This window comes from Budorcas taxicolor, chromosome 21 (genome assembly GCF_023091745.1).
Source record: "Budorcas taxicolor isolate Tak-1 chromosome 21, Takin1.1, whole genome shotgun sequence".
Classification (NCBI taxonomy): Eukaryota; Metazoa; Chordata; class Mammalia; order Artiodactyla; family Bovidae; genus Budorcas; species Budorcas taxicolor.
The window spans coordinates 5721899-6010256 of NC_068930.1; positions in this window are offsets into that span (position 1 = coordinate 5721899).

Consider the following 288358-nt stretch of genomic DNA (forward strand, 5'->3'; position numbering starts at 1 on the left):
CTTACCAATGAGTATTCAGGGTTTATTTCCTTTAAGACTGACTGGTTTACCTCCTTGCTGTTCAAGGGACTCTCAAGTCTTCTCCAGCATCACAGTTCAAAAGCATCAATTCTGTGGCGCTCTGCCTTGTTTATGGTCCAGCTCTCACAACCCTATATGACTATTGGAAAAACCATAGGCTTGACCTTAATAGTCAAAGAGTGTTATTCTCTGGGCTTATGAACTAAACTGCAGAGGGCTTATTGGACACCTTCATGGGCTCCGTACTCCAATACTGACTCTCCTAGGCTCTCAGTGTGCTGCTGGTCCTCTCTGCCTCTTTCCTGGCCCTCTCAGAATGGACAGACACCCCAGATTCTGGGCCTGCTTCTCAAAGTCACATTATTGCAGAAGACCTTAGCTTTATTCTCTGTCATTATCTTGCTTACTCTTTCTTCAAACATATTTAAAATAATATATTTAGTCATGTTTTTCTGATTACTCCCAGGGGGTTGAGTCACCTACCATATAATTTACCATTGTTGAAAGTTAATATTCCCTCTCCATCTTATTATGACTAATAGCATATTTAATCCCTGAGTTTTAAAAGAATAAATAAGGCAAACACTCTGCTTGAGTAATAATATAATAATTCAATATATTACCTTCCTCTGGAAAGACATCAGTGTATTGAGTCAAATAGTTTTCAGAACTCTCCAAACATTTTTGCTGCTTTAATTTCTATTGTCCAAATGAAACTCTATGGATGTCAGGCACCTGGACACACTGGTCTCATTACTCATCAAGTGTCAAAGGACCTGTGTGAAACTGGTACAGGTAAACACTTCACACCAACACAGACACCCCATCACCCTTCTCATGGCCAAGCTAGTGGCAGGCTCCAGATTGGGCTGCAATTGCAGAGAAGCAGCTATTTGAACACTTTGTGAGATGCTATGGAAAGCCCTCATTGGGTGGTGGAAAAGATCAGGATTTGATGGAATGTGGAGAAAGTTGAGACTCTTGGCAAGTCATAAGAATCCAGGTTTATAAATTTCCTTCCTTTTAGAATCCATTTCCACATCTGCAGACAATCCTGCAAGACCTGTGGGCCCTTGATTCCCACCCACAAAGTTGTCCAGATTGCACTGACCAAGTTTAAGTGCACATTCAGCTGTTCAATCTGCAGTCTGGTCTTTCTGTCTGGGTGTGCCCTACTGCACTTCAATATCGCTAGTGTCCAGGGCTTCTGCAATCCAGACACCGTTTTACACTTGGAAATTTTCGCTAAGACTGACTTCTTCTTATGAGCTGTTGTCTTTCTCCTGGTCAATTTCAGGACCTCCTGCAGGTCAAATCCAATATTTGTCCTTGTGACAGTCATATATTAGTACCTATCCTCATGTAGTAACTGAGTCTTCTCTCTTCTGGGCTTATCTTTTCTAGATTCTTCAGTCATTTCTTAGGCCACATATTTAAATAATTTATTGAATTCAAACAAAATCACAACCACTTGTAGAGGATGCATGCACCTGACTATGTACACTAGACATGTAAACTAATTTTCTTGATTGGACATGTGAACCCACATTGGCATCTTTGAAAGTTCACACTTTGAAGGTTTATATGTAAGGGATTTACTATATTATGTTCACAGTGTGGATAAAGTCATTCTCAGTTCAGTTCAGTTCAGTTGCTCAGTTGTGTCCACTCTGTGCTACCCCGTGGACTGCAGCACCCCAGGCCTCCCTGTCCATCACCAATTTCCATCATCACTTGCTCAAACTCATGCCCATTGAGTCGCTGATGCCATCAAACCATCTCATCCTCTGTCATCTTCTTCTCCTCCTGTCTTTAATCTTTCCCAGCATAAGGGTCTTTTCAAATGGGTCAGTTCTTCACATCAGATGGCCAAAGTGTTGCAGTTTCAGCCTCAGAATCAGTCTTTCCAATGAATATTCAGGACTAATTTCTTTTAGGGTGAACTGATTTGATCTACTTGCAGTCCAAGGGACGCTCAAGCATCTTCTCCAACACCACAGTTCAAAAGCATCAATTCTTTGGTGTTCAGCTTTCTTTATGGTGCAAATCTCACAACCATACATGACTACTGGAGAATCATTCTAGATAAATTAAACTGCCACCTAAAGTCTCTTAAACTACTGTGGGGACAGAGGAGGATACGCAACACGCTGTCATGCTTAGCTCACACTGAGCTTCCTGACAGTTATGATCTCCAAACCTTTTTTTTTTTTTTTTGGTTAAGTCTAAACAGAAGCAGAAGATATTAAGAAGAAGTGGCAAGAATACACAGTAGAACTATACAAAAAAGATCATCATGACCCAGATAACCACGATGGGATGATCACTCACCTAGAGCCAGACACCCTGGAATGTGAAGTCATGTGGGCCTCAGGAAATATCACTATGAACAAGCTAGTAGAGGTGATGGAATTCCATTGCACTATTTCAAATCCTAAAAGATGATGCTTTAAACTTCTGCCCTCAATATGCCAGCAAATTTGGAAAACCCAGCAGTGGCCACAGGACTGGGAAATGTCAGTTTTCATTCCAGTCCCAAAGAAAGGCAAAGCCAAAAAATGTTCAAACTACTGCACAATTGCACTCATCTCACAGGCTAGCAAAGTAATGTTCAAAATTCTCCAAGTGAGGCTTCAACAGTTCGTGAACCATGAACTTCCAGATGTTCAAGCTGGTTTTAGAAAAGGCAGAGGAACCAGAGATCAAATTGCCAACATCCAGAGGATCATCAGAAAAGCAAGAAAATTCCAGAAAAACATGTACTTCTGCTTTATTGACTATGCCAAAACCTATGACTGTGTGGATAAAAAAAAAAAAAAAAAAAAACCTGTGGAAAATTCTTAAAGAGATGGGAATACCAGACCACCTTACCTGCCTCCTGAGAAATCTGTATGCAGGTCAGGAAGCAACAGTTAGAACTGGACATGGAACAACAGACTGATTCCAAATTGGGAAAGGAGTACGTCAAAGCTGCATATTGTCACCCTGCTTATTTAACTTATATGCAGAGTACATCATGTGAAATGCCGAGCTGAATGAAGGACAAGCTGGAATCAAGATTGCCAGGAGATTTATCAATAACCTCAGATATGCAGATAACACCGCCCATATGGCAGGAAGCAAAGAAGAACTAAAGAGCCTCTTGATAAAAGTGAAAGAGGAGAGTGAAAATGTTGGCTTAACACTCAGCATTTAGAAAACTAAGATCATGGCATCTGGTTCCATCACTTCATGAAAATAGATGGGATAACAATGGAAACTGTGACATACTTTAATTTTTTGAGCTCGAAAATCACTGCAGATTGTGACTACAGCCATGAAAGTAAAAGATGATTGCTCTTTGGAAAGAAAGCTATGATTAACCTAGACAGCATATTAAAAAGCAGAGACCTTTGCCAACAAAGGTCTGTCTAATCAAAACTATTTTCCAGTAGTCGTGTATGGATGTGAGAGTTGGACTGTAAAGAAAGCTGAACACCAAAGAACTGATGCTTTTGAACTGTGGTGTTGGAGAAGACTCTTGAAAGTCCCTTGGATTGCAAGGAGATCCAACCACTCCATACTAAAGGAAATCAGTCCTGAATATTCACTGGAGGGACTGATGCTGAAGCTGAAACTCCAACACTTTGGCCACCTGATCTGAAGAACGAACTCATTAGAAAAGACTCTGATGCTGGGAAAAGTTGAAGGTGGGAGGAGAAGGGCATGACAGAGGATAAGATGGTTGGATGGCATCACTGACTCGATGGATATGGGTTTGAGTAAGCTCTGGAGTTTGTGATAGCCAGGGAAGCTCGGCGTGCTGCAGTCCATGGGGTCACAAATAGTCAGACATGACTGAGCAACTGAACTGAACTGAAATTTTGTTTCCCTCCTCCTGTTGTAAGAATTTATGGGTCCTTTGACTCTTTTTCCCCAAGGGAGGACAAGGAGACATTTCTCAGAAAGCCCAGCTCCTCCCACCTTCACTTCCTTTAGCCTTCCATCTTCATCCCTTTACATAGGGTGGTTGGTATTTGGGTCTAAGGGTCTTCTTTCTCATTCAGCCTCTGGGGACCTTTCAGCAGATCCTGCTGGTCTGTGGTGCTGCAGTTGCCTCCAGTGTGCTCACATCTTGTTAACTCTCAAGGGACAGAAATGGAAGAGAAATCAGATGATACATTATCTTTATAGGCCACACTGTGACCTCTGTATTTAACCTTTCAGCAGCAGAATGAGAGACGAGAAAACTGACTCAGAGGAAAAATAGCTTCCTGGCTCAGAGATGAATCACACAATTAATTGACATGTACTAGCACTCAGAGATCCCAAAGTCAGGAGACTTTTCTCCTCCAAACAGGCACAGAATACGTGCAACCTCTGTATGCAGACATGAGATTGCCACATGACAGGACAGGATGAGAGCCAAGGCCGGCAACTATTAAAAGAGGGAGGTGGCCCTTCTGCTCGAGGGCTATGAGATCAGCAAACCTGTGATGCACTTGGTTCTCATAGCATGTTTAACTTCAACCATTAATAATGCATCTTGAATTTTTTTCCTGTTACCAAATGCAAGTTCATGTGACCTACACATAGTAAGGCCAAACAAACCAAAACATCAGAGTCTGGAGTAGAGAAAAGTTTTATCAAAGGGCCAAGCAAGGAGATGGATGGCTCATGCCCCCCAAACACCAAATTCTCTGAAGGATTTCAGCAAAGCACATTTAAATATTTCTTTTTTTTAATTGTATTTTTATTTTTTATTAGAGGATAATTGCTTTACAATATTGTGTTGACTACTGACACACAACAACATGGATTAGTAATAAGTACACATAGGTCACCTCTTTTTGAACCCCCATCCCTAACCTACCACATCTCTCTAGGTGTCACAGAGTACCCCATTGAGCTTCTTGTGTCATACAGCAACTTCCCACTAGCTATCTGTTTTACACATGGTAATGTATATATTCAATGCTACCCTCTCAATTTGTCCCACCATCCCCTTCCCTCACTCTGTCCAAGGTTTGTTCTCTATGTCTGCATCTCTATTCCTGCCCTGCAAATAGGTTCATTAGTATCATTTTTCTAGATTCCATATATTTGCATTAATATATAATACTTATGTTTTTTTTTACTTCCTTCACTCTATAACAGTCTATAGGTTCACTGACCTCAATTCACCTGACTTACATTTGTCCCTTTCTATGGCTGAGTAATATTCCATATTTATATTTGTACCACTGCTTCTTTATCCATTCATCGTCAATGGACATCTAGCTTGCCTCAAAGTCCTAGCTACTATAAATAGTGCTGCAGCAAGCATTGGGATTATGTATCTCTTCCCACCTCTCTTGTGTGCCTGAAGGACCCATCATAGCAGAGGGGGCCCTGAAGAGCAGAGGGTGCTCTGGAGGGCAGATGGCTTGGCTAGCAGGGTGGGGAGGGCCCCCAAGGGCAGAGGGGCCCCTGAGAGAAGAGGACAGGCCCACGGCCCCAGAAGGCTCCCCACAGCCAAGTGTATGGGGACCCTCCGGGGCTTCCCCTGATGGATTTTCCCATCCCCGAGCATCCCTACCCATCACCAATAGGCAGGTGTGCCTCTTCTGGCACCCAAATCTCTTTCCTGTCCCCAGTAGCCCCTGGGTCACACCAGCCGCCTGCCTTGGCCTTCCCCCATTCTCCCTACCTGGTGCACGGTCGCGCCCTGTCAGTCTGGTCATTAGAGGGCTCCCACCAGTGTTTGGTAGATTTTTCAGGCTTGGGGAGACTTGGCCTTCATGTCTTCTGACCACCACCTTTCCTTTGGCCCTGAGCAAAGTGCTTTTAAAGGCAAAGGGAGGGAGAAATCTGCTTAGTTGTTGCAGGTTTCTTAGTGTAGGAAATCCGTTGTTCTTGTTGCTATTCACTAGATCAGGTCATGATGTTCTTATAAACCTCCAACAAGACAAATGTTATTCTCTGTTTTGCAGCTTTTTCTCTCTAAATGAATAAACTCTTAAAGCCCAGAGAATAGGCTATCCCGTATATTTCAGACTATAGGCAATATTCTTTTACAAAAGTGGAAAACCAGCATGACTGAACATACGAAACAGAGCACAAAGGCTAAAGGAACAGATCTAATATGGAATCAGATATGTTCTTCTCTATTACACTCACTTCTGTGTAAATAAATGCACCAAGGCTTATATGGTCACACAGAAACATGCACACCGAGGCTCACTTTCTGGAAGGCCAACTAGAAGGCAGGCTCCTATAAACCTGGAAGAACCTCCTAAGAGTTTACCTTGTTTCCTGCCTGTGTTCTTAGACAGCAAGGAGATCTCAGCAGAGCGACAAGAGCTGGGCACTTCAACAAGAGTGTGACGGCCTGAAGAACAAAGGAAATCAGGGCCCCAGGTGCTGCCTTCCCCGACTACCTGTTACATCGGAGGGGAGGGGGTCCATTTATGGACTGTGTGCTTGTCCAGGTTCCTGGGATCCTAGGACACCCCTTTCCCATTGTTAAAGGGCTTCTCTTACTATCTACTCTACCAGGCTCCATGATCGTTAAATGAGAACTCTGACTATAAACAGAAAAGGACTTGCAAATGATGTTAACAAGCCCTGGTAGCCTGATAGGGTCTGACTACTAACAACTTCACTGAGTGTGAACCCACAAAATGTTGGGACCTCTGGGGATGTTGCTCTTAAATTCAGATTCCCAGGCCATACTGCACAAAGGGTTAGATTGTTTCATAAGCAAGTTTTTGTAAAATGTTCTGGAAAAATATCCAGTGGTGTAAAGGGGGTCTTACTTACGGCACCTCTTTCTTTTAAGAAGACCAGAAATGCTTTATGATAAAAAAGATGGGTGAGTGTTCACAACATTCAGTGAACCAAGGCCATGCTGATCCCTGCCCTCTGCTCCCCTCTTGACTCTCAGTTCCCTGGAACACTCCACTGTTAATGAGATAAACAAGGGGCAGCCTCAGCAGCGAGGCGCTGGAGAGCAAGCAGCAGCTCTCCCTACCCCGCTCACTCTTGTACCTGAGCTTGCCGTGGGCCGGCCAATGAGTAAAAGGCAGCCTTGCCTCTCGGAGCGTCAGCTGCGGCCGGAGAGCTTGCAGGGGGGCTTACAGCAGCACAGACCACCCGTTAGCCAGCACAGCGGAGCCCTAGGTGCCACCCACAGCTGGCACAGGCTGCGTGGTAGTGGTGGCTGCACACCACGCTCACCCCCTTCCCTGGGAGGCCAAAGAGAGGTGTCACCTTCTGAAAAGCAGCTGAATCTTCTTGGCCTACGAGGAAGAGAACAGCCAGCTACGGTCTCACTTCTGAAGTCTGCCGAGCGGCAGCACTCTCCTCAGCCCTCACATCTGGTATCAGCTGACTGGGCCAGGAAGGAGCACAGAACCTTCATCTGGTGCTGCTCAGGGCTGACTCTGAGGCTGGCTCTTGCACTGGTGACCTGGGTCCCTTGAGCAAACTCCTAACCTCCCTCTGTTCAATGCACTTCAGTGCCCTCCTCTGTTGAACCAGGAGAGTAACACCAAAAACTGCAGAGGGAATGACCACCTCAGGGGTCCCCGTATGTCTGGCACATAGGGGGATGGTTACCTCTCTGATCTTGCCAGCTGGATATCAGAGGGGCCCAATCTCAGTTTAACAACTTCCTCAACACTCTGACCTTTTGTATTATTGTCTTTGTTAATCATTAAAAACAAACAAAAACAAAACAAGAAAATAAGGGCCTCTGTTGTTCCCACCTGCACACAGACATCCTGGGTCATCGTTTTTCTTGTCCCACACACCTCAATTCAGCAAGTGGCTGACAATCCCTACTAAGTTCGTCTATACTCTTAAATGGCAGGGTGAAATGTCACTCAGTTTGATGCTGGTATTCCATTCAGTAAAACAGCGCCAAGGAAGGACATAAACTAAAACAAGGAGGCATAACTGGAAGGTGAATAAAACCTAGGACAGTGTTTATGACGACTGCTCCAAAAGCATATGAATTGTACATTGACTGGAGACCCACCCATGAAACTGTCTTTTGACAAAGTAAAAACTTTGGTCCACGCACCACCTGTTTACATTTGCTTCTTGCTGTAAAACGTGAAATGTGTGTGTGAAAAAAAAAATCATTGTTCAATGGCGGTGTTTTTATTGTCTGAAGTATGATGATTCACAGAACCAACATAGTGTTTCCAGGCAACTGAACGTCAACTTAAAGATGTCGTTTACTCCGCTGTCGGGGTTGGTCTCTTTATTCAATTAAGAAACGTTTTTAGGGTTTTGATCCTGTCCTAGACACTGTGCTCTGCACAGCAAATAGAAAAATGGATTAGGTAAAGTTCCTGCCCTTGGAGTTTATCCAGTAGTTTGGGGGGTCAGGTATATAATTAAATGATTCATGTGGACCTTGGTTGTATGATAACACAGGACAGTTAAGTAAACCACTTGGAGGGACTCTTAGTTCAGACAGGTCAAGAAAGGCTTCTGGTGAAGAACTGTAGGGGCCAGGGCCAGGGTGGTTGAGGGAGAAGAAAGAAGAGTATGTCCAAGCACGAGGGAGTGTAGTGGCTGGGAAGTTTTGCTTGGCTGGGACAGGGTGATGAGTGATGAGGCTGGAGTTGTAGGGAGAAGTGGGAGGTACCGATGGAGTTTAGGCAGGGGCGCCACGGCTGTAATTATGCTTTAGAAAGCTCCATCTGGGTGCTCCAGGGGCAGCAGGTCTGAAGAATGTGCTGGAGTTTCAGAGATAAGTTAAGTCACTTAAATAATCTAGGCAAAGGCCCTGAACTGGAGTAATGAGGTAGAGACCCAGAGTGTGGGGTTGAGGAGCCGTATCAGCTAACTTTCCTGAGCACCATGCAGGAAGTACTGCATTCAGGCCAATGCAGAACAGAAAATACATAGCAGACTTCTGTTTTCCTTAAAAAGTTATAAACAACTGATGTAGGGGAGGATAATAAAGTATGACATTATAATACCCATTGTGGAGAAGCCAGCTTCAGAATACGGGGGAGGGACTATGTTCCACTGACACAATGACAGAAAGAACATAGCTTTAAGTGACAAAATTGCACTTATTAAAGAGGGTATTTTAGGCACCACATTCCACTTTATGGGGAGCCAAAAACAGATGGTACAATGCAATTTACTGGACTAGAGTTCTTTGAAAGTGTGTCTTAACTTGGAACTTGGAATCCTTCAATTTGCCAAATGCTAACAACACATCCTGCCTATTCCACTGCATATTAATTTGCATCATGCTCAGTTGTTTAGGCTTTTGATTATAGAAGAAATGCAAACATTGTAAAAGTTGGAGAGAAATACAGTAGAGAAGAGTATAAATTTAAAAAATAAATGTCTTCCCATCCCTACTTTCCCATCCAATTCTCTAGCTACAGTTACAGTTATCAATCTCATATAGATTCTCTTTGTATTTTAATGGATAGAAAACTTTCATACACATATACATTAGGTGGATAACCTTGCACATCTTTGCTTAAATGTATGGAAATTAGCAAATTCTTAGAAGTAGAATTACTGTATCTAAGACTGTGTTCATTAAATTTTTAATAGATTTCACAAAATAGTTCTTCAAAAATACACAAATTCCTCTCCACAAACTATTTACTTATTTAATACCATTTCATTACACATGTAGTGGTGATGTTTCATTGTGATTTAATTTGCCTTCCCTAACATGACTTGCATCTTTTCATATACTTACATGCCATTAGTATACCTTCTTTGCTGAAGAGGCAATTCAGCTCATTTGTTGTTGGACTGTTTATTTTCCTACTGGATTCTGGAAGTTCATCATATATTTTAGACAGAACTCCTTTGTCATGTGTGCTTTGCAAATATTGTCTCTCAGTCTGTGGTTTGTATTTTTATGGATTTTTTTTTAATTTTAATGATCTCTATCAATTATTCCATTCAGTTTTTAATCAGAGGAAAATTGCTTTACAATGTTATTTTACAGTGTTGGTTTCTGCCATATAGTGATGTGAATTAATTATAATTATATGTTATAAATATCCCCTCCCTCCCTCCCCTTCCTCTCCTGCTCTCTAGTCCACCCATCTAGGTTGTAACAGTGCATCAGTCTGGGCTCCCCGTATTTTATTTATCTTTAATGAGTTGCATTTTTATTTACAGCTAGAAAATCTTTACCTGACCCAAAGCTATAACATTTTTAATTGAACTATCATTAATTTATAATGCTCTGTTAGTTTCAGTTGTGTAGCAAAGTGATTCCGTTATATATATATATTTTCAGATTCTATTCCATTATAGATTATTATAAGAAATCAAATATATATAGCAATTTTTTCTATGATTTTTTCTGAAGTTTCATATGTCTAGGCTAAATAGATATAGAAGTTGTGGTACATATGCACAATGGAATATTATTCAGCCATAAAAAGGCACAAATATGAATCAGTTGAACTTAGGTGAATGTACCTAGAGGCTGAAATAAGTCATAAAGAGAAAAACAAACATTCTATATTAATGTATATATGTGATATCTGGAAAAAAGGTATCGATGAAGCTATTTTCAAGACAGGAATAGAAATGCAGAGAGAATAGACTTGTGGACACAGTGAGGGAAGGAGACAGTGGGGCAAATTGACAGAGTAGCACTGATACGTGTATACACACACTACCATGGGTAAAATAGCTAACAGGTAGTTAGCTCGTGGGAAGCTGCTACACGGCACGGGGAGCCCAGCCTGGCACTCTGTGATGACCTAGAGGAGTAGGATGGGCTAGGAGTTGGAGGGAGGTTCACGGGGGAGCAGACATACATAGAGCTATGATTGGTTCATGTTGTTGTACAGCAGCAACCAACACAACACGGAAAAGTCATTATCCTCCTATTAAATTAGTTAATTGATTAATCACCATACATTTGTGTGTGGGACTGTTTCTTAATGCTTTTACTATGTTTCTTTGTTCTTTGTGTCTATTACTTCACCAACACCACACAGTCTTTTTTTTTAAGGTTTATTTTTGTTTATTTATTTGGCTGCACCGGATCTTAGTTGTGGCACATGGGATATTCTATCTTCTTTGTGGCATGCAGGGTCTTCTAGTTTCAACATTTGAAATCTTAGTTGTGGCCTGTGGGATCTAGTTCCCTGACCAAGGATCAAACCCAAGCCCTCTGAAATTATGAGGGTGGAGTCTTAGCCTTTGGACCACCAGGGAAATCTCAATACCATATGAGAGTGAAAGTGAAAGTGAAAGTGTTAGTGCCTCAGTCTTGGCTGACTCTTTGCGACCCTAGGGACTGCAGCCCATCAGATTCCTCTGTCCATGGGATTCTAGATGCAAGAATATTGGAGTGGTTAGTCATTTCCTCCAGGGGATCTTCCTGACCCCGGAATCAAGCCCAGGTCTCCTGCACTGCAGGCAGATTCTTTACCATTGAGCCATGAGGGAAGTCTTCATTAAAATAGTTTTCAGTTCAGTTCAGTCTCTCAGTCATTTCTGACTCTGAGACCCCATAGACTGCAGCACACCAGGCCTCCCTATCCATCACCAACTCTCGGAGCTTGCTCAAACTCATGTCCATTGAGTCGGTGATGCCATCCAACCATCTCATCCTCTGTTGTCCCCTTCTCCTCCTGCCTTCAATCTTTCCCAGCATCAGGATCTTTTCAAATGAGTCAGCTCTTTGCATCCAGTGGCCAAAGTATTGGAGCTTCAGCATCAGTACTTCTAGTGAATGGATATTCAAGGCTGATTTCTTTTTTTTTTTTTTTTTTTTTATTTTTTATTTTATTTTTTTTGTCTCTGCTTTTTATTTTTATTTATTTTTTTTTTATTATTATTTTTTTTTAATTTTAAAATCTTTAATTCTTACATGTGTTCCCAAACATGAACCCCCCTCCCACCTCCCTCCCCATAACATCTCTGTGGGTCATCCCCATGCACCAGCCCCAAGCATGCTGTATCCTGCGTCAGACATAGACTAGCGATTCAGTTCTTACATGATAGTATACACGATAGAATGCCATTCTCCCATATCATCCCACCCTCTCCCTCTCCCTCTGAGTCCAAAAGTCCGTTATAGACAGCTGCGTCTTTTTCCTGTCTTGCATCCAGGGTCGTCATTGCCATCTTTCTAAATTCCGTATATATGTGTTAGTATACTGTATTGGTGTTTTTCTTTCTGGCTTACTTCACTCTGTATAATCGGCTCCAGTTTCGTCCATCTCATCAGAACTGATTCAAATGAATTCTTTTTAACGGCTGAGTAATACTCCATTGTGTATATGTACCACAGCTTTCTTATCCATTCATCTGCTGATGGACATCTAGGTTGTTTCCATGTCCTGGCTATTATAAACAGTGCTGCGATGAACATTGGGGTACATGTGTCTCTTTCAATTCTGGTTTCCTCGGTGTGTATGCCCAGCAGTGGGATTGCTGGGTCATAAGGGAGTTCTATTTGCAATTTTTTAAGGAATCTCCACACTGTTCTCCATAGTGGCTGTACTAGTTTGCATTCCCACCAACAGTGTAGGAGGGTTCCCTTTTCTCCACACCCTCTCCAGCATTTATTGCTTGCAGATTTTTGGATCGCAGCCATTCTGACTGGTGTGAAGTGGTACCTCATTGTGGTTTTGATTTGCATTTCTCTGATAATGAGTGATGTTGAGCATCTTTTCATGTGTTTGTTAGCCATCCGTATGTCTTCTTTGGAGATGTGTCTATTTAGTTCTTTGGCCCATTTTTTGATTGGGTCATTTATTTTTCTGGAATTGAGCTGCATAAGTTGCTTGTATATTTTTGAGATTAGTTGTTTGTCAGTTGCTTCATTTGCTATTATTTTCTCCCATTCAGAAGGCTGTCTTTTCACCTTGCTGATATTTTCCTTTGTTGTGCAGAAGCTTTTAATTTTAATTAGATCCCATTTGTTTATTTTTGCTTTTATTTCCAGAATTCTGGGGGGTGGATCATAGAGGATCCTGCTGTGATTTATGTCTGAGAGTGTTTTGCCTATGTTCTCCTCTAGGAGTTTTATAGTTTCTGGTCTTACATTTAGATCTTTAATCCATTTTGAGTTTATTTTTGTGTGTGGTGTTAGAAAGTGATCTAGTTTCATTCTTTTACAAGTGGTTGACCAGTTTTCCCAGCACCACTTGTTAAAGAGATTGTCTTTACTCCATTGTATATTCTTGCCTCCTTTGTCAAAGATAAGGTGTCCATATGTGTGTGGATTTATCTCTGGGCTTTCTATTTTGTTCCATTGATCTATATGTCTGTCTTTGTGCCAGTACCATACTGTCTTGATGACTGTGGCTTTGTAGTAGAGCCTGAAGTCAGGCAAGTTGATTCCTCCAGTTCCATTCTTCTTTCTCAAGATTGCTTTGGCAATTCGAGGTTTTTTGTATTTCCATACAAATCTTGAAATTATTTGTTCTAGTTCTGATTTCTTTTTAGGATCGACTGGTTTGATCTCCTTACAGTTCAAGGTCTTATCCAGCAACACAGTTCAAAAGCATCAATTCTTTGGCACTCAGCTTCCTTTATAGTCCAACTTTCACATCAATACACGACTACTAGAAAACCTATAGCCTTGACTAGATAGACCTTTGTCAACAAAGTCTCTGCTTTTTAATACGCTGTCTAGGTAGGTTATAGCTTTTCTTCCAAGGAGCAAACGTCTTTTAATTTCATGGCTGCAGTCACCATCTGCAGTGATTTTGGAGCCCAAGAAAATAAAATCTCTCACTGTTTCCATTGTTTCCCCATCTATTTGTCATGAGGTGATGGGACTGTATGCCATCTTAGTTTTTTGAATGTTGAGTGTTAGGCAAACTTTTTCACTCTCCTCTTTCACTCTCATCAAGAGACTCTTTAGTTCTTCTTCACTTTCTGCCATAAGGGTGGTGTCATCTGTATACCTGAAAAAAATTTTTCAGTTTTTAAATCAGTCCTCCAAATATATTCTTTGTTTTCAAAATTGTTTTGGATTTATACTTTCTTTTACTTTCCATATAAATTTAATATTGGTATTTTTTAATACTGAATATTGGTATACATTGCATTGAGTACATAGATTCATTTTCAGAAACATCTTCCAATACATTAATCTGTTGTGTCTCCATTTATTTGTCTTCTTTGGTTTTGTTTAATTAAATATTTAATTAACTATTAGCTAATGAGTGCTGTGTAGTTTTCAACATAGAGACAAAATATAATTATCAATATTTGGTAAATAATTATTTCATGTGTTTTGGTGCTATTGTAAGTTGTCCTTTTAAAACTTCAATTTCCAGTTGTTCTTCTTCTTTTTTTTTTTTTACTTTATTTTACTTTACAATACTGTATTGGTTTTGCCATACATCAATATGAATCCGCCACGGGTGTACATGAGTTCCCAATCCTGAACCCTCCTCCCACCTCCCTCCCCATACAATCTCTCTGGGTCATCCTGGTGAACCAGCCCCAAGCATTCCGTATCCTGCAACGAACCTAGACTTGTGATTCGTTTCTTACATGATATTATACATGTTTCAATGCCATTGAGTTGTTCATTTTTAAAACAAAGAAATGTAATTGACTTTTGGGTATGAACTTGTGTCCTGTGCCTGTGCTTAGCTCACTTATTATTTCTAGTATCTCGTGTACAAATTTCAGCTTTCATTTCAATTCCAAAGAAGGGCAATGCCAAAGAATGTTCAAACTACCACACAGTTGCATTCATTTCACATGCTAGCAAAGTAATGCTCAAATTTCTCCAAGCTAGGCTTCAACAATACGTGAACCAAGGACTTCTAGATGTTCAAGGTGGATTTAAAAAAGGCACAGTAACCAGAGATCAAAGTGCTAACATCTGTTGGATCATAGAAAATGCAGAATTCCAGAAAAACTCCTTCTTCATTGACTTCACTACATCCTTTCAATGCTGCTGCTGCTGCTGCTAAGTCGCTTCAGTCATGTCCAACTCTGTGCGACTCCATAGACCGCAGCCCACCAGGCTCCCCCGTCCCTGGGATTCTCCAGGCAAGAATACTGGCATGGATTGCTATTGCCTTCTCCAGTGTGTGCATCACAAAAATTGTGGAAAATTCTTAAAGAGCTGGGAATACCAAACCACCTTACCTGCCTCCTGAGAAACCTGTATGACGGTCAAGAAGCAACAGTTAGAACCAGACATGGAAAAACGGACTGGTTCCAAATCGGGAAAGGAGTACGTCAAAGCAGGATATTGTCACCTTGCTCATTTAACTTTTTTTGCAGAGTACATTATGTGAAATGCCAGGCTGGATGAAGCACAAGTTGGAATCAAGATTACCTGGAGAAATATCAATAACCTCAGATATGCAGATGACACCACTCTTATGGCAGAAAGTGCAAAGGAACTAAAGAGCCTCTGGATAAAGGTGAAAGAAGAGAGGGAGAGTGAAAGAGCTGGCTTAAAGCTGAACATTCAAAAAACTAAGATCATGGCCTCTGGTTCCATTACTTAATGGCAAATAGATGCAGAAACAGTGACAGACTTTGTTTTCTTGGGCTCCAAAACCACTGTGGATGGTGATTACAGCCATGAAATTAAAAGACATTTGCTCCTTGGAAGAAAAGTTATGACAAACATAGACAGTGTTGTAAAAAGCAGAGACATTACTTTGCCAACAAAGGTCCATCTAGTCAAGGCTATTGTTTTTCCAGTGGTCATATATGGATATGAGAGTTGGACCATAAAGAAGGCTGAAAACCAAAGAGTTGATGCTTTTGAACTGTGGTGTTGGAGAAGACTCTTGTAAGTCCCTTGGGCTGCAAGGAGATCAAACCAGCCCATCTTAAAGGAAATTAGTCCTGAATATTCATTGGAAGGAGTGATGCTGAAGTTGAAGCTCTAGTACTTTGGCTACCTGGTGTGAAGATCCGACGCATTAGAAAAGATCCTGATGGTGGAAAAGACTGAAGGTAGAAGGAGAAGTGAACCACAGAGGATGAGATGGTTGGATGGCATCACGAACTCAATGGACATAAGTTTGAGCAAGCTCTGTGACATGGTGAAGGACAGGGCAGTCTGCCGTCCTGCAGTACAGGGGGTCACAATGAGTCAGACACGACTGAACAACTGAAAAATAGAATGGCATTTTCTATGTAGACTGTGATGTCATCTGTGAAAAGTGGCACTTTTATTTATTCCTTTCTGATTGATGTGTCTTCTGTTTCTTTTTCTGGCCTCCTTGCACTAATTAGAACCTCCTTGTAAATCTGCAAGTGGACCTTCTTGAATCGCTTCTTACTTAGGGAGAAAGCAGGTAATCTTTCTCTACTCTGTAGGTTTCTCACAGGTGCCCTTGATCAGGTTGAGCAAATCTCTTCTATTTTAGTTTGCTGAAGATATTTATTGAGTGGAATTTTTGAATGATTGTTTTTCATCCATTAAGACTGTTATGTATTTTTCTTTTTATTCAGTTGATCTGGTAAATTGCATTCTGACTGTTAAACCAGCCTTACATTGCTATCAATCTTACATGGTCAAGACTTTTTTTCTTTTTTACATTTAGCATCGTTTTCTTAAAAACAATGTATGAAAGTAAAAGTCGCTCAGTCATGTCCGACTCTTTGTGACCCCATAGACTATACAGTCCATGGAATTCTCCAAGCCAGAATGCTGGAGTTGGTAGCCTTTCCCTTTTCCAGGGGATCTTCCCAACCCAGGGATTGAACTCAGGTCTCCCACATTGCAGGCAGGTTCTTTACCAGTTAAGCCACAAGTAAACAACGTATAGTTCTACATTATATTTTAAAATATAAATGATATTTTAATTTTTTCTCAATTATTGCCTATGGATCATTTATATTTAATATAATCATTGATATTAAATTTTATTCTTCCAGTTTTTAATTTTTTTTGGCCTTTCTTGTTCTTATTTCATCATTCCAATTTTACTGCCTGTCTGCTATTTCAATAGTTAGATTAAATAATAGTATTATTTTTAATATTTTAGTATATAATTTTCTTAATTTTTAATATATTTTAAGCTTTCTTTAATAGTTGCTCTAGAGAGCATAATATGGACACATAACTTTTCACAGTTTCCTTACAGTCCATATTTTCACATACAGTAGAATTCTTGCAACCATATTTGTCATTTTTTCCCTCCATGAAAGTTACAGTTTTCCTATGTAGCACAACATACTTGGAAAACATTGCCATATAATATGATTTAAGCTCAATGATCATATATATCTTGAAGAATTTAATAACTGAAAAGCAGTCTTCTATGTTTCACCAAATAGCATTTCAGCAGTTCTTCCTTTTTCTTTAAATTATAAATTTCCCTCAAGTATGATTTTTTATACTTGAAGGCAGGAGGAGATTGAAGGCTGGAGGTAAAGGGGGAGACAAAGGACAAGATGGTTGGATGGCATCACCGACTCAATGGATGTAAGTTTGAGTAAACTCCAGGAGTTGGTGAAGGAGAGGGCAGCCTGGCGTGCTGCACTCCATGGGGTCTCAAAGAGCTGGACCTGACTGAGGGACTGAACAACACCACCAACAATAATTTTCTTAAATATTAAATTATTTAAATTGTCTTTAAAGAAATTCTATTGAGAAATTTTATTAATTCCTGCAACTGAGAATATATTTACTTTTCCTTCAGTCCTGAGGGATGCTTTTGCTGGGTTAAGAGTCCTTTACTTTAGGCACTTTACAGATCACGTTTCACTGTCTTCTGATCTATATGCTCTCTTCCTTTTCTCCCCACAACTTTATTGAATTATAATTGAGATACATCAATGTGTAACATTAAAGTGTACAACATGAATGGATATACTTATACATTGCAAAATAATTACCACAATAAGGTTAGTTAACACAGCTTTCATACGTATGTGTTTGAAATTTTTGAGATCTACTCTCTTAGCTCAGCTAGAATTCCATCACCTCCTCCCTTTGTTTATAGAAATGCTTCCTACTGAGCTACTTCAAATCCTGAAAGATGATGCTGTTAAAGTGCTGCATTCAATAGGCCAGCAAGTTTGGAAAACTCAACAGTGGTCACAGAACTGGAAAAGGCAGTTTTCATTCCAATCCCAGAGAAGGGCAATGCCAAAGAATATTTAAACTACTGCAAAACTGCACTCATTTCACATGCTAGCACTCATTTCAAATCCTTCAAGCTAGACCTCAACATCATGTGTACTGAAAACCTCCAGATGTATAAACTGGATTAAGAAAGGGCAGAGGAACCAGAGATCAAATTAACAACATCCTCTGAATCATAGAAAAAAAAAGGGAATTCCAGAAAATTGTCTATTTCTGCTTCACTGACTAAGTTGAAGCCTGTGACTGTATGGATCACAACAAACTGTGGAAAGTTCTTGAAGAGATGGGAATATCAGACCACCTTACCTGCCTCCTGAGAAACCTGTATGCAGGTCAAGAAGCAACAGTTAGAATGGACATGGAACAATGGACTGGTTTCTAATTGGGAAAAGAGGACATCAAGGCTGCTTATGGCCCTGCTTATTTAACTTCTATGCAAAGTACACCATGCAGAACACCAGGCTGGATGAAGCTCAGACTGGAATCAAGATTGCTGGGAGAAGTATCAATAACCTCAGGTTTGCAGATGGCACCACCCTAATAGGAGAAAGTGAAAAGGAACTAAAGAGCCTCTTGATGAAAGTGAAAGAGGAGAGTGAAAAAGCTGGCTTAAAACTCAACATTCAAAAACTAAGATCATGGCATCTGGTCCCATTCAGTCAGTTCAGTTCGGTTCAGTCACTCAGTCATGTCCGACTCTTTGCAATCCCATGAATATCAGCATGCCAGGCCACCCTATCCATCAACAACTCCCGGAGTTCACCCAAACTAACGTCCATCGAGTCAGTGATGCCATCCAGCCATCTCATCCTCTGTCGTCCCTTTCTCCTCCTGCCCCCAATCCCTCCCAGCATCAGAGTCTTTTCCAATGAGTCAGCTCTTCACATGGGGTGACCAAAGTATTGGAGTTTCAGCTTTAGCATCATTCCTTCCAAAGAACACCCAGGGATAATCTCCTTTAGAATGGACTGGTTGGATCTCCTTGCAGTCCAAGGGACTCTCAAGAGTCTCCTCCAACACCACAGTTCAAAAGCATCAATTCTTTGGTGCTCAGCTTTCTTCACAGTCCAACTCTCACATCCATACATGACCACTGGAAAAACCATAGCCTTGACTAGATGGACATTTGTTGGCAAAGTAATGTCTCTGCTTTTCAATATGCTATCTAGGTTGATCATAACTTTCCTTCCAAGGAGTAAGCATCTTTTAGTTTCATGGCTACAGTCACCATCACTTCTTGGCAAATAGATAGGAAAAATGGAAACAGTGTCAGACTATTTTCTTGGGCTCCAAAATCACTGTGGATGGTGACTGCAGCCGTGAAATTAAAAGACACTTGATCCTTGGAAAAGAAGCCATGCCAAACCCAGACAGTGTGTTAAAAAAGCAGAGAGATCACATTACTGACCTTTGTCCATGTAGTCAAAGCGATTGTTCTTCTAGTAGTCATATGTGGATGTGAGAGTTGGATTGTAAAGAAGGTTGAGCACTAAAATGGATGATTTCAAACTGTGGTGCTGAAAAAGACTCTTGAGACTCCCTTGGACTGCAAGGAGATCAAATCAATCAATCCTAAAGGAAATCAACCCTGAATATTCACTGGGGGGACTGTTGCTGAAGCTATAGCTGATGAAAAGAGCTAATTCATTGGAAAAACCCTGATCCTTGCAAAAGATGAAGGCAAAAACAGGAGGTGGCAGAGGATGAAATGGTAGTGTCACCAACTCAATGGACATGAATTTGAGCAACCTCTGGAAGATAATTGAGGACAGAAGAGCTTGGTATGCTACTGTCCATGGGATCACAAAGAGTTGGACATCACTTAGCAACTGAACAGCGACAATGACAATATCCTATTGTAATATATACATACACACACATGTACATATATATATATACACACTTTTTTTTCTTTATCTCTTCATCCAGCAAGATACACCACTTAGGTGTTTCTATGTCTTGGCTCTAGTGAATAAGGTTTATACATTTTCTGATGAAAAACTGTGGTCATTTGTACCATGAATATCTTCTTTACCCCTGAATATCCTTTTTCTCTAGTTGTTTACAAGAATTTTTCTTTATCTTTACTTTTGAGAAGTTTAATTAGTATCTGTAAAGCATGACTTTCTTTACGTTTTTTTCGCTTGAGATTCACAGAACTTCCAGAATCTGTAAATTTATTAATTTTTCCAATTTGGAGAAGTTTTTGATCATTATTAATACAATTTTTTTTCATTCATCAATTTCTCTTCTCTTGCTGGGACTCAAGTCACACAAATGTTGAACAAATGCATCATTAATATTTTCCCACATAAATGGCATTCCCCAAAGTTCTCTTTTTTCACCTTTTTCCTTCTTTCTTTCAGATGGACAATTTACACTGACCTGTCTACAAGTTAACCAGCTCTTTCCTCAATCATTTCTATTTTGTTCTTTAGCCAATTTTGCTAATTATCCTATTTTGCTATTCAGCCTATTTGCTCTTTAGCCTATTCTATTTTTAAGTTCTTAAGCTATTATTTGCTTCTGTTTAAGTTTTTATTTCTCTGTTGTAAACTCCTTTCCATTCATTTCAATTGTATCTTTACCTCTTTGACAGAATTATTAATACATTTGCTATCATAAAGTCTTTGAATATGATGTTGTGTAGGCCATCAGTCCCACTCAAATCTCCTGAAAAATGTTAATATTTTATTTTAACAGCTCATCAGTACAGATAGGATCAGATTCCAGGTTCTGTCCTGCTTTCTGTGAGTACTAGTTCCAGTCTTAGATTTGTTTGAGGCCTTTTGTTTCACTGCATTGGGTCTGTTCTGTGTATGTGCCATTAAAGAATTCTTTAAGACTTATGTGATGATTTAAATTTTACTTTGGTCCCCAAGTCTCTGCTACACTTGTCTGGGTCTCTGCTCCACGTTCACTGCCCCTGGATGAGCTCCAGGGTGTGTGGACTCATACAGAGAATGAAGAATCCCTCTTTCTGTTGTCTTCTCTGTAGGATTTCTACCTCTGATATGAAAGAGTGTATTTTCTGGTGCCTCTGGCCAGAAAATTTTTATGTACACTTGCCTTTGATGTAGGTTAGTTAGTTAGTTAGTTAAAGTTGCCAAGTCATGTCCGACTCTTTGCGACCCCATGGACTATATAGCCCGTCAGGCTCCTCCGTCCATGGGATTCTCCAGGCAAGAGTACTGGAATGGGTTGCCATTTCCTTCTCCAGGGGATCTTCCTGACCCAGGGATCAAACCCAGGTCTCCCGCATTAGAGGCAGACACTTTAACCTCTTAGCCTCCAGGGAAGAGCCTAGTTTCATAATTGGGACCTACTCTTGGGACAAAGCTACAGAAGAAGAATATGAACTAAGTATATGAACAGGGCCTGCCTCTACCATCCTCCCACCACAGGGGTGTTTTTCATGATGCCTCTGGACAAAAAGTAGTGATTTTAACTTTAGCCTCCTTAGATGACATATGGAAACCATATATAAGCCTCTATGTCCTTATCTTTTGAAGTAAAAGGCTGACTCAAAACAATGATAGGGAAACGTGAAAATGTAGAAACAAAGAAAGGGCTTCCCTGGTGGCTCTGATGATAAAGAATGTGCCTGCAATGCAGAAGACCCAGGTTTGGTCCCTAAGTCAGGAAGAAACCCTGGAGAAGGGAACAGCAACTCATTCCAGTGTTCTTGCCTAGAGAATTCCAGGGAAAGAGGAGTCTGGTAGGCTGCAGTACTTGGGGTTGCAAAGAGTTGAACACAACTGAGCGAGTAACACACACACACACACACACACACACACACACACACAGAGAAAATAAGAATAGCTGTTAGGCTGGGGAACTGGTAGCAATTTGGGCTATAAATCTGCCACATGGCAGAATCAACAAACTCATTTTTCTCTGAAAGATATATACATAATGGCCTGACACATATTACTATGATGTTTTTATAGGAAGCAGACACCCTCCAGATGAAAACTGCTGACCACAAGCACATAGATTCTCAACCAGTTGGAATGAGAAGATTGATGATGCTGACTTCCAATTACCTCACAATCAGAAGCTTGTTCATGAGCTAATCACTCCCTGCTCCTTGAATCATTACTGTAAGACTAACCCTAACCCCTCCAGGGTGGGACACACAGACTCGAAGGCATTAGTTCACTGTGTCCCCCTTTGCCTGGTAAAGCAATAAAGCTATTTCTTTTGGCTTTACCCCAAACTGTGTCTCTGAGATTTAATCCAGCGCTGGTGCACAGAGGCTGAATTTCAGCAGTGATATGACTCCACAGTGGGGACTGACACTCAGCTCAAAGCCATGAGAGGAAGATAATATGGGAACTTCATTCTCTCAGGAGTTGTCACTCCAGTTTTAGCTCCTTTCCACAGTCTACCTTCTTTTGTTTGTATAAGTAACAGAGTCCTCCAGTGGTTACTTATTGTATTCTGTCCAGAGATTTTAGTAGTAATCACAGGGGGAGTGTGCCCATAGAAAGCTTACTCGTTTTCTGTAGGAACTGGAAGCTCTCTCATTGTAATTTGATTTCTTTTTTAAAAATTATAAGAGGTCTTCCATGATTGTTATTATTCAAATCCTTGTTCATATGTTATCTTGGGTTTATTAGTTTTAAAATATTTGAAATCAAATATCTTCATTAAAGAACAGTAATGTAAAGCTTTTTTCCCCAAGATACTCCAAGGATTTGCATGAAACACTACATGACAGTGTATAACTTCCTTCAAGCAAGTTTCTTTTTATGAAAAAAAAAAAAAAAAAAAGTTCAAACTTGAGTGGAAGGTACAGGGATTTCCCTGAGCCCACACGTGCCCAGCCTTCCCCACTTATCCTGCAGGAGTGGTGCCTTTGTTACCATCTACACTGACATATCCTTATCTCCTGAAGTTCTTACTTTATATTAGGGCTCATTGTTGGAGCAGCACATGTGTGGGTTTGGACAAATGTGTATTACCTTTATAGTATCATACAGAGTAGTTCCACTGCCCTAAAAATCTTCTGTGCTATCTGCCTGCCCATCTCTCTCCCCCAGTTTCATTAAATTTCAAAGATGTCTCTGTATATAATTATTAATATTGTTTATACCTTCCTAATAAACACACTTAGTAAAGCATCTTACTTCTCTTAATGTTGCAGCTGATTCCTTTTTAACTCTGTTTGTAACTAATCAAATCATCTGTAAATAATGACAACTTTTGCCATATGCTGTGCTATGCTTAGTGTTTTCAGTCATGTCTGCCTCTCTGCGACCCCATGGGATTCTCCAGACTGGGATACTGGAGCAGGTTGCCATGTCCTCTTCCAGGAAATCTTCCCAATCCAGGGATCAAATCAGTGTCTCCTGCATCTCTTGCAGGTGTGTTCTTTCTCACTGAGCCACCAGGAAAGCCCGTTTTGCCACATACTTTGGGAAACCCATTTTGCCATATACTTCCCAATATTTTCCTGTCACTTACTTCTTTTATGAAATTGCATTGACTCAGAAAAAGCAGTAAGCGGTGAAATTGTAGGTCCCAGCTGTATTTCTTTCTCAAAATAAGAAAAGTTTAGAATTTAATCAAAGGACTATTTATTAAAGGTATAAGTAGGGATTTGGCAAAACATCAAGAGAAGATGGCAAGTCCTGGGCTAGTAAAAGTCAGAGCCTTTGCCCCCAGGCCTGAAGCCCTGTGAAGACAGCAGGACGCTGGAAGCAGGAATTTGGGTGGGCGGGTGGATGGGGGGGCTGGGCGGGAGGGGGGGGGGGGCAGGGGGGGAGGGCGGAGGTGATCTGTGGAGAAGATGGCCCCGGGGGCAGGGGGCAGTATCCAGGTGACTTTACAGAAAAACCAACAGAACACTTTAAGAATTCATGTACTCACCACCCACCATGAATGACTGTTAACATTTTGACATGATTTAGTCAGATCAAACAAAAATTCTGTGACTAATATATGTATAATCCTCCTCTATCTATTCTTCCCTCCCCAGGTCTAATTCTCCCTTCCTCTTCTGAGATACTCTCTCTCATGCATTTTTGTGTATTTACAATTTTCCATAGAGGCAGATATAGATATACACAATGTCTAAAATCTCCATAATAATGTGCAGTGGTTTTACAGCAATGGTCTTATAATATAAATTGTATTCTGATACTTACTGTTTGTGAATGTATTTTTTTAACTGAAGTATAGTTAGTTTGCAATGTTGTATTAGCTTCAGGCGTATAGCAAAGTGATTCGGCTTTATGTGTGTGTGTGTATATATATATATATATATACATATAATTCCCTGGTGGCTTAGAGGTTATAGCGTCTGCCTGGAATGTGGGAGATCCAGGTTTGATCCCTGGGTCGGGAAAATGCCCTGGAGAAGGAAATGGCAACACACTCCAGTACTCTTGCCTGGAGAATCCCATGGAGGGAGGAGCCTGGTAGGCTGCAGTCCATGGGGTTGCAAAGAGTCGGACAAGACTGAGCGACTTCACTTCACTTCACTTCATATATATATACCTTACAAATAGCTGTGAAAAGAAGAGAAGCGAAAAACAAAGGAGAAAAGGAAAGATATTTGCATCTGATTGCAGGGTTCCAAACAATAGCAAGGAGAGATAAGAAAGCCTTCCTTAGTGATCATTGCAAAGAAATAGAGGAAAACAATAGAATGGGAAAGACTAGAGATCTCTTCAAGAAAATTAGAGATACCAAGGGAACACTTCATGCAAAGATGGGCTCGATAAAGGACAGAAATGGTAGGGACCTAACAGAAGCAGAAGATATTAGGAAGAGATGGCAAGAATACACAGAAGAACTGTAAAAAAAGGATCTTCATGACCCAGATAATCACGATGGTGTGATCACTCACCTAGAGCCAGACATCCTGGAATGTGAAGTCAAGTGGGCCTTAGAAAGCATCACTATGAACAAAGCTGGTGGAGGTGATGGAATCCCAGTTGATCTATTTCAAATCCTGAAAGATGATGCTGTGAAAGTGCTGCACTCAATATGCCAGCAAATTTGGAAAACTCAGCAGTGGCCATAGGACTGTTTTCATTCCAATCCCAAAGAAAGGCAATGCCAAAGAATGCTCAAACTACCACACAATTGTACTCATCTCACACGTTAGTAAAGTAATGCTCAAATTTCTCCAAGAATGGCTTCAGCAATACATGAACCGTGAACTTCCAGATGTTCAAGCTGGTTTTAGAAAAGGCAGAGGAACCAAAGATCAAATTGCCAACATCCGCTAGATCATGGATAAAGCAAGAGAGTTCCAGAAAAACATCTATTTCTGCTTTATTGACTATGCCAAAGCCTTTGACTGTGTGGATCACAATCAACTGTGGAAAATTCTGAAAGAGATTGGAATACCAGACCACCTGACCTGTCTCTTGAGAAACCTCTATGCAGGTCAGGAAGCAACAGTTAGAACTGGATATGGAACAACAGACTGATTTCAAATAGGAAAAGGAGTGTGTCAAGGCTGTATATTTTCACCCTGCTTATTTAACTTATATACAGAGTACATCGTGAAAAATCCTGGATTGGAAGAAGCACAAGCTGGAATGAAGATTGCCAGGAGAAATATCAATAACCTCAGATATGCAGATGACACCACCCTTATGGCAGAAAGTGAAGAGGAATGAAAAAGTCTCTTGATGAAAGTGAAAGAGAAGAGTGAAAAAGTTGGCTTAAAGCTCAACATTCAGAAAACGAAGATCATGGCATCTGGTCCCACCACTTCATGGGAAATAGATGGGGAAACAGTGGAGACAGTGGCTGACTTTATTTTTCTGGGCTCCAAAATCACTGAAGATGATGATTGCAGCCATGAAATTAAAAGACGCTTACTCCTTGGAAGGAAAGTTATGACCAACAGAGATAGCATATTTAAAAGCAGAGTCATTACTTTGCCAACAAAGGTCTGTCTAGTCAAGGCTATGGTTTTTCCATTGGTCATGTGTGGATGCGAGAGTTGGACTGTGAAGAAAGCTGAGCGCCGAAGAATTGATGCTTTTGAACTGTGGTTTGGGAGAAGACTCTTGAGAGTCCCTTGGACTGCAAGAAGATCCAACCAGTCCATTCTAAAGGAGATCAGTTCTGGGTGTTCATTGGAAGGACTGATATTGAATCTGAAACTCCAATACTTTGGCCACATCATGCAAAGTGTTGACTCATTGGAAAAGACCCTGATGCAGGGAAGGATTGCGGGCAGGAAGAGAAGGGGATAACAGAGGATGAGATGACTGGATGGCATCACCAACTTGATAGACATGGGTTTGGGTAGACTCTGGCAGTTGGTGATGGACAGGGAGGCCTGGCGTGCTGCGATTCATGGGGTCGCAAAGAGTCAGACACGACTGAGCGACTGAACTGAACTGGACTGAAAACACTGCAGAGAAAGGTAGTTGCTTTTTAAAACACAAACGGTTATGGCCAGATTATTTTTTAGAAGATCTCAAATGATAAAAACACATTATTTTTTAAATTGTTTCATCAGGAGCTATTGAACATGAGAATATGGGTTTATATACTAGATTTACCTACTATTGGTAAGTAAACCTAGAATTGGTTTATATTCCCAACTGTATAGGAACATTGGCAAGTCACTTAACCTATGTCTTTAAATCAATTTCTTACTTTTAATATACTGGTAAAAATACACTAAAAGTAAAAAAAAAATAGTATTTTTCTGATAACCTGAGATGTTCCTTGTGAAGCTTATTTTTATTCATCATCAAAGTTCCCAACATATAAGAAAATTTGCTCTTATGCAAAAGCAACTGTAGACAATATGCAAATGAATGAACAATGCTGTGTGTTCCAACACAAGTATACGGGCACTGAAATTTGAATTTTCTTATAGTTTTCAAATGCCAGAAAATATTCTTTCTTTCATATTTTATTCAACCATTGAAACAGGTTAAACCCACGCTTAGATCATGGATAAAAACAGCCAGTTGACTAGAACTGGTCTATTGTCCATAGCTTGCAGAAACCCTAAACAGATTTATTTGACATATTTTATATGTAAACCATTTGAATGTAAGACATGGTATCTTCTCACCTCTAAATATTTCAGTACACGTCTTTAGAAAATAAGGGCGTTCTCTTACTTAACTACAGTACCATCATCATCAGTTCAGTTCAGTCACTTAGTCATGTCCGAATATTAGTAACCCCATTGAGTACAAAACACCAGGCTACCCTGTACATCACCAACTCCTGGAACTTGCTCAAACTGTCCACTTAGTCTGTGATGCCATTAAACCATCTCATACTCTGTTGTCCCCTTCTCCTCCCGCCTTCAATCTTTCCTAGCATCAGGGTCTTTTCCAATAAGTCAGTTGTTATCAGGTGGCCAAAGTATTGGAAATTCAGCTTCAGCATCAGTCCTTGAAATTAATATTCAGGACTGATTTCCTTTAGGATGGACTGGTTAGATCTCTTTGCAGTCCAAGGGAAGTCTCAAGAGTCTTCTCCAACAACACAGTTAAAAGTCACCAATTCTTCAGTGCTCAGTGTTCTTTATGGTCCAACTCTCACATCCATACATGACTACTGCAAAAGCCATAGCTTTGACTAGATGGAAATTTGTCAGCAAATAATGTCTCTGCTTTTTAATATGCTGTCTAGATAGGTCATAACTTTTCCTCCAAGGAGCAAGCATCTTTTAATTTCATGGCTGCAGTAACAATCTGCAATGATTTTGGAGCCCAAGAAAATAAAGTTTCTCATTGTTTCCATTGTTTCCCCAGCTATTTCCCATGAAGTGATGAGATGGGATACCATGATCTTCATTTTTTGGATGCTGATTTTTAAGCCAGCATTTTCATTCTCCTCATTTACTTTCATCAAGAAGCTCTTCCTCTTTACTTTCTGCCATAAGGGTGGTGTCATCTGTATATCTGAGGTTATCAATATTTCTCATGGCAATCTTGATTCCAGCTTGTGTTTCATTCAGCCCAGAATTTTACACAATGCACTTTGCAAAGAAGTTAAAAAATCAGGGTGACAATGTAGAGGCTTGAAGTACTCCTTTCCCCAATTGGAAACAGCCTATTGTCCCATGCCTGGTTCTGTTGCTTCTTAAACTGCATACAGATTTCTCAGGAGACAAGTAAGGCGGTCTGGTATTACCATATCTTTAAGAATTTTCCACAATTTGTTGTGATCCATGCAGTCAATGGCTTCGGTTGTAGTCAATAAAGCAGAAGTAGATATTTTTCTGGAACTCTTTGGCTTTTTCTATGATGCAATGGATGTTGGTGATATGATCTGTGGTTCCCCTGCTTTTTCTAAATTCAGTTTGAACATCTGGAAGTTCTCAGTTCACATACTGTTGGAGCCTTACTTGGAGAATTTTGAGCATTACTTTGCTAGCATGTCAGATGAGTGCAGTTGTGTTGTAGTTTGAACATTCTTTGTCATTGCCTTTCTCTGGAATTGTAATGAAAACTGAACTTTTCCACTCCTAGGGCCACTGCTGAGTTTTCCAAATTTGCTGGCATATTGAGGGCAGAACTTTAACAGCATCATCTTTTAGGATTTGAAATAGCTCAACTGGAATTCCATCACCTCCACTAGCTTTGTTTATAGTGATGCTTCCTAAGACCCACTTGACTTCACATTCCAGGATGTCTAATTCTAGGTAAGTGATCACATCATCTTGGTTATCTGAGTCATGAATATCTTCTTGTATAGGTCTTCTGTGTGTTGTTGCCACCTCTTCTTAATATCTTCTGCTTCTGTTAGGTCCATATCATTTCTGTCCTTTATTGTCCCCATGTTTGCATTAAATATTCCCTTGGTATCTCTAATTTTCTCGAAGAGATATCCAGTCTTTCCCATTCTATTGTTTTCCTCTATTTCTTTGCATTTATCACTGAAGAAGCCTTTCTTTTTTTTTTAATGCTTAAAAATACATTTAATAAGAAAGACGTATAACAGTAATAAATGACTCTTATCTCTCCTTGCTATTGTTTGGAACCCTGCATTCAGATGGAAATATCTTTCCTTTTGTCCTTTGCCTTTCACTTCTCTTATTTTCTCAGCTATTTGTAAGTCCTCCTCAGACAATCATTTTGCCTTTTAGCATTTCTTTTTCTTGGGAATGGTCTTGATCACTGCTTCCTGTGCAATGTCCCAAACCTCCATCCATAGTTCTTCAGGCACTCTATCAAATCTAATACCTTGAATTTATTTGTCACTTCCATTGTATAATCATAAGTGATTCTAATTAGGTCATACCTGAATGGTCTAGTGGTTTTTCCTGCTTTCTTCAATATAAGTCTGAATTTGGAAATGAGTTCATGATCTGAGTCACAGTCAGCTCCTGGTCCTTTTTTTTGTGTGTGTGTGTGTAGTGCTTCTCCATCTTCAGCTGCAATGAATATAATCAATCTGATTTTGTTAATGACCATATGGTGATGTCCATGTGGAGAGTCATTATTTGTGTTGTTGGACAAGGGTGTTTGCTATGACCAGTGCATTCTCTTGGCAAAGCTCTGATAGCCTTTGCCCTGCTTCATTTTGTACTATGAGGCCTGACATGCCTGTTACGTCAGGTATCTCTTGACTTCCTACTTTTGCATTCTAGTCCTCTACAATGAAAATGACATCCTTTTTTTAGTGTTAGTTCTAGAAAGTCTTATAGTTCATCATAGAACTGTTCAGCCTCAGCTTCTTTGGCATTAGTGGTTGGGGCATGGACTTGGTTTACTGTCATAGTGAATGGTTTGCCTTCAAACTGAATAAGATCAGCTGTCATTTTTGAGACTGCACCCAAGTACTGCATTTCAGACTCTTTTGTTGACTATTTTGGCTACTCCACTTCTTCTAAGGGATTCTTGTCCACAGTAGTAGATATGATAGCCATCTGAGTTGAATTCACCATTCCAGTTCATTTTAGTTCACTGATTCCTAAAATGTTGATGTTCACTCTTGCCATTTCCTGTTTGAACACTTCCAATTTACCTTGATTCATGGACCTAACACTCCATGTTCCTATGCAATATTGTTCTTTATAGCATTGGACTTTGCTTCCATCACCAGTCACATCCACAGCTGGGTGATGTTTTTGCTCTGTCTCTGTCTCCTCATTCTTTCTGGAGTTAGTTTTCCACTGATCTCCAGTAGCACATTGGGCACCTACTCACCTGGGGAGTTCATCTTTCAGTGTCATATCTTTTTGCCTTTTCATCCTGTCCATGGTGTTCTCAAGGCAAGAATACTGAAGTGTTTTGCTGTTCCCTTCTCCAGTGGACACGTTTTGTCAGAACTCTCCACCATGACCCATCCGTCTTCAGGGGCCCTACTCGACATGGCTCATAGTTTCATTGATTTAGACAAGGCTGTGATCCATGTGATCAGTTTGGTTAGCTTTCTGTGACTGTGGTTTTCAGTCTGTCTGCCCTCTGATGGATGAGGATAGAGACTTCTGGAAGCTTCCTGATGGGACAGACTGATATTAATAATAACTTTTGAATATTATATGACTTTTAGGCCATATTAAATTTTACTCATTGTCTCCAGAATGTCTTTTAGATTGTTTTTTCCCATTCAAAGTTTATACCCTCCATTAAACTTTATGAGTCTCTAGGCTCTTTTAATCTAAAATAATCCAGACTTTTTTCTCCTATGGCCTTTATTTTTGAAAAGTCTGGACTAGTTGCCTTGCACTATGTCCAAGTTTCTGAGTTTGTAAATTATTTTTCAGTGTTGTAAATTTAATTTGTCTTTCTATTCCTCATGTTTTCTGTGACTGAAAGTTGGATATAGATGATTTTTTTTTTTTTTAGATTCAGGGTAAACTTTTGGCAAGGTTGCTCCATAGGTGGTACTGTGTGCTTCCCATTTCATCTCATCAGGAAGCAAAGAACACCTGCCTGTCCCAGGTGGTGATCTGCAGATTCTTCATCATGAAGATATAGTGTTTTTTGCAATCAGCCAGCATTCTCTACAGGGACTCTCTGGCACCTTGCAAATAATCCTGTTTCCCACCCACCAGCCCCACTAATGGCTTGGGCATTCATTAATCCTCATCTGAATAAATCATTATATGGAAGGATCATTTATTTTTTAATTGCTCTATAAATTGAAGGAACTTCAAGGAACCACTAACACTTGGTAGAAATTTCAAAGGAACTTGTAGGAACCACTAATACTTGGTAGAAATTTCCTAAGATAGGTTCATATGAGACAGTTGTACTGTTCTTACCTATTGTGGATAGCTGTTCAGGGATTCAAGGTGGCAGAAAGCAGGAGAATGAGACACCTGCCCCATGGGCTTATTGTGTAAAAGATTCAAGGCATTCATAAGCACTCTCCCTTTCCTCCACTGTCACCATGACAACATAAGTAGGCCTGGGTAGCACCTTATCATTTCTTTAGGGTTTCCTGTGCTTATGCTCCTTGTTCCACTGAGAGGAATGCCCTTCATATTAATTATATTCAGGATGAATATACATGCCTGAAGACCTGGAGGAGAGTGGAGTGTCAGGATGAACGCTGTGGACCCTGTTTCACCAGTGGCCTCATCACCTTTTTTCTGTATTTAAAATCACAGGTTTTTATGTGTTTCAACAGCTACTGTTTAGCTGTTTCAACAGCTAGTTGCCTTGTTTTACAAATGCTGTTTTTAAGCATCTTTATTTCACCTTATACTCAGTTCTATGCAATGCATATATAAAAAAGAGAGAAAAGATTTACCTCCTGGAGAAATGAGGCATCAAATTATAGAAAAAGCCAATGTGAGAGACCTCTGGTTTCAGGACAGGACGGTCCTGTTTTCAGAGGTAGACACAACTTCTTCCTATGGATCCCTTTTAAGAACAACTGAAATCCCATCCCTGAACATTGTATGTACAGGAAACAGAAGCCTTGGAAAGAAGAGAAAAGGGCACCCTCCCAGGGGACTGAGGATTGAATGTGACCATTACAGAGATCCTTTGCTTTTCTTCATGCCTCACAGGCCTCATACATCCTGGACTGGATTCTGGAGGAGGATCCAGGAACCCAGACATGTGCCAGAGAGCACACATCATAAAAGCTCCAAGGGAAGCCCGCTCCCTTAAACTCAAGAGCCAGGAAAAGAAGGACCGAGAAGTTTAGACAAAACTCCAGCTAAACCCACCCTTCCCTGGGCTAGCTTCCTAGTGGGAAGTCTGACCCCACCCCTGCCCAGCAGTGATGAGGTGCTCCTGTCTTCATCCGACTTCCATTTTTATGTTCTACTGTTATGTAAAATGTAACAAACAGGGGGAAGGATATACAGAGCCTCTCTGTGTTATTTTTGAAACTTCTTAAGAATCTATTCTTTCCAAATGAAAGGTTAAATTACAAAGTCAGACTGTTTGGATGATATTTTTCCTTTCCTACCTGGGTTGTCTGTAGTTACTTCGCTATACTTTGAGTGCGTTCAGTGTTTCCCAACAAAACAGTTAGAACTTCCTATTTAATTCTGGTACAATGTCCATAAAGTGTAAATTTGGAAAGAGTACCATTTAGAAATGGACAACTTTTTTTTTTTAATTTACTTTTTGTTGAGGTAACATTGGTTTATAACCTCATCAGGTTTCATCTGTACAATATTCTGTTCTACTTCTGTTTACTCTACAGCATGCTAAGTCAGATGGAGAAAGATCAATGCCATGTGACTTTACTCATATGTGAAATCTAAAGTACAAGTGATGAATAAAGAAAGTTCATCTTTTTATAGTAAAGTCAATTTTAATAACAAAACACTACAATAAATTAGATATTTACCAAGAATAAAATGCATATATAAATTGTACTGTAGTCATACAATGTAATATGTATAGTTATACATTAATGATTTGAACATTAATGATTTGCTATAACAAAAAATATCAGAGGAGAGAATTTGAAAAATACTATATCAAGCCATGAAACCAGATACTTCTGCATTATTCCATTTATATAAAGTCTCAAAACAAACAATATTAATCTATGATGTTTAAAATGGTGCTGACAGTTATGAGTCTTCTATGGTGTTTTAATGCTTCATTTATTTTCTTGTTATGCATTTATAAAGTTATGTCATTTTGCAATAATTTATTGAGTTATACATTAGAGTTTGTGCATTTTTATCTGTCCTCAGTAAAATATGCAAGCTTATTTTAAAGTGAAAGATCTTGGGGATATTTTGGTCATTCAGTTATGAGAATCCAAAAGAGAAAGATACCAGGGGCAAAGAGAGGAAACCAGGAGAACACTTTTGTAACAAAACAACACTCAACTCAATGGAAAGTAATAATGCATCCTTTACCTTAATTACTCATTTCAATATAAATCAGTACAAATTTTATGTAAGAACAATGACTGCTGAGAGGGACATTCATGAAGGGGGAGCTCCACTTTTGACCTCCAGAAAATGTTTGCGTAACACCTCCTCACTCTTTAAGGTGGAACACATCAGTAAGCAAGGTAAAGAAGGTTCCCGTTTCTCCCTGGATCTAGGAAATGCTTGCTCCTAGGGTGCTGCCTGGAATCTTCTAGAGGCAAAGTAAGGTAACAATGTTAGATGGTGTTCAGGGTTTCTAGCCTGAAGCAGAACAAAATATAACAGCCACAAATACCCAAGGAGGCTATACTGTGGACGGTGAATTAGACTTGCTTTGTTCATGAGAAGTATGAAAAGTGGCAAGGAAGTTTTCTAGTCAGGAGACTTGTTCCTAAAATACAGGCCACTTTAAGAAGTGTTCAGTGTCTTTTCATCACACATTTTTGAGTGAGCAAGGGATCACATTTTATGAAGACTGTGGTACAGAAGGGTGGGAAGGATCAGCAGATCCCTCTGATTGCATGGTCCTGGGAGTCCAGTGTGCAAGGTAAGCAAATTATTAGAAGTTCCCCAGAAAAAGAGAACACAGCATGGCTTTCTTGACATAAAAGAAACCATTTTGACCTAAGCCATTTTGTGATCTAAGCCTGGCTGCAATGCTTGCCCTAGAACACATCTCAGTAATTAGTGATCTCAAGGGAACAAAGGGATGCAGGAACAGAGAAAAGGCAGTCAAATAATAGTGTGTGGAAAAAGCAGAGTCCTATTTCCTCCTCCAGAGATACACATAATAACGTATCATTGAGTTCTGTAGGAACTGAGACCCCCACCCAGGCAGAAGACAGAATGATGATGTTGACCTCATCCCCAACCAACTTCAGTTAATTAAAGCTTGGATGCACTTGACCTCTGCCTAGTTCTATGTTAACTATCCATTAAAGCCCCCTCATGAATACTCATGTATTCTTAGCTTAAACATTCCCAGTTTTTCTGTTGGGGAGATCCCACTTTGGGGAAGATCCCCAGTGTTCTCCTTACTTGAGGCAAGAATAAATCTTTCTCCTCATCTTTGGTTTGGTTGTGTTTATTGGCTCGACACACTCACTGAGAGTCAAACCTGGGTTTGGGATAACATAAGCACATGCTGTTGTCCCCCTCAAGTTTCCCTTAGGGCTGCCAGGTATAAAAAAGGAGGCAGTTAGAATTGACTCTTTAGATTAATAGCAATTTTTCAGTACATGTAAGTCCTATGGAATCTTTGTCTTATAATTGCTGTCGGTCATCTGGCAGCTCAAGTTAAAGGGCACCCTAACTCTCCATCCATGTTTGCTTCTAGAGTTGGTACATGCAGCTCCCCACACAAGGCCAGAGGGTTTCTGGGGGCTCTTCACCCTTAAGGACAGAGACCTGGGAATGTTGGGAATTTACTTCCCCTATCAGTTCAGTTCAGTTGCTCAGTTGTGTCTGACTCTTTGCTACCCCATGGACTGCAGCACACCAGACCTCCCTGTCCATCACCAGCTCCCAGAGCTTGCTCAAACTAGTGTCCATCGAGTTGGTGATGCCATCCAACCATCTCATCCTCTGTCGTCTCCTTCTCCTCCTGCCTTCAATCTTTCCCAGCATCAGGGTTTTTTCCGATTAGTCAGCTTGTCTCATCAGGTGGCCAAAGTATTGGAGCTTCAGCTTCAGAATCAGCCCTTTCAATGAATATTCAGGACTGATTTCTTTTAGGATGGACTTGTTGGATCTCCTTGCAGTCCAAGGGACTCTCAAGAGTCTTCTCCAACCCCACAGTTCAAAAGCATCAATTCTTTAGCACTGAGATTTCTTTATAGTCCAACTCTCACATTCATACATGACTACTGGAAAAACCATAGCTTTGACTAAATGGACCTTTGTCAGCAAAGTAGTGTCTCTGCCTTTTAATATGCCATCTAGGTGTAATATGGTTCCCCATGGGGTCCCCGGTCACTCAGTGCAGGGACAGATCAGTTTCTTGCCCCCACCTGAGGCAACGTGCCACTCACATTGTTCCAGAGCTCCCAGTGGGTTCAGGCTAGGGCTGGGTTTGTCTGAACGTGCACTGTTCCTTCCCTTTTTCCTGTTCTTTATCCCTCACCTACTTACAGGATTCCTGTGGGAAAAATTCATTAATAAATCGTTGGCACATGAATCATATAATAGGGTCCTCTTCTGGGGAGCCTAACCTCAGACAATCCTGAAATAAAAGGTGAAAATATAGATATGGCTCTGAGGTTCCCATAATAAAAAACACTGCCTAAATAGACACAAACCCTGGAAATTCTTTCTTCAAATTATTGTTTGATGTTAGTAGAAAAGGATTAGAGTAAAACTTGAAAACCGTACAGGGTTGTTTATAACAGGAAAGTCTTTTTGATATTCAAAGTCTCATAGTCAAAAGAAAGAGTTTTAAAAGTGGGCCTGTTGAGGAGCAGAGCCTGGCCCTTCATCCTTGCCAAGGTCTCACCCACAGACCGTCCAGCCAGACGGCACTGAAGGCTCTGACTGGGGAATTAGCCCCTCCTTCAGAGACCTCTAAATTTAGCACTTCCCAAAACTTGAAGTGTGCAATCAGAACTTCACAGATGAAAGTTCAGTGAAACACTGAAGATGCCCATCTAGTAATTATCTTTGTAAAATTATCTGCTTGTGGAATAGTTTAACATGCTTCTGAGGTTTGTTCTGCCCCCAACCCCCACCCCCACCACCATCACCAGTCGAGTTGCAGGAGACTTTGGAGAATCTGTTCCTCACATTCCCCCTTGGCCCTTCCCTGCTTTAAGCAGTTACCAAGGAACCAAGGATCCCTTTGTTGTAAATTACTGGGGTGAGCCAGAAAATCAAAGGCAAGAAGAAACACAGAAAGGGAAAGGGAACATTTGACACTTATTAGTGAGTAACTTACTCCTCCAGGAGGAACTCACTTTGAAGCAAAAGCATCTTCGCAAAACAAGAAGGCAGAAGAGTATGACTGACTGGCCATGTGGTTGTGTCTGAACCTCAGGAGGTGCATGAGTGCAGGTGCTGTGTGGGCTGTTTGCTGGCAGGGCAACGAGTCGACTCTGGCTTTCATTTCTCAGAATCTCGTGTTGATGGTACTGGAAAAGAAGTTTTTCTTTTTCTTATCTCAAGCAGAATGGCTTTTCCTGTTCCTGAAACCCACGCTGGGCTAGGTTTGTGCAAATAGGAAAGATTTGCAGGTAGAGAAATGCAACACCCCTAGGAAACCTGAGTAAATCATTGGAATAGTTTCCACTTACTGGATGCCAGCAATGTACCAATGACTCTGTGAGTATTATCTCATTTAACACATTATTATTGCATTTATTTTATAGAGAGGGAACTCAAGATTTCACAGAATAAAGAACTTGGGCAACTTTAGTTGCGTAGAGAGGGATGGGAGCTGGGATTCTAACCCCATCTCTCTGTTTACAAACCCCACACCTAACCATTGCACAAACCATCCACCTGAAAGAGAAGTCACAGAAAATTGACCTAAAATAAGATCATATTTTCCCAGATACCACTGGGGGCCTTGGCTTCAGTTTACATGATTGACTTGATGTAGATACATCTGTGTGTGCACTGCCAGGGTCTCCATGACCATCTATCAGTCTTACTGCAGAATAGATATGAGAAAATACAAGATGATTAAGTTCTGACTTCTGCAGATGAAAAATTAGAGAAAAAAATGTAACTTTTTTTTTCTGCTCTGGATATAAAAGATTATACCTGTTCAAAGAAAGAGTGAGCTTGTCTTTGGATTAATGGGTTTTTACTTAAGCAAAGACAGTATCAAGTGAGAACTGGAATGAAGGCTGTGGGATTCCAGATTCCAGATATTGTCTGAGCTATGGCTGCACTGACGAGGTTACAGTTTAATATGCAGCAGTGCACTGAGACACACCCATGCAGAGTCACAATCAAGACCTTGTGCAAGTGTTATAGAAATGTGTTTACTTCTATTAAAAAGAATTTTCTTTCCAATCTCATCAAGGTTGTACCGACTGGATGGCTGACCTACTTTTGCAGCAGTGTTTGATTTGCTTTTAATTATAGCAATTACAGTGCCCTGATCACTGACATTGTCCCCAGGATGGTGGTATTTTTCTTAATGTATTGTTACCCAGATTTCACTGCTGTGATGCCAGTACGATGCCTATGAATGTTCCAGGGGTGGTGTGAGTGGTCTTAGACACTTGCTGGTGTCAGCAAAGTCTGTTATCAAGATTTCTCCAGTGGTTTCTGGACTGACCGCATTGTGGAGAGCTACACTTTGACATGGCCCTGGGAAACCTGAGTTGCTCTGATCATGTTCTAGAAAAAGAAGGGTTCTGTTGGGAGATCCAGCAGAGTCAACAACTCAAGGTCTACAGCATAGACTTTTCCAAGTGAAATGAAAATCTTCCCAGAAAAAAACTGACTTTAGAAACCTTGTTCTTACACCCCCCTCCCTTTCTGTCTTTCTGCCCTTCATCCCTGTATCTGTCAATTTGGCAGCTACAACAAAGTGTCACAGACTGAGTGACTTAAACCACAAACATTTATCTCTCCAGTTTTGGAGTCTGAGAAGTTTAAGATCAAGGTGCAGCAGTCAGGGGAGAGCTCAATTCCTGGTGTGTCCCACATGGCAGAGAGAGAGAGCAGGCACATTTTCATTCTGTCTTTTCTTATAAGGGCATTAATCCCAACATGAGAGTTCTATCTTCATAATCTAAATACCATCACATTGGGTATTAGGATTTCAACATATGCATTTGAGGAGGCACACTGACATGTGGTTCATAGCAATCCTTATGTCAAGATATAAAAAAACTTAAATGTAAAATTCTCTGCCCTTTGGCCTCCCCACTATCTCACTGTGCATTGTGTATCCACATTATTCATGGATCAAACCTCCCCCATTAGCAAGAATACCTGATCAATGATAAACAACAAGATTCTCCCAGAATCACCAAGACAGTTCCTTAAAAGATAGCATTCCTCTTGATCTTGTAAAGGGTCACATGACTCACCACCATGGTGCTTAAATTTCGATTACGTACTGTTTGATAAACAAACCTCTATTTCAAAAAAAAACATAGCTTTGACTCTACAGACCTTTGTTGGCAAAATAATGTCTCTGCTTTTTAATATGCTGTCTAAATTTGTCATAGCTTTTCTTCCAAAGAGCAAGTGTTTTTTTAATTTCTAGGCTGCAGTTGTCAGGGGAAGCAGTGACAGAAACAGCCCACCCTGGCCAGGCACCCTAGTAACTAACCATTTGCATGAGCTGTTTTATGACAGGAGGTCCTGGTAAAGAACATGGAACAAATAAACCACCACCAACTGGAAGAATTTGGGAAAAGTAAAAATGAAACACCGCATGTCCAATCACCTCCCATAATCCTTCTCACTGGCATCCATCTTGGCTGAACGAGGCGTGCAACACCAGGCAGAACTCTGAGTCAGAATGATTGGCTGAGGACAACCCGGAACCTAATCCCATCACCATGAAATCCGAGACTGCAAGCCATGTGGCAGAGCTGTTCTCCTGGGTCCCCTCACCCTGCTGCTCTCAGCCCTGGTGCTCTTTCCCAATAAAATCTCTTGCTTTGTCACCACATGTGTCTTCTCAGACAATTCATTTCTGAGTGTTAGACAAGAGCCTACTTTCTGGCCTTGGAAGGGGTCCCCCTTCCTGCAACACAGTCACTATCTGCAGTGATTTTGTAGGCCAAGAAATAAATGTTTGTCACTGTTTCCATCGTTTCCCCATTTGTTTGCCATGAATTGATGAAACTGGATGCCATGATCTTAGTTTTTTGAATGGTCAGTTTTAAGCTAGCTTTTTCACTCTCCTTTTTCACCTTCATCAAGATGCTCTTTAGTTCCTCTTCACTTTCTGCCATAAGGGTGGTATCATTCATATATCTGAGGTTACTGACATTTCTCCTAGCAATCTTGATTCCAGTTTGTGCTTCATACAGCCCGACATTTCGCATGATGTACTCTGTATATCTACATTTTCCAGTAGTCATATATGGATATAAGAGTTGAACCATAAAAAAGGCTGAGTACTGAAGAATTAAGCTTTTAAACTATGGTGCTGGAAAAGACTCTTGAGAGTCCCTTGAACAGCAAGGAGATCGAACTAGTCAATCCTAAAGGAAATCAACCCTGAATATTCATTGGAAGGACTGATGCTGAAACTCTAATACTTTGCCAACCTGATGCGAAGAGTTGACTCACTGGAAAAAACATGATGCTGGGAAAGATTAAGGGCAGGAGGAGAAGGGGACGACAGAGGATGAGATGGTGGATGGCATCACCAACTCAATGGACATGAGTTTGAGCAAACTGCAGGAGACAGTGAAGGACAGGGAAGCCTCGTGTGCTGCAGTCCATGGGGTCGTAAAGAGTCAGACATAACTGAACAACCAAACAAAACAATAGTTTGTGAAGTTTTAACCCCTTTCATTTTCCCCAAGAAGTAGGCACTCTATCATTCCTGCTTTTCATTTAAAAATTGCTATGGGTTCCAATGCAGGAGACCCACTGCCTTGCCAGTGACCTCCTCCCATGCCAGGGTGCCATAAGGACACTCATCTGTGTGAACAGACCTGTTGGGATGCCTCCTCCACCCTGATGGAGCTCATGGAGGCTGGAAGTCTAATGTCACAAAGCTTCTCCACTCCAAATTAATTCAGTTGATAGTATAAAGAAAATGATGGTGCTTACTGCTTTTTATTCTTCTGGTTTGATGAAATGCACATAGTCAAATCTAATTAATCTTCATTTTCACAGTAGTAGAGTGATGACTCAGGGAGCGAGGTGTGGAATTACAGGATGCTTGGAACTTCCTCAGGGAAGGCTGAATGAGGAGACCAATCTAACCCAACTCATTTTTAGAGACCTCTCAGCAGAGGGAAGCACTGATTTACTTAAAGACCTTTGATATGCTAATTACAAATCATTCTTACCTACTCATTAGAGGAACTCCCCCAAGGAATTTCCTCATCCTTTTAATTCTGTGCTAATTGCAGGTCTTGTTCCTAAAGTGCAACAGAATGCTAAAGAATGAGACAAACCTGTGTTAAAATCCAGAATTATCAGTTTACTGACTGTTCATTTTGAACAAGTCACCTAGCCTCCAAAAGCTCCATTTTTCTTTACCTGTGAAATGAAGACAATCATATTCTTCCTTGGTATGAAGCCTGTAAGGAGGAAATGACAGTCAACCTTGCTGATAGCACTATGGAGGGTTTGTCCCCTGTGGCACTCCATGCATTAGCGTAATTTAAGGAAGCTGTAAAAATGTTGTGTATTTATCAATATATCTCTTGTTCTTTAATTCTCTGTAGTTTTCTTGCCTTTTCAGTTCAGTTCAGTCGCTTAGTCATGTCCAACTCTTTGCGACCCTATGAATCGCAGCACCCTAGGCCTCCCTGTCCATCACCAACTCCCGGAGTTCACTCAGACTCATGTCCATAGAGTCCATGATGCCATCCAGCCATCTCATCCTCGGTCGTCCCCTTCTCCTCCGGCCCACAATCCCTCCCAGCATCACGGTCTTTTCCAATGAGTCAACTCTTCCCATGAGGTGGCCAAAGTACTGGAGTTTCAGCTTTAGCATCATTCCTTCCAAAGAAATCCCAGGGCTGATCTCCTTCAGAATGGACTGGTTGGATCTCCTTGCAGTCCAAGGGACTCTCAAGAGTCTTCTCCAACACCACAGTTCAAAAGCATCAATTCCTCTCTGCTCTGCTTTCTTCACAGTCCAACTCTCACATCCATACATGACCACTGGAAAAACCATAGCCTTGACTAGATGGACCTTAGTTGGCAAAGTAATGTCTCTGCTTTTGAATATGCTATCTAGGTTGGTCATAACTTTTCTTCCAAGGAGTAAGTGTCTTTTAATTTCATGGCTGCAGTCACCATCTGCAGTGATTTTGGAGCCCCCAAAAATAAAGTCTGACACTGTTTCCACTGTTTCCCCATCTATTTCCCATGAAGTGATGGGACCAGATGCCATGATTTTAGTTTTCTGAATGTTGAGCTTTAAGCCAACTTTTTCAGTCTCCACTTTCACTTTCATCAAGAGGCTTTTTAGTTCCTCTTCACTTTCTGCCATGAGGGTGGTGTCATCTGCATATCTGAGGTGACTGATATTTCTCCCGGCAATCTTGATTCCAGCTTGTGTTTCTTCCAGTCCAGCATTTCTCATGATGTACTCTGCATATAATTTAAATAAGCAGGGTGACAATATACAGCCTTGACGTACTCCTTTTCCTATTTGGAACCAGTCTGTTGTTCCATGTCCAGTTCTAACTGTTGCTTCCTGACCTGCATACAGATTCCTCAAGAGGCAGGTCAGGTAGTCTGATATTCCCATCTCTTTCAGAATTTGCCTTTTAGGGTATTTTAAGTCCATTTACTCCATGAAAATAAGGATGTTTCAGACATCACCTGCCCACACAACTGTCTTTCAGTCCAAAGGAAGGTAAGAAGATAGAGCATAGAGATCTTCCAGGGGAGGCAGAGCAAAGTGCAGAGGAATTAAAAGTCAGGAAGACAAAATCCCACTGAGTGGATGTGGGAATGCCTAGTAGTGGAGGTTCCTTTGGAGAAGAACTTGGAGTCATCAATAGACTTGTTGGATGAAATGTTTCTTGTAGGCCAAATATAGGACTGTTACTGGTCTCTGTGAGTTTTAAGATCCCAGATGACAGGGACACCTGGGAGAATACAAAAGAACCACCTGCTCAGATTTGCCAGCTCAGGGAAAGTTAAGATGATACGAAGGCATGTCAGCCAAGAGGTGGATGAAGTGGGGGAATTGAGACATGAAAGTAAGCAAGTGTGTTGATGAGGGCATGTGATCTGCTTAGTTCTTGACATGTTGAGTTGAGGCAGTTTGTGAGACATCCTCATGGGTATTCCAAGTGACACATTCAAGGGAGAGACTGGGCTGGAAATGCTGGTCTGAGATCCATTAGCAAACAGATGGCAGTTGAAAACAAAAAGGGAATAAGATCCTTCCAAAGGTATCTGGTTCAAGGGATGCAGACCCAGGGGGTGCCTGTGAGGAACCAAAGCTGGAAGAACTAGAAGGAAACCTACAAACAGGATTTCAGCAGATGCAGTGCACTGATACTGCATTTTACCCTCCCTCTAGGGTGAGACATTGAAGGGGTAAAAGTAAAAACAAAACATTTCCCAGATGCACTGGTCACTACGGTTTCAGATGACAATTGTCTCTGCCAGTTGAAGACGCAGCATGTGGATAGTTACAGGGAGGCAGAGGTCAGTTTCCTCCTGGCACTGCTGGCCAGCAAGCAGCGAGGCCCTGCGTGTTGGGGGCAGCTCAAGGGGCTGGACTCAGCAACCCAGCCTGCAGTCATCGGCTCTGTGAGTGCCGAGAGGTAGGCAGGGAGGGCACAGGTATGGGGACACAGCTGCACCTCCCTGACCTCTATGTCATTGTTTCAGTGACATTCCTTCAACTCTTCTTCCCGCTGGAAGATCCCTGACTTCCAGTTTATCCAATGAATTGGGGTAAACAGTGAATACTCTGGAGTAAAATCCTTTTTTCTTCAGAAATACTTAGAGTTTCTGCTTTCTTGCATGGAATTTGGACTGATAAAGGAAATTTAAGGAATCCAGTAGAAAAGAATATTTCAAGTGGAAAGTGTGAGCTAAAGTACCATGTGTCATCAGAAGCTAATACAAGTGAGAAGTAAAAGATGTCTATTACATTTGGAAGTTGTTCTCCACCGAAGAGATTCCAGTGGTGTCTCGATAGGTTAAGCATCTGGGCCACCTAGACAGCTGTGACACCCATGGCAGTCTAATGATTTGGTATTCTTTCAGGCTTCCTTAATTAATTAACAGCTTTTAAAAAGTCAACTAGTTTTATTAAAATTCATGCAATAGCAACCCACTCCAGTACTCTTGCCTGGAAAATCCCATGGGTGGAGGCGCCTGGTGGGCTGCAGTTCATGGGGTCGTGAAGAGTCAGACGCGACTGAGTGACTTCACTTTCACTTTTCACTTTCATGCATTGGAGAAGGAAATGGCAACCCACTCCAGTGTTCTTGCCTGGAGAATCCCGGGGACGGGGGAGCCTGGTGGGCTGCCATCTATGGGGTCGCACAGAGTCGGACACGACTGAAGTGACTTAGCAGCAGCAGCAGCAGTATGCTCATTAAATAAAATTGAGGAAAATAAGACAAAAAGAAGAAAAGTATCTATAACTTCTCAACCTGTAAGAAAAAAATGCATGAATCATGATTATTAGCATGTTCTCTTTTGGAATTCCTTTCTAGTAAAACAAAATGACTAGAAAAAATAGTTTGCTTTTTCAAAAACATTTTTTATTGAAATATAGTTGTCATAGTGGTTGTGTTAGTTTCAAGTGTACAGCAAAGTGATTCAGTTGTACACACATACATATTCTTTTTTAGATACTTTACAATATACACACCACTATATGTAAAAGAAAAAAGTTTTTATTCCAATCCCAAAGAAAGGCAATGACAAAGAATGTCCAAACTGCCACACAGTTGCATTCATTTCACTCGTTAGCAAAGTAATACTCAAAATTCACCAAGCTAGGCTTCAACAGTGCATGAACCAAGAAATTCCAGATGTTCAAGTTAGATTTAGAAAAGGCAGAGGAACCAGAGATCAAATTGCTAACATCCAATGAATCATACAAAAAGCAAGAGAATTCCAGAAAAATATCTACTTCTTCTTCATTGACTGCACTAAAGCCTTTGACTGCGTGGATCACAATAAACTGTGGAAGATTCTTCAAGAGATGAAAATACCTTACCTGCCTCCAGAGAAATCCCGTTCAAGGATGACAGAGTATGAAAAGGATGGATGTCATCACTGACACAATGGAAAAGAGTTTGAGCAAGCTCTGGGAGATGGTGAAGGACAGGGAAGTCTGGCATGCTATAGTCCGTGGGATTGCAAAGAGTTGGACGTGACTAAGCAACCGAGCAACAACTATATGTAAAATAGATAACCAGCCTTACTTTCTTATAGCACAGGGAACTATACTATATAGCTTGCAAAAACCTGTAACCGTTCTTTTTTTCTATTAATAGATATTGTTAGCTCTATTAGACTTATAACCCAGAGGTCAGCTGTCCCCAAGCTATATCATTTGCATATCTGTGGTTGCTAATATTTCTCCCAGCAATCTTGATTCCAGCTTGTGAGCCATCTGCTCCAGTATCTCATATAATATACTTTGTCTGTAAGGTGAACAAGCAGGGTGACAATATATGACCTTGACATACTCCTTTCCCAATTTTGAACCAGCCCATTGTTTCATGTCCAGTCCTAATGTTGCTTCTTGTTCTGTATACAGGTTTCTCAGGAGACAGGTAAGGTAATCTGGTATTCCCATCTATTTAAGAATATTCAACAGTTTATTGTGATCCACATAGTCAAAGGCTTGAGCATAGTCAATGAAACAGAAGTAGATATTTTTTTAGAATTGCCTTGCTTTCTCTATGATCCAGTAGTCATGATCCAGTGAATGCTGGCAATTTGATCTCTGGTTCCTCTCCTTTTCTAAATTCAACTTGTATATCTGGAAGTTCTTGGTTTATGTACTATTGAAGCCTAGCTTGAAGGACTTGAATGTTATCTTGCTAGCATATGAAATGAGTGCAAATGTACAGTAATTTGAACATGTTTGGCATTGACTTTCTTTGGGATTGGAGTGAAAACTGATCTTTTCCAGTCCTGGGGCCACTGCTGAGTTTTCGAAATTTCCTGGCTTAATTAGTGCAGCACTTTAACAGCATCATCTTTTAGGATTTGAAATAGTTCAGCTGGAATTCCATCACCTCCCTGGCTCTGTTCATAGCAATGCTTCCTAAGGCCCACTTGACTTCACATTCCAGGATGTCTGGCTCTAGGTGAGTGACCACACCATCATATTTATCTGGGTCATTAAGAACTTTTTTTGTATAATTCTTCCGTGTATTCCTGCCACCTTTTCTTAATTTCTTCTACTTGTCTTAGATCTTTGCCACTTTTGTCCTTTATTGTGCCTATTTTTGCATGACATGCTCCTTTGGTATCTCCAGTTTTCTTAAAGAGATCCTTTTGTATTGGGGTATAGCCAATTAACAAACAATGCTGTGACAGTTTCAAGTGAACAGCAAAGGGACTCAGCTGCACTATACATGTATCTATTCTCCCACAAACCTCCCTCTCATCCAGGCTGCACCTGACCCTGAGCGGAGTTCCATGTGCTATAGAGTAGGTCCTTGTTGCTTATCCATTTAAATACATCAGTGTGTACATGCCATCCCAAACTCTCTGACAACCATTTTCCTCCATCCTTCCCCCTGGAAATCATATGTTCCATCTAGAAGTCTGTAAGTCTCTTTCTCTTTTGTAAATATACTCATTTGTATCATTTCTTTTTGGATTCCACACATAAGGGATATCATACGGTATTTATTCTCTGTCTGACTTACTTCACTCAGCATGACAATCCCAAAGGCATTATTTCATTCATTTTAAGGGCTAAGCAATATTCCATTGTGTATATGTACCACATCTTCTTTATCCATTCGTCTGTCTGTGGACATTTAGGTAGCTTCCATGTCTTGGTTATTGTAAACAGTGCCTCATTAAGCACTGGCATTCATGTATCCTTTTAGATCATGCTTTTCTCCAGATGTATGTGCGATAGTGGGATTGCAGGGTCATAGGGTAGCTCTATCTTTTACAGTAGGACATCTTAGGTAATGGCCTTCCTCTCCAAGATTCTTTATTTTTGTGGCCTAGTGGCTATGTCTACTCAGCCTTTCTTTCCTGCTTCAGTGCTCAACCCATAAGCCCCCCACTTCTTCCTTTCCAGATTGCCCCTCTTCCTTTGCAAATCTTATCCTTATTTACTATAGAGTAATTTAGCACTGTGGAAGCAACTGTCTCCAAGCTTGTATACATCCAACCTCAGTCAATACTCTTAAGTAGTATTTGCTCTGAATAAATCAGCAAATCATATTTTCAAGATCAGCATGTCTTAGATACTAGCACATAGTTACAAAGGACAACTAAAAAGTTTCAGCCTGTCATGTGTTCAAATCCACATAAGGAACTTATGACATACACTGAATGAGAGTTTAAGCAGTATACATTTCACTAATTATATAAGAAGACACCAATAAATACTTGGTTTAATTATATGATAATTCAAAATTTAAATTGTGACATAGTTCTTCCTTATAAGGAAATGGATAATGGAGGAGAACTAAAACTCTTTAGGATATGGAATTCAAGGAAGAAAGACGCTAGGTTTGAGGGCTCATCCATGAAACTAGCAAAGGTGTCCAAGATGATGGTTCCATCTCTGTAGATGGAAAAGAAGATGGTGGACCAAGAGATAACCTGGTCCATGAGTGAATGTGACAGACGAGAAGTTGGGTGGATGGCAAGATTTTGAGAGGCAGATGGTAGAGAGGAGCAATATTACTGAATGCACGTTCATGTGCCTGATGCGTAGTTAGACCGAACAAACTGAAATGTTAGCATTGGAAGTAGAAAGGCTTATTGCACTGCCATGCAAGGAAACAGGTGGCTCGTATCTCAGAAGCTCTGAAGGGTTTCAGCAAATCACTCTTAAAGGCCAGATGAGGGAGGGATGTGTTTAGTTGTTGCAAACTTCTTGTTAGGGGAATTTGTTTTTGCAGCTGTCCAGGTAGGTTCTCTTAAACCTCCAACAAGACCAGTGTTAGTACTATGTTTTACAACTTTTTGTCTCTAAAAGATTCTTAAAGCTTAGATGCTGCTCCTTGGAAAGAATGTGATGACCAACCTAGATATCATATTAAAAAGCAGAGACATTACTTTGCCAACAAAGGTCCATCTAGTCAAAGCTATGGTTTTTCCAGTAATCATGTATGGATGTGAGAATTGGACTATAAAGAAAGCTGAGCACCGAAGAATTGATGCTTTGGAGTTGGAGAAGACTCTTGTGAGTCCATTGGACTGCAAGGAGATTCAACCAGTTCATCTTACAGGAGATCAGTCCTGGATATTCGTTGGAAGGACTGATGCTGAAGCTGAAACTCCAACACTTTGGCCACCAGATGTAAAGAACTGACTCATTGGAAAAAACCCTGATGCTGGGAAAGATTGAAGGTGGGAGGAGAAGGGGACGACATAGGATGAGATGGTTGGATGGCATCACTGACACAATGGACATGGGTTTGGGTGCACTTCAGGAGTTTGTGATGGACAGGGAGGACTGGCGTGCTGCTGTCCATGGAGTTACAAAGAGTCGGACATGACTGAGTGACTGAACTGAACTGAACTGAACTGAACTGAAAGCTCAGATCATGAGGCTGCCCTGTATATTTCAGGCTATAGGCAACATTCTATAGGCAACAAGCAATAGAGCTCAGATCATATAGGCTGCCCTGTATATTTCAGGCTATAGGCAACATTCTTTTACAAAAGGTGCACATCCAGCATGACTAAGCACAAGCAATAGAGTCCAGGGGTTAAAGTTAAAGGATCAGATCCAATGTGGAGTCAGATTTTCCCTTTCCTATTGCAATAATACCAAGCAAATGGCTTCAGAAAAGAAGAAAAATTTTCACTGTCTTTATGTATGGGCAAATAGAAGTAGTGTTTAGATTATGTCAATATGTAGAAGAACAGGAATCAAATCTTGTTAGATCAACTACACTCCAATATAAAATAAAAATTAAATTAAAAGAAAAGATTCATTAGGAACTACTTCAATAGTCTAGAAAAGAAACCGTGAGGGATTTCATATGTGAGTGAATGGGTTGGAACACAGGTGTGCTAAGTGCTGTGTGATGGATGGTCCTGTGTAACGTAACCTCTGTGGTGGTGGGAATTGGAAAGGTGTCAGAGCAAGATGAGTTACATTGCAGTAACGAACCCTGAGATCTCCCATCAGAGCGCAACACAACTTTAATGTGAAGCTCGTGCCAAGCCCAGTGCTGCCGAAAGGCTTCTCAATAGTGTAAGGTAAGGGAGTTAGAGAAGGCGAGGTTCAGACAAAGAAGGAGACCCACACTTTACAGGAACCGATCACCTTTAATGAGGGAGAAGGGGCAGCAGTCAGACTAGTGGGCTGCTGTGCTAAGTCAAGAACAGAGTAGGCATATTTAGAAAACATATATACCGGAGATACATCCTTTAGAGGGGGGGTTTTCCTCATGATTATTTTTTATTAGTTAGCTTTCAACAACCGGGGCAAGGAAATCCTGAGACTGGCCAGAGACTGGGATCAGCTGGGAGCTGAATGTAATCAATCTTAATGTCCATTCCTTTCTTACTAGGAGAAAGTTCTTTATTCTATATAGAATGGTGGGGAAGACCTGGAGGGGAGTTTTAACTCCAGCCTATTTTGAGCCAGGTAGCTTTCCTTCACATAGTGTGACTTGCGGTCTGTATCCTCCATTTGTGATGCTGCCATCTCAGTGCAATCTTCCAGGTCAAATCAAAGTGTAAAAAGGTAAAGTGTGTGGGCTTATTATTTCATAGGGAAAAAAATAAGGAGAAACAAAAGAACATATCTATAGGGTGTGGCTGGCAAAGGAGTAAAGGTGATAGAGTCAGGGGGAAGACATCTCTGAAAAATCTTTTAGACAATTTTAACTTTTGAGCTATGTGTGTGTGTATTTATATACATATAAATATAACATGTATATAAAGTCTCCAATAACTTAAATCAGAGACCAAAAAATTTACACCTAATATTGTGCACTAACAAATAAATCTAAATTGATATGAAATTGATAGATAAAGTTGTAGGAAAAATATTGTGTTAAGTAATCCTTAATAAAATCCTCTGATTAAATGTATTTATCAGGCTGTATTTAAAGGCAATGAGAGCTGAAAATAAATTTAAAGCTCAGTTGGTAGTTTTATTATTAACAATGATATTGGTGTTGTAATTTACATTTTAACCAATATTTTAACCTAACATTTAAAATAAAACCAAGAAGGTAAGGAAAAACTTTGTGATATTAAATTTTAATTGGAAATACCAGTATGAATTCATGTTTTAAAAAAAATGTTCTTAGCTCTGTCCATTGAAAGGGCAGAAGCAACGACACCTCAGCAGCAATAAAAATGCACAGTACCTAGATTTTCCACGTAAAATAACTAGTCCTCTTTTGAGAAGTGCTGAGTCATGGTTGGGCCAGAAAAAGAATAAAACTAGTCTGAGATACTGTGTTGAGCTGGAGATCAAGGTAGGACACGAAGACTCCCACAGTGTTATCAGAATAACATGGGCACAGGTTTGAAAGGACTCACATTGCAGAGTTTAGGTCACTTTGAGCAACAAAGAGAATAATTAATGTAATTGACGGTCACACCTTATGGCTGGTAAATCATATTTTTCATTATAGCTATGTGTGTGCATGCATGTGTGTGTCTGTGAGCGCTTACATAAGTTCTAGACTCTTCTTACAATGTGGCTGAAAGTCCTGCTGAGAAGAAGAGTCTCTGATTCTTCTTTGAATGCATATCCATGATTGTGACTACTCTAACCTACAGAGAATGCAAACATGTGGCTTCTGAGGCTAGGTTATAGAAAGTGTCTGCCTGCTTTTCTCTTCCTCTCCTAATGCTTGTGCTTGATGCTGTCAAGTGGGACAGCAACAAGCAGTTGCTTGAAGAAGTATCTTCTTTTCCTGTCCAAGAACTGAACCTGAGTAGCCTGGATGAAAACCAGGAGTCCTAGATGCCAGACCACCAGGGGCTAACGGCGAGAAACAAAGTTGCCCTGGACCTTTCCCCTGTTGTAACAAGAATGTTCCAAAGAGGCAAAAACTGCAAAAACAGACCAAGTTTATTATTAGAGACACAGCACAACACTGAGAAAGAGTTTATTTATTTAAGACAGAAGGGAGGCAGAGATACACACCTGGAGAGTACCGTGGGCCTCTCTGAAAGAGGAAGGCACCAGAGAGGTGATTTAACTCACTTACACAAGGCCCTTCTTCTGGGTCTTTGCTCTCCTCTTACCAATTATCTCACTACTTTTCTCACTTCTAACCTACCTTAGGACCCTGCCAATCTGCGTGTGCATCTTCTTGCCAAGATGGATCCCAGAGCAGAGGGTAAAGGGAGTATGAGCACAGATATTATGAGATGATGCCCCTCCTTTTTTGACACCTGAGGAGCCTTCCTGCACATCTGCATTTGGGGAAGTTTCCTTGACCTCAGGAGTAATAGATGTGGTTGTTTTATCTCTTTACTCCAGCAGAGCTCAGGTCTTGCCATTAACTTTGTCTAGTGAAAATAAAACACCAATTTACTCTAGCTTGACAAACTCCAGCAGCTCAACCTAGGGGCCCATCTATCTCCTACCTCAATATCATCCTGTGGGGAAACCAAAACCTGCCCATGCAGAGGAATCATATGAAGAGGATCTTGCTGAGAGGAGCTAAGGCCCCCAGCTAAGAGCCAGTATCAACAATCAGACATGTGACTTATGACCCAAACCTTTGAATGAGATGAGCCATCCTTGTGTTCAGATGCCCCGCTCTGTTCAAATTCCTGACCCACACAGTCAGTGAGCACAATAAATGGTTGTTCCATGATACTATATTTTTGATAAATTTTATTCTTTCCTATTTTTAAAAAATTATGCTTAAACACATATAAAACTTACTATCTTAACTATCTTAAAGTGTACTTCTCAGTGGCATTTAATACATTCATATTGTTGTGTAACTGCCACTGGCATCCATTTCCAGAACTCTTCACCTTCCCAAACTAAAATCCTGTGCCCATTAAATGAAAATGCCCCATTTCTCACTGCCCCCAGCTCCTGCAGACATCCACCATTCTACCTTCTGCCTCTATCAATGTGACAACTGCTTGAGGTGCCTCATACAAGTGGAATCATACAGTATTTGCCCTTTTGTGATTGACTTGCACACTTGGCATAATGTCCTCAAGCTACGTCCATGTTGTAGCATGTGTCAGAATTTCCTTTCTTTCTAAGGCTGCATAATATTCTATTGCATAGATAGACACAGATATAGATATAGTTTATCCATTGAGATAATAAGACAGCCATAACAACTAAAAATACATTAAATAAATACAAATTCATTAATTCAGAAATGATATTCCAAAAAAAAGAGAAAAAAAGGAAAGCTCTTCTTTATAGATTACCTAATAAATGCAGAAAGAATAACAGAATGTAAAAATCATAATTTCACAAATCCAAATGTAATGACTAGTTCTGGTAAGAATTACTGATGCATGCTGAAATTGTTATGTGAATTTGGACACATATGACAGCAGTGTATTTAATGGTGAAAAGTATTATCCCTTCAGATTTTTACAAATTCTGAGTGGGAGAATGTACTGTTAACACTGGGGGATCAACAAGCCACCACCTTAACCAAATGATCAAAGTCAGTCTTAGCTATAGTGGGTACATCCAGACTAATTGCCATGAGAGGGGTGTGGGTTTGGGAAAGTGTCAGATGAGTGTTCGCTGGGGCCAGAGGAGGGATTTTCAGCATATGTTACTTCAATTTGTGGCAGGGTTCCATGACCAGGAGGCAGAGGGGAGACTGTCCCTATAAAACTCAGAGGAAAGGAGCCTTTGCTGAGCCAGGCTCAGTGGGGCCAGGGCTTTTACAAATAATATTTCATGTAAGCCTTGTTGCAGTATACTCAACTAGGCAGGTATTAGAATACCTCCCATTTCTAGATGAAAATAATCTCAGAGGTACTCAATACCATGTTCAGGGCTTGGCAGGCAATGGATTTTCTATCCATTAGCACTCTCTACTGTGTCATGTTACTCTAGGCCATGGGAAACTGAAAACCTAGGACATGGATTTGCATTGGGCACAGTGAGAAGAACCCACACAGACCTGGGTCTGTGTGGGTTCTTCATTTGAAAATAAAAAGTATACTTCCATCTCATGGTCATTCTGAAAATAACTCAGTGCTTAGGAAGACTTGGCCTTGTTCCCAGAATAACTTAATGTTCAATACGTAATAGTTGCTACCATTACGTAGTTAGAGATTCTGGTAATGATGGCAGGAAGAATTATGAATAGGGTTGACTATTCCTTGGTTCCTTCTTTATCGTTTCAAAACTAAGACTTTTTCCATAATGAACTCAGGAATGAGAAAGTGAGAATGAAACCACTCTGTCAGGTCTCATGTCTCACAGTCTTTAAGTCCAGGGTTTGATGTTAACAAAACTTGTAGAGCTGCCTGATTTCATCATGGAATTGTATGTATGACATACAGGGAACCTGTAGGCTGCCTTGCCACTTTCTGAGCCTCCTGGGAGCTTCTTGGAAAGTCATTTCCATATCAGTTGTCAGTAGGCAACATTTGAGCTGGTTGAGGTGAACATGATAAAAAGTCCCTGGGGTCTTCTCTGCATCACACTCTCCTTTTCCACAATCTTCTCCTCCTTCTATACTCTTCCTTACATTATTCCCATCCAGGCTGCCCATTTTTTACTCCTTTGACACATCTTATGCTATTACCTTGCTGAAACTATTTTTACTTCCATTTCCTCATTCAAAAATTGCCCCCACACTCTAGCCCCCCAGACAGATAAATCTGATTGTACAGCCATGTTAGAGTTACGTTTGATTTCATTTTAAGCCTGCATGGAAAATAAAGGGGGACCAAATGAGAGATGTAGTCCTAGTCTGTCATTACTTCATTTGAAAAAATAAATAAAGAGAGTTTTTAATTTGCAGAGGTGGATCCTCAAGAAAAAATATAAGTGGCATCTTAACTCAACATTGGTAGTATTGATAGGCAGCTAAAAAATGAATTTGACACTTCAGATCTGTATTAATAAAATCAATAGCTCTTCACATAAGCATATTTTTAGCTTGCGATTCATTCAACCTAATAATACTTTATCCCTTTTACTTTCAATACTTTATTTTAGTCTTCCTGTGCTTGCTGTCATTAAAGTACTTTAGTTACTATGGCAATGACAGAATGAGAGATGTGAAAGTCATACAGTAGTACCCACAGCCATAAATGAGACAAATTTATATGCCAGGTGAACATTGGCACATGTGATAGGAAATAATTGAGGAAGTGCCTTTCATAAATTCCTTTTGAATATGATGTGGATATTCTACTTATCTGATGACTGTATTTATTTAAATCAGACCATTATTATGTGGCACCCACTGCATGAAGAGGTATCTGAAATTTTCTCTTTTCTTCTGAAAACTCCCTTTGATGCAGTATTTTCATCATAACCCTCCCCATCATTTTTTTCTGATGAGCCTGAGAGATTATTTATGTTGTTCACTTAGACAAATGCCAAATACTTGTAGGTCAGAGATTTTCACATGAAGCTTACGGTCCAGAAAATGTTAGCTCGATAGTTGTAGTGGTTGTGCTTAACAGGTTAATGGTGGATTCTGAAGAAACAATTCACTATAGGGAATAGTGAAGCAGAGAGAGTTAAATGAGTAGCAAGGTGAGATATTTCTTCTCTGTTGGGAAAATTTAGCCACCTACTCCACTGCTTGCCACTCTGCCCTGTGGGAAAGGACTGACTCAGAGGATGGGCGAAACATGATCTTTCAATTTACATACTCCTCCCTGTCTCATCTCCACATCTGCCATGATGTACAATGCACCCAGTGACCAACCCCATCTCTGAGGGTGGGATGTGTCTTTCTACACAGTCGAGTCACACTGTTTCCCATCAGTACACTCAGATTGAGTCCTGTACACCTCAGTGAGCTCCTGGAAGCTCAGAACTGTGGATTCTTTCATTTGTGTTCAATTTCTCCCAGGTTGGACTTCATTCTTATATCTGCTCACATTCATATAGCTTTTCCTGTCTTATGGATGTATTTCCCCATCTGAATGTGTTTCAGATATAGCAACACCCATTGTTGTATATACACCTTTGACAGGGACTGAAAGTTCTTTTTAGAGAAGGCAGTCATGTATGTAGGACCATTTAAAATTATCTGTGAATGCCAGAGGAAGAAATGAGAGAGAAGATGCTTTGAAGGACTAAAGGTACAAAATTTCTAAATAGCATAAGGATAATTTCAGGAGTAAGTGAATAATCAGAAAGAATTCTAGGCACAAAAAGTGAATGAAACAAATGTTATTACAAAGCAGGTAGACAAAATGCAGATTAAGAGAAACTGATATAGAGCCTTTGACACTTAAAAGTCTCCAACAGTAATAAAAAATTAGAATAGATTGGTTCAGTTCAGTTCACTTCAGTCACTCTGTCGTGTCTGACTCTTTGCAGCCCCATGGACTGCAGCACGCCAGGCTTCCCTGTCCATCACCAACTCCCGGAGCTCGCTTCAGTGATGCCATCCAACCATCTCATCCTCTGTCATCCCCTTCTCCTCCTACCTTCAGTCTTTCCCAGTATCAGTGTCTTTTCCAGTGAGTCAGTTCTTTGCATCAGGTGGCCAAAGTATTGGAGTTTCAGCTTCAGCATCAGTCCTTCCAATAAATATCCAGGACTGATCTCCTTTAGGATGAACTGGTTGTATCTCCTTGCAGTCCAAGGGCTGCACAAGAGTTCTCCAACACCAACATCAGTTCAAAAGCATCAATTCTTCAGTGCTCAGCTTTCTTTATAGTCCAACTCTCACATCCATACATGACTATGGGAAAAACCATAGCTTTGACTAGACCAACCTTTGTTGGCAAAAGCTATGTTGGTCATAGTTTTTCTTCCAAGGCACAAGTGTCGTGTGATTTCATGGCTGTAGTCACCATCTGCAGTGATTTTGGAGCCCAGGAAAATAAAGTCTTTCACTGTTTCCATTGTTTCCCTATCTATTTGCCATGAAGTGATGGGAACAGAGGCCATGATCTTAGTTTTCTGAATGCTGTGTTTTAAGCCTACTTTTTACTCTCCTCTTTTGCTTTCATCAAGAGGAGTTCTTCTTCACTTTCCGCCATTAGGGTGGTATCATCTGTGTATTTCAGGTTATTGATATTTCTCCTGGCAATCTTGATTCCAGCTTGTGCTTCACCAGGCTGGGTTTTCACATGATGTACTCTGCATATAAGTTAAATAAACAAGGTGACAATATACAGCCTTGTCGTACTTTCCTGATTTAGAACAATTGTGTTTTCTTTTCTACGTTCGGTTCTAACTGTTGCTTCTTGATCTGCATACAGATTTCTCAGGAGGCAGGTGAGGTGGTCTGCTATTCCCATCTCCTTATGAATTTTTCACAGTTTGTTGTGATCCATACCGTCAAAGGGTTTGGCATAGTTAATAAAGTAGAATTAGATGTTTTTCTGGAACTCTCTTGCTTTTTTGACGATCCGATGGATGTTGGCAATTTGATCTCTGGTTTCTCTGGCTTTTCTAAATCGAGTTTGAACATCTGGAAGTTAGAAGAGATGAAAAATGTTAAATTGAAAGGTTAAAGGATAATATAGGAGAAGAAAGAGCCAGGGATATGTTTAGAGGAGTAAAATTCAACAGTTAACAAGGCAGGTGGAGTGTGGCTGTTTGAAACCAAGGACATAGAATTTTTGTCTGAAAAGATACTTTCTATTGTCTTAATATCCCTTCTGATATGTAGATCTTATGCCTCAGTCTCTGAAAACATGATATTCGTCCTTGGATTTAAATGGGATTATTATTTTATTGCATTTATTGTTATCTGATTTTGTTTATTCATTTCTATTTAAAATCTGTGTTCATGAACATCAAAATGTCTTGGTTAGATGCTTGACGAGTTCCTTTCCAACCTTGAGCTCTCTTTGAATTTCAAGTATTATAGATTATGGGTTATTTTACCATAGTGCGATCTTTCATTAGATATTCCATTCCAACAACAGATGGATGGCAAATTATATCTGGTTTCCAGCTGTTTTTTTAACCATCCTAATAGCCAGATGTGGTTGGGGATACTTCATCCCTATTGGTCTATAAAAGATGCATGATGTTTATTTATCTGAGCCAGCAGTCCTTCTAAGATGAACTTTAATGGTAGAGACAAAATAGTCTCAAATTTGTACAGGTCTTCCTAAAAGCAAAGATCCTGCTAATGAAAAACTCCATTCTAGTTGCCTTTGAGTACTGTAATATGATGATTTCTAGTTGTTTCAATTGAATCTTGCACATGTTTTGACTTCACTTGGTGATCAGTTGAATGCATGAGATATTGTTCACACATACAGCACCTTCAATCTGTGAAGGATACCATTTTATTGATGGAGTTACTTTCCAGATTGTTCAAGGGACATGCTCAATGCTATTTCTGAAAATTTTCTAAGAGATCTTTATGTACTTCAGTCATGTGTGGAAGCAGTCTGCTATTGTGGAAGAGCTTTGGAATTAGAATCAGATTTAAGGGTCATTTTCTATTACTAGACACTTCACCCAAGGCAAACCAGTTCTTTCCTGAGCTTTCACATCCTCCTGTAAATGGCACATGATAATTCTTGTCCTGCCAACCTCACAAATATTGTAAGAATAAATGCATACTTTCTGCGGATCTGTTTATATGTATTTTATATAAGCATTCATTCTCTTTCTTCCTCTTCCTCACTTTTTTTTTCCCAGTGATTCTGTTTTTTGCTTTCTGTTGTGTTCCTTAAATAACCCTTTATATATCTCAGTTCCTCTAGAAAATCTATAATGGAATTACCTAGGAGGAAATGTATGGACTACTAATGTTATTATGTAATGAAAAAGTTGACCCCGTAGTCAAATGCATCTGATAAATTCTGAGTAAAGACACTTGGGGAAAGATTTGACTGAGGGCTCCCTGTGTCTCTGATCTTCTAGTGCACTGTACATCTCCAAGAGGTGGACATCAGATGTGTGTAGAATTCTGCCAAATGCTCTTGAAGTTATTTGGTTATAAAAGCCACTTCTCCCCTGAGACACAGACATCTAAGGAGCCCTCTTTGGGAAATACAGCTCTGTTGTGCCTCGGTTTGCACTATGGTGCATGAAGGGGTGATGCTGTGACTGAGCAGGACCCCATGTGGACTTCTCAAAACAAATTCCCCTTGCACACATCCTCCACCTACCTCTTGTCTATAGAAAAACTTGAGCCTCCTAGGTCTTCCTTAAGTTCCAAAGAGCAAACTTAATCAGAGAAGTGAGAAAATTCAGAGAGAAAGGAAAACAGCCAAGCAAACAAGATAAAATAATACTTAAGCCATTAAACAAACTCAAAGACCTTTAGTTCCTCCTCAGTGTCTATAGGTAATATTCTGAGCCATATCCTTTGCCCTGTTTTGTGGACACTGAACCCACCACCAAGTGGAAGAAGTTAACTGCTTGCTGCCCACAAGCACATAGATCCCAAACCAGTTGGAACAGAAGGTTGATGATGTTGATTCCTGATTACCTCACCACCAACCAGTCAGAAGAATGTCACTAACTGACCACACACCCCGCAATCCTTTTTCCTTATCTGCTTTTAAAAACCTTTCCCTGAAAGCCATTGGGAAGTTCAGGTCTTTTGAGCCCTAGCTGCCTAGACTCCTTGCTTGGCTCCTACAACAAACACCACAGTTTTCTTCACCACAACCCAGTGTCAGCAGATCAGCTCTACTGTTGGTGGCCAAGCAGACCCAAGATTGGTTTGGTAACAGTGCTATTTCTCCAGCATTCAAAGGGGGCAGAGGAAGTATCGACAGATGGCACAGACTGGAGTCTCCAGCAGCCTTTGATTGGTTTGCTGCATCCTCCGTGGGGGCCATGGGGCTCCTGTTAAAGACCACACTTGCAGGGTGACTCCTTTGTCCTGTTCTCTCCCCATTTCAGCTATAGCCCTGAAGCCAGAAACTTAGGCAGTTGGTGCTGTAATGCCATTTCCTCCTGAGTTCTAACCATCCCCTCCTGGCCCTGACAGGCCTTATTACAGCCACCTGAGGCAAGAAACCCTCACAATCTGGCACAACCACGGTCAAACCATGATCACCTATTCAGAATGAGTTCCATTCCCGCCTACTTCCAACCTCTTCAAAAAAGTTAGAGTGAATGTCTTGGCAGCCAGCCATCCTGTTGAGCATCATCTGCTGGCCTGCTTCTCACCTGGAGTGGTATCACAGCTCCTCAGGAATCTTAGGATCTGGATCCACCCACACTGCACATACCAACCTCCACTGTGTTTACCTGTCTTCAGTTTCTAGAACAACCTCCACCCATTTGCCTGCCTCGGCTTTTGTACTCACTTTTCCCTGAGACTAACTGCTTTGCTTTGCTTTGCTTTGTTTGCTTGTCCCTTCACAGGGCTAAACTTCTGCTGTCCATTGGGGCAGCTCTCCCCAACTAGGCTCTGGGCATTCTCCCTCCGAGTAAGTGCTTTCTCCATGCAGCCCATCTGGCCCCTCTGGAACCTTCACTTTTTCACTGGGCTGCATCCCAGCAGTCTCTTTCAGCACCATGTCCTCAACAGCTGGTACTCAGGTGCTTGATAAACTTATATTGAATGAATGAATGGATGAAAACGAGGCACTTGGAGGTAAATCACAGAGACATTTGCCGCAAGGAGCTTCTGGGCCAGCTGGAGAAGCAGTTTATGCCCAACTAACTCAAGAGAAGTTGGATCTGAGTAAGTGGGTGTGATGCACAGGAAATCCCACAGAAGCCCAGGAGGCTAGGAGTGGCCATGAAGTCTGGAAAGCACTACAGAAGAGGAGCTGAGTTCTGTCCTCCATGGCTTTTTAACAGCAACAACAACCACCACCATTGACTGTAATCCTGGGCTACAAGTCTGCATGTGAAAAAAAGTGAAAGTGTTAGTCACTCGGTCATGTCTGACTGCGACTCCATAGGATGTAGCCCCCGAGGCTCCTCTGTCCATGGAATTCTCCAGGAAGAATACTGGAGTGGGTAGTCATTCTCTTCTTCAGGGGATCTTCCCAAGCCAGGTTGGATCAACCCAGACCTGGATCAAACCCAGGTCTCCTGCACTGCAGGTGAATTCTTTACCTTCTGAGTCACCAGGGAAGCCCACAACTCTGCGTACTCCTTTCAACATGTCCTGGCTGACAGAAACTTTCATTTGGCCTTTATTATTTGTTATGACCCCTGCATTATCTTCAAAATAAAGAAATGTGCCATCCTTTCTCCAATTTGAATTTACATCTGAATTCTCAAAGAATGCCATCTAAAAAAGTGTTCTTAGGGATTCAAGAGAATAGGAAGATGTAAGTCTTCACTGAATAAATACAGTATAAAAGGGTTAGAAACATAATGTTTAAATAATATCAGCATCCAAAATCACATTAATAAGACAGATGATCAGAATTCGCATTTCCTGATATTACACATAAAACTTGAAAACCAGCTGCTCCAAATCTAAAGAGAATTATTATAGTCATGATTGCTACAGAATGACCAAAACTCTGACTTGTGTCTTTTCAAACATGTCTTCCTTTTCCTGGTCATCTTCGAGCCTACCAAACCAGACCCCAGGAGTGGTCCCTAGGCAACATTGCCACTGCACATCTAACTAGTCCCACAAGCTGCTGTTGCTGCCGCTAAGTCGCTTCAGTCGTGTCCGACTCTATGCGACCCCGTCGCTGGGATTCTCCAGGCAAGAATACTGGAGTGGGTTGCCATTTCCTTCTCCAATGCATGAAAGTGAAAAGTGAAAGTGAAGTCGCTCAGTTGTGTCTGACTCTTCGAGACCCCATGAACTGCTCCTCTGTCCATGGGATTTTCCAGGCAAGAGAACTGGAGTGGTGTGCCATTGCCTTCTCCAAGTCCCACAAGAGACATCTTCAAAACTTCTTGACATCGTTATCATTTTGTCAGTACAGCCAGTGTACAGCAAGCACCATGATCACCAAGATGAAGGTGGAGGGAAGGCTGGAGTGAGCTGCTCCTAGGTCTGGCAAGAGGACGTCTGAACACCCAGCCCTGGATCCAGCTCTGATAAAGGACAGACCCAGGAAATGATTGCTCTGATTAATATGATTACTGTGTGCATGTGCTAAGTCACTTCAGTCATGTCTGACTCTTTGCAACCCCATGGACTATAGCCCACCAGGCTCCTCTGTCCATAGGATTCTCCAGGCAAGAATACTGGAGTGGGTTGCCATTTCCTTCTCCAGGGGATCTTTCCAATCCAGGGATTGAGCCCACATCTCCTGTGGCCCCTGCATTGCAGGCAGATTCTTTACAGCTGAGCCACCAGAGAAGGCCTTGTGTGTGAATATGATTACTAGAATTGTAGAATTTCGTTGGTGGTGATTTTTGTTGTGATTATGGTAAAAAATGAGTTTCAGGAAAACTAGATGAAGAACAGAAAAGCACGTGTTTTTCCTACTTAGCTAGCCCCAGCATGGTGCTGCATGGGGTGGGGCCACAAAGAAAGGGTTGTTTCTGGGCAGACATCTTCCCAAAGCCTGGCTTTCCCCTGGGCTGCTCCCCTGGTGCTTCTTACACCCCTGGTGCTTCTTACTCCCCTGGTGCTTCTGTGTTTCTGAGGCTGGGTCCATCTACTCTCAGGCCCTAGAAAGAGCACAGCCCGGGAGATTTCCTATTCCCATTGCCAGAGCACACTTTCAGGGGCTGTAGCTGAGAGCTCACCTCTGGCACACAATTCTGTCATGGTTTGTAAGGCATGGCTGGTAGTAATAGTCTTTCCTCCCCCAAACAAATCCCTGCTGATTATCCATGTTTGTGATTTTGAGCAGTGAGGGCCCAAGTGGTCTCCATGGTGATGATTTACGTGTGGGTCTCCTAGGAGACAATCACATGTGTGACAGATTTCAGATTCATTTTACTGCTCAAAATGTGAAGTGATTTCCTTCTTACACCAAAACATGCTCAGAATCTGTAAGTTAAAATTTAGTTTTTTTTCTAACCATTCTTTTTCCCATGACATAAAAAGATGAGATATTCCAAAGGGGAAAGAGAGGCCTTAAAGGTAATTTTTAAAAAAAAGCATATTGTTTCTTGAATTGTATTATAAATAACCTTCAAGAGTAACAGATGAGCCTGGAGCATCAGAGGTGGGACTTTCATGCTATATTTTAGGGATAGTTTGGTCCAGCAGATTGGGTTCTCTACTTAAATTTGGTGCTTCATTCAGTTTAATCTCAGATGATTTATAACACAAAGCTCTGATTAGGGGTGGGTTTGAGAAACTGTTGGACTTTGTGCATCGCATTGATTAACAGTCTGAAGTCATTACTCACCACCACAGTTCCTGCTTTGCCAGAAGCATAGCCATGGAGAGTTTTCTTGCCAAAACACAGAAAAAACTTTGCAGCCAAAACATTCCATTTGCCTGAAAACTCAGACACCCACCAAGCTAACAGAGGCAGACCTCATGGGTGACGTCCTAATCTCCTGCAAGTGTCAATGCTGAAACACAAAGGCAGGACGGCCCCAGGGTGGTGGCAGGAAAAATGTTATTGGTGTGTCTTATCAAGAAGGCTTACTTATTTCTCACAAAAATAGGAATTGGGGTTCATCTCATGCTCATCCACAAGAGGGCTACCTGTTATTATTTCTTGTTGCAAAATCTCCCTGCATCACTTAGAAAGACAAAGAGGCAGGAGGCAATGAGGCTGGCAGGGAGGGTGAACTGCAACCGTGGTGGTGGATGGCTGTCCTGCTGCTCGAGTCAAGACAGGCTGAGACGCATCGTGAGGAGCTACAAATGCTGCAAGGACATAGCATGGCTGGTCTCTTTTTTCCCTGAGGTTTTCTTCTATAGGAAACAAACATAAACCACAATTATAATAAAATGGGATGGCTGCTTTTAAGGGGTATGTACTCTCTCTGTCTGATTTATTTCAGTTAATGTGATCATTTCTAGATCCATATATGTCCATATATGGCAACACTTCATTCTTTTTATGTCTGAGAGAAAGACAAATACCATATGATCTCACTTATATGTGGAATCTAAAAATGTGATGCAAATGAAATAGACTCAGACATGGAAAACAAACTTAGGGTTACCAAAAGGGAAAAGTGGAGCAGGGGGTAAATTAGGAGTTTGGGATTAACACACACACACACACACACATCTATATGTAAAATAAATAAATAAGAACCTGCTGTAAAGTGCAGGGAATTCTATTCAATGTTCTGTAATAACCTAAATGGGATGTTATATGTAGCTGAATCATTTTGCTGTATACCTGAAATTAATACAACATTGTGAATCAACTATAATATAGATTAAAATTTTTAAAAGAGGGGTATGTTCTGAGTGTTTAGGGAGTTCAGAGAAGCGAGTGATTGATTTTGTCTGGAGGAAAGTTTTGGGCAGTGTGAAAAGTCTGATAAAAGAAAATGGACCAAGGGACACCACAGAGAAAAGGGCCTGTGTTAATTAGTTGTCATAGAACAAATTGAAACCCATCTATCCCAGAAGCCCAGAAAGGGGCTGCAAAGGCCTAGTCATGCCAAGGTGCCTGGCATGATAAGTAGAGTATGTGGACATCTGAAATCCATTTTGTACTCTGGGCTCATGCTGCATCTAATTTAAGTCCAGTAGCTTCTCTCTTGGATTGGACTGTGAACATCCAAGGAGTCAGGTTTTTGTTTCAGTTATATTTAAATGGCACATAAAACTTCAAATTTGTTGAATAAAGAAATGAAATACTATATACATGAATGTCAATACAACTCATGAAAAAATAAGAAACTTTATTTATTGATTTGTTTATTGTTGGTCATTAGATCAGGTCACTAGAGCATCCTTTGGATCAGCACATGGGTTCTGAGTGTTTCCCCTTTAATATTATTCTGGTAGAATATTGACACAATATATGCACAGGAAGAACCTACCATGCTATGTAGCTTTGACAGATTAGAACTCTGCTGGTATACCCTGATATCAACTAAAAGAGAATGAAAAGACTGTCAAGCAGGCTTTGCTATTTATATCATATCTCTCTTCCATTTGCTCTACTGAAAATTACCTGGGATGAGGTTTAACTGAATTAGTCAATACTCTGGCACATCAACCCATATGCAAATGAAAAACATTACCTTTGGACAAAGACAAAATGAAGTGAAAACATTTTTCAATAAATAAAAAACATATCAATTTCATAGTATGCAACTTGAATAAAAACTAACCTTCTAGATACAGTGCTTAAAAGTACATTAAAAGATGCTCTCCTAAGGTGGTCTGTGACTACAGTGCTCACTACAGTGTCTGTGAGCTATAATCAGGCACTTAGAGTAACTTTCCATTTGTGAGATGATCAGGCAGGTCACTGCTGTGAGCAGAAGACAGTAACGTCAACTTTAACAAATCTTTAAATGTGTGTCCATAAAATGACCCTAGTTCAATGACCCACAGTTAGAATATGTACACTTGAAAAGCTCCATAAATAAAACTTCTGATCTCAATTTAAGAGATATATATACATGATATTTAAAAACTATGGGATATACTATCATGTAAGAATTGATTCGCCAGTCTATGTCTGACGCAGGATACAGCATGCCTGGGGCTGGTGCATGGGGATGACCCACAGAGATGTTATGGGGAGGGAGGTGGGAGGGGGGTTCATGTTTGGGGACACATGTAAGAATTAAAGATTTTAAAATAAAAAAAAAAACAACTATGGGATAAATTATAGTCTTCAGGATGACATCAGATTATAACTATCAGGACGGATGGGAGTAAGAAAGGAAGGGAGGGAGGGAGAAGAAAAGAATGGGAAGAAAGAGAAAAAGAGAAAAGAACAATGATTCTAAAACTATAGAAAAGAAGAAATAATTCTGTGACTGTAGTGGTTATTGGACTGGGCTGTTAATCCAAGAGGATGCCGCACAGCTGCCCAGAAGACATTCTTCTGCCACATATAAGGTTCGGAAAGGTAGTGATGACAAGAGTAATTACAATAATATTGAGGATAAATACACTCACCATTGAAAGCAGTAAGCAATTTATCCAAGGTTAGTAAGACTAAATAGAGATGTAAGATTTTAACCAGGATGCATGATTCTCTGACTCATGTTCTTATACGTTGTAAGAAATAGTTTAACAATTAGATTAGAGAATCTATGAAGGAAAATAACCTTTGGTTCATGCTTTTTAAAGAGTGGTTCATGGAATATTTGCATCCGATGACATGGAGTATTTTTCAAAATGCAGATTCTTTGATCCAACCCTGACTCAGTTAATCAGTATCTTTAGGATAGAGCTCAGGCATCGGAATTTTAACAAGCTCTGTGGTTGATTCATAAGCACATGAAAACTTGGGCATCACAGACCCAACCGAAATGAAGTCATGGATAATCCCTTTACTGGAAGTGAGTGTTGGTACCCTGGTACAGTACTGAATGGGAAGTGTCAGTCAGCATGGCCTCTTCATTTCCTGATAAGTATGTAGTACATTTTTAGACTTGATTCTATAGCTTCAATTGTTTAAAAGATTTCCTGTTTATAACAAGTCACATACTACTATTTGCCCAAGAGTTTCCTGAATTTGGTACTATTTTCTTACTCTAGGCCTATACTCGACGCCAGTAACCCAATATCGCCATCTTTACATGAGTATATTATTTTGTCACTTGAGCAAAAGATGTCTTGACATAGAAATAGCTGCAATTAATTATTTAAATTAATCTTGATAATTTCATTCCAAGTATACTTGTTTAGAGAGCTACATACAATTTTTCAATTAAATTTTTATGCTAAATATAGTAGCCAGTTCTTAATTGCATGAGGACAATATGAAAGCATTTAACAGCAAGAAGAGAAATATGCAAACCTTGCAATTAAATATTATTATCAGTTAAACAAAGCACATAGATAACTTTGGGGACCTTGAATTGTGATTGATGTTATTTATGTGTGTGTATGTGTGTGTGTGCATGCTGAGGTAGGGATATTTTAATCAAATCTATACTTTATACTATACATTTTTTAATGCTTTATTTTGATTTCTTCCTTAAAGTAAAATGATCTTCACCTTCTGGGCACCTAATATTTCCAATGAACAGATGAACTCTCTGACAAAGAGGCTTAGAGATTAAGAAAAGATGTAGAATGTTGAAGCAAAACTGGATTTATTCTATGTGATAACTTAAATATACGTTTGTAACACATAATTCCACAGCTCACTATTCATGTAAAACAGTTTACAAGAATAGAAATATGCCCCCCAAATAAAAATAGCAGTTGAAGTAGTGCTGTTAATAGGACTTCTTTGATGATGGAAATGTTCTGTATCTAAAATGTCAATACTAGAGATACTAGCCATGTTGAACACTTCACTTGAAATGTACCTAGTGCAATGGAGGAACAGAGTTTGATTTTACTTTTAAATTTAAATGGCTATATATGGCTAGTGTTGGCTAGCACAGCTCTTCCGTGTAGACTAGTCCAGATATTTAAGATTTTCTCAACATACATGCTTTATTTTGAAAGTATATATGTAAGAAAGTGCAAGTAAAATATGGTATAAATAAAAGATTTTTTAAAGGTTTTTTTTTTGTTTTTTTTTTTTTTTTCACAAAAGAAAATCAATACCATATATTGGGTTGGCCAAAAAGTTTGTTTGGATTTTCTATAAAATGCTACAGATAAACCCAATCGAACTTTTTGGCTAACCGAGTAAATTACAAATAGCACAGTTTTATACAACAACAAGATTGAAAGTCATTTCCAGTTTCGGGAAATGTTCCAATGTCATGTTGCTCTGTGACCTCCATGCAGGGGCCACAGAGCTTGAGTAAATATGTCACTGTGACTAATCGCTTGTTCCTTCTACAGTGTCTAAATGTTTGTGTTGTCATTAATTCTAGCAAGAGATGAAGCCTGGGGCAGGAAATGGGGACTTTGATTCAGATGAGGAAGAAAAAATGCAAGTGTTTTATTCACTTTGGGGTGAGGATTTTTGGGTAACTCTGTCATCTTTTCTGGTTATAAAATGATAGGTTAACATAAAACAATGTTTTACCACTTCCTCCTGGCCTCCATAGTTTTTTAAGAGGACTCCACTGTCATTCAAAGTGGTTTTTCCACATAAGTATGTAACAAGTTTGACCATGATGGATCTTTATGTAGATTATTTTGGATTTACACTAGTTGTGGTTTGTACAGCCTCATGTATCTCCACATTTATGGATTTTACAAAATTTAGGATATTTGTAGCCTTTTTTTTTTTTGAGTTTCTTTTTTCAGCTTCTCTCTCCCCTCATCAGCCTTCATTGACACTTAAGGGAAGGAGTGTCTTCTTGTTATGGGAGGGATTGGATGGGAGTTGCAGCTTGCCAGTAGACCTCTGTGGATGTCACCATTCCTGGAATGCACCAGAGTGCCTTCACTGCCACTATCCACGTAGTCTCCATATACAGTGTGTTCTCCACCACTGGGAACTTCCGAAAGTTCTGGCTGTCCACCAGGCTTCCTCTGACCCCACCCCAGTTGGAAGCAGAGAGGCGCTTCATACTAACATTATGGCCAGGAAGTCCTGCCTCCTTATATGGTCTCCACTGACATTATGTGAATTGGGGGATCATTACTGCATATCAAAAATGAACATCCTAGTTCCTTATCAGCCTTTTCTGACACCACCCCAGAATGGGGCTGGACACCCATTATAGCCTGTGTTGTTACAGGTTTAGGCTCCCCAGTTGGCCTTTGGTGTCCTGGGTGGATGTGGGCCTGCAGATGTTGGCTGTAGCATAGTGGTTATTGCCTAAATGTTTTCTGTCCTCCTAGGTTACCCCTTTCTAGTTCCTTTGGCTAGATAAAGCAGCCTTTATTTGAGCTTTTTTTGCTGTTGTTCTACTCCTATTGGGATTTCTGACTCTTTAGCTTTTTTCAGCTACAAGCCTGGGATGTATGGGGCAGAAAGAAAGCCCAGAGAACTCATTACCATATTGTCCTTGAGTCTCCTGGTCCCTGGCCAGTATACCTTTTCTTTCCAGTTTGTTCTTGCAATTGTTTCACATATATGTCCATGTTTCTAGTTGTATTTAGTAGAAGGAAAATAAAAATGCATGTTTACTCCATCTTCTCATATGTGAAAGTACCTGGTGTATTTTTTAACATTAAGTTTTAAAAAATGATAACATGGAATTCTTGTTATGGGGTTAGGAACTGTTCTTAGCACATTATGTACATTTTATCCTCATAATAACGCTTAAGATGACTATTTTCATTTGTCCAGTTTCCCCAGGAAGAAAACCAAGTCCCAAGGAGGATGAATAATTCTGCAACAGGGGTGAGTTCAGCAGGCTCACACTGCCAAGGAAGGCTGGCTCCTGGCTGTTACCTCTGGGGACTGATGACAGAGCTTCTGTGTGGCCGAGTTGGAGGGCCAGGCTGTGTCAATATGACTTTTCTACTGGAGACTGAGTAGCTGACATAGTCTTATCATTGCTACCTGCCTACACGAATGACCCCAGTGCAAGTGCTGGAAACCAAAGGTTGGTGGGCATCCCTGGCTGGTGACACTTTGCATGAGCTGTAACCCATCCTTTTGGGGCAGATTATGCACTTTTCATCTGTTTTCTGCTTTATTGACTATGCCAAAGCCTTTGACTGTGTGGATCACAATAAAAATGTGGAAAATTCTTCAAGAGATGGGAATACCAGACCACCTGACCTGCCTCTTGAGAAGCCTATATGCAGGTCAGGAAGCAACAGTTAGAACTGCATATGGAACAACAGACTGGTTCCAAATAGGAAAAGGAGTATGTCAAGGCTGTATATTGTCACTCTGCTTATATAACTTCTATGCAGAGTACATCATGAGAAACGCTGGGCTGGAAGAAGCACAAGCTGGAATCAAGATTGCCAGGAGAAATATCAATCACTTCAGATATGCAGATGACACCACCCTTATGGCAGAAAGTGAAGAGGAACTAAAAAGCCTCTTGATGACAGTGAAAGAGGAGAATGAAAAAAGTTGGCTTAAAGCTCAACATTCAGAAAACTAAGATCATGGCATCTGGTCCCATCACTTCATGGCAAATAGATGGGGAAACAGTGGAAACAGTGTCAGACTTTATTTTTGGGGGCCCCCAAATCACTGCAGATGGTGACTGCAGCCATGAAATTAAAAGATGCTTACTCCTTGGAAGAAAAGTTATGACCAACCTAGATAGCATGTTGAAAAGCAGAGACATTACTTTGCCAACAAAGGTCCGTCTAGTCAAGGCTATGGTTTTTCCTGTGGTCATGTATGGATGTGAGAGTTGGACTGTGAAGAAGGCTGAGCGCCGAAGAATTGATGCTTTTGAACTGTGGTGTTGGAGAAGACTCTTGAGAGTCCCTTGGACTGCAAGGAGATCCAAACTGTCCATTCTGAAGGAGATCAACCCTGGGATTTCTTTGGAAGGAATGATGCTAAAGCTGAAACTCCAGTCCTTTGGCCACCTCATGCGAAGAGTTGACTCATTGGAAAAGACTCTGATGCTTGTAGGGATTGGGGGCAGGAGGAAAAGGGGATGACAGAGGATGAGATGGCTGGATGGCATCACGGACTCGATGGACATGAGTTTGGGTGAACTCTGGGAGTTGGTGATGGACAGGGAGGCGTGCTGCTGCTGCTAAGTCACTTCAGTCGTGTCCAACTCTGTGTGACCCCATAGATGGCAGCCCACCAGACTCCCCCATCCCTGGGATTCTCCAGGCAAGAACACTGGAGTGGGTTGCCACTTCCTTCTCCAATGCATGAAAGTGAAAAGTGAAAAGTGAAAGTGAAGTTGCTCAGTCATGTCCGACTCTTCACGACCTCATGGACTGCAGCCTACCAGGCTCCTCCATCCATGGGATTTTCCAGGCAAGAGTACTAGAGTGGAGCGCCATTGCCTTCTCAGACAGGGAGGCCTGGCATGCTGCAATTCATGGGGTCACAAGGAGTCGGACATGACTGAGTGACTGAACTGAACTGAACTGATGCACTTTTCAGGATAACTGGAATCTTGCCTTTCTTTATGGACCTCACCTTTCCCTTGAATGACTTTAATCTGTGTCCTTTTACAGTACTAAACCATGACTGAATATAATGAATCCTTTTGAGTTCTGTGAATCTTTTGAGCAAATCACTAAATGTGAGATAATCCTGGTGACCACCAGCATACCAATCTCAGGTCCTATTTATGGGGGAAAGGTCATCTTTTTCCAGAACCTTACCCTCAAAATGCTCACTTTAACACATAGGCTCAGTTAAATGACTGGATTATTACACCTGAAAGTTACTTCTCTCAGATAATATGTTTATGTGATATATGATAGCCAGGCCTGAAGCACTGCTTCATATTAATACATTCTTTTTTCTCCCTAGTGATGTCTCAAACATTTTTCTTGCCAACAGATATCTCTTCATTTAAAAAATGAAAAATTAAAGATATTTCTTAATCTGGAAGAAAAAAATCTCAAACAAAGCCCATATTTTATTAATTTCTGAATTTCTGGGAGTAAGACAGATCACTGAGCAGACCGCAGTGGGGATGCTTTGAATCACTCGGGCAGACCCTGGGCTTGTGACCTGTGACAGAGCATTGAATTTCAACATTAAACTGATTCTTTGTGCCATAGACCTCCAAATGATATTAGAAATGGGCCAGAAGACATTATTAGAGTAATCTGGATAGTAGATGTATTATCAAGTCTTATATTTAGAAAAGATCATCATGATTTTGCTAAAGAAATTACTACTTGTATAACATAAGCCTAATAAAGTTTACAAAGCAGCTTGCCTCTTGGGCCTTAAGAACATTTTCTTGCCACCAGCCCACTTTGAGAGAAGCTGATCCTTATCTACTTTCATCCCTGCCTGAGGAGCCCAAGAATCCACAGCATTTACATAGATATACTGTGTCCTTCCTGTGAGTCTTGAATCAGTGTTTAGATGCAACAGGGCACTTCTGTGGACAGGCAAGCTTCAGGCCAACTCTGCTTTTTCTCCAAGGACCTCTCTAGGGACTGTGCTCTCATCAGACATCAATTCCAGAAGGATCACAGGGCTGTTAAAATTAATTAATAAAATTTTACAATTAACTTTCGCAATATTAATCTCTTAATTATCCTGTAAGCAGCAATTACAGAGCTCATGGTTCTTCTGCCACCCCTTCCATGATTTATATATGAAAATTAGCATTTTAACACAAAGTTCTGTTACATATTGACAACTCAGGACCCTAGAGGTAATTGGAAATTGCATTTCATTAAAGGGCAAGTGACTGAGTGGAATTTTATCCCTGAAAGATCAGCTCTGGATTATTATTTTGGTAACTTTTAAGGTTTGTTTGGCCAACTGTGTCCAAATCAGCATTCCTCTTATTGCTCTTGAATTCTGATTCTGAATTATATTTTTGTCCCTCTGTCTATGACTATTAAAATCGTCTAAGGCTTTAGGCACTGTGCCCTTTGGATCCCCCTTCTGCTCACACTTGTGTTTGTGCACTGTGGATTTGTGTACCAGGCCAAAGTGATCTCCTCCATTTCCACTCAGTCTATAAGAGAGGGCTTTTCTGACTCCTAATTGTAGGAGAACAAATCCAGATGCTCAGACTGGACAGTCCTCTCCTTTCTCTTGCAAAGTGGGCTTGCCAGTGGGGAGCATCTCCTCTCCTTCTCTGTCACCCAGGAAGATGCCTGGAGATATGTGTGTCTCATCCTGGGGCACAGTTTGGTATGCCCTCTCACCCACTGATTTTAGCTACATTTCTCAGTGCTTGTGTTGTTCTGTACAAAAACATGTTCTTTAATTCTTAGTTGGTTTAGGTACCAGCTGGGTAAGAAGGGATGTCCAGACCCAGTTCTTTCCACTAATCCACTAACTTGGAGACTTTGTGGGAGCAGAATACATGAGCAGCCCACACAGTGTGGTAACCGTTGCAACTGAGCCATGAAATCACCTTCCACAGCAAGAGATTGAATTTCATGTAATGTAATATTTAACAATAATAATAATAAATATTTCTTTTATGTGTGTGTGAGAGTTGCTCAGTTGTGTCTGATTGTTTGCGACCCCATGGACGGTAGCTTGCCAGGCTCCTCTGTTCTTGGATTTTCCAGGCAGGAATACTGGAGTAGGTTGTGATACCCTTCTTCAGGGAATCTTCTGAACCCAGGGATTGAACCCAGGTCTCCCACATCATGGGCAGATTTACTGTCTGAGACACCCTTATATCCTAATATAAAAATTGTTTAAAAGTGAATTCATGTCTCCTTTTTTGTAACATATATCATGTTTCCAACCAGAATCTAAAATCTCAAAAGAGTACAGTCATGTCTTAGGCTTCAGTGTATCCTTCCAAGACCTTAAAATGATGCTTTAACTATAACAGACACTTATTCAGTGTTGGTGATGACTTCTCACCTGTGGTTGCAAATGTAGGTATATAAAGTTTTTTTTAAATAAATGAGACCATACCGGGTTACATGCTATCCATCTCCCAATTTATAAACTCACTCCCCTGGGGTCAAGACATCTATTAAAGGTGAAGGTTCACCATCATAACACAGTTATCACAAGTTGTTTTCAGACACGCCTCAGATGTCTTCCCCACTAACAACTCTGTCACTGAGGCAGACATTTGAGCTGTAGCCTAGCAGATTCAATAACATAGTAGTGAGTATGTGAGTAGTGACTGTTCATATTTCATACAAAAATAAAGACCCTCCTTCTTCCCACTCACTCTGCTTTCAATACCTCCCTGGAAGCCATCAGTATGGATTGTTGACACTCAAATGCCAGCCACTGGAACCTTACATTAATCTACCATTTGCTTTGTTATGCTCTATCATATCTGATTCTAATTATTACCTGGAGCCATATAAATCTGCCTATTTTGACCTGTAAAATTTTATTTCATAGTATGAACTATTAGCAATCCAGAGGCTCTCTAAATTGTGTCTGCAGAAATACCCGTTCTCTTAGGCCAGTTTGTTAATCCATCATTTCTCATTCCTCTTTCCCCCAAGTTTTGGGGAGTTATCATTAGGGTTGATCAGCTCTTTCTATCTATGGTAATTCTTAACGTTCTGGTATTTATTTAACTAGCTCATCATCCATCATTTTCTGTCTATGCAAGTGTAGAGAAACTTTTATTCTTGTCATTGTTCAGTCACTAAGTCGGGTCTGACTCTTTGTGACCCCATGGACCAGGATTCCATGTCCTTCATTCTCTCCCAGAATTTGCTCACTTTCATGGCTGTTGAGTCAGTGATGCTATCTAACCAACTCATCCTCTGCCGTCCACTTCACCTTTTACCTTCAATCTTTCTCAGCACTAGGGTTTTTCCCAATGAATTGGCTCTTTGCATCAGCTTCAGCATCAGCAACAGTCCTTCCAATGAGTACGCCCAGTTGATTTCCTTTAGGAATGACTGATTTGATCTCCTTTCAGTATAAGGGACTATCAAGCTTTTTCTCCAGAACCACAATTTGAAAGTATCTATTCTTTGATGCTCAGTCTTCACTATGGTCCAGTTCTCATATCTGTACATTACTGTAGAAATCATACCTTTGACTATAAGGACAGTCCAGTTCAGTCACTCAGTCATGTCCAATTCTTTGCGCCCACATGGACTGCAGCACACCAGGCTTCCCTGTCCATCACCAACTCCTAGAACCTGCTCAAACTCATGTCCGAATTGGAGATGCCATCCAACCATCTCATCCTCTGTGTCCCCTTCTCCTGCCTTCAATCTTTCCCAGCATCAGAGTCTTTTCCAGTGAATCAGTTCTTTGCATCAGGTGGCCAAAGTATTGGAGTTTCAGCTTCAGCATCAGTCCTTCCAAAGAATATTCAGGACTGATTTCCCTTAGGATGGACTTGTTGAATCTCCTTGCAGTCCAAGGGACTCTCAAGAATCTTCTCCAACAGCACAGTTCAAAAGCATCAATTCTTCACCACTCAGCTTTCTTTATGGCCCAACTCTCACACCCATACATAACTAATGGAAAAACAAAAACTTTGTCTAGATGGACCTTTGTCGGCAAAGTTAATGTCTCTGCTTTTTCATACGCTGTCTAGGTTGGTCATAGCTTTTCTTCCAAGGAGCAAGCATCTTTTAATTTTGTGGCTGCAGTCACCATCTGCAGTGATTTTGGAGACCCCAAAATAAAGTCTCTCACTCTTTTCACTGTTTCCCCATCTATTTGTCATGAAGTGATGAGACCAGATGCCATGATCTTACTTTTCTGAATGTTAAGTTTTAAGCCAACTTTTTCACTCTCCTCTTTCACTTTCAACAAGAGGCTTTTTAGTTCCTCTTCACTTTCTGCCATAAGGGTGCTGTCATGTGCATATTTAAGATGTGTGATCTGTCTCTGAGCAATCTTGATTCCAGTTTGTGCTTCATCCAGTCCAGCGTTTAGCATGATGCACTCTGCATGTGTCAGACTTTATTTTGGGGGGCTCCAAAATCACTGCAGATGGTGATTGTAGCCATGAAATTAAATGACGCTTACTCCTTGGAAGAAAAGTTATGACCAACCTAGATAGTATATTCAAAAGCAGAGACATTACTTTGCTGACTAAGGTCCATCTAGTCAAGGCTATGGTTTTTCCAGTGGTCATGTATGGATGTGAGAGTTGGACTGTGAAGAAAGCTGAGCACCGAGGAACTGATGCTTTTGAACTGTGGTGTTGGAGAAGACTCTTGAGAGTCCCTTGGACTGCAAGGAGATCCAACCAGTCCATTCTGAAGGAGATCAACCCTGGGATTTCTTTGGAAGGAATGGTGCTAAAGCTGAAACTCCAGTCCTTTGGCCACCTCATGCGAAGAGTTGACTTATTGGAAAAGACTTTGATGCTGGGAGGGATTGGGGGCAGGAGGAGAAGGGGACGACAGGATGAGATGGCTGGATTGCATCACTGACTCGATGGACGCGAGTCTGAGTGAACTCTGGGAGTTGGTGATGGACAGGGAGGCCTGGCGTGCTGCGATTCATGGGATCACAAAGAGTCGGACACGACTGAGCCACTGAACTGAACTGAACGGTGCATGTAGGGCTTCCCTGGTGGCTCAGAGGTTAAAGTGTCTGCCTCCAGTGCAGGAGACCTGGGTTCGATCCCTGGGTCGGGAAGATCCCCTGGAGAAAGAAATGGTAACTCACTCCAGTATTCTTGCCTGGAGAATCCCATGGACGGAGAAGCTTGGTAGGCTACAGTCCATGGGGTCGCAAAGAGCTGGACATGACTAGCGACATTTCACTTCACTCTGCATTTAAGTTAAATAAGCAGGGTGACAATAAACAGCCTTGAAGTACTCCTTTCCAATTTGGAAAACAGTCCATTGTTTCATGTCCAGTTCTTATTGTTGCTTCTTGACCTGAATACAAATTTCTCAGGAGGCAGGTAAGGTGATCTGGTATTCCCATCTCTTTAAGAATATTCCTCAATTTGTTGTGACACACACAGTGAAAGGATTGGTGTAGTTAATAAAGCAGAAGTAAATAGTTTTCTGGAACTCTCTTGCTTTTTTGATGATCCAATGGATGTTGGCAATTTGATCACTGGTTCCTCTGCCTTTTCTAAATCCAGCTTGAACATCTGGATTGGAATGAAAACTGATCTTTTCCAGTCTTGTGGTCCTCTTTTGAGTTTTCCAAATTTTCTGGCATTTTGAGTGCAGCACTTTAACAGCATCATCTTTGGGGACTTGAAATAGCTTAGCTGGAATTTCATCACCTCCACTAGCTTTGTTTGTTGTGATGCTTCCTAAATCACACTTGAGTTCAGACTGCAGGATGTCTATCTCTGAGTATTCACACCACCATGGTTATCTAGTCATTAAGATCTCTTTTGTATAGTTCTGTCATTTTTAAGACTGCACCCAAGTATTGCATCTTGGACTCTTTTGTTGACTATGAGGGCTACTCCATTTCTTCTAAGGGATTCTTGCCCACAGTCATAGATATAATAGTCATCTGGATTAAATACACCCATTCTCGTCCATTTAAGTTCACTGATTCCTAAAATGTTGATGTTCACTCTTGCCACCTCTTGTTTGAACACTTCCAACCTTGATTCATGGACGTAACATTCCAGGTTCCTATGCAGTATTGCCCTTTACAGCATCAGACTTTACTTCCATCACCAGTCACATCTACACCTGGGTGATGTTTTTGCTCTGGCTCCATCTCTTCATTCTTTCTGGAGTTATTTCTCCACTGTCCTCCAGTAGCATATTGGGCACCTACCAACCTTGGGTGTCATATCTTTCAGTGTCATATCTTTTTGCCTTTCCATACTGTTCATGGTGTTCTCAAGGCAAGAATGCTGAAGAGATTTGCCCTCACTTCTTCAGTGGATCACATTTTGTCAGAACTTTCCTCCATGACCCATCCATCTTGGGTCAGGGCTCATAGCTTCATTGAGTTCGACAAGACTGTGGTCCATGTGATCAGTTTGGTTAGTTTTCTGTGATTGCGGTTTCATGTAAGGATATTTGTTGACTATAAGGACATTTGTTGGTAAGGTGATGTCCTGAATTTTATTTAATACACTGTCTAGGTTTGTTATAGCTTCCCTTCCCAGGAACAAGTGTCTCTAATTTCATGGATGCATTTATCATTCACAGTGATTTTGAAGCCCAAGAAAGGAAAATCTCACTGTTTCCAACTTTTCCACATCTATTTGCATGAAATAATGGGACCAGATGCCATGATCTTAGTTTTCTGAATGTTGAATTTTAATCCAGCATTTTCACTCTCCTCTTTCACCCTCATCAAAAGGCTCTTTAATTCCTCTTCACTTTCGGTCATTAGAGTGGTATCATCTGCATATCTGAGGTTATTAATATTTCCCCTGACAATCTTGATTCCATCCTGTGATTCATCTAGTCCCATATTTAACACAAGGTACACTGCATATAAATTAAATAAGAAGGTGAGATATGTATATACATATAGTTTTGTCTTCCTTTTCCCCCCAATTTTGAACCAGTCCATTTTTGCTTCTTGACTGCGTGGAGATTTCTCAGGAGACAGGTAAGGTGGTGTGGTATTCCCGTCTCTTTAAGAATTTTCCAGTTTGTTGTGGCCCACATAGTCAAAGACTTTCATGTAGTCTATGAAGCAGAAGTAGATGGTTTTCTGAAACTGCTTTCTCTATGTCCCAACAAATGTTGGCAATTTTATCTCTGGTTCTTCTACTTTTGGACTTCTCTGATAGCTCAGTTGGTAAAGAACCCACCTGCGATGTGGGTGACCCCGGTTTGGTGCCTGGAGAAGGGGTAGGCTGTCCACTCCAGTATTCTCAGGCTTCTCTTGTGGCTCAGCTGGTAAGGAATCTGCCTGCACTGTGGCAGATTGATCCTTCACCTGTGTTTGATCCTCAGATTTGGAAGATCCCCTGGAGAAGGCAAAGGCTACCACTACAGTATTCTGGCCTGGAGAATTCCATGGACTGTATAGTCTATGGGGTCACAGAGTCAGACACAACTGAGTGACTTTCACTTTCACTTTCCTCTACCTTTTCTAAAACCAGCTTGTATATATGGAAGTTCTCACTTCACATACTGCTAAAGCCTACTTTGAAGGATTTTGAGCATGGCCTTGCTAGCATGTGAAATGAGCTCAACTGTATGGTAGTTTGTACCTTCTTAGGTATTGCCCTTCTTTGCGATTGGAATAAAAACTGACCTGTGGCCACTGCTGAGTTTTCCAAATCTGCTGACAATTTGAGTGCAGCACTTTAACAACATCGTATTTTAGGATTTGAAGTAACTCAGCTGGAATTCCATCACATGTCCTAGCTTTGTTTGTGGCAATTCTTCTTGAGGCCCACTAGATTTCATACTCTAGGATGTTTGGCTCTGGCTGAGTGGCCATGCCATCATGGTTATCTGGGTGATTAAGACATTTTTTATATAGTTCTTCTGTGTATTCTTGCCACCTCTTCTTAATCTCTTCTGCTTCTGTTAGGTCCTTGCCATTTCTGTCCTTTATCGTGCCCATCCTTGCATGAAATGTTCTCTTGATATTTCCAATTTTCTTGAAGAGGTTTCTAGTGTTTCTCATTCTATTGCTTTCCTCTATTTCTTGCATTGCTCATTTAAGAAGGCTTTCTTATCTCTTCTTGCTATTCTCCGGAACTCTGCATTCAGTTGGGTCTATCTTTCCCTTTCCCGTTAGAGACACTAATATTCTTTAGACCAATACGTACTCTACAGGCAAAAATGAATAAAGCTAACAAAGCTGCCTACAGAGAAACGTGCTGCCATAATCTATGAGGTGGATGAACAGAGAGGGCAAATTCAGCAAAATGCGTGTTAGTATTTTAAGAAATGTATGCTAGATACCAAAGTCTTAAACTCAGTGTGCTCAATGATGACATCTGTGTATCAGAAGTAATTTAAATTCAAACTACTTTGGGAAATACAGAAGGGCAATTTCATTAATGTATGTAGAGTTGGTCCTCATTATTTTCAAGCCCCCCTATATACAAACTTTCCTACTCACTAAAATATGTTTATCACCCCCAAATCTACACCCTCAGTACTTTCATGGTCATTTGTGGACATGTGCAGAGTAACGAAAATCAGAGTCTCCTCATGTGCCCATTCTCAGCCAAGGTCAAAATAGGCATTGACTCTGCCCACTTGTTTCAGCACTCACATTCCAAACAGATGTCCTTTTCATCATCTATTTAGCTTATAGTGTGTTTTTATTTTATTTTTTCACTGTTGTGCCTCTTTTTGGTAATCTTCCTGTTTAAAATGGTCCCTGGGTACAGTGCTGACATGGTGTCTAGTGTTCATAAGTAGAAGAAGGCTACAGTGTGTCTTACATTTAAGATATATGTGTTAGAAAAGCTTCATCCAGGCATGAATGATAGGACTGCTGGCTGTAAGTTCTATGTTAATGAACCAACTTCTCTTGCCTTTGCGATGATCCAACAGATGTTGGCAATGTGACCTCTGGTTCCTCTGCATTTTCTAAATCCAGTTTGAACATCTAGAAGTTCTCAGTTCACATACTGTTGAAGCCTGGCTTGGAGAATTTTGAGCATTTCTTCACTAGCATTTGAGATGAGTGCAATTGTGAGCTAGTTTGCACATTTTTGCCATTGTCTTTCTTTGGTATTAGAATGAAAACCGACCTTTTCCAGTCCTGTGGCCACTGCTGAGTTTTCCAAATTTGCTGGCATATTGAGTGCAGCACTTTAACATCATTATTTTTTAGGATCTGAAATAGCTCCACTGGAATTCCATCGCCTCCACTAGTTTTGTTTGTAGTGATGCTTCCTAAGGCCCACTTGACTTTATACTCCAGGATGTCTGGTTCTAGGTGAGTGATCACACCACCATCGTTATCTGGGTCATAAAGATCTTTTCTGTATAGTTATTCTGTGTATTGTTGCCACCTCTTCTTAATATCTTCTGCTTCTGTTAGGTCCATACCATTTCTGCTTTTTATTGTGGCCATCCCTTGGTATCTCTAATTTTCTTGAAGAGATCTCTAGTCTTTCCCATTCTGTTGTTTTCCTCAAATTCTTTGCATTGATCACTGAGAAGCCTTTCTTATCTCTCCTTGCTATTCTTTCAAACTCTGCATTCAAATAGGCATATCTTTCCTTTTCTCATTTGTCTTTAGTTTCTTTTCTATTCTTAGCCATTTGTAAGGCCTCCTCAGACAACTATTTTGCCTTTTTGCATTTCTTTTTCTTGAAGATGGTCTTGATCACTGCCTCCCATGCAATGTCATGAACCTCCATCCATAGTTGTTCAGACACTGCATCAGATCTAATCCCTTGAATCTATTTGTCACTTCCATTGTATAATCATGAGGGATTTGATTTAGGTTATACCTGAATGGTCTTGTGATTTTCCCCACTTTCTTCAATTTAATTCTGAATTTGGCAATAAGGAGTTCATGATCTGAGCCACAGTCAGCTCCTGGTCTTCTTTTGCCCACTGTATAGAACTTCTCCTTCTTTGGCTACAAAGAATATAATCAATTTGATTTTGGTTTCAACCATCTGGTGATGTCCGTGTGTAGAGTAGTCTCTTGTGTTGGAAGAGGATATTTGCTATGACCAGTGTGTTCTTTTGGCAAAACTCTGTTAGTCTTTGCCTTGCTTCATTTTGTACTCCAAGGCCAAACATGCCTGTTACTCCAGATATCTCTTGACTTCCTACTCTTGCATTCAGTCACCTATGATAAAAAGGACATCTTTCTTGGTTGTTACTTCAAGAAGTTCTTGTAGGTCTTCATCAAATTGTTCAACTTTAGCTTCTTCAGCATTACTTGTTGGGGAATAAGCTTGGATCACTGTGATATTGGATGGTTTGCCTTGGAAACAAACTGAGATCATTCTGTCATTTTTGAGATTGCACCCAAGTACTGCATTTCAAACTCTTCAGTTGACTATGAGAGCTATCCATTTCTTCTAAAGGATTCTTGCCCACTGTAATAGATATAATGGTATGTGAATTAAACCCACCCATTCCCATCCATCCATTCCCGCTGATGTTCACTCTTGTCATCTCCTGCTTGACCTCTTCCAGTTTACCTTGATTCATGGCCCTAATACTCCAGGTTCCTATGCAATATTGTTATTTACAGCTTCAGATTTTACTTTCACCACCAGACACATGCACAACTAAGTGTCATTTCCACTTTGGCCCATCCTCTTCATTCTTTCTTGAGCTATCAGTAATTGCCCTCTAAGATCATGACATCTGACCCCATCACTTCATGGCAAATAGATGGGGAAACAATGGAAACCATGACAGACTTTCTTTTGGGGGCTCCAAACTCACTGCAGATGGTGACTGTAGCCATGAAATTAAAAGACATTTGCTAATTGGAAGAAAAACTATGACAAACCTAGATAGCATGTTAAAAAGCAGACACATCACTTTGCCAACAAAGGTCCATCTAGCCATGGTTCTTCCAGTAGTCATGGATGGTTTTGAGAGTTGGACCATAAGGAAAGCTGAGAGCCAAAAAATTGATGCTTTAGAACTGTGGTGTTGGAAAAGACTCTTTAGAGTCCCTTGGACTGTAAAGAGATCAACAAAGTTACTCCTAAAGGAAACCAGTCCTGAATATTCATTGGAAGGACTGATGCTGAAGGTGAAACTCCAATATTTTGGCCACTTGATGCAAAGAGCTTACACATTAGAAAAGACCCTGATGCTGGGAAAGATTGAAGACAGGAGGAGATGGGGATGACAGAGGATGAGAGGGCTGGATGGCATCACCCACTTAATGGACATGAGTTTGAGAACACTCTGGGAGATGGTGAAGGACAGGGAAGCTTGGCACATTACAGTCCGTGGGGTCACAAAGAGTTGGACACAACTGAGAGACTGAATAACAAAAACAACAACTTCCCCCATAGCATATTAGACACCTTCTAACCTGGGGGGCTCATCTTCTAGGGTCATATCTTTTTGCCTTTTCATACTGGTCGTGGAGTTCTCACGTCAAGAATACTGGAGTGGTTTGCCATTCCCACCTCCTGTGCACCACATTTTTTTCAGAACTCTCCACTGTGACCTGTCCATCTTGGGTGGCTCTGCACAGCATGGCTCATAGTTTCATTGAGTTATGCAAGCCTCTTCCCCACAACAAGACTGTGATCCATGAAGGGGAGCCAAAATTAGAATGACTATTATTTTTTGGCTTCCCTCATAGCTCAGTCGGTAAGGAATCTGCCTGTAATGCAGACCTGGGTTTGATTACTGGATTGGGAAGATCTCTTGAAGAAGGAAATGGCAACTCACTCCATTATTCTTGCCTGGAGAATCTCATGGAGAGAGGAGCCTGGCAGGCTACAGTCCCTGGGGTCACAAGAGTCAGACGCGACTTAGTGACTAAACCACCACCATATTATTTTCTAAACTGTGTGTGTCTATCATGCTTTTAGGAATGTCTTTCATTGTTGTTTCTTTTTCTTTTCTGTTGAACTATCTCATTCAATGTAAGGTTTTTGTTTTTATTTGTTTTGATTGTTTTTCTGTATTTTTACAACATTGTTCAACTTTGAGGCAGAAATATTTTATTGAATGATTGATTGAAGTGAAAGAATAGATGCTGTTTCTAACATGGGATAATAGCCTCTGATGTTTACTAATATGATATATGAGAAGCATTTCAAGGGTTTAGTCTTTAAAACCAGGCACACTATAAGTAGGATGTACCAATATCAATACATACATATTTTGAAAAATCATAATATATTTCTATTTCAGTTCACAAAGTAGTGAGTTAGATACTTAGCCATAAGTGAACTGGTTTAGCAGAATTATCAAAGAAGGCAATGGCACTCCACCCCAGTACTCTTGCCTGGAAAATCCCATGGGTGGAGGAGCCTGGTAGGCTGCAGTCCATGGGGTCGCTGAGGGTCTGACATGACTGAGCGACTTCACTTTCACTTTTCACTTTCATGCATTGGAGAAGGAAATGGCAACCCACTCCAGTGTTCCTGCCTGGAGAATCCCAGGGATGGCAGAGCCTGGTGTGCTGCCATCTATGGGGTCACACAGAGTCAGACCCTACTGAAGTGACTTAGCAGCAGCAGCAGCAGCAGAATTATATTTGAATCCTGAATATTTTCATCTTCAAGTACATTCTACTCAAGAAGGATACTTTAGCTGATATTCCTGTAGTGCTCTTAAGCTTTCTTTCTTAAATACAATTTCTGTTGCAAGAAGACAAGATTAAGTGAAACCTGGGGCATTAAGAGGCCAATCTGGCTGAGAGATCTGGGTGGACAAGAAGTGCATTCACCTGAAGCAGGTACCCATAGCAGGCCATCCAACTCCAGGGTGTCATCCTTCAAGGATGAGTGCATCCCTGCCTTGCAGTGCTGATCTCTGAAAGAAGTGGGACAGGCTTGGTTATGCTGTCCTAGCTAGTGGACTCCATGGAACCGACTAGCAGGTCACCAGGTGCCTGGTGAGAGCTCCTCATTAAAAGTCAGACTGACTCCAGAAATTGAGCTACCAGGAATTTAACCTGGCAAAATATAGGGATCCAAAAGAGCCTCTGGTCTGCCTAGTCTTGACATCAGTCACACCTTTTGCTGGAGAGTAGCCTCTGTCCTCACCTGTTCATCTGTGGTTTAGCATCTGTGTTAGTAGGCAGGCCCTGCAGGACTTCACTCCAGCCAGGTACATGGGGGAAGACCTGCTGGGGTCCAGCCCTGGTGGATCCAGGGTGATTCGAAGGTGGGGACGGAGTCAGCATCTTTGGAAAAGTACATATTTAATCACAGATAAAGAGAGATTAGAAATGGATAGTGTAGTAGGAAGATCAGTGGAGAAAAAGAGGCTGAATAACTTAGATTACGTGGAATAGCATCCATGCTCCAGGTGGGAATTCAGCCAGAAAAACGGGAGCAAGAAAGAAGCGACATGGGGGAATCAGTCTTTCCGGAAACTGATCCGATTTCTTTATTTTTGGGTTTGCTTATATACCTTTTGTTACACATAGGGATGAATACAGAGTCACGCGGGGGTCAGCAGTCCTGACCTTTATCAAAATCAGGTGCTTCACATAAATGTATAAAAAAAGGTACATCATCTTCTGGCCATGAGTGAGACCTGCTGACATTTTATGATCCTTTCTTTCTGATAAACAAAAAACTTATTTCTTCTAAGGGTGTTTTTTCTTAAACCAGGCACCACCCTCCAAATAAAGTTACATTCCCATAGGGTGAGGGTGTAGTGAGTTACAATCAAGAAAGGAATTTATTTAACCCAAGGTTAACATGATTAGTCTTAAAGGTTAATACTTCTTTCTCCTATATGCTTAAAGGCTAATACTTATTTCTCCTATATGTTAGTTATATTCATTAGAAGTGTAGGGAACATGGAGATTTAGCAGCAAACATCAGCCCAACAAATGAAAATCCTTTCACCAATGTTCCCCTTAAGATCTATTTAGTCTTAAGATATGATAAAGTTACATTTTTACATAGCAAGGGCACAGTGATTTATAACAAAGTACAGTGATCTATTACAAAAGAGAAAATCCATTAACTCAAAAAGTCTAGTATTGCTAACATCAAAAACTACTATATTTCCTTTTCTATATTCCAAATACATTGATTAATATATTCCCAGGTGCCTAAGGATATGGAGGCCTGGCGGCAATCATTGACTCAACAAGAAGAAAAAGCCCTATGCTAATTAAGACTCTCCAAATACTCCAAAACTCTCTGTGCTGTTTATGGTTGAGAGGTAGTAAACAATCATGTGGCAGGAGTATGGATAATCCTGTCACACAAGCTAGTCTGTCAGCAGAGAGGTTTGACCTGAGACATCCTTGTCCCACCCAGAGCAGGGAATTAGCAGCAATTATTGACACAACAAATGAAAAACCCTTCACCAATATAATTCCTAACCAACCCATTATACTAATAATTTCTAACTCCACAAGAGAAATTGCCTTTAGTAAGTCTAAAACATCTTGTGCTTCTCAGATTGGGAGGCTATAAACAATCACATGTGGCCAGATGAACCTATACAGGTGGGCTAGATAACCTTCAAAGGAATCGGTAAGCTGAAACACTCTTGTCACGCCCAAGAATTTTTATTGTCTTGGAGCTGCACGTTTACTCCTTCTCCGAGAGAAACGGTTATGGGGGAGAGCCCCCAGTAAAGTCAGAGGTGTAGGTGAGAGCATAAAACAGACTCTGGTTTTGGGGTAGATGCTCGGGAACAGGGGGTTTCCTGAGGCTTGATCACGCCTTTGCGTATGCGAAGCCTCCTTCCCCATGACCTTTGCCATGGGCGGAGTTCCTCACGCTGGCCCCCGGCAAAGACCCCTACAAAAAGAACAGGCCTGAGTAGGTGGGGGTAGGCACCAACTTCCCGACCAGAAGTCTTCCTTATTCCTACTTAGGTCTACTTCATTCTTTTCTAGTCCATCTTCCTCAGTTCCTGTAAGAATTTTGCACCTGACTGTGAGGGCTGTAGAAAATGCTGAATTGGAAATGAAAATGTCCTAGACTTCATTTACAGCACTTCTTTCAGACAAATCACTTTTGCTTTCCCCGAATAACATAGTAGACAGAAAAGAAACTTGGGAAATATACAGGCACATTTAAATAATTATTGTAGTCTGCTCAGGGTGTCATAACAGAATACCATAGACCACCTGATTTAAACAACAAACACTTACTTTCTCATGGTTCTAGAGGCTGGAGTATAAAATTAAGATGCTAGATATTCAGTTCTTGGTGGGGCCTCCTCCTTCTGCTTGCTCACTGTGTTCTCATTTGGTGTAGAGAGAGAGCTCTCAGGTGTCTCCTTCTATAAGGACACTGTTCCCGTCATACCAGGGCCCCACCTTCATGACCTGCTTTAACCTTAATTATGTCCTTGTAGACCCCATCTCCAAATGCAGTAATATGAGTGTTTGGCCTTCAGCATATGAATTTGGAGGGGGGGGTACATAGTTCAGCCTAGAGCAGTAATCAATAAAAAATCATAGACTATTTCCTACACCATTGGCATTTTAGGTAGAACTCCTATGAAAATGCTGTAATCACTTCATTTTGATCTTCCCAAATGGCATTTTCATGTTGTTCAGTTTCTTTAAGAGGATGGTGCTTTCCTCTATAGCTGTTGATCCTTGACCACAGTGTGGCTATTTACCTGGAGACCTCTAATGCTCCTTTTCTCCTGATGAGGGCCTTGGTGTAAGTGTGGGAGAGGGCCCCAGGGACCCTGGGATCTATGAATGTTCATAGGCTCAAAGAAATGCAGTGATCATAGAAGAAAAGTTTTATCCTGATGATTGAACAAAGTATTCACATTTTTATTTTGCAATGGGCCCCTCAGTATTTCTGAGGATGGCTCTGATGGCAGAGAAAATCCACTTTGGCCCCAGGAGACAGGACTTGGCATCCTGACTTGGAGGCTCAGGTTCCTTTCATCTCCAGACTCCCCTCCATTCAGGATTCTGGGTGATATGTATTCAGCCCCCAGAACTGGAAAGAATATGGCAGATGGTGGGTGGGAAGGTCTTTAGGTCAGCCTGAAAAGGACATCCACAGTTCTCCCATGTCCATTGCCAGAACACAGCCATGCAGGCCACCTTCTCATGGAGGCTAAGATGTGGGCCAGGCATGCACCTGGCAAGAGGTAGTGGACAGTAGGAGGGCTCAGACCTTTCCACAAAACCACTAACCTTTTTAAATACGCATCTCATGTGGTACATATATATATATAATGGAATATTATATACCCATAAAAAGGAATGAAATCATGTAATTTGCAGCAACATGAATGTACCTAGAGATTATCATACTAAGTGAATTAAGTCAAACAGAGAAAGTAAAAAAACTATATGATATCACTTCTATGTGGAATCTAAAATATGACATAAATGAACTTATTTACAAAACAGAAAGAGACTCACAGACATGGAAAACAAACATGATTATTGAAGGGGAGGGGAGAGGATAAATTAGTTTGGAATTAGGAGATACAAACTATTATATATAAAATAGATAAATAATAAGGTCTTACTGTATATCATAGGTAATTATATTCAATATCTTTCAATAAACCATAATGGGATATGAAAAAATATGTATATTTAACTGAATGATTCTGCTGTACACCAAAAACTAACACAACACTACAAGTCAACTATACTTCAATAAAAATGAAGTAATTAATATAATTAAATGCCCATCACAAGTCTCACTCTTACGTTTTGAGCACATCTTTGTTACCCTTCACTCACTAGAATGCACAGTTGGTGGGAGAAAAGCCTTTTGCGTCTTTCTTAGAGTTGCAGTCCCCAGTGCTATAAATGATGCCTAGAATCCAATGTATTCATGAGATGTTTATTGACTGGCCAACTGACTGAATCAGTGAACTAGTTCCACAGTTCATGGGACCTGTATACCCCTTCTCTGTTGCCCACACAGACCTAACTCAAAGCTCAGTCTAAACTTGGATCCCGTGTATGCTTTTACTGAGCTTTGAGTTAGGTCTGTGTGGGCAACAGAGAAGGGGTATACAGGTCCCATGAACTGTGGAACTAGTTCACTGATTCAGTCAGTTGGCCAGTCAACAAACACCTCATGAATACATTGGATTCTAGGCATCATTTATAGCACTGGGGCTGCAACTCTAAGAAAGACACACAAGGCTTTTCTCCCACCAACTGTGCATTCTAGTGAGTGGAGGGTAACAAAGATGTGCTCAAAACTTAAGAGTGAGACTTGTGATGGGCATTTAATTATATCCTGGCCAGACTGCTCCTCAAACCCATCTTTATTTTCCTAACCTAAAAGACCTCAGGTCTTCCCAGATGACTCTTATCTCTGTTTCAGGGACAGAGTGCAGCCTGCAGGAAATGAGGCAGGTGGTTCCAATGATGCAATTCCTTTGTCCTCAGAAGAGCATTAGTATTGAAAAAAAAAATCTATAGGAAAGACTAGTTTGTGGGTACATGGTCTGGCTTTACAAAGATTCAGACTTTTACGAATTACCATACACATAAATTTTGTTTATCTATAATATCCCAACTTTGAAGAAAAAATACAGACCTACTAATGTGAAAAAAATTTAAAGTTTTCCTGAGCTACTGAGAAAACAGGAACCTCAAATTAAGACATTTGCTACTTGGAATGTACCATTTAGGGAGCAACAAACTATTACACAAGAATCAACAAAGAACATAATTTCAGGTTTCCAACAGTAAAATAAGTTCCTTGATGGACATTAGGAAGTTGAAGGTTAAGTGTTGGTAGGGAAGAGTTCATCTCAAATGTGCATGGTGTGTCTCCCACAAACGGTGGTGTTTATGTCACTTTGGAGAGGGGAGATAAACACAGGAACAGGGTAAGTGTAAATGCACTGTATGCACTGTAAATAAACACACAAACAAAGTTTCATAGTACTGGTGTGGTTAGAGTAACCATTTGCCAAGCAGGGTAAGTCTCTCAGCACGTTTAGGTTGCTCTCATCTCTGATACCTCAGGTGTGCAATCTCAACTGAACCTTCCTTACCACATGCCCCAGTATTGACAGGACTCATGCTGGCAGTCGGTGGTGTTACGTGGGGTTGAATTAGCAGTGTAATGCCTTGGGTCTGTGCTTCAGAAGCAATTCTGTAGATCGACTGCTCCAAAAGCAAAGCAGCGTAGGACTGAAAGTCAAGTTCTCTACTTTATCCCTCAGATAACTTATCAGATGTCCCCCTTCCTTCTCTGCTTTGGCACATATTATCAATATTTCCAAGAGCGTCTTCCTGCTAGCTACAGGCGCACTTGAAGTTAGAGGTGTCCCCGTGCCTTGTTTTAGCCAAGGAAATGTGTGGAACTGTGTGGAAGCACTTTTATTCCAGGTCACAAGTCTCCTCCCTCTACCCCTTAAAGGCAAACCACAGAGCCTCATTACCAGATCACAGGATGATGTGAGCAGATGCAGCTCCTGTCACTCTAGGTCCCTGATGAGTAAAACGCTTCCTCCCAGCACCCCTTCTCCTTCACATCCTTTGGAAATGAGGCATAAATAAAAAATAAAATATTATTGCTTAAACCCACTGAGACTTGGGTCTTGTTTGTTACATAGCATTATGGAATCTATTCTGACAAATACAGAAATGGTCAGATGGAAGAGGAGCACAGTGTAACAAAAATGTAATTTTTTGTAGCATAGCATGATAGCTGGTTGGCAGTCAGTGAGGAAATCATTTTGAGAGTTTCAAATGAGGGTTTTCCTTAGCAGGCAGTGGAAAAACATTTGTTGAAATCCTTACCTGAGATAAGAGGAAGTTGCACCTAGAGAAACTAATGCTCCATGTACCTAAATGATTAGCTCTAGAAACTAATATCCATAACATTAGTAGTGTAGCTGATTGTTGTCAGCTCTGTTTGATAAGGGAATACATGATAATGGTGCACTTAAAAGAAATGACTAGTGTAGAGTAGAAGTGAAAAGGAATATAGGAGCTTTCCCAAGCCCAGAGCCTGTTAAGGTGGACAATAATATTCTTGATTCCAAACCAAGTGCTCCCTGGTGCTCTAGTGGTTAGGATTCCATGCTCTCTCTCTCCCTAAAAGGAAAATATTAGATTAGGAAAAACTTCCTGCTTCAAATGACCACTAAAACTTTTCAATCATTCAATATACTCCAGGGAAAGGATCAGAAGTAGAGTATGATACCTATTGTGTTTTTCAATTGGATCAAAATCAGAATAGAGGGTAAAGCATGACCGTGGTGGCCACACAAGCTAGATGGCTCCAGGTCTCTGCCACTAAGTTGAACGACACTCTCCTCTGAGACAGAAACCAAAAAAGTATTGCCCCTTTGGAAACCACCTCAAAAACAGTGTGGATATGGCTACCATAATACTGTACACACTGGAATCAAACTGGCAAGAAACTGGCTGAATTTTGATGAGGGCATGGAAGCTGAGATTGTTCTAGGTGTAATGTGGGCACCTAAATAAGCAAGATGTGACTGTAGAAATCTTCACATCCCCGCCCTTCACTCCTCCCCCTCCTGGAGGTGTCCTTCCCCCAGCGCTTCTTTACATGTGGTTGAGGAAGAAGATGCAAGAGAAGGCTGTTTAAGCTGAACACAGGAAATATGGAAACATGGGGAGTCTTTTTTGAAATGTGGACTGGAGGATTCTTCTTAAGGAGAGGAATCAAGATACAGTCTCCCTTCACAGTTTAGGACACTCATGTTGTCTGCCTGATGGGGTTTCACAGTTGCTCTGGCTCAGTGAGTATCTAACCTCTCCAAAGGAGTGTTTGCTGCAGAGATTCTGTCCTTGTTCTACACTGTATGGGGGCTACCTGGGACAGAAAATTGAGGTTTTTAGTTCATTGGTCTTTGGATGAAAAGGAACTCTACTCATACCCACTGAAGATGTGACTTTGTCCCCTTGAGAGCCTGATGATGTACTAAAGGGAACTTTGCATATTTTTGTGAACAGAAGTTGATTGTCAACCAGTTGTATGTGGAAAGGAGAGTAAATTAAAAGGTGGACTTTGGTAGCCATCTGTGGTACATTTTGCTCATGATGCTCCCCTCTCCCCAGGCATCTCCCACTCCTCAATGTTAGGTTTAGCCCTGTGGCTTGCTTTGATCAATGAAATGTGACCTGATGAGATGTATCCCTTCCCAGGGGCTGTAGTTAAGAATTGCTGACCAATTTTGCACACTCTGTTCCTCAACCACAGCATACTCAGAATTCTGGGTTCAGGTAGCAATGAAACCTCTGTTAGTGTGAGTACCCAAGTGACATCAGTGAAATGAGCAGAGGCATATTGAGAATGGCAAAAAAAATTTGTTGTAAGCCGTCTTGATTTTGAGTTGTTTGCTACTGCAGTGTGATCTCCTGTCTTGACAAATGCACCACTCATACATTGTAGTATCATAATCAATTGTCAATGCAAGTGTTAAATCCCTAGGAAAATAGCTTAAAATATGAAATATCAGGGCCAGATATTTACTTCTGTAGGATATAGTATCTGACATTCATTTGATATGTGTCCCATATAATTTTAATATTTGGTTGACTTGTTCATTATACGGTTCATGCTGTTGATTATTGTGTAAGCCCCTTGAGATGATTTTCTACAATGTGCTTAACAAAAACTTCAGTACTTAAAGATGTAAGCATCATCTTCATAAGGAAGAGAGAATCAGAGGAATTGAATTTCCAAGAAAATCACAGACAATTTCCTACAGAGGAACTTTCAAATAAAGACAAACAAGTAGTTGAAAATGACATTAATAGAGCTGGGATGGAAAAGTCTTCCACTGTATCTCATAGTTTTCCACACATTAGGTTGCTGGACACATGGGTGGTGCTATGAATAATTTAATATACAACTTCCCCACAAGGCCCTGAATTCTTGGAGGGGTGGGAGAGTGCTTACTGTGTATGTCTGCATTACACAGCACATTCTTTATGCACCATAGGCTGCCAATCCTACAACAGAAACTTGCAAGTATCATCATTTGCTTCTTACCTAGTAATGTAGGAATTTATATCCCCACATCATAAATACAAAAACCTGGGCTCTGGAAAGTTGGGGCACTTGTCCAGATTTGCACAGATTTGCTTAAGATTCTTGCACAGGAATATCTCATGTTAAAGTGTATATCTTGTATTTATTTATTTGTTAATGATTCAACATGGTTGAATGAATGATTAAGGTATATGTAAAATGTATTTTAATATATTAAAAAACATGGAAAAGGCAGGAGGCAATCATTTTATTATAAAGATTTAAAAAGAAGAATTTTTTTCATTGAAAATTAATTTTAAAAATATTCCCTTTAATACCAATTACTTCATCATTTGACCTGTTAATGGGTCTCTAAGTTCAGGGAAAACACAAGCTTATCCCTCTCAGGTTGCTGTTTCCTCATGATGTCATCTGCACAGCTACATTACCTCATCCACATATTAATAAATGGGTCTCTAGACAGTTAGTTGGCAATTTGGCAATTTGCTTGTGTATAAGGCAAGAGAAGAAAGTCTAGTTGCAACTCATACCAATTCTACCTCTTTATTTCATGAATAATTTTTATTTTATCATGAAATAGGAATCACATGTTTATTCAACCAAGTGGGAATTTGAAAAATCCTAGCAATATATTAATTTTATCATTAGCCAGTTTTTTGGTAGTTACAGATTATGTGAAGAGTGCCTATATTTCACTAGATGGATTTATTCATTTATTTTTCTAGAGAGGCAAATGTAGTCATCTAAAATGTTGACTTTATTTTTCTCTTTTCATGCTACATGATTTATCAGTCTTTACATCTATAAAATGGATGAATTTTAAGCTTCTTGGAACAAAGTATCTTTCTTAAGTTTTTTTTAGAAAGCAAATGGTTTGTTAGCCAGATATTTTCCACTGAAGAGAATTCACATTTGAATGATTGTTTTGATGAACTTTTACATTAGGTAAGTAATTCCTTTTTTTTTTTTTTTCTTTTCTTATAAAGTCAGTTTTCTTTTTCAGTTCCATTCATTCATTTATCCAATATTGATTGGCAAACTTTTATTGAGCACTTGCTTTAGGGAAGGCATGATGTGGTTTGCACTGAGGATATAGTCATAAATTATAGAGATCCATTATGCCCTCAAGGATGCCGGTATGGTTGGGGTGGGTGATGAGGGATTGATTAGTGCTGGAAGAAGGATTACATGTTTTCAAAAATATAACAGGGAGAAAATATATAGGGAGAAAAGTCTCTACTTAAGTTTCCAGGATAAGGTGGAATTAAATTCACTTCTCAAGATATTGCTAAAGTCAAAATGTGGACTTTGGTGCCTAAATGAACATGGGATCTTCATCATACTAGGCTGACTAAGGCAGCAAGTGATGCAGGCAGTGGTGGCACCACCTCTGAAAGTGAGCCTAGAGGGAAGGAGGCAAGCTGAATGGGGGCATTGCTACTACCATTTTGCTAGTACTTTGTCCTCTGTGAATTCAATAACTGAGACACACTCACTGTCCCCATCTGCCTCCACACTCTCATCCCTAGAGAGCACCGTGGATCAACTGATCACCCAGAATCATTGTCCCATGACTGAAAGAATGTGGCTTCATGGGGCATCTAAATCCACGTGTGTATAAGAAGGCTACTCCTCTTCATTAAGGTCTTCCAGAGGCAACAGCTATCAGCTTTTTCCTTGTTTTTAAGTCTTTTAATGATGATGATAATCATAATGATACAGAGAGAAAAGATCTAAAGTCACCTTAAATCACTTCTCTCTGGGAAGGAATTCCCAGAAGGATTTTCCTCTCTTTATTATACTTATATTTTTTTTTAAAAAATGGTTACAGTAGCATCCATCACTATGTTCTTAGGTTTATTTCAAATATTCTCACAGAAAATCTCTGGATTATTCTGCAGGCAGAGGTAGAGAGGACTGGAGTGAACTGTGGAGACAATACTTTTAGGAGGCATAGACAAGCTTGAGAAGGCATATTTTGTCTGTATAAGCACAATGGCATGAGAGTATTTCCACTAAAGTCACATTATCCAGGAAACTGGAACTGGCAGTGCTATCCAATTTGAAAATAACATCCAGTTGAACCCATCCTGCATGCAGGCTCTTGTTTCTTTCTCATCCTTCACTGATTTGTCCATCCTTTGGTACTTGTTCCTAAATGTTTGAAAGTGAAAGTGAAAGTCACTCAGTCTTGTCTAACTCTTTGTGACCCCATTGACTGTAGCCTGCCAGGCTCCTCTGTCCATGGAATTCTCCAGGCCATACTGGATTGGGCCCAGTGATCGAACCCAAGTGTCCCACATTACAGGTGGATTCTTTACCATCTAACCCACAAGGGAGGCCCTGGTGCTTATAAATATCTTGAATGTTTATTAATATCCTAATCCAGGTCTTCTCTGTTATCATTCTTGATTTTAGTTGATGGAGAACTAGTCATTATAATGCCTTTTACAGTCAATGGTGTTTAGCCTTCACTTTTGATTCCATCAATTGTTTGAAGAAGCCTGGTAAGCCAATGTAAGGATCTCATGCTCAAATGCATATGTCTATCTTTCTAAGGGTACCTCTTGACATACAAATCTACCCTTAATTTCTAGAACATTCTTTACTTTCCTTGAATATGGTCCTTTGCTTGCTCTTTTAACAATCTATTAATAATAGAATCTCTTTGATCTTAGAATGGCAAAACTTACTAAGAACTCTTCACCCCTTCAGAATTAGTTTCATCCACTCTCAGTGGGCCAGTAGTGAATACATAGCAGGTAATAGCTATAATGGTCTTCCCAGGTGGTGCTAGTGGTAAAGAATCCTCCTGCCGGATCCTCTATGATCCACCTCCCAGAGTAATGGAAACAAAAGCAAAAGTAAACAAATGGGACCTAATTAAACTTAAAAGCTTTTGCGCAATGAAGGAAACTATATGCAAGGTGAAAAGGCAGCCTTCAGAATGGAAGAGAATAATAGCAAATGAAGCAACTGACAAATAATTAATCTCCAAAATACACAAGCAGCTCATGGAGCTCAATTCCAGAAAAATAAATGACCCAATCAAAAAATGGGCCAAAGAATTAAATAGACATTTCTCCAAAGAAAACATACAGACGGCTAACAAACACATGAAAAGATGTTCAACATCACTCATTATCAGAGAAATGCAAATCAAAACCACAATGAGGTACCATCTCACACCAGTCAGAATGGCTGCTATCAAAAAGTCTACAAACTATAAATGCTGGAGAGGGTGTGGAGAAAAGGGAACTCTCTTATGCTGTTGGTGGGAATGCAAACTAGTATAGCCACTATGGAGAACAGTGTGGAGATTCCTTAAAAAACTGAACATAGAATTGCCATATGACCCAGCAATCCCACTGCTGGGCATACACACCAAGGTCAGAATTGAAAGGGGCAAGTGTACCCCAGTGTTCATACAATAGCTAGGACATGGAAGCAACCTAGATGCGCATTGGCAGATGAATAGATAAGAAAGCTGTGATACATATACACAATGGAGTATTACTCAGTGATGAAAAAGAATGCATTTGAATAAGTTCTAATGAGATGGATGAAACTGGAGCCTATTATACAGAGTGAAGTAAGTCGGAAAGAAAAGCACCAATACAGTAGATTAACGCATATATATAGAATTTAGAAAGATGATAACGATGACCCTATATGCGAGACAGCAAAAGAGACACAGATATAAAGAACAGACTTTTGTACTCTGTGGGAAAAGTTGAGGGTGGGATGGTTTGAGAGAATAGCATTGAAACATGTATATTATATGTGAAATAGATCATCAGTCCAGGTTTGATCCATGAGACAGGGTGATTGGGGCTGGTACACTGGGATGACCCTGAGGGATGGGATGGGGAGCGAGGTGGGAAGGGGGTTCAGGATGGGGGACACATGTACACGCATGGCTGATTCAAGTCAATGTATGGTAAAACCCACTACAACATTGTAAAGTAATTAGCTTCCAATTAAAATAAATAAATTAATTAATTAAAAGTAAAGAATCCTCCTGCCAATGCAGGAGATGCAAGAGAAGCAGGTTTGTTCCCTGGGTCTGGAAGATCCCATGGAGTTAGAAAAGGCAACCCACTCCAGTGTTCTCGCCTGGAAAATCCCGTGGGTAGAGGAGCCTGGCGGGCTGCAGTCTATGGGTCCACAAATAGCTGGACATGACTGAGTGACAGAGAACAGAGCGCACGCAGTGGCTGTGAGAGGAGCCATAGCAGGTGAGGGACAGAAACCTGAGACAAAGTTTCCAGCAAGGTGGCCACTCATGTTCAGGTTAACAAGGAGTATCTGGAGAACAGTTGACTCCCCACCAGCCATAGAAAGACTGGCTTTAACAGTATAATTGCCAGATCAAATATAAGTTGTCTAGCTAAGTTTGAATTTCACATAAATTACACATTTTTTTTTTAGTATAAGTATGTCTCAAATTTGCACTAGATCTGTGCCATGATTTAAGAGCTTGTGGCACAGAAGGAACTATTTATCTAGTTCAAATTCTTCTTGCAGAGAATGCCCTTCCTCTTCTTGCATGTCCCATTTCCAGCTGGCTGTACCATCACCCAGTTGACACTCCCTTTAAATCAGCTGAAATATTACAGGAATGTTGTTAGCAACAGATGGGCTCAAACATGTAGTTGTGGGAGTGTAAATTCAGTTTCTCAGTGAAAGGAAGTCTGGATCTGAGCTTTAATCAAATCTGGCTGCATGTCTAAAATTTACCTAAGCACATTTTTTGTAATTCTGAAAAAAATTAATTTATTTGAATGATTTTTTTCCCTGAATTTTTCTTATACAAATATGAAGAAATTACTCTGAATGAAGCACTTTTTACTCTAATTCTAGTTTAAATTTTCAAACTTGAGGTTTCTTTAATCAAGAGAAATTGACAGAAATGGCTGTTAACTTTCTAGTGATTTAGAATTAAAATTGCCATTTAACCAAAGCCCTGGAGAATCTAACTTTAACCTCCTTCAGTTATTGATGACTAAATCACTGGCTCTTCAGAGAAAGGGTGGTACAAGGAACACAGGAAGTTTCAAAGTGAACTTGGGTTCTTCTTCCTTAAAACAAAGTGGTATTTGATGAGGACCTAGGCGTACTGTTGAAGGAGATGGGAATATATTTGATTGATGGGATACATGAACTCTTGCAACTCAGAATAGAGAATGCCAGATAAAATAATTAAAATTCATGTTATTGCTTTGAAAATTGATGTCTTGATTTTAATTTTTTAGTAGTAACTTTAGATGAGGGCTTCCCTGATAGCTCAGCTGGTAAAGAATCCTCCTGCAGTGCGGAAGACCCCAGTTTGATTCCTGGATTGGGAAGATCTGCTGGAGAAGGGATAGGGTACCCACTCCAGTATTCTTGGGTTTCCCTTGTGACTCAGCTGGTAAAGAATCTGCCTGCAATGAGGGAGACCTGGGTTCAATCCCTGGGTTTGGAAGATCCCCTGGAGAAGGGAAAGGCTACCCACTCCAGGAGCTGGTGATGGACAGGGAGGCCTGGCGTGCTGCGATTCATGGGTTCGCAAAGAGTCAGACATGACTGAGTTAACTGAACTGAACTGAACCCACTCCAGTATCCTGACCTGGAGAATTCCATGGACTGTATCGTCCACAGGGTCACAAAGAGTTGGACATGACTGAGCGCTTTCACTTTCACTTTAAAGTGAATAACACTTTGTGATGAAGAAAGCACTGTGCTGTATGAAAAAGCAAAGTAATAATGATAGAAAGAAATCATAGAATTAAAAAATCATCATTATGGCACCACATGGGGAAGTGGGTATTTGCATAGTGGTAATACAATCCTACATAAACTAGTTTCAAGAAATAGGGAGACTCAACTCTACAGGGAAAGGTTATATTGTTATCACCCTGATTCACATGTCAGTTTGCCATCACTATTGGCCAACCAGATATCTTGCCTTTTATTGTGACATAATAATAAGCGCACAACATCAGAGAATGACTGTTAACCAATTATGTTTTGTATGAATTTATCTAGCTTTCAGATCTAACTGCCAATGTGTAGAAACTACAGGAACCACAGGATTAAACTGAGAGAGACTATACAGGAATAACCAGACAAGTCCAGAAGGGTAAATATTTTTCTTAGTGTAACTAGCTTGTAAATACTTTTCTATAACTTGGTATCACAAATAAAGAAGGAGGGTGGGAGGTTTGCTGTACCAAAGTAAAAGAGATGTTAAGGTCATCACCAGGTTCAACCCATAGTTATACATTTGGATCATGATTTGGACAAAAAACAGTAGAACATATTTTTTAGACAGTTGAAGAAATTTGATATTGCATTAGATGAAAATTTTGATTTAACAAAATATACATTGTAAGCTTAAAAATATCTTTTACAGCATGACCTCTTATAAAAGAAGTGCAAAGTAAAAATCTTGGCTTAAATAATATGTTTCTCCTCCTTTGGATTTCACATGGTTTTCCAACCTAGCCTGGAAAAAAAATCCTTTCTAGATCCCTTGAGAAAACACTATTTTCATTGAACATTTGATCCTATCAGAAGGAATATTTGTAAAGAGAAGCAGTAGGTTTCTCTTTACAAATTCAGTCTGATGTTACATCAAAGGAATTCAGATAAACATTGAGGCAATAAGTTTCAAGTTCAAGCTAAATTCTTAATTTAAACTTCTGAAGAAGTTTTTGAAGTTTTTACATAACTATAACAAAAGCTTCAGGAAATAGAAAAGACAAGCTTAATAATAATAACATCAGTAAAAAATATTAAAACCTTAATGAGGTTTATCAACACATTTAATGATAAAAGGAAACTGAGGTAAAGGAAAACTAAGTTGATTCAGAAGTATGTGTAAGAGTTACATTTTTAAGATTTACGTAAACATTTCCAGGAATGCAATCATTTTTTCCTTGGGTCTATGCAGCCAATAACTTTCTTTTCCAGCAGTACCTAACATAGTGCTTTGCAGCAGCAGATGCGCTCAACACATATTAAATGAATATATGTACTTCTTTTAATTGATCAAAGAGAATTATCCCTGCTTCATTTTAAAGCTGCTTCTATTCAACTACTTGAAAATGAAAAAGAAAAATGTATTTAGATAGTGCTCATTCTTGCACATAGTTCACAACTACTTTAGGTTTTTTATGGATTTGTTCATTATGTTGAATACTTCGTTTGGTAGCATGTTAATAGCAGTCAAATGTAACTTTGCAGATATCTAAATCTTGAGTCCACAGTACCTTATGCAAAACTTCCAAACATATATGTCTGGGAATTTAGAAACTTTGAAACTAATAATTAATATGGTGCACATTTACCATGTATATAGGCACTAGCAGGATCTAAGACCACCATGCAAACACATTGATATTTCTGCAGTAAAATATAGAAATATCCAAAAGTAGAATAAATAAGCTCTGCAAATAACTTTCTATTAGTTCAGATCAGGTTTTGCTAGCCCATGAACTTCAGTGTCAAATTTAACATAGCTTTGAATTTTCAGAGATTTGAGGATTTCAGAATTACAGTAATGATGCTGTGGGGTCTAACAGCATTAATTTATGACCTGCTTTATAAAGCAGACTCCATTCCCTTCCTTTTCAATGGAAATATTCAGAGCAGTTATTTCACTGCTTAGACAAAATTGTCTTAGGGCATGTTTTAATATAGCCATTGTCTTAATAATAAAAAACAGATTCTTTTGGACATGATTTTTGTGTATTACTTCTTGAGAGTATTTACAGAGATAGTAATTAGTGAGAAATCTGGCCAAAAGGTCTCTTTGTCACAGACTACCTGCTTATGCCCTAGTATAGAGGCAGAGCTGGGTGGGTCTCAGGCCATATCAACGTGTGATTTGTCATATTCTTAACTGTCCTTTGGGAGTAAATTGGCATTAAATAAATAGACAATTTATGCCATTATTAGGGTAAATAAAATATATTACTGCCTCAGATAATGAATGGTTTCCAATGTCTTCAAAGACTAAAATAGCATTCAAAAAGAGTGCAGATGGTTCTATTTTATGTAAATGTGAATATTACATTGGTTAGTGAAATCTGCAATAAATGTAAAATTTTGCCATAAGAAACAAATTGATTCAGTCACTAAAAGTCAAATTATATAAACACTTACCACTTTTAGAGGAAGTTAAATCTAAGGTCATACACTCTTCTGATACTGGAACTATAAAAGGAGCTCCTTTCCCAAACAAAATCTCTAGGCAAATCAAACACTATAATTTTAGCCTTTTCTCCATATATTAGACAAAGAGTCAAAGAGAAGGACACAAAACAGACCTAGAAATGGGACAAAACATTTAAGGAAAAGGTAAACTCATTTGAGTTTACTGGGAAAGAGGTGGAAATATCTTCCGCCCAGGAAGCTGATGGGATGGGGAGCATTTTTCCTCCATTTTGCTCCAAAATTTCTGCACTCCCAAGTGAAGTAGGAAGGAAGGATAAAGAACTGGTGTGGCAGACCATAGGGACCCCTGAACCAGTGGGGCCTTCAGAGTGAAGGGTCCTTCTTGGAGGAGACACTCTTGCTTCTGCAGAGACAGAGAAAGTCCAAGAGGGAAAGTAAAGAGGGTTTGCCCTGGCACAGGGTAGGCTGCCTCTGTGTTCACTTAGAAATCAGGCCAGGAGGTGCCTTAAATATGAAGTGTGCATCTTTAGTGAAAAGTCCTTTGTCTTTCATACCTTGAGAATGTCGATGGGGCAGGCTGAATCATGTGCCCCATATCCTTATGTTGAAGTCTTAACCCCTACGACCTCAGAATGTGACTGAATTTACAGATAAGACCTTTAGAGAGGTGATTAGTTTAAAATGAGGGTATTAGGGTGTCTCTACTCCAACGTGACTGAGGAGAGTTGGACACAGAGAGTCACCAGGGGCTCATGGCCACAGAGGGTAGACCATGTCAAAGGCAGCAGGAAAGAGGCCATTTGCAAGACAGAGAGAGATGCCTCTGGAGACACAAGCCCTGCAGACACCTCAGTCTTGGACTTCTGGCCTTCAGAACTGTGAAAGAAATTTCTGTTGTTTGAGCACCACAGTGTGTGGCATTGTGTTATGGCAGCCCAAGCAGACTCAATTTAACAAAAGTGCTGCAGGAGCAGTAGTAACTTAATAAAATCTTACTTGGATGGACAGGAAACACAAATCAGTGCCTTTAGAATCAGACAGTTAAAAAAAAATGACTGGTTAATAATAATTCATCCATTTAAAATAAGGTTTCAAAATCCCTTCTGTGGGAGGCAGAGTAATATCCACCTAAAGATGTCCACTAGACATGCAGTCATGTGTTACAGAAACAGTGGGAAGCTAACTCACACTCATCCCTGTGGATTGCTGACCGTGATGGGAGGGGTGGGCCACACTTCCTCACCATTCCTTACTACTCACACACCTCCCCATGGGTTCCTGACAGTGACGGGGAGGGATGGGCCGCATTTCCTCACCATTCCTTACAATAGATAGCCCATCCCACTGCCGGATGGCTCTTCCTTTCAGAACTTTCTTGTTCCCCATCCTCCTCCACCTGGCATCTGGCAAAACAAACAGAATTTCTTTTTACTCAGTGTGGTGCAATTGAAAGTTTGTTGTTGATCTTTAATTTGAAGTGATGATTCTAGTGTTAAACTGTGTTTAGTTCATTGTCAACAGCTATTGACCAAGTAACTGGACAAGTGACTCCAGTTTTCTCCTCTACATAGTGGGGTGATAACCATTTGAATCTCACAGGGTTGTTCAGAGAATTAAATGAATACATACAAATTGAGTTTATAAAGTGTCAAGTGTTGAAAACTTTGGTTTTTATATGTATTAATTGATTTTTTCACACAGGCTTTAAAATACTTGAAGGCAGCTTGAATGTTCCTCTTAATATCCTCTTTTGCTTACATACCATCAACCTCTTCAACAGTCCTTAATCCACACAATTTCTAGTCCATTTTCCAAAAAGACTCTTAAGTATTAGTCAATATCTTCATGGAAAATTTGGTACCAATTAAAGATCAAGGAAAATGTAGACCTATCTATTCTTTTTTCTTTAAAATTTCTGGAAAAACAGTTACCAAAGACAGCTTCACTCACCTATCATACTGATGTGCTATGCCTAGTCGTTTAGTTGTGTCTGACTCTTTGTGACCCCATGCATGGACTGTAGCCTGCCAGGCTCCTCTGTCTATGGGGATTCTCCAGGCAAGAATACTGAAGTGGGTTGTCATGTCCTCCTCCAGGGGATCTTCCCAACCCAGGGATCGAACCTTGGTCTCCTGCTTTGCAGCCCAATTCTTAACTGTCTGAGCCACCAGCGGGTTATCCTAGTGCTGCTGGGGTCCCAGGGCTGAGGGCAGGTGCTGGCCTCAGCTAGCGTGTGTCTGCCTGTCTGCCTGTGAGACTGGAGAGGCTCTGCCCCAGCTGGAGTCCAGTGATGTTGGTCACTATAAGATCTTCTGTCCCCATTCTTCTTTCCTTTTCCAAAAGTCTAAAGCATCACAGTCATAAAAGGAAGGCATAAGAACATGCGCTGCAGGAGTTTTCTTTTTATAAGACCTCTATTTCCACATCTGCATACATCAAGCCCTACCCTCACTATCCCCCTTGCATTGCCTCCTGGGTGTGGTGAAGGGAAGGGGACTGTGGTGACATCTGTACATGGGGACGAGGGTGACGTTGACACTGATTACTAATATGTCTTGATTGATTAATGGTGCTAGGAGCTACAGAAATGTTTGATATTGAGGAGACTTTTCAAGAAAGGGAGCTTAGTAACTCTAAGGTCTGAGGAAGGACTGCATGAGGGACAGCTTTGTTTCCTCCAAGAATACAGACAGGTTTCTTCAGACTTTGGATTTATTTTAGACAATGGCTATCACAGTGGTGTCTCAGATAGGACAGCAAAAGTCACCCAGTGATGATTGTTCAGAAAGGTTTCCAAGGCTTTCTGGAAAGTCTTGACAAATGACCGGTAGCATTGCCCTCTGTAGTAGAGTTAATGATTCTGAATTTGGATAAAAAGGAAAAATTGAATGAAGAACAAATAAAATAGAGGACATTTGCATCATATACATTTCTTTGGTCATAAAACTACCCTTTAGTCAGATTCATTAGACCAGAAGGAAAAAGTTTTTTTTTTTTTTTTCAGAAGCAGATCCAAAATCAAAACTTGACTTTTAAATGTCTCTCTCAGAGTCAGGTAAGACCACAGATGGATATGCAGTGTCACAGCCCAAGCCAGTGACTGAGTCTTTGCATTTTAATGGCTTCATATTGGGTCACATCGTGAGCCCTCCATATGTGAAGGGCTATGTTTCAATTCTCTCTTTAAAGACTGAGGAAATAGTAAAAAGCATGCAAAAGTCACTGTATTAAATATGAGTTAGAAAGGGGTGTTAAGTGCTAACTTCTTCCTTCAAGGAATTTAAACATACACAACCAACAAGACAAATAAGCAGAAAGGTGCAAAGAAAGGTCTCCAGGTGTTCACCATAGAGTGACTGTCACAGGCAGCGATGGCTGGTGCTGACGAAATACAAAGGCCATGTGCTCGGGATAGCTCAGCTCTGCTGCATAAGACAAATGGACCTCTGGGTCTGCAGAGGTCTCCCCACCAAGAGCTGAGGAACTTTGTGGATTCCATCCTGTTTTTCAGGATTCTACTTAGTGCTTACAGCATTGCTAGTAATCTGGTCTGAATTGCTTTGTTTTATTGCACATTCTGATGGCATGTGCTCATGACTTTAGTTCCTCAGTGTATCCATCAGTTCAGTTCAGTTCAGTTCAGTCTCTCAGTCGTGTCCGACTCTTTGCGACCCCATGAATCACAGCACGCCAGGCCTCCCTGTCTATCACCAACTCCCGGAGTTCACTCAGACTCACGTCCATCGAGTCGGTGATGCCATCCAGCCATCTCATCCTCGGTCGTCCCTTTCTCCTCCTGCCCACAATCCCTCCCAGCATCAGAGTCTTTTCCAATGAGTCAACTCTTTGCATGAGGTGGCCAAAGTACTGGAGTTTCAGGTTTAGCATCATTCCTTCCAAAGAAATCCCAGGGTTGATCTCCTTCAGGATGGACTAGTTAGATCTCCTTGCAGTCCAAGGGACTCTCAAGAGTCTTCTCCAGCGCCACAGTTCAAAAGCATCAATTCTTTGGCGCTCATCCTTCTTCACAGTACAACTCTCATATTCATACATGACCACAGGAAAAACCACAGCCTTGTATCCATATATTGGGCTAATTCAGAACCAAGATGTCTAACATCACCAACCAGGATTACAGGATTTGGGGTCACAAGATCCTCATGTTCCAAAATGATGCCACTTTACTGCAAAAATCTTACTTAATGTGTTTCCCTTAAATTTCTCATTTCTAGATTTAACTCCTTGTCAAAATCTCTCAAAATATGACAAAAAGACTCAAAATTTTAAATTAAGATGCTTTCATCTACTAACAATCTAGATGCAGGAGGGAATAAGAGAAAACTGCAGGCATGTCCACGCTTAGGTCACTTCTCTCCCTCACCTGCCCAGCCCCCCCCGTACCTGTACGTAGAACCCATGCTGAATGTGCAATCCAAGCGTAGTGTCAAGGGACTTTGCCCAAGAATCACCTTCTTCATGGCTGAGAAGGGTGCTGCTTTTCCAGAAAATTTATTTCCCCTTACTTGTGCTCAGGGATCCTTTGTGACCCAGGGGAACTGTGGGCTAAGGTGACTTCTGCCAAGGGTGTTATGAACCTCTGACAAGGGAGGGGTAGAGCTCTCTCATTTGTGCTTGTCAAAATGTGGCCCCTGGTGACATAAAACACCATGGATACAGGCCTCTTTCAGGTGTGCTGACCTTATTTCCAGGTTCACCACTGCATCCAAGCTGTTGACAGCCTGGAGTCTTTGATGAAGCAAAGGCTTGTGAGCTCAAACTGAACCTTGGGACTTGGTCCCTCCAGCAGAGAACATCCAAGAAAAGCCAGGAAGCCTCTACCACCAAGCTGTATAGGTAGAGAAGTCACCTGGAGTATCTACCTACTGAACTGCATATAGTGCAGTTTGAGAACATTCTGGAAGATGTGAAGGACTTTCAGAGATTATCTACAGAAGCAGATTAGAGCAATATGCCTGGTACCAGAAGACAGACCACTCCTAGCTACACTTGACTGGTTTCTGTTTTTTTTAATAAGAAAAATAGAAATCAATATCAAAACCTTACTGTCAAATACTAAGGACTACAACAGCTTTTAAACTATATAAAATGATACAGAATTCTCATTTCACAGGGTAAATCTACCATTCTCAGTAATTCCATTGATTGCCCCTTGGGTCGGGTGGGCTTGGTGGGTTCCACTGACTTTTACAATGGGCCTTTTTGTTGTTCTGAAGGCTCTCCTAAAGCCTTGCCTCTGGTCAGACAAGGTAAAGGACAATTCACAACAAATGCCATCTAAAGAGGGATATTTTTAAACCATAAGATAATTCTTAACAGCTTCAAAAACAAAGCTTGTCAAGAGAAAGAACATTTCTGCCCAATATTCAGACTTGGTTCAATAAACATTTGTTATGCCTTTCCCATGTGTCACGTGGAGGGGGAGACTCAGAATGCCAGTGAGAGATGGTTATTGCCCTGGAGGACCCAATACTGGTTTCCTCCAATGAATGGCACCCATGGAAATTCACAAGCATGAAAAATTATGTGTAATATTTCTCATGCTTTCAAATGTCAGTGTTTCAGAGGAGGTTTTTACCATGAAAATTGCATTCACTGATACAGATTACAATGTTATGCACATACCTAGAATTGTGGCTTTTTCAAGAGAATTTTCTAAGCACAATAAACAGTAACTATTTTGATACTGAAATCACAGGTGTGCATAAGAGCAGTTTTGGACCTTAGCAGTGGCTATTGGGAAGATACCACTTGTTGGACCATTCATGTATGTGATACCCGGAGCAAATATGACTGTCACATCAGCAGCTGTAGTTATGTCTAACCAATTTCAAGGTGTAAGAGTGATCATCCTCTCCTTTGCAGTGAAAACCCTGATATTCTAACATTCCATAAACACTCTCCCATAGTTGAGTGTACGTCACTGCATGGCTATACATTTTAATGTACTAAAGCTTGGTTTTTGTCATTACTTATCCTTCTCACATTCTGGACCCTGTCTATTGAAAGTTCAGCTCAGTTCAGTTGCTCAGTTATGACTGACTTTTTGTGACCCCATGAATTGCAGCATGTCAGCTTTCCTGTCCACCACCAACTCCTAGAGCTTGCTCAAACTCATGTCCATCAAGTCAGTGATGGCATCCAACAAATCTCTTCCTCTGTTGTCCCCTTCTCCTCCTGCCTTACTGGGATTTCCCAGCATCAGGGTCTTTTTTAGCGAGTCAGTTCTTCACATCAGATGGCCAAAGTATTGGAGCTTCAGCTTTAGCATCAGTCCTTCCAATGAATCTTCAGGACTGATTTCCTTTAGGATTGACTGGTTGGATCTCCTTGCAGTCCAAGGGACTCTCAAGAGTCTTCTCCAACACCACAGTTCAGAAGCATCAACTCTACAGTGCTCAGCCTTCTTTATGGTCCAGCTCTCACATCCATACATATGAGAGTTGGAAACTCTCTGTTGGAAACCATCAGTTGGAAACTTAGTAAGAAAATGTAATTTCTTCTTATATGTGAGGAAACAGAAAGAGATTTGAATAGAAATGGTTTATTGGGTTTCAAAGGACAAAACAGAGGTTTTGTCTAAGATTGTTAATTGAACTAACAGATATAGATCCGCCTGTCATCCAACTTCAAAGAACCCTCTTTAAGTCTGCATTCTGGGTCTCCCTCAGCCTCTCTTGTGAACCATTCTCTGGAAGACTCCTTTCACCTCACAGATTATCACTGTTGATAACACATTTGGCAACCCAGAGGAGACAGTGGAGATTCTGCTGTTACCTGTGCTTAGGTGGAGATGTCTCCACTAGAAGTACTTGCTGGGAGTTAGTTCTATAAATGGGGTTTGCTGAACCCTTACCTGCATTTGGAAGGAGAAATCCTTAGGCCCTTGACACAGATGTGGCTCAGAAAGGCCACATATAAAGAAGAGCACAAAGAGGTAGATGAATGAGAAGAAAAAAGCCACTTTATTCTTCCAGGCTTGATACTTTGAATTGCAGTGTTGCAGAAGAATCTTGAGAGTCCCTTGGACAGCGAGAAAATCAGACCAATGAATCCCAAAGAAAATGAACCCTGAATATTCACTGGAAGGACTGATGCTGAAGCTCCAATAATTTGGCCACCTGATGCGAAGAGCCGACTCATTGGAAGATATCCTGATGCTGGGAAAGATTGAAGGCTGGAAGAGAAGGGGACAGAGGATGAGACGATTGGATGGCATCAATGACTCAATGAACATGAGTTTGAGCAAACTCTGGGAGATAGTGAAGGACAGAGAGGCCTGGCATGCTGCAGTTCATGGGGTCACAAAGATTTGGACATGGCTTAGTGACTGAACAATACCAGCATTCTTCCAGGCAATAATTCTCTCAAGAAAGCCAAACTGTGATTCTCTCAAGCTGCCCATAGATGTGAATTATCTTCTTGCAAACCCCTAACTCTGAGGTTTCTGTGTTGCTAGCAGCAAAATCTCAATGTCTGTCTCTATTTAAAACATTTTTTATGACACAAATGAACTTTTCTACAAAACAGAAACAGACTTACAGACGTAAAGAACAGACTTGTGGTTACCAGGGCAGGCTGTAGGGTCAGGGTGGGATAGATTGGGAGTTTGGGGTTAGCAGATGCAAACTATCATACATAGAATGGATAAACAGCAATGTCCTACTGAACAACACAGGGGCTATCTTTAATATCCTATGATAAATCATTATGGAAAAAAAATTGAAAAAAGAATATATATTTGTATGTATAACTGAATCACTCTGCAGTACAGCAGAAATTATCACAACATTATAAATCAACTATACTGCATTAGAAAAAAAACCATTTTTTAATCCTTCAAAAAATGTAATATTTCCTATAGAAATTTTACAAATTTCTCATAAATGGAGTTTTCAAGCAACCCTAGAAATCCAAAGAGGACCCCAAACTGTTAGTACTAAGCAGATTTCTGTCTGAAATATCTTGAAATGACAATTCCTTGGAGTTTAGCTTGCCTAGGTCTAATCTTGGCTAGACCATAAAATGTTTATTTTTCTTCATCAGCTTAAGTATACAGCTTGCAATTTTTTAGATCATGCTTCCTCTGTAATTGGCAGATTCTACAATACAGAATAGCTGGAATCTGTGTTTGAGAAGGAGAAGAAAGTGTGCAATATTTCTTTCTGTCATTATATAGGATGACTAAAAGCCTTTGAAACACTTCCATCTCGATATTCTTTATCTATTTTCACAAAGAATCTTTCTACCTCACAGGTATCCTCTCTATTTAAAGACTTCCCAAGAAAATGATTGTTGTCCCTACAATTACAATTTTCAGCCTAGAAGATGTATTATAGTTTATTATCAATATATCAATATTTCTCCTGTTTCCTGGAGAGTAAGGAGCAGTCATTTCAGAATAAGTGGGAAAATAAGCACAAACAAGAATACAGAGGACCAAAAAGCAGCAGAACTCAGGGCCACAGATAGAATCAATAGATTTTTCATCCCTGACACTCATGCTATAAGTCTTATACTACGTTTGCAATGAAATAATCAAACCATAGCAGGCTTGTAGCCACACCGATACTCTTTACTGATATTGATCTGAATAAGAACCTCGGGAAGGCATATTTGAAAATAAGAACCCTGAGAAAGATCCAAGAAACCTAAAACATGGGTTTTGAAAGTAGATTCAGTCCTTTGCAGGAAATTGCCCATTGAGAATAAGCCCTCTGAAAATGTGAGGAGGCAGACCTTTCTGCTTTCACAAACAGTGAATGTAAATCCCTAGAAGTGAAAGCTGCTGGAAGAGTTGGCCCCTCTGCCTGGTTGGCCAGGCAAAGAGGAGCTCATGCCCAGGGAACTGTGAGAGACAAATCCAGAGCTGGCTCAGAGGCGATCAGTGGCTAGGGGGAGTATTCTCAATATGTGCCTGGGAAGTGCCAGAAAAGAACTTGAATTTCTAAAAACCAAGATCAATAGCACTGGCCTTGCCTGGAGTATGGTGGCAACGAAGGGTGAGTGAGGGAAGTGGAGCGGCTGTGGAAACCTTCACCCTTTGACTGTCTGGTGCTCAGCTGCTTCTGGAGGGCCTGGGCCACACCCTGCAAAGACATCATCTTCATATGCAGACCATCCCCAAGTAAGCTGTGGTCTAATAATCTCTTTAAACGTGGCTGTGCAGCACAGGGAGCTATGCTTAACACTTTATAATAACCTATAAGGGAAAACAAATTTGAAAAAAATATATATGTACTTATAACTGAATTACATTGCTGTACACTTCAAACTAACACAGTACTATAAATCAACTATATTTATGTTTATATTGTTGATACAGTTGAAGTAAAGGAAGAGGATTTAACTTCCTGTCAGAAACAACTAAATCAGCTAAAATATATAAAACAATGATTTTCAGATACTGGACATCAGGCATCACAGTACATCCCTGAAAGAGAAGAAAAAACACAGAAGCTAATGATGATCATCCAGCTTACTGCCTAAATTCCAGACTTCAGCACAAGATAGGGAATCCAGGTTGCATTCAGTGATCTCTTTAAGTTGAAAAAATATTCCTTGTCTTAGAGTCTATTTTTCTGACACTGGAGAAGGGAATGGCTACCCACTGCAGTATTCTTGTCTGGAGAATTCCATGGACAAAGGAATCTGGCAAGCTACAGTCCATAGGGTCACAAAGAGTCTGATATAAGTATTGCTACCCTAGCTTTCTTTTGGTTTCCATTTGCAACTTTTTCCATTTCTTCATTTTCAGCTTGTGGTGTGTTTTTACATTTGAAGTGAGCCTCTTGTAGACAGGATATGTATAGATCTTATTTTGCAGTCCATTCAGTTATTAATTATCTTTTTATTGGAGAATTTAGTCCATTTACAGTTAAAGAAATTCTTGGTAAGTATTTACCCATCGCCATCTTGTTAACTGTTTTCTAGTTGTTTTGGCATTTCTTCTCTGTTTCTTTCTCTCTTTCTTTGTGATTTCATGACTTCAGTGAAATGCTTATGTTTTTTTCTCTGTCTTTTAAAAATTTATACAGGTTTTTGCTTTTTGATTACCATGAGGTGTACCTATAACAGTCTATCTTAAGTTGGTAACAACTTAAACTTGATCTTATTATAAGTCTTAATGTTATTACTCATTAAACATTAAAGATGTTTAATGTTTTTGATGTCTTATGCATTCCTTAAATAATTATTGTAATCATGGATACTTTTACTATTTTTGTCTTTTAACCTTCCTACTAGATTTATAATAATTGATCCTTTACTTTTACTTTCCCAGTGAGATTTTTTATTTACTTTCCCAGTGAGATTTGTTCTTTCATATATTTTCTTGTTATCAATTAGTGCCCCTTCTTTTCAGCTTAATGAGGTCCTTTTAACATTTTTCATAATGCTTGTTTAGTGGTGATGAACTATTTTAGCTTTTTCTTATCTGGAAACATGTCTCTCCTTCAATTCTGAATATTGGTTTTGCCTGATAGAGTTTTATTAGTTGGAAGTTATTTTTTTCAGTTATTTGAATACATTGTCCCACTCCCTTAAGGACTGCAAAGTTTCTGTTGAAATATCTGCTGGTTATCTTATGAGGGTTCCCTTGCATGTAACTAGTTGTTTTCCTCTTGATGCCTTTAAAATTCTCTCTTTAGCTGTAATCTTTGCCATTTTAATTATAATGTGTCTTGGAGTTGACCTCTTTGGGTTCATTTTGTTTGGACTCCCTTTGATTCTTAGATATATGTTTTCCTTCGCAGGTTGAGGAAGCTTTCAGATATTATTTCCTCAAACTAGTTCTTTGGCTCCTTCTCTCTGTTGTCTTCTTATGGGACCCCTATACTGTGAATGTTAATATGTTAGATAGTTTCCCAGAGGTCTCTTAAATTGTCTTCAATTTTTAAAATTATTTCATCTTTTTTTCTGTTCAGCTTGGGTACTTTCCATTAATCTGTCTTCCAGTTCACTGAGCCATTTCTCTGTAATCTGATCTATTATTGATTCTGGTGTGTTTTTTAAGATGTTTAGTTATTGTATTCTTCAACTCTGGTTCCTCTTTATGTTTTTTAACTTTTTGTTAAATGATTCACTCTGTTCATCCATTCTTTTCTGTAATTAATTGAGCATCTTCATGATCATTACCTTAAACTCCCTACTGGGTAAATTATTTCCACTTCACTCAGTTCTTTTGGAGTTTTGTCTTATTTCTTGCTTTGGAACATATTCCTGCTTCTCCTTATTTTGCCTAATTATCTGTGTTTATTTCTATGTCTTTTGTGGTTTGGATACATTTCCCAATTTTAGAGAAGTGGCCTTATGTAGAATATGTCTTAAGCACACTCCTCTCTGTTCAGCAGAGAGATATGCTCTTGGTGTGTCCCTTATGTGGGCTCTGTGGGCTCTTTTTTTGTGTGGCAGGACTGGTTCCTGTGGGTGCACAGGTAGGGGGGACTGACCTCCAGTCCACTTGGCTGCCAATATAGTATACCAGTGTGGCTGCCTCACATGGCATTGCTGGCCATTCCTGGCATGCCTGACTGTGGTCCAGGTGTCCCAGGGCTATAGTCTCACTGGCTTAGAAAGATCAGCAGGAGAAGAATATACAGATTTTATTCTGTTTACACATCAGGCTTCCCTGGTAGCTCAGGTGGTAAAGAATCCGCCTAAAATGCAGGAGACCTGGGTTAGATTCTTGGATCAGAAAGATCCTCTAGAGAAGGGAATGGAAACCCACTCCAGTATTCTTGCCTGGAGAATCCCATGGACAGTGGGGCCTAGAGGGCTAGAGTCCATGAGGTCACAAAGAGTTTGACTCAACTAAGTGACTAATGCTTTTACACTTTCCAGTCTTGAAGGAACGGCCTCCTGTAATAAATGAAGCTTGTCATTCAACTGTGCATCAGCTCTTGGTTGTCTCTCAAACCTCTGTGGTTGTCCAAGCAGGCCATTATATTTTTAATAGCTCCCAGTAGTTTAAAATGTGCCAAGACCTGTCAGTGTCCCAAAGGGGGAGGATCTCAGTAGCTAGACACAGGCTGACTGGATTCCAGGCCCTCAGGCAATAGCGTTCAAATGTATATACAGTTTTGAGGAGCAATAAGCATTAGATCACCACAAGTGATTTGGAAATATCTGCTGTGTGGCTCGCAAAAGTCAGGGCTCCACATGAGTGTGAATAAGCTTCTTTCTGAGAAATGCTGGTGAGCTGGAACAAGGCAAAAAGAGGTCCCCAAGGTGGTGCCCAGAGCCTATGTTCATGAGATCAGCTCCATTAACCCCTAGATGTCTGCCAAATCTGAAGCCTGCTCCTCAGGCTGAAACTCCAGGACAAGAAAGTGACCTTCATAGAAAAACTAGGGGTGGGGCAAGGGGTGCCTCAGTCCACTGTCTGCATGGTGCCCGGGGTGTGGCAGCTGCCTTCTAAAAGTAGAAGAGGATAAAACACTTCCAAACACATTTTATGAGGCCAGTATTATCTGATACTAAAATAAGACAAGGATGTCACAAAAAAGAGAAATTTATAGGTTAATATCACTGATGAACATAAATGCAAAAACCCGTAACAAAATATTAGCAAACTAAATTCAAACAATGTGACACACAGTAACTTTTTTTTTTTTCTTCCTTTTTTGGCTGCACTTCATGACTTGCAGGATCTTAGTTCTCTGACCAGGAATCAAACCCAGATAACTACAGTGAAAGTGCCAAGTCCAAACCACTGGACCACCACTAAGAAATTCCAACAAATTGAAGAATAAAAATCATGTGATTATCTCAATAGATTTATGAAAACCTTTTGACAAAATTCAACATATCTGTTTATGACAAAACCTATCCAGAAAGTGGCTATAGAGGGAACATATCTCAACATAATAAAGGCTATTATGTAATAAATCCATGACTAACATACTCAGTAGTGAAAACCTAAAAGCTTTCCCCTAAACTCAGTAACAAGACAAGGGTATCTATTTTTTGCTGCTTTTATGCAACATAGTTTTAGAAGCCCTATGTTGTCAGAGCAATTAGGCAAATAAAAGAAATTTTTTAAAAACTCAAATTAGAAAAGAAATAAAAACTGTCACCATTTGCAGATGACATAATATATGTAGAAAATACTAAAGAGTACGTCAAAAAACAGAACTAAAAAGTAAATTCAGTAGAATTGGAAAATACAAAAGTAACACACAAAAATCTTCAATATTTTTTATAGTAGTAACTATCAAAAAGAGATTTTAAGAAAACAATTCTGTTTAGCATCAAAAAGAATAAATTTAGAAATAAATCTAGGAATAAATTTCAACAAGAAAGTGAAATGCTTTTGTATTGAAAACTGCTAGACATTAATGAAAAAAACTGAAGAAGATACAAATAAATGGGAAGATGTTCCATGCTCATAGAATGGATGAATTAATATTGGTAAAATACCCCTTACTATCCAAAGCAATATACAGATTCAATGCAATCCATATCAAAATTTCAATAGTATTTTCATATAAATAGAACAAACAATCCCAAAATTTGTACAGAATCACAGAAGACCCCAAACAGCCAAAGCAATCTTGAGAATAAAAAACAAAACTGAAGGCATCACATTCTCTTATTTCAAACTAAATTTGAATTTCTAAATTCAAATTAAATTTGAATTACTATACAAAGCTAACATAATCAAAATGGTATGGTATTGTGATAAAAATAGTCACATAGATGAATGGAAGATAAGAATGAATTACAAGAATAAATCCATACTTATATGGCCAATTAATTTACCACAAAGGTGTCAAGAATATACAATGGGAAAGGAAAGTCTCTTCAATAAATGATGTTAGAAAAATTGGACAGTGGTATGCAATATGATGAAACAAAACCTTTATCTTACACATATACAAAATTAAATCATAATAAATCAAATATTTAAACATAAAACCTGAAACTATAAAACACCTAGAAGAAAACATAGGCAGTAAACTCTTTGAAACAGGCCTTGGCAATGACTTTTTAAAAATCTGAAACCAAAAACAAAAGCAGCAAAAGCAAAAACAAACAAGTGACACTAGATAAAAATAAAGAAGTTACTGCACAGCAACAGAAACCATCAAATGAAAATAAAACCTATTGGATGGGAGATAACTGCACATTATATATCTGAGAAGTGGCTATATCCAAAATATATAAAGAACTCATGCAACTTAATAGCAAAAACAAAAACAAGCAAAAAACCAATCCAATTAAAAATGGACAGAGGCTCTGAACAGACATTTTTCCCAAAAGACATACAGATGACCAACAGGTACAGGAACAGATGCTCAACATCATTAATTATCAGGGAAATGCAAATCAAAGCCACAGTGTGTTATCATCTTACACCTGTTTGAATAGCTCTTAGCAAATTGACAAGAAATAAGAAGTGTGAGCACACAGAGAAAAGGGAACATTTGTGCACTGTTAGTGGGAATGTAAATTGGTGCAACCATATGGAAATTGGTTTCCATACGGTTGGATGGAAACCAACCATTTGTATAGTATACAACTGTTACTTTGTATAGTAATTCAAATTTTTTTTCAAAAAAAAAATAGAAAATAGGACTACCACATTATCTAGCAAATCCACTTCTGGGTATTTATCAGAGAAAAATGAAAACACTAACTCAAAAAGATATCTGCAACCCCATGTTCATATGCAACATTATTTACAATGGTTAAGATGCGAAAACAACCTGTGTCCATCAATGGATGAATGGATAAAGAAAATGTGGTACATTTAAAATGGAAATTATTCAGTCATGAGAAAGGACATTTTTCCATTTGCAACAATATTGATGGACCTGGAGAACATTACGCCAAGTGAAAAAAGGCAGAGAGAGAGAGAGACAAATACCTTAGGATATCATTTATATATAGAATCTAAAAACAAATTCATGGATATTGAGAAACTGATTGGTGGTTACCAGAGGCAAGGTGGGGGTAATAAATATGGGTGAACTTTAAATAAATATGTAAAAACATTGAATTAGAATTGGGAGTCTGAGAAGGCCAAGGCAGTCACTGTTCTCAGAACAGAGGAAGAGAGAAGAAAGAGTGCAGAGAAACCTCCAAAGATGAAAAGCTATTCCTTTTCAAGTCTCCAACTGAGTACTGATCAACATATGTGTGTGAGGAAGCTATCCAAAAGAACCACTCAAAAGAACAGAGGAGACAAGTGCCATTTTTGACATTTAAAAGCTGAAACAATTCATTATTAGCAGATCTATACTACAAAAAAAACTGCAGGGCAAGAGGAAAAGGATACCAGATAGAAATATGTATGCATGCAAGGGAAGGAAGAATACCCCAAATGGTAAATGTTAAGGATTTTCCCCTTATTTTTAATCTCTTTAAAAAATAATGGGTTATGGAAGATTATAATGTAATGTGTGAAAACAATAGCACAAAGGCTGGGACATTGGAAGAGTAAGATTCTTATGTCACATTTCAAGTAATATAATATTACATGACAGCTAACTGGTAAGTCAAAGATATATACTATACATCCTAAAGCTATACATTTTTAAAAGTCATACTTTTAAAAAGTTACACTTAAAAAGCCAACAAGGAAATGAGATGAAATCACATACACATGCATACACACACAACCCTCAATTTAACTCAGTCTAAAGGAAGATAAAAAGAAAAAGGGGACAAAGTAAAGATAAGAACAAATGCCAAGTGGTACACTTGAACACAACACCACCAATGATCACATTAAATGTAAACGGTTTAAACACCTCAATTAAAATATTTTCAGATTGTATGGAAAATAAGACCTAACTATATGCTCAGTTCAGTCGCTCAATTGTCTGACTCTTTGTGACCCCATGGACTGCAGCATGCCAGGCTTCCCTGTCCATCATCAACTCCCAGAGCTTGATCAAACTCATGTGCATGGAGCCAGTGATGCCATCCAACCATCTCATCCTCTGTTAGCCCCGTCTCCTGCCTTCAGTCTTTCCCAGAATCAGGGTCTTTTCCAATGAGTCAGTTCTTCACATCAGTTGGCCAAAGTATTGGAGCTTCAGCTTCAGCACCAGTCCTTCCAATGAATATTCAGGACTGATTTCCTTTAGGATTGACTGGTTTGATCTCCTTGCTAGAAGTCTATCTCCTTGTAGAACTATATGCTAGTTACAATAAATTCATTTTGAATAAAAAGACACATGGGGATTAAAAGTGAAAAGATGACCAACAATATCATGAGTAGGTATTTTAATGTCAGACAATGTAGATTTCTGTGCAAAAAATATTGCCAGGGACAAAAATATCATGTTATAATGATAAAGTGGTCAGTAAAGTCTTTTAAATATTTAATAACAAAAATTCCATTTGCATGGAAGCAAAATCTGACAGAATTGCAAGAAGAAATAGACAAATCCACAATAGTAATTTGAAATTTCAACACTCTTTCCCTTATAATTTGAGAATGAGTAGGCAAACAACAGTACAATATGTATTATTTCCAAGTGCATAGAAAACATTTACCATGATAGGCCATAAACAAGTCTCAAACAATTTAAAGACATTCAAATCATACAGGGAACATTCCCTGACTATAATGGAAATAAATTGGAACTAACAGAAAAGCTTTCTTATCTCTCCTTGCTATTCCTTGAAACTCTGCATTCACATGGGTATATCTTTCCTTTTCTCTTTTGCCTTTCACTTCTCTTTTCTCAGCTATTTGTAAGTCCTCCTCAGACAACTGTTTTGCCTGTTTGCATTTCCTTTTCTTGGGAATGGTTTTGATCACTGTCTCCTGTACAGTGTTATGAAACTCCATCCATAGTTCTTCAGGCACTCTGTCTATCAGATCTAATCCCTTGAATCCACTTGTCACTTCCACTGTATAATCAAGGGATTTGATTTAGGTCAAACCTGGATTGTCTAGTGGTTTTCCCTACTTTCCTCAATGTAAGTCTGAATTTTGTATTGAGAAGCTCATGATCTGAGCCACAGGCAGCTCCCACTCCTGTTTGTGCTGACTGTACAGAACTTCTCCATCTTCAAGTACAAAGAATATAATCAATTTGATTTCAGTATTGACCATCTGGTGATGTCCATGTGTAGAGTCTTCTCTTGTGTTGTTGGAAAAGGATATTTGCTACAACTAGTGTGTTCTCTGGCAAAACTCTATTAGCCTTTGCCTTACTTCATTGTGTACTCCAAGGCCAAACTTGCCTGTTACTCCAGTATCTCGACTTTCACTTTTGCATCCCAGTCCCCTATGATGAAAAAGACATCTTTTATTGGTGTTAATTCTAGAAGGTTTTGTAAGTCCTTATAGAACCATTCAACGTCAGCTTCTTCAGCATTAGTGGTTGGGGCATAGACTTGGATTACTGTGATAATGAATGGTTTGCCTTGGAAACAAACAAAGTTCATTCTGTTGTTTTTGAGATTGCTCCCAAGTACTGCACTTCAGACTCTTGTTGACTATGATGGCTACTCCATTTCTTCTAAGAGATTCTTGTCCACAGTAGTAGATATAATGGCCATCTGAAATAAATTCACCCATTCTTGTCCATTTAAGTTCACTGATTCTTAAAATGTTGATGTTCACTCTTGCCATCTCCTGTTTGAATGCTTCCAATTTACCTCGATTCATGCACCTAACAATCCAGGTTTCTATGCAATATTGTTCTTTACAGCATCGGACTTTACTTCCATTACCAGTCACGTCCACAACTGGCTGTTGTTTTCTTTGGTTCCATCTCTTCATTCTTTTTTGAGTTAGTTCTCCACTGATCTCCAGTAGCATACTGAGTACCTACTGACCTGGAGAGTTCATCTTTCAGCATGATATCTTTTTGCCTTTTCATACTATTCATGGGATTCTCAAGGCAAGAATGCTGAATTGGTTTGCCATCCCTTCTCCAGTGGACCACATTTTGTCAGAACTCTCCAACATGACTCATCCATCTTGTGTGGGCCTACATGGCATGGCTTAGTTTTACTGAGTTAGACAAGGTTATGGTCTATGTGATCAGTTTGGTTAGTTTTCTGTGACTGTGGTTTTCATTCTGTCTCTTCCCTCTGATGGATGAGGATAAGAGGCCTGTGCAGGCTTCCTGATGGGAGGTACTGGATGTGAGGAAATCTGAAAAATCCTCAAATTTTGTGGAGTAAGGTGGCAGTTACGGATGCCAAACCTTTGTGCAGTCAAGAGTTGACCCTCTGTATTGAGGTTCCACATTCATGGATTCACACAGCTGTGAATTGTGCAGTGCTGTATTATGCATTTATTGGGGGGAAAATGTGTGAGTGGCCCCAAAGTCAAATCCATTTATTCAAGAGTAAACAGTAATAAGAAATTAAATAACATATTTTTAAGTAACTCATGGGTCAAAGAAAAAACCAAAAGTGAAACTAAAATGAATTTTGAGTTGAACAAAAATTAAAGTACAGTATATAAAAGCTTGTGTGGTACACTTAAAGTAATGATTTGAGGGAAATGCATAGCATTAAACAACTTCATTTAAAAAAAAGATCTCAAATCAATGACCTCAATGTTCACCTTATGAAATAAAAAAAAAAAAAAACAGAGAAGCAAATTAAAACCAACAAAATCAGAAGAGTGGAAATTATGATGACTCCTACCTTGTAGTTCCTTTCTATTTTCATCTTGTCAGAATCAGAATGAGTGGTTCTATGGGATGAATACACTGGATGGTAGTACTCAGTTAAGATGGGAGATATCACTGATGAAAGTGGAGGGGAAGTTTACTTCTACCGTTGGTCTTCAAGTAGATGATCCCTAACCTTCATACTGCTACTGCCTGGCTGACTGCCGTTGACGAATGAGTCCACATTTTTCAGGGCCAGAGTGCGACTGAATGAATGTACCTTTAATCTGCCACTTATTGATGGAGAATTCCTTTTGAGTTCTACTCTATTGGTTTGCAGATAGGTGCTCATGTAGATCCTTACCTCAGACATACAGATGTAATCAGCCTTAGGAATCTCTACTACAGTCTGAAAATTCAGGAGTTACTGCTAACTCTCTCACATGCCCTGCTTGCTGGCCTATCTTATTCTTATGTCCTGGAATGATAGACAGATGATCTTCAGTCTTTCTTTTCTTTTTTGTCCAACATTTCATTTAGATTTCTGCAATTTTAGGCAATGCTTAAGCACCTTGACAAAGTAAAAACAATACACATTTGTGGATGTGACTGGTGATAGAAGCAAGGCACGATGTTGTAAAGAGCAATATGCATAGGAACGTGGAATGTTAGGTCCATGAAACAAGGCAAATTGGAAGTGGTCAAACAGGAGATGGCAAGAGTGAACGTCGACATTCTAGGAATCAGCGAACTGAAATGGACTGGAATGGGTGAATTTAACTCAGATGACCATTATATCTATTACTGTGGGCAGAAATCCCTTAGAAGAAATGAAGCAGCCATCATGGTCAACAAAAGAGTCCCAAATGCAGTACTTGGATGCAATCTCATAAATGACAGAATGATCTCTGCTCGTTTCCAAGGCAAACCATTCAATATCACAGTAATCCAAGTCTATGCACCAACCAGTAACACTGAAGAAGCTGAAGTTGAATGGTTCTATGAAGACCTACAGGACCTTTTAGAACAAACACCCAAAAAAGATGTCCTTTTCATTATAGGGGACTGGAATGCAAAAGTAGGAAATCAAGAAACACCTGGAGTAACAGGCAAATTTGGCCTTGGAGTACAGAATGAAGCAGAGCAAAGGCTAATAGTTTTGCAAAGAAAACGCACTGGTCATAGCAAACACCCTCTTCCAACAACACAAGAGAAGAATCTACACATGGACATCACCAGATGGTCAACACCGAAATCAGACTGATTATATTCTTTGCAGCCAAAGATGGAGAAGCTCTATACAGTCAGGAAAAACAAGACCAGGAGCTGACTGTGGATCAGATCATGAGCTCCTTATTGCCAAATTCAGACTTAAATTGAAGAAAGCAGGGAAAACTGCTAGACCATTCAGGTATGACCTAAATCAAATCCTTGATGATTATACAGTGGAAGTGAGAAATGGATTTAAGGGACTAGATCTGACAGATAGGGTGCCTGATGAACTATGGATGGAGGTTCGTGACATTGTACAGGAGACAGGGATCAAGACAATCCCCATGGAAAAGAAATGCAAAAAAGCAAAATGACTCTATGAGGAGGTCTTACAAACAGCTGTGAAAAGAAGAGAAGTGAAAAACAAAGGAGAAAAGGAAAGATATATGGATCTGAATGCAGAGTTCCAAAGAATAGCAAGAAGAGATAAGAAAGACTTCCTCTGCAAGCAATGCAAAGAAACAGAGGAAAAAAATAGAATGGGAAAGACAGAGATCTCTTCTAGAAAATTAGAGATACCAAGGGAACATTTCATGCAAAGATGGGCTTGATAAAGGACAGAAATCGTAGGGACCTAACAGAAGCAGAAGATATTAAGAAGAGGTGGCAAGAATACACAGAACTGTACAAAAAAGATCTTCACGACCAAGATAATCATGATGGTATGATCACTCATCTAGAGCCAGACATCCTGGAATGTGAAATCAAGTGGGCCTTAGGAAGCATCACTACGAACAAAGTTAGTGGAGGTGATGGAATTCCAGCTGAGCTGCTTCAAATCCTGAAAGATGATGCTGTGAAAGTGCTGCACTCAATATGCCAGCAAATTTGGGAAACTCAGCAGTGGCCACAGGACTGGAAAAGGTCAGTTTTCATTCCAATCCCAAAGAAAGGCAATGCCAAAGAATGCTCAAACCACGGCACAATTGCACTCATCTCACACACTAGTAAAGTAATGCTCAAAATTCTCCATGCCAGGCTTCAGCAATACATGAACTGTGAATTTCCAGATGTTCAAGCTGGTTTTAGAAAAGGCAGAGTAACCGGAGATCAAATTGCCAACATATACTGGATCACAGAAAAAGGAAGAGAGTTCCAGAAAAATATCTATTTCTGCTTTATTGACTATGCCAAAGCCTTTGACTGTGTGGATCACAATCAACTGTGGAAAATTCTGAAAGAGGTGGGAATACCAGGCCGCCTGACCTCCCTCTTGAGAAATCTGTATGCAGGTCAGGAAGCAACAGTTAGAACTGGACATGGAACAACAGACTGGTTCCAAATAGGAAAAGGAGTACATCAAGGCTGTATATCGTCACCCTGCTTATTTAACTTATATGCAGAGTACATCATGAGAAACCCTGGACTGGAAGAAACACAAGCTGGAATTAAGATTGCTGGGAGAAATATCAATAACCTCAGATATGCAGATGACACCACCCTTATGGCAGAAAGTGAAGAGGAACTAAAGAGCTTCTTGATGAAAGTGAAAAAGGAGAGTGAAAAATTTGGCTTAAAGCTCAACATTCAGAAAACGAAGATCATGTCATCTGGTCCCATCACTTCATGGGAAATAGATGGGGAAACAGTGGAAACAGTGTCAGAATTTTATTTTTGGGGGCTCCAGAATCACTGCAGCTGGTGACTTCAGCCAAGAAATTAAAAGACACTTACTCCTTGAAAGGAAAGTTATGACCAACCTAGATAGCATCTTCAAAAGCAGAGACATTACTTTCCCAACAAAGGTCCGTCTAGTCAAGGCTATGGTTTTTCCAGGATTCACGTATGGATGTTAGAGTTGGAATGAGAAGAAAGCTGAGGGCTGAAGGATTGATGCTTTTGAACTGTGGTGTTGGAAAAGACTCTTGAGAGTCCCTTGGACTGCAAGGAGATCCAACCTGTCCATCCTAAAGGAGATCAGCCCTGAGTGTTCTTTGGAAGGAATGATGCTAAAGCTGAATATCCAATACTTTGGCCACCTCATGAGAAGAGTTGACTCACTGGAAAGAGCTCTGATGCTGGGAGGGATTGGGGGCAAGAGGAGAAGGGGACGACAGAGGATGAGATGGCTGGATGGCATCACTGACTCGATGGATGTGAGTTTGAGTGAACACTGGAAGTTGGTGATGGACAGGAAGGCCTGGCGTGCTGCAATTCATGGGGTCATAAAGAGTTGGACATGACTGAGCACTGAACTGAACTGAAGCACCTTGATCCTCGCTAGTATCTTTTCTCATCATGCCTGTTGTTCATCATCCCATGACTGCTTTGGCCTTATTACCTGAGCAATTTGTTTTCTCTGTCTGAGACAGGTACCTCCTCCTCAAATAATTGGCCTTGATTTCTACTGTCATCTTGTGGAATGGAGTCAGAAGCCATCAGGAAAACTTTTGATACCCCTCCCTCATTGCCATCCATAAAAATTGGCATCTATAAAACGTGGGTAGATGAATGTATCTCAGCTCTAAAAACAATGAAGATTTCAGATGTTTTCAGTGTTAAAAAGGATTGTAAAATTTATCTAGACAGAGTTTTATTTTCCTTGATTTATCTCATCATACCCTTGATTATAATCCTACATGCAAAAAATAATGATCACAAAAACTCATGCCAAAAACTCTTCTAGTGGTTCACATTTCTTAGCACCTTTAATCTATACAACAACTTTATAAAACAAGAACTATTTTGACTTTCATGTTATAGATAAGCAAACTGAAGTGTAGAGAGAAGTAACTTTTCCATCAGCTAGTGAGTCTGGTCTGGTTCCTCAAACTTATCCTCCCATTTCCCCGACACACAGACACTGCCAACATCTTTGTTAGGGGAGAATATAGGATCTCTTTGTGGTCAGACTTACAACCCCATTAAACCAGAAGGAATAAATAATACTTTGAACTTACCTCCACACTGAGCATCCCTCTCTCCTAGAAGTTTCAAAGAAGAAATATGAATGAAGTCAGTAGGAAATAGGAAATCCAAATTTGTGCATTTTAACTGAGTTTGCCTTCCACATTCTGAGATTTTCAAGACTGATCAACCAGACTAAAGCACAAGAGACAGGCCCAAATGCTAGCCAGAACTCTTTCACTCCAAAACCCAAACTCAAAAATCTTGCAAGCAGTTGCTTCCCGTCACTGAAAAAAATAGGATTCTCACATGTGCTAATAAGAAAAGGAAAGCTGAAAGACTGTACCTTCTCCTGACTTTTTATAATCTTATTTTAGACGCAGAAAGAAAAATCAGGGGAGTGCCAGAGAGAGAGCATGAGATGGGTAGATGGCAGGACGGTTGCTCAAGCGAGTGAGAACCCTGAGGCTAGGTTACTGTCTCAGCCCCGCTGAATGAAGAAGAGGAAGAGACAGCCACCCTCAACCATGACAGACTTCTAACAGTCGGGCACATCACTGAATTGCCTACTCAGCCCAAGTGGAGTACAGGCTCCTTTTCCTGGTGATGAAAAAGGTGGGACATATTCAGGGGGCTAGGAGAAGAAAATTATCTTTTTTTTTTTTTTCAATCAAGAGTAGCCCCCAAACCCAGGTTGCACATTTGTAGCTCACGCCCATTTCTGAATTCTATCCCATATTGGGCCTTTCTGAGACACCTCCTCCCCTTTGTGTCTTCTGCCTGTCTCTTGTTTGTAGAAAAACACTAGCCTCTTAGGTTTCCTCAAGTTCCAAAGAATAAATTTAGTCAGATTAAGTGAGAAAATGCAGAAACAAAGGAAAACAGTCAAGCAAGACAAACTAATAATAGCCATAAAAAAAAGTCAAGGACCTTTATTTCTTCCTCAAGTATTATAGATAATATTCTGAGCCTTTCACAGATACTGAAACCCCACCAAGTGGAAAAGTTTATAGACTCTAGATCAGTTGGAGGCAGAAGGTTGATGATGTTAATTCCTGATTACCTCACCATCAACCAATTAGAAGAATGTCCATGAGCTGATGACACACTCTGCAACCCTCTCTCTTGCTCTGCCTTTAAAAACCTCTCCCAGCACAACATCAAGGAGTTTGGGCCTTTTGAGCATTAGAGGCCTGGACTCCTTGCTTGGCTCCTGCTATAACCATGGTGCTTTCCTTCACCACAACCTGATGTCAATAGGTTGGTTTTGCTGCACAAGGGCAGGTGGACTCAAGATTGGTTCAGTAACAGCCACAGCAGAAAGCACTGGAAATACTTTCCATGCCCCAATCCTGCCTTGACTAACCTTCGCCAAAGAGGAAAGTTTAACACATGAAATAATTTTACTCATTCTGGACTCATTCTCCTTCTGTATGGCAAAGGGAAATCCAATAATATCTGGTGTTTCTCATAGCTCAGGAAAGAATAAAACATTAATTGCCACAGAAAGCCAGGAGTTTATTCTTGCATATCAGAGCAAAGTCAAAGTTGTGCTCACAGAAGGAAGTTTCATTAGCTTCTCTTCAGTTAGAAAACACCGGGGCCCACCCAGCAAAGATTGCATCAGGGATTTTGTAGCCTCCAGCTGAAACCCAAGAAGTGTGAATTTCAAGCACTGTGTTTCTCACCTGAGTTATGTCACTAGTGGAAGGCACTTGGAGGGAGAACAGTAACCACCCCCACAGCCACACCATCCTCCTGGCAGCAGCAGCTTCTGGAGGCCTGGCTAGACAGGCAGAGCTTCCATCCTCCCTGCATCCCATGACTCCTGACCTGGAGCTGTCCCCTGAAGCTGTAGGTCTCACAAGCATTTCAATCTAAGCATCTCATGCTTCCAATCCCCTCTTCCATCTTCCCAAATCAATGCTCCACATAGTGTTGTCCTCAACCAATATAGAACCCACTCTTTCATTTGCTTGAGATATAAGTCTTGGAGTGACCTTTGATTCCTCTTTTATGTTCACAGTCCGCATTTAATTCATTAGAAAATTCTGTTTAATCTACCTTCAAAATACATTCAGAAACCATGACCACCAATATCACCATTGCAGTACAGCTGTCATCATCCCATCTGGGTTGTTGGGATCGTTCTGGGCACCTGTTTGCTTATTTCAGCCCGTTCTCAACACTGAAGCCAGAGATAGCCTGAAAGTGAAAGTGGAATGGAAAGTCACTCAGTTGTGTCCAACTCTTGATGATCCCATGAATTATACAGTCCATGGAATTCTCCAGGCCAGGATACTGGAGTGGGTAGCCTTTCTCTTCTCCAGGGGATCTTCCCAACCCAGGGATTGAACCCAGGTCTCCTGCATTGCAGGTAGATTCTTTACCACCTGAACCACCAGGGAAGTCCAAGAATGCTGGAGTGGGTAGACATTTCCAGCTCCAGCAGATCTTCCCGACCAAGGAATCAAACCGGGGTCTCCTGCACTGCCGACAGCCCAAAGAGATAGCCTGCTGACATGAAAATCAATTAAGTTCATTCCCCTGCTCGAAATCTTTCTCTCATATTAGTAAGGCTAAGTATGTTGTATTAGCATACACACCCTGGACTTCCCTGGTGGCAACAGTGGATGGGAGTCTTTCCACGGGCAATGCAGAGGACATGAGTGCAAACCCTGGTCCCAGAAAACTCCACATGCCAGAGAGCAACTAAGCTCATGCACCACAACTATTGAGCCCACACTCTAGATCCTGAGAGCAGCAACTACTAAGCCTATGTGCTGCCACTACTGAACCCCATGCCTAAAGCCTGTGCTCCACAACAAGGGAAGCCACTGGACTGAGGAGCCCACTATATCACTGCAAATAGAAAAAGCCCAGGCAAAACAATAAAGACCCAGTATAGCCAAAAATAAATAAATGAAAGTTTTGAAAAACCCCACACAAGCTGTGAAATCTCAGTGGCCTCAGGTATATTACTTCCACTTTATCATTTTTGTAAACATTATTTTAGCTATTCTAGGGCCTATGTATTCAATATAAAGGTTTAGATAAGTTTGTCTCCATGAACAAAAATTTTTCTACCCTTTTGATTGAAATTGGATTAAACCTATAAATCAATTGGGAGAGATTTACTATCTTTGCTATGTTAAGTCTTCTAACTTACAAACATGGTACATGTCTTTACTTAGGTTCTCTAGTTTCTTTCATCAGTATTTTAAAGTTTTCAGCATACATGTTCTGTTTTATTTGATTTACACATCCATACTTCAGTTTTTTGAGAGATTAAAAATGAAATTGTATTTCTAATTTCAGTGTCTATGTGCTCATTGCTAGTATATAGAAATACATTTTTTATAGGTTATCCTGCATGCTGAGAACTTAATGGAATCATGTCTTTGTTTGAGGAGTATTTTTATTTGTTTATTTTTTTGGGAGGGGACAGAATCAGTTCAGTTCAGGTCAGTCGATCAGTCATGTCCAACTCTTTGTGACCCCATGGTCTGCAGCACGCCAGGCCTCCCTGTCCATCACCAGCTCCTGGAGTTAACCCAAACCCATGTCCATCGAGTCCAACCATCTCATCCTCTGTCGTTTTCTTCTCCTCCTACCTTCAATCTTTCCCAGCTATAGGGGTCTTTTCAAATGCCTCAGCTGTTTGCATCAGGTGGCCAAAGTATTGGAGTTTCAGCTTCAACATCAGTCCTTCCGATGAATATTTAGGCCTGATATCCTTTACGACTGACTGGTTGGATCTCCTTGCCATCCAAGGGACTTTCAAGAGTCTTCTCCAACACCACACTTCAAAAGCATCAATTCTTCAGCACTCAGCCTTCTTCACAGTCCAACTCTCACATCCATATATGACCACAGGAAAAACCATAGCCTTGACTAGACGGACCTTTGTTGGCAAAGTAATGTCTCTGCTTTTTAATATTCTGTCTAGGTTGGTCATAACTTTCCATCCAAGGGGTAAGCGTCTTTCAATTTCATGGCTGCAGTCACCATCTGCAGTGATTTTGGAGCCCAAAAAAATAAAGTCTGACACTGTTTCCACTGTTTCCCTCTCTATTTGTCATGAAGTGATGGGACCAGATGACATGATCTTTGTTTTCTGAATGTTGAGCTTTAAGCCAACTTTTTCACTCTCCTCTTTCACTTTTACCAAGAAGCTCTTTAGTTCTTCTTCACTTTCTGCCATAAGGGTGGTGTCATCTGCATATCTGAGGTGATTGATATTTCTCCTGGCAATCTTGATTCCAGCTTGTGCTTCTTCCAGCCCAGTGTTTCTCATGATGTACTCTGCATATAAGTTAAATAAGCAGGGTGATGATATACAGCCTTGACGTACTCCTTTTCCTATATGGAACCAGTCTGTTGTTCCATATCCAGTTCTAACTGTTGCTTCCTGACCTGCATACAGATTTCTCAAGAGGCAGGTCAGGTAGTCTGGTATTCCCATCTCTTTCAGAATTTTCCACAGTTTATTGTGATCCACACAGTCAAAGGCTTTGGCATAGTCAATAAAGCAGAAATAGATGTTTTTCTGGAACTCTCTTGCTTTTTCCATGATCCAGCGGATGTTGGCAATTTGATCTCTGCTTCCTCTGCCTTTTCTAAAACCAGCTTGAACATCTGGAAGTTCACGGTTCATGTATTGCTGAAGCCTGGCTTGGAGAATTTTAAACATTACTTTACTAGCGTGTGAGATGAGTGCAATTGTGTGGTAGTCTGAGCATTCTTTGACATTGCCTTTCTTTGGGAGGTATAGATTGTTGGAGTTTTCTTGTAAATAATCATGTCATCTCTGCAAATAGGGATAGTTTCATTTCTTTGTTTCTCTTCTCTGTGACTTTTATTTCTTTTCTTACATTAGTGCAGTGACTAGAACTTTAAATACTGTGTTGATTAAAAGTGATGAAATACAACATCCTTGTCGTGCTCTTGATTTTAGGGGGAAAACATTCAGTCTTGTAACATTAATTACTTGTAGGTTCTTTTAAAATGGCTTTTACCAAGTTGAGGCAATTTTCCTTGACTCTCAATTTGCTAAGAATTTTTATAATGAATGGATGTTCTCAAATACTTTTCTGTGTCAATTGATGTGATTATATAATTTTTCTTCTTTAATTTGTTGATATGATTGATAACACTGATTGAGTCTTCATTTCTGAACTAGTCTTTTAGAGCTGAAACAATTCCCACCTGATCAAAGTGTATAATATTTTTATACATAGTTGGATTGGCTGCTAATATCTTGTTTGGAATTTTTGCATCTAAATTTGTAAGAGACATGGGCCTGTAGGGAGTTCCTTTCTCCCTCTCTCCCTCCCTCCCTCCCTCTCTCTCTTTCTTTCTCTCTCTCTTCCTCTCTCTTTCTCTCTCACTCATAAAACCTTTTTCTGATTTTGTTATCAGGATAATACTATCTCCAGATAATAAATTGGAAATCTCCTCCTCTTCTATTATCTGGAAGATATTGTGCAAAATTGGTGCTCATTCCTTTTAAATGTTTAATATAATATTGAGATGAAATCATGTGGTCTTACCTTGCTTTCTTTTTCAAAAGCTTTTAAATTACAGATTCCATTTCTTTCATGGTAATAAGAATATTCAGATTGCCTATTTCATCTCAATTGCATTTTGGTAATTTGTGGGTTTTGAGGAATTAGTCTGGTTTTTTTTTTTTTTTTTTTTTAGATTTTCAGACTTAGAAATGTAAAATTGTTTGTAGTGTCATCTTATCTTTTCAATGGCTGAAAATATGCAGTGATTTCCCCTATTATTTCTAAAAATTGATCATTGTATTTTCTCTCTTTTTGGGTTTGTCAGTGTTGCTAGACCTGTTTATCAATTTTTTTGAAGAGGTGGGGTTTTGTTTCATTCATCTATTCATTCATTTTTCTATTATCCTACTTTCAACATTATTGATTTCTGCAAGGCTATTTACTCTTTCCTTCCTTCTGTTTCTTTGAGTTTATTCTCTCCATTTTCTTGATGGAGAGTTTGTATTGTTAATTTGAGACCCTTTTTTATTTCTAATGTAAGTTCCATTAGCATTTCAACTTTAATGTAAGCTGAAGTCTCCAACTATAATTGTGGATTTGCCTACTTCCATTTTGCCCTCTATCAGTTTTTTGCTTTAAGTGTATTTTGTGTTTTCTGTTCTTTATATTCTTTTGTTTGGTATGTATATATTTAGGATTATTATTTCTTCTTGGTGAGTGATTATTTTATCATTTTGAATAATGTCCCTCTTTTCTTAGTATTTGTCTTTACTCTGAAATCTATTTTATCTGGTATTAATGCAGTCATTCTCAGTTTTTTAAACTAATGCTTATATCTTTCCCCATCCATTTACTTTCAGCCCACAAATGTCATTAAGTTAGAATTGAGTTTCTTTTAAATGGCATATAGTTGAGTCATATTTCTTTATATACTAAGGCAATTTCTGTCTTCTTATTACTGAATTTAGACTGCTTATATTTAAGATAATTATTGATTCGTGAGGACTTAAGTCTGTCACTGCATTGTTTTCTGTATGTTTTATTCTGTTTCTCATTCTTATTTCTCTTGCTTTCCTGTGGATTATTAAAAAAATTTTTTTAGAATTTTGCTTGATTTATTTTTAGGACTCTTGGCACAATTTCCATAGAGGCTCTAGGCATTACAATATATGTAGGGTAAGGAAGTTAGAGAAGGCGAGGTTCAGAAAAAGGAGACTGGCACTTTATAGGAACTTTTAATGAGGCTACTTTTAATGAGGCTAGAAGGGGCAGCAGTCAGATAAGTGAGCTGCTGCACTAACCTAAGAAAAGAGTAAGTATATATAGGCATATATGTGGAAAGCTACTGTCTTTTTTTTTTTTTACTTTATTTTACTTTACAATACTGTATTGGTTTTGCCATACATTGACATGAATCCGCCACGGGTGTACATGAGTTCTCATCTTAAGGGGGCCTGTTCTTCTCCAAGGTTGTTCGGAGTAATCTCTCTCTCTCTCTCTCTCTTTTTTCTTTTCTTTTTTTTTTTTTTGTTATCTTTTAAATGGCTAGGGGCAAGGAATTCTGGAGATCAGCCAGAGGCTGGACCTGCTAGGAGCTGGGGTAATCAACATTAATGTCCATTTTCTTTTTCCTTCGGGTGAGAGAGCTCTTTGTCTTGCATAGAATGCTGGGGAGGACCTAGAGGGGAGTTTTAACTCCAGGCTATTTTGAATACTGTAGCTTTCCTTCAATATATATATGTGACTTACAATTCACTGCTATCAACATTATATCACTTGGAATTATGTGTGAAAGGCTGACTTCCATTTAGTACCCTTTATTTTCCTCCCCTTTCAATACTATTGCTTTGAGTTTCATATTATGCCATAATTTTTGTTCCAGTCATCAAGAATGATTTCCAGAATCCATGAAAAAAGAATAGTCTATTGGATGCTTCCGAATGTCTGCTCCTTCTGTTGGTCTTTCTTCCTTGCCAGTGCTCAAGCTTCCATCTTTTATCACTTCCTTTCCAGTGAGCTTCCTTTAGCTTATATTCTAGCAGACAGTGGTTCTGATTAGGTTTAGTGCTCAGGTCTAGGCCTACTTGGTGGGCTGTGGTTCTAATGGTGGCTTCACATTCAGAGCTAGGTTTATATGACACCCATGGTGCCCCCTGTGATCCCTGCTCAAGGGGGTTGAAGGGTTTTCCCTCACTAGATCTCTGAGTGTCTCTCAGTGGGGTAAGAAAGTCCAAAAGACTTTCCAATTTGGGCTGCTTGTAGTATTATATCTCTTTTGTTGTTACCACCTGGAATTACCCAGAGGGAATGGGGATCTTAGGCCCACAAGGACAGAGATTTCCTAGACAAGGCTGGCAGCGTGCAATAAGCCTGCCTAAGTTGTTTTACTTGGTTAGGTTTTGTGTCAGCGCATGAGGTCTGGGTAGCCTTCCTCTGTTGGATGGGGAAATAAGACACCCAGCTACTCTGCCATTTCTACAGTCCTGGGGTCTTAAACCAGATCTTTTTCTAACCACCTTTTAGAGTTCAGATCTGGTTGTCTCTTGTGCTACTTCCAGAGTTGTTCAGACTGCTCATCTTGCTTATTGTTTACTTTTTACCCCTAACCGAACAAAAATAAAAAAACTCCATGAATGAAGCAATGTGTGTCCCTTTTGTTTTCTCCTGTATCCCCAAGTACGAGGAGTGGTGTCTAGCCCATTGAATAAACTACCAGGCAGACTTTTCTCTGACTGACAGCACAGCAGAAACATCGCTTGCAGCTGAAACAAAGATACTCCCTATATAAGACAAAATAAGAAAGAATGCCTTGATTTTCCCTGTTGCATAAACAACAAATGCTATTAGAAAGAGAAAAGACAATGCCTTGCTCACCCAATTTTATATACATTGGCCAGTAAACATCTCTTTTAGGAGGCCCACAGATATATCAGAGTTCATTGACCTTTCTTCCAATCCTTTCTTTGGATGTCCAATATCTAACCTTGAAGCTTAGATAAAAGTACCCATCCAACTGAAAAAAACTAGAAATTATCTTAGACATCTCTCTGCTTATCACAATATGCAACATGTCACCAAGTCTTGTTGAGTCTTATCATAAATGTATGGATGTAATATGTTGCTTTTATATCTGTTTGCTGTTCCTTCATCTCTCTTGTGCTTCACTCAGGTCATGTCATTTCTCTCCTGGTGAACTCCAAGGCCCCCTTCTTATCTCAGAGCCTCCTGTTCTGCTCCTCCTCTGTGCACCCACTAGACTGCCTCCTTGGTGATATTCCTGAAGTCTACACAAGGCCTTTTCTCTGTGTTCAGCAGCTGTAAGTTTAACAAGAGTAATAGTTTACTCTTGGGCTGCAACTGAGCACTTCAAAAGTCCAAATAGGAATATGCAGGATATGCCAACCATGTTTCAATACTTGGAGCAAAAACGTGGAAATAAAGTACCTCACTAATAAATTTATATTGACTATAATTGAAATAATGTTATTTTGAATATACTATATTAAAGAAAATACACTGTTAAAATTAATTTTCCTATTTAATTTTATTTTTAATGTGATATTATATTAGAAAAATTTTAATTACATAGTGGGCTGCATTCTATTTCTATTGGATATTAATAATATTTCTAGCACTCTAAAGTATAAGGTCATTTCTTTTTCTCTAATCTGGTCTCTGCCATCCTCCAACAGGATTCTGAATTCTAGTTTTGCTGAACTTTTGGAAGTTCCTCACACAGTCTGATTTAAGTAAGTTCCTTAACTTATCTGAATCTCTTTCCTCATTTAAAAATTGAGCATAATAATAAAATCTTCCTATAGTGTATTTGTGAGGATTAAATGAGAATATGCATGCAAAAAATCCTTAAGGAATTTCCAGCTTCAGCACTCAGTGATATTAGCTATAAGTGTCATTAAAAATGGATCTCCCAAGTTCCTCTTCCTCAACAGTATGGTAAAGAGCTCTTTAGAACAGTTTCCCAATGAAACAATCATAACTGGTAAAAATTATTAAAAATAATTTTCTTTTAATTTGCAAAGGACCTCAGTTTTAGGTCTAACATCCTACAAACTTGGATGTCACTCTTACTCTTATCACAAGAAAGAAGCCAAACAACTGGAAAATCAAAGAATTTTCCTGGAGCCAGCAGAGAAATGCAATCTAAAGACAAACGACAAACTGAGATCCCAGATCCAGACAGACAAGAGAACACAAAGAACCACAGCTGAGACATGCTTACCTGGAGCAGAAGCCACTGGAGCTATAAACTTGTAGGAACACTCAAAGGGTAATTCTGATGAGTTGCTGGAAACTATGTACAGTAGCCAGGGTTCTCCAGAGAAACAGAGTCAATAGGATGCATATATGGAGATATGTGGGCTTCCCAGAAGAACCCACCTGCCAATGCAGGAGACTTAAGAGACGCAGGTTCAATCCCTAGGTCAGGAAGATCCCTTGGAGGAGGGCATGGCAACCACCTCCAGTATTCTTGCCTGGAGAATCCCACAGACAGAGAAGCCTGGGGCTATACTCTATGGGGTCACAAAGAATCAGATATGACTGAAGTGACTTAGCACACGCAGCATGGAAATATGCATACACATGTGTATATATATGGAGAGAGAGTAGTTTTAAATAATCAACTTATTCAATTATGGAGACTGCAAATCCAAAGCCTGCAGGGCAAGGCTGTAGGCTGGAGCTGAAGGGAAGAGTTGATGCTGTAGTCTCAAGTCCAAAGGCCACCTGGACACAGAAATCCTTCTTGCTCAGCGGTAGTTAGCCTTTTCTCTTGAGGCTTTCAACTGATTAGATGAGGCCCACCCACACCACAGGATAATTTGATATACTCAAAGTCTGCCAATTTAAATGGTAGTCTCATCTTAAAAATACTTTCATAGCAACATCTAGATACGTGTTCAACCAAACAACCAGTCACTACAGCCTAGCCAAGTTGATATATACAGAATATCTTGGGAGTGAGAACCTTCAGAGATTCCAGGCGTCTGGAAGTCGCCACATATTTGCGTGTTGCCTCCAGGAATTGCACCAGGTTCATATTGAAAGGATTGAGAGAGACGCTCAATGCTCTAGTGAAATCGCGAAATCGTGAAAGTGAAATCACTCAGTCGTGTCCGACTCTTTGCAATCCCATGGACTGTAGTCTACCAGGCTTCTCTATCCATGGGATTTTCCACGCTAGAGTACTGGAGTGGGTTGCCATTTCCTTCTCCAGGGGATCTTCCTGACCCAGGGGTCAGACCCAGGGGTCAAACCCAGGGATCAAACCCAGGTCTCCTGCATTGCAGGCAGACGCTTTACCCTCTGAGCCGAAGGAAACACGATCTTTAGAATATATATCCCGGTGGGGTGTTCTTCCTAAGAAGGGCTTAATCTCCAAGGAAAAGGGCTTACCAGAGCCTTGTCTGGCCTGGGAGAGGCCCCTCCAGCCTTCTAGTCTCCTGCCAGGGTGCAGAAGCCCCCAAGAGTGACTCATGTGTCAGTACTGCTGCTGGGGTGCATGTGTCTCTGTGCTTCTTAAACAGCAGCTCTTAAGATTCCAAAGATCAAAGATAATCGAGACAACTCTGATCTCCCTATGAGCTTCAGTCACCTGACTGTGTAAATTTAGACTAAGCCTGACTCTTGACACTCAAGCAGAACCCTGGCTGTCCCCTTGGTGAGACGGTAATGCTCACTTTGGCTCCAAGCCACCTCCAAAGAACTGGACAGTCCCTGGCCGCCTCTGCCTTTTATCTCCTCTGCCCCTCGATTGTGCTAGTGAATTCTTTTATTATGTTAAACTGGGACGTCAGTACTGGAATTAGAAAGGAAAATACCAGCTGCTTTGTCCTCCAGGAAGCACTAATTAGCCAGCAGCCAGGATCTCAGGCAACAAAGGGAGCACTGGGGCTAATTACCAGCTAGCTGCCTCCCGCTCTGGGGTGGCTCAGGCGGCAGCACCTGCATTTCAGGGCTGAGATATTTTTAGGATCTGGAATTTCCCTCTGGCCCTTATCTTGCTTTTGATGTCTCCATCACACATCTCCTTTCGCAATAACTCCCTCACTGGTCTCTTTTTTCTAGCCAAACTATCTTGCACAAAACAACCAAATTCATCCCCTTAAACACAGGTCCAATCATATAATTTCCCATCCCCAATTTGTCAGCATAATTCCCATGCTGCATGTAAATTACAGTCCAGCCCTGTAGGTTTTACATAAAGAGACCAAGACCACCTTTCCAGCCTCCTGTCAGCCCTGCCTTCCATAGTCCTCCCCTAATCAGCACTTTCACCTCTGATGTGTGCACAGTAATTGCCATGGGAGCTTTAAAGACAGAAACAAAAACTGACAGCAAAGAATCTCAAGGTGTGAGGAAAGGGTATTGGTCTCATCCTAAAAGCTGCCCCAGAACCCCACTGCTCAGCCAGGATGGAGGACTCTGGGGCAAGCAGAAGTTGAGGAGGGGCTGGAATCAGACTTGTGGGTAGGTTTGTGGAAGGTGTGTATCCATCAAGCCAAAGCCTGCAACACAGCCCTGTCTGTCTGTCAGGGCCATGACTGGGGTTTTGTCTCTTCGCTTGTTGAGTCTTCTGTCTTTCCTTCAACTCTGACCACACAGACAGGTCCTGACACCCTGCGTCCCTCTTTCTGGACTCGTCTGTGAAGTGTGTTCTGCTCAGACCAGCCCCTGGCTTGTCACACCTATCTGGATGCTGTCTACACTGCAGTCCAGCCTGCAGTCTCCACTTCCCTCCACTTGACCCAGCTCCCACTTCCTCTCTGCTCAGAAGGCCTTTTAGCTGAGTCTTTCACATGAAAAAGCTTGTAACAGGGAGCTAAAATAGAAATTTTCTCCAGGCACCAAGAAACAGTTGAAGTGTGGTGCCAGAGTGATATGTCAGACCACCTGGTGCAAAATTTACAAAAGGAAAAGTCTCCTTCCAGGTTTCACAGGCTCATCCTTTGGAGATACACACACAGCGAGTGCAAGGAGAGCAGGAGCAGGGGGAAGGTGGGATGATCTTCCCAACACGAACCTGGCTGCCACTCAGGGATCCTCTCCCCTCACCAAGCACCTGGAGGGGTCTGCGGCCCTCCACTTTCTGCCGTAGAGCTAGAGATAGGCTTCTAAGACCTCTCTGGAAGTCTGGGGCTGGGAAACACCTCTACCTGGGCCTGCTGATCCAGGCGCCCTGGAGGGGAGGCAGCCACTGCAGCTCTGGCTGCCCTAGTCCACCCACCGTGGTCTGATCTGTTGGGAACAGGATGCCAGTGTGTCTTCTGTCTTCTGAATGAGGAAGAGGAGCCACGCTGGCATGGCTGGAAAGAGGGAGGGCAATGATGAAGAAACATGCCCTCCAGGGACGCAATGCCCTAACTGTTGTAGTAATTGCAGGTAAAGCGGTCCCCAAGCATGAGAATCCCTGAAGAAAAACTCGCGGAGGAAGACGAGTTGGCTTCCACCACTTGTGGGTCCTCTCCTCTGTCTTCCTGCTCCCCTCCCTCCTAGTCTCCTTGGGTGCAGTGGCTGTTGGCCAAGGCTGGCTTTCTCCTTCCCAGCCTTCTCCCGAGCCAAGAAACACATTTATTCAAAACCACAATCCATCTAAATTTAAAGAGAAGAACCTATTCATCCAAATTAAAGAAGGAGAAGGCAAGAGGGAAGAGATCCACCATCCCATGTGCCCTGGTGGGGCCGCTGGCACCTGAGGAGGGGAGGAGCTTTAGATGCAGGCTGCTGCCTTGCGCAGGGCTCCTTGCTGATGAGCAGGGCAGGGCTGCCGCCACCTGGGATGCACAGCAAAGCCAGGGCCTGCCCGTCTTCTCAGGATGACTCAGAAAGAGGTCACCTCTGCTGGATGAATCTCAAAGGGACGGTGGATGCTACCTGCTTCTCCCCCTCTGTCTTCCAAATCTCAACAATGCTTGTCTTCCACCTCAATGCCTGGCCTTCAGGAAGCTGCCTCCTCATTGTGGAAATTTGCTTCTTTGCTTTTCATTCCTCAGAGGGCTTTTCTTTTTTACCTTTTTTGTTTTGCACTCCTGCACTGCCTGGTACCTACATCAGTGTCTTATTTCCCCCATTACTGCCCCCATCCAGACAGATACTGGAGCACTGACCCTGTACCCACCCTGCACCAGGCATTGTGCTAAACGCCCCCACCTACCTTGTTGCTGAATTGCAAACCTCTTAGATCAGCTTGTACTGGAGCCATTTTACAGATGAGAAGGCTGAGGCTTACAGAGGTATATAACCCTAGGAGGTAGCGCAGTAAATAATCTGATGAGCACTCTGCTTATTGAAGCACCTGGCAAATTGTGAGGCTCAGTAAAGATTTATTGAGTTAATAAATATTGTCTGGCTTTTGTGGAGAAGGAAATGGCAACCCACTCCAGTGCTCTTGCCTGGAGAATCCCAGGGACAGGGGAGCCTGGTGGGCTGCCGTCTATGGGGTTGCACAGAGTCGGACACGACTGAAGTGACTTAGCAGCAGCAGCAGCAGTCTGGCTTTTGAGCCATACCATTTAAGTGAACATGCAGAAGTCTCTTACAGTCCTGAATGGTTGCATCCTTTAAATTTTTTAAAAATTTATTTCTGAGCCATATTTATCACTTTACCAGAAATCAACTAAGTTGTGGTTATTGTGCTCCCTCTTTCAAAAATTTGGGGTTAAGTCTTGATTTCTTTAAAACATTGGTTTGAGGTTGACAGTATGGTTTTACTCTAAATAATTTTTTAACCATTTCTGACAAGGTTAATGAAACACTACCTTTCAAATTTAAACATGCACAGTAGTCCTCTGGGAATCTTACAGGTTCTGATTCAGAGAGTCGGGGGTGGGGCCTGACATTTGACATTTCCTGCAATCTCCCAGGAGATGCCAGAGCTGCTGGCCTAAGGAACACAGAACATACTTTGAGAAGCAAGAGGCTGAACTTGACCTAGAGTTTGTCTCATTCTATTTATAGAAATAAAGTATAAATTATATGATCCTTACTTTCAAGTGAAGATGGCTGTCTAACCCTAGGCAAGCCAACCGCTGCGTTTTGAACTGTGTTCCCAAGAATTCATATGTTGAAGTCTTAACTCTCCAGTACCTCAGGGAGTAGATGTAACCAGTTAAGATCAACTCTTAGCTAGGGTCAAAGTGAAGCAGGGTGAGCACCAGCCCTGACTGGTGTCCTTATAGAAAGGAGAAATTGGACACAGAGACAGACCTGCAGGCAGTGAGCATGAAGATGGAGGCCCCGAAAGGGGGTGATGCTGCCACAAACCAAGGGATGCCCAAGGCTGCCAGCAGGCCACCAGCAGTTAGAAGAGGTCAGGAAGTCTTCCTCGTGATCCTCACAAGGAACCAACCCTTGACTTCAGACTGTAAGTTTCTGAGCCACTTAGTTTCGGGTTTTCTGTTATGGCAGTCCTGGGAAACTCATATAGGATGACACGTTTCACACCACAGCGTTGCAAAACTCCGCCATGAAAGGAAGAATGGGGGCCTCCCTGTCTCACTTCACTCCTTAGAAGCTCAGCATAAGAAGCTGGGGCGTGGTGTTATGTAGAGGTGGTATGTGGAGGGCAGGGGGTATATGGAGCACTCCTTAATTAATACCTGCCTGGTCACTTCCTCTAACAACCTTCAGTTGGCTTGGCTCCCTTACAGACGCATCACCAGCATTTCTTAGCCAGCAGCACCTGCTTTCTCTTCATTCACCTGCTCCTTTGCTCATTTAGACTTTTCCTCACCTAGGGATCAAAGCCTTTGGCTCCTTGACTGTGTGTGTGTATGTGTTTACCTGGTTTATACTCTCCTATAGTCTTTGGAGTCCCTGGGGAATGTTTCATTTCTGATACGTTTGTGAATGAAAAAGTACTACTGCCTGCCATGTCAGTAAGCAAAGGATGTTTGGCCATCAAGGCATCACACTACAGCCACCCCAGTGGTGAGCCCTGAGCAAACTCGCAATGGAAGCGGGATACCCATCATCAAGCCCTCACCTACCCCAAAGATGCACCCTGAGGAGACTCAGGATGAGAAAACAGATTACTGGCCCCAGACAGCTGAGGTGCACATCAAAGGAATGATTTCAGTGAGCCCAGACTCTTGCATCTTCCCATACATAGAAATGTGCTATATTTCTTAAAGTGAGATGTCTGGTTTTCTTTAATTTACTGTTACCTTTCGGTGTTCCCGACTACATCGTCTCCATTCCAAAACTCCTATATATCCTGACTCCTCCCTTACCTCTTTGAAGTAGTCCCTCAGAGTGATTTGAGAGGCTGTGCTCCAGAATTATGTCCTCAGTTTTGTCCACCAAATAAAACTTTTAGGTTCTGAATTTTTTTCAGTCAACAGATACAGTTTTCAAGAAGATCCCCAAGATTCTGTTTCCTTGTTATTCAAATTGGATGATAATCCAGAGGCTGCTGTGAAGGGATTTTCTAGATGTATTGTCATCCAACTCTGTGACCTTAAAGTTGGTAAGGATGCTATGTGCTGGGGTGGCAATCTTGTAGACAAGCATTTTGAAAAAAAGAGGTGTTTTGTTTTGTTTTTTCAAGCTGGATGCCGAAGAAGAAATTGGTTTCCAAGCATGAGAAGGATTTGACATGGCATTGGTGGCTTGAAGGTGTGGAGGGCAGTACACCTGTCAAAGAGTGTGGGCAGCCTCTTGTGGCTGAGAGCAGCCTCTGGCTGAGAGCCCAAAAGGAAACAGCGACCTCAGTCTTGCAGCCTCTAGGAACTAACTTCTGCTGCCATCTTAAATGAGCTAAGAAGCAGATTCTCCCCAGTCTCCAGGTAAGAGCCCTCCCCAAATTCTAGTTGAGCAGAGGATTCAGAAAAGCCCTTTTGAACTTATGCTCTACAGAACTCTAAGATAGTGAATGGTGTTGCTTTATGTTGCTATGTTGGTGCTAATTCATTAAGCAGCAGTAGATGATTTATACATTCTTCAACCTAACAGACGTAAGTCCAGAACACATTACTGGTTTCCTCCCTGTCCACCACAGCCCCACTGGGTAGGCAGAGTGCTGGGCTCCAGGCAGGACCTCTTGGACGACTGACAGGGCTTCTGCATAATCTTGTATTCTGCTTGTGCTATGAGAACTAGGTTGCTATGATTTTTCTGAGTTTGCTGTTGAAAACCTATTATACAGCCAGATTCCCACAATGCTTCTTGCAATAGGATTGCCTATCAATTGAAAGTAAGTGAGACCCAGTGAATGTCTATAATCTGGAAATAGCTCAGCTACAGTCGGGTTAAATGACTTTAATAATTAACATCAAGTTCTAGGTGTGAAAATAAACCTGAGAGGAGGAAAAATAGTGACAGGAAAAAAAACACCTTCCTACTGCTGAAGCCAAAGCTCATCCACTGATTTTTATTTGAGCATACATTTCCTTCTGGAAAATAAGATTACTAGTGTGTTGATACAGGCATCAGTACAAATGGACTTGCTCAGTCCACTCCCATTCCTGGCTCCCTGCCCCGATTTAAATTGAGACAAGCCAGCCTCACCTCTGTTAGGAAGCACATCGTCCAAATGGACTTGCCCTGTCTGCTCCCATCCCTGCCCCAATTTAAAATGAGAAAAAGCCAGCCTCATCTCTGTTAGGAAGCCCATTGTCCAGAGCTGCAGGTGGCAGCTGGGCAGTGCCCCAGGGCAGAGCTGAGGGTGCTTGTCTCTGAGTCTTGTCCACTCACCCCAGCTGGAGGCAGGTGCTGGCTTCCCTGCCTCACCTTCCCTGCACCCCGTCCCCTGTTAGCATCTTCTTTCTCATCACTGCCCCTGCCTCTTCTAGACTTACCTGTTTCTCTGTGGGCATGCTTCTGAGAACATGGGACAGTCACCAAACTCTAAACTGCTTTGATTGCTTATGACTGCTCAGGGCGGGGTGGGAGGCAGTGTTGGGTTGGGGAGTGAGTGGCTCTGGAGGGACCAGGGCTGCCCAGGGGACACACACAGCCACAAGCTTCTGGGATGGCTCACCACAGGGGTGAGTAATGGAAGCCCAACCTCACCTACACTGCCACCACGAGCAAGCTGGGATTTACCTTTTTGAACACCAGGTTCAGTTCAGTTCAGTTGCTCAGTCGTGTCCAACTATTTGCGACCCCATGAATCGCAGCACACCAGGCCTCCCTGTCCATTACCAACTCCTGGAGTTCACTCAGACTCACGTCCATTGAGTCAGTGATGCCATCCAGCCATCTCATCCTCTGTCATCCCCTTCTCCTCCTGCCTCCAATCCCTCCCAGCATCAGAGTCTTTTCCAGTGAGTCAACCCTTCACATGAGGTGGCCAAAGTACTGGAGTTTCAGCTTTAGCATCATTCCTTCCAAAGAAATCCCAGGGCTGATCTCCTTCAGAATGGACTGGTTGGATCTCCTTGCAGTCCAAGGGACTCTCAAGAGTCTTCTCCAACACCACAGTTCAAAAGCACCAATTCTTCTCTGCTCAGCCTTCTTCACAGTCCAACTCTCACATCCATACATGACCACAGGAAAAACCATAGACTTGACTAGACGGACCTTAGTCAGCAAAGTAATGTCTCTGCTTTTGAATATGCTATCTAGGTTGGTTAGCCACCTTTAGAACTGAAGGAACACTAGTACCTACTTCATAGGCCTGTTGCCAGAGTTTGAAAAAGGAATGCAAATAAGTGGATCCACATCATATTGTATGATGGATATTGTATGATGGATAACCAATGCTAAGTAAGTGTTGGTTATTTCAATGATTCAACATATCATATAAAAGTATTGTGACTTTGCTTTGTAAATTACAAAAACAAATTCTCCTAATCCACTATCTCTTTTTTTATCTTGATTCCAAATAATCAAATATTTGGATTATTTTGAAAGCAGTGAAGTGAGAGGGCCCCTGGGTCAGAAATACTAGGCTGAAACCTCAGTGCTGTCTTTTGCTATTTGTGCGACTTGGGGCAATCACTCCCCCTCCCACCTGGTTCTCTCTAGCCCCTCCTCAGTGGGTATGGGGCTTGACACCAGAACGCCTGAGAGAGCAGCCTTCACCCTGTAGGGAGTTGCTGCAAGCCAGCTTTCAAGTGCTGGCCTCCTTACCTGTACAGAGGGTGTGAGGTACCTAGCTGGGTCACGATACCTCAAGGAGGAGCTGATATCATGTGCTGCGTGCTTCCTGAATAGAGACCTTTGGTCTGTTGTTGCTGCTTTGTTTGTAATTAATTACCTTGTCATGCATCACATGAAGGGAGGATTAGCAACCTTCTGAAAGCTGCAAACATTCTAAAATATAAGAGGAGGGTTTCTTTCCAGTTGTTAGTCTATTATCTTCTCAAACTTAATTTAGTTCAAGGATTTCTAAACAAGACAAAATGTACAACTCCCTTGGATCTTCCTAAGAGAAAGGCACTCAACCTTTTCTCTCCTCCATCAGCTTGGAACAGCTTGTCATCAAACTCCAGCCCCAGCAACACAGTAGTTGCTCTAACAAATAAGTGGTATTCCGAGCTGTAAGGGTCAGAAGTCACTCTCCAGTCCTTCTGGGACTTCTCTGCAGCATCTGGCCTTTCAATGCTTCCTCTCAGACCTTCTCCCCTCACCTTCCTTGAGAGCATCCTCTCTTGTTTATCTCCCTTCCTATGTCTCTGTGAGGCTACGGGGCCAATTCTGGCTCTTCGGATTCAATGATTATGTTTTCAGTAATTTTACTAGCTAGCTGACATCACACTGGTACTTGAAACCGGTTCTAGTGGGGGTATTTTTACCATGCCAGTTGGTGAAAACTCCAATTCAGGGCCTTTCCTTTTCCTTTCCAGTAAAGTTGGTATTGAACCATTGGCAGTTAAGAGCTTATCTTGCTCTATCCACACCGTCTTAAACACTGTGTTTCCTTAGTGTTCTGTCTTCAGGTCTCTTCCTTTTCTGTGCTCTCTCATGACTGACGTATTCTGTACTTCATTCTGCATCATTCTGCATGTGGATGACTCCCCTGCCTGCCCCACTTTCCTTTCATCTCTGGCCTGTTTTTTTTTTTTTTTTCTTTTAACATATCTATTTGCTATTGAAGGATAATTGCTTTACAGAATTTTGTTGTTTTCTGTCAAACCTCAGCATGAATCAGCCATAGGTATACATATATCCCCACCCTTTTCAATCTCCCTCCCATCTCCCTCCCCATCCCACCCCTCTAGGTTGATACAGAATCCCTGTTTGAGTTTCCTGAGCCATACAGCAAATTCCCGTTGGCTATCTATTTTACACATGGTAATGTAAGTTTCCATGTTACTCTTTCCATACATCTCACCCTCTCCTCCCCTCTTCCCATGTCCATAAGTCTGTTCTCTATGTCTGTTTCTCCATTGTTGCCCTGCAAATAAATTCTTCAGAACCATTTTTCTAAATTCCGTATATATGCATATTAGAATACGGTATTTATCTTTCTATTTCTCACTCACTTCACTCTGTATAACAGGTTATAGGTCCATCTACTTCATTAGAACTGACTCAAAGGTGTTCCTTTTCATGGCTGAGTGATATTGCATTGTGTATATGTACCACAACTTCTTTATCCATTCATCTGTTGATGGACATCTAGTTTGCTTCCATGTTCTAGCTATTGTAAACAGTGCTGCAGTGAACAATGGGATACATGTGTCTTTTTCAATTTTGGTTTCCTCAGGGTATATGCCTAGGCATGTGATTTCTGGGTCATATGGTGCATTTATTCCTAGTTTTTTAAGGAATTTCCATACTGTCTTCCATAGTGGCTGTATCAATTTACATTCCCACCAACAGTGCAAGAACATTCCCTTTTCTCCACACCCTCTCCAGAATTTATTATTTGTAGACTTTTTCATGATGGCCATTCTGACCATTGTGAGATGATATCTCACTGTAGTTTTGATTTGCATTTTTCTAATAATGAGTGATGTTGGGCATCTTTTCATGTGTTTATTAGCCATCTATATGCCTTCTTTGGAGAAATGTCTGTTTAGGTCCTTTTTCCACTTTTTTATTGGGTTGTTTGTTTCCCTGGTATTGAGTTGTATAAGTTGCTTGTATATTTTGGAAATTAATCCTTTGTTAGTTGTTTCATTTGATATTATTTTCTCTCATTTTTGAGGGTTGTCTTTTCATTTTGCTTATCGTTTCCATTGATGTGCAAAAGTTTTTAAGTTTAATCAAGTCTGACTTGTTTACTTTTGTTTTTATTGCCATTACTCTAGGAGGTGGGTTATAGGAAATCTTACTTTGATTTATGTCATCGACTGTTCTGCTTGTTTTCCTCCAAGAATTTTATAGTTTCTTGTCTTACACTTAGATCTTTAATCCATTTTGAGTTTATCTTTATGTATGGTGTTAGGAGATGTTCTAACTTCATTCTTTTACATGTAGCCATCCGGTTTTTCCAGCTCCATTTATTGAAGAGGCTCTTTTCCTCACTGTATATTCTTGCCTCCTTTGTTAAAAATAAGGTACCTGTAGGTGCATGGGTTTATTTCTGGGCTTTCTATTTTATTCCATTGGTCTGTGTTTCTGTTTTTGTGCCAGAACCATACTTTCTTGATGACTGTAGCTTTGTAGTATAATCTGAATTCAGAAAGGTTGATTCCTCCACTCAACTCTTCTTTCTCAAGACTGCTTTGACTTTTTGGGGTCTTTTTTATCTCCATATGAATTGCAAAATTTTTTATTCTATTTTTTGTGAAAAATGCCATTGGTAATTTGATAGGGATTGCATTGAGTCTGTAGATTGCATTTGGTGGTATAGTCATTTTAACACTATTGATTCTTCATATCCAGGAACACGTAATATCTCTCCATTTATGTCATCTTTGATTTCTTTTATTAGTGTCATAATTTTCTGTGTACAACTCTTTTCTCTCCTTAAGTTTATTCCTAGACATTTAATTACTTTTGTTGCAATGGTGAATGGGATTGATTCCTTAATTTCTCTTTCTGATTTTTCATTCTTATTATATAGAAATTCAAGTGATTTCTGTATATTGATTTTGTATCCTGAAACTTTGCTAAATTCACTGATTAGCTCTAGTAATTTTCTGATACTATCTTTATGGTATTCTGTGCACAATATCATGTCATCTGATATGGTACTGTGAGAGCTTTACTTCTTTTCTGATCTGGATGCCCATTATTTCTTTTTCTACTCTGATTGCTGTAGACTTACAAAATTATGTTGAATAATAGTGGTGAAAGTGGACACCCTTGTCTTGTTCCTGATCTTAGGGGGAATGCTTTCAAGTTTTCAGCCTTGAGAATAATGTTTACTGTAGGTTTATCATATATGACCTTTACTATGTTGAGGTAGGTTCCTTCTATGCCAATTTTTTGAAGAGTTTTAATCATAAATTGTACTGAATTTTGTCAAAGGCTTTTTCTGCATCTATTGGGATTATCATATGGCTTTTATCTTTCAATTTGTTAATATGGTATATCACATTGAATGATTTGTGTATCTTAAAGAATCCTTGCATAACTGGAATAAACCCAACTTGATCATGGTATATGAGCTTTTTGATGTGTTGCTGAATTCTGTTTGTTAATTATTTGTTGAGGATTTTTGCATCTATGTTCATCAGTGATATTGGCTGGTAGTTTTTTTGTGTGTGTTGTCTTTGTCTGGTTTTGGAATCAGGGTGATGGTGGCCTCATAGAATGAGATGGAAGTGTTCCTTCCTCTGCAATCTTTTGAAAGAGTTTTAGAAAGATTGGCATTAGCTCTTCTCTAAACGCTTGATAGAATTCTCCTGTGAAGCCATCTGGTCCTGGACTTTTGTTTTTGGGGGAGATCATTGATCACAGCTTCAATTTCAGTGCTTGTAATTGCATTGTTTATAATTTCTATTTCTTCCTGGTTCAGTCTTAGAAGATAGAACTTTTCCAAGAATCTGTCCAATTCTTCCAGGTTATCTATTTCATTGCCATATCGTTGTTCATAATATCTCTTATAATCCTTTATATTTTTGAATTTTTCTAATTTTGTTGATTTGATTCTTCTTTATTTTTTCTTGATGAGTCTGGCTAAAGGCTTGTCAATTTTGTTTATCTTCTGAAAGAGCCAGCTTTTAGTTTTATTAATCTTTACTATTGTTTCTTTCATTTCTTTTTCATTTATTTCTGCTTAGATCTTTATGGTTTTTTTCCTTCTACTAATTTTTGTTGTTGTTGTTGTTTTTCTTTTTCCAGTTGCTTTAGGTGTAAAGTTAGGTTGTCTGTTAGCTGTTTTCCTTGTTTCTTGAGGTAAGATTGTATTGCTATGAACTTCCCTCTTAGAACTGCTTTTGCTGCATCTCATAGGTTTTGAGTTGTGTTTTCATTATCATTTGTTTCTAGAAATTTTTTGATTTCCCTTTTGATTTCTTCAGTAAACTGTTGGTCATTTAGAAATGTGTTGTTTAATCTCCATATGTTTGTGTTTCTTACAGTTTTTTTCTTGCCATCGATATCTAGTCTCATAGCATTGTGGTTGGAGAAGATGCTTGATATGATTTCAATTTTCTTAAATTTACTGAGGTTTGATTTGTGAAGCAACATGTGGTCTAGCCTGGAGAATGTTCCATGTGCACTTGAAAAGAAGGCATATTCTTCTGCATTTGAATGGAATGTCTGAAGATATCAATGAGATCCAACTCATCTAATGTATCATTTAAGACTTGTGTTTCCTTATTAATTTTCTGTGTTGATGATTTATCCATTGGTGTGAGTGGGGTGTTAAAGTCTCTTATTATCATTGTGTTACTGTTGATTTCTCCTTTTATGTCTGTTAGTGTTTATCTTATGTATTGAGATGCTCCTATGTTGGGTGCAAAGATATTTACAATTGTTATGTCTTCCTATTGGATTGATCCCTTGATCATTGTGCAGTGTCCTTCTTTAACTCTTGTAATCTTCTTTATTTTGAAGTCTATTTTGTAATAGGAGGATTGCTACTCCAACTTTCTTTTGCTTCCCATTTGCATGGAATATATCTTTCCATCCTCTCACTTTCAGTTTGTATGTGTCTTGAGGTCTAAAGTGGGTGTTTTGTACAGAGAGTATATACGGATCTTGTTTTTGGATCCATTCAGCCAGTCTGTATCTTTTGGTTGGAACATTTAGTCCATTTACATTTAAAGTAATTATTGATATGTATTTTCCTATTGGCATTTTCTTAATTATTTGGGGTTGATTTTGTAGATCTTTTTTCTTCTCCTGTATTTCTTGACTATGTAATTCCCTTTAACATTTGTTGTAAGCTGGGTTGGTGGTACTGAATTCTCTTAAATTTTGCTTGTCTGAAAAGCTTTTGATTTCTCCATCAATTTTGAATGAGATTCTTGCCAGATACAGTAATCTTGGTTGCAGATTTTTCCCTTTCAGTACTTTAAATATACCCTGCCATTCCCTTCTGGCCTGCAGAGTTTCTGCTGAAATACCAACTGTTAAGCATATGGGGTTTCCCTTGTATGTTACTTGTTGCTTCTCTCTTGCTGCTTTTAAATTCTTTCTTTGTGTTTAGTTTTTGTTAGTTTGGTTAGTATGTGCCTTGACATGTTTTTCCTTGGGTTTATCCTGTATGGGATTCTTTGTGCTTCTTGGGCTTGATTATTTCCTTTTCCATGTTGGGGGAATTCTCAAGTATCTCTTCAAAAATTTTCCCAGAGCCTTTCTTTTTCTCTTCTTCTAAGACTCCTAAAATACAAATGTTGGTGCGTTTGATATTATCCCAGAGGTCTCTGAGACTATCCTCAGGTCTTTTCATTCTTTTTACTTTATTTTGCTCTTCAGAAGCTATTTCCACCATTTTATCTTCCAGCTCACTGATTTGTTCTGTTTCAGATATTTTGCTATTAAGTCTAGAGTATTTTTAATTTCAGTAATTGTGTTGTTTATCTCTGTATGTTTATTCTTTAATTTTTCTAGGTCTTTGTTAATTGATTCTTTCATTTTTCTCCATTCTATTTCCAAGGATTTTTGTCATCTTTACTATCATTATTCTGAATTCTTTTTCCTCTTCATTTATTTGGACTTCTGTGTTTCTACTTTGTTCCTTCATTTATGTAGTAGTTCTCTGCCTTTTCAGTATCTTTTTTTTAAAACTCGGTGTTTGAGTTCTCCTTTTCCCAGGCTTCAAGAAAGTTGAATTCTTTCCTTGAAGAAGGTTGAATTTTTTTTCTTCCTTTTGGTTTCTGCACTCCTAAGGTTGGTCCAGTGCTTTGTGTAAGCTTTGTATAGGGTGAGATTTGTGCTGAGTTTTTGTTTGTTTGTTTTTCCTCTGATGGGCAAGGCTGAGTGAGGTGGTAATCCTGTCTGCTGATGATTAGGTTTGTATTTTTTTTTGTTTGTTGTTTATATGAGCCTTCCTGTACAGCGTGCTACTGGTGGTTGGGTGATGCTGGGCCTTGTATTCAAGTGGGGTTTCCTTTATGTGAGTTCTCACTATTTGATACTCTCTAGGGTTAATTCAGAGAAGGCAGTGGCAACCCACTCCAGTACTCTTGCCTGGAGAATCCCATGGATGGAGGAGCCTGGTAGGCTGCAGTCCATGAGGTCGCTAAGAGTCAGACACAACTGAGCGACTTCACTTTCACTTTTCACTTTCATGCATTGGAGAAGGAAATGGCAACCCACTCCAGTGTTCTTGCCTGGAGAATCCCGGGGACAGGGGAGCCTGTTGGGCTGCCATCTATGGGGTCGCATGGGTCACACAAAGTCGGACACTACTGAAGCGACTTAGCAGCAGCAGCAGGGTTAATTCTCTGGTAGTCTAAGGTCTTGGAGTCAGTGCTCCCACTCTAAAGACTCAGGGCTTGATCCTGGTCAGGAATGAAGATTTCACAAGTGGTTTGCTATGGTATTAAGGGAGAGTAAAACAAATATCCAAAAATGAGAAATCAAAGATGAACCCCAGACAAATGGCAGTTACAAAATCAGGCAAGCTATTATTAAAATAATGGTATATACGCCCATGAGAAAAGTCAAAACAGTCCCACAAAAATAAAGCACAGTAGATTGACCCAGCAAACAAAGGAAATCAAAAATTATATTTACCAGTTAAGAACAAAACTAACTAAAGCACAAACTGGAAGACAAAACTAAAGCAAGGTGCCAACTGGGGAATAAAGCAATGAAAACAAAACTAACAAATATGTTGAGGAGAAAAGAAAGAAAGAATCAACATGTAAAGTTAAATAGAGGTAGATGAAGAAGATTTATGTACATTAAAGATTAACCACAAGGGGAAAAGAACAGTAGGAAAGGAAACAATGGAATAAATGTAGAAACAAAGGAATAAATGGAGAAAAAATAATTATAGGTTTTAAAAATTAAAAAGAGTGAGAGAAAGGAATATTCCACAGACCTGCAAAAGCCCTCCTTAGAGGCAGAGGTTTATAACAACAATAAAACATGTGAGAAAGAAAGAAAAAAGAAAGCTTAACTGGATTTCATAGTGTCAATAAAACCAACAACTACACAGAGAGGAAAAAAAGGTTGGGGGAGAGGGAAAAAAATCCAAAAGAATCTGCAGAATAAGTCAAAACATAAGAAAAATAAATGTTTTTCTTGTGTCACTGCTGTCAGAGTCCTTTCCCTTGCTGGGAGCCACAGTCCATCTCATTTCCCTCAGATACCCTCCAACATCATGCAGATCTCTGGACCTGCTGCTGTGGAGGCAGCTCAGATTCTAATCTGGTCCTACTCCTGTGTATTCTTGCCTCCAATGTCCACAGCTATCAGAATTAGTGTGTTTTCTTTTGTGGGAGCTCTCAATGACCTTTTATATATTCCATAGACACAGAGTCTGCCTAGTTGATGGTATGGATTTAATCTGCAGCTTGTACAGCAGGTGGGAAGGTTTTGGGTCTTATTTCTTAGTCACACTGTCCCTGAGTTTCAATTGTGGTTTTATTTCCACCTCTGCATGTGGGTTGTCCACTAGGATTTGCTCCTGAGGCTGCCTTGGAGGACTTGGGTTTGCCCCTATGAGGGCCAGGTGTGGAGGAGGTGCCGCTGCTTGGGTTGTAGGGGTTCTGGCAGCACCAGGCACTCAGGGGGGTTGGCGGCTAGGGCAGCAGGATATATAGTGATCTAGAAGAGTATGGCAACCTGTATTGGCCAATACACTCCAGTATTCTTGCCTGGAGAACCCCCCTTCCCTGACAGAGAAGCAGGCCACAGTCTACAGAGTTGCATAGAGTCGGACTGAAGCGACCATGTGTGCATAGACCCAAGATTTTTTTTTTTTTTTTGCCTGTGGCAGTTCTGCCCCAGTGAGAGTTGAGCATGAAGGTTGTGCAGCTGCTCAGGTTGCAGGAACCCTGGTGGCATGAAGTGTGCAGGGACACGGACAGCTTCTGTGGCAGGAGTTATGGCCCTATCAGAGTTTTTTCCAAGCCTCTTGTAGCTGGTGATCAGAAAGCCTCTTTGGCCAGTCTTTCTCCATAGCTCTGCCCCTTCAGGCACATAGAGGGGCCCCCTGGCTGGGGTCCTACTCTGTAGATTGTCATGTCAGGCACTTAAAGGAATACCCGGGGTGAGGTCCTATTCTGTAATTCAGTGCATCAGGTGTTTGATGGGCCAGTCTGTCTATTGTTCAGCTGCTGATACTGGTGTGTAGGGAGACAGGCTATGGTGATGGCTCCACCCCTACATGAGACCTGTCCAATTATCCTCTAAGTGCAGAATGTCTAAACCCAATGCAAGATCCTCATAGGAAAGCCTGCCCAGGCCTAGCTTCTCTGCCTCTGGAACGATGCCCTGTGTACAAGAAGCCTGTCTCCTCAAGCCCTCCATGGCTCCCATCCCACTTCCAGAAGAGCTTCTGAAACCTCACCTCCCCCACACACCCCTTCTCTCCATCTCCACTCTAGACCACTTAGTGCAAGCCATCATCATTTCTCACCCACACCCAACAAACCCTTTGTATCTTGTCTATCTCTCATTATTTCTCCATATGATAGAAAGAGGAAATGTTTGACCCTGAAAACCAGTTCTCCTGTTTATATTTTTCTAATGGTTTCCCATGGCCCTTAGAAGGAGAAATCCCTCCAGCTTTGTCTGCATCAGTCCTCTCCTGTCTCCCCAGCAGAGTCCTAGCCTCTGTCTCTCCCAGCCTTGGGGACAGGCTGCAGCCTCTGCTGGAGCCTTGTCCTCTGCATCCACTTGGGCACCCCTTCACTGTGGACGCTGCTCCCACTTTATTCTCACCCTAACTGTTCTGTCCTTGGGGCACCTTCCTCTCCACCCCTGGCCCCAGAAGTTCTAGATCTACTGCCAGCAGCATCCAGATGATCTCTGTTGTGAAACTTGTCACCTCCCCTTGCCCATCATCCATCTGATTTCCAGAAGGTAAAGGCTGTCCGGCACTTACACTAGTGCCAACCCTCGGATCTGGGTCCATGTCTTGCCTCATCATTAAAACCACCACTTCTCAAACCCATTGCTTTTTCCTTTTCAGGGGCACCTCCATTGAGTCAGGTCCTTCTGGATTTTGCATCAGGTTTCTTTTTACCATCAGTCCTTCTTCATCCAGACTACTTTCCACATGGTTTCCATAGTTCTGAAGTGTAAGACTGAATACATCATTCTCCTGCTGAAGTTTTCCATGATGAAAACTGCTGTTCCTTGGCACAGCAGAGGGTGGCTGGCAACCTGGCTCTTTCCCTCCAGCATGTGTCTGTGCCACGTGTTCTATCACAGCATCCAACACTCTCACCTCAACATCTCCCCTTCACCACACTTTGGTCCTCGGTCATCTTCTCCTCCAGGATTATGTCACCAGTCCACAAAGTCAGAGACCCCTTCCAGGTGCTCCCAGTATCCAACATACTTCCAGGGGACACCTAACCTTCACCTTGGAAAAATTATTTTGCTGCTTGCTACCCTAATTGCCTGAAAGCAAGACCTTCCTTTTGTGTGTCTTATATCCCCAGCCATGGGTGACAGGAGCTCAAGGGGAGGATACTCAAGGCAAGTTGTTGGTCAATTGCAGTAAATTGACAAAGGATTGTGTGGGCAGGACTGGCTACTACCCCTTAAACACAGCAAGAAGCTCTTACATTATCCTTTAACAGTATCCCAATTTTCAGCTGCTTTGTGTGATATCAGTGATCTAGGGACCACATCAACAGAAACTTCACAAAATCTGGCTCCCTGACAGTCATGAGAGAATCCAGCCCTCCTGGTTTCAGAGTCACCCATAAAAAGTGTACTTTAAATTAGGCTGGTGTATAATTACAGCATTTCCCCTCTGCTCATGTCTATGCATTGTTTTCTTGCTGAAATGTGATTATTGGGTACAATAATAATAATAAGTCTTCCTAGTTGCTTGTTGCTGTGAGACCAAGGTGCTGATTTAATTGCTCTATTGACAGCATTTATTCCATCTAATTTTGTCTCCAAAAAGAGTATTAGGATACAGAGGTCTGAATTTTCAAACATGCCCGTTCACTGTAGGTACCCCCACTCAGGCCACCCTCCCCCTGTACATTTATTTTTATATTTTTTCTCATTTCAAAAGTAATTTGAAGAATATTTATTCTAGAAGTTTGGGCTCATCTGGGCATTAAAAGCATTTTTAGTCTATACTTCACTCAGATTTTATCAGTTTTACCTTTCATTCTTTTCTGTTCCACAGTCACATCCAGGATCCCACATTCCATATAGTAATCATGTCTGGCTCCTCTTGGCTATAACAGGTTCTCAGACCATCCTTGTTTTTGATGACCTTGGTCATTTTGAGGAGTACTGGTCAGGTAGTTTGTAGAATGTCCTTCTGTTTGGATTAGTCTCATATTTTTCTCACATTTATGCTGCGTTTGTGGGTTCTTGGGAAAAAGACCAAAGAGGTAAACTGCCTTTCCCATCCTATCACATCAAGGGCACACAGGATCCATGTGACTCACCCCTTCTGAAGCTGAGCTTCACCACCTAGATGAGATCCTGTTAGTCGCGTTTCTCCACTGTAGAATTCTTCTACTTACTCTTCTCATGTTGTGCTCTTTGAAATGAAGTCACTTAGCAAGGAGGTCTATACTTAAGGGCTGGGGAGATAGTTTCCCCCTCTTTGAGGGCAGAATGGCCACATAAATTGTGTGGAATTCTTTTGTATGAGCATTTGTCTACTCCCACTATATATATATATATATATATATATATATATATATATATATATATATAATTATTTCTATCAGTATGGAATCATGGACATTTATTTTATGCCCAGGTTATAGTCCAACATGATGTCATTAACTTTGTTGCCCAATTTTTCCAGTTTTGACCAATGTCCTTTTGAAAAACCTGTCCTTTGGTTTGCTGAGCGCTATAAGATGTCTTCACCTCATCTTATACCCCAGCCTGGAATCAGGCACTCTATAAGAGTCCTGCTTCTCTTAACTGGAGAATGATTAAGAAACCAACCTCTGGGCACTAAATGTCCTTGTTGCCACTGGGGTGAAGAATTTGCAGGAATATTGTTCCATTCAAAATATACGCAGGGTCATATGATCTTTCAGTCTCACTCCTGAGCATTTATCTGTCATCCCCTTCTCCTCCTGCCCTCAATCTTTCCCAGAATTAGGGTCTTTTCCATTGAATTGGCTCTTCACATTAGGTGGCCAAAGGACTGGAGCTTCAGCTTCAGCGTCAGTCCTTCTGATGAATATTTGGGGTTGATTTCCTTTAAGATTGACTGGTTTGATCTCCTTGCTGTCCAAGGGACTCTCAAGAGTCTTCTCCAGCACCACAATTTGAAATAATCAATTCTTTGGCACTTAGCCTTCTTTATGGTCCAACTTTCACATCCATACATTACTACTGGGAAAAGCCATAGCTTTGACCTTTGTTGCAAAGTGATGTCTCTGCTTTTCAATACTCAGTCTAGATTTCCCTGGTGCTCAGACAGTAAAGAATCCGTCTGCAATGAAGGAGACCTAGGTTTGATCCCAGGTTGGGAAGATCCCCTGGAGGAGGGCATGGCAACCCACTCCAGTATTTTACTCTGGAGAATCCCCATGGACAGAGAAGCCTGGCAGGCTACAGTCCATAGGGTTGCAAAGAGTCGGACACAACTGAGTGACTAAGCACCCAAGTTTGCCATAGCTTTCCTTCCAAAGAGCAAGCAGCTTTTAATTTCACGGTTTTAGTCACCATCCTCAGTGATTTTGGTGCTCAAGAAAATAAAATCTGTGACTGTTTCCACTTTTCCCCGATCTATTTACCATGAAGTAGTGGGTCCAGATGCCAAGATCTTAGTTTCTTGAATGTTGAGTTTTAAGCCATCTTTTTCACTCTCCTCTTTCACCTTCATCAAGAGACTCTTTAGTTTCTCTTCACTATTTACCATTAGAGTGGTATCATCTGCATATCTGAGGTTATTGCTATTTCTCACAGCAATCTTGATTCATCCAGTTCGGCATTTTGCACATTGTCCTTTGCACAGAAGTTAAATAAGCAGGGTGACAAAATACAGCCTTATCATTCTCCTTTCCTGATGTTGAACCCGTCTGTTTTCCATGTCCAGTTTAAATGTTGCTTCTTGACCTGTATAAAAGAAGATATACATACAAACCTGACCTGTACACAGGTTTCTCTTTAGGCAGATAAGGTGGTCTGGTATTCCCAGCTCTTTAAAATTTTTCCACAATTTGTTGTGATGCACATACTTAAAGGCTTTAGTGTAGTCAATGAAGCAGAAGTAGATGTTTTTCTGGGATTATCTCAATTTCTCTACAATCAAATAAATGTTTACAAGTTGATCTCTGGTTCCTCTGCCTTTTCTAAATTCAGCTTGAACATCTGTAAGTTCTCAATTCACCTACTGCTGAAGTCTACCTTGAAGGATTTTGAGCATAACCTTGCTAGAATGTGAAATGAGTGCAATTGTACAGTAGTTTGAACCTTTTTTGGCCTTGCCTTTCTTTGAGATTGAAATGCAAGCTGACCTTTTCCAGTCCTGTGGCCACTGCTGAATTTTCCAAATATGTTGACACATTGAGTGCAGCACTTTCACAGCATCATCTTTTAGGTTTTAAAATAGCTCAGCTAGAATTCCATCACATCCCCTAGCTTTGTTCATAGTAATTCATCCTAAGGTCCACTTGATTTCACACTCTAAGATGTCTGGTTCTAGATGAGTGACCACATCGACATGGTTATCTAGGTCATTAAGACTGTTTTTGTATAGTTCTCTGTATTCTTGCCACTTCTTAATTTCTTTCGCTTCCATTAGGTCTTTACCGTTTCTGTATTTTATCATGCCCATTTTTGCCTAAAATGTTCCTTTGACAGCTCCAATTTTATTGAAGAGTTTTCAGTTCCATTGTTTTCCTCTATTTCTTTGCTCTATTTCTTTCCTCTATTTCCTGTTCTCTTAGGAAAGCTTTCTTATTTCTCCTTACTATTCTCTGGAACTCTGCATTCAGTTGGGTGTATCTTTCCCTTTCTCCCTTTCTTTTCACTTCCATTCTTTTCTCAGCTATTTGTAACACCTCCTCAGGTAGCCACTTTGACTTCTTGGATTTCTTTCTATTAAGGATGGTTTTGGTCATCACTTCCTGTACAGTGTAATGAACTGCTTGTCCATAGTTCTTCTGGCATTCTGTCTACCAGATCTAATCCCTATCTATTAATCACCTTCACTGTATAATAATAAGGGATTTGATTTAAACAAACTTTGTTTTTAAAATAACAAATATTTACATACCAAAAAATACAAGTAAACCTATTTTCAAAATAGAAAAAGATTTATATGTAGAAAACAAACTTATGATTATCAAAGAGGAAAGGAGGGAGAGGAATAAATTAATTTGTATTAACAGATACACATCACTATATATAAAATAGGTAACCAACAAGGACCAATTGTTTAGCATAGGAAACCATATTCAATAATTTGTAATCACCTAAAATGGAAAAGAATCTAATATATATATATATAATATGCATATAAAATATAAAATGTTCATATTAAAATATATATCTGAATCAGTTTGCCATACACCTGAAACTAACACAACACTGTGAATATACTATGCTTCAATTAAAAATGGTTAAATAATTAAGAATTAATATTTTAAATGTATGTATACATATGCAAGCATGCTGCTCCATTCAAACTGTATTAAAAATATTCTCCCCAATAGTATTTGTTTTCAATAAACTCAAAGTATAAAAGATGTATTTATCATGTTTTTTAGACTTTATTAAATTTTCCAACATTACTGCTTCTTTAACAAGATATTTTTTTTTCTTGTTTGACAAACTGCTACTACTATTCCTCTCTCCTAAGCACATGCATGAAATTCCAAAGGCATAGCTGAAATCTAACTTTTGTTTTACCAGTTTCAGTTTTACCTCCTCTTTTTATTTATCATCCAATGTAAAAGAGGTTCAGTACCTCCCTTCTAAAATCACCTTAATGATTATTTCATTTTCCATTATTTGAGCTGATTCTAGTGCTACCCAGACATTCTTGTCCATCAGCTACAACTTCAGGGTGTAAGAGGCATCATGACTTTGCAAGTGGGTAAGGTATTGCGTTCTGGATTGCTTCCAGTCTAATCAGGACATAGGCTGACCTTCCTGGTAGTAGCAGTACATTTAAGTAATGTCTTCAGTAAATGGTCTATAGTGAATCTCAAGTCCATTTTCCGGATCATCATTGAAAGTTCAGAGCTCAGAATCTTATGAAAATAGCTTAAGCTTCTTTTTTTTTTTCCCCTAGGCATGTTACTTTGCTCTTTTTTAAAAAATTTATTTATTTTAATTGGAGGTTAATTACTTTACAATATTGTATTGGTTTTGCCATGCATCAACATGAACCCGTCTCAGGTATACACGTGTTCCCAATCCTGAAACCCTTCCGTCCTCCCTCCCTGTACCATCCCTCTGGGTCATCTCAGTGCACCAGCCCCAAGCATCCAGTATCATGCATCAAACCTGGACTGGCAATTCGTTTCATATATGATATTACACATGTTTCAATGCCATTCTCCCAAATCATCCCACCCTTGCACTCTCCCACAGAATCCAAAAGACTGTTCTATACATCTGTGTCTCTTTTGCTGTCTTGCATACAGGGTTATCATTATCATCTTTCTAAACTCCATACATATGTGTTGAAAGTGGAGTCACTCAGTCGTGTCCAACTCTTTGTGACCCCGTGGATTGTAGCCCACCAGGCTCCTCTGTCCATGGAGTTCTCCAGGCTAGAATACTGGAGTGGGTTGCCATTTCTTTCTCCAGGGGATCTTCTCGACCCAGGAATTGAACCCATGTCTCCCTCATTGCAGGCACACACTTTAACCTCTGAGCCACCAGGGAAGCCCTTTATATATGTGTTAGTATACTGTATTGGTGTTTTTCTTTCTGGCTTATTTCACTCTGTATAATCAGCTCCAGTTTCATCCACCTCATTAGAACTGATTCAGATGTATTCTTTTTAATGGCGGAGTAATATTCCATTGTGTACAAGTACCACAGCTTTCTTATCCATTCATCTGCTGATAAACATCTAGGTTGCTTCCATGTCCTGGCTATTATAAACAGTGCTGCGATGAACATTGGGGTACACGTGTCTCTTTCAATTCTGGTTTCCTTGGTGTGTATGCCCAGCAGTGGCATTGCTGGGTCATAAGGCAGTTCTATTTCCAGTTTTTTAAGGAATCTCCACACTGTTCTCCATAGTGGCTGTACTAGTTTGCATTCCCACCAACAGTCTAAGAGGGTTCCCTTTTCTCCACACCCTCTCCAGCATTTATTGCTTGTAGACTTTTGGATTGCTGCCATTCTGACTGGCGTGAAATGGTACCTCATTGTGGTTTTGATTTGCATTTCTCTGATAATGAGTGATGTTGAGCATCTTTTCATGTGTTTGTTAGCCATATGTATGTCTTCTTTGGAGAAATGTCTATTTAGATCTTTGGCCCATTTTTTGATTGGGTCGTTTATTTTTCTGGAATTGAGCTGCAGGAGTTGCTTGTATATTTTTGAGATTAGTTGTTTGTCAGTTTCTTCATTTGCTATTATTTTCTCCCATTCCGAAGGCTGTTTTTTCAGCTTGCTTATAGTTTCCTTTGTTGTGCAAAAGCCTTTAAGTTTAATTAGGTTCCATTTGTTTATCTTTGCTTTTGGGAGGTTGTTCATAGAGGATCCTGCCATGATGTATGTCGGAGAGTGTTTTGCCTATGTTCTCCTCTAGGAGTTTTATAGTTTCTGGTCTTACATTTAGATCTTTAATCCATTTTGAGTTTATTTTTGTGTATGGTGTTAGAAAGTGTTCTAGTTTCATTCCTTTACAAGTGGTTGACCAGTTTTCCCAGCAACACTTGTTAAAGAGATTGTCTTTAATCTATTTTATATTCTTGCCTCCTTTGTCAAAGATAAGGTGTCCATAGGTGCATAGGTTTATCTCTGGGCTTTCTATTTTGTTTCATTGATCTATATTTCTATCTTTGTGCCAGTACCATGCTGTCTTGATGACTGTGGCTTTGTAGTAGAGCCTGAAGTCAGGCAGGTTGATTCCTCCAGTTCCATTCTTCTTTCTCAAGATTGCTTTGGCTATTCGAGTTTTCTTGTATTTCCATACAAATTGTGAAATTATTTGTTCTAGCTCTGTGAAAAATACCATTGGTAGCTTGATAGGGATTGCATTGAATCTATAAATTGCTTTGGGTAGTGTACTCATTTTCCCTATATTGATTCTTCCCATCCATGAACATGGTATATTTCTCCATCTATTAGTGTCCTCTTTGATATCTTTCACCAGTGTTTTATAGTTTTCTATATATAGGTCTTTAGTTCTTTAGGTAGATATATTCCTAAGTATTTTTTTCTTGTCGTTGCAATGGCGAATGGAATTGTTTCCTTAATTTCTCTTTCTATTTTCTCATTATTAGTGCATAGGAATGTGAGGGAATTCTGTGTGTTGATTTTATATCCTGCAACTTTACTATATTCATTGAATAGCTCTAGTAATTTTGTGGTGGAGTCTTTAGGGTTTTCTATGTAGAGGATCATGTCATCTGCAAACAGTGAGAGTTTTACTTCTTCTTTTCCAATTTGGATTCCTTTTATTTCTGTTTCTGCTCTGATTACTGTGGCCAAAACTTCCAAAACTATGTGGAATAGTAATGGTGAAAGTGGGCACCCTTGTCTTGTTCCTGACTTTAGGGGAAATGCTTTCAATTTTTCACCATTGAGGGTATTGTTTGTTGTGGGTTTGTCGTATATAGCTTTTATTATGTTGAGGTATATTCCTTCTATTCCTGCTTTCTGGAGTGTTTTTTTTTTTTTTAATCATAAACGGATGTTGAATGTTGTCAAAGGCTTTCTCTGCCTCTATTGAGAGAATCATATGGCTTTTTTTTTTTTTTTTCAATTTGTTAATGTGGTGAATCACATTGATTGATTTGTGGATACTGAAGAATCCTTGCATCCCTGGGATAAAGCCCATTTGGTCATGGTGTATGATCTTTTTAATGTGTTGTTGGATTTTGATTGCTAGAATTTTGTTAAGGATTTTTGCATCTATGTTCATCAGTGATATTGGCCTATAGTTTCCTTTTTTTGGCATCTTTGTCAGGTTTTGGTATTAGGGTGATGGCGGCCTCATAGAATGAGTTTTGAAGTTTACCTTCCTCTGCAATTTTCTGGAAGAGTTTGAGTAGGATAGGTGTTAGCTCTTCTCGAAATTTTTGGTAGAATTCAACTGTGAAGGCATCTGGACCTGGGCTTTTGTTTGCTGGAAGATTTCTGATTACAGTTTCAATTTCCATACTTTGATGGGTCTGTTAAGATTTCCTATTTCTTCCTGGTTCAGTTTTAGAAAGTTGTTCTTTTCTAAGAATTTGTCCATTTGTTCCATGTTGTCCATTTTATTGGCATTTAATTGCTGATAGTAGTCTCTTATGATCCTTTGCATTTCTGTGTTGTCTGTTGTGATCTCTCCATTTTAATTTCTAATGTTATTGATTTGATTTTTCTCCCTTTGTTTCTTGATGAGTCTGGCTAATGGTTTGTCAATTTTATTTATCCTTTCAAAGAACCAGCTTTTGGCTTTGTTGATTTTTGCTATGGTTTCTTTTGTTTCTTTTGCATTTATTTCTGCCCTAATTTTTAAGATTTCTTTCCTTCTTCATTTCTTCCTTTTCTAGTTCCTTAGGTGTAGAGTTAGGTTATTTATTTGACTTTTTTCTTGTTTCTTGAGGTATGCCTGTATTGCTATGAATTTTCCCCTTAGCACTGCTTTTACAGTGTGCCACAGGTTTTGGGTTGTTGTGTTTTCATTTTCATTCATTTCTATGCATATTTTGATTTCTTTTTTAATTTCTTCTGTGATTTGTTGGTTATTCAGCAGTGTGTTGTTCAGCCTCCATATGTTGGAATTTTTAATAGTTTTTCTCCTGTAATTGAGGTCTAATCTTAGTGCCTTGTGGTCAGAAAAGATGCTTGGAATGATTTCAATTAATTTGAATTTACCAAGGCTAGATTTATGGTCGAGGATGTGATCTACCCTGGAGAAGGTTCCGTGTGTGCTTGAGAAAAAGGTGAAAATCATTGTTTTGGGGTGAAATGTCCTATAGATATCAATTAGGTCTAACTGGTCTATTGTATCACTTAAAGTTTGTGTTTCCTTGTTAATTTTCTGTTTAGTTGATCTGTCCATAGGTGAGAGTGGGGTATTAAAGTCTCCCACTACTACTGTGTTATTGTTAATTTCCCCTTTCATACTTGTTAGCATTTGTCTTACATATTGCGGTGCTCCTATGCTGGGTGCATAGATATTTATAATTGTTATATCTTCTTCTTGGATTGATCCTTGATCATAATGTAGTGGCCTTCTTTGTCTCTTTTCACAGCCTTTGTTTTAAAGTCTATTTTATCGGATATGAGTATTGCCACTCCTGCTTTCTTTTGGTCTCTATTTGCGTGGTATATCTTTTTCCAGCCCTTCACTTTGAGTCTTTATGTGTCCCCTGTTTTGAGCTGGGTCTCTTGTAGACAACATATATAGGGGTCTTATTTTTGTATCCATTCAGCCAGTCTTTGTCTTTTCGTTGGGGCATTCAACCCATTTATGTTTAAGGTAATTATCGATAAGTATGATCCCATTGCCATTTATTTTGTTGTTTTGGGTTCGAGTTTATACACCCTTTTTGTGTTTCCTGTCTAGAGAAGATCCTTTAGCATTTGTTGGAGAGCTGGTTTGGTGGTGCTGAATTCTCTCGGCGTTTGCTTGTCTGTAAAGCTTTTGATTTCTCCTTCATATTCAAATGAGATCCTTGCTGGGTACAGTAATCTGGGCTGTAGGTTATTTTCTTTCATCACTTTAAGTATGTCTTGCCATTCCCTCCTGACTTGAAGAGTTTCTATTGAAAGATCAGCTGTTATCCTCATGGGAATCCCCTTCTGTGTTGTTTGTTGTTTTTCCCTTGCTGCTTTTAGTATTTGTTCTTTGTGTTTGATCTTTGTTAATTTGATTAATATGTGTCTTGGGGTGTTTCACCATGGGTTTATCCTGTTTGGGATTCTCTGGGTTTCTTGTACTTGGGTGATTATTTCCTTCCTCATTTTAGGGAAGTTTTCAACTATCTCCTCAAGTATTTTCTCACGGTCTTTCTTTTTGTCTTCTTCTTCTGGGACTCCTATGATTCGACTGTTGGTGCATTTAACACTGTCCTAGAGGTCTCTGAGATTGTCCTCATTTCTTTTAATTCGTTTTTCTTTTTTCCTCTCTGATTCACTTATTTCTACCATTCTATCTTCTAATTCACTAATCTTATTTTCTGCCTCTGTTGTTCTACTATTTGTTGCCTCCAGAGTGTTTTTGATCTCATTTATTGCATTATTCTTTATATGTTGACTCTTTTTTATTTCTTCTAGGTCCTTGTTAAACCTTTCTTGCATCTTCTCAATCCTTCTCTCCAGGCTATTTATCTGTGATTCCATTTTGATTTCAAGATTTTGGATCATTTTCACTATCATTATTTGGAATTCTTTATCAGGTAGATTCCCTATCTCTTCCTCTTTTGTTTGGTTTGGTGGGCATTTATCTTGTTTCTTTACCTGCTGGCTATTCCTCTGTCTCTTCATCTTGTTTATATTGCTTAGTTTGCGGTGGCCTTTCTGTATTCTGGCTGTTTGTGGGATTCTCTTTATTGTGGAGTTTCCTCACTGTGGGTGGGGTTGTACAGGTGGCTTGTCAAGGTTTCTTGGTTAGGGAAGCTTGTGTCGGTGTTTTGGTGGGTGGAGCTGGATTTCTTTTCTCTGGAGTGCAATGAAATGTCCAATAATGAGTTATGAGATGTCAATGGTTTTGGAGTAACTTTGGGCAGCCTGTATATTGGAGCTCAGGGCTGTATCTTGTGTTGCTGGAGAATTTGCATGGTATGTCTTGCTCTGGAACTTGTTGGACCTTGGGTGGTGCTTGGTTTCAGTGTAGGTATGGAGGCGTTTGATGAACTCCTGTCAGTTAATGTTCCCTGGAGTCAGGAGTTCTCTGGTGTTCTCAGGGATTGGACTTAAGCCTCCTGCTTCTGGTTTTAAGTCTTATTTTTACAGTAGTCTCAAGACTTCTCCTTCTATACAGCACCATTGATAAAACATCTAGGTTAAAGATGAAAAGTTTCTTCACAATGAGGGACACCCAGAGAGGTTCACAGATTTACATGGAGAAGAGAAGAGGGAGGAGGGAGTTAGAGGTGACCCTAATGAGATGAAGTGGAATCAACAGAGGAAAGAGCAAGCTAGCCAGTAATCACTTCCTTATGTGCACTCCACAACTGGACCACTCAGAGATGTTCATGGAGTTATACAGAGAAGAGAAAAGGGAGGAAGGTGACAGAGGTGGCCAGGAGGATAAAAGGGGGGAATCAAAAGGAGAGAGACAGATCCAGCCAATAATCAGCTCCCTAAGTGTTCTCCACCGTCTGGAACACACAGAAATTCACAGAGTTGGGTAGAAAAGAGAGGAGGTAGGGAGGAGACACAGGAGACCTGGTGGAGAAAGAGGAGAGTCCAAAGGGGGAGACAGCAGTCAAGCCAATAATCTCGCTCCCAAGTAAAAATGGGTACTGAAGATTGGGTTCTTAAAGGTACAAAATTGATAGCAAATACCAAAAAGCAAAGATTAAAAATCTAGAGTAGGGTTTGGAATTTCAAAAATACAATATTAAAGAAAAGAAGAAAAAAATGAAAGAGAAAAAAAAACAAAGTCACAAAAATTATAAGATATATATATGAAATTGCTTTTTAAAAAATAGGGTCTTTTTTTAAAAGTAATAGTAGGTTATTGAAGTGAAAATTAAAGGAGTAATAGAGGACTTAAAAACTTTTTTAAAGTTAAAAAAAAGAAAAGAAAAGAATGATTGTAAAAATAGTAAAAATATATCTAGGACTTTCTCTGGTGTTATTGTAGGTACTTCTGGGTCAGTTCATTTTTGAATAGTTCCTTGGTCCGGCTTATATTTCTCAAGATCTATAGGCCCCTTCCTATGTAGTCAGTACTAATGACAGGGTTTTAATCTATTGCACGTGTCACTTCCAAGGTGGTTCCCTCTGTTTTAGCTTCTTCTGTTTGCTGGTCTCTTCAGTGTTTGATTTCCACCCTGATACAAAGAGGGCAGTGGTGGACACTTTTTTTAGGCTAACTTGTTCAGTTGCACTGTGGGGAGGGAGGGATGCTGCAAACAAATAACACTGGAGTGTGTTCGCAGTGACTCAGCCACACTGGGCCCGCCCCCACTCACAGCGCATGTACCCTCCCTGCCCACACTGCTCAGGCTCTAGGTTGCTTCACCAGGAACCGTCCGAGGCCAGCCCTGGGCTGCATGCACCTCCCAGGTCTAAGCCGCTCAGGTTCAGGCACTCGGGTAGTCCTCAGAGGTGCAGACTTGGTTGGGCCTGCATTTTGTGCCCTTCCAAGGTCCAAGCAGCTCAGGTGATGAGGTGTTTGGCAAGTGCAGTCACTGCAACTTGTTGCCTCCCCCATCCCTGCTGCTCGGTTTTCTGGGTGTACAACCAGCACACCTTCTCAGGTGGATGTTGGCCATCCAGAACCCCAAGAAGTCTTAGTTAGCAAAGAAGCCTGCTTACAGTTTTGTAGATAATGTCTCTCTGGGGCTGCGATTGCCCCCTTCCGGCTCTGGCTGCCTGTCATTGGAGGGGGATGGTCTGCAGCTGGCTATCTTTGTTCAGTCCCTTGTTCTGTGCATGGGCCTGGCAGTGTCTTAGGTTAGGGCTAGCTTTTTGCGTGGTAGTTATCCCACAGTCTGGTTTGTTAGCCCAAGTTAGTTCGCTCAGATTGCAATCGGGGCATTCAGGCCAGATCCTTACTCTAAGCAATGCAGCCTGCACCTCCCTGCCCAGCCCCTGCTTGCTAGTGGCGGGTGCAGGCGTCTGCATTGCTTCTCTGCTGGAAGAGTTACCACTGGGCTCGTAATCTGTGGGTTTTAATTATTGTCATTTTTTTCCTCCATGTTATGTTGCCCTCTGTGCTTCCAAGGCTCGTCACAGACTCGGCAGGGAGAGTGTTTCCTGGTGTTTGGAAACTTTTCTCTTTTTAAGACTCCCTTCCTGGGACAGAGCTCCATCCCTACCTCTTTTGTCTCTCTCTCTTTTTTTTTTTTTGCCTTTTATATGTTTTCCTACCTCCTTTTGAAGACAATAGGCTGCTTTTCTGGGTGCCTCATGTCTTCTGCCAGCATTCAGAAGTTGTTCTGTGGAATTTACTCAGCGTTTAAAAGTTCTTTTGATGAATTTGTGGGGGAGAAAGTGGTCTCCCCATCCTATTCCTCTGCCATCTTTGTTACTTTGCTCTTGATTGCATTATTTTTCGATATTTTATCTGCCACTTTCCTGTAGGTTTGTTAGACTGAATTACTTCCAAGACTGAATTTAATTGTTGACTTTACCTGGAATAATGCTATATGAGCTATATCAGAAACATCCCTGCTAAATATGAGACTTGGCTCTTTCTAAATTAGAGAATAACTTTATATCTGTACATTTAGCAACAGATGATGGTTGAAATGCCATGAGAACACAGGTGCACCCTGATTCTTCAGCTCATGATGTGTGCAAAATGTTGACAGTGCCAGCATTTTCTCAGGAAGGATTTCTGGTCTATTCTGACATCTTTTATTCAGGATGCGTGAGGACAATGGAGATGAGAAAACTGTAGAAAAGGAAGATATCAACTCCACCCATTTATCAGAGTTTGTGTATAATATGGGGGCAGATTTACCCAGATATATAGCATCCTTCCCCTGTAATTTTATATCAAGGGATCTCTTGTCTAATTAATCCATCCAGCAAATGCTAAGTGAGCATCTACTCTGTGCCACACACACACTGAGACTGGGCAGTCAAGGAGGCAGAACTCCTTCCCCATTGCTGGCACCTGGCACTTGTCGTTGTGTATCCTCAGGGCCGAGGGCCAGTTGGAGGATCTGCACCGGTGTGGAGCTAAATAAATCAAGAGGAACCGAATTTATCTAATCTGAGTACATCATGAGTGAGTGAATCTCAAATTTCTTATCTGTAGCCTTGAGTTACACTACAGTTCTGTTATAAGTATTTACTTATTATTATGTTTTACTTTCAGTTACCACTTGTCTCACTGTCTCATTGACATATATCCCACAAGGAGACATTAACTGTACATTCAAAAGTTCCAGCTCTGTTGGGTGTGAGCCCACTGGGGTGGTATTTTAAATTCTTCCATTTCGTGCCAGACACGACAGCCTTGAAAGGAAGCAAGTGATTACCATGGCATTCAAAGATAGAATTCTGAATGCCATGAGCAGAATGTCACCACTCACAGTCATAGCTGAAAACCATTTGGGCAATGTGCATTTTTAAATCATGATTTAGGAATGTAAAACATAACATGTTTTAATTGTTAAGCTAAACTTTATCGATTTCAGACATGAAAAAAGCAAAAAACCCACACCCTAATTCTCAGTCCTTCTAGAGCAGATTCTAACAATGGATGTGAGTCTCTTATCTGTACCATGTGTTAACTCCAGGACTACCAGGCTTACTCCTTCCCTGCCCAGTGAAACTGGATGTGTCTGCTTGTAAAGTGAGCTCAGGGTGCTGGGGAAAGTTGAGACAAATTCAGAGAGCTTCACTAGGCATCAAGTCTGGGTCCAGGAAGAGGCAGTGCCTCTCAACAAGCTCTGGCTTCCAGTCCAAGGCAGGATTCTGGTACTGGTGGGCCCAGTCCCGTGATGTTAGCACCCATGCAATGTTCAGGACACACTAGTACTACAAATTTATTGTTGTTTATCTTAAATTCAAATTTTGCTGGACATCCTGTGTCTTATCCACTTCTCATAGTGAGAAAACACCTCCCAGGGAGATCCAGGGGTACGAGTGGTAACAGAATGTGCACTCTATCACCCTGTGATGAGGGGCCTCAGAAACTGGCTGCTGAAAGAGGCCAAACAGTCCCAGAGAAGAGACTTCCTTGGGTTACAGGAAATGAAGAGTAGACAGCACTTGTGTCCTTCATCTTCTCTGTTAGATAAAGGAGGCCACTGCAGAGCCAGTCCTCCTGGAACACCCAGATGCCACTCCCTTGATCCTAATTCTTTTCTCCCCCCAGTTTTATTGAGAAATAATTGACATACATCACTGCATATGTTTAAGGCATACATAGAGCATGATGATTTGATTTCCGTATATTGTGAAATGATTACCACAGTAGGTTCAGCTGACATTCGGAGAAGGTAATGTCACCCCACTCCAGTACTCTTGCCTAGAAAATCCCATGGACAGAGGAGCCTGGTGGGCTGCAGTCCATGGGGTCGCTAAGAGTCGGGCACGACTGAATGACTTCACTTTCACTTTTCACTTTCATGCATTGGAGAAGGAAATGGCAACCCACTCCAATATTCTTGCCTGGAGAATCCCAGGGACAGAGGAGCCTAGTGGGGTGCCGTCTATGGGGTCACACAGAGTATATAGACAGCAAAAAAGAAAAGAAAGAAAAATGGAAAAAAAATTTATCCGATGTTGAAAACTCATATGATTTACTCTCACCATCTGTCCTCTTAACAATTTAATGCAGCAGTGTCAACAACTTAACAGTAGTGTTAGCTGTAGTCATCATATTGTATATCACATCCTTAGTAGTTATTTCTCTTATAACTAAAAGTTTGTTTCTTTTGACCACGACATCCAGTTTCCCCTCTTTCTAACCTTCACTTCTGGTAATCACAAGCCTGATCACTTTTTTTATGAGTTTGGTATTGTTTTAGATTTCACATGTAAGTCATATCATATAATATTTGTCCTTCTCTGTATGACGTATTTCATTTAGCATAATGTCTTCAAGGTCTATCCATGGTGTTGCCAATGGTAGAATTTTCTAATTTTCTAGCTAAATAATATGCCACATATTCTTGCCTGGAAAATCCCATGGACAGAGGAGCCTAGTGAACTACAGTTCATGGGGTCACAAAGAATCAGACATGACTGAGCTACTGAGCATATATATGTTTAGTTCAGTTCAGTCGCTCAGTCGTGTCCGACTCTTTGCAACCCCATGGTCTGCAGAACGCCAGGCCTCCCTGTCCATCATCAGCTCCTGGAGTTTACCCAAACTCATGTCCATTGAGTCGGTGACACCATCCAGCCATCTCATCCTCTGTTGTCCCCTTCTTCTCTCGCCTTCAATCTTTCCCAGCATCAGGGTCTTTTCAAATGAGTCAGCTCTTCGCATCAGGTGGCCAAAGTATTAGAGTTTCAACTTCAACATCAGTCCTTCCAATGAATATTCAGGACTGATTTCTTTTAGGATGGACTGGTTGGATCTCCTTGCAGTCCAAGGGACTCTCAACAGTTTTCTCCAACACCACAGTTCAAAAGCATCAGTTCTTTGGCGCTCAGCTTTCTTCATGGTCCAAATCTTACATCCATACATGACTACTGGAAACACCACAGCGTTGACTAGATAGACCTTTGTTGGCAAAGTAATGTCTCTGCTTTTTAATATGCTGTCTAGGTTGGTCATAACTTTCCTTCCAAGAAGTAAGCATCTTTTAATTTCATGGCTGCACTCACCATCTGCAGTGATTTTGGAGCCCCCCAAAATAAAGTCTGACACTGTTTCCACTGTTTCCCCATCTATTTCCCATGAAGTGATGGGACCGGATGCCATGATCTTCGTTTTCTGAATGTTGAGCTTTAAGCCAAGTTTTTCACTCTCCTCTTTCACTTTCATCAAGAGGCTCTTTAGTTCTTCACTTTCTGCCGTAAGGGTGGTGTCATCTACATATTTGTGGTTATTGATATTTCTCCAGGCAATCTTGATTTCAGCTTGTGCTTTGTCTAGCCTAGCTACAGATTTCTCAAGAGGCAGGAAAGGTGGTCTGGTATTCCCATCTCTTTCAGAATTTTCCACAGTGTGTTGTGATCCACACAGTCAAAGGCTTTGGCATAGTCAATAAAGCAGAAATAGATGTTTTTCTGGAACTCTCTTGCTTTTTCCATGATCCATCGGATGTTGGCAATTTGATCTCTAGTTCCTCTGCCTTTTCTAAAACCAGCTTGAACATCTAGAAGTTCATGGTTCACATATTGCTGAAGCCTGGCTTGGAGAATTTTGAGCATTACTTTACTAGTATGTGAGATGAGTGCAATTGTGCAGTAGTTTGATCATTCTTTGGCATTGCCCCTCTTTGGGATTGGGATGAAAACTAATCTTTTCCAGTCCTGTGGCCACTGCTGAGTTTTCCAAATATTACTGGCATATTGAGTGAAGCACTTTCATAACATCATCTTTTAGGATTTGAAATAGCTCAACTGGGATTCCATCACCTCTACTAGCTTTGTTCGTAGTGATGCTTTCTAAGGCACACTTAACTACATATTCCAGGATATCTGGCTCTAGGTGAGTGATCACACCATCGTGATTATCTGGGTCATAGTGATCTTTACACACACGCGCACACACACACACACACACACACACACACACACACATATAGACACACACACATGGAAGAACAGATAGAAATGTTGCCACACACACACATTCAATCCATACCTCAGTAGATAGTTAGGTTGTCTCTGTGTCTCGCCTATTGTAAATAATTCTGCAGTGAACATTGGGGTAGGGTATGTGTATCTTTTCAAATATCATTTCAGTTTCCTTTGGTTATATTCCCAGGACTGAAATTGCTGGATCATATGGTTCATTTTTAGGTTTTGGGGAACCACCATAATGTTTTTCATAATGGCTGTACCAATTTACATTTCCATTAAAATAGTGCACAAATTTTCCCTTTCTCCACACCCTCACCAGCATTTATTTCTTATCTTTTTGATAATCACCATTCCAACAAGTGTGATGTGATACCTCATAGTGGTTTTATTTTTCATTTCTCTAATGACTATTGATGTTTAGCATTTTTTTCATGTATTTTGTTGACTTTTGTGTTTTTCTTTGAAGAAATATCTATTCATGTCTTTTACCCATTTTTAAATTGGGTTCTTCGTCTGTTTGCTACTGAGTGGGTTGTATAGGTTCTTTATAAATTTGGATTAGCCCCTTATCAGATTTTTGCATTTTCCTCATTCCATAGGTTGTCTTTTCACTTTGTTGATGGTTTAAAGAAGAAAAAAGCAGAAGACATCACACTTTCTGATTTCAAGATATACTATAAAACTATAGTCATCAAAACAGTATGGTACTGATGTAAAAACAGGCAAATAGACAAATGGAACAGATTCAAAAGCCCAGAAACAAACCCAAGTGTATGCAACCAACTAATATTTGACCAGGAATACTCAATGCAGAAAAGATAGTCTTCAAGAACTCGTGCTGGGATAATGGGATAATTGGATATTCACAAATAAAAGAAACTGGATTGATTCATAGTTCACAGCACTTACATAAAGTAACTCAAAGTGGATTTGAAACCATAAAATTACTAGAAAAACATAAGTGCTCCCTGACAGGGGCCCTTGGTAATTATTTTTTGGATATGACCCCTAAAACACAGCAATGAAATAAAAGCTAAACAGTGGGACTACATCAAGCTAAACATCAAGCTAAAAAAAACTGCACAGCAAAAGAAGCATAAACAAAATGATTCCAATTCTGCTTTTGGTGATTAAGAGGGTACAGCAATGGGCCTTGGGCTCTCCTTAGAGGCCAAATGTGGAACTGTCCTTGTACTGGGCAAAGCATGGGTCACTGCTTCACCTCCAGCTGAGAAAGTGAGGTTCATAGAGTCACCCCAATCCTAGGAAATAATTTTAAAGGTCCTTCAATTCCTAGAATTCAGGAAACATAGGAAATGAAGAGTATGACTGGCATTTGTTGTTTATAGCTGTATCCATGCTGACTGGGCACTGATTAGTTCACATGGCCAGTGTTTGGACCATGTGCCTAGTTAGCCACACCAAGGTAACAGGGCAGGAATGCAGCAATCCTGGAGGGGGAGGCAGGAAGCTGCGGCTTTCAGTTCTCACATGAGCTAGCACTCACACCTCCTGAGACACTGTTGCACTGTGTTGTAACTACTATTGTTAGGGTTGCATTTGTATGCTGTGAGGTCCTTGAAGACAAGGATGTGGCATGATCTCTTGGATCCAGAATGCAGTGTATACTTGAAAACTGAGTAACTGAGTGGATAGAAGACTGTATGTAGGTGATATTTGAGAAATGGCCTGCTAATATATTTTAATTTGCTACTAGTAAAGCAGGCTATCATTGACATGAAGTGAGGTCACTCAGTCGTGTTTGACTCTTTGTGACGCCATGGACTGTAGCCTTCCAGGCTCCTCCTTCCATGGGATTTTCCAGGCAAGGGTACTGGAGTGGGTTGCCACTGCCTTCTCCAGGGGATCTTCCCGACCCGGGGATCAAAACCAGGTCTCCCGCAGTGCAGGCAGATATTTTACTGTCTGAGCCACTAGGGAAGTGTCCCATCCATTGAATCGAGAGCATTTATTCCTTCTGAGAGAGAGTAGATAGCACCACCACCAACAGAAAAGCCATTGTTCAATGTCCAGCTTCAAGCAGTTTTCAGAGTCTGCCCAGAACCAAACCTGGAGACCTGAAAAGAGGACTTTACTGTGGACATCACATTCGACAGACACAGAGCAGGGGAGAGTTCCTTGACAAGATAGGCCATGTGAGAAGTTCCATAGATGGAGAGACATGTAGGCACGCCTGTCCTGGGCCCATTCACGGGGGCCACGTCCAGACAGCTTCAGGAAACCTGAGAACCCTGGGACTAGCGCCTCCTCCTCTGGGCACATCATGACACACATCCAGACAGAGGGGCCCTGACATGGCAGGTGAGATGAGAGGGGAAAGGACCCAGAAGGACTGCTCTGGAGAGCAGAGGTCCTAGACTTCACATCCACCTGTAGGCATAGCTATGTCTCCTGAATCTCAAGGGAATGCACCTGTGTTCAAAGGTCGGGGAGGAAGGACACCTAGCAACTGCCCAGCAGACAGGACTGCACAAACCAGCACCCTAATAGTGACCTTAAAGGTGGGTGTATTTGTTTCCTTGGATTGCCTGGTAAGTTACCACAAACTAAGTGGCTTAGAACAATAGAAATTTATTATTTCATAGCTTGGAGAGGCCAAAAGCCTGAAAGCAAGTTGACAGAAAGGCTAGTTCCTTCTGGAGGCTGCGAGGGAAACCACCCCCTGTCTCTCTCCCTCTCCTGGTGGTTGCTGGCAGTCGTTGCTACACCTGGACCTGTACATGCAGCTTTCCAGGCTCTGACTCTTTGGCTTCCCATGACCTTCTTCTATGATTTTCAACCACTCTCTCTTTTCTTTTGTAATGATGTCAGTCCTTGGATAACGGACTCTCATTCCTTTGTAATGATGTCAGTCCTCCACAGGGTCCTTTACAAATCCAGGATTATTTCACTTCATGATTCTTCAAAGATCTGATTCTAAATAAGATTGCATTCTGAGGTTCTAGGAGGATGTGAATTTGGGGGGAATGTCATTCAATCCACTACAGTGGAGCTAAACTTCAGCATCAGTTATTGGGAAAGGATAAGATTTGTTGATGTGGAAGACAGCTAGTAGAAAAATAAAATGAAATGAAAAATTAAGGTATCTCTTTAATTAAGCTAGAAGTGCTCTTACAATCATGTTTTGTATTGTTCATTTTCTATTCATTACAATATTCTTAATCTTAAATGCATTATATCATTGTACTCTTTAAGTCTACTTTTAGACATTGTAGAGCAATCAGAGAACTTACAAGGATAAAATGTATGTAAATTTAGGATAAAAGGATAAGTACGAGAGTAGAATTTATTCATGTGAATAAAAACACATATTAGGTTCGAATAGGGATTTGCTTTTCATTGTAGCCTTGGTTAAAAGATGCGGGTGTAGAAATGATGGAAAATTGACATGCATTAGCACAGATGCACCCTTGACCCTGATCTTTTTTGCCATTTTCATAGTGCCCTGCTCAGCTCTTCACCCACTTTCCTCTTTTGGGCTATACTTTCAGAGTCACTGCCCATAGATTCCATGGATGGCAAGTGTTTTGGAAGGTGATCTTTTTCAAGATGTAATGCAGGGTCCTGCTATTGAGGTTGCCGAAGCCCCCACCAGAGACTACACCTCGATGAAGGGGACGTGTCTGGAGGGTGGGGCAGGCAGATGTACGTGCTAGTTCTGACTTCCTCTGGGCAGTACCTAACTTTCGGGAGCAGAAGAAGATTTAGATCAACCTGTCTCTCAATCTTTGGTATAGTTAGAATACAGTTTAAATCACACAAAAATTTTAAATTCCTCTTCTTAATTGGTGATGGTGGTAACGATCCACCAATAATCACTGACTGTTCTTCCAGCTTTCTTATTTCTGCATGTCTCTAAAGATGCAGATAGAAGCCAACAAGGAAGTTAAAACATTAGAAAGAGGGCAGGAGCTAAACTAAGTCAGTCAATGTGGAGATGCTGAATGAAAGCAAGATTGTAGAAACATTAGAGAAAGTTGAATACACAGACCTTAGACATTAGTTGCATACAAATGGAATCCCAAGAATAAACCTCAGTACCTTGTCATTTCCCAAACTTGACATGTAAACCAAGCTGCAATATGAATCAGAGATTTTGTCAAAGTTAAATGCCTCTTATACTTGTATATACATGTGTACTTGTGTGAAATATAATTAATGTACTGATATAGAGATATACACAAGTTGACAGAAGTATGTTTTCTAAGAATGATATATAAAGCATCATATAAAATGATATCATATTAAATTATGGATAGAATTTTAAATAAACATTTAAATATTAGTCCTTAACTATGAATTTATATAGCAACTTTGTTATGAGAAATTCAAAATAAATGAAATGAATATGACCCTAATTTTCCTTTCAGGTAAAGAAGTCAGAAAAGAAACCATAAATTATATTTGTTTTTATTTTTTTGTAACTTTTTATTTTGTATTTAAGTATAGCCAATTCACAATATTGTGATAGTTTCAGGTGAACAGTGAAAGGACTTAGCCATACATATACATGTATCCATTCTCCCCCAAACTACTGTCCCATCCAGGCTGCCACATAACTCTGAGCAGTTTCCTGCTATATAGCAGGGCTTCTTGGTTATCCATTTTAAGTATAGCAGCATGAACATGTCCATCCTAAACTCCCTATCTACCCCTTCCCTCCGTCCTTCCCTCTGGAAACCATAAGTTCATTTTCTAAGTCTGTGAATATCTTTCTGTTTGTAAGTTCATTTGTATCATTTCTTTTTAGACTCCACATATAAGGGATGTCATACAATATTTCTCCTTCTCTGACTTACTTCACTCAGTATGACAATCTCAAGGTCCATCCACATTGCTGCAAATGGCCTTATTTCATTCTTTTAAACAGTTGAGTAATATTCCATTATATATATGTACCGCATCTTCCTTAGCTATTCCTCTGCTGATGGACATTTAGACTGCTTTGGATCTCAGCTGTTGTAAACAGTGCTGCAATGAACACTAGGATGCATGTATCTTTTTGATTATGTTTTTCTTTGCATATATGCCCAGGAGTGGGGTTGCAGGGTCATATGGCAGCTCTATTTTTAGTTTTTTAAGGACCTTCAGTACTGTTCTCCAGAGTGGCTGTACCAATTTACATTCCCACCAATAGGGTAGGTGGTTTCCCTTCTCTCCACAGCCTCTGGAGCATTTATTGTTTGTGTATCTTTTGTTGATAACCATTCTGGCTAGTGTGAGGTGATATCTTGTAGTTTTGATCTGTGTTTCTCTAATAATTAGTGATGTTGAATATCTTTTCATATGTCTGTTGGCCATCTGTATGTCTTCTTTGTTGACATGTATATTTAGATCTTGTCCATTTAATGACTGGGTTGTTTGTTTTGATGCTGTTAAGCATAATAAGCCATTTGTAAATTTTGGGGACTAATCGTTTGTTGGTCACATCATTTCAAATATTTCTCCCAATCTAAGTTTTTGTTTTCTGTATTGTTTCCTTTGCTGTGCAGAAGCTTTTGAGGAAAAGAAGTAAAGGGAATCCACATTGGAAGAGAAGTTAAATTGTCACCCTTTGCAGATGACATGATACTATGTGTGTGTGTGTGTGTGTGTGTGTGTGTGTGTGTGTGTGTGTGTTTGTGTGTGTGTGTGCACGCGTGCTTAGTTGCTCAGTTGTGTCAGATTCTTTGCGACCTTATGGTCCGTAGTCTGCCAGGATTCTTTTTCCATGGGGATTCTCCAGGCAAGAAGACTGGGTGGGTTGACATGCCCTACTCAATACTATACATAAAAGATACTAAAGCTGTTATCAGAAAACTACTAGAACTCATCAATGAATTTGGTAAAATTGCATATTACAAAATTAATACAGAGAAATTGGTTGCTTTTCTATACACTACCAATGAAAGATCAGAAAGAGAAATTCAAGAAACAATTCCATTTACCATCACAACAAAAAGACTGAAATAGCTAGTAATAAGAGCTATTACACGCCCAAGGTCAAGGGCGGCGGCCAAGAGGAGCAACCCCATGTCAAAGGAGTGGAGGCTGCGCAGCGCAGGAGGACCAAGAGGAGCTACTCCACGTTCAAGGTCAGGAGGGGCGGCCGTGAGGAGTTACCCCTCGTCCAATGTAAGAGAAACCCAAGTAAGACGGTAGGTATTGCAAGAGGGCATCAAAGGGCAGACACACTGAAACCAAAATCACAGAAAACTAGACAATCTGATCACACAGACCACAGCCTTTTCTAATTTAATGAAATTAAGCCATGCCATGTGGGGCCACCCAAGACAGATGGGTCATGGTGGAGAGGTCTGACAGAATGTGGGCCACTGGAGAAGGGAATGGAAAACCACTTCAGTATTCTTGCCTTGAGAACCCCATGAATGGTATGAAAAGGCAAAATGATAGGACACTGAAAGAGGAACTACCCAGGTCGGTAGGTGCCCAATATGCTACTGGAGATCAGTGGAGAAATAACTCCAGAAAGAATGAAGGGATGGAACCAAAGAAAAACAGTACCCAGTTGTGGATTTGACTGGTGATAGAAGCAAGATCCAATGCTGTAAAGAGCAATATTGCATAGAAATCTGGAATATTAGGTCCATGAATCAAGGCAAACTGGAAGTGGTCAAACAGGAGATGATAAGAGTGAACGTCAACATTCTAGGAATCAGTGCACTAAAACGGACTGGAATGGGTGAACTGAACTCAGATGACTATTATATCTACTACTGTGGGCAAGAATCCCTTAGAAGAAAAGGTGTAGCCATTGTGGTCAACAAAAGAGTCTAAAATGCAATACTTGGATGCAATCTCATAAATGACAGAATTATCTCTGTTCATTTCCAAGGCAAACCATTCAATATCACAGCAATCCAAGCCTATGCCCCAGCCAGTAATGCTGAAGAAGCTGAAGTTGAAGGGTTCTATGAAGACCTACAAGACCTTTTAGAACTAACATCCAAAAAAGATGTCCTTTTCATTATAGAGGACTGAAATACAAAAGTAGGAAGTCAAGAAACACCTGGAGTAACAGGCAAATTTGGCCTTGGAGTACAGAATGAAGCAGGGCAAAGGCTAATAGAGTTTTGCCAAGAGAACACACTGGTCATAGCAAACACCCTCTTCCAACAACACAAGAGAAGACTCTACACATGGACATCACCAGATGGTCAACACCAAAATCAGATTGATTATATTCTTTGCAGCCAAAGATGGAGAAGCTCTATATAGCCAGCTAAAGCAAGACCAGGAGCTGACTGTGGCTCAGATCATGAACTCCTTATTGCCAAATTCAGACTTAAAGAAAGTAGGGAAAACCACAAGACCATTCAGGTATGGCCTAAATCAAATTCCTTATGATTATACAGTGGAAGTGAGAAATAGATTTAAAGGACTAGATTTGATAGACAGAGTGCCTGATGAACTATGGATGGAGGTTCGTGACATTGTACAGGAGACAGGGATCAAGACCATCCCCATGGAAAGGAAATGCACAAAAGCAAAATGACTCTCTGAGGAGGCCTTGCAAATAGCTGTGAAAAGAAGAGAAGCAAAAAGCAAAGGAGAAAAGGAAAGATATAAGCATCTGAATACAGAGTTCCAAAGCATAGCAAGGAGAGATAAGAAAGCCTTCCTCAGCGATCGATGCAAAGAAATAGAGGAAAAGAACAGAATGGGAAAGACTAGAGATCTCTTCAAGAAAATTAGAGATACCAAGGGAACATTTCATGCAAAGATGGGCTCGATAAAGGACAGAAATGTTATGGACCTAACGGAAGCAAAAGATATTAAGATATTAAGAAGAGGTGGCAAGAATACACAGAAAAGCTGTACAAAAAATATCTTCATGACCCAGATAAGTGTGATCACTCACCTAGAGCCAGATATCCTGGAATGTGAAGTCAAGTGGGCCTTAGAAAGCATCACTGTGAACAAAGCTAGTGGAGGTGATGGAATTCCAGTTGAGCTATTTCAAATCCTGAAAGACGATGTTGTGAAAGTACTACATTCAATATGCCAGCAAGTTTAGAAAACTCAGCAGTGGCCACAGGACTGGAAAAGGTCAGTTTTCATTCCAATCACAAAGAAAAGCGATGCCAAAGAATGCTCAAACTACCATACAATTGCACTCAATTCACACCTAGTATACTAATGCTCAAAATTCTCCAAGCCAGGCTTCAGCAATATGTGAACCATGAACTTCCTGATGTTCATGCTGGTTTTAGAAAAGGCAGAGGAACCAGAGATCAAATTGCCAACATCCGCTGGATCATCAGAAAAGCAAGAGAATTCCAGAAAAACATCTATTTCTGCTTTATTGACTATGCCAAAGCCTTTAACTGTGTGGATCACAATAAACTGCGGAAAATTCTGAAAGAGATGGGAATACCAGACCACCTGACCTGCCTCTTGAGAAATCTGTATGCAGGTCAGGATGCAACAGTTAGAACTGGACATGGAACAACAGACTGGTTCCAAATAGGAAAAGGAGCACGTCAAGACTATATTGTCACCCTGCTTATTTAACTTCTATGCAGAGTACATCATGAGAAATGCTGGGCTGTAAGAAGCACAAGCTGGAATCAAGATTGCCAGGAGAAATATCAATCACCTCAGATATGCAGATGACATCACCTTTATGGCAGAAAGTGAAGAGGAACTAAAAAGCCTCTTGATGAAACTGAAAGAGGAGAGTGAAAAAGTTGGCTTAAAGCTCAACGTTCAGAAAACTAAGATCATGGCATCTGATCCCATCACTTCATGGTAGAAGAAGTGATGGGGAAACATTTGAAACAGTGTCAGACTTTATTTTTGGGGGCTCCAAAATCACTGCAGATGGTGATTGCAGCCATGAAATTAAAAGACACTTACTCCTTGGAAGGAAAGTTATGACCAACCTAGACAGCATATTGAAAAGCAGAGACATTACTATGCCAGCAAAGGTCCATTTAGTCAAGGCTATGGTTTTCCCATTGGTCATGTATGGATGTGAGATTTGGACTGTGAAGAAAGCTGAGCACTGAAGAATTGATGCTTTTGAACTGTGGTGTTGGAGAAGACTGTTGAGGGTCCCTTGGACTGCAGGGAGATCCCACCAGTCCATTCTAATGTAGATCAGTCCTGGGTGTTCTTTGGAAGGACTGATGCTAAAGCTGAAACTCCAATACTTTGGCCACCTCATGTGAAGTGTTGACTCATTGGAAAAGATCCTGATGCTGGGAGGGATTGTAGGCAGGAGGAGAAAGGGACGACAGAGGATGAGATGGCTGGATGACATCACCGACTCGATGGACATGACTTTGAGTGAACTCTGGGAGTTGGTGATGGACAGGGAGGCCTGGCATGCTGCAGTTCATGGTGTTGCAGAGTCAGACACGACTGAACTATTGAATTGAACTGAACAGAGTGCCAGGTACTGGGAATTCAGGAGCTGAGAGTACTTGTTCTTAGTGGCCCTGAGGGTATGGACATTGAGGTCAGGTGGTCACTGATTTAGGAGCTTCCAGAGCTTTTTGTGTGATTGCCACATCTTCCTGTCTCATCTTCCAGCCCAGGTTTTCCCTGTAGCCAGCAAGCTATCTCCAGAAGATAAATTTGATATGTCCTTCCACTTAGCACTTGTCAGCTTTTTTTTTTTTTTTGTTCGGTGACAGAAAATGTACAATTTTATGCTTTCATGACTGGGAGTCCTCCAGGTCTGATGTTAACTCCAAACACATCATCTGTGTCTCAGCTCCACAACATCCTGGGTTCTGTATTGCTTGCCAGCAACATTCACCTCACTTGTTCATCAGGGAATTCCTACATGTTCTTCAAACTCTTTGAAGGCTTCCTTTATATCTTTAGGAATTTACACTTTCTCTGTTTGTTTAGTCCCAGATCGCTAAATAGGAAGTCATTCTGCCGTGGTTGTCATCCTTTCTGTTATTTTCAGTTATTGCACTTTTAAAAAATATATTGATCATTTTTATTTGAAGTACTAAATGATGCAGTGATCAAGAATCTGCCTTTTGGTGCAGGAGACGAGGGAGACTCAGCCTCAATCCCTGGTTTGGAAACATGCCCTGGAGTAGGAAATGGCAAACTGCTCCAGTATACTTGCCTGGAAAACTCCATGGACAGCAATGCCTAATGGGCTACAGTCCATGGGGTCACAAAGAGTCAGACAAAACTAAGTACGCACACAGACAGAGATAGTTAATTTACAGTGTTGTGTTAGTTTCAGGTTTATAGCAAAGAGATTCAGTTATATACATGTATGTCTATGTATTCTTTTTCAGGTTATTTTGCTATAGATTATTACAAGCTACTGAATAGAGTTCCCTGTGTCATAGAGTAGGTTCTTCTTCTTTACGTATAGTAATATGCATATGTTAATCCAGAACTCCCAGTTTACCCCTCCTGACTCCGCCATCCTCTTTGATAACCATAAGTTTGTTTTCTACATCTGAGTCTATTTCTGTTTTGTAAATAAGTTATTTTGTGTCACTTTTTTAGATTCCACATGTAAACAGTGATATCATATGATGTTTGTCGCTATGTACACCTATATACCACATCTTCCTTAACTATTCATCTGTCAATGGACATTTACATTTCTTCTATGTCTTGGCTACTATAAATAGTGCTGCTGTTAACATGAGGGGTGAGTATATCCTCTCAAATTTCAGCTTTCTCCAGATATATGCCCAGGAGTGGAATTGCGATCATATGGCAATTTTATTTTTAGTTTTTTTTTAAGAACTTCCATATGGTCTTCCATAATGGCTGCACTAATTTACATTCCCACCAACAGTGTAGGAGGGTTCCATTGTCTCCACACCCTATTCAGCATTTATTATTTGTAAATTTTTAATGATGGCCATTTTGACTGGTATGAGCTGATACCTCATTATAGTTCTTTATTTGCATTTTAATCTTTTCATGTGCCTGTTGGCCCACGTTGGCCATCTTCTGGGGAAATGCCTGTTTAGATCTGCCCATTTTTTGATTGGATTGTTTTTCAGATTTTTTTTTTTTTTAAATGTTAAGCTATATGGGCATCCCTTGTGGCTCAATTGGTAAAGAATCTTCCTGCAATGCAGGAGACCTGGGTTTGATCCCTGGGTTGGGAAGATCTGGAGAAGGGAAAGGCTACCCACTCCAGTATTCTGGCCTGGAGAATTCCATAGACAGTATAGTCCATGGGGTTGCAAAGAGTTGGACATGACTGAGTGACTTTCACTTGTGAACTGTTTGTATTCTTAGGAAATTAATCCCTTTTTGGTAACATAATTTGCAAATATTTTATCCTAGTCCATAAGTTGTTTTTTTTTTTTTAAGAGTATGTTAAAATACCTTATTCCCATCATATAAACTTGAAGTCTCTCTCAATAAATGTTTGTGGTTTAGAATTTTATAGGACTTGAGGCTTAAAGATACTCTCTTTTGTCTGCTACTTTGCCATTTTTCTATGTCAGGTATCACCTCATTCTAATGATTTTCAACAGATGACATTTATATATCATCTATCTCTCTTCTATTTATTATTCATCCATCTTCCATTTGTTTCTTTTCTGTACTCAATGTATCTGCCACCTTTATATCAATCTTCTCTCATGTGTCCTTCTCAATGTTTTTTTCTGAGCTACCCGAGAAAAATGTGGCACTCATGACCTCATAAAAAAAGAGACTAAGAGAAGTTTTATCTCATCCCTTACCCCATCCCTTTCTGTTCTGAGTGATCATTTTCATTTGTCTCTGATTTATCATAACAAAAATTTTTGTAATAATAGAAAATAAGTCTTCTTAATACCTCACTGAGCCTTTTCACAGTTTTCTATGCAATTGCTATTGTTATTATTGATTTCTTTCTTACAGTTGACCTTGTGATATGAATACCACATCCCTGAAAATGCTTAAAATATTTTGTTACCCAGGCAATTTTTAAAAGAATAGATAATGAAAGATGCACTTGACATGAAAAGATGTAAAAAAGAAACACACATACACGCACACCTTCAGTATATTTAGTTGTGAAAAAGAATGAAAATTGGCTTGATGGAAACAGATTAGTGGTTTGAATACCTTTTCACATTCTAGTAGTTTCCATGAAGGTGTAGAACTCAAAATAGAGCTATGTCTTGACCCTGGTGGTGTATCACATTTCTGCTGCATTCGTTTTGAACTATACCTAATCTTTTGCAAAAACAGAGAAAATGAAACCATGAAGGCTGGAGGTAAGTTGGAGAAACTGTCTTTCACAGCCCTGTGACAGAATGCATGTAGAAAATGTAACAAAAATTGTGCCTATGCATCTTCAAGGCCAGGAGCAGGAATTCCTCCACAAGGGCAAGTGGAAAGGTTTGAATATTTCTCCAGAGTTCTTGGAATGCTTGATTGGTGGCATTAATTGGTGACAGGTAATCCATATGGGGGCAGTAAAGGTAGTCAGTGAGTGGTGTCACCAAGCAACTAAGGAAGATGGGAGTGTGCTCAATCAGTGCTGGGAGCTGCAGATCCAGAAATAACTCAGCTAAGATGCTTGGAGCATGAAACAGGAGGGGTAGATCACAATTCTATTATTAAAACTAATTAAGGAATGGCCCCCAAAGAGTCTATATGAAATCCTTGGAAAAGGAGTGAGAAGACAGAGAGGAAATAGCCTGTTTATGTCTATTGCAAGTATCTTATCTGTCCCAGGCACTCAAAGGCAAACTAGAAACACAACAAAACAAAAATAAATAGGCCAACCTCTGTTTCAAAGAGGTTTAATGTAAACAAAAAGTATTATACAATGGGTAAGTTTTGTAAAAACTATGTGCAAATGTACTTTTCTGGACACACAAAAAAGCACACCTTATTACATATGTACTATCTGTACCTTGCATTTTGTACTTAAAATACAAGAGTTCTTTTTTCATTTTATTCACACCATAGTTCACATCATTTTATTTCATACTTAATTTAGCCATTTGTTACCACAGTCTATTCAACCCTATCACTGAACTTCTGTATTCTGAATAACTACAGAAATATACTTGTTGGTGTTTGTTGATGTGAATCTTGAAGTGATGTTTCCAAAAGTGATATAGCTGAATAGAAAAGTAAATGCATCTTCAATTTTGTAGGATTTTGCTAAATTCCCTTCCATTCAGTTAACAATCCTCCAAAACTTCGCCAATAGCAGAGCGGGTTAGTAAGTTTTAGATCTGTGCCAACCCCATCGGTGAGGAAGGAGTATCTTAAAACAGTTTCAATGTGCATTTATTTTACTACAAGTAAGTATCTTTGCATGTTCATATACTTTGTTGATTGGCTGTGTTACTAATTTTGTATTCTTTCCTTAGAAAACAAAAAACAGAATTATCTTCTTTATGTTTAAAAAATGAGTCCTTTGTCTGTGATGTGAATTGCAAATATTTTCCCCAAGATTATTTGTCTTTTGACTTTGCTTATGATATATTGCCAAGTCTTTTTTAATGCAGTGAAATAACTAATTTCCCAAATTTAAGTTACATTTAAAAGGCTTTTTCATTCCCATCCATATTTTTTTTCTAGTACTCAAACAGTTTCATTTTTAGACTTGAATTTCTAATCCACTGGAAACTATTTAGTTGCATGATGTGGGATAAATATACACCATTTTTTTAAACTTTATTTTACTTTACAATACTGTGTTGGTTTTGCCATACATTTCTAAGTGACTATCCAGTTTTGACACCTTTTATCAAATATTCGTTATGCCCAGTGATTTGAGAGGCCACATCCTGTTGGCCTAAAATGACCCTCACATCTGGTAGTCATATCTTTAATGCTCCTCCACAGAGTGTGGCAAGGATGATGGAGTGTCACTGCCACAACTACCTTACATTCCGTGACAAAGGTGATGGAATACCACCCTTGTGATAAGAGATGCCACAGAAGACTCAGTCTCTCTGCATTGCTGCCTCTGAAGAAGCGAGAGGCCATGATGTAAGTAGTCATGTCTGAAAACATCACGTAAGAACTGCAGGTGGCTCTGAGAGTTGAAAGCAGCCCTCAGCAAGGAACTAAAAACTTCAGTCCTGCAGATAGGAAATGAGTTCTGCCATCAACTCAAAAGGAGTGGGAAATTGGTTTTCCCCCCAGTCAACTCTTTGAGGGAACACAACTCCAGATTGTAGCTTGGGGAGACACTAAACAGAGAACCAGCTGGACCCCTGACCTGTGGGAAATGTGGGATTGTGGTGAGTGTTGGTTTTACTGCTAAATTTATAGAATTTGTTACACAGCCTGGACAGTTCTTCATAGTGTACCTTAATATCTGGTAGAACTAAACCCATTCATACTTGTTCTTTTTCCTTACTATTCCTCAATACTTATCCATGTAAAATTTAAAGTCAATTAGACTGGGCCAGAAAAAAAAATTATTATTTTTACTAGGATCACATTAAATTTTTATGTTAATTTGAGAAAGTCATATAAGCTGAATCATTTACTCAAGAGTGTACATAATGGCTTTCCATACATTTTACTTTGTCTTTCAGAATTACATGTAGGCTTTACACAATTTTGGATGATAAGTATTAAGCTTTTAAAAAAAATTAGAGCTAAGTGTCAAATTGTTTCCAAAACTATTTATTCTCCATTCCAGTATCTGAATATGATCTATTAATGTGGTAAAATGTTAAGTATTTTTAAAAATCAGAAATGAGGGTCAGCTATCATTTCAGAATCTATGGAATATCTGATTATAAGTTTTCTTCTTACATGTAGTAATGTCTATTAATTTATCAAGTTTGCTGATTCTTTCCTCTGCCAACTCAAATCTTCCACTGAATCACTCTGATTTTTTCATTTAAGTTATTATGTATTTTTTTACTCCAACATCTATAACTAGTTTTTTTTTAAATTCTGTTGATATTCTGTTTTTGATGAGTTGTTATGTCTTTCTTTAATTCTTTAAACATGATTCCCTTTAGTTCTGTCAACATATCTGTAACAACTGCTTTTAAGTATTTCACTGCTATGTCCCATGTATGTGTCTTCTCAAAGGCCATTTCTACCACTGCTATTTTCCCTGTGTATGGATCACTCTTTCTTCACCCTTCTCTGTTTCTTTGCATGTCTCATATTTCTTATTTTGTTCAGTATTTCTCATTTTATTAGTTCAAAGAGGAATTGTTGCATATTTATCCCAGAAGAGATTCAAATACTTGTAGCCCTACCCACCAGACAGCACAAGTATAATACTGAAAACAATATCATCATCTCATACAGACAGAGTCTTAAATAGTGGGAAAGAGGTACATAGAGTTGCTCTGCCATTGTTACCTTAGTAAGAAGACATTGCACACGTTTTCAGAGCATCCTTAACTATAAGAATCAAAACAAGTTTTGGCCAGAAACACCAATTAACTATTATATCCCACAGCCGGATATCATAATTAATTAAGATTTTGCTCCATCTTATAACAGATTCAAAAAGATTGTACACATTCCTCTAATCTAAACCTCTGGTCTCAAGAAAGATTGTACTGTTAGGGATCATTTCTATATTTTATCACATTTCTTATTGTTGGACACTAGATGTTTTAGAGAATATATTGTAGCATCTATGACTATTGATCTCTTCTTCCCTTCCTGGTGTGGTTATTTGTTGATTGGACTAATTCTATGTATCTATTTTCTCTGCATTGTACAGCTTCTGTTATCCCTACTTAGATATTCTTCCCTTGTTTTTACAAACAACCTTTTGGCTCAAGATTGTGCTTAAGCCCCCTTAACTACTTACATTTTCACCCTTTACCATTACATGTGTGTGTGGTTTATGGAGAGTTTATGGCTTTGCCCCATTTTCATCCGGGGACTAGTCTTTATATTTATTTCTGGCACAGAACTCACAACTCTTGATATTTCCTAGGTGATAAGAGAAGGAAAAGTGTCTTGATATTTCAACCACTCTTGAGTTTATGTTAATTTAGGAAAAGCTCTTAGATAACCACAGGATGATGGCTGCTTGCCAGGGGAAACAATCATGACTAGTGGGTTGGAACATTTGGTACCAGCACCTGAACTCTGGGGAGAGGAATGCTGCTAGAGGTTGAATCAATTACCAGCAGTCGATCATGACTGTGTGATGAAGCCTCTCTAAATACCCAAAGGACTGGGTTCAAGAAGCTTCTAGAATAATGAGCATGTGGAGATGCTGAGAGTGTGGCATATCTGAAGAAGGAATGAAAGAACCACACTATTTCCCATGTACTTTGTCATGCATATTTCTTGCATCTGGCTGTTCTTAATGATATCTTTTTAAAATAATCAGGTTATCTAATGGATAAAATCTTTTTCTTGGTTCTAGGGGATTCCCTGATGGTTCAAACAGTAAAGAATCTGCCTGCAATGCAGGAAACCTGGGTTCAATCCATGGGTTGGGAAGATACCCTGGAGAAGGGAGTAGCAACCTTCTCCAGTGTTCTTTCCTGGATAAGTCCATAGACAGACCTTGGAGAGCTATCATCCATGGAGTCACAAAGAGTCAGACATGACTGAGTGACTAACACACACACACACACACACAGAAGCTATTCTAGCAAGTCCGTTGAACCCAAGGAGAGGGCTGTGGGAACTTCGAACTTACAGCTGGTTGGTCAGAAGCACAGGGGACCACCTGGATTTGCAATTGGCATCTGAAGTGGTGGTGGTGGTGGGTGGTCTTGTGGGATTGAACACTTAACACATGAAATCTAAATAGATCTCCAGGTAGATCATGTTAGAATTTAGTTGAATTGTAGGACACCTAGCTGGTGTTGAAGAATTGCTTAGTGGTATAGGAAAAAACACATACATTGGACCCCCCACCCCGCCAGGACTCCATAGCAACTCTCCTCCTACCAGTTGACATCCACACTCTCCTCTAGTATTTTATGTGCTACTAATCTATTGTCTACACTTCTCTGAACATGCCATGCTTATAGGGTTTCCTACATACTGCCTCCTCTACTTGGGAGCCCCTGAAGTCCTTGTCACTTTGCTAAGGTTTCATTGCTCTTATAAAACCTCAATCTGACTCCAAACTGGCCCTGTTTTCTGAAAACATTTTAACCATGTCTTCTATGATTAGCTTTGCATGTCCTACACCCCGCCATCAAGAATGTGACCTCCTGGAGGTAAGAATAGGATGCATTTACTTTTGTGCGCCCATGCCTTTGACAGTGCCTTGTACAGAGGAGACACACAGGCCATCTTTGATGGACTGGACTTAACCATTGATCTCAGCAAAGGTCAAGCATACCAGGAGTGCTGCAGGGGGACTGTGGGGCGCAGAAGTGAGACCACAGGAAGAAACCCAACCATATGAGGAATATATGGTGGGTGGCCAATTTGAAGGGAGGCCAGGGTGTGATGTTTGTCGCCCTGGGATGCAGGGGCATGGCATTTACCAGCCCTGAGGTGTGGGGCCAAGCTGACTTGCTCTGTCTCCTTGGATGGCACCACTAGCACGAGAGGTGGAAGTTACAGCAAATCCAGTTTGGACCCCAAACAAGGCCTGGCACTTTCTTATAATAAGTGCCTCTGACCATACCGCAAACTTTCAGGGAGACAGTGAGAGCCAGGTGAGGGTGAGGGCATGTGGCAGACGGTGGGCAGAGAACTCGGAATCAAGGATTCTGTGGTTCCTGAAGGATGGCCACACTCGGGTAAATTCACCACCCAACAACGGCCCATGGTGGACTCAGGACTCAAGCCTCAAAAGAGAAACCCAGGGTAAGTGAACAGTTCTGGGGAACTAAAATATCAGGAAAGCTCCAGAGCCATTGGGACCCACAGTAAGTCTCTGTAAGGCCATTTATTTAAAGGGGAGAGTAAAGATGTGGCCAAAAAGAGAATCAGCCAAGTTAGTTGCCCTGAATCTCAAGCTGCACCAGAGGGACTACTCCTCTCAGCTGAGTGTCCCCTGAGCTCAGAAAACACTTTCTGTCCTCACTTGCTTCCCCTGGTGAAGCTGTCAGTGTGTGACGTCCCTCTCCTGACTTCTGCAGCAGACACATTGGAGAAAGAGTAGGGCAGAGAGTTTAAACGATGCTGCAGGATGTCTGCTTCTGGAACCAAGGTAGGCCGCATGGGGCTTGGGCTGCAGGCCATTCAATCATCAGCAAGCCAGCTTTGCAGGGGCTGGAAACGTGGTCACTCTGGGATCACTAATCCTGCATCTTTCTTTGTGTTGCTTTGTGGAGCTTAAAAGCTGTTATCAGATAGCAGAAAAGACATTTTGGGAGAATGTGGTTAGTCAAGCCTGTGTTGATATGGCAAGTCAACAGCAAAAAACAAACAAACAGACAAACACCCCCAATTCAAATATGGTTTATCTCCACTGTGTGTGTGGGTGATTTTAAACATTGTGTGTTCTCTGGCCATTTCTCTCCTTTGTGTGCTGCACACCACAATCTCTTGAGAAATCCATGAGTAGGTAGATTTGTATTGCCCATTTTCCTTGCTGATATTTTCCTGTGTTTGTAAAATCCCTTCATTTGTGTTTATTCAGCAAGTAGTTCTGCTGATGGAGAAGGAAATGGCAACCCACTCCAGTGTTCTTGCCTGGAGAATCCCAGGGACGGGGAAGCCTGGTGGGCTGCCGTCTATGGGGTTGCACAGAGTCGGTCATGACTGAAGCACACTCCAGACTCTTCACTAAAGACCCACTCCTCTAACCGGTGTGGGGAACTGGGGAGCCAAAGCAGAACAAGAGCCACATTTAATGCTGAGTGAGGATGGGCCCATGAAAGAAAAATGCCCCGCATATACAGGACTACAGTGGTTAAGTGAGATACGCGCTTGTTGGTTTTGAATCTAAAATATAAGAAACTGAGGAAACCCAAATTGAAAGAGACACGTGTACCCCAGTGTTCATCGCAGCACTGTTTATAATAGCCAGGACATGGAAGAAACCTAGATGTCCATCACCAGACGACTGGATAAGAAAGCTGTGGTACATATACACAATGGAATATTACTCAGCCATTGAATACATTTGAATCAGTTCTAATGAGGTGGATGAAACTGGAGCCTATTATACAGAGTGAAGTAAGCCAGAAAGAAAAACAGCAATACAGTATACTAATGCATATATATGGAATTTAGAAAGATGGTAACAATAACCCTGTATGCGAGACAGCAGAAGAGACACAGATGTATAGAACAGTCTTTTGGACTCAGCGGGAGAGGGCGAGGTTGGGATGATATGGGAGAATGGCATTGAAACATGTATATTATCATATGGGAAATGAACTTCTAGTCTAGGTTCAATGCACGATACAGGGTGCTCGGGGCTGGTGCACTGGGATGACCTAGAGGGATGGGATGGGGAGGGAGGTGGGAGGGAGTTCAGGATGGTGAACACATGTACACCCGTGGCGAATTCATGTTGATGTATGGCAAAACCAATACAATATTATAAAGTAGCCTCCAATTAAAATAAATAAATAAAAAATAAAAAGGTTGTCTAGAACTGAACTGAAGCCTTAAAAAAAAAACTGCCTGGAAGCTCTTCTGTCAGCATCTTTGTGAATGACAAGGAACACAGCAAACAAGACTTCAGGAGAAAAACTGCTGAGGGACATCAGTTCAGGGGTTACTAATGGGACCGAACAGAACTCTGTGCCTCCCCTCTAAGTACTAACACCCCTATGTCCCCTCTCTCTTGTTTGTAGAAAACATGAAGTTTCCTAGGCCCCCAGCGTCACAGAAGAACAGGGTCAAACAGTCAATGATGAGGACAATAGAATCACAGTCACAGTGTCTGATGGAAGAATGGGATTAACACCTTTGCTCATAATAATCTGTATCTTTGTAGGCATTAGAATAACTGTAGCTTGCTCTGTCCACATATGTAAGCAGGCAACTAAAATTGTCAGCAAAGAGGTGCTGCAGACTCACATCAACATTTTTTCTAAGAAAACGGCCCATGTCAGCATGAGAAATTTACAGAAGATAACTTTGCCCCTAATCTCAATAGATATGGAGTGATGTCTGACAAGTAGGGATTTGTCAGCAGTTCCTTTGTCCCTTTCCTGTTTGCCTATCTGTTTTCCTCAGACCTTAATTATAAAAATGAGATCACTAGGTAACATTTTAACCTAACTTTTAACCAAACATTTTAACCTTAACCTAACTCCTGATTTTGCTCTACTGAATATACACAACACCTTGCCTAATCTTTTGACTTCTTTCCTGGATTAAACAGAGTAAGAATGAAGAATTATGTAGTTAATGACTAATTCTCTACCCTCAGCTACCCCCTTAGCAAATTTGCATGCAGACCACGTAGGTAAGACAGCATCCAAAAGAAGATAAGCAGAAGTCAGCAGGTCTGCACACAATGGAAAAATAATGATGAATCCAACCTCCCACCTTAATGATTAACTAAGATTGTTTCCCCTTTTTCCATTTAAAATTGTCCTGGCTGAGCATAATCTTCAGAGTTGGTCCCTCGACAAGAGTCCAGCTTCTCTCTGGGTTGCTGACTTTTTTGAACAAAGCACCTTTCCTTTCTACTAACACTTGCCCCTCGACTATTGGCTTTTGAGCAGGGAGCAGCCAAACCTGAGTTCAGTAACCTTTACACCCTGCTTCTCTCTGGAAGTACAGTTTGTCTGACAGGAGGGAAAGAGAAATAGACTCCATGAAGCCCTTGGATACACTTATTACAGGATCAGTTTTCCCCTCCTCTCCCTTTAGTTAAAAATAAAAAATTCAGTACTGATAAATTGGATCATTGTGTTTTTTGCTGCTTTTGAAAGGGAGACACGTCCTTCTCTGGTACCACAGGCCCGGGGCTCGTGCACAGGTGAACGCGCTCCAGTACTTTCTCTGCGGCAGCTCTGCAGAACTGATTAACACAGGGGCAGGAGCTGAGCAGATGAGACAAATGACTGCAGAGGTTGGGCTCTCCCCAGAGCAGATTAGACCTGTTTCAGTTGCCAAGGAGCAATATGCTTGCAGCGGGTTTTGAGTTCTATTTCCTAGACTCACATGCCAGTTGCTTCTGTACAGCCAGTTCAGAGGACTGCAGACAGCTTACCCCGCAAGATCCCACAATGGTAGGAAGAATGGACCCCAAGAAACTTGTTTGTGGAATTCATTTTCCCATGGTTTAAGACACAGACACAAAAGGGAGGAAAAGCAACCATTTAAAAAGAATCTCACTTAGCATGTCCTCTCTGGTCCTCTCCCATCTTCATGAGCTTGGAATCAGCGAGACCGGCGCCCCAGTCTCATCAACAAAGTAGGGGTCTGGACAGTCCTGTGTCTGGGGGGCTTTATCCTCCTTTATCTAAGACAGGCTGTCTTCTCCAGCCCTCCCAGTGCAGAGACCAAAGTCTGCAGCCAAGACTGCGGTGAGCGTTCAGTGATTAATACGTCATTAGGCACTTGGTGTGATGGTATTTCAGGACTTTTCTGTGAATAAGTAATCTGAACATATAATGAATCATCACAAAGGTTTTCCATGGCTAAGGTGAGAATGTGGAGTGAGTTTCTTTTTATTTTCCTTTCTTTTATATACAAACCCCCCTAAAGACTCTTTTCATTAACTGCTCCAACATTCACACTTACTAGCTTCCAGTACATCCATTTGTACTTTAGTCACGTTTAAACATATCCTTATAAATGAGGCTGCTTGCTCTTTGCCAGATGAAACCTATACTCTGCTTCTTGGAATTCTGAAAACATTTGTATGGTGCAATAAAAATATGACTCTAAGCTCCATAAGGATGAAGAAAAAAGCAAAATTAATTTCAGAATTTGATTTACGTATGTTTTCCAAAAGCAGAAAACTGAACATTAATTATGCTCTTGTAACACTTGGTAATTGATATATCATATTGAACAAAGAAGAACGAAGAAGTAGTTTTTTTCTTTTTTCAAATTTTAATGGAATTTTCAAACATGTTGTAAGCTGATTGCACAGAACACTGAACCACCGAGAACTCATCAAGTGGCTCCACTTCCTTTCTACTCTTCCTGTGTCACGTGTTCATTTAGTTTTTCCATTTCTTCTGTCTTCTGCCACTTTTTCTGGGGAGGGCGGCTGGTATATTTTAAAGCAAACACCACTTCATTTCACTTGCAAATATTTAAGTAGGTACCTTTATGAGATGATGGCTTTGTTTGTTTAACAAAAGCAGAACACTAATATCACAACCCCCTAAAATAACATTAATTCCTTATCATCTTTGTCTAATATCTGATCAATGTACAAGTTTCCTGGATTGTCCTACAAAGAATAAAGATGTCTTTTAAACATTAGACTGTTTGAATCAGGATGCAGGCAAGGCCCACACTGCATATGGCCTGCAGGTCTCCTGAGCCTTTTTCCTCAAGAATACCCACAACCCACCCCCTTTACTGTGCTATGCCTTTGTTAAAGAAATTGCATCCCTTGTCCTAAGATTTATCTTATACTTTGGATTTGAATTACTGCTTCCTCCTGCATATTCTGAAGCTGATGGTAGATCCATAGAGAGTCTTCCTTAGGCTCTAGTCCAGCTTTACGGTTAGGAATACTTTATAAGTGGCAGGATGCTTTCTAGTGCATCATATCAGAAGCACACCCTGCCAGGTTGTCCCTTGTTGACTAACATTAAGAATAAGAAAGAGGTTCAAGTGCCATGAACTCACTTCATACTTTATAAAGTTCTTTGCAACACTTTACCTAATGGTTTTTATCAGCCACTGATGCTGCCAGTTCCACTATTTCACTGGAGTTTACAAAACACAGCTTTGGAAATTATTTACCTCCTACTTTTGTTACCTGTTATTCTATTTTCCCAAGTCCAGGTTGTACTACTTACCTCATGACAGGCCAATAAATGGACAGACTGCTGGGGCAAAGAATACTGACTTCATCTGAAAAGCCAGCACACCGAGAAGAAGGTGGCCTACTATCTCAAAGACCATCTTACCCAAGTTAGAATTTAGACTCCTATTAAAAAGGGAAGGGATGTGGTTCATTGTCGCAAGCTTCTTGGTGTTGTAATCCTTTGTTCTTGCAGCTCTTTGAGTAGGTATGGATGCTATGTTCCTATAAACCTCCAACGAGGCAAAAGTTACTCGGTTATACAAAGTTTTCTCTCAGTATTTACAGACTTTCACAAATAATGAGCTTGTACCCTAGCAATCTCAATAGTGAGCAAAGAATTTACTTTAAAAATATCATTATTATCTCATTTATTTTTATGTATTTGATGTATTGATGTATTGATGTATTTAGTGTATTATATTGTCTTTTATTTGTATATTATTTGAGAGGATATTTCCTTTTAGTTTTTTTTTTTATGTTTTGATTTGCTTTATTTAAAAGTTATTATAAAAATTCTAGAGGGAATGTTATAGTGAACCCTTTAGTTATCATCCCCAGTTTTACAATCATGAAACAATCAAGAACATTTGAATATTGACTATATATTTGAAGATAGTAAATTTTTTTTAAAAATCAGTGAAGAGTAATTCCTTATTGTCTTCAATACAGTATAGTACAATTAGTACAATATAGTGCAATATAGTATACTAACTGGTTCCATAGCATCCGGCAGTTTCACGGAGGTTATTATCGTGAAACCTTCCATGTTGCTAAGGTAACAGTTTGAACTCATGGTTAATTTTGTTTCATGTATACTACTCCCCTTTCCCACCCTGGATTATTTTGATTATTTGATTATTATTAAAGTCCCAAACATCACAAGATTTTATCTGTAAATAATCATGCCTAAATCAATGAACTTTTTGTTGTTCAGTCGCTAAGTTGTATCAGACTCTTTGGGACCCCCATGGACTGCAGCAAGCCAGGCTTCCCTGTCCCTCATTATCTCCTGGACTTTGCCCTAGTTCGTGTCCATTAAATTGGTGATGCTATCTAACCACCTCATCCTCTGCTCCCCTCTTCTCCTTTTGCCTTCAATCTTTCTGGCCTCTTACCAATTTCTATTGATTGAAGAGTCCAAGAACCCCGGTTGATAGCATATGGAAACACATTCACTATATTTAAAGTGAAAGTGAAGTCGCTCAGTCATGTCCTACTCTTTGCGACCCCATGGACTGTAGCCTACCAGGCTCCTCCGTCCATGGGATTTTCCAGGCAAGAGTGCTGGAGTGGATTGTCATTTCCTTTTCCAGGGGATCTTCCTGACCCAGGAATCGAACCCGGGTTTCCCGCATTACAGGCAGATGCTTTACCCTCTGAGCCACCAGGGAACTATATTTAAACACGTAAGTAAATAAATACTGATACCTTAACAACATGGAAGGTTTCAAAACAACAACCTCAGCAAAACTGCAGGATGCTATGGAACCAGGTAGTTTTAAAGCTATATGCCGCCACTCATGAAGTTATCTTAACAAAAAAGGAAAGAAAGTCAAATGTAAACTTATCATCTCCAGATCTAATAACCTATTTCCATGAAACATGAGGAACAGAGGAAGATATTAATGACTTGTGTCAACGAATCCAGACTATAGGAAACTTTTCAAGGTAAGTTCATTCATCTTCCGTGAATAAACTGCCAAGATAAACAGAGGAAAGTGATCCCACTGATTAAAAGAGACTTAAAACATACATTTTTATATATTTGACATACATTACATTTGATGGACTGGAGAAGGAAATGGCAACCCACTCCAGTACTCTTACCTGGAAAATTCCATGAGTGGAGGAGCCTGGTAAGCTACAGTCCATGGGGTTGCAAAGAGTCAGACACGACTGAGCAATTGAACTGAACTGAAAACATACATTGAACAAAGACATGTACTTTATTTCAATCTTTATTTAGAGTAAGTGTAAAAAAAAATCATGAAACAATCAAGAACATTTAAATATTGACTATATATTTGAAAATAGTAAATTTTTTTAAAAAATCAGTGAAGAGTAATTTCTTATTGTCTTCAAATATATAGTATACTAACTGGTTCCATAGCATCCGGCAGTTTCACGGAGGTTATTATTGTGAAACCTTCCATGTTGCTAAGGTAACAGTATATACTCATGTGTTTTTACATAGTGGATGTGTTTCAATCTGTTAGCAACCAGGATTCTTAGACTCTTTAATCAATAGAAATTGATAAGGGGCCAGACCAAGAATTCAGGCAGGGCTTTGCTAGGACTCATGCTGCAGCACAATGGAGGGAAAACAAGTAACAGTTTCCCTTCCTTGCTCCCTGAGCGGGGAGGAGGTGAACTCTTAAATAGGGTGAGGGTAGAGGCAGACCTGTGGGTCCGACTGGGCTGGAGACGTGGCTTAGGTGGTTTGTCCAGTGCTTTGGTGGTATTCCCGGCTCCTCAAAGGGGGCAGCTGGTAGGTTTTGTGTTCTTTCTGTATCTTGTTGTACATGATTTGTCCCAACTGTGCATGCACACAGTTATTTTTAGTTCCCTTATATTTTCTTTGTATTTTGTTGCTCAAGGAGCACTGGTATTCTTTAAAGGGAAATGTTACTTACAGGCCACAATCTTGATATTAGAGGGGACTTTTGGTACTGAATTGGTTTCTCTTTCAGTGAACAGACAGACTGAGGAAATGCATATCCATTTTGTATTAGTTCATGATATATTTTATCTTAGAGTTTAATTTCAGGTTATATGCTATTTTTTTAATGTAATTTATCTTACCATCATCTTTCTCTCATGCTGAAGAACCATCTTCTCAGTAATTCCACTACAATTTACCCATTTGCTTTGTCCCACAATATGCGGTTACTGTTACTGAATCAAACTTGTGTCCCCTGGCCCGTAGGCAATAAGAGCAATCTACTGACACCAGGTTGCACTGAAATAAAGCTCCATGCACACTGCAGAGGCCAAGTGAGAAGTTCATGTAGCTAGTGCCCAAAAGACCTGAATTACTCAATGGTTTTCAGGGAAAGGTTTTAAAAGATAGGGTGATGGGAGGGTGTGTGTGATCCTCTCATGGACAGTCTTCTGATTGGCTGGTTATGAGGTAATTGAGAGTCAACATCACTGACCTTCCTGTTCCAGCTGTTCTGGGCTCTATATCCTTGTAGGTAGCATACAGTTAACTTCTTCCACCTGGTGAGGGTTTCATTATCTGCAAAACAGCTCAAAAGACATGTCTCAATATTATCTACAGCCCTTGAAGAACTAAAGATCCCTGACTTTGTTTAAAGGCTAAAGTATTATTATTTTGTCTTTTTGACTGTTTTCCTTTCTTTCACATTTTCTCACTTCTCTGACTAAACTTATTCTTTGACTAAAGTTTTTCTACAGACAAAAGGCAGGAGGAGGACTTGTCAGGGTTGGGGATTCTTATTCTAGGAAGGCCCACAGGGTCCTGTCGTTTATACCCTCAGCCTTAGAATAACTATAGGACAGCAGCAGCAATATTATTATTGAAAACATTTTAAGCCTTATTTTGTCTTCATTTTTTTTGTCTTTGGAATTTTCCCTGCATGAATGTGTAGTCAACTGTATTTTGAAGTCACTGTATAGTTATGTTATCAGTGTGTCACAGATGCATTTGTTTCTTTTTGCCTTTATTGTATGGGTGCAAATTTTTAAATTTAAATTTGTTTCATGTTTACATCAAATATTTTTATGTTTACAAAGTCACATGTATAAAATATATTTAAAGAAGTCTACTCTGTCACCATTTCCTCTGCTCCATTCCCTTTTTTCTCTAACATACAACTACTTAAAATATATTTTGGTTTTCTTTCCATTGTTTTCCATATTTATTTCTTAGATAAATAGGAGCATATTATGCTTTCTTTTTCCTATTTTACTTTTTTTACCCTTAATTTTGTTTGTGTTGTTGTCGTTGTTTAATCACTAAGTCATGTCCAGCTCTTTTGCAACCCCATGGACTGTAGTCCACCAGGCTCCTCTGTCTGTGGGATTCCCCAGGCCAGAATACTGGAGTGGATAGCCATTTACTTCTCTAGGGGATCTTCCTGACCCAGGGTTCAAATCCACATTTCCTACATTGATAACAGGTTCTTTATCACTAAGCCACCTGAGAAGCCCGATACACAGCAATGTATTCCTCATTCTTTGGATACAATGGAATACTACTCACCAATAACAAGAAATGACATCTTGATGGATGCCACAACATGGGTGAATTCCATAATAGCTATACTGAGGGAAAGAAGCCAGGCAAAAAGGATTGCAAAGGTTATGATTCCATTTCCATAAAATTCTCATAACTAAAAATAATCTATAGTGACAGAAAGCAGCAAATGCCTGGGTCCTAGAGGCTGAAGGGAGTGTCAGTGAAGGGTGATGAAAAGGAGGATTTACCAAGAGGCACGAAGGGCCCAGCTGGTAAAGAATCCACCTGCAATGCAAGAGACCTGGGTTTGATCCCTGGGTTGGGAAGATTCCCTGGAGAAGGTAAAGGCTACCCACTCCAATACTCTGACCTGAGAATTCCATGCGCTGTGTAGTCCATGGGGTTGCAAAGAGTCAGACACAAGTGAGCAAATTTCATTTCATGTGAAGGGCCCAATGAGTCTACTCACTGTCTGGATTGAGGCTATGGTTTTATGGGTCCATACATATGTTAAAATTCTTCAAACTTTATCTTTTAATTATGTGCAAATATTATATGTCATTCATACCACAATCAAATTAGTAATTTTTAAAGAAATCATTATGAGCTGATTTTGCTTTGCCTCTTTCCCTGCTCTTAGAGATGGGAATCATGAACTTCTGCTGAGAAGCAAAATTCCAGTGTATTTTTTCTCAGCTCATTAGAAGATATTGGCTCTAACTCGGAGAATAAGCTTGTCTTTAAAAAAGGTCTTGTCTGAATCATGTTCTCCCATTCCTTAGATAGTGTTTGAACAAATATGCAAAGGAAAACTGGTTAAATGGTTGAGTACTGAATTTCTCTTGTCATTGCTTTTCACTGTGATCACTTCAGTTCAGTCGCTCAGTCATGTCCGCCTCTTTGCGACCCCATGAATCGCAGCACGCCAGGCCTCCCTGTCCATCACCATCTCCCAGAGTTCACTCAAACTCACATCCATTGAGTCGGTGATGCCATCCAGCCATCTCATCCTCTGTCGTCCCCTTTTCCTCCTGCTCCCAATCCCTCCCAGCATCAGAGTCTTTTCCAGTGAGTCAACTCTTCGATGAGGTGGCCAAAGTACTGGAGTTTCAGCTTTAGCATCATTCCTTCCAAAGAACACCCAGGGCTGATCTCCTTTAGAATGGACTGTGATAAATGAACTCATATTGCAACAGGGATTATTGCACAATAAAGAGCATGTTTCTGTGAACTGCAGCACAACCCACTAGAACAATTGCAGGGGAAGAAATGAGAAGACTGGATTTCTGGTTAGCACTACCACCTGTGAGAACTTGGGTGCGTGCGTGCATGCTCAGTTGCACAGTCATGCCTGACTTTTTTCAACCCCTGTGGACTGCCACCCACCAGGCTACTCTGTCCATGGGATTATTCCAGTAAGATTACCGGAATGTGTTGCCATTTCCTCCTCCAGGGGATCTTCCTGACCCAGGAACTGAACCTGAGTCTCCTGAGGCTCCTGTATTAGCAGGCAGATTCTGAGGCACCTGGGAAGCCCTGTGAGAACTTGAGTAAAACTTTAAACTCATTTGCCTCAGTTTCTGCTGAGACAGGAAGTTCTGCTTATCATTTTGTTGTCAGTTGGAACAACATTTCAATATGATGGCTTTTGTTTTTCCTATATTACTTAATAGATAAGATCTTTAGGGGTTGTATATTAGCTCTCATGAAATAGGTACAAACAGTAACTTTTATAACATAAGTTGGAGTATTTATTCTAGAATTGAATGATTTCAATCATAAAGATAGTGTTTATGAAACAGTCTTCACCATACTCTATATTATTTTTCCTTCTATCTAATTATCTGTGGTTCGTTTCTCATCGTCTTGAACCTTTCCATAGCTGTGCAATGTTCCTTTATGAAATACTAATGATCATCAGCTGAAGGTCTTAAAATAGAACCCAGCTTCAGCACTTCTATCATTTCCCCTGAAGTGTCATGCAAAGAATTCACTGAATAATTGTTTCAGCACTTGGCACCATGTCACCAGTGGTTATGAATATGCAACTAAATCTTTGCAAGGCTGCAGTGAAAAAAAATAACCATCAAAATCTTACAGTACATTCAGTACCTTTGTATTGTATAACAGGAATAATAAAATGTAAGAAAAAATAATGGAATTTTATTGCAATGAAATATATGACAGTTTAGGATCTGTATAGAACTATCTCAAAATGTAGAATTACATTTGAGTGCAATATACATAATCAATGACACATTTTCTTTATATGACATATCTACTTTTTAAAACCTATTAAAATCTGGAAGACATTCTTTTATAATTAAGCAAATTAAATTCTCTCTGTTCAACCAATAATCACAATTGAAGGAAACAAAATGTACTAAAAAAGAAGATAAGAGCTTTACATAAAGGAAGAACTAGCACCAAGGCTGAATTGAACACTCGGGGGCCCTGCAGCATCCAGGATGTTTCATGCTGGTGTTTCTAGGGAGGCTGTATCTGCTTATGACTGCAAAGCCGAAAGCTAGGCAAATGTGCCTGCCACCATTCGTCTGTCCTTGATGACACTTTGCCCAGACACTGGGACAAAGAAAGATGGTGGTCTAAGCTTTGTTTCTGTTTATGCCACAAATATTATGCCAATCTGTGGATCTGGTGATGTAAAAATGAATTTCAAAGAAGCACAGTGCAAATCCTAACCTTGTATGATGGGTCACAAATCAAGCCAGATGATTTTCCCAGGTGTCACTAGGCAACATTTTGAAAGGAAATCAGCCACCAGGTTTTTCTGGTTCTCCAGTTTTCCTTCCTCCACTTCTCAGACTATGCCCACTGACCACCTTCCCTTTTCAGGAATCTAATCCAGGCATTCGCTAGCAGGGCCCATGTAATGAACTGTGGTTCATAGAATAATGCTCCTCATCAAAGAAATCCTTGTCCTGAAACCCTGATCCTGTGACTATGTTACCTGTCAAGGTATGGGGAGGTGGTCCTTATGGGCTCCAGTCTAATCACAAAAGTTCTTAAAAGCAGAGGACTTTCCCCAGCTGGTGAGAGATATGACAATCTTAAGAAGAGTCCGAAAGATGCTCATTGTTAGCTTCCAGATGAAGGAAGGCCTTCAGGAAACTGGGAAAGAAGGAAATCACTTCCTTGCCTTGACTATAACAGAGACCTTGGTCTTAGCCCAGCGAGACCTCATTGAACTTCTGACCTACAGACCTACAGGATAAATAAATCTGTTTTGTTTCAAACCACTGTGTTTGTGGTACTTTCTCATGGTGACAATGTACAACTTATACAGAAGTTTTCACAGCTCTGTGATATTTAAGAGCCAATAGAAAACTCAGGAAACACAAGGAAAATGTAAAGTGTTTTCCAAAGTTTTAGAATCACTATCTGTGCATATGTGTAAATATACGTATGGTAAATGGGATGGTTTGTTATTTTTTTTTAAACAACTTGGCAGAATAGAAAGTGTTCAGTCCAATGCTAATCTTGTATTTCCATGGACACTGTATTACTGTATATATTTTAAAACTTTGTAATCCTCGTTTTATTCTTTTAGTCTTAAGGATCCAGTATTATTTTTTCAATTTTTAAGGAATCATGCAGTCACTTGGCAAACACATGTGAGTTTACCCAGTTTCGTGTGCACCACCAGAAGCCAGGGAAGCTAGTGATGAACTGCGGAAAATGCCAATGGTGGTTGGGCAGTCAAGGGGCAGGAATGGTGGTGACCTGGCCCAGGAGGTCCCAATCTGCTGGATGTGACCAGCTTGGAGCATCTTCCTCCTTCCCTTCGGCTCTTACACTGAAAACTGAAGAGGTGATTCAGTTATGTAGAACAAGTGGATGGTAGGATACAGTTATTAGGAACATAAAAGATAAATCATCTTGTGAATAACACTGCAACAGTGTTCAGGATCCTGCCTTTAGTTAAGGTGGAAAGAACATATATGTGTCTTGACCTCCCTCTCACCTCAAATTGTTTCAGATTGTCTAAGGTCTTAAACATCTTGACAGCTATTTTCAGGCTATGCCTTAAAAAAACACTTTTGAACAATAATGTATAACCACACATAAATCCACAAAACCAGCACATATTTTAAATAAGGTATTATATCAATGTACAACTTGTATCAGTGACTAAATTTAGGAAACATTTCATAATCTAGTTTTTTTTTTTTTTTAACCTGGCAATGACCATAATTATAAGATCTAGGTGATGCCTTATTTCTATTGCTCTAAGAGTAACATGAGGACTTGTGAACCAAGGCAAATAAGTATCATAAACTTGTTTTCCAATTCAGTATCAATAAAACATAATATTTTCTATTATGATTTTAGTTTGTAATATTTATTCCCCTGGGAGGGTTAAAAAGCAAAAACAAAACCCTTAGTCATTTAATCTGCACACAGAGTTGCTGTATCTGAAGAAAACTCAGCAAATTAAGTTTCCAGGAGTCATCACAGAATTTGTTGGAAGGGCTGATAGAGACATCATCTGATCAGGTGTTGAGGTCTCTCCCCCATCAACCATCTGGAATGTACCTAGCCATCAATAAACCAGGAGAGAAGTCGGAATAGTGGAGTGAAATCCAGCCACAGATTTGCAAAGGTGATAACAACAACTGAGAAAGATCTCAAAATTAAATCACTGCCTGCAGTAAATTGTTGCCTGCATTATTCCAGAGAGACTACTACTGTTCCTTTCAAAAAAAAAAAAAAAGTCAGTTGGGAAAATGGTCACTTATATTTCCTAAATCATAAGAAAACTGAGGTTGTGTGATATCAGAATAGCTCAGCTTTGAATCTTTGTTTAATTTCTTAGCAAATTAGAAAAATCTTGTTTCCTCCACTTGTAACACTTCTGACAACAGATGTGCATGCTGTTTCCCCACACTTCAGACGCTAGCTGGGTGTCCTACAATTCAGTCTTGGCACAAACTCCCTGGACTTAGTGCAGAACGCACAGGCTGAGGACTCAACCCCACAAGATGCTCTCACTTCAGTCTGCAGGTGCAAATCCTAGATGCCACCTATGCTTCTGACCAGCTGGTTACGAATGGTAGGTTTCCACAGTGTCCTCTCCAGACTTGATACTTGTTTTAATGGCTCACAAAACTCAGGGAAATATACTTACTGGCTTATTATAAAGGATATGGCTTAACAATCAGATGGAGAAATACATGGAGGCACATCCTGAAGTGTCCCTAGCACAGGAACTTCACTCTCCATAGGCCTGGTGTGGGCCATCCTCCCAGCATCCAGATTTGTTAACTGACCTCAAGCTCCCAGAAATCTGTAGAGATCTGTGTGAATCCTTCAATGGGTGGACATGAACAGTTATTAATTCAATCTCTACCCCCACACCTCCCCACCCCCACCCCTACTCCCCACTTCAGAGGATGGGAGGTGGGACTGAAAGTTCCAAGCTCCTGATCACGGTTTGGTCTTTCTGGTGACTAACCCCCATACTGAAGTCATCCAGGAGCCCACCAAGAGTCTCCTCACTGGAATAAAAGACACTCCTATCACTCAGGAAATCAAAGGGATTTAGGAACTTTGTGTCGGGAGCTGGAGACAAAAAACAAAAATGTACTGATATTATTAGTCTCTTTCAAATGATTTTGCTTTTATGAAGGTATACTGTGACACTGAAAATAAGAACACTACTTTTCATGTCTTTGCAGAGTAAGAAACGGTCTTTTCTTTCTAAGGTGTCTGGGGAATTCCTTGGCAGCTTATCAGGAGATAAAAGGAGATAGAAAAGCAAAGCAGAAAACTGCTTTCTAATCAGCTTCAAGCTCTTGACTTCATATTGTATTCCTGATTCTCACTCTATGACTCTGTATAATGACTTTCAATGCTTACTTCCTCTACCTTGACATGTAGTTTCCATGGAATAGATTTATACACAGAAGATCCAAAAGAATTAATAACCTGATGGGTGCCTGGCCATCTCATTCTAACAGAAATTCCATTGGCCAAGCTACCAGATCTCTCTTCCTGGGGGCACACTTGTGCAAGATCTCTCCTCTCTATCCAGCCTATGCTGGGCCTAAGCCCACCCTACTTGGATCTTTCCAGGTTCAATTGGATATTTGTTGAATTTTCACATCCCTTCAGCATGGGACATAACATAACAGGTACATAAATGCATTCTAAATGGGAACTTTGACTTCCTTGGATAAAAACTGCTGCTCACTTCCTAGATATTACTGCTTTCAAAATTTGACTCTGTTAATTTCATATTGAACTTATAAAACATTTTAATAAATGATAATTGTCCTTTTTTTTAAAGCCAAATTATCCCTTAATATAATAAAGCAAATATTTCGTATTGTCTTGAGAAATAGCTGTGTCAGGAAAACAAAACTCTCTTTTTGTAAAAGCAGTACAATTTAGTTTTCATTTTTTAAAATATACCCAGTACTTGGTGATTGCAGCCATGAAATTAAAAGACCCTTACTCCTTGGAAGAAAAGATATGACCAACCTAGATAGAATATTGAAAAGCAGAGACATTACTTTGCCAACAAAGTTCCATCTAGTCAAGGCTATGGTTTTTCCAGTGGTCATGTATGGATGTGAGAATTGGACTGTGAAGAAAGCTGAGCGCCGAAGAATCGATGCTTTTGAACTGTGGTGTTGAAGAAGACTCTTGAGAGTCCCTTGGACTGCAAGGAGATCCAACAGTCCATTCTAAAGGAGATCAGCCCTGGGTGTTCTTTGGAAGGAATGACGCTAAAGCTGAAACTCCAGTACTTTGGCCACCTCATGTGAAGAGTTGACTCACTGAAAAAGACTGATGCTGGGAGGGATTGGCAGCAGGAGGAAAAGGGGGACGACAGAGGATGAGATGGCTGGATGGCATCACTGACTCAATGGATGTGAGTTTGAGTGAACTCTGGGAGATGGTGATGGACAGGGAGGCCTGGCATGCTGCGATTCATGGGGTCGCAAAGAGTTGGACACAACTGAGCGACTGAACTGAACTGAATAGTGCATTCACTTAGTTTCATTTTGAACATTGTCAGAAATCACCAGTGTATCCATACCACATGTTTCACTTCAGCAGTTAGAAAGGAATTTTTTCTACCTCCTTAAGAACACACCCACAAGTGAAAAATGTTACCTGCCATATCAGTAAACAAAGAATGCTGCAGCCATCATGCCCTCAGTCACCCCAGCCTGTTGGTGTACCCAGTGGACTCAGGACAGGAAAGCATGGGATACTGGCTCCAGAAAGCTAAAGTTTATATCAAAGGAGTGATTTCAATAAGCCCAGACTCTTGCATCTTCCCATACATATAGAAGCATTAAATTCATAGCTTGAGATATCTGGTTTTCTTTCATTAACAATAATCTTTTGATGTTCCACCTATCTGGCTTTTGTTGAAAAATTCCTGTATATTCTGATTCTTCCGTTACTTCTTAAGAGCGGTCCCTCGGAGCTGAGAGGTTATTTCCCTGGCTTGATGTGCTCAGAAAGTTCACCAAATAAAACATAATTCTCAGCTTTTAGGTTGTGCCTTTTTTCTTTTTTTCTGTCAACACACACATTTTTCTAAACTTTGTTATGTGTGGTTTTATTGAACATGTGTCAATTCAAAGAACCTTGTTTTTGAGCAACTACTGGGTAAAATGACCTTGTGTGTCGAGGATGCTGATGGAGGAACAAGAAGGAGGAGGATTAGGTAGACGTGGAGTACATCCATGGATACATCAGGAATACACCTTCAGACACAAAAGAGCTTGCAGCACCAGCTGAGAATGGGCAGAAGAACCTGATCCCCAGAAAAGAATACATAGAACCATGCAAAACTTGGTAAGATGAAGGAAGTTGGGAGGAAAAGAGGAGAGTAAGTAGGACTGGACCTGCCTTTGCCAGGTGGGGGAACTGAAGCTGGGGTCCAGCCCCAACACTGGGGCAATTGTTTGGGACAGAGGAGAAACATTTGAGGCTGAGAGTGAAGCAGTTGACCTGTGACAGTCTAAATGCAGTGGGAATCACACAAATAATTCTTGCCGTACGTAGGCCAGACAGGGATGCAAGTCCCCTAGAAGGCACAGTGGCTGGGAGGGAGCTGGAGTGTAATGATTGTGGAGGTATCTGGGTGGTATCTGGTGGTGGTATCACCACCCTGGGTGAGGTCTGATACCACCCTGGGTGAGGTCTGCTGCTGAATGCAGAGAGATAGCCCAAAGGGACAGGAAAGAGGAGATTGTGGTGGGAAATGCCTGTGGAGGAAAACCAGGTAGCCATGGAGGCAAGGCGATACTCCTGAGTCATGTGGAGGGAGCGGAGCCATCACTGTAGCCTCTCTCTCCCCACACACCAGCATCACATCGGCAGCTGAACAATAGGGAGGATGGCCCTTTAAGTGCCTGACACTCAGAACAACAGAGTAGGACCCCAGCCAAGGGGGCCCATTAAGTGCCTGAATGAGCAGAGCAACAGAGAAGGACCAGACACAGAGGCCTTCTGATCGTCAGATACCAGGAGCTAGAAAAAGACTCTGATAGGGCCACAGCTCCTGTGGCTGAGGCATTCTGTGTCCATGCACACTTGGCATAACCAGGGTCCCCATGACCCAAGCAGCTAAACCAGCTTCATGCTCAATCCTCACCAGGGCAGAGCTGTCGCAGACTATAAAAAGCCCTAATAGCACCATATCCCCTTTGACAATAGCTGCCAGCACTCCTGCATAGCTGGCATTGCCAGGGTCCCCATGATCCAAGCAACTGTGCCACATCCATGCATCATCCCCACTGGGACGGAGCTGCCAGAGTCTAGAAAAAATCTTGCATCTGTGCTTGCAGAGTTGGTCATGTCCAATTCTTTGTGACTCTGTGGACTGTGGCCTGCCAGGCTTCTCTGTCTGTAAGAGTCTCCAGGCAAGAACTAGACTTGGTTGCTATGCCCTTCTAGAGCACATGTTTCCTGCTGCCTTAGCCACTGGCTCCCCTGAGAACCCAGTGCTGCCAGGGACCCTGTGGCCCAAGAAGTTGCACTTGGGTCATCTGGCCCTCACCACAGCAGACACAAGCCTTCCAGGTCATCCTCAGGACAACTCACCCAGTAAAAAATTCACATGTCAAGGTGGAGATAAAACCACAGTTGAAACCCAGGGGCAGTGTGGCTAAGGAAGAAGACCCAAAACCTTCCCACCAGCTGTACAAACTGTAGATTAAATTTACATGATCAACTAGGCAGACTCTGTTATCTATGGAATATATAAAAGGACAATGAGCTTTCCCACAAAAATCACACTAGATCTGACAACAACAGTTCAGTAGCTCAGTTGTGTCCAACTCTTTGTGACCCCATGGACTGCAGCACTCCAGGCCTCCCTGTCCATCATGAACTCCCGGAGCTTGCTCATGCTCATGTCCATTGAAGTGGTGATGCCATCCAATCATCTCACCCTCTGTCATCCCCTCCTCCTCCCACCTTCAATCTTTCCCAGCAACAGGGTCTTTTCCAATGAGTCAGTTCTTCTCATCAGGTGGCCAAAGTATTGGAGTTTCTGCTTCAGCATCAGTCCTTCCAACAAATATTTAGGACTGATTTCCTTTAGGATGGACTGGTTGGATCTCCTTGCAGTCCAAGGGACTCTCAAGAGTCTTCTCCAACACCACAGTTCAAAAGCATCAATTCTTCGGTGACAGCTTTCTTTATAGTCCAACTATAACATGCATACATGACTACTGGAAAAACCATAGCTTTGACTAGATGGACCATTGTCAGCAAAGTAATGTCTCTGCTTTTTTTTTTTAATGTACTTTTTTTTATTGTAGGATAATTGCTTTACAGAATTTTTTTTTTCTGTCAAACCTCTACTTGAATCAGCCATAGGTATACATATATCCCCTACCTCCTGAACCACCTCCCATCTTCCTCCCCATCCCACCCCTTCAGGTTGACACAGAGCCCCTGTTTGAGTTTCTTGAGCCATACAGCAAATTCCCGTTGGCAGTCTGTTTTACATATGATAATGTAAGTTTCCATGTTACTCTTTCCATACATCTCACCCTCTCCTCCCCTCTCCCCATGTCCATAAGTCTATTCTCTATGTCGGTTTCTCCATTGCTGCCCTGTGAATAAATTCTTCAGTACCATTTTTCTAGATTCCATATATGTGCATAAAAATATGATATTTATCTTTCTCGTTCTAACTCACTTCACTCTGTATAACAGGTTATAGGTCCATCTACCTCATTAGAACTGACTCAAAGGTGTTCCTTTTCATGGCTGAGTGATATTGCATTGTGTATATGTACCACAACTTCTTTATCCATTCATCTGTTGATGGACATCTAGTTTGCTTCCATGCTCTAGCTATTGTAAACAGTGCTGCAGTGAACAATGGGATACATGTGTCTTTTTAAATTTTGGTTTGCTCAGGGTATATGTTTAGGTATGTGATTTCTGGGTCATATGGTGGTTTTATTGCTAGTTTTCTAAGGAATATCCATACCATCTTCCATAGTGGCTGTATCAATTTACATTCCTACCAACAGTGGAAGAGCATTCCCACTTCTCCACATCCTCTCCAACATTTATTGTTTGTAGACTTTTTGATGAAGGCCATTCTGACTGGTGTGAGATGATATCTCACTGTAGTTTTGATTTGCATTTCTCTAATAATGAGCAATGTTGAGCATCTTTGCATGTGTTTGTTAGCCATCAGTATGTCTTCTTTGGAGAAATGTCTGTTTAGGTTTTTTTCCCCAGTTTTTGATTCAGTTGTTTTTCTGGCATTGAGTTGTATGAGCTTCTTGTATATTTTGGAAATTAATCCTTTGTCAGTTCTTTTATTTGCTATTGTTTTTCCCATTCTGAGGGTTGTCTTTTCACCTTGCTTATTGTTTCCTTCGCTGTGCAAAAGCCTTTGAGTTTAATCAGGTCCCACTTGTTTACTTTTGTTTTTATTTCCATTTTCTAGGAGGTGAGTCATAGGGGATCTTGTTTGGTTTATGTCATAAAGTGTTCTGCCTACATTTTCCTCTAAGAGTTTTATAGTTTCTAGTCTTACACTTAGGTCTATAATCCATTTTGAGTTTATCTTTTTGTATACTGTTAGGACGTATTCAATTTCATTCTTTTACATGTAGCTGTCCGGTTTTCCTAGCACCATTTATTGAAGAGGCTGTCTTTGCCCCGTTGTATATTCTTGCCTCCTTTGTCAAAAATAAGGTATCCATGGGGACATGAGATTATTTCTGGAATTTCTATTTTGTCCCATTGCTGTATATTTCTGTTTTTGTGCCAGTACCATACTGTCTTGATGACTGTATCTTTGTAGTATAATCTGAAGTCTGTATATAATCTCCCATTTTTTGGAAGAGTTTTAGAAGGATAAGCATTAGCTCTTCTCTAAATATTTGCTGGAATTCTTCTGTGAAGCCATCTGGTCCTGGGCTTTTGTTTTCTGGGAGAGTTTTTTTCATCACAGCTTCAATTTCAGTGCTTGTATTTGGGTTGTTCATAATTTCTATTTCTTCCTGGTTCAGTCTTGCATGATTGAACTTTTCTAAGAATCTGTCTTATTTCTACAGGTTATCAATTCTGTAGCCATGTTTTTGTTGATAATAGTCTATTATAATCCTTTGAATTTCTGCAGTTTGTTGTAACCTCTCCTTTTTTAAAAAAGTAATTTATTTTAATTGGTTGCTAATTACTTTAAAATATTGTAGTGGTTTTTGCCACACATTCACATAAATTAGCCATGGGTGTACATGTGTCCGCCATCCTGAATCCCCCTCCCATCTCTCTCCCCATCCCATCCCTCAGGGTCAGCCCAGTGCACCGGTTTGGAGTGCCCTGTTTCATGAATCAAACTTGGACTGGTGATCTATTTCACATATGGTAATATACATGTTTGAATGCAATTATCTCAAACCATCCCACCCTTGCCCTCTCCCACGGAGTCCAAAAGTCTGTTCTTTACATCTGTGTCTCTTTAAGTGTCTCACATATAGAGTCATCATTACCATCTTTCTAAATTCCATATATATGCTTTGATATACTGTGTTGGTGTTTTTCTTTCTGACTTACTTCACTCTGTATAATAGGCTCTAGGTTTATCCACCTCATTAGAACTGATTCAAATGTATTCTTTTTAATGGCTGAGTAATATTCCATTGTGTATATACATCATGGCTGTCTTATCCATTCATATGCCGATGGATATCTAGCTTGCTTCCATGTCCTGGCTATTATAAACAGTGCTGCAATGAACATTGGGCCACATATGTCTCTTTCAATTCTGGTTTCCTTGGTGTGTATGCCCAGCAGTGGCATTTCTGGGTGGTATGGCAGTTCTATTTCCAGTTTTTTAAGGAATCTCCACACTGTTCTCCATAGTGGCTGTACTAGTTTGCACTCCCACCAACAGTGTAAGAGGGTTCCCTTTTCTCTGCACCCTCTCCAGCATATATTGTTGGTAGACTTGGATAGCAGCCATTCTAACCAGCATGAGATGGTACCTCACTGTGGTTTTGATTTGCATTTCTTGGATAATGAGTGGTGTTGAGCGTCTTTTCATGTGTTTGTTAGCCATCTGTACGTCTTCTTTGGAGAAATGTCTATTTAGTTCTTTGGCCCATTTTTTGATTGGGTCTTTTATTTTTCTGGTATTGAGCTGCATGAGCCACTTATATATTTTTGAGGTTAATTCTTTGTCAGTTGCTTCATTTGCTATTGTTTTCTGCCATTCTGAAGGCTGTCTTTTTCACCTTGCTTATTGTTTCCTTCATTGTGCAAAAACTTTTAAGCTTAATTAGGTTCCATTTGCTTATTTTTGCTTTTATTTCCATTACTCTGGGAAGTGGGCCATAGAGGATGCCTCTGTGACTTAGGTCAGTGAGGGTTTTGCCTATGTTTTTCTCTAGGAGTTTTATAGTTTCTGGTCTTACATTTAGATCTTTAATACATTTTTAGTTTATTTTTGTGCATGGTGTTAGAAAGTGGTCTAGTTTCTTTCTTTTACAAGTGGTTGATCAGTTTTCCCAGCATCACTTGTTAAAGAGATTGTCCTTTCTCCATTGTATATTCTTGCCTCCTTTGTTAAAGACAAGGTGTCCATAGGTGCATGGATTTATCTCTGGGTTTTCTTTCTTTCTTTTTTTTTATTTTTTCTAAATATTTTTTTTCTTCCTTTTTTTAAAAATGTTATTTTATTATTTATTTTTTTTTACTTTATGATATTGTATTGGTTTTGCCATACAACAACATGAATCTGCCATGGGTGTACACATGTTCCCAATCCTGAACCCCCCTCCCTCCTCCCTCCCCATACCATCCCTCTGGGTCATCCCAGTGCACCAGCCCCAAGCGTCCAGTATCATGCATCAAACCTAGACTGGTGATTCATTTCTTCTAGGATATTATACATGTTTCAATGCCATTCTCCAAAATCATCCCACCCTCTCCCTCTCCCTCTCCCACAGAGTCCAAAAGACTGCTCTAGACATCTGTGTCTCTTTTGCTGTCTTGCATACAGGGTTATCATTACCATCTTTCTAAATTCCATACATATGCATTAGTATACCATATTGGTATTTTTCTTTCTGGCTTACTTCACTCTGATAATAGGCTTCAGATTCATCCACCTCATTAGAACTGATTCAAACGTATTCTTTTTAATGGCTGAGTAATATTCCATTGTGTACAAGTACCACAGCTTTCTTATCCATTCATCTGCTGATGGACATCTAGGTTGTTTCCATGTCCTGACTATTATAAACAGTGGTGCGATGAACATTGGGCCACACATGTCTCTTTCAGTTCTGGTTTCCTCCATGTGTATGCCCAGCAGTGGCATTGCTGGGTCATAAGGGAGTTCTATTTCCACTTTTTTAAGGAATCTCCACACTGTTCTCCATAGTGGCTGTACTAGTTTGCATTCCCACCAACAGTCTAAGAGGGTTCCCTTTTCTCCCACCCTCTCCAGCATTTATTGCTTTTAGACTTTTGGATCACTGCCATTTTGACTGGCATGAAATGGTACCTCACTGTGGTTTTGATTTGCATTTCTCTGATAATGAGTGGTGTTGAGCATCTTATCATGTGTTTGTTAGCCATCTGTTTGTCTTCTTTGGAGAAATGTCTATTTAGATCTTTGGTCCATTTTTTGATTGGGTCGTTTATTTTTCTGGAATTGAGCTGCAGGAGTTGCTTGTATATTTTTGAGATTAGTTGTTTATCAGTTGCTTCACTTGCTATTATTTTCTCCCATTCTGAAGGCTGTCTTTTCACCTTGCTTATAGTTTCCTTTGTTGTGCAGAAGCTTTTAAGTTTAATTATGTCTCATTTGTTTATTTTTGCTTTTATTTCCAATATTCTGGGAGGTGGGTCATAGCGGATCCTGCCATAATGTATGTCAGAGAGTGTTTTGCCTATGCTCTCCTCTAGGAGTTTTATAGTTTCTGGTCTTACGTTTAGATCTTTAATCCATTTTGAGTTTATTTTTGTGTAAGGTGTTAGAAAGTGTTCTATTTTCATTCTTTTACAAGTGGTTGACCAGTTTTCCCAGTACCACTTGTTAAAGAGATTGTCTTTAATCCATTGTATATTCTTGCCTCCTTTGTCGAACATAAGCTGTCCATAGGTGTGTGGATTTATCTCTGGGCTTTCTATTTTGTTCCATTGATCTATATTTCTGTCTTTGTGCCAGTACCATGCTGTCTTGATGATTGTGGCTTTGTAGTAGAGCCTGAAGTCAGGCAGTTTGATTCCTCCAGTTCCATTCTTCTTTCTCAAGATTGCTTTGGCTATTCGAGGTTTCTTGTATTTCCATACAAATTGGGAAATTATTTTTTCTGGCTCTGTGAAAAATACCATTGGTAGCTTGATAGGGATTGCATTGAATCTATAAATTGCTTTGGGTAGTATACTCATTTTCACTATATTAATTCCTACGATCCATGAACCTGGTATATTTCTCCGTCTATTAGTGTCCTCTTTGATTTCTTTCACCAGTGTTTTATAGTTTCCTATATATAGGTCTTTAGTTTCTTTAGGTAGATATATTCCTAAGTATTTTATTCTTTTCATTGCAATGGTGAATAGAATTGTTTCCTTAATTTCTCTTTCTATTTTCTCAGTGTATAGGAATGCAAGGGATTTCTGTGTTTTAATTTTATATACTGCAACTTTACTATATTCATTGATTAGCTCTAGTAATTTTCTGGTGGAGTCCTTAGGGTTTTCTGTATAGAGGATCATGTCATCTGCGAACAGTGAGAGTTTTACTTCTTCTTTTCCAATTTGGATTCCTTTTATTTCTGTTTCTGCTCTGATTGCTGTGGCTAAAACTTCCAAAACTGTGTGGAATAGTAATCATGAGAGTGGGCACCTTGCCTTATTCCTGACTTTAGGGGAAATGCTTTCAATTTTTGACCATTGAGGATAATGTTTGCTGTGGGTTTATCATATACGGCTTTTATTATGTTGAGGTATGTTCCTTCTAGGCCTGCATTCTGGAGGGTTTTTATCATAAATGGATGTTGAATCATATGGTTTTTATCTTTCAACCTGTTAATGTGGTATGTCTCATTGATTGACTTGTGAATACTGAAGAATCCTTGCATCCCTGGGATAAAGCCCCCTTGGTCATGATGTATGATCTTTTTTTTTTTTTTTTTTTTTTTTTATGATCTTTTTAATATGTTGCTGGATTCTGTTTGCTAGATTTCTGTTGACGATTTTTGCATCTATGTTCATTAGTGATATTTGCCTGTAGTTTTCTTTTTTGTGGCATTTTTGTCTGGTTTTGGTATTAAGGTGATGGTGGCCTCATAGAATGAGTAACCTCTCCTTTTTAATTTCTAATTTTGTTGATTTGATTCTTCTCTCTTTTTCCTTATGAGTTTGACTAAAGGTTTGTCAATTTTGTTTATGTACTCAAAGAAACAGCTTTTAGTTTTATTAATATTGACTATTGCTTCTTTCTTGTCTTTTTCATTTATTTCTGCTCAGATCTTTATGATTTATTTCCTTCTACTAATTTTGGTTGTTTTGTTGTTGTTGTTCTTTTTTCAGTTGTTTTAGGTGTGAAATTAGGTTGTCTATTCTTTGTTTTTCTTGTTTCTTGAGGTAGGATTGTATTGCTATAAACTTCCTTCTTAGAACTACTTTGTGGCATCTGGTCCCATCACTTCATGGGAAATAGATGGGGAAACAGTGAAAATAGTGTCAAACTTTATTTTGGGGGGCTCCAAAATCACTGTGAATGGTGACTGCAGCCATGAAATTAAAAGACACTTACTCCTTGGAAGGAAATTTATGACCAACCTAGACAGCATATTGAAAAGCAGAGACAATACTTTGCTGACTAAGGTCCATCTAGTCAAGGCTATGGTTTTTCCAGTGGTCATGTATGGATATGAGAGTTGGACTGTGAAGAAAGCTGAGCACCAAAGAATTGATGCTTTTGAACTGTGGTGTTGGAGAAGACTCTTGAGAGTCACTTGGACTGCAAGGAGATCCAACCAGTCCATTCTAAAGGAGATCAGCCGTGGGTGTTCTTTGGAAGGAATGATGCTAAAGCTGAAACTCCAGTACTTTGGGCACCTCATGTGAAGAGTTGACTCATTGGAAAAGACTCTGGTGCTGGGAGGAATTGGAGGCACGAGGAGAAGGGGATGACAGAGGATGAGATGGCTGGATGGCATCACTTTCTTGATGGATGTGAGTTTGAGTGAACTCCAGGAGATGGTGATGGACAGGGAGGCTGGGCGTGCTGCTATTCTTGGGGTCAGAAAGAGTCAGACATGGCTGAGTGACTGAACTGAACAGAACTGAACTGGTAGGTTTTGGGATGTTGTGATTTCACTGTCATTTGTTTCTATAAAAATAAATTTTTTTCCCCTTTTGATTTCTTCAGTAACATGTTGGTTATTTAGAAAAATACTGTTTACTCTCCATGTGTTGTGCTTCCTACAGTCTCTTTTTTTTTTCTTTTAATTGATATCTAGTCTCATAGTATTGTGGTTGGAGAAGATGCCTGATATGATTTCATGTTTTGAAACTTACTGAGGTCTGATTTGTGACCCAATATGTGATCTATCCTTCAGAATGTGCTATGTGCACTTGAGAAGAATGTGTATTCTGCATTGGGATGGAATCTTATGAAGATATCAATGAGATCCATCTCACCTAATGTACCATTTAAGACTAGTGTTTCCTTATTAGTTTTCTGTTTTGATTATCTTTCCATTGGTGTCAGTGGGGTATTAAAGTCTCCTACTATTATTGTGTTACTATTGATTTCTCCTTTTATGTCTGTACTGTTTGTCTTATGTATCGAAGTGCTCTTATGTTTGGTGCATAGATATTTACAATTGTGATGTCTTCCTCTTGGATTGATCCCTTGATCATTATGTAGTGCCTTTCCTTGTCTCTTGTGATATTCTTTACTTTAAGGTCTATTTTATCTGATATGAGGATTGCTACTCCAGCTTTCTTTTGATTTCCATTTGCATGGAATATATTTTTCTGTCCTTTCACTCACAGTCTCTATGTGTCTTTATGTCTGAAGTGGGGTTTTTGTAGAGAGCGTGTATATATGTCTTGTTTTCATATTCATTCAGCCAGTATGTGTCTTTTGGTTGTAGCATTTAATCCATTTCTATTTGAAGTATTTATTGATATATATGTTCCTATTGACATTTTCTTAATTATTTGGGGTTGATTTTGTAGATCTTTTTTCTTCTCTTGTATTTCTTGACTATTTAAGTCCCTTTAACATTTGTTTTAAAGCTCGTTTGATGATACTGAATTCTCTTATCTTTTGCTTGTCTGGAAAGCTTTTTATTTCTCCATCGATTTTGAATGAGATCCTTGTTGGATACAGTAATCTTGGTTGCAGATTTTTCCCTTTCAGTACTTTAAATATATCCTGTCATTCCCTTCTGGCCTGCAGAAAGTTTCAGTTTCTGCTGAAAGATCAGTTGTGAAACATATGGGGTTTCCCTTGTATGTTACTTGTTGCTTTTCCCTTGCTACTTTTAATATTTTTTCCTTGTGTTTAGTGATTGTCTCTTGATTACTATGTGTCTTGGGGTGTTTCTCCTTGGATTTATCCTGTATAGGACTCTTTATGTTTGTTGGGTTTGATTGACTATTTCCTTTTCCATGTTGGGGAAATTTTCAAGGATAATCTTTTCAAAAATTTTCTTACACCCTTTCTTTTTCTCTTCTTCTTCTGAGATGCCTATAGTTCAAATGTTGGTGTGTTTGATATTGTCCCAGAGGTCTCTGAAACTATCTTTAGTTCTTTTCATTCTTTTTACCTTATTCTGCTCTTCAGAAGTTATTTCCACCATTTTATCTTCCAGCTCACTGATTCATTCTTCTGCTTCAGATATTCTGCTATTGATTCCTTCTGGAGTATTTTTAATTTCAGTAATTGTGTTGTTTGCCTCTGCACATTTATTTTTTTTAATTCTCCTAGGTCTTTGATAATTCATTCTTGCATTTTCCCTGTTTTCAAGGTTTTTAACTATCATTTTTCCTGAATTCTTTTTCAGGTAATTTGCCTATTTCCTCTTCATTTAGTTGGACTTCTGTGTTTCTAATTTGTTCCTTCATTTGTGTAGTATTTCTCTGCCTTTTCATAATTATTATTTTTTTAACTTCTGCTTGAGATCTCCTTTTCCCAGGCTTCAAGGTTGAATTCTTTCTTCCTTTTGGTTTCTGTGTTCCTTAGGTTGGTCTAGTGGTTTGTGTAAGCTTTGTATAGGGTGAAACTCATGTTGAGTTTTTCTTTTTTTGTTTTTCCTCTGATGGGCAAGGCTGAATGAGGTGGTAATCCTGTCTGCTGATGATTTAGTTTATAATTTTTCTTTGTTTGTTGTTTAGATGAGGTGTCCTGCACAGGGTGCTACTGATGGTTGGGTGATGCCAGGTCTTCTATTCAAGTGGTTTCCTTTGTGTGAGTTCATAGTATCTGATACTCCCTATGGTTAGTTCCCTGGTAGTCTAGGGTCTTGGAGTCAGTGCTCTCACTCCAAAGGCTCAGGGCTTGATCTCTGGTCAGGAACGAAGCATTCCACAAGTGGTTTGTTATGGCATTAAGTGAGCTTACAACAGATACCCAAAAGCAAGAAACCAAAGGTGAACCCCAGACATATGGCAGTTACAAAATCAGGGAAATAATAATTAAAATAATGGAATATACACATATACATATACACCCAAAATTAAAGTCAAAACAGTCCAACTGAAATAAAGTACAGTAGATTGACCTGGTGAACAAAGGAAATCAAAAATTATATTTACCAGTTAAAAACAAAACTAACTAAAGCACAAACTGGAAAACAAAACTAAAACAAGATGCCAGTTGCAGAATAAAGCAATGAAAACAAAACTAACAAATATGTTGAGAGAAAATGAAAGAAAGAACAGATATGCAAAGATAAATAGAGGTAGATGAAGAAGATTTTTATACATTAAAGATTAACTTCATGGGGAAAAGAACAGTAAGAAGGGCAAACAAAGGAATAAATGTAGAAAAAATAATAATAGGTTTTAAAAATTAAATTAAAAAAAGAAAGAGAGAAAAAAGGAAAACTCTACAGAACTTCAAAAGCCCATTGTAGAGGGAGAGGTTTATAACTACAATAAAAAAATGTGACTGAGGGAGGTAAAAAAAAGAGAAAACTCAAATGTTTAATTCGTTTTCATAGCAGCAATAACACTGACAACTACAACAGAAAGGGTTTAAAAAAAAAAAAAAGGAAAGGAAAGGGAAAAAAATCCAAAGAATCTACAGAACAAGTCAAAACATAGGAATAATAAATGTTTTTCTTGAGTCACTGCTGTCAGAGTCCTATCCTTCACTGGGAGTCACAGTAAAACACCTAGCTTGGATACCATCCAACACTGTGCTGATCTCTGGACTTGTTGTGGAGCAGCTTAGATTCTAACCTGGTCCTACTCCTGTGTGTTCTTGCCTCCAAGGTCCACAGCTATCAGAACTAGTGTGTTTTCTTTTGTGGGAGCTCTCAATGACATTTTATATATTCCACAGACCCAGAGTCTGCCTAGTGGATTGTGTGGATTTAATCTGTAGCTTGTACAGCTGATGGGAGGTTTGGGGTCTTCTTCCTTAGTCACACTGCTCCTGGGTTTCAACTGTAGTTTTATTTCCACCTCCACCTGTGGGTTGTTCAATTGGGTTTGTCCTGAGGTTGCTCTGGAGGACTTGGGTTTGCCCCTGTGAGGGCCAGGTATGGAGATGGAGCAGTTGCTTGGTTGCAGAGGTTCTGGCAGCACCAGGTACCCAGGGGAGTTGGTGGCTAGGGCAGCAGGAAATATAGTGCTCTAGAAGGGTATGGCAACCAGTATTGGCCAATACACTCCAGAATTCTTGCCTGGAGAACCCCCTTCCCTGAAACAGAAGTCTGGCAGGCCACAGTCTACAGGGTGGCATAGTCAGACATGACAGAATTGACCCTGTGCACATAAACACAAGACTTTTTTTTCCCCTGTGGCAGCTCTTCCCAGTGAGGGTTGAGCGTGAAGTTGGCACAGCTGCTTGGCTTGCGGGGACCCTGGCGGCACCAAGTGTGCAGGGATACGGACTGCCTCTGCCACAGGAGTCATGGCCCTATCAGAGTCCTTTATCGAGCCTCTTGTAGCTGATTATCAGAAGGCCTCTTTGCCCAGTCTTTAGGTACTTAAAGGGGCATCCTGGGTGGGGTCCTAATCTATAGTTCAGTGTGTCAGGCATTTGATGGGCCAGCCTCTCAACAGTTCAGCTGCAGATGCTGGCGTGTGGGGAGAGAGAGGCTGTGGTGATGGCTCCACCTGCTACGTGTGACTCACCAGTATCGTCTTGCTTCCATGGGTGCCTGGCTTTCCTCCGCAGGCATTTCCCACCACAATCTCCTCCCTCACATCCCCTCAATCAGTCTCTCCACAGTCAACAGCAGCCCTCACCCTGGGATTGCAGCACAATCCCTAAACTCCAGCTCCCAGTCGCTGTCCCTTCCAGGAGACCCACGTTCCTGCCTGGCATATATATGGCTATAGCAAGGGTTGTCTGATTCTCATTCCATTTACACTGCCACAGATCAGCTGTTTCACTCTCAGCCTTAAATGTTTCTCCTCTGACTCAGACAATTGCCCTGATGTGGGAATCTGACCCTTGATTCAGTTCTCCCACCACCTGATGGTAGGACCAGTCTTACTAACACTCCTGGTTTTTTTTCCCCCCCTAGTTCCTTCATCCTACCAGGTTTTGCATGGTTCTATATATTCTTTTCCACTGGTCAGGTCCTCCTGTCTGCTCTCGGCTGGTGTTCTGCATGCACTTCTGTGTCTGAAGGTGTATTCCTGATGTATCCATGGAGAGAGATGTACTCCATGTCCATCTACTCCTCTGCCATATTTAAATCTCTAATGTCTCTGCTTTTTAATATGCTGTCTAGGTTTGTCATAGCTTTTCTTCCAAGGAGCAAACATCTTTTAATTTCATGGCTGCAGTCACCATCTGCAGTGATTTAGGAGCCCCTCAAAATAAAGTCTGTCACTGTTTCCCTTGTTTCCCCATCTATTTTCCATGAAGTGATGGGACCTCAGATATGCAGATGACACCACCCTTATGGCAGAAAGTGAAGAACTAAAGAGCCTCTTGATGAAGGTGAAAGAGGAGAGTGAAAAAGTTGGCTTAAAGCTCAACATTCAGAAAACAAAGATCACAGCATCTGGTCCCATCACTTCATGGCAAATAGATGGGGAAACAGTGGAAACAGTGTCAGACTTCATTTTTCTGGGCTCCAAAATCACTGCAGATGGTGAGTGCAGTCAAGAAATTAAAAGACACTTACTCCTTGGAAGGAAAGTTATGACTATCCTAGATGGCATATTCAAAAGCAGAGACATTACCTTGCCAAAAAGGTCCATCTAGTCAAGGCTATGGTTTTTCCAATGGTCATGTATGGATGTGAGAGTTGGACTGTGAAGAAAGCTGAGCACCGAAGAATTGATGCTTTTGAACTGTGGTGTTGGAGAAGACTCTTGAGAGTGCCTTGGACTGCAAGGGGATCCAACCAGTCCATCCTAAAGGAGATCAGCCCTGGGTGTTCATTCGAAGGACTGATGTTGAAGCTGAAACTCCAATACTTTGGCCACCCGATGCAAAGAGCTAACTCATTTGAAAAGACCCTGATGCTGGGAAAGATTGAGGGCAAAAGGAGAAGGGGACAACAGAGGATGAGATGGCTGGATGGCATCACCGACTTGATGGACATAGATTTGGGTGAACTCCGGGAGTTGGTTATGGACAGGGAGGCCTGGTGTGCTGCGGTTCATGGGGTCACAAAGAGTCAGACACGACTGAGTGACTGAACTGAACTGAACTGAACTGAACTAATGAGACCAGATGCCATGATCTTAGTTTCCTGATTGTTGAGTTTTAAGCCAACTTTTTTACTCTCCTCTTTCACTTTCATCAAGAGGCTCTTTAGTTCATCTTCACTTTCTGCCATAAGGGTGGTATCATCTGCATATCTGAGGTTATTGATATTTCTCTTTGCAATCTTGTGCTTCATCCAGGCCAGCATTTCACATGATGTACTCTGCATATAAGTTAAATTAGCAGGGTGATAATATACAGCCTTAGCGTACTCCTTTCTTGATTTGGAACCAGTCTGTTGTTCTATGTCCAGTTCTAACTGTTGCTTCTTGACCTTCATATCGATTTCTCAGGAGGCAGGTCAGATGGTCTGGTATTCCCATCTCTTGAAGAATTTTCCACAGTTTGTTGTGATCCACACAGTCAAAGACTTTGGTGTAGTCAATAAAGCAGATGTAGATGTTTTTCTGAAACTCTCTTGCTTTTTCAATGATCCAGTGGATGTTGGTAATTTGATCTCTGGTTCCTCTACCTTTTCTAAATCCAGCTTGAACATGTGGAAATTCATGGTTCACATGCTATTGAAGCCTGGCTTGGAGAACTTTGAGCATTACTTTGCTAGCATGTGAGATGAGAGTAATATGGAAACTTACATTGCTGCTGCTGCTGCTGCTGCTGCTAAGTCCCTTCAGTCGTGTCCGACTCTGTGCAACCCCATAGACGGCAGCCCACCAGGCTCCCCTGTCCCTGGGATTCTCCAGGCAAGAACACTGGAGTGGGTTGCAATTTCCTTCTCCAATGCATGAAAGTGAAAAGTGAAAGGGAAGTCGCTCAGTCGTGTCCGACTCTTAACGACCCCATGGACCGCAGCCTACCAGGCTCTTCCATCCGTGGGATTTTCCAGGCAAGAGTACTGGAATGGGGTGCCACTGCCTTCTCCGGGAAACTTACATTACCATATGTAAAATACATAGGCAATGGGAATTTTCTGTATGCCTGAGGGAACTCAAACAGAGGCTCTGTAACAACCCAGAGAGGTGGGATGGGGAGGGAGATGGGAGGGGGATTCAAGAAGTAGGAACACATGTATATCTATGGATGACTGATGTTGACATTTGGCAGAAACCAAAAAAAGTCTGTAAATCAATTATCCTTTAACGAAAAACATTAATTAATTTAAAAAATAAGTGTAGAGTATGCTCTATACTTAAATTACATGGACTTGGGACTTCCCTGGTGGTTCAGTGCTGGAGAGTCTGACTTGCAATACAGTGGACATCGGTTGGATTGGGGAACCTGATCTTGGTCAGGGAACCGAGATCCCACATGCTGTGAAGCAGTTAAGCTCATACGGCATAAATAAAGCCAAATACTGCCTCAAAAATATCCTGCATGTCACAACTAAGACCTGATGAAGTCATAAATATATATATGACTTCATCAGGTCTTAGTTGTATATGTATATATAGTGGGCTGCCGTCTATGGGGTCGCACAGGGTTGGACACGACTGAAGCGACTTAGCAGCAGCAGCATATATATGTATCATATGACTTTGGAACAGGTGAAGGTTATTTACATAAATGAGTTTAATACAGGATAAGCCATGAAGGTAATAAGCAACCTTCAAATACTAGTTAATTAAAGCAGCAAAGTTTGTACCTTGCAAATGCTTCCTGTCCATCCCGGGTTACTGGGAACTCAGGTGTTCACAAACCTCCCACTTGACAGTGCAGCCGTCATCTGAACTGTAGCTCAGTGCTGTACAGAGTCTTAGGGTGTCCCACACCATAAATGAAGCCTTTTATTGGCTGTCCCAGTCTCTAATGAACCAAAAAAATCAATCCTAGTCCTGGGTCAAGAGATAAGAAAACCCGGAAATGTGTGAGGACCTGCCTCAATGACCCATCACACATAAGGCAGAGTGGAATGAACAACATGTGGGTTGACAAGTGAGGTGCTTGTCATAGGGAGAAGACATGAGTGACACAGAGGGAGTGCATCTCAGGTGAATCCTCGGAGGAAAAAACTGAGGGCACTGGCCGCACTCCAGAGAAGAGAAGAACCAGAAAGGAAGAGAGCAATCACAGGATTAGAGATGTATGTTTGAGAGTAATTAACATTTGAGGGGTATTTGAACCATCATACAAATGACATTTGTTGAGATATCCTAGGATGAAAGGATCAAAAAAGGGGAAATGGAGAGGTGTGGGGAGAAGAAAACTCTAAGGTAAGTTGTAGGTACCCAGCCTCTTATAGAGAAGGAAACCATAGATTGTTGGGCTGTCTCCCTCCACCCCACTAGACAAAGGCGAGCATTACTGACAACTTGGACTGTTCACAGTATCTCCACTAGTGTGAGAAACAGTTTTGGGGTAGCCATTCCACATGTTTGGTTGACTCCACCATCTTCCACACTTAGTTGTCTCTCAAAATGGGTTGCTACAATGTGGTTTACATAAAATAACCTAACAGGAGATAAGTAATGTTATAAGATGAAAATCATATTGGTGGTTTGTGAGACCAGACTTCATAATGAAGGCAAATATTATGAAGGGAAATTCTCTGAATTTAAAAACAGGAAATGTTCAAGAGCACAGACACATTAATCTTCACTGAAGCCATGGATTAAAATATCCTTCCTTATTTGCTGTAAGACTTAGGGAACCCAAACAAAGTCTCTGTGGCAACTAGAAGACTTAGGGAACCCAAGCAGAGGCTCTGTGACAATCTAGAAGGGTGGAGAGGGAGATGTTCAGGAGGAAGGGGACACTGGTTTACCTATGGCTGATTCTTGTTGATGTATGAGAAAACCCACAAAATTCTGTAAAACAATTATCCTTTGATTAAAAGCATAAAGTGAAAAATAAAAATATCTTTCCCTATCTTCATGCTGCTAAGAGAGACACCCAGGGCACAGTGGGACCATGATAAGAAACATGATTCAGCATAATGCAGTTTTCTGGGGACCCTGGTGGCTGTGCTTATCAAAACTGATTGATATACTCTGGGAGGTTAACTGCTTTACTGATATTAATCTTTTTTTATAAAGTGCAAAAGGAAAAAATTACCTCTGTAGATTCTTTTAAAAGATTATTTTAACAATGCAATGTAACCTTATAAGTTTTATTCTTAATATTTAGTGAGCAAAAAGCTTTGCATTTCAACTGCCCAGAGAAAATAACATTCACAGCAAATGCAGTTCAGTTTGTTCTTTGTTTACCAGGAGGAGCAGCAGGTCCTGGAAAGGAGTTTCAGAGCTCTGAGTCACAAGGTGATAGGAATGCACCTACTCCTTGGAGACATGTCTAGTGATTACCTGCTGTATTCTAGGCACTGTTTGATTGTGAAGTTAAAGATGAAAAAGAAATATTTTTGCTGCCCTTATAAACCTTAATCTAAATGCAAATAGTAGTTATTAAGTTGGAGAAATAGTAAGAATTAAATTAGTGATGGATACACTAAGTACAAAGAAGTGAGAATCTTTTAGATGAAGAGACCAGGGAAGGCTTTAGAGCCAATACCTGAAGGATGACTCAGCAGCCAGCCCTGGGGCAGAGGAGGGAGAGGGTAGGAGAGAGGGGTAAACCCTCGGAGCCAAGTGAAGCGAAGTTGCTCAGTCGTGGCCGACTCTTTGTGACTCCATGGACTGTAGACCTCAGTCCATAAAATTTTCCTGGCAAGTGTGCTGGAGTGGATTGCCATTTCCTTCTCCAGGGGATCTTCCCAACCCAAGGATCAAACCCAGGCCTCCCGCACTGCAGGCAGACGCTTTACTGTCTGAGCTACCAGGGGATCCAAGGGGCTGGCATAAACAAAGGCCTCATCTGGGAAACACAGGGAATGTGTAACCTAAGGGATGTAACCAGGATGTAGAAGCCACACAGTGTAAGTGGCCGCCCGCTGCACAGAGAAAAGGCAGGTAGGGGTGAGTCCAGAGGCCTGAGGATGGTGCCCTCAGACGTTCTGCTGACTGGGTCTTTGATCACATGCCTTGAGGCTGGTTCTGGAAGCACCAGAATGGCTAGATGCTGGCTCAGCTGCTGCAGACACAGTGAAGGGCCTTTTCTCCAGGCACCACTGACAGGAATAGGAAGCAGGGGGCTGCAGTCCCCCAACCCACATGCCTTCCAACCAGCACCCTGACAGTCAGGATCTGGGAGCAGCAAGGAGGCAGGCCTGTGACCCGGGACCCAGCTCAGCACTGAGAGCCATGGGGAGGGCAGGTGTGGGGCTGGCAGACAGTGGCTCACGGACTGGCACAGGGGTGAAGGACAGACAGAGCTGGGCTGCCGTGGAGGACAGGAGAGACATGAGGCTGGCAGAGAGATGAGGCAGCTGGCACAGACTTCACAGTCTTAGCCAGGGGTTTGTGTTCAATTTGGGGTACAAGAAGAAATTGTTGAGGGCCTTTGTGATGAGAAGCATCAGTAGTAACCACAGTTATTGTAGCTGCTGCAGAAATTATAGTTACTGTGAGCTTGCTATGGGCCAGACCCCTCGCTAAGTGCTCTGTGTTCAGTTCCCATAACAACTGTATGAGTCAGGAACTCTTAACCCCATTATACAGAGAGAACTGACCATGGAGAAGTTGAGTAATTTGCTAGGATGCAATTTGCTTTAAATTTTGGCAGCAGTTCAAGGTCCTGAATAACTTGAGGAGAGACTAGCCAGGCAGGGAATCTAGGATCATGCCAGCAAGACATTTAGAAGGCATTTGGGGGAGTACCTTTCATAGCCAGGGGAAGCTGTGACCACTCCTTACTCCTGAAGAACCTAAACCCAAGTTTCAGATGCAGCTGAAAGTAAACAGGCCACTAAAGCAATTACGTTTTTTGGTATTGCACTTGTCCCTCCTTTTCACCTAAGGAAACAAGCACAGTGTCAGGCGGTTCCTGCATCCCAGAGACTTGCTCTGGCACCATAGAGGCCTAGAGAAGTCCCCAGTAAGCTCTTCCCAGCCGGGTCAAAGAAAACATAATCTAAGATGTGGGCCTCAAAGGAAGATTAGAACTAATATCAGAACTGAGCTCATCAGTCTAAGCATTGACCATAATGTTACCAAACTCAGCTCTAGCTGCTCACTGCTCAAAAATCAATACTTGAGAGGCAAGTGTTGGTAAAAATGGATAATGTTGCATTTAATAAGAAAGCCTGCAACCTGCGGAGAAGGCAGAGGCAGTGTCTCCAAAAACCAACTTGGAAGATTCTGCTCAGCCATGAAAGTTTTTATTTTTTTTTTATTTTTTTTTTATTATTTTTTTTTTTTAGCTATTTCAATAACATTTATTTTAACGTATTTTAAAAAATAATTGTTATTTTTAAAAGTTAACATTATTAATTGTCTCTTTGTGCTAGTTCAAATTTAATAATTTGATTTTACAGTGTAATTCATAATCACAAAACTACACATAACAGATATAGTTAGTTTATATAGCAAACTCAATGGTGAATGGCTAGTTTGTGTAATAAACTCTGGATTCGCTATTTGAATTTTGTTTTTTTTTTTTTTATTTTTTTTTAATTTTAAAATCTTTAATTCTTACATGTGTTCCCAAACATGAACCCCCCTCCCACCTCCCTCCCCATAACATCTCTGTGGGTCATCCCCATGCACCAGCCCCAAGCATGCTGTATCCTGCGTCAGACATAGACTAGCGATTCAATTCTTACGTGATAGTATACATGATAGAATGCCATTCTCCCATATCATCCCACCCTCTCCCTCTCCCTCTGAGTCCAAAAGTCCGTTATAGACAGCTGCGTCTTTTTCCTGTCTTGCATACAGGGTCATCATTGCCATCTTTCTAAATTCCATATATATGTGTTAGTATACTGTATTGGTGTTTTTCTTTCTGGCTTACTTCACTCTGTATAATCGGCTCCAGTTTCGTCCATCTCATCAGAACTGATTCAAATGAATTCTTTTTAACGGCTGAGTAATACTCCATTGTGTATATGTACCACAGCTTTCTTATCCATTCATCTGCTGATGGACATCTAGGTTGTTTCCATGTCCTGGCTATTATAAACAGTGCTGCGATGAACATTGGGGTACATGTGTCTCTTTCAATTCTGGTTTCCTCGGTGTGTATGCCCAGCAGTGGGATTGCTGGGTCATAAGGGAGTTCTATTTGCAATTTTTTAAGGAATCTCCACACTGTTCTCCATAGTGGCTGTACTAGTTTGCATTCCCACCAACAGTGTAGGAGGGTTCCCTTTTCTCCACACCCTCTCCAGCATTTATTGCTTGCAGATTTTTGGATCGCAGCCATTCTGACTGGTGTGAAGTGGTACCTCATTGTGGTTTTGATTTGCATTTCTCTGATAATGAGTGATGTTGAGCATCTTTTCATGTGTTTGTTAGCCATCCGTATGTCTTCTTTGGAGATGTGTCTATTTAGTTCTTTGGCCCATTTTTTGATTGGGTCATTTATTTTTCTGGAATTGAGCTGCATAAGTTGCTTGTATATTTTTGAGATTAGTTGTTTGTCAGTTGCTTCATTTGCTATTATTTTCTCCCATTCAGAAGGCTGTCTTTTCACCTTGCTGATATTTTCCTTTGTTGTGCAGAAGCTTTTAATTTTAATTAGATCCCATTTGTTTATTTTTGCTTTTATTTCCAGAATTCTGGGGGGTGGATCATAGAGGATCCTGCTGTGATTTATGTCGGAGAGTGTTTTGCCTATGTTCTCCTCTAGGAGTTTTATAGTTTCTGGTCTTACATTTAGATCTTTAATCCATTTTGAGTTTATTTTTGTGTGCGGTGTTAGAAAGTGATCTAGTTTCATTCTTTTACAAGTGGTTGACCAGTTTTCCCAGCACCACTTGTTAAAGAGATTGTCTTTACTCCATTGTATATTCTTGCCTCCTTTGTCAAAGATAAGGTGTCCATATGTGTGTGGATTTATCTCTGGGCTTTCTATTTTGTTCCATTGATCTATATGTCTGTCTTTGTGCCAGTACCATACTGTTTTGATGACTGTGGCTTTGTAGTAGAGCCTGAAGTCAGGCAAGTTGATTCCTCCAGTTCCATTCTTCTTTCTCAAGATTGCTTTGGCAATTCGAGGTTTTTTGTATTTCCATACAAATCTTGAAATTATTTGTTCTAGTTCTGTGAAAAATATGGCTGGTAGCTTGATAGGGATTGCATTGAATTTGTAAATTGCTTTGGGTAGTATACTCATTTTCACTATATTGATTCTTCCGATCCATGAACATGGTATATTTCTCCATCTATTAGTGTCCTCTTTGATTTCTTTCATCAGTGTTTTATAGTTTTCTATATATGGGTCTTTAGTTTCTTTAGGTAGATATATTCCTAAGTATTTTATTCTTTTCGTTGCAATGGTGAATGGAATTGTTTCCTTAATTGCTTTTTCTACTTTCTCATTATTGGTGTATAGGAATGCAAGGGATTTCTGTGTGTTGATTTTATATCCTGCAACTTTACTATATTCATTGATGAGCTCTAGTAATTTTCTGGTGGAGTCTTTAGGGTTTTCTATGTAGAGGATCATGTCATCTGCAAACAGTGAGAGTTTTACTTCTTTTTTTCCAATTTGGATTCCTTTTATTTCTTTTTCTGCTCTGATTGCTGTGGCCAAAACTTCCAGAACTATGTTGAATAGTAGCGGTGAAAGTGAACACCCTTGTCTTGTTCCTGACTTTAGGGGAAATGCTTTCAATTTTTCACCATTGAGGATAATGTTTGCTGTGGGTTTGTCATATATAGCTTTTATTATGTTGAGGTATGTTCCTTCTATTCCTGCTTTCTGGAGAGTTTTTATCATAAATGGATGTTGAATTTTGTCAAAGGCCTTCTCTGCATCTATTGAGATAATCATATGGTTTTTATTTTTCAGTTTGTTAATGTGGTGAATTACATTGATTGATTTGCGGATATTGAAGAATCCTTGCATCCCTGGGATAAAGCCCACTTGGTCATGGTGTATGATCTTTTTAATGTGTTGTTGGATTCTGATTGCTAGAATTTTGTTGAGGATTTTTGCATCTATGTTCATCAGTGATATTGGCCTGTAGTTTTCTTTTTTTGTGACATCTTTGTCAGGTTTTGGTATTAGAGTGATGGTGGCCTCATAGAATGAGTTTGGAAGTTTACCTTCCTCTGCAATTTTCTGGAAGAGTTTGAGTAGGATAGGTGTTAGCTCTTCTCGAAATTTTTGGTAGAATTCAGCTGTGAAGCCGTCTGGACCTGGGCTTTTGTTTCCTGGAAGATTTCTGATTACAGTTTCAATTTCCGTGCTTGTGATGGGTCTGTTAAGATTTTCTATTTCTTCCTGGTTCAGTTTTGGAAAATTGTACTTTTCTAAGAATTTGTCCATTTCTTCCATGTTGTCCATTTTATTGGTATACAACTGCTGATAGTAGTCTCTTATGATCCTTTGTATTTCTGTGTTGTCTGTTGTGATCTCTCCATTTTCATTTCTAATTTTATTGATTTGATTTTTCTCTCTTTGCTTCTTGATGAGTCTGGCTAATGGTTTGTCAATTTTATTTATCCTTTCAAAGAACCAGCTTTTGGCTTTGTTGATTTTTGCTATGGTCTCTTTTGTTTCTTTTGCATTTATTTCTGCCCTAATTTTTAAGATTTCTTTCCTTCTACTAACTCTGGGGTTCTCCAGTTCTTCCTTTTCTAGTTGCTTTAGTTGTAGAGTTAGGTTATTTATTTGACTTTTTTCTTGTTTCTTGAGGTATGCCTGTATTGCTATGAACTTTCCTCTTAGCACTGCTTTTATAGTGTCCCACAGGTTTTGGGTTGTTGTGTTTTCATTTTCATTAGTTTCTATGCATATTTTGATTTCTTTTTTGATTTCTTCTATGATTTGTTGGTTATTCAGAAGTGTGTTGTTCAACCTCCATATGTTGGAATTTTTAGTAGTTTTTCTCCTGTAATTGAGATCTAATCTTAATGCATTATGGTCAGAAAAGATGCTTGGAATGATTTCGATTTTTTTGAATTTATCAAGTTTAGATTTATGGCCCAGGATGTGATCTATCCTGGAGAAGTTTCCATGAGCACTTGAGAAAAAGGTGAAATTCATTGTTTTGGGGTGAAATGTCCTATAGATATCAATTAGGTCTAATTGATCTAATGTATCATTTAAAGTTTGCGTTTCTTTGTTAATTTTCTGTTTAGTTGATCTGTCCATAGGTGTGAGTGGGGTATTAAAGTCTCCCACTATTATTGTGTTATTGTTGATTTCCCCTTTCATACTTGTTAGCATTTGTCTTACATATTGCGGTGCTCCTATGTTGGGTGCATATATATTTATAATTGTTATATCTTCTTCTTGGATTGATCCTTTGATCATTATGTAGTGGCCTTCTTTGTCTCTTTTCACAGCCTTTGTTTTAAAGTCTATTTTATCGGATATGAGTATTGCCACTCCTGCTTTCTTTTGGTCTCTATTTGCGTGGTATATCTTTTTCCAGCCCTTCACTTTCAGTCTGTATGTGTCCCTTGTTTTGAAGTGGGTCTCTTGTAAGCAGCATATAGAGGGGTCTTGTTTTTGTATCCATTCGGCCAGTCTTTGCCTTTTGGTTGGGGCGTTCAACCCATTTACATTTAAGGTAATTATTGATAAGTATGATCCCGTTATCATTTACTTTATTGTTTTGGGTTCGGGTTTATACACCCTTTTCGTGTTTCCTGTCTAGAGAATATCCTTTAGAATTTGTTGGAGAGCTGGTTTGGTGGTGCTGAATTCTCTCAGCTTTTGCTTCTCTGTAAAGCTTTTGATTTCTCCTTCGTATTTGAATGAGATCCTTGCTGGGTACAGTAATCTGGGATGTAGGTTATTGTCTTTCATCACTTTAAGTATGTCTTGCCATTCCCTCCTGGCCTGAAGAGTTTCTATTGAAAGATCAGCTGTTATCCTTATGGGAATCCCCTTGTGTGTTATTTGTTGTTTTTCCCTTGCTGCTTTTAATATTTGTTCTTTGTGTTTGATCTTTGTTAATTTGATTAATATGTGTCTTGGGGTGTTTCGCCTTGGGTTTATCCTATTTGGAACTCTCTGTGTTTCTTGGACTTGGGTGATTATTTCCTTCCCCATTTTAGGGAAGTTTTCAACTATTATCTCCTCAAGGATTTTCTCATGGTCTTTCTTTCTGTCTTCTTCTTCTGGGATTCCTATAATTCGAATGTTGGAGCGTTTCATATTGTCCTGGAGGTCTCTGAGATTGTCCTCGTTTCTTTTAATTCGTTTTTCTTGTTTCCTCTCTGATTCATTTATTTCTACCATTCTATCTTCTATTTCACTAATCCTATCTTCTGCCTCCGTTATTCTACTATTTGTTGCCTCCAGAGTGTTTCTGATCTCATTTATTGTGTTATTCATTATATTTTGACTCTTTTTTATTTCATCTAGGTCCTTGTTAAACCTTTCTTGCATCTTCTCAATCCTTGTCTCTAGACTATTTATCTGTGATTCTATTTTGATTTCAAGATTTTGGATCATTTTCACTATCAATATTCGGAATTCCTTCTCAGGTAGATTCCCTACTTCTTCCTCTTTTGTTTGGTTTGGTGGGCAACTCTCCTGTTCCTTTACCTGCTGAGTATTCCTCTGTCTCTTCATCTTGGTTATATTGCTGGGTTTGGGGTGGCCTTTTTGTATTCTGGTAGTTTGTGGAGTTTTCTTTATTATGGAGCTTCCTCACTGTGGGTGGGGTTCTATCAGTGGCTTGTCAAGGTTTCCTGGTTAGGGAGGCTTGTGTTGGAGTTCTGGTGGGTGGAGCTGGGTTTCTTCTCTCTGGAGTGCAGTGGAGTGACCAGTAATGGGTTATGAGGCATCAAGGGTTTTGGAATAATTTTGAGCTGCCTGTATATTGAAGTTCAGGGGAGTGTTCCTGTGTTGCTGGAGAATTTGAGTGGCATGTCTTGTTTTGGAACTTGTTGGCCCTTGGGTGGAGCTTGGTTTCAGTGTAGGTATGAAGGCATTTGATGAGCTCCTATTGCTTAATGTTCCCTGAATTCAAGAGTTCTCTAATGTTTTCAGGCTTTGGACATAAGCCTCCTGCTTCTGGTTTTCAGTTTTATTTTTACAGTAGCCTCTAGACTTCTCCAACTATACAGCACCGATGATAAAACATCTAGGTTAAAGATGAAAAGTTTCTCCACATTGAGGGACACTCAGAGAGGTTCACTGAGTTACAAGGAGAAGAGAAGATGGAGGGGGTAGTTAGAGGTAACTGGAATTAGATGTGGTGAGATCAAAAGAGGAGAGAGCAAGCTAGCCAGTAGTCACTTCCTTATGTGTGTTCTATAGTCTGGACTGCTCAGAGGTATTTACGGAGTTATACGGGGAAGAGGAGAGGGAGGAAGTAGACAGAGGTGACCAGGGGGATAAGAGAGAGGAATGAGAAGGAGAGAGACAAATCCTGCCTGTAACCAGTTCCTTAGGTGTTCTCCACTGGCTGGAACACACAGAGATTCACAGAGTTGGATAGAGAAGAGATGGGGGAGAAAAGAGGCAGAGGCCACCTGGTGGAGAAAAAGGAGAGTCCAAAGGAGGAGAGAGTGGTCAAGCCAGTAATCTCGCTCTCAGGTAAATTTGGGTAGTGAAGTTTGGGTTTTTAGATGTACAAAATTGACAACAGAAACCTAAGAGCAAAGATTAAAAATCTAGAGTAGAGGTTGGATTTTAAAAAATACAATATTAAAGAAAAGAAGCAGAAGGAAAAAGGAAGAAAGAAAAAAAACACACAAGAATTATTTAAAAAACAAACAAACAAAAAAACAAAACAAACCAAAAAAAAACAAAAAACCACCAACAACCATCCAAAGGCTATATATGGTGTTTGCCTTAAAAAAAAAAAAAAAAAAAAAAAGTCTTTTTTTTTAAAAATATTAATAGTAGGTTATAGAAATAAAAATTAGAGGATAAATAGAAGACTTAACAATTAAAAAAATAGTTAGAAAAAAAAGAAGAAAAAAAAAGGAAAAAAAAAAAAAAAGGAATGATTTTAAAATTATTAAAAATATATCTGGCCGTTCTCTGATGTTTTGGGCCGTGTGGGATCACTTCCAAGGTGGTTCCCTCTGTTTAACTTCTTCTGTTTGCTGGTTTTTTAGGCTCACTAGTTCAGTCGCGCTGTGGGGAGGGGGGATGCTGCAAACAAATAGCACTGTCGTGTGCACAGTGTCTCAGCCCCGCCTGACTTGTCCCTTCTTGAGGCGTACAAACCGCTCCGGCTCTACGATGCTCCGCCAGGAACCGTCTGGGGCCGGCCCTAGGCTGCGTGCACTTCCCCGGTCCAAGCCGCTCAGGCCGCCCTCAGAGGCACAGATTCGGCTGGGACTGCGCTTTGTGCCCTTCCCAGGTCCGAGTAGCTCAGGAGTTTGGCGAGCGCGATCGCCGCGGCGTGTCACCTTTTCTGCCGCTGCTGCTCAGCTTTCTGGGTGGACCGCTGGCGTCCCCCGTGAGGCAGATTGTGAGTGTCCAGCACCCCCAGAAGTCTTAGCAAAGAGGCCTGCTTGCAGTTAGGTAAGTAAAGTCTCTCCGGGTCTGCAATTGCCCCTTTCCAGTCCTTACGGCTCTGGCTGCCTGTCCCCGGCGGGGGATGGTCTGCAGCCGGCTTTTTCCGTTCCGTCCTTTGTTCTGTGCTCGGTCCTGGAGGTGTCTTATGTTCGAGCTTTTCGTGCGGTAGCTATCCCACAGTCTGGTTTGCTGTTTTTGAAGACAATGGTCTGCTTTTCTGGATGCCTGATGACCTCTGCCAGCCTACCGAAGTTGTTTTGTGGAGTTTGCTCGGAGTTGAAATGTTCTTTTGAGGAATTTGTGAGGGAGAAAGTGGTCTTCCCGTCCTATTCCTCCGCCATCTTTTCGCAAGCTCCCATGAAAGTTTTTAAATGGAAAGGGAAGTAATCTCAGTTAATCACTGAAATGGGGATCAGAGTCATCACCATCCCACAGTGTGTGCAGGCCTGCTGACTTCTCGTGATCTTTCTTTAGATGCTATCTTGTTCACACAGTTTGTTGACACAGTTTGTTTGTGAGATTACTGAAGGGGAAGCTACAGAGTGATCTGGTCATCTGTTAATTACTTATTCTTCATTTCCTTTTATTTGATCTATGGAAAGATACAACAGGTTAAGCAAGGTATGGTGTGATCAAAATATTTAAAAAGTGTGCTTCTGCTGAAGATGAGTAGAACATGGGGTGCCTGGTTTAAGGTTAGTTACAGTATAGCTCTGCTAAAGAGGAGGAAGCTGCTTACACAAAGGTTCTGGGATATTAAACTTCACTGGAGTTAACTAGCCTTAAGTAGGCCATGTTCCTCAAAGTATGAACAGGTGTGCATGCAAGCAAGTGTGTGTTTTAGTGTATGTCTGTGTTACATCTACAAAGACTGTCCCTAACTATTCAGTGTGAGTCAAGGAGACTAAGGCTGGAAAGTGGATTTCAGAAATTTTGCAGAGTAGATTATTATTACATTATCTACTATTTCTGGATTGACCTGTAGAGAAAATGAAACAAAAATAAAATTGCAACCTTGCAAGAAGAATATTTTCTCAGGAGAATTTCAGTCTAATTCTGTAATAAGAGCTGGTACAGTGGGAAGTTTTGATTAAATTTGATAGGCATACAAACTGGACTTATGAGCCTGGGCAATTTGCTTCCTCTTAATTAAAAACATTATTCTTGAGCAGTCACACTAACATGTTTTCCTGTTAAGTCAACATATACTACCAGACGTGGGGGAAAGAGGAATACGCAAATGCTTGCATTTATTGAATCTCTTTAGGAAGTTCAGAGATGGCAATGGCTGTGAGTGGGCAAACTGTAAGCACCAAAGATCTCCTGTGTAATCACACTGCAGATGACAGAGGCATAGAATCACTGAGATACAGCTCCCCTGAGGAATAAAAGCCTTAAGATCTGAAAGGTAAGGGCACCAAAACCACAAAAGGCACTCACTGATGGACACCCCTGGAAACTGCACTGCAGGAGTGGACAGAGTGAAAGAGAAGCCCGTCCCTGGAAGGGGCAGGGATATGTGTGAAGAGAAGACAGTGTCTCATCTGGAGATGGGGCAGGAGCTTATGGGAAGTACACACATCCACAGTCAGGTCACAGAGGTGTAGTGGTGTCCTGATAGCAACCACAACCATGGCAAGCTTCTAACCCCGCCCATTTCCTGAGACAAACACAAAGCCCATAGACCTTGCAGAAGGCAAGACCTGCTAAGTTTATAGGTTTTGTGTTTGTCTTAGGAATTGGGCAGGGTTCGAAGTTTGCTGTTGTGGTGGTTCTTATAATAATATGTACACACATACAAAACATCGGCCTTCAGTAAAAAATTACAAAGCAAGCATACTGTTTATGGGAATGCAAGTTGGGGCAGCCACTATGAAAAGCAGTATGGAAGTTCTTTAAAAATTAAAAATAGAACTGCCATATGATCCAGCAACCCCAGTTCTGGGTATTTATCCAAAGGAATGGAAATCAGAATCTCAAAGAGATACTAGCACTTGTGTATTCATTGCAGCACTATTCACAATAGCCAAGATATGGAAATAACCCAAGTGTCCATCAGTAAAATCAGTGAATGAAGAAAATGTAATATATACATGAAATGGAATATTATTCCACCCTAAAACAATAAGGTGATACAACAGGCAACAGCATGGAAGAACCTTGAGGGCATTATGCTAAGTGAGATGAATCCATCATGGAAAGATAGATATGGCATGGTTCCACGTATATGGGGGAACTGAAATACTGGAATTCACAGAGTCGAAGAGTGGACAGTGGTTGCCAGAGGCTGAAAAGAGGGGGAAAGCAGACTCACTAATCAAAGTGCATGAAATTTCAGTCAAGGAAGATGAGTGAGCTCTAGAGATCTGGGTACAGCCCTGTAACTAGAGTCAACGATAATATCTTATACACTTAACATTTTAAGAAGGTAGATCTCATGTCACATGTTCTTTCCAAAATAAAAAATAAAATAAATAACACTGAGAGAAAGAGTAATTCAAACCAAAACTAAGATGGAAAAAAGAAAGAAAAAAGAAAAAAAAGTCTTAGATTTTAATGTTGTTTTATATAATCTTTAAATTCTGGATTTATTTATATGTAAAAATGGGAGTCTTTTGGATGGTAGCTTGAATATAATAAACATATTTTAGCTAAACAAATGTTCTTTATTCTTCACTTTGGATTAACATGTATAATCATTCTAGTTAATGCAAATATATATTCACATTCAGAGATTTAAATTCTCATATAACATTCTTGAAACTTTACTAAAGGATATGTCATTACTGCAGTAAAAGTGAGCTTATTTACACATAGAGCTGTACCCCAAACTGTTTGTTTACATTTTTTAAATAGTTTAAACTAGTTCTAACCTAAAATCTCTTCCTTGATTTTGCTCTGTATGTATTTTATACTCATCTAAAGTAGCAGATTCAGAGACACTATTTAGGTGATACTAGCTCTAATAAAACAGAGTCTTCATTTAAACTGTGAAACAGTTAATGTTATAAGTTGCCACAGTGTGGAGATTCAGTTTGAGTTATTTAGCTGCTCTTTCTCGATTTTCCTGGTCCTATAAACAGTAAGTAAGAAGGTGAAGACGGGAATTTTCTAAAGGTAAACATGTTACTACTCCATTATTTCCCAGAACATTTTGCTCCACAGGATGTAAAGGCCCTGATGAGCACTAGATATTGAACAGGGGAGGGGAAGGATTCTATGCTTCATTAAATTCTGAGTTCAGATCTCCTCAGAGCTTTTCAATGTGAGTTTTGATTCTTTTAGAGTGGGCACTCCGTGTTCCTCAAATAAAAAAAAAAAAAAAAAAAAAAAAGTATTTCTTTATGGAACCCTTTATAAGGACATTGTGTGTGCCTAAGAATCCGTGTACTCTTGCCTGGAAAATCCCATGGATGGAGGAGCCTGGTAGGCTGCCGTCCATGGGGTCACGAAGAGTCGGACACGACTGAGCGACTTCACTTTCAATTTTCACTTTCATGCATTGGCGAAGGAAATGGCAACCCACTCCAGTGTTCTTGCCTGGAGAATCCCAGGGACGGGGGAGCCTGCTGGGCTGCTGTCTCTGGGGTCCCACCGAGTCGGACACGACTGAAGCGACTTAGCAGCAGCAGCAGCAGCAGCAGCAACAATCCATGGACCAAATTAGATCTACCCCCTCTTAGGGCACAAGTGTCTGAAGGCAGAGGACCAGGGGCCTTACAGGAGGGAGGGATCAGGTGACAAGGCAGTTCAAGGTAACTGCAGGCATGAGGTTCAGAAGTCAGTAGAACGCTTGCCATCTCAGGGCCTAAAGGAGAGGGGTTAACTGCCAGGCAGGGTCCATGAAAATAGATAACCCATAGTGAATTCTGCTAGCTGAGGCAGATAAGTCCATGGTCAGTCCAGAAAAAGAGAGTCAGAAAAGGGCATTTTACCTTATTTGCTAAAAAGCTAAGAATGCAAAGCCCCAGCCATAATGTGAATCACAGGCACTCCTGGCTCTGATACTAGCTGCAGAAGCACAGTGTCAGGAGGGTTCACATGCCATCAGCACCATCACAGTGAGGGTCAGGAATCCTGATCCAAGTGTTTTAGAGCTGTGTGTCTCAAACTCTGCCAAACAGACAGATTGGGTCAGAAATCTCATTATAGAGCAAATTCTGATCCAGCAGATCTGGGTGGTGTCTGAGATTCTGCATTTCTAGTAGGCTCCCAGGTGATCCCAGCTCTGCTGATCTGTGGACCACACTTTGAAGAGCCAGGTTTCAGAGCTTCTTAAAGAACCCTCCAGGGCTTCCCTGGTGGCACAGTGGTAAAGAATCCACCTGCAATGGAGGAGACCTGGGTTCAATCCCTGGGTTGGGAAGATGCCCTGAAGAAAGGGATGGAAACCCACTCCAGTATTCTTCCCTGGATTATCCTATAGACAGAGGAGCCTGGTGGCTACAGTCCATGGGATTACAAAGAGTCAGACAGGACTTAGCAATTGAACAACAACAAAAAACCCTCCAAGCCAAAAATATTCAGTTAGCTTCTATCTACTGCTGCTGCTGCTGCTGCTGCTGCTATCATTTCAGTCGTGTCCAACTCTGTGCAACCCCATAAATGGCAGTCCACCAGGCTCCCCCATCCCTGGGATTCTCCAGGCAAGAATACTAGAGTGGGTTGCCATTGCCTTCTCCGAGCTTCTATCTAGGAAGGGTCTATATTCATCTTTGATACTAGACTTCTTGGTCTTGGTTATTGTTTCAAACATCAATTTAGCCTTTAGATAGCTAAACCCAGTGTCAATTCTCAGTCTTCCTCTTGGCTGATAAGCAGCATTCTCCCTAGTGATGGAACTTTTTCTAGAAGTGTGTATCCTTTGACTTGGCTTCCAGGACACCCAGTTTTCTGGGTAGACCCCAGTTTTCTTCTTCTAAGATTACAAGGAGAGATGAGAAAGCCTTCTTAAGTGAACAATTCAAGAAATAGAGGAAAACAATAGAATGGTAAAGACTAGAGATCTCTTCAAGAAAATTAGAGATACTAAGGGAACATTTCATGCAAAGATGGGTACAATAAAGTATAGAAACTATGGCCCTAATAGAAGCAGGTGATATTAAGAGGTGGCAAGAATATACAGAAGAACTGTACAAAAATCACAATGGTGTGGTCACTCACCTAGAGCTAGACATCCTGGAGTATGAAGTCAAGTGGGTCTCAGGAAGCATTACTATGAACAAAGCTAGTGGAAGTGATGAACTTTCAGCTGAGCTATTTCAAACCCTAAAAGATGATGCTGTTACAGTGCTGCACTCAGTATGTTAGTTAATTTGGAAAACTCAGCAGTGGCCGCAGGACTGGAAAAAATCAATTTTCATTCCAACCCAAAGAAGGGCAATGCCAGATAATGTTCAAACTACCACACAATTGCGGTCAGTTCACATGCTACCAAGGTCATGCTCAAAATCCTGCAAGATAGGCTTCAACAGTCCATGAACTGAGAACTTCCAGATGTACAAGCTGGATTTACAAAAGGCAGAGGAACCAGAGATCAAATTGTCAACATCTGCTGGATCATAGAAAAAGGAAGGAAATTCCAGAAAAACATGTCTGCTTCATTGGCTACACTAAAGCCTTTGACTGTGTGGATCACAACGAACTGTGGGGAAATTCTTAAAGAGCTGAGAATACCAGACCATCTGACCTGTCATCTGAGAAACCTGCATGCGGGACAAAAAGCAACCTTACATGGAACAACAGACTGGGTCAAAATTGGAAAAGGAATATGTCAAGGATATATATTGTCACTCTACTTGTTTAATGTTTATGTAGAGTATATCATGTGAAATGCTAGACTGGATGAATCACAAGTTGGAATCAAGACTGCTGGGAGAAATATCAGTAAACTTAGATATGCAGATGACACCACCCTTATGGCAGAAAGTGAAGAAAAACTAAAGAGCCTCTTGATAAAGGTGAAAAAGAAGAGTGAAAATGCTGGCTTAAAATTCAACTTTCAAAAAACTAAGATCATGGCATCTGGTCCCATCACTTCATGGCAAATAGACCAAGTAAAAATGGAAACAGTGACAGACTTTGTTTTCTTGGGCTCCAAAATTACTGTGGATGCTGACTGCAGCCATGAAATTAAAAGATGTTTGCTCCTTGGAAGGAATGCTATGACAAACTAGACAGTGTATTAAAAGGCAGAAACATAACTTTGCTGGACAAAAGTGTGTATAGTTAAAATTGTGATTTTTCCAATAATCACATATGGATGTGAAAGTTGGACTAAAAAGAAGGCTGAATGATGAAGAATTGATGTTTTCAAACTGTTAGAGAAGTTAGGTGTTAGGGAAGACTCTTGAGAGTCATCTGGAGAACTAGAAGATCAAACCAGTCAATCCTAAAGGAAATCAACCCTGAATATTGGAAGGACTGATGCTGAAGCTGAAGCTCCAATACTGATAGGAAGAGCCAACTCATTGGAAAAGTATCTGATGCTGGGAAAGATTGAAAGCAGCAGGAGAAGGTGGCGACAGAGGATGAGATGGTTGGATGGCACCATTGACTCAATGAACATAAGTTTGAGCAAACTCTGGGAGATAGTGAAGGACAGGGAAGCCTGGCATGCTGCAGTCTATGAGGTCACAAAGAGTTGGGCACAACCGAGTGACTGAACAACAATAATGGTTACTACCCACATCCGCAGTCTCTCAAGTTTGAAACGCCTCCAAGCTTGGTACTCGGCCTTACCGTGTCTTTCTGCTGATCTCATGTGGTCTCACGGCTTTAGACAGCATCTATACCCCTTGACCACTTTCGCCCTCTGATGTGCGTCTTCAGCTGGGGTCTCGGCCATGAAGCACAGTCATGTCTTCAAGTGCCACACATGAATGTCTAATACACACCTCAGCTTGTTCTTCTTCACAAACTGGCTCTATCCACACCTTTTCACCTCAGTTAACGGAAGCTGTTAGGCTGAAAACCTTAGAATCAGTCTTGGTCTTTTTACTTTCCATCACACCCCACCTCACAACCTTGGGCCAATCCTGTGGCCTCTGCCTTGCAAACATACCCCGCCATCCCTGGCCATCCTCAAACCAGCTCCATCCCCCCTCCACCCCCCACCAGCGTCGTGCCCTCCTATGTGGCCTTTCCATTTGTTTCTGCCTCCCTGCCGTTGATCTTCCACACAGGAGCCAGTGCCGTGTTGTTAACAAATAAGACAAGTGACACCATCTCTCTGCTCAAAACTGTCTCCCCTTATTACTCAGGGTCAGTGTTCTCATGCGGGCTTTCAAGGACTTAGAAGACCTGTCCTCCCCTCTACCTCCCCCACTGTCCTCCCCTCTACCTCCCCCACTGTCCTCCCCTCTACCTCCCCCACTGTCCTCCCCTCTACCTCCCCCACTGTCCTCCCCTCTACCTCCCCCACTGTCCTCCCCTCTACCTCCCCCACTGTCCTCCCCTCTACCTCCCCCACTGTCCTCCCCTCTACCTCCCCCACTGTCCTCCCCTCTACCTCCCCCACTGTCCTCCCCTCTACCTCCCCCACTGTCCTCCCCTCTACCTCCCCCACTGTCCTCCCCTCTACCTCCCCCACTGTCCTCCCCTCTACCTCCCCCACTGTCCTCCCCTCTACCTCCCCCACTGTCCTCCCCTCTACCTCCCCCACTGTCCTCCCCTCTACCTCCCCCACTGTCCTCCCCTCTACCTCCCCCACTGTCCTCCCCTCTACCTCCCCCACTGTCCTCCCCTCTACCTCCCCCACTGTCCTCCCCTCTACCTCCCCCACTGTCCTCCCCTCTACCTCCCCCACTGTCCTCCCCTCTACCTCCCCCACTGTCCTCCCCTCTACCTCCCCCACTGTCCTCCCCTCTACCTCCCCCACTGTCCTCCCCTCTACCTCCCCCACTGTTCTCCTCTCCCTGCCTCACTGTCCTTGAGCTCGGAGGTGAGTGTCCACTGAGCCTTCGCACTTGCTGTGCCTATAAGCTGGAAACATCTTTCCCCAATATGCACTGGGACAGCTCCATTACCATTTTCTAGTCTTTCCTCAGATATCACCTTTTCAAAGAGGCTTTTCCCAACCCTCCTCCTTAAAATTTATCCCCAGTGTGTGCTCTCTGGCTCCCTTTTCTTTGGCATGTTGTCTCATCCCTCATTTCATATCTAACATATTATACATTTGACTTTTCTTTCTGTTTGCTATCAGGCTCACATCAGACCCACCACTAGAATGGGGCCACCAAGGTGGAGAAGCTTTGGAATGCATTGTTCACAGCTGCAACCTCAGCACCTAGAATTGTCCTGCACACCTAGTTCTCAGTAGAAATTCAAAACATTTTCTTTAAACAAATAAATGCCTTAGAGAACAAAGTGGCATGAGTGATACAGTTTTATTCAGTGAAATCTAGTTGAGAATCTGTAAAGATCTCCAATGAGGGTGACACGGTGTTATTGGTGTAATGTAAACCACCAGCTTAGGGCATAATTATTGCCATCTCACTCTCATCTCCTCTTTCTCATCTTATTTTTCTACCAAATCCTCTGCCATCCACCAGCTCTATCATTGGGAAGGTAAGTATTTCCCTTCTAAAGCTCTCCCTTTCTTCCCATCTACATTACCAGAAGCTAAAGGTCTCTCTGAAAACCAAACAAATTTAGCTTCATCCAAAAACCTGCTGAGAGAGAATTGGCCTCACAAAAGACACATCACACCTGCTCTCACCTCCCACTACTTGACACTATCATTATTAAACCCTATTTTAAGGCTGTTTGACAGATAACAATTGTCCACTGCTTCTGAACTGTCATTTTCTGTCTTCATTCCAACAGGAACCTCTAAAGTGATCTCCATTAGGTACCATGCTTATGACCTGGTAGTTACAAACTTCAACAATGCTCTTGGAAATTCACATGTTCCACTGGGGTTTCAGCCTAAAGGCCTCTGACACTGAGCTAAGTCCTTAGCCTCAAAGAAATAACAGGTTCTTACGCTTGTTCTACGCCTGTATTCCACTATGGTAACTGAATTTCAGAGCATCTATTTTACTTTCTGTCATTGAGCTCTGGAACACAGAACTCTAGTCTACCTTGATGGTGTCCTAATCTTTGGAGAAATAATGTAAAGTAACATACAACCCTTTTTACCCAAAGACTGGCCTTCTTATGCAATTCACACACTGCTGCTGCTAAGTCACTTCAGTCAGGTCCGACTCTGTGCGACCCCGTAGACGGCAGCCCACCAGGCTCCGCCGTCCCTGGGATTCTCCAAGCAAGAACACTGGAGTGGGTTGCCATTTCCTTCTCCAATGCATGAAAGTGAAGTTGCTCAGTCTTGTCCGACTTTTCGTGACTCCATGGACTGCAGCCTACCAGGCTCCTCCGTCCATGGGATTTTCCAGGCAAGAGTACTGGAGTGGAGTGCCATCACCTTGTCCAAATTCACACACTATCTTTGATCAATTCTACATCAGGATGGAGACAGCTTTAATTCTCAAAAGCAGACGCAGTTCTGGTTGTCATGCTAACAGTGGGCATATTCGCACCCTCATTCACAGCCCTTCCTATGATTTGCTCACCATACAGCAAATCACTTGTCAATATTTAAATTATATGACATTGTCAGCATTTGGGGAAGTAACCAGAAACATTATTAAATAAGATTTTGAATTTTATTCTAAAGAATATAATTTGGTTTACATTTTAAGAAAATAGCACTGGCTTTAGAAAAAACATGTTTTAGAAGAGCTGGGGTAAAAGGGCCAGCAGCACAAATAGGTATTACAAGAACTCAGGTGAGGTTGGCAGTAATGGACACAGAAAGAAGCAAAAGAATCAAAATATGTTTTGGAGATTAACAGGAATGGGCTGGATGTGAGGGAGGGGAGGTATAAATTATGAAGGATGACATCCTGATTCTTCCATGAATAACTGCCTGGGTGGCATTTCTCTCTTTCATCCACCTTTCTATATGTATACCTATATCTATGTCTACCTACCTATCCTCTACCTACAGGCTTCCCTGGTGGCTCAGACGGTAAAGCGTCTGCCTGCAATACGGGAGACCCGGGTTCGATCCCTGGTTCGGGAAGATCCTCTGGAGAAGGAAATGGCAATCCACCCCAGCACTCTTGCCTGGAAAATCCCATGGACAGAGGAACCTGGTGGGCTACAGTCCATGGAGTCACAGAGAGTCAGGCATGACTGAGCGACTTCACTTATTTTTTATGTATCCTCTATCTATGATCTATCTGTGTCTATCTGTGTAATACATGTTTTTTGTAAAAGATTTTGTTTGGAAAGACATATTTGGTTATGAAAGATAATCACAGCTTCATTTTGAAGGCCCTTATGCTGAGGATTCTGTAAGACATTCAAGAGGAAGTGTCACGGGAGCAGCTGGCTGCGCATGTCTGGCACTCAGGAAGAAGATCTGAGCTAAAGAAACATTTGTGAGTTTTGGGCACTGAGGAGGTGTCTTAGTCTAAGCAAAATTATTAAGCAAGGGAAAAAGAAGGGCTCAGAACATGGGCCCCAGAAACTCTAATACGTGGGACAGGATACACAAAAGGCGTGACTAAGAAAACCACTGCCATCTCCATCAGGATGAGCTTTGGGGTGAATTTCAGGGTTGCAGGAGAATTTGAAAGAAGTTCTTGAATTTAAGGAAACTGTCAGAAAGAACATTTACATCCCTCACTTCTTAAATTTCAGTGAATGTCACTTCATTGCTTGCTTGAAATGCAAACTCAGAGTGCCCAGACCTTCTGAATCAAACGCTGGATTTTAATGTGAAGCTGTTGCAATTTGTGAGACGTTAATACACTTGAAGCTGTCATGCAGATCCCTGTTTCTCAATGTTGGCTGCACATTACATTCACCAGGGGATATTCTAAAACTACAAATATCTAAGTCATAACCTGAAGAGATTAATCAGAATCTCTGTGGGAGTGGGTTGCAGGGAGGTGAGACTCAGATATCAGTAATTTTTGAAGGGATACCAGATGTATCCGATATGCAGTCAGGCTTGAGAACAACTGGTATAAATACAAGCAAAATTAATGGAAGGGTGTAAGAGAGTACCTTTAGAGGAAATACATTTACCCTACAACTTTCAGGTGCAAGAAACAACCCACGGCTTTTTTCTGAGAGTTCTCACTCCACTGCAGCCCACTTGAGTTGGTAGGAAACTGAGTTGTCCCCATCCTGCCTGGGAGCTTCACTGTCTCTGTATGTGTGTCTATATCATTTGTACTAGCTCAAAAGAGCATATCCTGTATGACTCCAATTTTATTAGGTCCTAGAACCAAACTTAGAGCCTAAAATATTCCATGATGACAAAAATCAGAAAGTAATTTTCACTGGTATGTGTGGATAGGAGGAGCTGACTGAATTTACAAAGACAAGTTCTGGCATATTGGAAATATTTTATATCTTCACAGAATGGAATATTTAGTCTGTATAATTTACTGTACATAAACTATGCTGTTGTCTTAGTCACTACTGAGGTCATGTCTGACCTCAATAAAAAATGTAACTATGGGAAAGAAATGCTGGGACAACTGCACAACTAAATGGAGGTTATAATAAACCAGAATACATTTCATAAGAACCTAAGAACGTAAAGAAAATAAAACCATGAAATGGCTAATAGAAAACATAGTGAAATCCATTGCAACTTTAGAACAGGGAAGGCCCTTCCAAGGCTTATTCAAATCCACAAGTCAAAAAGAAAAAAAGGTCATATATTTGGTTGAGCTTTTTTCTCTGCTTAGAATTCCAGATTGTTCTTTATTATTCCAGAATGCTTAGTTTGCTTTAAGATCTAACAAATTGTGAAAAATAAACATGTTATTATACTGAAAGGTGACCGGAAGTGGTTCAGATGATGGCTTTGGGCAAATGTGTGTGTGTGTGGTGGGGGGGGGGGGGGTGGCAGAGGGGGGTTAGTGTGTGGGGGCGTGCTAAAGGTAAAAGGCTGGAAACGAGCTGCTCAATAATTCTCATGAACTGGAAATGCAATACATCACAAGAGGCATGGTCAAGTTCAAAATCCTAGAGGTAAATACTGCAGAATGAGCAGACAGAACATGGCCAGGAGACACTGACCGGGAATGAGAGTGTGCCGGGAGGGGAGACACAGCCCGCTGCTTTCTGAACAGAGGAGCGGTGAGGCCAGAAACACCTGATTTTGCTTGACTCCATAGTGATCTAAAATATTTTCAGTGAAGAATATGATTCTTTAAGCTATCAAATGGGAAAAAAAGACAACCCCAGTACTGGTGGGTAGAGATAAACACATTTTAAAATGTTCACCTGGTTTAGGAATATCAGCTGATGCCACCATCTGAATAATGCGATTAGTGATCATTATTAAAAGTCTAAGAAAATTTGCTTATGTTTGACCCAGCAATTTCATTCCTAGAAAATTATTGTAAGCTTATTTAGAAGGACATCTGCAAAGATTTAGCAAGAAGGATATATTTCAACATTGCTTATAATATCAAAAAATTGGAAATGACTTGATAGGTTAAATAAAACATGGTATCTCTATATAACAAATGCTAAAAGGGTCATTAATATACCCTATGTGATTACTGACACTGATTCATGCTTATGATTAAATGAAACAAAGAATCTACATCAGTATATACAGCATGATTTCAAGTACCTGTTCATACATATACACATGCACAACCAGAAGCCTGCAGGCCAGTGCTATTTGGATGACTGTCCTGGGTGGTTGGAATATAGGTTTATGGGTGATCCTATTTATTTATAGTATGTTCTTCAAGAGCTAAATGTATTTCTTGTGTACTTTTTTTTAATTAACAGATTCATACTCTGCACCAGGGATAAAGATAAAATATATGAATATGAATTAGCCATCAGGAAGAAATGCATGACAACTCTTATAACTCAATCATAAGTTTGGCTCTGAGCTCCCAGGCCACCAAATCATAAAGAGAAACACTCAACTTTTTAAATTCTCATTTCCATAAAGATTAAATATATCATCTCCAAGAGAAGGAAAGCTCTAAATGGAGTCTCTTACATGAGGAATTTTTCACATCTGTTTTATATCTCTATTCTTGACTCCATCTGTTTATCTGCCTTTTGAATAAGAGGGATATGATTATAGATTTTTATTGTTTTAATTTTTTTAAACATGAGAATCTATTCCAAAATTTTAAACTCACATGTAATATAACAAGTTGTCAACATTCAGAGATTTTCACATATATTTGTTACAAGATTGACTAACAGAATTTTATCTCAGTAATGAGAAAACACACGTTATTTTTAATTAATTCATTTATTTATTTTTATGCTTATAAAAAGCATGTGATTTTGTTTTGAGTTTTTCATTACAATGCCTCTTTTCCTTTTCCTTTTTTAATGATACTGGTCGTATGAACTAATTAAGTCTCCTGAAGATTGGTTTGCAGGGTGATGTAAACAGTAGGTCTATTTCCTACTTTTAAAAAGCAGACTTGACCTGGATGGCAATCTTTTTGGCATCTTCTTTCATTCTTTCCAGTTCAACTGGAAGTTTCATAAAATGTTAAATATTTTAGTTATTTTGGTTTAGATTTCTTCTAGTTTGGTAGAGAATTTTAACTGAATTCATGATCAGCTGTTTAACTATAGTCATTTAACTGGCAAATGGCAAATAGACGTTTCACTCCAGATTTCTCCTTTTGCCTTTGCATTTAAGATAACTCAGCACTTGACCAGAATCAGGTTATTTTCCCATTTCCTCCTATCCCAACTTGGTTTTCCCCCAAGGACACTTGTTATAAATAGTGATTCACTAAAGGCAGTGGTCACCTGCTCTGCCTGGCACATTGTTCACAAGTTTGTAAACTACTCTCACCTCAGTTCAGTTCAGTCACTCAGTCGTGTCCAACTCTGTGACCCCATGGATTGCAGTATGCCAGGCCTCCTTGTCCATCACCAGTTTAAACCACCGTCACCTGAATAAACCCAAATGTCACAGTGAGAACCTTCCATGTCTGTTCGTGGTTCTAAATTATGTCTTTGTCTTTAAAAACGGCAATATTGGCTTTTAAAGGAGTCTAGCAATGAGGAAATTCTAACAACAGAATGAACTCCTATCCCCATCTTCAGGTTTCTTCCTCCTGAATTAATTTTTCTCCCCAGATCCCCAATAAGATGCAGCAAGAATAAAAGGAAACAGGAATCCTGCTAATACTCATGTAAATGTACACCTGCTCTACAGATATCTGTGCACTTCTGTAAGACATAGTCTAAATGCTGTATACATATACTTTTGGACACAGATAAGATAAATGCTTAACTGTACACAATTTTGCGAGGGCAAACTCTAGTTTAACTATGGGGAATAATAGCTTTTAAGCAAAGAAAATATAAAAGGGAGTTGGAAGGTACACTTATTTCCCCAGGCCCCAGCCAATTAGCTTCTTGCTTCTTGGGATAAGGAATCTAATAGGTTCCTCCAGCCTTCTCTTCCCTGCTCTAGTGCACCTAAAGAAGGTAAGCACTATGAAATATAACTCCACATTTCTCAGAGAAGTGTCGGGGAGGAGGCAGAGTTTGTAAGGAAAGTGGTGAGGACACGTGAGACAGCCAGGTATTGAGTGGGCAGGCTCCTGGGCCCAAGTCGGACCAAGGAAACAGGAAAGCAGCCGCAGGGCAGGGTCAGATCCCACCAGGAGGGCAGCAGAGATGAGCAGGAGGCTCGGACAGGTAGCAGGGCACACGTAGTGGCCCTGGCCAGAGAGGAGCCAGGAAATGACCACAGGAGGGAGACTCAGAGTGACGTTTTCTGAGGCTGAGAGGTGAGATCTTTCACCTTTTTGTTACATCTGATGCACTTTTACAGACCAGCTTACCGGGGGTATTTGTTGTGATTTCCACAGTAAAATACCACGGACTGGGGGTCATAAACAACAGATTTTTTCTCACTGTCCGGGGGCTGGAAGTCCAAGATCAAGGTGTCAGCAGGGTTGCTTTCTCCTGAGGCCTCTGTCCTTGGCTTCTATACGATCATCTTCCCATATCCTCATGTGTTCTTTCCCCTGTGAATGTCTGTGTCTTAATCTCCTCCTCCTGTAGGACACCAGGCAAATTGGATAAGGCCTACCCTCATGACCTCATTCTAGCATAGTTACCTCTTTAAAGACCCTGTCTACAAGTATAGTCACAATCCCAGTTACTAAGGATTAGGGTTTCAACCGGAGAAGGCAATGGCACCCCACTCCAGTACTCTTGCCTGGAAAATCCCACGGACAGAGGAGCCTGGTAGGCTGCAGTCCATGGGGTTGCTAAAAGTCGGATACGACTGAACGACTTCAATTTTACTTTTCACTTTCACTTTTCACTTTCACGTATTGGAGGAGGAAATGGCAACTCATGCCAGTATTCTTGCCTGGAGAATCCCAGGGACGGGGGAGCCTGGTGGGCTGCCATCTATGGGGTCTCACAGAGTCAGGCATGACTGAAGCGACTTAGCAGCAGGGTTTCAACACATGGATTATGAGCAGCAATTCCACCTTGACATGGGGGTGGCCCTTAACAAATAGAAATAAATTATAAAATGTCAGGAAAGCCCACAAATTCCACCATGCTTTCTTGAGCCTGCCCAACCCCCATAGGCAGCAATAGAGAAAACCTCATGAAAATGTTCTAGGGAAAGGAGAAGTGGTATGCCATTCTAATGACCAGGCTGTTTGCATGACAGGAAAAGCAGACACCAACATGCAAAAAGAGGGTTTTTAGCTACCCTGCAAAACTGCCCAGACTTGGCCAAGTTTCTAGACATTGCCTTACTTAAACATCACACCAAATAGCTTTTCTAGACACAACTGCAAGTTCTTCTGTTTCTAAGAGGATGCAGAGCTGAATCTGACTGGTCAACCCATGAAAACATTTTGCCCAAATTGTCTGCAGCATAGCATGGTCTGCACCCTGACCTGATCCTGTCGGTCCAAGCCACCCCTCCTCACCTAGAGGAGCTGTGTTCCCTACTGCACATGGGACCTGGGGGTGGTGGTCTGTATTCAGTGAAATCTAGTTCATTGAGAAAGTTAATGCCTTGCTCATCTAATGATTCTTGGCAGTCATTTGAAATTCTGATGATCACTTGTAAAGATAGTAGGATCCAGCCAAAGTTTCTTACTGGAAACATTAAGGTCCATGATGTTAACACACCATGGGGAGGGGAAGTCCTGCCCAGTAACTGCTGGGCAGGTCACTATTCCAGTCACCTGGGACAGCGCATCCACAACAGTTGTTAAAACCTTCAAAACGTTTGCACCAGCTGGCAAAGTGCTAACCACTCCCAGTCCTTGTGCCCCTGCTTCGCTAGTTCCCGTCTGCCTCAGCTGGGCTCCATCCCACCGGCCCCAGGTGGTGGTTAGCACCCCACACAGCAGACGGCATCCAAGCTCTAACCTGTGCCATGATCAAAGTTCACTGCAACGGGTGAAGCCAGAGCCCCGCGGGCTAGCCATTGTGAAAATCACTCTTCTCTGTAGGCACTTGGTTCAGTGGGTATTGCTTAAGGAAATGGAAGGAAATTGGCAAAAAGATATACATTTAATTCAACAAAGAATTACAGTTTATCTTCTGGGTGCAACGTGTTACCAGGTAAATAGGGAAGCACTAATATGAATGAAACCTGGTCTCTGAATTCAAGGTGCTTACAGTCTTTAGGAACTGCAGTTGCTAAAGCTGGCAGATTTAAGATTTCATAAAATTTATCTTCTTAGACTATTCTGATTATTATCTTCCTAGTTAGGTTGCTCTATTCAGGCTTAGGGACCTGTTTCACCTGTCTATTCTCTGCAAGTGCTTCCTTTTTGCCCCTCCCCTCCTGTCCAAAGAGGCAATGAAAGTTAATGGTCTGATGATGGCTTTTTATAATCTGATCAGAGCACACCCAGAAGGGGACACAGAGTTCTGTCGGCACCTGCCCTGCCAGGCTTGCAGCAAGCACAACATGCTGCTGTGTAATGTTTAGTTTCAGTCTATCAATCCCTGTAAACACTGGCGAGTCAAGGTCTGTGTGAGCTTGGCAAGTGGTATCCATGACAACAGTACTTACAGCAGGATATTTAGCATATGGGAAAGAAGAAAGATCACCCACTCTTTTTTTTCAAGAGATCATATGATGAATAATTGAATATTTAGCAAATTGAAATACTTATTTTATACTATCCAATACCACTTTTGCTTTTTAACCTGTATTTGATAATTCAAAAACCAGACAAAACAAAGAAAGGGAGAGAGAAATGAAGGTAGGAAAGAAAAACAGAACGAAGGAAGGTAGGGAGAAGGAAAGAAAATCAGCTTGGTTTTGGTTTAAAATATTTGCAATGACATTTTCTTTTTCTTTTTATTTTTGTTTTTACTAGGCTCTAGGAGATGGGATGGGAAATACCTCTGCAAGCTATGCCTCACTAGGGAGATGTCCATTCAATGACTTTTTTCTGAAGGAAAATACAATGAAGATGGTCTTGGTGAATTTATGATGACTCCAACCCATAGAAAGCAGTGGAAAATATTAAACATATGAAGTAAATCTCAAGGTATAATAGCCTCATGAAGACGCATGATTGAATCATTTACTAGGGTTTCTTACATATTCCTGAAACTTACCTGTATTTCTTACCTACCCCTATTTCTTACATGAACACCTGCTGTGATAAACACTTTGAATCCATGTATAAGAAAGAAGGTAAGAAAGATGAGACAGACAGAAATGTGACTGTGTGCTGTCCAGCAACTTTAACATATTATGCCAATTAAACTAATCATCAAATACTCATGTGTCAGAAATGACTGTATTGTCTGACGTCATCCTTGTGAGAACAATGAGAGAACTCTGGAATGGTCCAAGCATTTCACACAAAGCTTCACCTGGCTTTTTGCACAGCCTGTGGGTTCTTAGTTCCCCAACCAAGGATCAAACCTGAGCCCCTGCAGTGGGAGCACAGTCTTAACCACTGGACCCCCAGGGAAGTCCTGGATTTAACTAGATTTTACCCTCTGTCAGAAGGCAGACAGAATGAAAACCCCAATCACATAAAACTAATCAAACTGATCACATGGCTTGTCTAACTCAACGAAACTATGAGCTATGCCATGTAGGGCCACCCAAGATGGATGGGTCATGGTGGAGATTTCTGATAAAATGTGGTCTGCTGAAGAAGGGAATGGCACACCACTTCAGTATTCTTGCCTTGAGAACCCCATGAACAGAATGAAAAGGCAAAAAGATATGACACTGAAAGATGAACTCCCCAGATTGGTGAAAGTGAAAAGTGAAAGTATACCCAATATGCTACAGAAAATGAGATGGTTGGATGGCATCACCAACTCAGTGGACATGAGTTTGAGCAAGCTCCGGGAGTTGGTGAAGGGCAGGAAACCCTGGCATGTTGCAGTCCATGGGGTCACAAAGAGTGGGACACAACTGAATGACTGAACTGAACTGAACTGAACTACCCTCCTAAATAATCTTCTTTATAGAGCTGCTGCCTCTATCATCAGAAAAAGTTAAAAAAAAGAAAGAAAGAAAGAAAGAAAAATATACACCCCCTGTGACTTCCAGGACACCATGTTGTCCAGAGAATCCTCTTACCTTCTGACCATACCTGCCCCACCTCTCCTCTTTGTTTCTTTTCCTCCATTTTTTTCCTATATTTTGGTGTCCCCACCAGGTTCTGTTTCAAACCCTTTTTCCTTCTGACTATGACACATTTTTTCTTTCTCTTGAGGTGTACATTACCAATATATTACCAGAAATCTTCATTTTCAACCCTACTGGTTTCCCTTACTAGTGCTTTCTTTTATTGCATTATAAATTGTTTTTCCTACAGTAATTCACTGGAGAAAGAATACTAACCATGCCAAAACTGTTAGCGTGAATAATTAAAAACAACTACAATTTTAATATGTTTTGTTCTGTACATTATTTAATGCTAACTTGCAGTGAAACTGCTGAGGAAGTGTTGAATTTATGTACCCAGCAAGTGCAGGCATTCCCTTTGATGATGGAGAAGCAATAAAAATAAAATCAACGATCATAACATTATTGTAAATGACCTACACTAAGCCCTGAAGACATTCTATCTAATTGTCCTTTGGAAGCATGCATTCTTTTTTATTATTTCTGCAGTTGGCCATGACTAATAAATACTGTTACAGATTGTGTTTCCTGAATCTAATAAATTCTCAAAATTATTCTGTTTTAATTGTTTTCATTTCTAAAAGACTTCATTAAAAATATACTCTGGAGTTTTAGAGATCTTGAAATTAACATAGGTTTTGTAGATGCCTATCTGAGGCATGATTATTTCATTCATGTCTGATTCTTTGACCCTCCTTTGAACATGGGCAAGCCTGAAGTCAAATGGCACTTTACTCTGAGTCCCCATACCAGGGAAGCTCATCAGCTTTCTGAAGTTATCATTTAATCTTTCCATTTGTCGTTTGTCCTGGAATTACCTGCAAAGTTCCGTAATTCATTGTTTTTAAAAACATTTACTGTGTCCCTGTTATGTGTAAAGCATATTAGTAACATTAAGATGAAAAATGCATGATTAGTCCCTGCCTGCAAAGAGTTCCCATCTGGTGTAAACGTAATATAAACACCATATGTAAAATAGATAGTCAATGGGAATTTGCTATAGGACTCAGGTAACTCAAACCGGGGCTCTGTAACAAACTAGAGGAGTGAGATGGGGAGGGAGATGGGAGGGATGTTCAAGAGGATGGCTGGTTCATGTTGATATTTGGCAGAAAACAAAAGAATTCTATAAAGCAATTAACCTTCAATTAAAAAATAAATTTAAAATAAAAAAATGTGAGCTGGATGGAGTCACGCATTCTAATTTTTGAACGTTCTAACTGAATGTGTTCAGCAAAGAGGAAGATTTCTAATTGGCCTTGGGAAGGAGCAGAATCAAGGAAGGCTTTCAGAAATTCATTGGGGACTTATTATGCACTAGATCCACTCTAAATACTTTCTTTTTTTTCTTTTTAATTCTTTTAAGTTTATTTATTTTTTCATATATTGTCTTGGTGTTTATGTTTCAAACTCCATGAATTTTCACTTATTATTGTTATCATCATACTATTTAAAAAATGAAAATTTGGGGGTATGGAAAGATTTAAGCAACTTGCCACAAACTGAGATTATAGAGACACATGTGGAACCTGTTTAAACAAGAACAGCCTGGCTGGAGAGCTTTCATCCAGCCCTTTGGACTTCTGGGTCAGGATCAGACTCATTCCTGAGGGGCTCATTTGGTACTTACTCCCTAAAAATTTTACTGAACATTTTGAACATGTTCATGTGTCCACAGACACCTTATAAGCATTCAGAGCAGAAGCCCTTAAGGCCAGCAAAATGGCAAGGTATGAATTTAGAATTTACAGATGAATGAATTGAGGTTAGGCCCCATGCCCTGAGGATCAGAAAGTTTTTATGCACCTCTGTCCATACCAAACTCACAGGCAAATCCTAGCTGGATTGAAAAACAGTGGGGTCATATTTCCCAGCACCAGGTGGTAGGAGAAAGAACACTGGCCTCAACTTCTGAGACTTTGTTCTAATCATGGCTCTTTCTCTTATTCCCTCATGGTTTTCTGGACTCAGAATCTAATCACTTGATCTTTTTGCACCTTGGATTTCATCTCTGCAAAGTTGTGGATTAATACCTGACTATTTATACCTTACTGTTTGGGCATAAGATTAGACAATTTATGGATTTGCTACACAAACTTCAAAGCATTAGGAGAAAATGTAATCATTTATGGGGTTTGTGCAAAAAATGTATGCACCTGAGATAGAAATGGGATCATCTATATTGAGTCTTGTTTCTTCCCCATAGGAAAGATTTTCACTTGGCTTCAAGGAGACCACACCTGCCTGGTTTTCCTCCCACTACACTAGCTGCACCTTCTCAGGTATTTTCTGTTGATACCTCTTCATCTGGACCTTTTAAAATTGGTGCACTCCTGGGTCCTCTTCTTTTCTCTCTTCATTCTCTTTGTGATCTTATCCCATATTCAGGTGTTCAATGCCATATAGGGGCTACTGACTCTCGAAATTACATTGTCAGTTCAGCCCTCTCTCCTATAGATTCAGTATCCAGGGTAATAGTTTAAAAAGACAAAAAAAAAAAAAAAAAAATCAGGTGACTGATCAGTGGACAAGTTCCAAGATGTAATACAGACAACAGCACCATATTTAGAAATTTTGAAATACAGGAATGTAGGGATGTATCTGCAAAGCTACTGACAAGTTCTTGTACAGGCCAGACTCCTGGTTCCTAGACTTGTTTCCTCCGATTTCTCCTTGCACTATGTATCCGGGACCAGTCTCCAATTCACTCTCATTGGGAGAGTGGAGGGACCTTAAGAAACAAATAAAAAAGAGAATTTTCTCTATTTTTAAAAGATATATTTAAGTTTTTGCACACCAAAGGGAACCATAAAAAATGAAAAGACAATGTACAGAATGGGAGATTATATTTGCAAATGATGTGACCAACAGGGGATTATTAAACAGCTCAATATTAAGAAAAAGAATGACCCAATCAAAAATTGGGCAAAAGATCTAAATAGACATTTCTCCAAAGAAGCCATACAGAGGCCAATAGGCACATGAAAAGATGCTCAATATTGATAATTATTAGAGAAATGCAAATCAGAAATGGACTGTCATTTCACATTTGTCAGAATGGCCATAATTAAAATTTAAAAAAATCTAAAAATAATAAATGCTGGAGAGGGTGTGGAGAAAAAAGAACTCTTCTACACTGTTGATGGAAATGTAAATTGGTGCATCCCCTATGGAGAACAGAATGGGGGATCTTTAAAAATAAACAACTAAAAATAGAGTTATCATGTGTGTGCTCACTCAGTTGTGTCTGACTCTTGCAACTCCATGACTGTAGCCCACCAAGTTCCTCTGTCCATGGTATCATCCAGGCAAGAATACTGGAATGGGTTGCCATTTTCTCCTCCAGGGGATCTTCCCAACCCACTTCTCCTATATCTCCTGCACTGGCTGGCAGATTCTTTACCACTGAACCACCTAGGAAGTCCATATGAGTTATCATATGATCTTGCAATCCCATTCCTGGTATATATCTGGAGAAGACTATAATTTGAATAGATGCATGCACCCCAACATTCATTGCAGCACTGTTTATAACAGCCAAGACATGGAATGAACCTAAATGTCTATCAACAGATGAATGGGTTAAAAAGATAGATATACAATGGAAAATTACTCAACCATAAAAAAGCATGAAATAAGGCCATTTCAGCAACATGGTTGGACCTAGAGATTATCATACTAAGTGAAGTAAGCCAGACAAAACAAATATTGATATATGATACTGTTTATATATGGAATCTTAAAAAAGATAAAAATGAACTTATTCACAAAACAGAAATAGACTCACAGGCATAGAAGAGAAGCACATTCTTACCAAAGGGGCCAAGGGAGGCAGGGATAAATCAGGAGTTTGAGATTAACATATACACCCTACTATATATAAAATATACTTCTCTGGTGGCTCAGATGGTAAAATGTCTGCCTACAATGTGGAAGATCTGGGTTCAATCCCTGAGTCAGGAAGATCCTCTGGAGAAGGAAATGGCACCCCACTCCAGTACTCTTGCCTGGAAAATCCCATGGAGAAGAGGAGAGTGGTAGGCTGCTACAGTCCATGGGGCTGCAAAGAGTCAGACACGACTGAGCAACTTCACTCATACATAAAATAAATTATCAACAAGGACCTCCTGTATAGTACAGGGAACTATATTTAATATTTTGTAATAACTGATGGGGGAAAATAATCTGAGAAAGATTTTATATTTATATATATATATATATATATATATATATATATATATATATATATATAAATGCCCCCCCCACACACACATATATATACATACATCATTGTTCAATCATTGTGTCTCTTTGAGACCCCATGGACTGCAGCACACCAGGCTTTCCTGTCCCTCATCATCTCCTGGAGTTTGCTCAAACTCATGTTCATTGAGTTAGTGATGCCACCCAACCATCTCATCCTCTGTCACCCCCTTCTCCTCCTTCCCACAATCTTTCCCAGCATCAGGGTCTTTTCAAATAAGTGGGATCTTCGCATCAGGTGGCCATAGTATTGAAGCTTCAGCTTCAGAATCAGTCCTTCAAATAAGTATTCAGGGTTGATTTTCTTTAGGATGGACTGGTTCAATCTCCTTATTGTCCAAGGGACTCTCAAGAGTCTTCTCCAGCACCACAGTTCAAAAGCATCAATTCTTAAGCATTCAGCCTTCTTTATGGTCCAACTCATATGTATGTATGTATATGTATAGCTAAATCACTGTCCTGTACACCTGAAACTAACACAGCATAAATCAACTATACTTCAATTTTAAAAAAAGATTTATTTTAGTTCTACTTGAGCAACATAATCATTTTCTTGATCCCCAGGATATTTCTTCTCCTAACAAATATTTGAAGCTCATTTAACCATGATGACAAAATCCATTTGATGTGAGAGAGACCAAGCCCCCACATTCAAATGCGTTTCAGAACGTTTGTATTTAATCTAATCGAATTTAATCTAATTTTTAAATGAAAAATATAAATAGCTGATAGTGGATGCCTTCCTATTTCCATAAAAGGAAGATACTCAGAAGGTTCAAGGTACTAAATATTGTGGTCACCCCGGGGAAGGGGCACATGAAAGGAGGATGAAAATGACAGGGAAGGGTTTTAGCTTAGACGATATCACGCAGTCATCCTTGGTTATGTTCAGCAAAGGGAAAGTTTATAGGCTTTCTTGGGAACACAGTAGAGGAAGCACTGAATCACAGATATGCCCCGTGTCTGTCCTTCAAGGCCCCTGCAGGTAGCTGAGCCTCCCCAGGGGAACCTGGCTCTGGGCACAGTGGAACAAGGGACCTTGCCATAGACCAGGTGTTTGTGCCCACCCGAAATTCATGTTAAATCCTACTCCTCAACATACTGGTATTTAGAATTGGGCTGTTTGGGAGGTCTCCAAGTCATGAAGGCAGAGCCCTTCTAAATGGGATTATAGAGGAGACCTCAGGGAACTACTGGCCGTTTCTGTCTTGTGAAGACCCAGCCAGAAGAAAACTGCCTATGAACCTGGAAGGAAGCAGGTCCTTACCAGACCCTGAACTCGTTAGCATCTTGATCTCAGACTCCCAGCCTCTAGAACTATAAGAAAAGAACTCCTGTTCTTTCCACTATCCTGTCTGTGGTCTTCTTCACAGCAGCCTGAATGGACAGCTTCTCTCTTTTGCAAGCCTGTTGCTGTTCCCTGTTACTGTGTCCATTTTTTTAATATGGCATTTTTTCATAGTAAGAGGAATAGTTAGGTCAAATATTATTGTTCTTAAAATAAAATTGATTAGTTCTGTGATCAAATGATAAGAGTTTGGTGAACTCTTCCAGCTTATTCAGATTATAGCATAGAGAAAGAACATTTGTATAAACAAAATTGACTCTATATTGAGTGAATTTCTCACCTAATTTTCCACTCTTTCAGTTGGCTATTTTATCAGAAATAATTTCCACTTTATGCCTAGTCTAAACACTCATGACACTACCTATCTACTTATAAAAATATTGCTAATTCTTCATGTCATCTTTGGCCAAGTACACATATGGACACATAAAACAGACTGAATTGAAGGGTCTGAAAAGAAAGTGCTTACCGAAAAATTGCTTTCCCTAATTCCTTCCTCAGATCAGCAATGTATCTACTCTGATGCTAATAAAAATAGCAAGGATCATGATATATTCTGATTATAATTTGATGGATTAATAAAAAAGCATATTCCATTTAAGGCTGTACCATAAATATCAAATCCCCCTCAGTTCAGAGGCTAGATACCAACTTGAATGGAAGCAGTCACACACAGAAGATATATCGAGAAATACACAACGTTTTCCCAAAGTTTTTTCTTGCTGTCTGAAATGAATATCTTCCTCATTTACACCAAAATATTGTTATTCTCATGTTTTACAGTAATTTCAAGTCCATAAATAACTTTGCTTATTAAATCTTAACATGCTAGAGAACTGTGTATTTTTCTGTGATTATCAGTTCACCAGACTATGAAATCCACTTATTCTGTATTTGATAAAATGGTCTAGAGAAACTGAAATTATCTCATGTTGTTAACAGAAGGGGCAGCTTAAATCCATAAACAACTTGTTAGCACAGGTTTCAAACCTTTAAGTATTCACTTGGTATGACTCATGTTCAAGGCCTTACTTCTTTCTACATTATTTCTAAATGTACCAAAACAGAACTGATTGGCTACTGGAGCCAACTTTATAAGCTCAGCTCTCACTCTTCTCCTCCCTTGATCAATTTCTACAGGCTGGGTAAGAAGAATATCCCCAACCCCTGATCTTGACCAAAAGTAAACAGTACTGTGGATGCATTCCAAGCTATTTGGAAACCTCACTCTAACATAAGGACCATTTTTCCTATTGGAGAGAACACTGAGGAGCCACAGATGGTTCAGGAACACACAACTGGGCCAAGTTTTAACATTTTAGTGTTTCCACGTTGGGTTTTGTTTCCCAGTGATAATGCAGCCAAGAATCTTGAAACTCCTGCCCTTGGCAGGAGGCTGCTTCTCAGTGCTTCTTACTCAGGAGAGCTAGTGTTCTGAGCATCCCCCCCCCCAACCTTTTTTTTTCATTAATACAACTGCCTCATAATATCTGTGGCCCCAAGGTGTCATACTTTAATTTTAATTTGGGCTACTTATAGCTCCTGGTAACACAAATAATTGAAAAGTATTTTAATTTTTATCAGTTTCTCACCTTTATGAGGGCCTCCCTGGTAGCTCAGCAGATAAAGAATCCACCTGCAATGCAGGAGACCCCAGTTAAACCCCTGGGTCGGGAAGATTCCTTGGAGAAGGGATAGGCTACCCACTCCAGTATTCTTGGACTTTCCTGGTGGCTCAGATGGTGAAGAATCCATCTGCAATGAGGGAGACCTGGGTTTGATCCTTGGGTTGGGAAGATACGCTGGAGGAGGGCAAGGGAACCCGCTCCAGTGTTTTTGCCTGGAGAATCACCATGGACAGAGGAGCTTGGTGGAGCTATAGTCCACGGGGTCACAAAGAGTCAGACATGACTGAATGGTTATGCACGCACCTTTATGAAGTGGGGTGACATTACTGAGGCGTCACTGCAAATGCAGTGATGGGTGACGTGATGTTTCCTTTTTACATGAGTAGCAAAATAAGATCGTGAATGAAAAGCTCCATCATAAACATTTTTCTTCTAAAAGTGATCACTGTCATTTACAAAAACCTAGTAAGTCACCTGAAATTGGATGTGGGCCATTTCTCTGTGTGTAGTGGGGGTTGGGAAGATACAAGAGGAAACCCAGAGGGCCCAGTGGTCCCCGTGTTGGAAGGGCTCAAAGCAAGGCTGCAGCTTGATGGGACTCAAGCTCCTGCCTTCTCAAGGTAGATGACATGTTTTACAGTTGTGGACTGCACAGGACTTTGTGTGGGAAGAGTCATAACACGCTCAGCAGATGAGCTGCCGTGACAACAAGCTGAGCTGTGTTTATCGGCTTCTTGTGCCACATTCTCACCTGCTTTTGGAGCCTTTTCTTTCAAATTGAACACAATCCTGGAAAACTAAAAATCAGATCATAAGAAAAGTCATTTCTTAAAGAACCAAACTGCTGAAACTGCCTGGGTTTTCTGTCCCTGGCATTTTCTCTCCTGCCTATCCCTAGCCCACTGTCATCAGGGGTGTGACACTGTTTACTGGAAAGGACAAAATCCACCTCTCTTTTCCACTAAGCTGTCTTGTACACCCAGCTCTGTTGGTCCCGAGATTCTCTGTGGCTTCAGTTGGCCAGTGGCAGAGCCCTGAATCTCACTGGAAAGACACGAAACTCCCTAAGCGCATACTATTGTGCCAGCCTGACTGGTCTCTGGGGAGAGAAGTATGTGGACGGCTTCCACCTGGAGGCCCCAGTCATGTGAGTAGCTAGGGCAGAGGGATGGTGAAATTCAAAGGAGCAACCTGACCTATCTCTGAATTTGTGCAAACATGTGTCTATCATCCTTAAGTCAACACCAGTTCTCCAGCCTTTTAAGTCACTTTGCTTATTGCTTTATCAGAGAAGTACATCTGATGCTTTCCCAAACATGGAGGCACTAAGCATTCTGAAAGCTGAGCCACGATCAGTCTCAGTAGGATAAGGATGAGTCTCATGTCTGCTTGTGTGATGGTCTTGTGTGATGGTCTTATGTGATGGTGAACTCTGTTTTTCCCTTCATGATAAGTTTCCTCTCCAGAGGCCACAACAATGCATCTGGTTCTATCTTTGTGCCTCAGATAAAAAGACATTAAAATAATTTAAGATATATGATAGCCTTTCCACTCTATAGTATCTTTAGATGGCATGCCCTCAGTCATAAATCTGTCTCTTGAAATAGTAACTCTAAGTTTGCAGATTTTCCCCATACATTCAGCATTAAGACTTTGTGGGAAATATTTTTAAGTATCTCCTGTTCAAACCTATCTATTGTATTAACAAAGACCTGGAAAGATGAAGGCTATGGAGGGAAAAATAATTCCCAAACTTGTATGAAGGGCATAATGAAATGAGTTGCTATTAAATGTGATAATAATCAATTATTACAATTTTTTTTTTCCCCAAGGAAGTTGGCAGTACCTGAATCCTGTTCTGGGTCAATTACTTGTATCTCCCTTGTCAATAGCAAAAGTGAATGTGTGAAAATACATCCAGTAGAGCAGGGTAAATAGCACATGTTCTACAAATACAGACATCAGAAGGCCCACACTCAAGCCTTCTGATGAGTGTGTAAATTCAGTCCAAACAAGTAGCCCAGAGCTGACTGCCCGGCGGCTGCTGTGAAGAACTTCATCACCACCTTAGGCGAATAAAGGGAGACCAGGTGAAGATGAGCACACTTGAGGTCATGTGTGCCTTGAGCACTGGCATTCCCAGGGCTGTGGCTCAGTAAGAGACACCATACCTTGGGCTCTTGTGGAGAAGACTCAATTCAATTCAGTTCAGTTGCTCAGTCGTGTCCGACTCTTTGCGACCCCATGATCGCAGCATGCCAGGCCTCCCTGTCCATCACCAACTCCCACAGTTCAGCCAGACTCATGTCCATCGAGTCAGTGATGCCATCCAGCCGTCTCATCCTCTGTCATCCCCTTCTCCTCCTGCCCCCAGTCCCTCCCAGCATCAGAGTCTTTTCCAATGAGTCAACTCTTTACATGAGGTGGCCAAAGTATTGGAGTTTCAGCTTTAACATCAGTCCTTCCAGAGAACACCCAGGGCTGATCTCCTTTAAAATGGACTGGTTGGATCTCCTTGCAGTCCAAGGGACTCTCAAGAGTCTTCTCCAACACCACAGTTCAAAAGCATCAATTCTTCAGTGCTAAGCTTTCTTCACAGTCCAACTTTCACATCCATACATGACCACTGGAAAAACCATCTCTGTTCGTTTCCAAGGCAAACCGTTCAATATCACAGTAATCCAAGTCTATGCACCAACCAGTAACACAGAAGAAGCTGAAGTTGAATGGTTCTATGAAGACCTACAAGATCTTTTAGAACTAACACCCCAAAAAGATGTCCTTTTCATTATGGGGGACTGGAATGCAAAAGTAGGAAGTCAAGAAACACCTGGGGTAACAGGCAAATTTGGCCCTGGAATACAGAATGAAGCAGGGCAAAGGCTAATAGAGTTTTGCCAAGAGAATGCACTGGTCATAGCAAACACCCTCTTCCAACAACACAAGAGAAAATTCTACACATGGACATCACCAGATGGTCAACAACGAAATCAGATTGATTATATTCTTTGCAGCCAAAGATGGGGAAGCTCTATGCAGTCAGCAGAAACAAGACCAGGAGCTGACTGTGGCTCAGATCATGAACTCCTTATTGCCAAATTCAGACTTAAATTGAAGAAAGTAGGGAAAACCTCTAGACCATTCAGGTTTGACCTAAATCAAGTCCCTTATGATTATACAGTGGAAGTGAGAAATAGATTTAAGGGCCTAGATCTGATAGATAAGAGTGCCTGATGAACTATGGAATGAGGTTCATGACTTTGTACAGGAGATAGGGATCAAGACCATCCCCATGGAAAAGAAAAGACACAATTCAGCTCATGTCAAAGGTGAATTTGTTGACTATGGATGGCAGAAGCGCAGGCTTTTAGCTGGTGGTAACAGGAAGGTGGACACTGTGCCTCCTGAAAGAATCCTGCACCCACTCAGACTGCTGCATGGAGCTCATATCTGGACTCACTTCCTCATGAGTCACTGCCGAAGAAGGAAGGCGGTCCATGTCTCCTGGCCTCCATTTAGGAGTTCTGAGGGGCACTTTTAATATGGCTGACTTGGTGCTTTGCATCAAGACGAAGAGCAATAATGGCTCAGGGTGATTTTGATGCTTACTGCCATGTCCAGGGCTTCAGGTCTGCCGTCAGAGTCAGTGTGTAGCAGGTCCACAGGGAGGGCATGCAGGTGCTGTGCAGAGTGCTTGCCAGTGCTGGGTCAGTATCTTCACTGCTGTGCACAGCCACTTCCCAGAGCAGACAAATCCTATCACTGTTCCTCTGCTCTGGGATGAAAGCAAGAGCTTTCCTGATGGCTCAGTGAGTGAAGAATCCACCTGCAATGCAAGAGACTCAGGTTTGATCCCTAGGCTGGCAAGATTGCCTAGAGAAGGAAATGGCAATCACTCCAGTATCTTGACTGAAAAATCTCATGTACAGAGGAGCCTGGAGAGCTCCAATGGGTCGCAAAGAGCCAGGCATGACTGAACAAAAACAACAGTAGGTAGAAAGGGAGGGAGGACCCAAAATAAATCTTTCTTTCTTCTTTCCTCTTTTTAACATAGGAAAACATTGTCATATTTCGTACTGTCTTTGGCGGGGACTTTAAGAGCACATTCAAGATGTGAAAGGTCTGAAAATGAGGTGGCACCTTTGTGTCTCCCCTGCTGTACATACTGGTTCCAAGAGCACATCAGCAAACAACCTTGCACCTTCATTTTCTCCACTGTCCATAACTGTAATCTGGCGTTTTAAAAAATTTTGACATTAGATTACCTCTTGTTATGAACCACAGGCATCAAAAACTTGAGTGTTTACTCTACTCAGCCTTGATGAAAAATTCCATTTTACTCAAAAACTGTTTAAGCTAAAAGACTCCAAAACACATCCCAAGTCTCCCTGTCACAAGCTGGACTAGAACTCCAGATCTCCTGGCTTTTAATTCACGATCATGTAGTTTTGCTGTATCATGGAGCTTTGTGTCTTCATCCATGCAAAGCTCAGCATTATAATAAAAAAAAAATACTTTTCAAGGTTTGTATACTAAATACTTAATATTGTTTTTATAGATTATTCATCATATGGCTATGTGGCCAAACCGAACATTGCTAATCTCATATTGGCTTCCTTTAGCTGCTGACAAATTATCACAAAATTAGTGGCTTTAGAACAACTTGAACCTATGATCTCACAGTTATGGAGATGATAGCTCCGAAATGAAGTGTCAGCAGGGCTACCAGCCTTCTGCAAGCTCTAGGGAAGAATCCACTCCTTGCCTTTTCCAGTTTCTGGAGGCCATCAACATTCCTTGGTTTACGGCCCTAAATCACTCAGACTTACCCTGCCATTATCATTTTCTTCCTTTACCCAGACTCCTCTGTTTCCCTCTGTAATTTATAAGGATTCTGGAAACCATGTACGGGCCCTGGTGTCCTTGTCTTTCGAACTAAATTGCTGACTCAAGAGTTAATAATTGGGAAACATGAAAATGTGGAAACAACGAATAGCTGCTGAGCTGGGGAACTGGTAACATTTTAGACTACAAAAACCACCACATGGAAAGATTACTGAACTCATGATTCCCTGAAAGATGAAAGCCTGACACACATTCCTAAGTTGTCTTACAGGAAGCAGACCTCACCAGATGAAAATTGTTGCTGACAAACATGTAGATCCCAGACCAGTTAGAACCAGAAGGTTGATGATGCTGACTCCCAATCACCTCACAACCAACCAGAGGAGGAATGTTCGTGATCTGGCCGTGCTCTGCTCCTTGAACACTGCAAGGCTTCTCACTACTCCCTCCGGGGTGGAACACAGTTTTGAGAGCATTAGCTCACTGTGGGCCCTTTTGTCTGGCAAAGCAATAAAACTATTCTTTTCTACTTCACTCAGAACTCTGTTTCTGCATTTCTATTTGGGACCAGTGAACACAGGCTGAGTTTTGGCAACTCTTCCATTCATGGAAGTCCTTATAAATTAGTACGTTTTCACCTAGTTAATCCAGGATCATCCCATTCCAAGATCCTTAACTTAATCACATCTGCAAAGTCCCTTTTCCATGTGTAGTGACTGGTTCCAGGCATGAACACCTAGACATTTGGGGGAACTGCTATTTTGCTTACCACAGGTCATCTGGAAATAAGCAGAGAAATCTGGAAAAGGAGAAGCTGTGCTAATGTCCTTCAGCAGCACCTGGATTTGTAACCCAGACCTTTACAGATGGATCTGCACAGAGAACACTTATGTGGTGGAAATCACCCCCTTGCTCACAGCTCCTAATCCAAGCTGACTTAGTCTTTGGGTGGGGTTTCAGGGGAGGTCTTCACAGGAGACAGGAGGAGTGAAAAAGGTGTTCTTTTAGCTAAAGTACCTGTGTGGTTTAGAGGGAATTGATGATAAGCAATCTGACCGCACAGGACAAGTGTAGACTAGCTGGTGTCTTGCTCCTGGGACTCTTGTGTAAACCAAGAAAAACTTCCTTATGACTGGGAGCAGGGTGGTGATGGGAGGGATCTGCTGGGAGAAGGTGGGTCTGTGGTAGTCGTCTCAGAAGCTACAGGAAGGCCTTGCCATTGCCTTCTGTTTATCACTGACAGCTCTTTTTCCTTTTCTCGTGTCTCATTATTTCATCCTTGTAGTGGAATATCTATTACCATACCATCAGATGGCCACAGTTAAAACAGTCTGTGCTTTCTGGGTTTCACACATGCCACAAGCTCTGGCCAGGTGGGCTGGGAGAATCCCTGAATGATGCTAGCTGGCCTCAAGCTGCAGAGGAAGTAGGCTTCACCTGTCTTATACTTCCCTGGTCAATATACAATCAAATCACAATGACAGGAAGAAAAGCCCACTCTTTTGAGGGGATAAATATCATTAATGTGTCCTCACATTATGTAGGCATTCTGCTTGTTCTTTAAGAAATTTTTATTGATGTATAGTTGTTATACAATATTACACAAGTTATGGGTGTATTATATAGTGATTCATGCTCAGCTGTGTCTGACTCTTTGTGACCCCCTGCACTGTAACTTGCCATGCTTCTCTATCCATGGGATTATCCCAGCAAGAATACTGGAGTGGGTTGCCATTTCCTCCTCCCGGTAATCTTGACCCAGGGATCGAACCCATGTCTACTGCAGTTACTGCATTGGCTGGCAGATTCTTTACCACTTGAGCCATCTGGGAAGGCAATATAATGACTGCTCAGTTGCTTCAGTTGTGTCTCTTTGTGGCCCTATGGACTGTAGCCTGCCAGGCTCCTCTGTCCAGTGGATTCTCCAGGCAAGAATACTAGAGAGGGCTGCCATTTCCTCCTCCAAGGGATCTTCCTGACCCAGGGATCAAACCCACATCTCCCGCGGCTCCTGCACTGCAGGCAGATTCTTTGCCACTGAGCCACTGGGGAAGCGTTAGCTATCTTTTAAGGTTATGCTTCATTTGTAGTTATCATAAAATATTGACCACATTCCTGGGGTGTACAATATATCCCTTTATCTTATTTTATGCCTAATTGTTTGTTCCTCTTAATCTCCTACCTCTATTTTTACCCTCATCCTTCCCTTTCCCCGCTGGTAACCACAAGTTTGTTCTCTGTATCTGTGAGTCTATTTCTTTTCTGTTTTATTCACTAGTTGGTTGTATATTTTAGATTCCACATATAAGTGATATCATACATTATTTGTCTTTCTCCATCTGACTTACTTCACTTAGCTTAATACCGTCTAGGTCCATTCATGATGCTGCAAAGCAATATTTCATTTGTTTCATGGCTGAGTAATATCCCATTGTGTGTATATATATGCTTCCCAGGTGGCACTAGTGATAAAGTATCTGCCTGCCAATGCAAGAGACTCAAGAGACATGGATTCAGTCCCTGGGTTGGCAAGATACCCAGGGGTAGAAAATGGCAACCCACTCTAATATTATCACCTGGAAAATTCCATGAATGGAGGACCCTGGCAGGCTGCAGTCCATGGGGTTACAAAGAGTCAGACATTACAGTACACAGGCATGCATGTGCATGTGCACGTGTGTGTGCACACACATACACACACACACACACACACACACCACAGTTTCTTTATCCATGTGTCTGTTGATGGATACTCAAGTAGCTTCCATATATTGGATATTGTAAATAATTCAATGAATACTGAGGTGCATCTTTTCAAATTAATGTTCTTGTTTCTTTCATGTATATACCTAGGAATGGAATATAAACTGGATCATATGGTAGTTCTAAATTTTAGTGTTTTGAGAAACCTCCATACTGATTTCCACAGGGACCACACCAATTTACATTCCCACCCACAGGGTGTATGAAGGTTCCCTTTCCTCCACAACCTTGCCAACATTTATTATTTGGGCACTTTCTGATTATAGCCATTCTAACAAATGAGGTGGTATCTCATTGTGGGTTTTTTGGCCATGCCATACAGTTTGTGGGATCTTAGTTCTCTGACTAGGGGTTGAACCCAGGTCACTAAGATGAAAAAAACAAGTCTTAGTCACTGGCCCACCAGAGAACTGCCACTCTCATTGTAGTTTTCATTTGCATGTCCCTGAAAATCAGCATTGTTGAGCATCTTTTCATGTGCCTGTTGGCCATTTGCATGACCTGTTTGGGAAATGTTTATTAAGATCAGCTGTTGTCGTTGTTCAGTCCCCCAGTCATGTTGGACTCTTTGTGATCCCATGGACTGCACACCAGACCTCCCTGTCTCTTACCATCCTCTGAAGTCTGCCTAAATCCTGTCCCTCTCATCGGTGATGACATCCAGCAACCTGATCCTCTGATGCCCTCTCCTTCTTCTGCCCTAAATCTTTCCCAGCATCAGAAACTTTTCCAATGAATCATCTGTTTTCTTCAGATGACCAGAATACTGGAGTTTCAGCTTCACCATGTATTCATGATTGATTTCCCTTAAGACCAATTGTTTGATCTTGGTGTCCAGGGGACTCTCAGGAGTCTTCTCCAGCACCGTAGTTGGAAGGCATCAATTTTTTGGTGCTCTGCCTTCTTTACAGTCCAGCTCTCACAACCATATGTGACCACTGGGAAGACCATAGCCTTGACTATATGAACCTTTGTTGGCAGAGTAATATCCCTGCGTTTCAACACACTGTCTAGGTTTTTCATAGCTTTCCTGCCAAGAAGCAAGCATCTTCCAATTTCATGGCTGCAGTCACCATCTGCAGTAACTTTAGAACCCAAGAAAATGAAGTCCGTCACTGTTTTCATTGTTTCTTCATTTATTTGCCATGAAGTGATGGGACTGGATGCCATGATCTTAGCTTCTTGAATGCTGAGTTTTAATATTTTGAAAATTAACCCCTTATCCATCATTTCATTTGTAAATATTTTATCCCATTCTGTACGTTGTCTTTTTGTTTTGTCTATGGTTTCCTTTGCTGTGCAAAAGCTTTTAATTTTATTTAGGTTCCATTTATTTATTTTTGTTTTTGCTTCCTTTGCTTTAGGAGACAGATTTCTGCTGCCCCTACCCCACTAAATAGTGCTAACATTTATGTCAAAGAGTATTCTGCCGATGTTTTCCTCCAGGAGTTTTATGGTATCTGGTCTTACATTTAGGTTTTTAACCCATTTTGAATTTATTTTTTCATATGGGGCTATAAAATGTCCTAATTTCATTCTTTTACATGTAGCTGTCCAGTTTTTCCAACACCACTTATTGAAGAGGCTGCCTCTCCTCCATTATATATTCTTGCCTTGTTTTTCATAAATTAATTGACCACAATACATGGGTTTATTTCTGGGCTCTCTATTCTTTCCATTGATCTATGTATCTGTTTTTGTGCTAGTACCATACTGTTTTGATTACTGTAGCTTTATAGTATATTCTGATGTCAAGACTTGTGATTCCTCCAGCTCTATTCTTCTTTCTCAATATTCTTTTGGCTATTTGGTGTCTTTCATGTTTCCATACAAATTAAGTATTTGTTCTAGTCCTGTGAAAACGTCATTGGTATTTTGATTGCTTTGTGTCTATACACTGCCTTGGGGAGTATGGTCATGTTAATAATATTAGTTCTTCCAATTCAAGAATACAGTATATCTTTCCATCTGTTTCTTTCATCGGTGTTTTATAATTTTCTGAGTATAGATCTTTTACTTCTTTGAGTAGGTCTATTCAGAGGTATTTTATTCTTTTTGATGCAATGTAAGTGGAATTGTTTCCTTAATTTCTCCTTCTGGTAGTTTGTTGTTAGTGTATAGAAATACAACAGGTTTCTGTATATTAACTTTTAACTTGCAGTTTTCCTGAATTCACTGATGAGTTCTAGTAGTTTTCTGGTGACATCTTTAGAATTTTCTATGTGTAATATCATGCCATCTTATAATTGTGATAGTTTTACTTCTTCCTTTTCATCTTGGATTCCTTTTATTTCTTTTTCTTCTCTGATTGCTGTGGTTAGGACTTTCAAAACTAGGTTGAATAAAAGTGGTGACAGTGAACATCCTCATCTTGTTCCTAATCTTTGAGAAAATACTTTTATCTTTTTAATTAATTTTTAATTAAAATGTTTTAATTTTTTAAATGTTATATTTCTCCAAAGTACTCCTGAGTAACTCCAGATGTACTAATACATTGCTTTAGTTATATCAGGAGACAGGCATCAATATGTCCTCAAATGTATAGTTGAGCAGGGAGTTCCCTAGAGACTGGACTTGGAGTCTTTCCCATGGTGAACAGGAAGTTGGGTAAGTGAAATGGAATATAAATTCCTTTAGATAGGGGGTCTTTCTGGGGGAAAGAATGTTATAACAGGAATTTAAGAAATATTTCTAAAGTCAGATTCTCCCTCTCAAAGAACAAAGCCCTATAGGTTATTAGATCTGAACTTCATTATGCATTTGAGCCCTTTAACAAACTGGCTTTATTCTAAATCCATATTTAGGTAGCAGCTTCTAACTTGGAAACGGGAATGGCAACCCACTACAGTACTTTCCTGGAAAATCCCATGGACAGAGGACACTGGCAGGCTAAAGTCCATGGGGTCACAAAGAGTTGGACACAACTGAGTGACTAACACTTTACACTTTCACTTTCTAATTTCACCTCCCCTGAGATTGTGCCTGAGACAATCTTGTGCACATGACAGCTATGACTTTACTGGACATGGTGAAGCAGGGAGTCTGTGCCCTGGGTAAAGCCCAGGACACCCTAGGCTTGGGGAGCTGAACCTGAGGGAGTGAGGCCATGCCTGGTCAGTGTTACTATGTGGGCATCTCTCTGAGCAATTCATATTTGTTTTCTATTTCTTTAGTTTTTTTTTTTTTTTTTTTAGAGAACTTTCCCATTATTATCTACAGCTCCAAAAGACCCAAGTTATGGAGTACAGAACAGGCAGAGTCCACCTACCTAGCCACACATTCCTTATTAACGTGTAGCATGTCAGTCTCAGGGTATCCAAGAAGCCAAACTGAATGACCTCAAGACCCTGTAGAAGAACAAAGAAGTAGCTGCAGTGTCTAGCAGTGTTTGCCTGTGTCTCAGATAAACCATTGTAACAAGATGGTGTGCCCATCTGTCCTACTGATCATCACCATTGAGCCCATCCACACCCTCTTTATGGAATTCCTCCCAGGAAAGCCCAGTGCTTAGGTGTGCAGCTGTCCTGACCCCGTGGGAGGTTGGCGTTGGTGGTCCTGCATGACCCTATACAAACCACCTCACCATTTTTCCTTCCCTCTAACAGCGCACATGCTCTGGCAGTTCAGTCTCCACCCTTTCAAATCCAAGACTACTCTCCAATAGTAAAATGCCCATGACCATCCAGCCCTGTGTCCTCAACACACCTCCAGTACCTCGGGTCTGATCAAGATAGCCCACTTATGAAAACAAGCTCACTGGGTATTTTAATTTCTTGAAAGAAAAACTGACTTTGAAAGTATCAGTATAACTCATAGGTTTGGCATTTTGGCAATATGGCACAATTTGTCTTCTGTGCCTAATTAAGGAGAGCAAACTAGGGGTATGGGTGGGCTAAGGGGACAGGGTGACTGCCTGGATGACTGGACTTAGGGAATAATGTAGAAACCTATTTCCCTTCTCAGCTGTGCAGAGCCAATGAGCAGGTGGAAAGGCATTTTTAACTGAGCTCCACTGTATGGGTCTGCACAAAACTGAAGCTGTTTGTTAAGAACTGTTTCCTGCACATTCAGAGCTACTCATGGACCCCATGTCAGTTCATCAACTGTGTAATTTATAAAGATGATAAAATACTTCTATAATGATAGAGAAAAATGCTAACCACTCCAAAGCAATCCTCAAAAGAGCACAGAGATAAATCCAGTGCTTCCGACTGACATCTGGCTAGTATAATTGAACTCGCCAACAGAACTTTCCATGGTGATAAATGTTCTTTATCTGTTCTGCCCAATATGGTAGCTTCTAGTCACATGTGTTTATTGAACACTTAAAATGTGTGACTGGGGAACTGGATTTTTAATGTTGTTTAATTTTAATTAATTTTAATTTAAATAGCCAGGTGTGGCTAGTGGCTATCATATTGCAGAGTGCACAGGTAACATGGTTTAGATAATGGCAGTAAAGTAAAGTAAAGTAATAGCTACAGAATTGAATGTAAGTACTAAAGAATCACTCTCTTGCTAACCCCACATATATATATTTTGGGGATATTCTGTTATTTCTAATTTAAAAATTAGTATACTCAAACTTGATACATTTTTCAAGTTTAATCTAATGTTTTTCACATTGTGCTTGTACTTGGATAAGCGAAGTAGTCCATACCTGAAAACTATATTTTAAGCTGGTATAATTTCCAACAGAGATATAATGACACTGCCTTTTCCATACATGAGGCTAATAAAACACTACTGTGTCTTTTACTTAAGAAGACTTGATCATCAAAATAAAGAGAAAGAAAAGTTTTTAGAAAACGTTATGTGTTTATAGCATTTCAAAAATAGATACTTTGAGAGGAGGAAAAATTACTCCTCCGTACCTCCTTGTTACTTACTCAGTCATAATTACTTCTGGCAACATAAAAGTTAGTGCTAGTCCCCAGACCTCTGAAAGTGTTTTATTCAATCAGTCTGTTGGGGAAAGTTGTATTCCCCTAGCAACAAAACGGCACCTAAGTTGTATTTCCCTAGCAACAAAACGGCACCTCTGCTTTTCTTTCCAAGGCAATTAGGCATGCACTGGACAAAATTTGTATTATTTATACTATTATATATATTTCTATTTTTCTGCAGAATGAAATAACAACTCACATTTACTGAGCACTTTCTAAGTGCCAGGCACTCTTCTTATGACTTACATGTATTAATTCCCTGTACTCTCATAAGAGGACTGTAATATCAGTTACCATTATTACTCACATTTCATAGCTGGATAAACTGACAGAGAAGTTATGTAAGTTTCCCAAGGTTATAATACTAGTACAGAAGGAGGCCCCTAGCTTTGTGATTCCATTCACACAAGCTAACCTATGCAGTTCCTACTAACTAATTATAATTGCATTAAGTCATGAGAATGTAAAACTGAAGAAAACATTTTCCCCACACTCCTGTCTATTCAGAGAGACATACGTAAACAAAAGATAGGCTATATTGTAAAGAAGCGCTCAACTTGTTTAAGTTTTTGCAGTTACATCTCCACATGCGTGCATTTTGTCCTTGGTTTTTTGCCCTTTTCAGCAGTCTGTTTCCTTAAGCTCCCTCAGTCAAATCTGTTGGCCAATAAGGTCTGAGGTAAATAAATGCCTGAAGAGAGCTGCTCATATGTGGCTTGAAGTCTCTGGCATGAACATCACCTGGGGACAGGCTAGAAAGTGCAAATTCCCAGAGGTACTGATTCAGAATGGGCTGTGGGCGTAACCTTTTGGATCTGGCTTCATTTCCTTAGCGAAATGCCTTTAGGATTCATCCATGTTCTTGAGTGGGACAGTAGTCCATTTTTACTTATTGAGTAACCACTTAGGAGCTGGAACGCTTGATTGAATGGTTAACTTTATAACAAGTTGTTCTCCAAAGTGCTGCTCTTGCTCTGCATCTACACCAGTGAGGAGTGAGATCTCCTGGTGTATCATCGCCCATATTTGGTGTTGTACTTGTTTGTTTGTTTTGTCATTCTAATCAGTGTGTAGTGTTACCTCGTTGTGGGCTTAATTTTCATTTCCCTAAGGACAAATATTGTCAACTTTGCCAAATAAACATCTTTTCATGTACTTATTTGTGACCCTTATATTTTATTTGGTGAAGAGTTTGCCCAGTATACAAACTTGTGTATTTTATTTTCTTACAGTTCAGTTTTAAGATTTCTTCATATGTTTCAGACATGAATCCTTTTTAAAAAGTGACTTTTAAAGTGTTTCTCCATCTGTGTCTTGTATTTTCATTTGTTTAACAATGTATTCCCCAGAGCTAAGATTTTAATTTTAACAAAGTAGAGTTTCTCAGCTTTTTCTTGCATAGGTCATCCCTTTGTTATTGTTATCAGATTTCAGATTTTCTTCTATGGTTTCTTCTGGAAGTTTGACATTTAAAAATTACATTTCAACCTATGACTCAGTTATATAAACTGTGAGGTATGTTTCAGGTCATCTATTCCCATGTGTCTGTCCCATATTCCAGCCTTGTTTACTGATGACTGTCCTTTATTCGTTAAATTGCTTTAGCACCTTTGTCAAAAAGTAATTGACTATATTTGTGTGAGCCAACTTCTGATCTATCATTCTTCATCAACTCAGTGGATCATCTGGGTCTTCCCACTTTGCTCCTGTTCACATTCATTTGGGCTATTCTCTTTGGCTTTCCATATAAACTTTAGGTTTATCTTGTCAGTATCTATGACAGTTTACTGAGATTTTCTTTAAGACTGTGATGTATCTGTAGATCATTGGCAAAGAATTGATTTCTTGAACATCTTAAAATTCTTCTGATCTATAAACATTGTACATATCTTTATTTAGAATTAAATTTTTTTTCTTTATCATTGTTTTTCAGTTTTCAGCATACAAATCCTATTCTTATTCTGTTCAGCTGGTACCTAGATACTTGTGTGTGTGTGTGTGTGTGTGTGTGTGTGTGTGTGTGTTACTACTGGAAATGCTTTTGTCATTTCAAATCCCAATTGTTCAGGCTGGCACTTACCTAATTAAAAACACAGATGACTTGTATATTTGCCATGTATAAAGATGAACTCGCTAAACTGACATTAGTTCTAGTAGCTTTTTTGTAGACTGTCTTGAATTTTTATATACAATTATGCTTCCTGGCAATTAAAACCATTTTATTTCTTTTTTTGCTTGTTTGTTTGCTTTTTTTTCCTTCCTTATTTCATGGGCTGGGACTTCCAGGACAAGTTTGTCCCAGATTCTGAGAGGTGGAGATATGCTGCATCTTTTACCATTAACCCTGGTGTTACTTGTTACACATCACAGGACACAGCCTTCACAGTACACTGCTCTAAACCCAGGACACAGCTTCTAACTTGCTGTAAACAAGGGTGCATGAAGCACCAGTGTCAACCAGAGTCATTACACTCTGTACATTAGCTAGTGAACATTAGCTAGCGAACAGCAAATTGCAAGTTCTATATGGGGCTACTGGTCCCTGTTTGGGCTTTTCAGGAGGGCACCTTGATCTGAGCCCTATTCAAAGTGGAAAAGGACATCATCTAAAGGAACATCCTTGAGTGCCATGTAATCTTTTAACTGAACTGCCTTTATCTCTTGCTGTGGGTGCTTCCCAAACTTGATAAACTGCTGCTCTGGTCTCAGTTGCCTCCGTAGCTCTAGAAGCAGAGTGTTGGGCTGTCTATCAGTTTTATTTCTGTTAACTCCCGCTGCCGGCAAGCAGCCTACATTTCCATTCTTGACACTTGGATGGGGCCTTTACCAACTTAGGGGTCTTCACACTTCTAATCTCCTTTGCTTGCCACCATCTCTGCAGTTCTCCCAAGATAACTACCATTGGGGTCACCCCATAGAGGCAGCATGGGGGGCGAGGATAGCAGGCAGGGATCCAAAAGTGGTGGACAGGGCACGGCCTCTGTAACGCCACCAGTAAATGCTTGGCATCTGGGCCCTGGGCGTCTGGGTTAAACACTGACTACCTCATGCCCAGTGGTCTCACCACTTGGGTCAACTGGCATATGCATACTATTTACTCACAGAGTCTGGGAGCTCTCCTGCTTTTGACCACATGGCAGTGTTAATCCATTCCATGAGGTCGTGTTTGGTTTGGCGCTCTTTGCGTGAGTCACTAAGTGTTCTACAATCCTTGTCTCAACAAGGGGTAAGTGCCTATAGATACCAACTATTCTATCTCATCACCAAATAAGTGATACTGTCCACCCCTGTGTCCCAAAGTTGCAAGAGCCCTGCTGTCAAGGATTCCCCTTGCTTTTGCTGAAATTGTGTACCGTCGACCAACCCTGCCTGAATACATGGTCGATTGTTGTGAACTCAGTCACACTGGGGGCCCCTTGAGGATGCGCCCCTGGGTCACAGGCTGCTCATGCTTCTCTTTCTGCTGTACAACAGGCCTCGCTGCCCAGCGGAGACGTGTAGTCTCATAATGCTCATCATCACCGTCACTTACCAGCCCACTGTCAGAGATGCTGGGTTCTTCAAAGCCACGGGGTCCTTGCTCTAATGCCAGTGTACGTTGCTCTAGTTCTTCCAAGTGTCTCTGCACATTGTGCACCGGCCTGGCATTGCACAGGGCACCATCCACATTTGCCTCCAGCACAGTCAGGAAGATCCACTCCGCAGTGCAGTGGCAGTCCATGTTGCCTTGTTCAGCAAACAGGAACTCACGCCTCTAACACCTTTTCATTGCTATCTGGTGATCCATCCACCACCTCCCAGCGTCCACCAGAGCCCACGCCAAGAGGATCACAGCCACAGGAGGTGGCCGCCGGCTTCCTCCATCCAGTGCAGCCTCAGACTTCCCTACCTGCTGGGTATCCTGCTGCCTCTTCTGTGAGGGCTCAGGCCCCTCTACCTGCTGGGTTTCCTGCTGCCTCTTCTGTGAGGGCTCAGGCCCCTCTACCTGCTGGGTATCCTGTCGGCTATCCCAATTGTCTTGCTGATCCTGATCCTGACGCCAATTGAGTTTGCTGTTCACACTGTCCACACTGTTCACTGAACCCAGGGTAGGCAAGGCGCAAGCTAAGGGGGTGGAAGAAGACTCAAAGAGCTGTAGGAACTGCAGATGTGGTTATTCTCTCCTGGCTGGCACAGCAGCCCTAGCAACAGACACCTCTCCTGGCTGACCTAACGGACACTGCCATGACCTAGCAGTAACGTTGCCACTTTTTAGGTGGAGCTCATATATGTGTACAGCACAAAGTAGCCCATGACCAGACGAATACCTCGTGATGCACATGTGCAGAGCTAGAAATGATCTCAGCAGTTACATAACCATTACTTACAAAATGTGGGGTGAGAGTGCCTGAACGCGCCATCTTGGCTAATTTGCTCTTTCCCTACAACTCTGTTAAAGATTTTCATGTTTATGGTGGTGAAGGATTCTGATTTCTAGTCTTTATCCTTATGATTTTTTGGTCTAGTCTGGGTGTTTCCAGGTGGCATAGTGGTAAAGAATCTGTCAGGAAATGTAGGAGACATGGGTTCAATCCCTGGATTGGGACAATCCCCTAGGGAAGGAAAAGCAACTCAGCCCTAACTAAAGAATCAGCTTTTGGTTTTATTGATTTCCAATTTTTTTTATTTTCTCCTTCCTTTCTGTAAGGAAATTGCAACCTGCTTCTTACCTGGAAAATTCCATAGACTGAGGAACCTGGTTGGCTACAGTCCATGGGATCACAGAGTTGGACATGACTAAACAACTGAATATGCATGCACCCAGCTTTATAAAAATGGTTGGGAACTGTTTTCTATTTTCTAGAAGAGACTGCATAGAAATTATATTATTTCTTTTTTTGAATGTTTGGAAGAGTTTGCTAGTGAAATCAATATGGACCTCGAGTTTTCCTTATTTTTATTTAGGCAGAGGAAGCATGTTTAACTGAAAATTCTACTTTTAAAAATAGATACAGGACTATGCACATTATTTTTTTAAGCAATTTTTATTGAATTTTATTTTTAAGGAATTAGTCCATTTTGTCTAATTTGTTGAATTTGTGGACACAGTGTAGTTCATAACATTGCTTGCTTGTCTTTTTAAAGTATAAAATGTCAGTTCTAATATCCCTTTTTTAAATTTCTAATATTGGAAGTCTGTGTTGTTGTTGTTTTTTTCTTTTTCTCTATTTTTCCTTTATCAACCTTGTAAAATCTTCTTAAAGAATCAGCTTTTAGTTTAATTGATTTCCAGTATTTTCTTATTTTCTTCTTTCATAATTTCTGCTCTCATATTTATAATTTGTTACTTCTGTTAAATTTGTATTAATTTTGCTCTTTTCCCTAGTAGTTTCTCTAGGTGGAATTTTAGATAATTGATTTGAGAAATTTCTTATTTTCTATAGTGATGAATCAATGCTATAAATTTCCTTCTAACCATTGATTTAAGTATAGCTCACTAAATTTGACATGTTGTATCTTCATTTTCCTTTAATTAATTTTAAAAAATTCCCTTGCAATGTCCTCTTTGATCCTTGAATTATTTGCAAGTGTGTTGTTTAAATATTTGAAGGCTTTTTGGTTGCTCTTCTCTTATTGATTTCTAGTTTAATTCTATTATGATCTGACATATACTGTGAATGATTTTTGCTCTCTTAACTTCATCATGGTTTATTTTGTGTCCCAGAATCTTGTCTGTCTTAGTGAGCGATCTGTGTGCATTTGAGAAGTTTTCCACTGTTGATGTGTGGAGTGCTCTTCAAATCGCAGTTAAGTCTAGTTGGTGATTGTGTTTGTATAGCCTTAAAGAAGGGCCAGCCTCAAGTCCCCTCACTTGCCCTTTCCTTAGGGAGGTGATACCTACCCCCGGTTTAAATGTCTCCCTTTCTCTGTCCACTAGGGAGGAGTATGCCTGTTCTGGTCCTTCTAGTGATCTACTTAGCTTCTTATCACCAAGTTTTTCTTTTCTCTTCATCCAGCAGACAAAGTCCAGGCCCTTCCCACAGGTGATCTAGCTTCTTATCTCTGCCTGTGTCCATATTATTCACTCATTTTAGTCATCTCATCACTCAGCAAATATTTATTGAGTGACTGCTGCATGCCAGGCTGAGAATAATGTCATAAACAAAAGAGAACAGAAACCCCTACCCACAGAGAAGTTATGTTTGTGGTTCTACTTCATCATCCTGAGTCTGTGGGGTACTCAGTTAACACAGCTACAATTGGCCCATCTCTTAGTTAGGACGCCAATATTATAGGGCACCAGGTTGTGAGTTTGAAGCATTCTTTCTAGGAAATGCAAATAGGGAAAGGCCAGAAGAGGGACATTTGCTGCTGCTTCCTCTGCGCTGAGCCCTGGGGGAACTCAAGGAGCCTGCTGCCATCCTCCTGGAGATGAAGAGGCTGCTGGGCACTGTCTGCATGCTGTCTCTGCCCTGCTCCAGGTCATTAGAATCACGCCAGAGGATCTTGTGCATATATCTGTGGCCGGGCTTTTTTTTTTTTTTTTTAGAATATTTTATGTGATTTTTGGCATATATTTTACATGATTTGCTGCTAATTATCAATTTCATAAAGCAGTATGTGTTTAGAACTCAAATTCCTCTCAGTATAATCTGGCTGGTGCCAGGGACTCTGCTCAATGTTACATGGCAGCCTGGATGGGATGGGAGTTTGGGGGAGAATGGATACATGCATATGTATGGCTGAGTCCCCTGAAACTTTCACAACATTGTTAATTGGCTATACTCCAATATAAAACAAAACAATTTTTTTAAATCTGGCTGATGCCTGGTGAAGTAGCTTATTCCATGGATGTGGACTGAGAATTATTTCTATATCCTATTTGTAGAGTGCTTTGAAATTTTTAAAGTGTTTTCTCATAGATAATCCTACTTCAGCTTAGTGGCAATTATGTGAGCTACTACTTGTTAATACCCTCATTGACACTTTCAGCAGCAGCCACAAAAGCAGGTCCCTCGAATTTGTTAACTTAGAACAGAGTCCTAGTGAGTCTGTTAAGAACTACTTATGCTATAGTCTTGTGGGTCTCATGGACACAAGCTCCATTGGTTTTCAGAGCTACATATTTTGGAGTCTTGTCCCTTAGGCAGAAGTCTTAAAAGTTGAGGTTCTAGATCCCAGACTCTTGGTTCCTCAGGGAGAAGTTGGGAGTTGTGATTTTGCTTCTGATCACATGCATGGGGTTCTGGAGAGACTGTGTCTCTGACTCTTTTGATACAGATCTTTTCCTTATTCACCTGATGTGTAGGAATCACTCAGCTAGTGTCTGGGTTTCTTTCCAAGAGAATTGTTCTGTATGTAGCTGTTGATCTGGTTGTCCAAAGGAGGAGTTCAAGAGTCTCCTAGTTTGCAATCTAGAACCAGGAATTAATTGAATTTCATGCTTACTTATGTAGCTCACTTGTGGTGGTCAATATATCAAATCTTGTTCTGGCTGTGCTTCAGCCAGGTTGTCGGTGTGATGATTTCTTTCTATGATTTACAGTCTCCTTCAAAAGTGGCCAAACATCATCACTGTTGGGGAGGAAGAAAAGTTTCCTAACCTTTCTAGGTTGTTCTGGCTGGCCTAATAGTTAAATTGACATGAGACAGATTGACAGAAGGAAATTGAATGAAAGTTCAATAGCATGTGTCTATGAGAGAGACTCAGGAAAACTAAGTAGCTCCCCAAACGGGCAAAACCCTCACCTCACAAACCATCTTCAGCTAGAGATAAAGAAGGAGGTTGGGGAGAGGTCTGAGACATCAAAGAGGAAGAAGGCAGCTCACATGGAGATGGAAAAGCAAATATTTCGTAAATAAATGTTTATTGGCCCAGCTAAGACAATGGGACACAGAGTGTATTCTGATCTCTAAGAGTTTGCCTGCCACACATAGGCCATATTCTTTGCAGACATCTCTGGTGATCGTTCTATTCTTCTAAGAGCCCTGTTATCTAAATTCTTTTCAGGCAGTTAGAGGAAAGGTCAAAATTTCTTCCTAAGTCCTTTGGGCCCTGGTTGTTTTTAGCTAAGAAAAATCTGAATGCCAGAGATACTTTGGTGTGCTACACCCCTAACCCATCCACTGGACTGCGTTACTTCAGATCTTGCCCCTCTGCCTCCAGGTCTCTCCTGCATGGTCCCAGCCTTACAGTCTCAGGGGCAGAGACTTCATGTAGGCACCTCATTCTATATCTTCACTGATTTGTCTACTGATGCTGAGGCATAAGATTCCACAGAACGTGCTCTGAGGTCATTTCTGTGAAACTCAAGGACATCAAAGGACTATCAGGATGACCCTCTGGCTGATGCAAGGTGAGGATCTGTTCACCTGCTATTCCTTCCTGCCCTGTTTGGGTGGCCCTGAGATGCAGGCAGTCTGCAGACAGGCCCACAGGTTTGAACAGTCAGCTGTTACTTGTCCCAGGCGGCCAGTTCTTCTTCCTTCCCTCCTTGAACTGTGTTCTTTAAATGGTAATCTGTAACTTTTGCCTCTGACTTTGCTTTCCAGCTAAGATGTCTTCCCCAGAAAATATCGATTTGTAAAAGTGAGACACCAAGGGCTAAGCTAGAGAAGAAAGATTAAACAAAATATCCTTTTAAAAAGCCCAGCATCTATGGTTTCTGCCCCTCTGTGTCTCACTGCTCTCTTTACACTGCCTCATTTTTAAACAGCTGTTGTAGGAAAAATCTCAAGGAAACCAAGATCTAAACTGTACCTGAGTAGAACGGGGCTGAAGTATTTCCATTTTTACCATTGATAGAGGAGCCTAGAAAGAAACATTTTAAAAAATGCATTCAATTAAAGAGACTCAGTTAAGCAAAATGAGTAATTTTTAGAGATCTGCCATACAATATAGTGTCTGTAGTTGATAATACTGTGTCGGTCATTTAAAGGTTGCTACAACAAGGATAAATCTCATGTTAAGTGCACTAAGCACATTATTTAAAAAATGCAGGGAAGGAACATTTTGGAAATTACCTTGACTGTGGTGATGGTTCCACAAGTGTATACATACATCCAAATTAACCAAATTGTATCCATTAAATATGTGCAGTTTTTTGTATATCAATTATACCTCAGTGAAGCTATTAAAATAATGATAATAATAAGAGGAACTTTGTATTGGGAGAGGGGATGCATGCAAATTTGTGCAGTATCCACTGAATTTTTAAAAGTGTAAACCTAAACTGACCTAAAAAATAAAATCTAGTGATTTTTGTTTTCGAATGAACCAACTGTCCCAAGTAGATGTCAGTGAAAAGTTAAGTCAGAGGCTGACAGTCAAAAGGTAAGAAAGTATAGCCTGAACTAGAAATGAAGATGCGAGAATCTGGACTTCCAGAGATCAGTTCCAAAGACGGAGTGATGATAATGTGCCCTCAGAAAGGTGTCACGACTGGGGGAGAAAGAACTGCAGGGCTGACTAGTAGAAAAATAGTATAAAAATAGCACAGAAAATGGAAAGAAAAGCTGCTTGCAAGCTGACTGCCTTTTCATCTCAGGAGAGAAGCTCATAGTCGAAATAGGAGAAAAGACAGAAAAACCAAAACAGTTCTTTAAAGAGTCCTTCCATCTTAGAGGCACTTTTGAAATGTAACGTCCTATTCAGGGCTCATCTTGTCAGACATCTGTCTTTTCATGTTTTCCTTTGTTAACTGGTCCTGTGTGTGGCAAATGAGACCTATTGTGTAAGGCTGGAAGATAACAGAGGCAAATATAAGTCTGCTGTTCTTCTGCAGAGAAATACGTGTGCAGTGTTTTCCCTGTTGAGCATGATATGTCAGCTGGATGGGGAGGGTGTTGTAACTCCTAGCATGACCTCTGACATTACAGACTGATTTCCAGCCTTTGGCCTATTTCAGTCATTGAATTTAACAAAATTATTTGGAGACTGACATGGATTAGCTAAAAAAAGATTCTGCTAAATATAACACTGAAAGTTGAAAAGTGTTAGACACTCAGTCATGTCCAACTCTTTGCAACGCCATGGACTGCAGCCTGCCAGGCTCCTCTGTCCGTGGAATTCTGTGGCAAGAATACTGGAGTGGGTATCCATTCCCTTCTCTGGGGAATCTTCCTGACCCAGGGATCGAACCCAGGTCTCCTACATTGCAGGCCGATTCTTGACCGTCTGAGCCACCAGGGAAATCCAAATAAAACACTACTGAATCTAATGAAAGGGGTAGGGGAAAGTGGACACAGAAGATATAGTGGCAGTTATGTGTTGAGCACTAGTTATTCGCCAGAACTCACTCTGCCAAGTGCATTTCATATCAACCCTGGAGGTAAACACTATTGTCAACCTTTCTCAAACATGAGGGAATGGACTTTGAGAGATGAGCCACATGCTGACCATCCCGTGAGGGACGAGAGCAGAGATGAGGAAACATCATCCCACAGTGCCCCGCGTGGTGCTCAGGGATGGTACTGTTGCCCATGGAGGGGGGACACTCACTGTGTCCTGTGGCTTATAGGTACTGTGTCTGATCCACATAAAATCTTGTAAGGCAAGGGCTTATTTTTCACTAATGAGAAATCTGAGTCTCAATAGCTGATAAGTTTATCCAAGGTGACATAGCTAACAAGTAGACAAGTCAAAATCTAAACACAAACCAACTGGACTCTAGAATGTAGGGCACGCTTGTTTGTTTGTTCTGTTTTTATTTTCAATGTATTGAACACACGTTTGTCTGCCTGATGTGCAGTGAAGCCAAACAAATCTAAATGTTGGAGTGTGGAGCACAGAAAGGTGTATTTCAGGGTCATGCAAGGAGATGCATGGCTCATGCCCACCCCCAAAACGCTGAACCGCCAAAGGGTTTCAGCAAAGTATGTTAAAAGGCAAGGTGAGGGAGGGACATGGTTGGTTGTTGCAAACTTCTTAGTGCTGGAATCCTTTGTTCTTGCAGCTGTCCACATAGGTCAGGTCACAATGATCCTGTGAACCTACAACAAGACAAACGCTTCTGCAATTTGTATTTCTAAATGAATGAACTATTGAATATCAGGACCCTGAGAATGTTATTCTGTATATTTTAGGCTATAGGCAGCATACTTTTACAAAAGGTGCAGAGTTAGTATGATTAAGCACAAGCAAGAGAGCACAGGGTTAGAGCTAAAGTAGATGCAAAATGGAGCCGGATTTGTTCTTCCCTGTTACACTAGTATCATTATGGGTACGTAGCTTTCAATACCAGAGAAGGCAATGGCACCCCACTCCAGTACTCTTGCCTGGAAAATCCCATGGACGGAGGAGCCTGGTGGGCTGCAGTCCATGGGGTCGCTGGGAGTCGGACACGACTGAGCAACTCCACTTTCACTTTTCACTTTCATGGATTGGAGAAGGAAATGGCAACCCACTCCAGTGTTCTTGCCTGGAGAATCCCAGGGACGGGGGAGCCTGTTGGGCTGCCGTCTGTGGGGTCACACAAAGTCAGACACGGCTGAAGCGACTTAGCAGCAGCAGCTTTCAATACATCACTGGTTGTTGAAAATGTATTTGTGCTCTTTTCTGTCTGCTCTTAGACAAGTAGGCATATAACTTTAGTGCTCTGTCTAGAGTTAGCCAAACGCACAAACAAAGGTCATTTGTTAAAACAGTTAAGCACAGTGAATCCAGCATTGCTTGTCAGTTTGTCTCTCAGAGGACTTTCTACAAGGTAGACTCAATCAGTGGTGTAACCATGTATTTTTCTGTGTGTGAGTGCATAGGAAAAGAAGTTTCTGCAGGAGAGAACTGGGGAATCAGTAGAGAAACTGATTTCCTGAGACTGGGATCCTAGAAAAAATAGGTTCAGGAAGCCAAGAATGGCTGGTGAGTCGCTGTCCAATTACACTGCACCTACCAGCTAAGGTTCTCTGTATTGCCAGTGGATTAGAGCCTCAGGGTCATGATTTGTGTTTGTCCTGGAAGGAATCTCAGATATAATTTAACTTACCTCCCTCATTTCTCAGATGAGAACATTGAGATGCTGAAAGGTTAAATGTCTAGCTAAGTTCACATGTTTTGAGCCGGGCAGGGGTTGGGGGTGGTGGGGGTGGTGGTGGTGGTGTTGGTTAATGAAACAGAATTTCTCTGTTACAGGGGAGAAAAAATCTGACTATATGAGATCCATTTCTTTTACTTTAACCTTTGTATCATACTGTTTTTGCTACAAGTTAATCACTAAAAGAATGTTGCCAATAGCCTGAAATATACAGGATAGCCCATTCTCAAAGCTCTGACCTTTAAATGTATGATACTTTTCCATTTGCAAAGAGATAAAAAGTTGCAGAACAGAGAATAGCATTTCTCCTGGTGGAGGTTTACAAGAACATCATAACCTGACCTAGTGGACAGCTGTAAAAACAAAGAATTCCTACACCAAGAAGTCTGCAACAACTAACCACATCCCTCTGTCAGCTTGCCTTTAAAAATGTTTTACTGAAACCCTTTGGGGAGCTTGAGGTTTGGAGCAGAGGCTTGAATCACCCTTCTCCTTCCATGGCCCTACAGTACACCTTTCTTTGTTTCAATCTGTGATGCTTCAGTTTGTCTGGTTTCACACTGCATCTGACACAGGAACGTGCATTTGGTAACACCTCTTTCCCAATATTTTATCAGTATTTCAACCAGTTTTTCAACCTGGAGTCCAGGGGCTGCCAACTCTGGTGGTTTTGCAGACTCAGAGGACAGCTGCCCTGAGTCTGTGGTGATGAACGCAGGAGGTACATGGAGGAGTGTGGGTCTGAAAGTGTCTACTTCCTGCCCAGAACTTTTCCCTCCCATTACTTAGAGGGCTCTTCCTCTACCCACTCTCGGGGTATGCCCCACATTCACTTTGATGCAATTGACCTGGAGTAATTTAATCCCTGTCAATATCACTCATCTTCTAACACAAAATCTGGGACAGAATCTTGGAAACTAACATTCAGGGAGCATGTCTTATATTCAAGACAGTAGCCTAGTACTTTTCAGACCCTCTAATGACATGGTATGAGATAGTGATTATCTCTGAACTGGAGATAACAGGTGGAGGAAACAGGTTCACAGAAGTCCAGTGATGGTTCTTCCCTGTCAGAAAGTGAATGGGTGGAATTTTGTGTAACTCCAAAGCCCAGACATCTTAAGTATTTAGTTAGAGCAGTAACCTCCTGATGAAAGAGCCCAACAAGCAAGTACAGTTCCTTTCCCCAAGCTTGTGATTTACAGCCAAGGTAGTTGAAAATTTTTCTTTTCTCTTTTTAATTAGAGGACTAATATTAGAGAATAAAACTGCAAAATGGAAACCCAAGCTGGTAAATCCATGGAAAACTGATACTTAGGCTGCATCTATATATCTACTGTCAACATTCAGAGAGCCTAGATTAATAGAGCAAACAGAGTGGTGGTGATTACCCAGGTAACAAAATCTCCATTATGCCTTGCTTGAGGAGAAAATGAAAAGCTCCAGCATCTGTCAGGTTCAACCAGAGTTCATTGAGGATAGAAAGCATTTCATACTCTCTCTCTCTCTTTTTCTTTTTCCCTCTTAATATCAGAGGCACAGAATGAACACAAATCACCTAGTGTCAGGGTGCCCAGTGGCTCAGAGCTCCCACTAGGGTCCAGGAAACAACTTGGGAGTGACTCAGCAGCACCCAAGTGGCATCTTGGGGTCAAATCAGAGTTATTCCCATGAAAAAGCAAAGCATTGCCAGAAATCTTAACATTTCACTAACCCAAATTTACCTCCCAATTTCAGACTCACATATAAAGGAACTCATTAACATTGGAGTTGGCTTCAATAACCGAAGTCATCTGACCATTTTTCAATGGTCTTTTTTGTCTAACCTATGAAGAAATAATCTCCATAAAAGTTAAGTTTTTCTTATCTTCTTGGCCAGAACAGTTACTCAAATCCTCCCACATGAAAAGATAGCAGCTCTATCTCAGTGTTTGTTGAAGCCTTTCCCTACCCTACCCTAACAGCCTTTCACCCTGCTATTGCTTTGATAATATCCTGCTATCCTTGTCTTTTTCTAAAATTAAAATACATTAGATCTATATAAAATATTGTGTAAGTTTACAGTGTACATGTTGATTTGATACACGTGTATATTATAACATGATTGCCATTGTGATAACACCTCTATCATGTTTCATAATTATCATTTCTTTTTAGTGGTCGGAATACTTTAAGTTCTACTCTTTTAGCTAGTTTGATGATTATAACACTATATTTTTGTCTATATTTGCTATGCCATGTATTAAATCTCTATGACTTATTTATTATCTGTTGCGAATTTGTACCCTTAAACAACATCTGCCCTATCCCTCCACTCCCCGTTCCCTGGTGACCACCATCTTATTGTTTTAATGAGTTTGGCTTTTATTAGAGAGCACACATTGGTGGCATCATACAATATTTGTCTTTCTCTGATTCATTTCACTTGGCATAATGCTCTCAAGGTCCATCCACTTTGGTACAAATGGCAGGATATCCTTCTTTCTCATGACTGAGTAATATTCCACTTGATCAATAGGCACATGAAAAGAAACTCAAACGTATGAATCATCAGGGAAATGCAAATCGAAATGACAATGAAATATCACCTCACACCTGTTAGTATGGCCATCATCAAAAAGATATATTGACAGATAAGTTATTGGAGAGGATAAGAAATCCTTGTGCACTGTTGCTGGGAATGTAAACTGGTACAAGCACTATCAAAAACAATATGGAAGTGCTTCAAAAAAGTTAAAAATAGATCTATCATATCACCGTGCTGTTTAAAGGCATGTAGACACATAATGACAAGCCTAGACAGCATATGAAAAAGCAGACACACTACTTTGCCAACAAAGGTCTGTATAGTCAAAGCTATGGTTTTTCCAGTAGTCATGTATAGATGTGAGAGTTGGACCATAAAGAAGGCTGAGCATTGAAGAATTGATACTTTTGAACTATGGTGTTGGAGAAGACTCTTGAGAGTCCCTTGGACTGCAAGGAGCTCAAACCAGCTAATCCTAAATAAATCAGTGCTGAATATTCATTGGAGAGACTGATTCTGAGGCTGAAGCTCCAATACTTTGGCCACCTGATGCAAAGAGCTGACTTATTGGAAAAGACCCTGATGCTGGAAAAATTGAGGTCAGGAGAAAGGAATGACAGAGGATGAGATGGTTGGATGGCATCACTGACTCAGTGGACATGAGTTTGAGAAGTCTTTGGGAGATGGTGGAGGACAGAGAAGCCTTTCATTCTGAAGTTTATGGGGTCACAGAAAGTTGGACACAACAGAGCAACTGAACAACAACCATAGACACATAATTGTACCCAAAAGGTAGTGTTTTGTGTTGTTTCTTTTTTTCAGATATTTTGCAATGTGTTTTTCTCACTCAAAAGGATGTTTTGAGATTTGTTCATTCCTTACTGTGTGAGGAATGATGTTCATTCTACCTTATCATGTACAACTGCAACAGTATATTATATTCCATTATTGATAGTAGTTTCCAATTTTTTATTTTTGCTTTTCACAAACAAGACGCTGAAAGCCACTCTTGGCCATGCCTGCTTGTTTGTATTGTGTGTCCTTATGATTGTGTGGTAGGTTGTGTTCTAACGATTCACACATCATTTTTATCCTGTCCCTGTCATGCCTCCTAGCAAGGACACTACATTCCCTGTCCCATCACTGGCCTTGGACACATGGTGGTTGTCACATCAGAATGTATGCTCTGGCCACGGCAGTATAGTCCAGCTCTCCATGCAGCCTTGGGAACAGCTCATCTGAGATGAGGGCTGCTTCTCCTCCACCTGAAATTCCAGAATGGGAGCACATGCACAGAGGACCAGAGCTGACCTCCAGCCCCCATATTGGGGAACAGAGAAAGAGATGTTTATTGCTATCCCATGTTTATATATTCAGCTCAGTTCAGCCGCTCAGACTCTTTGTGACCCCATGAATTGCAGCACACCAGGCCTCCCTGTCCATCACCATCTCCTGGAGTTCACTCAGACTCACATCCATCCAGTCGGTGATGCCATCCAGCCATCTCATCCTCTGTTGTCCCCTTTTCCTCCTGCCCCCAATACCTCCCAGCATCAGAGTCTTTTCCAATGAGTCAACCCTTCACATGAGGTGGCCAAAGTATTGGAGTTTCAGCTTTAGCGTCATTCCTTCCAAAGAACACCCAGGGCTGATCTTTAGAATGGACTGGTTGGATCTCCTTGCAGTCCAAGGGACTGTCAAGAGTCTTCTCCAACACCACAGTTCAAAAACATCAATTCTTCAGCTTATATGTTAGGGCCGTTCAGAACTCCTTAGTGGCGGAGACTGTAAAGAATCTGCCTGCATTGCAGGAGAGCTGGGTTCTGATCCCTGGGTTGGGAGGATCCCCTGGAGAACGGAATTGCTACTCACTCTAATATTCTTGCCTGGAGAATTCCATGGGCAGAGGAGCCTGGTGAACAACAGCTCATGGGGTCACAAAGAGTTGGACATGACTGAATGACTAACACTTTCACTTTTCAAAACCGTACATAGCACAAGCTGAAAAATCCAACAGAATTTTGAGGAGTAAAAGGGTTGAGTAATAAATTTAAGTTGATTTCATAAATAGTTTAAAGTGGAATATTTTTCACCTAGTATTCTAGATTCTGGGGATTGTAGCAGGTAGTAGCTGTGAAGAAAATCAAGTTCCCACTATGAGGTGCTTATGTTTTGCACATTTTATAAAATTTTACATTTTAATAGGACTGCCAAATTGCCCTCCTCCCTACTATTTATTTGTAAAGGGAGAAAGAGGAAATTTAGGGTGCATATTACTTACATTTTGTTTCTCTTCTGTTCTCCAATCTTCAAAGAAATGTTTTCACTCTGAACTTGGAACAAAAAACACCAACCCTCACCCGGGAAGTCAATCTGGGGTTGACTTCCTAACCCAAGTCCACTGCAACATCATCTGTCAGCATGGCTTTGCTTTGACTCCTCGACATGAGGGGATGGCTCTGGGGGATATAGAGGATTATGGAAGGTCATGGTGACCCCACCATGAAGCCCCAAGTAGGAGCAAGATTTTCCTTGCTTGCATCACCATGATGGGCCATGAATCTGATGGGGCTCAGGGCAGTGGAGAGGGTGGGGTGAGCAGGTCCTTGAGGGCAGGGTTGGCGATGGGCCTCTGGGCTACGTGGTGAGGGTGGCTGGGAGGGGAGAAAATAGGACTTGCCTCCTCACTGAGCACAGACTCATCTCACAGAGGGGAAGTGTCCTCCCTGTCATTGCCCTGATAGCCTGGGCAGCTGTTGATAAGCCCTGGCCCCTGTGTGTCCTCCATGTGGCACATTTCTCAATAGCCCTTTCCCATCTGTTCTCTTTAACACCTCGTGTTCTACAAGGCTGGCAGCCTTGTCATGAAGTACTCAGCCAGGCTCCTGGTATCTTGATGGTCACCTTTTGTCAGTCTTTTGTAGAGACGTTGAAGCCAGCTATCACTCTCAATGAAGGCACTGGTTCTCCAGAATTCCCCCCTCGTTGGAGGCCTTAAGTTCAGTCTCCTCTTCTCCTGGTGCTTCCTTCCTCGGCTTCCCTGCGTCTCTCTGGGCTCCCGCCTCTGTTCTAGGCAAATTCTTCCAGCTCCCCAAGCCTAGTTTCTCTACCAGGTCTGTGCCACTAAATCCTCATGCTGCCTCCCAGACAAGTGCAGTGTTATAACCAACATGCCCCTCTTCTCTTTACTTGCCTAGATAATAGTGTCTTCAGAAAAATGCCTAAAGAGTTCTTGCTTTTGAATCTGGATGTAGAAAGAGCCACTTGAATCAGCCACAACCACACATCAGCAAACATGTGCATAATGATATAGTACGCTTACTTTCTGATTGTACTATTCCAAGAATTTTGCATATATTAATCGTCACACAATCCTATGAAGTAGCTCCTGTTTAAAGATGAGGAAATTGAAGGACAGAGAAGTTAAGTACCTAACTTAAGGTTACACATGTATTCAAGAGACATCATTGGGAGGAAGTCAGTTAAGTGATACAGTTCTGGAATCACTAAAAGTTGAGACCACTGTTTTCTCACCTGTAATGCCCAGTTACAGCTTGTTATACAGAGTTAAGTAAATTAGAAGAGTAAAACAAATACCGTATATTAACACATATATATGGAATCTAGAAGAATGATACTGATGAACCTATTTTCAGGGCAGGAAAAGAGCTGCAGATGTATAGAACGGACTTCTGGTCACAGTGAGGGAAAGGAGAGGGTGGGCAAACTGAGAGAGTAGCACTGAAATATACATACATATATAATTGTATTACATTTATTTAATTATATATATAAATTTATATTAATATATAATATTATATTAATGTATAATGTTAGTTTCTCAGTCATGTTTGACTCTTTGTGAGCCCATGGACTGGAACCCACCAGGCTCCTTTGTCTATGGGATTTTTCAGCCAAGAATATTGGAGTGAGTTGCCATTTCTTTCTCCATATTAATATATAATTATATATTATTATATTAAAAATTAATACATAATATACAAATATATAAATAACAATTATATGTATTAACTTATATATAGATATATGTTAAATATATATTAAATAAATAAATATATTAAATTAAATTAAAAATATATGTATATTACAATGTGTAAAATAAATAATTTATGGAAAGTTGCTGTATAACACAAGAGCTCAACCTAGTACTTTGTGATGACCTAGAGGGGTGGGATGGGGTGGAGAGGGAAGTTCAAGAGGGAGGGGTATGTGTATACTTATGGCTAATTCACATCGTTGTACACCAGAAGTCAACACAACATTGTAAAGCAACTATCCTCCACCTGAGTTTGGAATCAGATCCTGCCTCAATCTAGCCTCAGGTGAGATTTTGGCCACAGCTGACACCTTGTTTGCAGCTCGTGAGGCCTTGAAGCAGAGCTTCCATGCCCAGCTTCCTGACTCACAGAGACCATGAGATGATAGGTTTGTGGCTTTTTAAGCTACTAGGTTTGCAGTGATCTTGTTATAGAGCAGTAGATAACTAATGGAGAGGTAGAAGTTGGCCACGGAAAGAGAGAATGCTGAGAATCTTGAAACCCATGTTCCCCTTGAAACTTCCTCCTGACCCCACCCTCAAATCTGAGGGACCAACTGTCTCCAGCAAAAAAAAAAAAAAAAAAAAAAAAAAAATCCTTTCAGTAACTGCAGCTAAGGAAATTGCCTCACAAGGCGATGCTACTTTTTCTCAGCACTCTGCTAGGCTCTTCATGGTATTATATTCCAGTAGAGCTGTGAGAGTTGGACTGTGAAGAAAGCTGAGTGCCGAAGAATTGATGCTTTTGAACTGTGGTGTTGGAGAAGACTCTTGAGAGTCCCTTGAACTCAAGGAGATCCAACCAGTACATCCTAAAGGAGATCAGTCTTGGGTGTTCATTGGAAGGACTGATGCTAAAGCTGAAACTCCAATACTTTGGCCACCTCATGCGAAGAGTTGACTCATTGGAAAAGACCCTGATTCTTGGAGAGTTTGAGGGCAGGAGGAGAAGGGGATGACAGAGGATGAGATGGCTGGATGGCACCACCGACTCGATGGACGTGAGTTTGAGTGAACTCTGGGAGTTGGTGATGGACAGGGAGGCTGGGTGTGCTGCAATTCATGGGGTCACAAATAGTCAGACACGAATGAGTGACTGAACTGAACTGAACTGAACTGAGAGCCCAGACAAAGAATTAATCATCTTTTTGATGATAACACAGATGACAAAGGAGCTACAAATATCTGCAAATTTTTATCTATAAGAAAATATGCATGGAAAGGAAGTTTAATAATACTTGGCCAAAATGGACAAAATTTGAGATGAGACTGGACTGAAGTTGTTAATACACATATATTTACATGGATGTAATTGTTGGCTTACCCAATTGGAATGGCATTAACAGTCTGCTAAGTTGTAACTGAAACCTGGATGCAAAGGTGCCCAAACTAATGAGAGTAATAGGGCTTCCCTCTTATCTAAGTCAGTAAAGAATCTGCTGCAATGCAGGAGACCCAGGTTCCTTCCCTGGGTTGGGAAGATCCTCCTGAGAAGGAAATGGCAACCCACTCTATTATTCGTGCCTGGAGAACCCCATGGACAGAGGAACCTAGCAGGCTACAGTCCATGGGGTCGCAAGAGTCAGACATGACTTAGCATATAAGCCACCACCAATGAGAGGGATGAGCAGGAAATCTAGCAATCTTTAGAGTAAGGAGGACAAGAACTCAAGAGATGACATATTGGAGTGAATCTTTTAATGTCAAACTGCTCAGCTACTCTTTAAACAGCTTCCACAGAGGGCCTGGAAGACACTCTTTTCATCAAGATATAAAGAAATGCATTGCTGTGATGGTATGTACACAAGCATATCTTGAATATATTGCAGTTCAGTTGCAGACCGCAATAAAGAGAATATCACAATCAGCAAGTCATATGAGCTTCTTGGTTTCCAAAATTTATGTTTAAAAGTTATGTTTACACTGTATACTATTAAATGTCCAATAGCATTGTGCATGCTGTTAAGAAAGGAGCCAGTCAAAATATTCTACATGCTGAATGATTCAAATTATACCACATTCTGGAAAAGACAAAGCTATAGACAATGACATTTAGTAGTTGCCAGTGGTTAGGGGTGAGAAAGACAGGAATAGGCAGAACATAGAGTGTTTTTAGGCAGTGGAGCCATCTTGTATGACTCTGTGATGGTGGGTACGTGTCACTATACATTTGTCAAAATCTACAGAATGTAAACATAAGCAGTGAATTTCCATGTAAATTATGGACTTCAGATAAGAATGTATCAATATTGGATCATCAATTGCAACAAATGTATCACAGTAATACAACATGTTAACAATGAGGTAAGCTGAGTGTATAGGGATTTTCTGCCAGTTTGGTTCAGTCATGCAGTCGTGTCCAACTCTTTGTGACCCCGTGGACTGCAGCACGCCAGGCCTCCCTGTCCATCACCAACTCCACGAGCTTGCTCAAACTCATGTCCATCGAGTCAGTGATGCCATCCAACCATCTCATCATCTGTCATCCTTATCTTCTCCTGCCTTCAGTCTTTCCCAGAATAATGGTCTTTTCCAATGAGTCAGTTCTTTGCATCAGGTGGCCAAAGAAAGTATTGGAGTTTCAGCTTCAGCTTCAGTCCTTCCAATGAATATTCAGGATTGACTGCCTTTAGGATGGACTGGTTGGATCTCCTTATAGTCCAAGGAACTCTCAAGAGTCTTCTGCAACACCACAGCTCTACAGCATCAATTCTTTAGTGCTCGGTCTTCTTATTGGT